The sequence below is a fragment of the Musa acuminata genome, chromosome BXJ1-7 (genome assembly GCF_036884655.1).
Source record: "Musa acuminata AAA Group cultivar baxijiao chromosome BXJ1-7, Cavendish_Baxijiao_AAA, whole genome shotgun sequence".
In the NCBI taxonomy this organism is placed as follows: domain Eukaryota; kingdom Viridiplantae; phylum Streptophyta; class Magnoliopsida; order Zingiberales; family Musaceae; genus Musa; species Musa acuminata.
In genome coordinates this window covers 43,856,995-44,121,930 of record NC_088333.1, presented here as the reverse complement: position 1 = coordinate 44,121,930, position 264,936 = coordinate 43,856,995, and the positions used below count along the sequence as shown (strand labels likewise).

At 38.6% G+C, this 264,936-nt stretch overlaps 23 protein-coding genes, 4 long non-coding RNA genes, 1 other non-coding gene and 2 pseudogenes across 46 annotated transcripts; 16 read left to right on the top strand and 14 right to left on the bottom strand.

The window, feature by feature from the left end:
- Positions 1-10,856: 10,856 nt before the first annotated feature.
- On the top strand, positions 10,857-26,322 carry LOC135679669 (uncharacterized). Of its 5 annotated transcripts, none has more exons than XR_010515328.1 (8): positions 10,868-11,138; positions 11,765-12,073; positions 12,234-12,323; positions 20,178-20,250; positions 20,920-21,814; positions 24,113-24,328; positions 25,441-25,754; positions 25,852-26,322. It is a non-coding gene; the product is annotated as an uncharacterized LOC135679669 (long non-coding RNA). The 5 variants fall into 5 exon arrangements; XR_010515326.1 differs by having other exon boundaries at positions 10,872-11,138; positions 20,920-21,032; positions 21,620-21,814; positions 25,441-26,322; XR_010515327.1 differs by having other exon boundaries at positions 10,857-11,138; positions 20,920-23,290; positions 25,441-26,322.
- A 1,099-nt stretch (positions 26,323-27,421) lies between these two features.
- Positions 27,422-70,947, top strand: LOC135679663 (uncharacterized; annotated as a pseudogene).
- A 3,009-nt stretch (positions 70,948-73,956) lies between these two features.
- Positions 73,957-81,580, top strand: LOC135679666 (uncharacterized). 3 transcript variants are annotated; one of them, XM_065193657.1, is made up of 5 exons: positions 73,957-74,444; positions 77,830-77,991; positions 78,474-78,588; positions 81,112-81,200; positions 81,275-81,580. In XM_065193657.1, the coding sequence occupies exons 1-5, from the start codon at positions 74,280-74,282 to the stop codon at positions 81,422-81,424; spliced, it is 681 nt and encodes a 226-aa protein (XP_065049729.1). In that variant the 5' UTR covers positions 73,957-74,279; the 3' UTR covers positions 81,425-81,580. The 3 variants fall into 3 exon arrangements, with proteins under 3 accessions (XP_065049729.1, XP_065049730.1, XP_065049728.1); XM_065193658.1 differs by lacking the exons at positions 81,112-81,200; positions 81,275-81,580 and adding an exon at positions 79,350-79,596 and having other exon boundaries at positions 73,960-74,444; XM_065193656.1 differs by lacking the exons at positions 81,112-81,200; positions 81,275-81,580 and having other exon boundaries at positions 73,963-74,444; positions 78,474-79,341.
- Positions 81,581-85,203: 3,623 nt separating this feature from the next.
- LOC135679665 (uncharacterized) lies at positions 85,204-94,902 on the top strand (annotated as a pseudogene).
- Positions 94,903-94,913: 11 nt separating this feature from the next.
- Positions 94,914-95,802, bottom strand: LOC135679667 (uncharacterized). Its single transcript, XR_010515323.1, has 2 exons — positions 95,291-95,802; positions 94,914-95,209 (listed from the first exon to the last, which is right to left on the bottom strand). It is a non-coding gene; the product is annotated as an uncharacterized LOC135679667 (long non-coding RNA).
- A 145-nt stretch (positions 95,803-95,947) lies between these two features.
- Positions 95,948-101,779, bottom strand: LOC135679668 (uncharacterized). Its single transcript, XR_010515324.1, has 3 exons — positions 99,146-101,779; positions 96,916-97,150; positions 95,948-96,610 (listed from the first exon to the last, which is right to left on the bottom strand). It is a non-coding gene; the product is annotated as an uncharacterized LOC135679668 (long non-coding RNA).
- A 4,225-nt stretch (positions 101,780-106,004) lies between these two features.
- On the bottom strand, positions 106,005-111,953 carry LOC103993054 (protein ROOT INITIATION DEFECTIVE 3). The gene is made up of 8 exons (XM_065193654.1): positions 111,308-111,953; positions 111,094-111,207; positions 110,639-110,772; positions 110,397-110,544; positions 109,561-109,760; positions 108,635-108,762; positions 107,419-107,651; positions 106,005-106,343 (listed from the first exon to the last, which is right to left on the bottom strand). The coding sequence occupies exons 1-8, from the start codon at positions 111,512-111,514 to the stop codon at positions 106,182-106,184; spliced, it is 1,326 nt and encodes a 441-aa protein (XP_065049726.1). The 5' UTR covers positions 111,515-111,953; the 3' UTR covers positions 106,005-106,181.
- A 1,772-nt stretch (positions 111,954-113,725) lies between these two features.
- On the top strand, positions 113,726-115,562 carry LOC135679662 (CBL-interacting protein kinase 6-like). Its single transcript, XM_065193655.1, has one exon. The coding sequence runs from the start codon at positions 113,951-113,953 to the stop codon at positions 115,247-115,249; it is 1,299 nt and encodes a 432-aa protein (XP_065049727.1). The 5' UTR covers positions 113,726-113,950; the 3' UTR covers positions 115,250-115,562.
- Positions 115,563-118,315: 2,753 nt separating this feature from the next.
- LOC135679661 (transcription initiation factor TFIID subunit 5-like) lies at positions 118,316-136,792 on the top strand. 3 transcript variants are annotated; one of them, XM_065193652.1, is made up of 20 exons: positions 118,316-118,598; positions 120,005-120,086; positions 120,542-120,620; positions 120,757-120,854; positions 120,959-121,015; positions 123,084-123,171; positions 123,323-123,432; positions 125,528-125,626; positions 126,697-126,845; positions 129,444-129,554; positions 129,658-129,727; positions 129,858-129,896; positions 130,988-131,138; positions 131,227-131,303; positions 134,378-134,494; positions 135,275-135,540; positions 135,719-135,814; positions 135,896-135,971; positions 136,039-136,127; positions 136,362-136,585. In XM_065193652.1, the coding sequence occupies exons 1-19, from the start codon at positions 118,441-118,443 to the stop codon at positions 136,087-136,089; spliced, it is 1,974 nt and encodes a 657-aa protein (XP_065049724.1). In that variant the 5' UTR covers positions 118,316-118,440; the 3' UTR covers positions 136,090-136,127; positions 136,362-136,585. The 3 variants fall into 3 exon arrangements, 2 of the variants coding, with proteins under 2 accessions (XP_065049724.1, XP_065049725.1); XR_010515322.1 differs by having other exon boundaries at positions 118,317-118,598; positions 126,694-126,845; positions 136,039-136,194; XM_065193653.1 differs by having other exon boundaries at positions 118,425-118,598; positions 126,694-126,845; positions 136,362-136,792.
- Positions 136,793-138,350: 1,558 nt separating this feature from the next.
- Positions 138,351-144,961, bottom strand: LOC135679658 (pentatricopeptide repeat-containing protein At1g80880, mitochondrial-like). Its single transcript, XM_065193648.1, has 4 exons — positions 144,548-144,961; positions 143,650-144,385; positions 139,811-141,117; positions 138,351-138,825 (listed from the first exon to the last, which is right to left on the bottom strand). The coding sequence occupies exons 2-3, from the start codon at positions 144,261-144,263 to the stop codon at positions 140,085-140,087; spliced, it is 1,647 nt and encodes a 548-aa protein (XP_065049720.1). The 5' UTR covers positions 144,264-144,385; positions 144,548-144,961; the 3' UTR covers positions 138,351-138,825; positions 139,811-140,084.
- A 433-nt stretch (positions 144,962-145,394) lies between these two features.
- Positions 145,395-149,334, bottom strand: LOC135679660 (uncharacterized). Its single transcript, XM_065193651.1, has 4 exons — positions 149,150-149,334; positions 147,158-147,343; positions 146,998-147,037; positions 145,395-145,745 (listed from the first exon to the last, which is right to left on the bottom strand). The coding sequence occupies exons 2-4, from the start codon at positions 147,338-147,340 to the stop codon at positions 145,684-145,686; spliced, it is 285 nt and encodes a 94-aa protein (XP_065049723.1). The 5' UTR covers positions 147,341-147,343; positions 149,150-149,334; the 3' UTR covers positions 145,395-145,683.
- Positions 149,335-149,414: 80 nt separating this feature from the next.
- Positions 149,415-149,487, top strand: TRNAE-CUC (transfer RNA glutamic acid (anticodon CUC)). Its single transcript has one exon. It is a non-coding gene; the product is annotated as a tRNA-Glu (tRNA).
- A 465-nt stretch (positions 149,488-149,952) lies between these two features.
- LOC135679659 (uncharacterized) lies at positions 149,953-151,427 on the bottom strand. Of its 2 annotated transcripts, none has more exons than XM_065193649.1 (2): positions 150,375-151,427; positions 149,953-150,282 (listed from the first exon to the last, which is right to left on the bottom strand). In XM_065193649.1, the coding sequence occupies exons 1-2, from the start codon at positions 150,914-150,916 to the stop codon at positions 150,159-150,161; spliced, it is 666 nt and encodes a 221-aa protein (XP_065049721.1). In that variant the 5' UTR covers positions 150,917-151,427; the 3' UTR covers positions 149,953-150,158. The 2 variants fall into 2 exon arrangements, with proteins under 2 accessions (XP_065049721.1, XP_065049722.1); XM_065193650.1 differs by having other exon boundaries at positions 149,953-150,273; positions 150,375-151,423.
- A 4,670-nt stretch (positions 151,428-156,097) lies between these two features.
- LOC135679657 (F-box/kelch-repeat protein At1g55270-like) lies at positions 156,098-163,087 on the bottom strand. Its single transcript, XM_065193647.1, has 2 exons — positions 162,784-163,087; positions 156,098-158,347 (listed from the first exon to the last, which is right to left on the bottom strand). The coding sequence occupies exons 1-2, from the start codon at positions 162,847-162,849 to the stop codon at positions 157,097-157,099; spliced, it is 1,317 nt and encodes a 438-aa protein (XP_065049719.1). The 5' UTR covers positions 162,850-163,087; the 3' UTR covers positions 156,098-157,096.
- A 2,768-nt stretch (positions 163,088-165,855) lies between these two features.
- LOC135679655 (FLUCTUATING-LIGHT-ACCLIMATION protein 1, chloroplastic-like) lies at positions 165,856-170,720 on the top strand. The gene is made up of 6 exons (XM_065193646.1): positions 165,856-166,639; positions 168,186-168,288; positions 169,218-169,273; positions 169,701-169,865; positions 170,327-170,440; positions 170,556-170,720. The coding sequence occupies exons 1-6, from the start codon at positions 166,001-166,003 to the stop codon at positions 170,646-170,648; spliced, it is 1,170 nt and encodes a 389-aa protein (XP_065049718.1). The 5' UTR covers positions 165,856-166,000; the 3' UTR covers positions 170,649-170,720.
- Positions 170,721-172,273: 1,553 nt separating this feature from the next.
- Positions 172,274-173,542, top strand: LOC135680077 (dof zinc finger protein DOF5.7-like). Its single transcript, XM_065194068.1, has one exon. The coding sequence runs from the start codon at positions 172,325-172,327 to the stop codon at positions 173,336-173,338; it is 1,014 nt and encodes a 337-aa protein (XP_065050140.1). The 5' UTR covers positions 172,274-172,324; the 3' UTR covers positions 173,339-173,542.
- A 4,209-nt stretch (positions 173,543-177,751) lies between these two features.
- Positions 177,752-180,533, top strand: LOC135679654 (uncharacterized). 2 transcript variants are annotated; one of them, XM_065193645.1, is made up of 7 exons: positions 177,752-177,947; positions 178,039-178,156; positions 178,493-178,581; positions 178,682-178,728; positions 178,807-178,895; positions 179,389-179,522; positions 179,610-180,533. In XM_065193645.1, the coding sequence occupies exons 1-7, from the start codon at positions 177,855-177,857 to the stop codon at positions 180,345-180,347; spliced, it is 1,308 nt and encodes a 435-aa protein (XP_065049717.1). In that variant the 5' UTR covers positions 177,752-177,854; the 3' UTR covers positions 180,348-180,533. The 2 variants fall into 2 exon arrangements, with proteins under 2 accessions (XP_065049717.1, XP_065049716.1); XM_065193644.1 differs by having other exon boundaries at positions 178,490-178,581.
- Positions 180,534-184,070: 3,537 nt separating this feature from the next.
- On the top strand, positions 184,071-185,837 carry LOC135679652 (uncharacterized). Its single transcript, XM_065193642.1, has 8 exons — positions 184,071-184,228; positions 184,312-184,377; positions 184,449-184,546; positions 184,641-184,678; positions 184,758-184,845; positions 184,934-185,176; positions 185,277-185,342; positions 185,447-185,837. The coding sequence occupies exons 1-8, from the start codon at positions 184,183-184,185 to the stop codon at positions 185,624-185,626; spliced, it is 825 nt and encodes a 274-aa protein (XP_065049714.1). The 5' UTR covers positions 184,071-184,182; the 3' UTR covers positions 185,627-185,837.
- Positions 185,838-185,843: 6 nt separating this feature from the next.
- LOC135679653 (F-box protein At1g55000-like) lies at positions 185,844-189,288 on the bottom strand. The gene is made up of 2 exons (XM_065193643.1): positions 188,770-189,288; positions 185,844-186,416 (listed from the first exon to the last, which is right to left on the bottom strand). Exons 1-2 carry the CDS (start codon positions 189,190-189,192, stop codon positions 186,030-186,032), a joined length of 810 nt encoding a protein of 269 aa, XP_065049715.1. The 5' UTR covers positions 189,193-189,288; the 3' UTR covers positions 185,844-186,029.
- Positions 189,289-193,177: 3,889 nt separating this feature from the next.
- LOC135679651 (sugar transport protein MST4) lies at positions 193,178-195,822 on the bottom strand. The gene is made up of 5 exons (XM_065193641.1): positions 195,586-195,822; positions 194,654-194,973; positions 194,423-194,547; positions 194,061-194,349; positions 193,178-193,978 (listed from the first exon to the last, which is right to left on the bottom strand). The coding sequence occupies exons 1-5, from the start codon at positions 195,716-195,718 to the stop codon at positions 193,304-193,306; spliced, it is 1,542 nt and encodes a 513-aa protein (XP_065049713.1). The 5' UTR covers positions 195,719-195,822; the 3' UTR covers positions 193,178-193,303.
- A 605-nt stretch (positions 195,823-196,427) lies between these two features.
- LOC135679650 (chloride channel protein CLC-d-like) lies at positions 196,428-202,162 on the bottom strand. Of its 3 annotated transcripts, XM_065193639.1 has the most exons (9): positions 201,710-202,162; positions 201,559-201,622; positions 199,409-199,486; positions 199,274-199,329; positions 199,106-199,186; positions 198,871-199,027; positions 198,677-198,778; positions 198,508-198,554; positions 196,428-197,020 (listed from the first exon to the last, which is right to left on the bottom strand). In XM_065193639.1, exons 5-9 carry the CDS (start codon positions 199,156-199,158, stop codon positions 196,957-196,959), a joined length of 423 nt encoding a protein of 140 aa, XP_065049711.1. In that variant the 5' UTR covers positions 199,159-199,186; positions 199,274-199,329; positions 199,409-199,486; positions 201,559-201,622; positions 201,710-202,162; the 3' UTR covers positions 196,428-196,956. The 3 variants fall into 3 exon arrangements, with proteins under 3 accessions (XP_065049711.1, XP_065049709.1, XP_065049712.1); XM_065193637.1 differs by having other exon boundaries at positions 196,429-197,020; positions 199,274-199,486; positions 201,710-202,159; XM_065193640.1 differs by lacking the exon at positions 196,428-197,020 and having other exon boundaries at positions 198,025-198,554; positions 199,274-199,486; positions 201,710-202,154.
- A 296-nt stretch (positions 202,163-202,458) lies between these two features.
- On the bottom strand, positions 202,459-210,170 carry LOC135679648 (cycloartenol-C-24-methyltransferase 1-like). 5 transcript variants are annotated; one of them, XM_065193633.1, is made up of 13 exons: positions 209,615-210,170; positions 209,334-209,459; positions 207,903-207,969; positions 206,024-206,097; positions 205,815-205,899; positions 205,665-205,720; positions 203,988-204,042; positions 203,738-203,785; positions 203,461-203,544; positions 203,174-203,374; positions 202,961-203,086; positions 202,787-202,884; positions 202,459-202,670 (listed from the first exon to the last, which is right to left on the bottom strand). In XM_065193633.1, the coding sequence occupies exons 2-13, from the start codon at positions 209,414-209,416 to the stop codon at positions 202,610-202,612; spliced, it is 1,038 nt and encodes a 345-aa protein (XP_065049705.1). In that variant the 5' UTR covers positions 209,417-209,459; positions 209,615-210,170; the 3' UTR covers positions 202,459-202,609. The 5 variants fall into 5 exon arrangements, with proteins under 5 accessions (XP_065049705.1, XP_065049708.1, XP_065049707.1 ...); XM_065193636.1 differs by having other exon boundaries at positions 209,334-209,444; XM_065193635.1 differs by lacking the exon at positions 209,615-210,170 and adding an exon at positions 209,539-209,601 and having other exon boundaries at positions 209,334-209,444.
- Positions 210,171-210,851: 681 nt separating this feature from the next.
- LOC135680076 (uncharacterized) lies at positions 210,852-213,976 on the bottom strand. The gene is made up of 5 exons (XM_065194067.1): positions 213,496-213,976; positions 213,056-213,403; positions 212,707-212,922; positions 211,328-211,546; positions 210,852-211,260 (listed from the first exon to the last, which is right to left on the bottom strand). Exons 1-5 carry the CDS (start codon positions 213,874-213,876, stop codon positions 210,976-210,978), a joined length of 1,449 nt encoding a protein of 482 aa, XP_065050139.1. The 5' UTR covers positions 213,877-213,976; the 3' UTR covers positions 210,852-210,975.
- A 6,786-nt stretch (positions 213,977-220,762) lies between these two features.
- On the top strand, positions 220,763-221,303 carry LOC135680075 (calcium-binding protein PBP1-like). Its single transcript, XM_065194066.1, has one exon. It carries the CDS (start codon positions 220,808-220,810, stop codon positions 221,156-221,158), a length of 351 nt encoding a protein of 116 aa, XP_065050138.1. The 5' UTR covers positions 220,763-220,807; the 3' UTR covers positions 221,159-221,303.
- Positions 221,304-225,054: 3,751 nt separating this feature from the next.
- Positions 225,055-228,280, top strand: LOC135679647 (zinc finger CCCH domain-containing protein 24-like). Of its 3 annotated transcripts, none has more exons than XM_065193630.1 (2): positions 225,055-225,317; positions 225,422-228,280. In XM_065193630.1, the coding sequence occupies exon 2, from the start codon at positions 225,445-225,447 to the stop codon at positions 227,677-227,679; it is 2,235 nt and encodes a 744-aa protein (XP_065049702.1). In that variant the 5' UTR covers positions 225,055-225,317; positions 225,422-225,444; the 3' UTR covers positions 227,680-228,280. The 3 variants fall into 3 exon arrangements, with proteins under 3 accessions (XP_065049702.1, XP_065049701.1, XP_065049703.1); XM_065193629.1 differs by having other exon boundaries at positions 225,415-228,280; XM_065193631.1 differs by having other exon boundaries at positions 225,407-228,280.
- Positions 228,281-232,240: 3,960 nt separating this feature from the next.
- Positions 232,241-236,416, top strand: LOC135679646 (dicarboxylate transporter 1, chloroplastic-like). Its single transcript, XM_065193628.1, has 3 exons — positions 232,241-233,471; positions 234,197-234,418; positions 235,710-236,416. The coding sequence occupies exons 1-3, from the start codon at positions 232,368-232,370 to the stop codon at positions 236,070-236,072; spliced, it is 1,689 nt and encodes a 562-aa protein (XP_065049700.1). The 5' UTR covers positions 232,241-232,367; the 3' UTR covers positions 236,073-236,416.
- Positions 236,417-237,171: 755 nt separating this feature from the next.
- On the top strand, positions 237,172-237,928 carry LOC135680074 (uncharacterized). The gene is made up of 2 exons (XR_010515406.1): positions 237,172-237,454; positions 237,528-237,928. It is a non-coding gene; the product is annotated as an uncharacterized LOC135680074 (long non-coding RNA).
- Positions 237,929-238,505: 577 nt separating this feature from the next.
- Positions 238,506-239,514, bottom strand: LOC135680073 (dehydration-responsive element-binding protein 2F-like). The gene has a single exon (XM_065194065.1). The coding sequence runs from the start codon at positions 239,512-239,514 to the stop codon at positions 238,615-238,617; it is 900 nt and encodes a 299-aa protein (XP_065050137.1). The 3' UTR covers positions 238,506-238,614.
- A 13,002-nt stretch (positions 239,515-252,516) lies between these two features.
- On the top strand, positions 252,517-255,029 carry LOC135679793 (RNA polymerase II C-terminal domain phosphatase-like 3). The gene is made up of 9 exons (XM_065193775.1): positions 252,517-252,540; positions 252,622-252,969; positions 253,165-253,542; positions 253,665-253,811; positions 253,895-254,172; positions 254,278-254,389; positions 254,477-254,734; positions 254,809-254,855; positions 254,936-255,029. Exons 1-9 carry the CDS (start codon positions 252,517-252,519, stop codon positions 255,027-255,029), a joined length of 1,686 nt encoding a protein of 561 aa, XP_065049847.1.
- A 2,220-nt stretch (positions 255,030-257,249) lies between these two features.
- LOC135679644 (protein OBERON 2-like) lies at positions 257,250-263,753 on the bottom strand. The gene is made up of 5 exons (XM_065193626.1): positions 263,599-263,753; positions 262,751-263,153; positions 261,305-261,867; positions 261,123-261,189; positions 257,250-257,970 (listed from the first exon to the last, which is right to left on the bottom strand). Exons 2-5 carry the CDS (start codon positions 263,112-263,114, stop codon positions 257,468-257,470), a joined length of 1,497 nt encoding a protein of 498 aa, XP_065049698.1. The 5' UTR covers positions 263,115-263,153; positions 263,599-263,753; the 3' UTR covers positions 257,250-257,467.
- Between the last annotated feature and the right edge of the window lie 1,183 nt (positions 263,754-264,936).

The following is a 264,936-nucleotide window of genomic DNA, read 5'->3' as shown; positions in this document are numbered from 1 at the left end:
CCCCACCCGCCCATCCACCCTCCCCCTCCCCCCACAGCCCCCACCCCCCACCCCCCACCCCTCCCCCAGCCCCCCACCACCCTCCCTCCCTAACCCACCCCTCCTCCCCTCACCCCCCTCCCCCCACCCCCCACCACCCTACACCCTACCCGACCCCCCTACCCCCCAACCCTACCCTCAAACCCTAACCCCTACACCCCTCAACACCCCTAAACCCCCCCAAACCCAGAACCCTAAACCCCTACCCCAAAACCCCTCAACCCTAAACCCTACCCCCTAAACCCTACCACACCCTAAACCCTAACACCCTACCACCCTAAACCCTAACCCAACACCCTAAACCCTAAACCCTACACCCAAAACCACCCTACACCCTAAACCCTAAACCCTAAACCCTAAACCCTAAACCCTAAACCCTAAACCCTAAACCCTAAACCCTAAACCCTAAACCCTAAACCCTAAACCCTAAACCCTAAACCCTAAACCCTAAACCCTAAACCCTAAACCCTAAACCCTAAACCCTAAACCCTAAACCCTAAACCCTAAACCCTAAACCCTAAACCCTAAACCCTAAACCCTAAACCCTAAACCCTAAACCCTAAACCCTAAACCCTAAACCCTAAACCCTAAACCCTAAACCCTAAACCCTAAACCCTAAACCCTAAACCCTAAACCCTAAACCCTAAACCCTAAACCCTAAACCCTAAACCCTAAACCCTAAACCCTAAACCCTAAACCCTAAACCCTAAACCCTAAACCCTAAACCCTCTAAACCCTAAACCCTAAACCCTAAACCCTAAACCCTAAACCCTAAACCCTAAACCCTAAACCCTAAACCCTAAACCCTAAACCCTAAACCCTAAACCCTAAACCCTAAACCCTAAACCCTAAACCCTAAACCCTAAACCCTAAACCCTAAACCCTAAACCCTAAACCCTAAACCCTAAACCCTAAACCCTAAACCCTAAACCCTAAACCCTAAACCCTAAACCCTAAACCCTAAACCCTAAACCCTAAACCCTAAACCCTAAACCCTAAACCCTAAACCCTAAACCCTAAACCCTAAACCCTAAACCCTAAACCCTAAACCCTAAACCCTAAACCCTAAACCCTAAACCCTAAACCCTAAACCCTAAACCCTAAACCCTAAACCCTAAACCCTAAACCCTAAACCCTAAACCCTAAACCCTAAACCCTAAACCCTAAACCCTAAACCCTAAACCCTAAACCCTAAACCCTAAACCCTAAACCCTAAACCCTAAACCCTAAACCCTAAACCCTAAACCCTAAACCCTAAACCCTAAACCCTAAACCCTAAACCCTAAACCCTAAACCCTAAACCCTAAACCCTAAACCCTAAACCCTAAACCCTAAACCCTAAACCCTAAACCCTAAACCCTAAACCCTAAACCCTAAACCCTAAACCCTAAACCCTAAACCCTAAACCCTAAACCCTAAACCCTAAACCCTAAACCCTAAACCCTAAACCCTAAACCCTAAACCCTAAACCCTAAACCCTAAACCCTAAACCCTAAACCCTAAACCCTAAACCCTAAACCCTAAACCCTAAACCCTAAACCCTAAACCCTAAACCCTAAACCCTAAACCCTAAACCCTAAACCCTAAACCCTAAACCCTAAACCCTAAACCCTAAACCCTAAACCCTAAACCCTAAACCCTAAACCCTAAACCCTAAACCCTAAACCCTAAACCCTAAACCCTAAACCCTAAACCCTAAACCCTAAACCCTAAACCCTAAACCCTAAACCCTAAACCCTAAACCCTAAACCCTAAACCCTAAACCCTAAACCCTAAACCCTAAACCCTAAACCCTAAACCCTAAACCCTAAACCCTAAACCCTAAACCCTAAACCCTAAACCCTAAACCCTAAACCCTAAACCCTAAACCCTAAACCCTAAACCCTAAACCCTAAACCCTAAACCCTAAACCCTAAACCCTAAACCCTAAACCCTAAACCCTAAACCCTAAACCCTAAACCCTAAACCCTAAACCCTAAACCCTAAACCCTAAACCCTAAACCCTAAACCCTAAACCCTAAACCCTAAACCCTAAACCCTAAACCCTAAACCCTAAACCCTAAACCCTAAACCCTAAACCCTAAACCCTAAACCCTAAACCCTAAACCCTAAACCCTAAACCCTAAACCCTAAACCCTAAACCCTAAACCCTAAACCCTAAACCCTAAACCCTAAACCCTAAACCCTAAACCCTAAACCCTAAACCCTAAACCCTAAACCCTAAACCCTAAACCCTAAACCCTAAACCCTAAACCCTAAACCCTAAACCCTAAACCCTAAACCCTAAACCCTAAACCCTAAACCCTAAACCCTAAACCCTAAACCCTAAACCCTAAACCCTAAACCCTAAACCCTAAACCCTAAACCCTAAACCCTAAACCCTAAACCCTAAACCCTAAACCCTAAACCCTAAACCCTAAACCCTAAACCCTAAACCCTAAACCCTAAACCCTAAACCCTAAACCCTAAACCCTAAACCCTAAACCCTAAACCCTAAACCCTAAACCCTAAACCCTAAACCCTAAACCCTAAACCCTAAACCCTAAACCCTAAACCCTAAACCCTAAACCCTAAACCCTAAACCCTAAACCCTAAACCCTAAACCCTAAACCCTAAACCCTAAACCCTAAACCCTAAACCCTAAACCCTAAACCCTAAACCCTAAACCCTAAACCCTAAACCCTAAACCCTAAACCCTAAACCCTAAACCCTAAACCCTAAACCCTAAACCCTAAACCCTAAACCCTAAACCCTAAACCCTAAACCCTAAACCCTAAACCCTAAACCCTAAACCCTAAACCCTAAACCCTAAACCCTAAACCCTAAACCCTAAACCCTAAACCCTAAACCCTAAACCCTAAACCCTAAACCCTAAACCCTAAACCCTAAACCCTAAACCCTAAACCCTAAACCCTAAACCCTAAACCCTAAACCCTAAACCCTAAACCCTAAACCCTAAACCCTAAACCCTAAACCCTAAACCCTAAACCCTAAACCCTAAACCCTAAACCCTAAACCCTAAACCCTAAACCCTAAACCCTAAACCCTAAACCCTAAACCCTAAACCCTAAACCCTAAACCCTAAACCCTAAACCCTAAACCCTAAACCCTAAACCCTAAACCCTAAACCCTAAACCCTAAACCCTAAACCCTAAACCCTAAACCCTAAACCCTAAACCCTAAACCCTAAACCCTAAACCCTAAACCCTAAACCCTAAACCCTAAACCCTAAACCCTAAACCCTAAACCCTAAACCCTAAACCCTAAACCCTAAACCCTAAACCCTAAACCCTAAACCCTAAACCCTAAACCCTAAACCCTAAACCCTAAACCCTAAACCCTAAACCCTAAACCCTAAACCCTAAACCCTAAACCCTAAACCCTAAACCCTAAACCCTAAACCCTAAACCCTAAACCCTAAACCCTAAACCCTAAACCCTAAACCCTAAACCCTAAACCCTAAACCCTAAACCCTAAACCCTAAACCCTAAACCCTAAACCCTAAACCCTAAACCCTAAACCCTAAACCCTAAACCCTAAACCCTAAACCCTAAACCCTAAACCCTAAACCCTAAACCCTAAACCCTAAACCCTAAACCCTAAACCCTAAACCCTAAACCCTAAACCCTAAACCCTAAACCCTAAACCCTAAACCCTAAACCCTAAACCCTAAACCCTAAACCCTAAACCCTAAACCCTAAACCCTAAACCCTAAACCCTAAACCCTAAACCCTAAACCCTAAACCCTAAACCCTAAACCCTAAACCCTAAACCCTAAACCCTAAACCCTAAACCCTAAACCCTAAACCCTAAACCCTAAACCCTAAACCCTAAACCCTAAACCCTAAACCCTAAACCCTAAACCCTAAACCCTAAACCCTAAACCCTAAACCCTAAACCCTAAACCCTAAACCCTAAACCCTAAACCCTAAACCCTAAACCCTAAACCCTAAACCCTAAACCCTAAACCCTAAACCCTAAACCCTAAACCCTAAACCCTAAACCCTAAACCCTAAACCCTAAACCCTAAACCCTAAACCCTAAACCCTAAACCCTAAACCCTAAACCCTAAACCCTAAACCCTAAACCCTAAACCCTAAACCCTAAACCCTAAACCCTAAACCCTAAACCCTAAACCCTAAACCCTAAACCCTAAACCCTAAACCCTAAACCCTAAACCCTAAACCCTAAACCCTAAACCCTAAACCCTAAACCCTAAACCCTAAACCCTAAACCCTAAACCCTAAACCCTAAACCCTAAACCCTAAACCCTAAACCCTAAACCCTAAACCCTAAACCCTAAACCCTAAACCCTAAACCCTAAACCCTAAACCCTAAACCCTAAACCCTAAACCCTAAACCCTAAACCCTAAACCCTAAACCCTAAACCCTAAACCCTAAACCCTAAACCCTAAACCCTAAACCCTAAACCCTAAACCCTAAACCCTAAACCCTAAACCCTAAACCCTAAACCCTAAACCCTAAACCCTAAACCCTAAACCCTAAACCCTAAACCCTAAACCCTAAACCCTAAACCCTAAACCCTAAACCCTAAACCCTAAACCCTAAACCCTAAACCCTAAACCCTAAACCCTAAACCCTAAACCCTAAACCCTAAACCCTAAACCCTAAACCCTAAACCCTAAACCCTAAACCCTAAACCCTAAACCCTAAACCCTAAACCCTAAACCCTAAACCCTAAACCCTAAACCCTAAACCCTAAACCCTAAACCCTAAACCCTAAACCCTAAACCCTAAACCCTAAACCCTAAACCCTAAACCCTAAACCCTAAACCCTAAACCCTAAACCCTAAACCCTAAACCCTAAACCCTAAACCCTAAACCCTAAACCCTAAACCCTAAACCCTAAACCCTAAACCCTAAACCCTAAACCCTAAACCCTAAACCCTAAACCCTAAACCCTAAACCCTAAACCCTAAACCCTAAACCCTAAACCCTAAACCCTAAACCCTAAACCCTAAACCCTAAACCCTAAACCCTAAACCCTAAACCCTAAACCCTAAACCCTAAACCCTAAACCCTAAACCCTAAACCCTAAACCCTAAACCCTAAACCCTAAACCCTAAACCCTAAACCCTAAACCCTAAACCCTAAACCCTAAACCCTAAACCCTAAACCCTAAACCCTAAACCCTAAACCCTAAACCCTAAACCCTAAACCCTAAACCCTAAACCCTAAACCCTAAACCCTAAACCCTAAACCCTAAACCCTAAACCCTAAACCCTAAACCCTAAACCCTAAACCCTAAACCCTAAACCCTAAACCCTAAACCCTAAACCCTAAACCCTAAACCCTAAACCCTAAACCCTAAACCCTAAACCCTAAACCCTAAACCCTAAACCCTAAACCCTAAACCCTAAACCCTAAACCCTAAACCCTAAACCCTAAACCCTAAACCCTAAACCCTAAACCCTAAACCCTAAACCCTAAACCCTAAACCCTAAACCCTAAACCCTAAACCCTAAACCCTAAACCCTAAACCCTAAACCCTAAACCCTAAACCCTAAACCCTAAACCCTAAACCCTAAACCCTAAACCCTAAACCCTAAACCCTAAACCCTAAACCCTAAACCCTAAACCCTAAACCCTAAACCCTAAACCCTAAACCCTAAACCCTAAACCCTAAACCCTAAACCCTAAACCCTAAACCCTAAACCCTAAACCCTAAACCCTAAACCCTAAACCCTAAACCCTAAACCCTAAACCCTAAACCCTAAACCCTAAACCCTAAACCCTAAACCCTAAACCCTAAACCCTAAACCCTAAACCCTAAACCCTAAACCCTAAACCCTAAACCCTAAACCCTAAACCCTAAACCCTAAACCCTAAACCCTAAACCCTAAACCCTAAACCCTAAACCCTAAACCCTAAACCCTAAACCCTAAACCCTAAACCCTAAACCCTAAACCCTAAACCCTAAACCCTAAACCCTAAACCCTAAACCCTAAACCCTAAACCCTAAACCCTAAACCCTAAACCCTAAACCCTAAACCCTAAACCCTAAACCCTAAACCCTAAACCCTAAACCCTAAACCCTAAACCCTAAACCCTAAACCCTAAACCCTAAACCCTAAACCCTAAACCCTAAACCCTAAACCCTAAACCCTAAACCCTAAACCCTAAACCCTAAACCCTAAACCCTAAACCCTAAACCCTAAACCCTAAACCCTAAACCCTAAACCCTAAACCCTAAACCCTAAACCCTAAACCCTAAACCCTAAACCCTAAACCCTAAACCCTAAACCCTAAACCCTAAACCCTAAACCCTAAACCCTAAACCCTAAACCCTAAACCCTAAACCCTAAACCCTAAACCCTAAACCCTAAACCCTAAACCCTAAACCCTAAACCCTAAACCCTAAACCCTAAACCCTAAACCCTAAACCCTAAACCCTAAACCCTAAACCCTAAACCCTAAACCCTAAACCCTAAACCCTAAACCCTAAACCCTAAACCCTAAACCCTAAACCCTAAACCCTAAACCCTAAACCCTAAACCCTAAACCCTAAACCCTAAACCCTAAACCCTAAACCCTAAACCCTAAACCCTAAACCCTAAACCCTAAACCCTAAACCCTAAACCCTAAACCCTAAACCCTAAACCCTAAACCCTAAACCCTAAACCCTAAACCCTAAACCCTAAACCCTAAACCCTAAACCCTAAACCCTAAACCCTAAACCCTAAACCCTAAACCCTAAACCCTAAACCCTAAACCCTAAACCCTAAACCCTAAACCCTAAACCCTAAACCCTAAACCCTAAACCCTAAACCCTAAACCCTAAACCCTAAACCCTAAACCCTAAACCCTAAACCCTAAACCCTAAACCCTAAACCCTAAACCCTAAACCCTAAACCCTAAACCCTAAACCCTAAACCCTAAACCCTAAACCCTAAACCCTAAACCCTAAACCCTAAACCCTAAACCCTAAACCCTAAACCCTAAACCCTAAACCCTAAACCCTAAACCCTAAACCCTAAACCCTAAACCCTAAACCCTAAACCCTAAACCCTAAACCCTAAACCCTAAACCCTAAACCCTAAACCCTAAACCCTAAACCCTAAACCCTAAACCCTAAACCCTAAACCCTAAACCCTAAACCCTAAACCCTAAACCCTAACCCTAAACCCTAAACCCTAAACCCTAAACCCTAAACCCTAAACCCTAAACCCTAAACCCTAAACCCTAAACCCTAAACCCTAAACCCTAAACCCTAAACCCTAAACCCTAAACCCTAAACCCTAAACCCTAAACCCTAAACCCTAAACCCTAAACCCTAAACCCTAAACCCTAAACCCTAAACCCTAAACCCTAAACCCTAAACCCTAAACCCTAAACCCTAAACCCTAAACCCTAAACCCTAAACCCTAAACCCTAAACCCTAAACCCTAAACCCTAAACCCTAAACCCTAAACCCTAAACCCTAAACCCTAAACCCTAAACCCTAAACCCTAAACCCTAAACCCTAAACCCTAAACCCTAAACCCTAAACCCTAAACCCTAAACCCTAAACCCTAAACCCTAAACCCTAAACCCTAAACCCTAAACCCTAAACCCTAAACCCTAAACCCTAAACCCTAAACCCTAAACCCTAAACCCTAAACCCTAAACCCTAAACCCTAAACCCTAAACCCTAAACCCTAAACCCTAAACCCTAAACCCTAAACCCTAAACCCTAAACCCTAAACCCTAAACCCTAAACCCTAAACCCTAAACCCTAAACCCTAAACCCTAAACCCTAAACCCTAAACCCTAAACCCTAAACCCTAAACCCTAAACCCTAAACCCTAAACCCTAAACCCTAAACCCTAAACCCTAAACCCTAAACCCTAAACCCTAAACCCTAAACCCTAAACCCTAAACCCTAAACCCTAAACCCTAAACCCTAAACCCTAAACCCTAAACCCTAAACCCTAAACCCTAAACCCTAAACCCTAAACCCTAAACCCTAAACCCTAAACCCTAAACCCTAAACCCTAAACCCTAAACCCTAAACCCTAAACCCTAAACCCTAAACCCTAAACCCTAAACCCTAAACCCTAAACCCTAAACCCTAAACCCTAAACCCTAAACCCTAAACCCTAAACCCTAAACCCTAAACCCTAAACCCTAAACCCTAAACCCTAAACCCTAAACCCTAAACCCTAAACCCTAAACCCTAAACCCTAAACCCTAAACCCTAAACCCTAAACCCTAAACCCTAAACCCTAAACCCTAAACCCTAAACCCTAAACCCTAAACCCTAAACCCTAAACCCTAAACCCTAAACCCTAAACCCTAAACCCTAAACCCTAAACCCTAAACCCTAAACCCTAAACCCTAAACCCTAAACCCTAAACCCTAAACCCTAAACCCTAAACCCTAAACCCTAAACCCTAAACCCTAAACCCTAAACCCTAAACCCTAAACCCTAAACCCTAAACCCTAAACCCTAAACCCTAAACCCTAAACCCTAAACCCTAAACCCTAAACCCTAAACCCTAAACCCTAAACCCTAAACCCTAAACCCTAAACCCTAAACCCTAAACCCTAAACCCTAAACCCTAAACCCTAAACCCTAAACCCTAAACCCTAAACCCTAAACCCTAAACCCTAAACCCTAAACCCTAAACCCTAAACCCTAAACCCTAAACCCTAAACCCTAAACCCTAAACCCTAAACCCTAAACCCTAAACCCTAAACCCTAAACCCTAAACCCTAAACCCTAAACCCTAAACCCTAAACCCTAAACCCTAAACCCTAAACCCTAAACCCTAAACCCTAAACCCTAAACCCTAAACCCTAAACCCTAAACCCTAAACCCTAAACCCTAAACCCTAAACCCTAAACCCTAAACCCTAAACCCTAAACCCTAAACCCTAAACCCTAAACCCTAAACCCTAAACCCTAAACCCTAAACCCTAAACCCTAAACCCTAAACCCTAAACCCTAAACCCTAAACCCTAAACCCTAAACCCTAAACCCTAAACCCTAAACCCTAAACCCTAAACCCTAAACCCTAAACCCTAAACCCTAAACCCTAAACCCTAAACCCTAAACCCTAAACCCTAAACCCTAAACCCTAAACCCTAAACCCTAAACCCTAAACCCTAAACCCTAAACCCTAAACCCTAAACCCTAAACCCTAAACCCTAAACCCTAAACCCTAAACCCTAAACCCTAAACCCTAAACCCTAAACCCTAAACCCTAAACCCTAAACCCTAAACCCTAAACCCTAAACCCTAAACCCTAAACCCTAAACCCTAAACCCTAAACCCTAAACCCTAAACCCTAAACCCTAAACCCTAAACCCTAAACCCTAAACCCTAAACCCTAAACCCTAAACCCTAAACCCTAAACCCTAAACCCTAAACCCTAAACCCTAAACCCTAAACCCTAAACCCTAAACCCTAAACCCTAAACCCTAAACCCTAAACCCTAAACCCTAAACCCTAAACCCTAAACCCTAAACCCTAAACCCTAAACCCTAAACCCTAAACCCTAAACCCTAAACCCTAAACCCTAAACCCTAAACCCTAAACCCTAAACCCTAAACCCTAAACCCTAAACCCTAAACCCTAAACCCTAAACCCTAAACCCTAAACCCTAAACCCTAAACCCTAAACCCTAAACCCTAAACCCTAAACCCTAAACCCTAAACCCTAAACCCTAAACCCTAAACCCTAAACCCTAAACCCTAAACCCTAAACCCTAAACCCTAAACCCTAAACCCTAAACCCTAAACCCTAAACCCTAAACCCTAAACCCTAAACCCTAAACCCTAAACCCTAAACCCTAAACCCTAAACCCTAAACCCTAAACCCTAAACCCTAAACCCTAAACCCTAAACCCTAAACCCTAAACCCTAAACCCTAAACCCTAAACCCTAAACCCTAAACCCTAAACCCTAAACCCTAAACCCTAAACCCTAAACCCTAAACCCTAAACCCTAAACCCTAAACCCTAAACCCTAAACCCTAAACCCTAAACCCTAAACCCTAAACCCTAAACCCTAAACCCTAAACCCTAAACCCTAAACCCTAAACCCTAAACCCTAAACCCTAAACCCTAAACCCTAAACCCTAAACCCTAAACCCTAAACCCTAAACCCTAAACCCTAAACCCTAAACCCTAAACCCTAAACCCTAAACCCTAAACCCTAAACCCTAAACCCTAAACCCTAAACCCTAAACCCTAAACCCTAAACCCTAAACCCTAAACCCTAAACCCTAAACCCTAAACCCTAAACCCTAAACCCTAAACCCTAAACCCTAAACCCTAAACCCTAAACCCTAAACCCTAAACCCTAAACCCTAAACCCTAAACCCTAAACCCTAAACCCTAAACCCTAAACCCTAAACCCTAAACCCTAAACCCTAAACCCTAAACCCTAAACCCTAAACCCTAAACCCTAAACCCTAAACCCTAAACCCTAAACCCTAAACCCTAAACCCTAAACCCTAAACCCTAAACCCTAAACCCTAAACCCTAAACCCTAAACCCTAAACCCTAAACCCTAAACCCTAAACCCTAAACCCTAAACCCTAAACCCTAAACCCTAAACCCTAAACCCTAAACCCTAAACCCTAAACCCTAAACCCTAAACCCTAAACCCTAACCCTAAACCCTAAACCCTAAACCCTAAACCCTAAACCCTAAACCCTAAACCCTAAACCCTAAACCCTAAACCCTAAACCCTAAACCCTAAACCCTAAACCCTAAACCCTAAACCCTAAACCCTAAACCCTAAACCCTAAACCCTAAACCCTAAACCCTAAACCCTAAACCCTAAACCCTCAACCGGTATCTCAAGCCCAGTAACTGTGTGAGAGCCCTTCTTCTGATGACGCGCGCTTCATTTAGAATTCTCTGGAACGTCTCTCGAGCCCAGAAAACCCCACTGGCCGGGAAGGCGACCACCCTGGAATGTTGGGGACGAAGAAACCCCCCTCGGAGGAAATCCTATTGCTCGTCTTCTATCGCCTTACTACCTCGACCTCCTCGTCCTCCTTCGCAACCCTAAGAAGGATGCCTCCTTCCTTGCCGAGATGGCCGTCTTCCTCCGAAGCGCCCCCGCCGCCGCCTTGCAGCCCTCTTTCGAGTACGCTCTCTTCTCACATCCCCGACAGCTTGTCCCTCTTATGACTCAGTGCGCCCTTGTCTCGTGTTTTGACTTTTGGGTCCAAGAACTTGGGTCGGAGTTTGATGTTCTTCTTGATGGCTTATTTGATCGGGTTGTTTTCTATTGTTTGCCCAGTTATACCTTGTTCCCTTTTCTCCTTTTGCTGGATGCCGCGGTGCAGTGTAGAGAAGAGAAGAAGTTTGACTCGGATGGGGGTTTTGGGAATGGCGGTGCCTCATTATTAGGTGGCATGCGATCAGTGATTCTGTGGCAGAAGGGATGCTAATGTGCCTATATTTTCATCTTTTGTTCTTAGTTGCATACATAGAGTCCTTTTGTTTTATTTTTTTTGTTTTCATGCAATTTATGCCCCTATAAATTTGTAATCTAGCAATTAGGCATACATTTCTTTTGACAATTCTTTTCTTATAGCTAATTTGCATTGGACCATTATGTAGCTTTCATATTTTTTAAATTGACTGAACCAAATGGTTGTGACCACCAAAACTATACACACTTATCTTTTTCAGCTTTGCAACTTGATGTTAGTGTTGTTAGTTCCGTTAAAATTTGAAATGAAATAACCTAAAAATGTAATGTTTCAGATGGTTGTGGTGCTAAAGAAAATTACCACTGGAGCTATGCTTTCACATTCTGTGGCATCGGAAGAATTTCGTGAAGGAATAATAAGATGCTTTAGGGTGATGCTTCTCAATTGACAACCTTGCTCTGTTAGTTCGTGTTCATGCAAACAAAGGGTTATCGTGCCTACATCCAAATCTATTGATGGTGCTTTTGTGCATCATAATACTCTCTCAAGGGATTGTGTTGAATCACTAGAATGTTTGCTAGCATTTCTCCAATCTCAAAATGCTTCAGCTGCAGTAGGGCATTGGCTATCACTTCTTCTCCAAGTAAGTCGTACGTGCTTTGTTTTTACTCATTTTATTTTATTGTTTCATTGTTTTGGTAGTCTAATTTCAGTTACTTATCTGTGTCACTCTCCGGAGCAGTTTGTTTTAGTTATTTTGATGTAAATAAATGTCCAAAATAATTTCTCTTGTTCTCTTAAAGGCTGCTGAACTTGAGGCACTGAGAGGACACTGTGGAAGTGCAAATCTCCGGAAAGAGGCATTTCTGACCCTTCGAGTCCTTGTTGCCAAGGTATCATGAATATTGATCTCCTATAATATCCTACAAGTGATATTCAAGTTATATATGTTCACGTATATAAATTCTTTGTCACACGTTGTATACTTAATTATGAAGTTTTCACAACCTCTCAAGGCTCAGGTTTGAGAAGACCTAGGTGTTGCTGTAGAGTGTAGACTTTGTGGAATATGAAACATAAGTTACGATGGTTTTGTTTGACATATGAACTGTTTTAAATTTGAGACTTTTGAGTTGGATACATGTAGAGGCATGTATTAAATTTTACATATGAACTGTTTTAAGCTCTTCAATTTACCTTGTATGTGTTACTTTTGGAGGACAGATGCTTGTTCTGTTGCCTTGGAGGTAGCTTATCAGCCTGCTTAAACAGGAGTCTTGATGTAAATGGATAGAACTATGATGATATGTTTAGTGGAGTCATTGACTGTTTACAATATAACTATAAGATATCTCAAATTCTCTTACACCTTCCGTCAATGCCATGATTAGCTAAAATTAGGTGGTCTGGTGCTCCCCTCCCTCAAATTTTATTAACAGCTGCTTTGGATTATTTTTTATTTAATGTTTCTTACATAGCAAGTTGTTGTAACCTACTTAGATGAGATTGCAACAAGAAGCAACCCCTTGAAGAGCATGTAGCAAAACAGAGGAACATGTTAATAAAAGAAAAAAAAGGAACGTGTTAGGCATTAAATGAAAAAATTGGTCCATTCCCTCATCAATATTTCGTAAGCGAAGTGAGCAGGATCTTTCTTATAAACCCTGGTGACTCCCCGGTGTCTCCATCATCGGTCGAGGCACTACTGTCCAAGTCACTACTATGTCTCTAGATCGAGCGGGTTAGTTAATTACGATTGCAAAGGTGTCTTGTCGCCCAACTCGATTCTTTCTAACGGTGCAACTAATGCTGCTGCCTTACCCTTTGCCTTTGCCTTTGTACGTTGGACGGATAACTACGGTAGTTGGGTGTTTTTAGTTCCTAGAGTAGTCTAACTTGATGATGTCCGGCTCCTTCCGCCATGTTCTGACTGAGAGGGATCTTCCTTGGGTTGGGATGTGCTTCCTCTTTTCCTATTGCCTCAATAAAATGCGAAGGACGTTGAGGATCTCCTGTCTCATCAAGTAGAAGATCCTCTTGGTTCTTCGTTGCTTCGACCCACTCTAGAATCGGCTCTTAATCTTTGTTGTATAATTGGAGGTTGATGGGATTAATCTTTGTTTCCTTTGGCTCCTTGTCCAGCTCGGCACATCGCAACCTTAGCTACATGTTATAGTAGACATATACTAGTTTCTCCAACCGCCTATACGATAGTTGTAGTCCTTCGTATGAATCAATACGAACATTGACCAATTACATTCGTAATCACTAGATGTTGTCGTCTACGAAAGGACACAGATGACAATCTTCCTTAAATTTGGTACATCCCCTCTAAAATGCAACGACCACTTGATTGCAAAAAGATGCAAATAAGACTTTATTAACATAATAAATAATTCATATCAAATATAGTTTATAATCAATATGTGTGTAACTTTTCCTCACCAAGATCTATATTATAACGACATGATATAGTTGCAACGTTGGAGAATGAGCCAATTGTTTCTTAGAATAATTAGCTTTTCATAATAGCTTTGATAGTGTTTGATAAGAGTCAATATATAATATTTCTTAGTGTCGATAATAAATCTGATCGTGTTCTAAGACTACATCGAAATTGAATGGTTGGATTTAGATTATATGCTACAAGACATAATTTTGTTAGTGAGAATTTTTTAAATATTAAAAAATAATGAATTAAATTACACTGAATATGAATTTAACTACATTATGGATATCTTGGTCCACGTGAACTTCAGTTTTGTGATCAATGATATGTAAGTATTGGTTGGCCTTAAAATAATCTTTGAATGCTTTCTTGACCTTTTCTCTTGCTGTACTCAACATATGTCTAAGATAAAACATTTGTGGATGCGTGTCCATATCTATCTTACGGAGAACAATGTAAAGTGGCTCCACACCTTTTATGATTTCATTCCATAGCCTGATCTCAAAATCTAAAAGAAAGAATAGTCTTTTCTATCTTTTTTCCATAGCCCGATCTCGAATACCTGGAATCGGACCATTCATGTTAGGCCCTGCCTCTTTTATTGTATTGACTTTAAAGCAATGAAATTTATAGTAAACCGAGTGACTACAGGTCTGAGTATCTCACCATTTATATACTTTTGCATTAAAGAGTGGACCCAATGATGATATATATGAACTTTGTGATCGACTATGCTCGAGCTACATGCTTATTGACTAATGGTAGCTCGCCAATATCCTTCAACATTAAATCCATACAATGAGCTGCATATGGAGGCCAAAACAATATTTTTCTTTTTTCCATCTATTATAAATCGATCTTCTTGAAATTGGCTCCATTATCGGTGATTATATAAACAATGTACTATGGTTCAATCTCGTCTACTATGGTGATACTTGTCGAAAGTATTAACTGACTTATGAAAAAACACTCGTCTATTGCAATAAACAAGAAAATTGATGACACTTATTCTTGTTGGCCCTGTCCAACTGTCATACGTCAATGTTACCCCATATTCGTCCCATTGCCTCTTGAAGGATTTGATCCAGTCATTCAGTTCTGCCACCTCCTCATCTAAATACACACTATGGATCTGTTTCGGTGTTGGATGCTGGATCCCCGTGCCAGACTTTTGAGTAGAAGAGACTATGCTCTGCTAATATAGCCCTTAGGTTGTGCTTGTTAGAATCCTGTAGAAATTGAACCATTTTGCAATTGCCTTCCCAATATTTTGCCTATTTTTAAACGGACAATTTGATCATTTGAATTAGGCCAATCTCAGCCCTTGATCGATAACGGTTTAAATCCGACTGTTATCGACTTGTACAGGTTGGTAATGGTCTGATTTTGATCGTTATCGCCCGGTACAAATCCCATATCGCCATATACGAGGTCATGTGATAGTATCGCCCGACAGAGAGCGGTCCACATATCGGTATCCTATCAGACTAGTACATACCGCTCGTACTGGGCAGTATAGGTCGACATGACAAACCCTAAGCTAGAACATAAATAAGATGATTAAAGAAAATATACCTAAATAACAAAAAATGGTCAAAAGAAAATTAAAGTGGGACTGCAGCCAAGAGTATAGTTTATTGGCAAAACAGAAGCAACAGCAACAGCCCTCCTTATTAGTGTACTCAAACAAGTACACTATCTATGAAGCTAACTTGGTGGAACAAGAAAAGTAAAATGCAATTTAGTTTGTGCTAAGGTAACAATTATAAATGATAATTTCTCTATAGAGGAAAGAAATAAAATTCAATGGTTATGGTTTTGCTTCACATATCCTGTTCAAAATCTTTTGCAACCAATTGGCAACGTCAAGGATGCTGACTGACATAGTTTGTGACTCGTTCTGTCTTATGGTTACCATACTCATTTAGTGCATGGTTATTAATAATGATCGTATTCTGTATCCTCTATTGTAAGGAACACTAGCCTTGGGGTGTAATGATGAATCTCATGATTTTGTTAAGAGGGTGAATATGAATCTAAATTTTCCACACTTGAGCCTTGAAGTACAGATTTTGCAGTCGCATTAGGAAACCTGAAATTTGAGTTGATGCTTATGACCATGATCTACAAAAAGAAGCTTAAATGATTATGGTTTAAAAGATCAAATAGAATATGCTAATAGCTATTTTGTAGTTTCTGGTTCCACGATAGGGTTTATTGTCATGCACTTACATCAGGCCTATCAGACGTAGACACAATTATGTACCATATTGCGAATTGTCATAGCTCCTGCAGTCATGTGAAACTAACCAATCCAAAAAGCGTCTCATACACACTTGCAAGGAACTGATCCACTGATCTACTGTCTAATTTAACTGTGCACACATTGTTAAGATAGTACATCCATTGATGCAATTCCAATTAGGACCCTTTTTCTGAGCTTTTGAATAATGTTTATTGAGTCTGTTTAGTCCAGTTGTTTATTGAGTTGGTTTGGTTCAGTTAGAGTCAAGTAGAGGTTTATTTAATATTTATTTATTATTAGAGTTCAAGTCCTGATGAACTTTGGGTGGAACTCTATAAATAGAGATGTAACTGTTTCTTTTCATTAATGTATGAAAAATACTATTCTGTCTTTGGACAAACCCTAGGAGGTCGATCCCCTCGAAGCGATCAAGGAGTGTCGATCCCCTCGAAGCGATCAAGGAGGCCGATCCCCTCGAAGTGATCATTATCATCCCCATTTCTTCCCTTTCTTCGACGATAAGACTTTAGGGTCTTACCATTTGAGGCCGATCCTCTCGAAGCGATCATTATCATCCTCATTTCTCCCCTTTCTTCCACGATAAGACTTTAAGGTCTTATCATTTGGTATCAGAGCCTACGATAAGACTTTAGGGTCTTATTATCAATCTTCTGGCCTATCTGCATTTTGGAGCTGACTTAGGATAATTACAGTAGAAAAAAAAAGTTCATACATTTTTTTTAATTCATTTTGTTCCTATCTCTCACAAAATGAGATGGCATGACCTTCTTTTGCATTTCTGAAGGTAGATGGCATGGCTCATTATTCCATGGCTCAAGCTTGAACCATTTAAGGTTGTTAATGTTTTTGTGATTCAAACCACTTCAACAATATATTTGAAGCATTAATAGATTTCTATTTTTTTTATAAGTATTTCCTTATTGGTTTGTGTGTATCACACAATTACCTTTTCTTGTACTAAAACTCAGGACATTGCCCTCAGATCCATTGCATCCCTCAGGTTTCAAATGTATTCTGTTGTTTATCGATTTGTTTCTACTGTGTAATAACTTTCTCCTTGTGCTAAAACTTGTCATTTGCCACCTTAGCTCTGATTCTTCCTTCCTGAGAGGTATTGCCAGAAAATATTTTGGTTCATAAGAGCATAGCTGCAACCATTATGATAGATGTTTCACATAAATTTTAGGTGCCTTGCTTTTTAATATTAGGTCAGTGGCTTTTACAGAGGTGGACTTCTTGATTTTGAGTTGGGTTTTGTTGCTGATTCCAGTTTGGTAGGAAATAGTCTTGATAATTCATATATTATGGTCTTCAAAAGGTTATATTATTACCCTTGGTGTGGCAAATGTGTATGTGCATGATTTAGGCTGAGATCCTTCCATGAGTAATAGAGCACTCAATTTAAGCAATGGGTAAGGTGGATGATGCAGGATGAGTTCATATTAGTCTTATTTTGACAATCTTAAATCTGAATCTGAAATCCTCTCATGTCTAGGTTTAAGGTTTTTTATATAATAATATTTGTATTTTTGGATAATTTATGTTATTTTTGAAGTGTTATTAGAATGCAATTTTGAGTTAATTAATTATAAGAATACCTTCACCTTTTTTTATTCACTTTCATCAAACTCGTGATGGAATTCTGTTTAGTATGGGATTTGAAAACATTATGTATTGTGGACTTTCTCAATTCTTCCCCAAACTCTTGTTTTGAAGTATATTTGTTTGTTAAATCTATTTATTCATTATAGAGCTTTTTTAAAGACATCCATTGGCTTCTATACGAAATTCTTTATGTTTGACAAAGTGATCTAAGACAATACCATAAATTGTTATGTTATAGCTCATTCTATTAAACATTGTTCTATCATCTTTATATTTTTACATCTCATCTTATATATATTTTTAACAACTATATGGAAGGCATGATCCTCTGTTCCCAAGATGTGATTCTTCTTTAACTTTCTTGTCACTTCTCCAACTCCTTATATTATGACATCTGTATACCATGCTGTCATCTTATTTTACAAAGAAGCCATAAGGACAAAAAAGACACATCGATAAGTAGCATATTTATTTTCTCCCACGTCCTAACATAAGCATTAGGGTTATTTTTCCAAACATAATTGTGGTTAATTCTAAAATGCTTTTAGTAGTAAGGCTAATATGTATCATATACTTTACAGTGGTGTATACTTGGAACTTTGGGAGTCTCAAGTATTTGTTGTTGATTCCTTGATGTTACAAACTTCAAGTGTAAATACAGCAGCATTACTGTATTCTCAGATGTGGTTGACCATGTGGTGAACTTATTGAGTAAGACAATACCATTGATCAGTGATTTCAATAGGTGCTCGGGCGCTCCCCTAGGAGCTCGGGCGAGACGAGGCGAGGCCCGAGTGCCACGCTTCATGTCCAGGTGCCTCGCTTCAAAGAGGCGCCGCTTGGGCGCTCACCCGAGCCCAGGCGCCGGGTGCTTCGGGAGAGCGCCTAGGTTAAACCAAGCGATCGTACCAGATTTTTAGGTCTGGTTGGTCTCCGGTGCTTTAGTTGGTTCAATCGAACCAACTAAATCACCGATATCAGGCTCCCTCTCGTGATCTCCCCGACTTCCTCAACCCTAACACTCGCGATTTTGTTGTTGAGATTTCTTCTCTGTTGTCGCTGCTCTCTACTGCCGATGCCATTGTCGCTGCTCGCTACTACTATCGCTACTCGTCGTTGCCACAATCACTGCTCGTCGTTGCCACAATCGTTGCTCGCTGCTGCTGTCGTCGCTCGTTGCGGCTGTCGCCACTCCCGCTGCCGCTCATAGCTCCCGCTCCCACTCCCGCTATCGTCGTCGCTCACCGCTCCCGCTCCAGCTACGACTGTCACTTGCTACCGCTACCGCTATCGTTGCCTCAGCCTCGGTCTTCTCACATTCTTCTCACTATACTGTTAACAGTATATTAACCGTATACTGCTAATTGTATATTAATAATAGTATTTTTATTTATTAGATTAATAATATATTCTTTTGATTTTAATACTATTAATTTTATTTATTTAATGCTATATTTTTTATTTAAAAAATAAAAAAAATACTATTATGGTTTATTTATTTATTATGATATTGTACTTGATTTTCTTAATTTAATAGCATTTTTTTTATTTAAATAATTATATTTATTAATTATATTATATATTTTTATATTTTATTGCCTTGCTTCGCTCGGGCAGCGCCTAGCGCCTTGGGCGTTTTTGGACCTTAGCGCCTTTTGGCACCTAGCGTTTTTTAAATCACTGCCATTGATACAATACCTTAAATCAGCATGGTCAGACTACAATTGCTTCGGAAAATATCAAGCCAACCCTAAATAGTTGGAATATTATGGCTTGTTTTTGTACTTGTGGATTGTTGTACTTGTGTGGTAATCAAGGATTTTACAGCAAAATGTGGATACAAGAATCTTGGTTTAATGAGATTAATAGTGCAGTAACTTTCTATCAGATGCAATCTGGAGATTGCACCAAGGTTCGCAATACCGTACCGTACTAGTATTTCGACCTGGGCTTTGTACCGGTACGGTACGGTATACCGAGCAGTACACCCAAGTGTGTTGAGTACTGTAGCACCGCTACAGTGCTATAGTGCACTCGGACCGGTAACAAGCGGTCCGCGTACCGACAACCTATCGGACCGGTACATACCGCCCATACCGAGCGGTACGGTTCGGTACGGCAGACCCTGGATTACACATCCTAAAATTTGGTGTATATGTTTGAACTTTTCTCATGCGTGTTTAGCAATTTGTTCTCATCTGTTTTCTACTGCATGGGTGGATTTATTTGCTTGATATCTGCTGATTTATTTTGTTTCATTCTTTCCTTTGATTTACTGCTGGGGTTTTAAAATGGTGTCTCTAACCATTTTAGGTGTATTTCTTCTTAAAATTATATATAAGATGAGTAATTTGAAAAGTCAATTTATTTATCATTTACTGCCAATATTCTTTTCTTCCTCTAAATTGGTTTGGTCAATTGCCACAGATGCGAGCTGTATCCTGAGTTAGAGGTCCTTGGTAGGCATCAACACCCAAATTTAACTATTCCATTTCTAAAGGTAAAAACATTTCTTTTCCAGTCTTCATTTTTTTTATCTTTTTAAATTTCAGCTCTTCTACACATGGACATAGAATTAAGTTCTAGGTTTCACTAACGAGTGACCATGTTACATGAATTGTGTCCTGATTTATTTTAGACTAGTTTCTACAGCATCTTGCTGTCACATATCCTTGTTCTTATCTGATGATGGAATTCATTTGATATGTGTATCTGTATCTTTGACATAAACATATATGATTATCCTGCTTGACAAAATAAATTTCAATCTGCATAAAGCTGATGTCAACATTTTGGCAGGTTCAAAGATTTTAGGTGTATATAGGTACAAACTAAAATTTATTGGACCTGTATAATGTATATCATTCTGTCCCTTGTTATATCAAGAAGAACTATGGTTGGCATTCCAAAGTATTTAGAATTGTGGTTAACTCTTCTTGTATCAGAGTTATGTTTCCTTTTTGTTGTATGTTTAATATAATGAATATAAATCTCTTTTGCTTGGAGAAAAAAAATCTTTTTTGTTTTATCTTGTTCTATTATTATATTCTTCTTTCTTGTTTTATCTTGTTCTATTATTTCATTCTTAATCCTAAAGTTTGAAGATGTTACAAGCAGATTTTCTTATTTGTATTTTGAGCTTGCTGATTGTTAACATTCTTGTGTCTAGGCTGTGGGTGAAATTGCAAAGGCATCACAAACTGAAGCATCTTCTTTGCCAGATCAGACTGAATGATTGGCACATGACCATGAAATCTGCCAAATTATGTTTCATTGAATTTTGTGAGTATTAATTTAAGAAATTGCTTTTATTTGTAAAATTGTACTGTATTAATTTAAGAATTTTGTGAGTATTAATTTTGTGATTAGGCAATGATTTTACTGTATATTGCTTTTATTTGTAAAATTGTACTAAAAATTCCTACATTACTGTGATCTTCGCCCAGACAGATATCTCATATTTCAAATTGTACTATTTAGTATATCTGATATCATGAAGAAATATGACTAAGAGTGTAGAAGTTTAGTTGCTTTCACATGTGATTGCCATATTTAACTAACAAACTAAGCACTTTGATCATAAAATTTTATACACTCCCCCAGTGAAAGAACACTTTTCTAAAAACAAAGAATTAGTTCTCTTTGAAGATGCGAAAGTGGAGACAGATTAAATAGTTATCTTCTGTGGTTTAGCAGGCTTCCAGTGCTATTTTTTTCTCATTTCTTTGTTTCAATTGGTATATTGTTATTATGATATTTTTAATCTAGTGTTTGAATATTTTATGTAGTCTTTCAAGGTTCTCTTTGTTCAATGCAAGTGCTATTTGGAATAATTTCCCATTGCCTTTTTGTTCTAATTTGACAACCAGAAATTGGATCTGTCAATTTTGATGATGTTAGTCTTCACTTGGAATATTGGGAGGAATTATTGTTTAAGTTTAATGAGATGAAAAGATACAGAAGAATTGTTGGATCTCTTGTTGGATCATGCTTAAAAGCTGCATCACCACTTGTTTCTTCACAGAAAGAATCAGCTTGTCTGGTGTCTCTGGACATTTATTGAGGTACTTGCTTGATATGTTTTTTGATAAAACAGTTTTGGCCAAATGAATCTCTTTCTAATTCTCATTCTGCTGTTGCAAATACTATTTGGTGTTTAATTGTCAGAAGGCAGCTCAATGCACAGGGGCACCCATTAATGCAGGTCTGGGAAGGGTCAATTATGCAGTTCTTTCTTTCAGTCAGGGAGAATTAAATTTAGTCTTTCTCAATTTAAGTTTCTACTATATAAAGGGAAAACACAAATTAAGCTCAGCCATTTCAGTATTTATTGTGATGTGAGGAAACCTCTTAGTTACCTGTGTTTAAAGTGAAACCTTACAAGTGACTTTAAAGAAAAAAAAATCTGGATTGAAAATAAGAAAAGAACAAAGGACAGCACATGTTGCTTCACAAGTAGGATACCTTTTCATGTTGATGACCCTTTTCGATTGTTTAGCATTTCTTTGTTTGATAGCAGTATTTTCAAACTAATGGGGCTATGTAATTTTAGTGGAAAATTAATTGATTACTTATTCATAAACGGCAACTTGGATTTCTGAAATTTTTTGACATGAGGATACTTGGGTAGATGGCTTACCATTATGTACCTATCAGATACCTTATTCATTAGATAATTTTTTGGTACAAGTGATCTGTGCTTAGTCTGTGAATTCAAAATTTTTTACTACCATTCATACGCATTATGCTTTTCATGGAGTGTATTTTGCAAATGGATCTTCTTACGAATGACAAGCTATTAATGATGGATAGAATGATTACTGGCTACATAATGTAGTTTGCTTGTCATTTGCAAGGTTATAAAGTTGGACAAATTTTGAAGTCTATGTTTACCTAAAATCCAATGATTACAAACTAGAAATTCTTTAAGCAATAGGAACATGTACATTGCCATGCAGATTTTCGATTATGTAGGTCCAAATGAAGGTTTTTTAAAGCTTTATTTTCATTTGGATCTGTTATTTTAGATGTTTATTTTTGAAGAAAGTTCATTTGGCTCTGCTATAATAGTCGTTTATTCTGTGACTTGTTCTGGATTATTGTAACAGGGAAGCCATTGTTTTGCTAAGTGAAAGGCTTGCATTTACCATCTCTTTGTTCTTTATATAACTATATGCTTGTCAAGGATTTTAAGATGTCGACCATTTGGAGATGTTACTGTATTATTTCCCTAAATCATGTGTTTCGTTGTGGCTTTCAGTTTCTAGAAGTGCCACTTTTATTGGGGTAGCAACCATGAAAAGTCAGAACATGTTCTGAATGTTGTTATATGGTTCAATTGGGAAAATGAACTGTTCTGAGTATGATTTCAAGTTTGTCATAATTTCCTTGGTGTAGGATACTTTGGGTCATGGGTACAATCCAAGCATGGGCCATGCTGCTTGGTTTTTGGTATGTGGGGGTAGGGATAATGTTGACTTTTTTGGATTAGTTCCTGATAGTTCTGTTGCTTTTCGGTCGTGTTCACTTAGTAAGTTGGGGTAAGACATCTTGATCTTTTCACAGCATTTAACTAAATGCTTTTTTTCCCAAAAAAAGGTAAGAGACATGAAAACTTGATGGTTCTTAATTTTTGTTGATTTAACCCTTTTTTTAATGGATTTGAAGTGTAATATATCATATGAATTCCATTTTTGCTTAGATGTTCTCTATTTATAAAGCCGAATAAAACTTTGAGATTGGATTTTTAATTTGTTTATCTTGTCGTGTATGATGGCAACCTGGAAAATACAGTATTGCAAAACAGATCAACAACCTGCATCATAATTTCAAGTAGTCTGATCAAAGTAAATAGACAGCAACTTCTTGTTGGTTTGTCTTTTTCTCAAAACTCCTTTTCTCTTTCTGGAATAATGTTGTATTTTGCAGAGAACAAAATTTCACATTTATTCCCAAGGTCTCAGTCCGTCGTCTTATTACTTTTAAGCAAGTCATTTAGGACTATCAGTTTAGCAGATTCTGCCTGTAAATTGCTGCCCTAAAAAGGTGTTACTGGTTAGACTGTTGCAACAAAACAAATGTTAATGGAAGTCTTGGTTTCTATGCCAAAATCAGTTGATATGGTAGGAAATGTGAACCCTCTTCTCCATATTATTATTGGTTATGTTTGACAATTGTGTGTTGGTTTTGAACCATTGCATAATATGTTTTCTTTGTTCAACTAAATAAAATAATTAGATGTATACTTTTGTTAGGGGCTGGAGTGGTAAATATCTTATTGGAAAATAGTAAAACAAAATCTTTCTTGTTATTCTCCTTAGATTTCAGTTGTTTGTACTTTAGAGTAAGGCATTTTTTTGTAGGATGTTTCTGTATCTCTTGCAAAAGTGGAGGAAGCTTATAAGCACGAGAAACAAACCAAAGCAGCAATCTGGGAAGCAGTTCAGTTGCTATCACTAAATGATCTGAAAGATGGGATGGAGGCTGCAGATGAGGAAGCTGACGAGAACAGAGTGCTTCCAGCAATGAACATAATCTGGCCTTATTTGATTCTTTGCCTTAAAAATAAGGTTTCAGTGGTATGATAGATTTTTTTTTTGCTAATTTAGTAAATCTCTTTGGTCTTTTTTCCGTTAACATTTAGCCTATTCTGCAACATCGTACTTTGCTCGATTGTCTGATTTATGCTGAAGCTTCATATATATTTCTCATGTCTTGGGAATGGGAATGGAGTGGTTGATAAGAAATTAAAAATGAAAAGACAGAGGAGAATAATGATAATATTTAACAATGAGCTCAAGTACCATAGGATCAAACGCATACTAGTCTTGAGTGTAGAGATAGACATTTTATCTAATCCTTCTTGCTTTATTTGATAATGAAGTTGTAACAATTGTTAATGCTTGGCAGCTCCAATAACACCATATTTTGTTTGATGTTTTAGTGGATTATGTATGGTTATGCATATAGGACAATAGGGGGGTTTGGAGCTTTAGGGCTTATGTAATGAGAGAGTTAAGAGGTAGGATAATTGGGGGAGAAATAAGATAGATATTAGGTGGATATCTTGGATTCACTCAAGTCTACCAAACTCACTTCATGGGAAGATTGTTGACATCACATCACACTGTATTGTGGTCACAAGAAATTAAATCAAGTTAGTACAATCATAGGATACATGCTCATAAAAACTATAAGTATTTTAAAAATGTTAAGAAATTAAATGGTTGTTCTGAAAGTTTGGTGTCAGAAGGTGTTGATTTGGTTTTGAAACTTTGCCCAATTGCAAAAAAATAAAAAATAAAAATATTTGGGCTACTGATAGGCCATGCCAATGTGTATTGTGTATTGTGTCTTATGCGGTGGTGTTGGAGCATTTGATACATATATGAATATGGAGTGTTGGTACTTCCAAGTTGAAAAGCCTTGACATGTGGCTCCATGTTAGTTTGGACTTTTAGTAACCATTAAAGAATTTATGCTATTTGGGTTCAAATATTGTCTTCTGATGTTTCTAACTTGCTGTATTTAGCCATTAAAGGACTTTTAATATTTTGTCTTCTGATTATGCAGTGATGTTTCTACCTTGCTGTATTCCCAGTTAAAGGATTTATGCTGTATTCCCAGTTGAAAAGCCTTGGCATGTGGCTGCATTATTTACAGCTTTGATTTTTCTTTTATTCTTTTTCAGGTTGTGATCAGGAAATGCTTGAATATGCTGCATAAAGCAGTTCAAATTGGTGGCGGGGACTTTTATGTTCGCCGGTTTCAGAATGATGGGCATACTATATGGAAGTTGCTTACTTCATCCCCATTTCGAAGGAAACCAATGCTATCAAATGAGGAAAGAATTCTTCTCCCTTACCGAAGTAATTCTATCACACTTCAGAAGAACCTATGGCTGAAGTCTCCAGCCAAAAAATCCAGTCTGCAGTATTGGACATGATTACCATGATATGTTCGGACAAGAGGACTAATTCAGCATTACAGACAGTCCTGAAGAAGGTTAGTGGTATTGTCGTAGGTATTGCTTGCAGTAGCATGGCAGGTCTCAAAGATGCATCTCTAAGGGCATTATCAGGACTTGCTTGCTTTGATTCAGACCTTACCTGGCTTCTGCTTGCGGACGTCTACTATTCCCTGAATAGAAGGGGGATGTTATCCTTCCACCATGTCGAGATCTGGCGGGGATTTCTGAGCTGCTTCCTGCCGCATCATCCAAAAAGGAATATTTGTTTGTGAATTATGCAGGAGAAGATTTACTCTGTAAATTTGTGGGAGATGTTAAGAATCATTGAGAATGTAAAAGGGCATTAGATGTCACTTTGCACATGGTAGTTATAAGATTATGTTACATGCGGAGGCTTTTAGTGCACGTTTCCCAAATGTTCGAGGCAATGTTTTCAAAGGGCATTTTCCTTTTCTAGCAAGGCAAGTTTGGGCGACTTTTCTTTAGTGAGATAATTTCTTATATATTCTGTCTCATGGTGTTAAATGATTTCATTTGTATGATGTTCATGAAACTCTGAAATCTACTCAAATGTTTGGTTATCATACCATTAATATTGTGTGATTCCTCTTGTTATCCTTGGTTGTTTTTTAGGTTTACATATGTATTTTCAACTGCGGTACGCCGTAGTTGCGAAGAACAGTATCGGTTTGTGATGCTATCTCAGCCAACCGTTGAAAAGATGAGAACATCACCCTGTCAGTTTGCAAGCGAAAATGACGTCGTGTGTGGGATCGCCGAAATAATCATCTGGCCCCAATCGTGTTAAACAGTAGGAAACAGTAGGTGTACGCCTGGAGCATAGGGTTTCAAGCGGGCACTATTATACCTAAAAGCCGAAGGGATGTAGATTGCTTGCCTTCACCATCAAATCAAAGAGGCAATAGTATCATACGAAGAAGACGAGCAACCACTAATTGGTAGCTGAACACAGTGCCGATGAGAACACACGGGATGATCGTCAGCGTTTCAATACCATTGATTGATGAGTACAAGCTTATCTAGGTATCTCTGGTTGACATAGGAGACTTGATATGGGGAGACCACACAGATTGTTTTGTTGGAAATCATTTTATTAGTGACTCGGTTCGAGATGATCGGATTGACAGATTGGGATCTTCCTCGTTGTAAGATTCCTCCCTGTGGCTAGGTCATTCAGGTGTTTTCGAACGATCGACGATCCTACTTGGCAGGACGACACTGGAGGTTGTCTGATGTTGTTCCTCCGATACTTAAATTAACAAAAAGAAGAAGACATTTTAAACGAGTAGTTTATTTGTTTTAGGGTAATTATTATGAATGTGACGACTGTTATTATTTTTTTAGCGATTGCACGTGCCCATATTGGCGCGAATGGTACTGAAGGCATCTCGTATATTACATGTCGCTGTAGAGGGTAACGCGGTCAATTCATAGCGATGCCGTTACGCCACGTTGCCTGACAGTGATTCCGTGTTCGTGATGTCGTTATGGAGACGGAGGAGATCGTATTCCGTTAACGGATCGTTTCTAGCAACCCAGGCCTCCCGCTCACCGACTTATGATACTAGACACTCCACCCCTATATATTCTCCTCTGTCCTCCCCATCATATTTCTTGAAACGCTTCGTTTGTTCTCTGTCTTCGGTCTCTTCGAGCTCTGTCGTTGCTTCCGAGTTCTTGAAATTTTCTTTACGGAACTTTGTATGCTCCCTCAAAGAAAGTAGGAATCAGTGCTATGTAGTACGTGAGAGGACCACTCTCAGCCACTCCTTGTCGCCTCTCTGCTTCGTCTCCGAGAAAAGAGGGAGCCGCTTCGGAAGGGTAAAACCTTAATATCATGTGAATTCTTCCTTGATTTCTGGAGATCTTTGTCTATTTTCATGTTTTCTTCGTTTATCTGGTTGCTGATCGTGTATCTGACCAGATTGATCGGGTCCTGTGTCTTCCATTTCGCTATTTTCGAGTCGCTTTAAAGATATCTTCAAGTGTGTTCTCTACTAAATTATGGATCGATGTGATCTTTGATTAAGCAATCCGTTAGACAGATATCTGTTCTTGTTTCCAGATCGGTATCATTCTCGTCTTTTTCGTGTTCATTTTCTGATCGATCTAGCGCTGGGAATCTTGTTTTAGAGACGGATATGGTGGGTATAAGGGTTGGTTGTTTGTCATGAAAACTGTTAGATCAGGCAGATCTGCAATGGTTTTAGGGGTGGCCTTGTTCTATATGCTTGATTTTCTTTACGGACCTTTGTATGCACCCTAAGAAAAAAGAGGAATCACTACCATTTAATATGCGAGAGGACCTCTCTGTCATCCCGTTCTTGCGTTTCTGTCGCCTCTCTCCTTTGTCTCCGAGAAATGAGGGTGCCGCTTCGGAAGGGTAAAACCTTAATCTCATACGAATTCTTCCTTGATTTCTGGAGATCTTTGTCTATTTTCATGTTTTCTTCGTTTATCTGGTTGCTGATCGTGTACCTGAGCGGATCGATTGAGTCCTGTGTCTATCATTTCGTTATTTTCGAGTCGATTTGAAGATATCTGTTCGTTATTTACAAGTGTGTTATCTTATTTTCGTTATTTACAAGTCGATTTGAAGATATCATTTCGTTATTTTCGAGTCGGTTTGAAGATATCTGTTCGTTATTTTCGTTATTTTCGAGTCGATTTGAAGATATATGTTCGTTATTTGAAGATATCTGTTCGTTATTTGAGTCCTGTGTCTATCATTTCGTTATTTACAAGTGTGTTCTCTACTAAATTATGGATCGGTGTGTCTTTGATCAAGCAATCCGTTAGACAGATATCTGTTCTTGGTTTCAGATCGGTATCATTCTCTTCTTTTTCGTTTTTTTTTTATTGATCTAGCGCTGGGAATCTTGTTTTAGAGACGGATATGGTGGGTATAAGCATTGGTTGTTTGTAGTGGAAACCGTTAGATCAGGTAGATCTGCAATGGTTTTAGGGGCGGCCTTGTTCTTGATGCTTGATTTAGTATATTAATCGCATCTGATCTCCTTTTTTATAAGGACTGTAGGCTGTTTCATGGTTCTTGTTTGCAAATTTGGTCCCTGATAGCTTTCGAGGTGGTAGACATCTCAGATTAGCTTGGAGATTTTAGACCTTGGAGCTTGTAGCTTCTCTAATCATGATACGTTTATTGATCTATGACTTGCAGTTTTTTATGTGGCTAAATTTATAGTACATAGACTTGGCACCGATAACACTTTGGTTATTTACTTCTAAAATAAAGTATTGGTTTTGATGTGGAGTAGCATGGTTTATATATATGTTTGCTCTCTTTTATGGAGTTATTTAAACTATTCCATTTATAGAAACCCATGGTAGTAAGGTTTATGATCTATTAAGCTCAAGTTTAATCTGGCATCCTTCCGTTCCAGTTTGTAACATATAATTACGCCTGATCTCATTATTTAGTAGTGGTTTCTCTCACGTGCTGGCTCAATATGCTGGATTTGTACATTAATTTTGGCTATAATGGATCCTGGGGTGAGCGATAGAAGTACTAGTTGCTGATCTGATTTATTAAGACACATACTAGTGGGTGTATTTATAACAGTTTCGGGTTCTGTTTTCACTATATTAAACAATACCTTTTTATTTCCAGCAAATTTAGTAAACAAAATTCATAAGTAGTGTTTTCAATATGGAAAGGTAAGAATCCACTATCTTTTTGCTCAATTAGTTGTCGAGTGTCTAGGGGAAATAAATTGTAACTTTGTTTGTAACACAAGCTTTACTTGTCTTCGTAGTCTCTCTCTCATGCGAGGGGTTGACAAATGATATTTAATATAATTATGTTTAAGCTAGAAGATGACATAGTCTACACAAGATTGACTTCTTAATATAGACAACAATTACTGGGCTTTTCATTGATGCTCAATTTATATTTATGATTGGGATAACAATAATTTGATGCAATAATAATTGTTTCATCTATTAATTTTCAAGATTTTTTCTGATTAAAATGTATAATAAGATCAAAGTTCAGAACAGTTTAGCTGACTTTAAAGCAGCCACAGATGGCCTAAATAGCTATGAAAACCTTGGTTTGATGTTAGATAGTTGTTGGTTCATGCCTTACTCAAAAGCTTGAAATAAAAGTTTACAAAGATTGTGATCTATAAGTCAAAACACCCAAAAGTTTAGTTGCATAAGTTGGAAATATGGTTGTTCTTGTGTCGGCAACCTAACTAGGTTTATAGCTATGAAATTTGGATTGAATTAAAAGATACTCCTCTTTTGGTTCTATTGTAGGATCAAATGACAAGGATGAGCTCTGGTATCTATTAGCATCAATGTCATCATGGAAGGTGGCATTTTTTATTACAATATGCAGTAAGCCAACTCTGTTTTTTGACGGAAGACCTTGTCCTTTCCAAATTGGATTAGTTCTTTCTGAATAATGTCTTTTTAGCTTATCTATATTGAGATATTTTTTGCAAAAGTGTATAATTTGGTAATTTTATTCAAAGTTCATCTTTATGTTCTTTTAGAACTTCACTCATGTTTAATTATGTACAAAATTTGCTGCTATTTTAACTTCGTATCCATAATTTATATTCTTCTTTCTGAATTTTGTCTGTTATTTTTCCAAAATTGTTGTAGGCTACTTTTTAATACTCCGTGAGTCTACAAACCATGTTCTTGTATGCATAGGATACTTCGTATCCTATTCATGTGAGATTTTCAGCAAGAATTTATTGAACATGACATCTAGATCCTTCCTAGAATTATTTTTGTGCATATTTTTTTTGTAGGAAGTAGATCCTATACTAGAAAACTACTTCATCTCATGAATCTGCAATTTAAACCTGCATTTGTCTTATGAACATGATCCTTTATTCTCTTTTCATGTTGGCCAGGTGGACATTTGTGCTGGTTACCATTTATTTTTTGTTATGTCCTTAAACTTTGAACATTTCTCCACTAGGCATTATGATTTATTCTCCTTATTTTATTTCTTATGTGCATAATATTTTAGTCTAGAACATGTGTTTTTTCCTTAACATAGGCATTCCAAGTGCTCTTAAATCAATTTAAAAGATCTTTGCTGAGCACTCACATATGAAACTATACTTACAACTCAGCTCATAAATGAAAGTATAGCTGGTGATCCATCCTCGATGGAGGAGTGTCACTAGCAATCACCAAGGTCACATCTCCAAGAAGCTTGAGGAAGCAACCAATATTTGATTGCTTCCTTAGGGTTTGCTAGGGATGAGTTGAATTTGGAGATGTTTAATCTTTAACCATATGATTTGATGATCTTACAGTACAAATATTTAACCATAGAATTTGGAGATGTTTGATCTTGGCTGGAAGATGCTAAGGCAAAGAAAGGGGGAAGAGGAAAGGGGGATATGTTACCAGCGATAGTGGGTGTGACAATAATTTCTGTAGAGGAGAAAGTGCAGTGGCTTCTGGGAAAGGGAGAAGAGGGAATAAAGAGAGAGGGGGTTACCACCAGAGGACAGGGGTTGTCAGTAGTTGGTTATCGATTGCCAATCGCCAATCACATTACTACTGATTGCAAGGAGAGTTGCAAGGAGGGTAAGCCAATTCCGTTAGGCAAATCATTTCTTATTTAGGTATTCTTAGCTTTAGTGTGTTTAATTTAATATATATAATCATATATAGAAAAAAAATATATAAATTAGAGGCAAAACATGCGTTAAATTTTAATGACAAATGTGAAATTATTATCAATTCAGATATTATTTATCATAATATAATATTTTATCAAAAATTAAAAACTTTTGTGACAACGTTGATACTAATATCATCACTAATATCCAAATTTTAATGATTTAGTGATAAATTATGGTTTGCCATCAAAATTTTATTTAGTGATAACCTTGTCACTAAATTACTTTTTAGTGACAAAACTAAATATTTGTGGCAAAATTTTTGTGGCTGTTGAAATGTTTTCTTGTAGTGTTCTTGAGCATTAGCTTGGACTTCTTGAGCTTACTAGCTCGGCTTCTTGAGGCTTCTCTTACTATCACCTCTCTAATTTCCCTCCCTTCTTACCCCTTTCCTTGTAGTTGTAGAGGGGTAAAACTCCTTACTAAAGAAGGACTAGAGTCCAACTCTTAGTCCCCACAAAGGAATCCTAGATTCTCAATTAGAGTCTAACTCAAGTAGGGACTCCTAATCTATCTTCTCAACTTGAGTCAAACTCAAATTGAGCTTGGGCTTACGTCTTTGGGCTGGTCGAACTTGGAGTTGAGCTGGTTTCATTGTCCCTAATCATGGCTCCCCCCATTTGGAGTTGAATCTGAAATTGAAGATAGGGAAACTCTAGTTCACTGGCTTCTTTTGTGAACCACTTTACTGAATCAGATTCTACCCTTTGTGTCCTACTCGATTATTTTGGCGTCTCGTCTCATGGTAGTAACCTTCTTTTCAACAATGTTGTATTCGTCTAAAGCCTTCTCTTGGTCGATCACTAAGTCATACATCAAAGGCCGCATCAATGTCTCAAACGCATTTAGGTTCTCTGTACACCTCTATGTATAGAGGCAACTCGAGTTGGTAATTGTTGTCAATAATCCGCTTTAAGACTTTGAATGGTCCATATCGAATGGGCTTCATCTTTCAGTCATTCCTTCCCTAAGTGCAACCAATCAAGGTCACCTTCTTGGAATTGGCCCTCAACACGATGTTAATCATCTCTCTCTTTCCTTTTTGATAATCCCATTAAAGATGTTCTCTACACCGATTGAATATGCTTGAAAAATTTTTAGGCTTGTAGCGATGTGTTGCTTTCTTTAGAGGTTTGTGATGTTGAATTAATCGTAAACCACAAATCAAAAGGGATTTGAGGGTAAATGCCTAAGCATACCTCTAACGGTGATTTGGTCAGGGAGTTGTGCACCACTCAATTAAATGTGAATTTCAAGCATGGCATCCACTTCAGATGTCGATCTTGTTGCAGTTTAGACTGTGTTTGCAAGTATTGAAGTGGGTGATGAACAGTGTAGATTATCAATGTAGAAAATTTTATACTCACAATACTTGATGACTTAGTGATGCATAAGTAACTCTTTGTCATACATGAAGAGGAAGACAAAGGAGGACGAGGAGGAAGGAGAGAAAAAAAAGTAAAGAGTAAGGAAGAAGAGGAGGGAGGAAGCTGTGAGATAAGACCAAATCACTGTTAGATAAGAGTTGGAATTGAAGAAGCAACTACAAGAACTGTTAGATAAGAGTTTCATTCAATCTAATGTTTATCATGGGATGCTTCGATGTTATTAGTTAAGAAAACGAATGAACCATTGAGGTCTTACATCGATTATGTTTAGTTGAATCAAGTGCAAATTAAGAATAAGTATCCTCTATCCATAATTAATGATTGATTTGATTGATTTTATAGTGCACATGTCTTTTCGAAGATTGATAATTCAGCCACTCTTGGACCACTGTATAATTATATTCGTTGATGATATATTACTGAATGCGAGGGGTAACCAAGTGCATAAAGAACATTTGAGAAATATATTGTCAATACTAAGAGAAAAAAAGTTATCTGCAAAGTCCATCAAATGTGATTTTTTGTTGAACGAAGTTATCTTCTTAGGATCTGATTTCAGCGAAAGGTATCTCTGTTGGTCCAAAGAAAGTGGAAGTGACAGTTTAATGGGAAAAATCAATGACTATGATAGAACTTAGTAGTTTCTTAGGCATGGCAGGTTATTGTTGCTATCTTGTATTTGTAAAAGATTATTCAAAACAAGAAATTAATTTAAGTAAAACAACTGTGTTCAGAGAGTTCCCTATTTTATTCTTGGATGACTTGCTCGGATTACCTCTAAATGGAGTAGGTGAATTTGCTATTGATATCGCCCCGTGGACAACCCCAATATCTAAGCCTCCGTAAAGTGTGCCACCTCTCAAGTTTGTGGAATTGAAGAAGCAAATACAAGATCTATTAGATAAGAGTTTAATTCGGTCTAATGTTTCATCATGCGATTAACCATTGATGTTGTTAGTTAGGAAAATGGATTAACCATTGAGGTCTTGTATCGATTATAGATAGTTGAATCAGGTGCACATTAAGATAAGTAACCTCTTCCCAAAATTGATGATTGATTTGATTTATTGTATTTTGCACATATCTTTTCGAAGATTGATATGAGATTTGGTTACTATTAATTGAAGACTATGAAAGAGGATACTTCAAATATAGCTTTTAGAACTTGATATGGTCGATGCGAATTCATAATAATACCATTCAGCTTGACAAATGCCCTTGGAGCTTTTATGTATCTAATTGATAGGATATTTCAGTCACTCTTGGACCACTATATAATTGTATTCGTTGATGATATATTACTATATGCGAGGGGTAACCAGGTGCATAAAAATACTTAAGAAATATATTGTCAATACTAAGAGAAAAAATTTATCTACAAAGTCCATCAATTATGAATTTTTGTTGAACGAAGTTGTCTTCTTGGGCCATGTGATTTCAGTGAAAGGTATCTCTATTGATCCAACGAAAGTGGAAGTGGTAGTTTAATGGGAAATATCAATGACTATAATAGAACTTAGAAGTTTCATGGGCATCGCAGGTTATTGTTGCTATCTTGTATTTGTAAAAGATTATTCAGATTAAGAAACTAATTTAAGTAAAACTCCTGTGTTCAGAGAGATCCTTATTTTATTCTCGGATGACTTACTTGGATTATCTCTAAATGGAGTAGTTGAATTTATTATTGATTTCGCCCCGGGGATAACCCCAATATCTAAGCCTCCCTATAGAGTGGCACCAATCAAACTTATGGAATTGAAGAAACAAATACAAGAACTGTTAGATAAGAGTTTCATTCAATCTAATGTTTATCATGGGATGCTCCGATGTTATTAGTAAAGACATCTGGATTACTAAGATATTTGATTCATTTGATGTGTAAGATTATATTGAGGTTTAGTAAAGACATCTGGTCCTCTTGAGGAATGAAGTAGGAAAGGTAGTGAAGTCGAATTTTTAAATTTTCGAGGATTGCTTTTTGAGATTTGGGATAGAGTGTGTGTTCGAACTGACCCAAATTATGATTTGAATATTATGATAAAAGGGCATGACTTAATGATATTGATGGCCTCTATCTATGTGCAATCTGATCTCTTTCAACAAATTTAGAAACGGCAACTAAGAGATACACATTTAATCTACTTGAGGAATGAACTAGAAAAGGGATTGAAGTCGAATTTTTAAATTTTGGACGATGGCCTTTTGTGTTTTGGGATAGAGTTTGTGTTCTAAATGACCCAATTATCAATAACCAAATCCTGAAGCAAGGTCATAATTCAAAATATGTGATAATTTGGGTTAGATTGTTGATTACATTTTAATTTTATGGATTTTCAGACAAGGTCACACTTCTTGTATATGATAATTTGGGGGGCGTGACAAATGTGGTATCGGAGCATGATTTAAGGATTACTACGATATTTGATTCACTTGTTGTGCAAACTTATATTGAGGTTTAGTAAATTATATAGAGATCGATGAAATTTATATTCGATATCTTCTAAGAATCTAGGATGACATCGACATTTGGTCTTCTTGCTTATGAATTGTGGATTATGGGTATGAATTATGACTTGAACGATTTTTGGTGTCCTCAAATTTAGTTTAGATTTTGTATTAGATTGTTGATTAAATTTTGAAATTATGGATTTTAAGACGGGGTCATACCTCCTAAATGTGATAATTCGGGAGGCGTGACAGAGGTGGTATCAGAACATTATTCGAGGATCACTGTAAGATATTTGATACATTTGACATGCCAAATTATATTGCGATTTAGTAAATTAAATAGAGAGCGAAGAAAATTTTCTTTGATATCTTTTAGGAATCTAGGATGCCAAGGACATCTGGTCCTCTCGAGGAATGAAGTAGTCAAGGTAGTGAAGTCGAACATTTAAATTTTAGAAGATGGCTTATTGCGATTTGGGATAGAGTGTGTGTTCCAAATGACCCAAATTTTGATTTGAATATTGAGAGAAAAGGGCATGACTCAATGATATTGATGGCTCTATCTATGTGCAATCTGATCTCATTCAACAAATTTCGAAAGGGCAACTATGAGATCCACATATAATCTACTTGAGGAATGAATTAGAAAATGGTTTTAAGTCGAATTTTCAAATTTTGGAGAATTGCCTTTGGAGTTTTGGAATAGAGTATGTGTTCTAACTGACCCAATTATCAATAACTAAATCTTGAAGCAAGGTAATAATTCAAAGTATGTGATAATCCGGATTAGATTGTAGATTACATTTTAATTTTTTGGATTTTAAGACAAGGTCGCACCTCTTGTTTGTGATAATTTGGGGGGCGTGACAAAGGTGGTATCGGAGCATGATTTAAGGATTACAAAGATATTTGATTCATTTGATGTGCAAGATTATATTGAGGTTTAGTAAAGACATCTGGTCCTCTTGAGGAATGAAGTAGAAAGGTAGTAAGGTCGAATTTTTAAATTTTCGAGGATGGCTTTTTGAGATTTGGGATAGAGTGTGTGTTCGAACTGACCCAAATTATGATTTGAATATTATGATAAAAGGGCATGAGTTAATGATATTGATGGCCTCTATCTATGTGCAATCTGATCTCTTTCAACAAATTTAGAAACGACAACTAAGAGATACACATTTAATCTACTTGAGGAATGAACTAGAAAAGGGATTGAAGTCGAATTTTTAAATTTTGGACGATGGCCTTTTGTGTTTTGGGATAGAGTTTGTGTTCTAAATGACCCAATTATCAATAACCAAATCGTGAAGCAAGGTCATAATTCAAAGTATGTGATAATTTAGATTAGATTGTTGATTACATTTTAATTTTATGGATTTTCAGACAAGGTCACACCTCTTGTATATGATAATTTGGGGGGCGTGACAAAGGTGGTATCGGAGCATGATTTAAGGATTACTACGATATTTGATTCACTTGTTGTGTAAACTTATATTGAGGTTTAGTAAATTATATAGAGATCGATGAAATTTATATTCGATGTCTTCTAAGAATCTAGGATGACATCGACATTTGGTCTTCTTGCTTATGAATTGTGGATTATGGGTGTGAATTATGACTTGAACGATTTTTGGTGTCCTCAAATTTAGTTTGGATTTTGTATTAGATTGTTGATTAAATTTTAATATTATGGATTTTAAGACGGGGTCACACCTCCTAAATGTGATAATTCGGGGGGCGGGACAGATGTGGTATCAGAACATTATTCGAGGATCACTATATGATATTTGATACATTTGATGTGCCAAATTACATTGCGATTTAGTAAATTAAATAGAGAGCGAAGAAAATTTTCTTTGATATCTTTTAGGAATCTAGGATGCCAAGGACATCTGGTCCAATCGAGGAATGAAGTAGTAAAGGTAGTGAAGTCGAATTTTTAAATTTTAGATGATGGCTTATTGCGATTTGGGATAGAGTGTGTGTTCGAAATGACCCAAATTTTGATTTGAATATTATGATAAAAGGGCATGACTCAATGATATTGATGGCTCTATCTATGTGCAATCTGATCTCATTCAACAAATTTCGAATCCACATATAACTACTTGAGGAATGAATTAGAAAAGGGATTTAAGTCGAATTTTCAAATTTTGGAGGATTGCCTTTGGAGTTTTGGAATAGAGTATGTGTTCTAACTGACCCGATTATCAATAACCAAATCCTGAAGCAAGGTAATAATTCAAAGTATGTGATAATCCGGATTAGATTGTTGATTACATTTTAATTTTTTGGATTTTAAGACAATGTCGCACCTTTTGTATGTGATAATTTGGGGGAGTGACAAAGGTGGTATCGGAGCATGATTTAAGGATTACTAAGATATTTGATTCATTTGTTGTGCAAGATTATATTGAGGTTTAGTAAAGACATCTGGTCCTCTTGAGGAATGAAGTCGGAAAGGTAGTGAAGTCGAATTTTTAAATTTTCGAGGATGGCTTTTTGAGATTTGGGATAGAGTGTGTGTTCGAACTGACCCAAATTATGATTTGAATATTATGATAAAAGGGCATGACTTAATGATATTGATGGCCTCTATCTATGTGCAATCTGATCTCTTTCAACAAATTTAGAAACGGCAACTAAGAGATACACATTTAATCTACTTGAGGAATGAACTAGAAAAGGGATTGAAGTCGAATTTTTAAATTTTGGACGATGGCCTTTTGTGTTTTGGGATAGAGTTTGTGTTCTAAATGACCCAATTATCAATAACCAAATCCTGAAGCAAGGTCATAATTCAATGTATGTGATAATTTGGATTAGATTGTTGATTACATTTTAATTTTATGGATTTTCAGACAAGGTCACACCTCTTGTATATGATAATTTGGGGGGTGTGACAAAGGTGGTATCGGAGCATGATTTAAGGATTACTACGATATTTGATTCACTTGTTGTGCAAACTTATATTGAGGTTTAGTAAATTATATAGAAATCGATGAAATTTATATTCGATGTCTTCTAAGAATCTAGGATGACATCGACATTTGGTCTTCTTGCTTATGAATTGTGGATTATGGGTGTGAATTATGACTTGAACGATTTTTGGTGTCCTCAAATTTAGTTTGGATTTTGTATTAGATTGTTGATTAAATTTTAATATTATGGATTTTAAGACGGGGTCAGACCTCCTAAATGTGATAATTCGGGGGGCGGGACAGATGTGGTATCAGAACATTATTCGAGGATCACTATATGATATTTGATACATTTGACGTGCCAAATTACATTGCGATTTAGTAAATTAAATAGAGAGCGAAGAAAATTTTCTTTGATATCTTTGAGGAATCTAGGATGCCAAGGACATCTGGTCCTCTCGAGGAATGAAGTAGTAAAGGTAGTGAAGTCGAATTTTTAAATTTTAGAAGATGGCTTATTGCGATTTGGGATAGAGTGTGTGTTCGAAATGACCCAAATTTTGATTTGAATATTGAGAGAGAAGGGCATGACTCAATGATATTGATGGCTCTATCTATGTGCAATCTGATCTGATTCAACAAATTTCGAAAAGGCAACTATGAGATCGACATATAATCGAGAATGAATTAGAAAAGAGATTTAAGTCGAATTTTCAAATTTTGGAGGATGGCTTTTGTTGTTTTGGAATAGAGTATGTGTTCTAACTGACCCGATTATCAATAACCAAATCCTGAAGCAAGGTAATAATTCAAAGTATGTGATAATCCTAATTAGATTGTTGATTACATTTTAATTTTTTGGATTTGAAGACAAGGGCGCACCTCTTGTATATGATAATTTGAGGGGCGTGACAAAGGTGGTATCGGAGCATTATTTAAGGATCACTAAGATATTTGATTCATTTGATGTACAAGATTATATTGAGGTTTAGTAAAGACATCTGGTCCTGTTGAGGAATGAAGTAGGAAAGGTAGTGAAGTCGAATTTTTAAATATTCGAGGATGGCTTTTTGAGATTTGGGATAGAGTGTGTGTTCGAACTGACCCAAATTATGATTTGAATATTATGATAAAAGGGCATGACTTAATGATATTGATGGCCTCTATCTATATGCAATCTGATCTCTTTCAACAAATTTAGAAACGACAACTAAGAGATACACATTTAATCTACTTGAGGAATGAACTAGAAAAGGGATTGAAGTCGAATTTTTAAATTTTGGACGATGGCCTTTTGTGTTTTGGGATAGAGTTTGTGTTCTAAATGACCCAATTATCAATAACCAAATCCTGAAGCAAGGTCATAATTCAAAGTATGTGATAATTTGGATTAGATTGTTGATTACATTTTAATTTTATGGATTTTCAGACAAGGTCATACCTCTTGTATATGATAATTGGGGGGCGTGACAAAGGTGGTATTGGAGCATGATTTAAGGATTACTACGATATTTGATTCACTTGTTGTGCAAACTTATATTGAGGTTTAGTAAAGACATCTGGTCATGTTGAGGAATGAAGTAGGAAAGGTAGTGAAGTCGAATTTTTAAATTTTCGAGGATGGCTTTTTGAGATTTGGGATAGAGTGTGTGTTCGAACTGACCCAAATTATGATTTGAATATTATGATAAAAGGGCATGACTTAATGATATTGATGGCCTCTATCTATATGCAATCTGATCTCTTTCAACAAATTTAGAAACGACAACTAAGAGATACACATTTAATCTACTTGAGGAATGAACTAGAAAAGGGATTGAAGTCGAATTTTTAAATTTTGGACGATGGCCTTTTGTGTTTTGGGATAGAGTTTGTGTTCTAAATGACCCAATTATCAATAACCAAATCGTGAAGCAAGGTCATAATTCAAAGTATGTGATAATTTAGATTAGATTGTTGATTACATTTTAATTTTATGGATTTTCAGACAAGGTCACACCTCTTGTATATGATAATTTGGGGGGCGTGACAAAGGTGGTATCGGAGCATGATTTAAGGATTACTACGATATTTGATTCACTTGTTGTGTAAACTTATATTGAGGTTTAGTAAATTATATAGAGATCGATGAAATTTATATTCGATGTCTTCTAAGAATCTAGGATGACATCGACATTTGGTCTTCTTGCTTATGAATTGTGGATTATGGGTGTGAATTATGACTTGAACGATTTTTGGTGTCCTCAAATTTAGTTTGGATTTTGTATTAGATTGTTGATTAAATTTTAATATTATGGATTTTAAGACGGGGTCACACCTCCTAAATGTGATAATTCGGGGGGCGGGACAGATGTGGTATCAGAACATTATTCGAGGATCACTATATGATATTTGATACATTTGACGTGCCAAATTACATTGCGATTTAGTAAATTAAATAGAGAGCGAAGAAAATTTTCTTTGATATCTTTTAGGAATCTAGGATGCCAAGGACATCTGGTCCAATCGAGGAATGAAGTAGTAAAGGTAGTGAAGTCGAATTTTTAAATTTTAGATGATGGCTTATTGCGATTTGGGATAGAGTGTGTGTTCGAAATGACCCAAATTTTGATTTGAATATTATGATAAAAGGGCATGACTCAATGATATTGATGGCTCTATCTATGTGCAATCTGATCTCATTCAACAAATTTCGAATCCACATATAACTACTTGAGGAATGAATTAGAAAAGGGATTTAAGTCGAATTTTCAAATTTTGGAGGATTGCCTTTGGAGTTTTGGAATAGAGTATGTGTTCTAACTGACCCGATTATCAATAACCAAATCCTGAAGCAAGGTAATAATTCAAAGTATGTGATAATCCGGATTAGATTGTTGATTACATTTTAATTTTTTGGATTTTAAGACAATGTCGCACCTTTTGTATGTGATAATTTGGGGGAGTGACAAAGGTGGTATCGGAGCATGATTTAAGGATTACTAAGATATTTGATTCATTTGTTGTGCAAGATTATATTGAGGTTTAGTAAAGACATCTGGTCCTCTTGAGGAATGAAGTCGGAAAGGTAGTGAAGTCGAATTTTTAAATTTTCGAGGATGGCTTTTTGAGATTTGGGATAGAGTGTGTGTTCGAACTGACCCAAATTATGATTTGAATATTATGATAAAAGGGCATGACTTAATGATATTGATGGCCTCTATCTATGTGCAATCTGATCTCTTTCAACAAATTTAGAAACGGCAACTAAGAGATACACATTTAATCTACTTGAGGAATGAACTAGAAAAGGGATTGAAGTCGAATTTTTAAATTTTGGACGATGGCCTTTTGTGTTTTGGGATAGAGTTTGTGTTCTAAATGACCCAATTATCAATAACCAAATCCTGAAGCAAGGTCATAATTCAATGTATGTCATAATTTGGATTAGATTGTTGATTACATTTTAATTTTATGGATTTTCAGACAAGGTCACACCTCTTGTATATGATAATTTGGGGGGTGTGACAAAGGTGGTATCGGAGCATGATTTAAGGATTACTACGATATTTGATTCACTTGTTGTGCAAACTTATATTGAGGTTTTGTAAATTATATAGAGATCGATGAAATTTATATTCGATGTCTTCTAAGAATCTATGATGACATCGACATTTGGTCTTCTTGCTTATGAATTGTGGATTATGGGTGTGAATTATGACTTGAACGATTTTTGGTGTCCTCAAATTTAGTTTGGTTTTTGTATTAGATTGTTGATTAAATTTTAATATTATGAATTTTAAGACGGGGTCACACCTCCTAAATGTGATAATTCGGCGGGCGTGACAGAGGTGGTATCAGAACATTATTCGAGGATCACTGTAAGATATTTGATACATTTGACGTGCCAAATTATATTGCGATTTAGTAAATTAAATAGAGAGCGAAGAAAATTTTCTTTGATATCTTTTAGGAATCTAGGATGCCAAGGACATCTGGTCCTCTCGAGGAATGAAGTAGTAAAGGTAGTGAAGTCGAATTTTTAAATTTTAGAAGATGGCTTATTGCGATTTGGGATAGAATGTGTGTTCGAAATGACCCAAATTTTGATTTGAATATTGAGAGAAAAGGTCATGACTGAATGATATTGATAGCTCTATCTATGTGCAATCTGATCTCATTGAACAAATTTCGAAAGGGCAACTATGAGATCCACATATAATCTACTTGAGGAATGAATTAGAAAAGGGATTTAAGTCGAATTTTCAAATTTTGGAGGATGGCGTTTGGAATTTTGGAATAGAGTATGTGTTCTAACTGACCCGATTATCAATAACCAAATCCTGAAGCAAGGTAATAATTCAAAGTATGTGATAATCCTGATTAGATTGTTGATTACATTTTAATTTTTTGGATTTTAAGACAAGGTCGCACCTCTTGTGTGATAATTTGAGGGGCGTGACAAAGGTGGTATCGGAGCATGATTTAAGGATCACTAAGATATTTGATTCATTTGATGTATAAGATTATATTGAGGTTTAGTAAAGACATCTGGTCCTGTTGAGGAATGAAGTAGGAAAGGTAGTGAAGTCGAATTTTTAAATTTTCGAGGATGGCTTTTTGAGATTTGGGATAGAGTGTGTGTTCGAACTGACCCAAATTATGATTTGAATATTATGATAAAAGGGCATGACTTAATGATATTGATGGCCTCTATCTATATGCAATCTGATCTCTTTCAACAAATTTAGAAACGACAACTAAGAGATACACATTTAATCTACTTGAGGAATGAACTAGAAAAGGGATTGAAGTCGAATTTTTAAATTTTGGACGATGGCCTTTTGTGTTTTGGGATAGAGTTTGTGTTCTAAATGACCCAATTATCAATAACCAAATCCTGAAGCAAGGTCATAATTCAAAGTATGTGATAATTTGGATTAGATTGTTGATTACATTTTAATTTTATGGATTTTCAGACAAGGTCATACCTCTTGTATATGATAATTTGGGGGCGTGACAAAGGTGGTATCGGAGCATGATTTAAGGATTACTACGATATTTGATTCACTTGTTGTGCAAACTTATATTGAGGTTTAGTAAATTATTAGAGATCGATGAAATTTATATTCGATGTCTTCTAAGAATCTAGGATGACATCGACATTTGGTCTTCTTGCTTATGAATTGTGGATTATGGGTGCGAATTATGACTTGAACGATTTTTGGTGTCCTCAAATTTAGTTTGGATTTTATATTAGATTGTTGATTAAATTTTAATATTATGGATTTTAAGACGGGGTCACACCTCCTAAATGTGATAATTCGGGGGGCGTGACAGATGTGGTATCAGAACATTATTCGAGGATCATTATATGATATTTGATACATTTGACGTGCCAAATTATATTGCGATTTAGTAAATTAAATAGAGAGCGAAGAAAATTTTCTTTGATATCTTTTAGGAATCTAGGATGCCAAGGACATCTGGTCCTCTCGAGGAATGAAGTAGTCAAGGTAGTGAAGTCGAATTTTTAAATTTTAGAAGATGGCTTATTGCGATTTGGGATAGAGTGTGTGTTCGAAATGACCCAAATTTTGATTTGAATATTGAGAGAAAAGGGCATGACTTAATGATATTGATGGCTCTATCTATGTGCAATCTGATCTCATTCAACAAATTTCGAATCCACATATAATCTACTTGAGGAATGAATTAGAAAAGGGATTTAAGTCGAATTTTCAAATTTTGGAGGATTGCCTTTGGAGTTTTGGAATAGAGTATATGTTCTAACTGACCCGATTATAAATAACCAAATCCTGAAGCAAGGTAATAATTCAAAGTATGTGATAATCCGGATTAGATTGTTGATTACATTTTAATTTTTTGGATTTTAAGATAAGGTCGCACCTCTTGTATGTGATAATTTGGGGGGCGTGACAAAGGTTGTATCGGAGCATGATTTAAGGATCACTAAGATATTTGATTCATTTGATGTGCAAGATTATATTGAGGTTTAGTAAAAACATCTGGTCCTCTTGAGGAATGAAGTAGGAAAGGTAGTGAAATCGAATTTTTAAATTTTCGAGGATGGCTTTTTGAGATTTGGGATAGAGTGTGTGTTCGAACTGACCCAAATTATGATTTGAATATTATGATAAAAGGGCATGACTTAATGATATTGATGGCCTCTATCTATGTGCAATCTGATCTTATTCAACAAATTTAGAAACGGCAACTAAGAGATACACATTTAATCTACTTGAGGAATAAACTAGAAAAGGGATTGAAGTCAAATTTTTGAAATTTTGGACGATGGCCTTTTGTGTTTTGGGATAGAGTTTGTGTTCTAAATGACCCAATTATCAATAACCAAATCCTGAAGCAAGGTCATAATTCAAAGTATGTGATAATTTGGATTATATTGTTGATTACATTTTAATTTTATGGATTTTCAGACAAGGTCACACCTCTTGTATATGATAATTTGGGGGGCGTGACAAAGGTGGTATCGGAGCATGATTTAAGGATTACTACGATATTTGATTCACTTGTTGTGTAAACTTATATTGAGGTTTTGTAAATTATATAGAGATCGATGAAATTTATATTCGATGTCTTCTAAGAATCTATGATGACATCGACATTTGGTCTTCTTGCTTATGAATTGTGGATTATGGGTGTGAATTATGACTTGAACGATTTTTGGTGTCCTCAAATTTAGTTTGGTTTTTGTATTAGATTGTTGATTAAATTTTAATATTATGAATTTTAAGACGGGGTCACACCTCCTAAATGTGATAATTCGGCGGGCGTGACAGAGGTGGTATCAGAACATTATTCGAGGATCACTGTAAGATATTTGATACATTTGACGTGCCAAATTATATTGCGATTTAGTAAATTAAATAGAGAGCGAAGAAAATTTTCTTTGATATCTTTTAGGAATCTAGGATGCCAAGGACATCTGGTCCTCTCGAGGAATGAAGTAGTAAAGGTAGTGAAGTCGAATTTTTAAATTTTAGAAGATGGCTTATTGCGATTTGGGATAGAATGTGTGTTCGAAATGACCCAAATTTTGATTTGAATATTGAGAGAAAAGGTCATGACTGAATGATATTGATAGCTCTATTTATGTGCAATCTGATCTCATTGAACAAATTTCGAAAGGGCAACTATGAGATCCACATATAATCTACTTGAGGAATGAATTAGAAAAGGGATTTAAGTCGAATTTTCAAATTTTGGAGGATGGCGTTTGGAATTTTGGAATAGAGTATGTGTTCTAACTGACCCGATTATCAATAACCAAATCCTGAAGCAAGGTAATAATTCAAAGTATGTGATAATCCTGATTAGATTGTTGATTACATTTTAATTTTTTGGATTTTAAGACAAGGTCGCACCTCTTGTGTGATAATTTGAGGGGCGTGACAAAGGTGGTATCGGAGCATGATTTAAGGATCACTAAGATATTTGATTCATTTGATGTATAAGATTATATTGAGGTTTAGTAAAGACATCTGGTCCTGTTGAGGAATGAAGTAGGAAAGGTAGTGAAGTCGAATTTTTAAATTTTCGAGGATGGCTTTTTGAGATTTGGGATAGAGTGTGTGTTCGAACTGACCCAAATTATGATTTGAATATTATGATAAAAGGGCATGACTTAATGATATTGATGGCCTCTATCTATATGCAATCTGATCTCTTTCAACAAATTTAGAAACGACAACTAAGAGATACACATTTAATCTACTTGAGGAATGAACTAGAAAAGGGATTGAAGTCGAATTTTTAAATTTTGGACGATGGCCTTTTGTGTTTTGGGATAGAGTTTGTGTTCTAAATGACCCAATTATCAATAACCAAATCCTGAAGCAAGGTCATAATTCAAAGTATGTGATAATTTGGATTAGATTGTTGATTACATTTTAATTTTATGGATTTTCAGACAAGGTCATACCTCTTGTATATGATAATTTGGGGGCGTGACAAAGGTGGTATCGGAGCATGATTTAAGGATTACTACGATATTTGATTCACTTGTTGTGCAAACTTATATTGAGGTTTAGTAAATTATTAGAGATCGATGAAATTTATATTCGATGTCTTCTAAGAATCTAGGATGACATCGACATTTGGTCTTCTTGCTTATGAATTGTGGATTATGGGTGCGAATTATGACTTGAACGATTTTTGGTGTCCTCAAATTTAGTTTGGATTTTATATTAGATTGTTGATTAAATTTTAATATTATGGATTTTAAGACGGGGTCACACCTCCTAAATGTGATAATTCGGGGGGCGTGACAGATGTGGTATCAGAACATTATTCGAGGATCATTGTATGATATTTGATACATTTGACGTGCCAAATTATATTGCGATTTAGTAAATTAAATAGAGAGCGAAGAAAATTTTCTTTGATATCTTTTAGGAATCTAGGATGCCAAGGACATCTGGTCCTCTCGAGGAATGAAGTAGTCAAGGTAGTGAAGTCGAATTTTTAAATTTTAGAAGATGGCTTATTGCGATTTGGGATAGAGTGTGTGTTCGAAATGACCCAAATTTTGATTTGAATATTGAGAGAAAAGGGCATGACTTAATGATATTGATGGCTCTATCTATGTGCAATCTGATCTCATTCAACAAATTTCGAATCCACATATAATCTACTTGAGGAATGAATTAGAAAAGGGATTTAAGTCGAATTTTCAAATTTTGGAGGATGGCCTTTGGAGTTTTGGAATAGAGTATGTGTTCTAACTGACCCGATTATCAATAACCAAATCCTGAAGCAAGGTAATAATTCAAAGTATGTGATAATCCGGATTAGATTGTTGATTACATTTTAATTTGTTGATTACATTTTAATTTTTTGTCAGTTGCTAAGCTTTTTTAAGCCTACTCCGTTGCTATATAAATCTTTCGGGTCAACTTGTCACTCTCTGATATGTTTGTATTGAGCTGAGGCTGTAGGGAGCTATTCAGAATTGTAGGTAAATCTTATTGGTTGATATATTGTGGTTATTGTTGTATAAGCATATTTTGTATGTAACGAAGTGTTGTCGATGAACCTGAATGAATATAGCGTATAAAAGGTGTTAAAAGATCTCTTTTATTTGGAATTTTGGAATCTTAAGTTTAGTTTACAATGATATGAACTGGTGGTAATTGGTTGGATTTCTGAGTGTATAAATTGTTTAGCTTGTGGATTTATAAGTGTTGTTAATGTTTTGTTAAGTTGGCTTGGATTTTCATAAATCTGAATTATCGAATGATGTGCTATATGATTATAAACTGCATAGGTTTTATTGATGTAAATTTGACTCAATGTTTCTCAGTGTCCCCAAATGTTAGTTTGGATCTTGAATTGATTTGTGATGAAAAATTTTAATATTATCGATTTGGGAGAATTAATTTGTTTGCAAAATAGAAGCAAAATAAATGTTACAGACTTCCACTAGGATCATGATAGGTTACAGATTTAAGTTCCAATTGAATATGAAAGAGGAATTGATGCAAAAACCTCAGTTCGGGTCCCACATTGTGTTATCGTTAGAGAAATTTAGTGATCAATAGTTCTTACTATATCTTAGATTCATAGATCATTTATAATTTTGTTGGACCTATCACACTTTCTTCTTTACAGAAATTTTATGAAAATTCAAGCTCCAAAATTAAACCACATTTTATTGGAAGAATATTTTACCAGTGTTATCGTTCAAAAAGGTATATTAGCTTATTGTTGTAGCCTGTAGGTGAAAATAATACTAGATCATTTGTTTTTTGGAAAGCTTGTATTGTAGATTTGAGGTAGCTACTTTTGCTTTTCCTCTCTTGTTGCACTTTTTGTGTGAGAATTCTGACATTTGAATGCTTATATCCAGTCATCAGGATACTTGTGTAAAGATCCTTTGCTTATGCTAGGTTCATCTCTGCTGTAGTTATTACAATAGATGCATCATGCATTTTCTTAAGAATTAAGATTATGATTTAGTGACTTCTACTGTCATCGTAACAATTTTTTAAATTTTTAAGTTTTGGAGTGGCATAAGTCAGCCTCATGATGCTTCAAGCTTCAAGTTCCATTCATCGATCTCAGTATCATTTTGACTCATTAAGTTCACTACCACTCAAGTCATTGATGTTCCGTCAAGCAAATCCAAGCCACACTATTTCAAGGCCACAGAGTCGTAGGTGGATTGATTTCTTATCTGGTGTGTGTAGTGGCAAAATGATAATCCCTTTTTCTTTGAGAATTTTTACTAAAGTTTTTTGTTTGGTCCTTGTACTTTTAGGCATCTGGAGATCTTCCTGTTCACGGTTCAAATCTTTTTGCTCGCAAGTGCTAGATTCTTGTAATACATGTGATATTAAAAAGGTCTGTATTATTTTGAACTTGATGATTGTAAAATGTTTTTAAAATTGTCCATTCTATTTTATTGTATATATTTTTGTTGATTATCATGGATTCTCATATAGTTTGATGAACATTTGAACCTGCTTTCAAAGTGATATCATCACAATTATTATAATTTGTGATGAAACCCAGCTTTATGTTGCACCAATAATTGCTTAGAGATAAGAAAAGATCTAGGAGTTAGATGCATGATAAAAGAGCCCAATGTTGTAATATTTTCTTCTTAAATAATAGAGTGGCTCTTATCAACTTGTTTGGCTTGTGCTGAAAATTTACTAATTTGATGTTACTATATGATGGCATATAGTCGGTACTTTAACTAAGTTTTGAACAAAGAATGCTTTGACATAAAATGATATGGATTTGTGAAAATTTAGGAGGTTCAGCACAAAAAGACATGCAAGATTTTTTTGAATTATTCAAATTTTAAAGTAAACTAAGACTCCAAATTGTCAGAAACCAAGGGAACTGCATTCCCTTGCATAGCCTACAGGTCCCATCTAACATTTTGTTGGTGCATTAAAATTTTTATTTTTTTCCCTCTCACTTCTTTACAATTTATGGGTAGATAACCATTTTGTCAAAAAGTTATTGAAGTTGATCGATATTTGTAGACAAAGGTTCAATGTATTGTTTCATATCTTAGATCTATTTTCTTATATTTATTTTAGTTGCATTTGAATCCTTGTCAAGTAGTTGACTCTCCTACCTAAAAATAGCTAATCTGATATGGGTCTTTACGTGAGTTTGACTCTTTTACAATTTTTGATATTTTTAAAATTATTTGATGTTTTAATAGAATATTTGGTTCATATGTTGAACCTTATTGTAAAATAGTGAACATTTTATTGAGAATTCCTTTGTGGGTATGTGCAGCTGCTTGTTATGAAGATTCAGTTGTACTACATAGACTATATAGGCCATCAAAACAGTTATATGAATGCATCAGCATCTGCAGCTGCATGAACTGGAAGCACTTTGTTAAGCCTTCTAATGGAATGTTTTTCTTGTTACTCGAATTTGTACATTTGCCCAGATTTGTCTTTGTTCTCTTGCTTACTGATTGTCATAGTTTAATTTTCTCCAGCTGTATTTTGTGTTATATTTTATTGGATACTCTTAGTTTAGTTGGATCAGTGATTTAAAAAGGCGCTCGGGCGCTCGCCTAGGCGCTCAGGCGAGGCGAGGCGAGGCCTAAGCGCCTCGCTTCATTTCCAGGTGGCTCGCTTCAAAGAGGCACCGCATAGGCGCTCGCCCGACGCCTGGCGTCGAGAGCTTCGGGTGAGCACCTGGGTTAAACCAGGCAACTGAACCAATGGTTTAGGTCTGGTTCGGTCATCGATATCAGTGCGACTTCCCCAACCCTAACCCTGCTCACCGTTCACGCTGCTCGCTGCCACTGTCGCTGCTCGTCGCTCCTGCTCTCTCAGTCGCTGTAGCTGCTCGCTGCTGTCGTTGCCTCTGTCGCCGCTCCCGCTCCCGCTTTTCTAAGCACCCTCGGTCTTCCCTTACACTCTTCTCTTCTCTTTCGCTTCTCCTCTTTCGAAATTGAAAGTATACTGTTAACAATATATAGTATGCTGTTATACTATATACTGTTAACAGTATAACACTATTATTTTGATTTTAATACTATTAATTTTAATATTATTAATTTTTAGCGCCTCACTTCGCTCGGGCAAGCGCCTGGGCGAGCGCCTCGGGCGTTTTTGGACAGTGGCGCCTTTTAGCGCCTAACGTTTTTTAAATCACTGAGTTGGATACTTGGATATCATGATATGTCATTTTCATTTACTAGATGATGATTTTCGTAAGTATATAACTGATGCCATTTCTTCAGGATAAAGACATCAACATTGATAGATTAGATTCAGTGTTACCTGTGCAAACTCTTCGAAACTTTCCCATTGAGAAACTTTATGGAGAAGTTGTCATGGTTCGGCTTGATTCTGCTCTTCTGCTGAATTTAAGGGTTTCTGATGATCTCTCTTTAAATAGATCAATTTTAACTATCAAGTATCTATACAATGCTGGGGCTAAAGTAATTTTAGTAAGCAACTGGCCTCAGGCCAATGCTTCAAGGCTTCTTTCAAAAGAAGCCTTTGCAGGTTAGTAGCATTTCAGACCTAATGTATACACTGTTGCTTTTATCATGTTATCTTAAGAAAAGATATTAAGTAACCATACTAGTTCTCTGCAGCATTCTAATATTAGCTTTCAATTTATCATGTATTAGTTTATTGACATACAGGAAGAAAGACAGTTTCTTAATATATATGCACTAGACTATCTTGCTTCAGTAGTTTAGAGATTTGGTCTCTTTAATTGAAGTTCTGCTTGAATGATGATGGTTTTCCGCTGTGGTCTTTTAATTAAGTGTTCTGCTTGAAATGTCATCGTTGAACAGATCACTTGTCAGCGCTTCTCAAGGTTAAAGTTGTGCCTGCAAATGATGCTTCTGCCATCTTGCAATTCAAGATGAAAAACGTGGAAAATGCAGATGTCCTTCTTCTTGACAACTTAGACAAATAATAAAGAAGAAGTTGCAAATTCCTACGAGTTCTCCAAGACATTGTCATCTGGTGTCTCCATCTTTGTTAATGATGCCTTCTCACTATCACATAGGGTTCTTGCTTCAACTGTTGGTGTTGCCCGCTTTTGCCATGCATCTGTTGCTGGTTTTCATTTTGAGGAGGTATTGTTGCAACTAATGAAGATCAGTGAGACCAAAAAACAACCTTGTGTTGCAATAGTATCCTCTTCTATCCTATTTCTGTTTGATGCTACTTTCATTTAAACTCTTCAGGGATAATCTTAAACATGTTTCTGATGTTTTTTCCTAATAAGAAATTATTACAACATGAGCTTGGTTGTTATTCAAGTTGGTGCAACAGTGTACTGCATGTAATGGATTTATTTTGCAAGATGCTAATTTGATTTTAAAGAAGGAAGTATGAAAAACTTGGACTATTTTATTTCTTTTTTCAAATTGGTGGTGTTGGAGATCAATCTGCGCCTCATTTATTCAATTATCTGATGGATATGGTTCCTGCTTTTGATTTGCATCAAGATGTATGTCTTTATTTGTGCTAAACATATTAGGAATAACTTTGAAGTGCTAAATGTGGTGAACTGTAGTTTTTTCCTGCTAGCTCTTTCTCATAATCTTAGCAGATTTTTTATGGACTGCAAGTTGTACATGACATATGGTAGGCATTTGATTATTGTAGTGATCCTGTCCACATAACAACTGTTGTATTGCTAGCAAGGTCAAAAGCATTTGTAACTCAAATTGTTAGCTTCCTATGTATTTGTTTCACTTTGTTATCTTCATATTTTAGTTGGTAGTATGCTCCCATGCAGCTTAGGTTGTGGCCCAAGCCTTTGTCTAGATAGCGCATTAGTTGGTGATGGCATGAACTTGTGCCTATTGGAAATGCTAAGTAGTTTTATAGGGGTACAATTAAAGAAAAGAATAAGAATAGCAGAAAGATGAAAGTGAAAAAAGACGGATCCATAATTTTATAAAATTTTTGCTTTGTCCTAGTTATGAATAAAAGACACTTGCATGATGCTGACACAAAACCTTAAAATCACTTGAGAACTGAAATGTTGATCTAAATTTTCCAAAATAGTCAAAACATATATACAGTTGTCTTTACTTTAAGGAGTTTTGCATCAAGTAATGAGCTCGACTTGAACTCTTTCTAGGATGGATATATTCTTTTGCTTCTTCGCTGGTTTCATGATCTTTGTAGTTTTTTCCTGAACATCTAGCTATGTTAATGGGGCAGTGTTAGTAGTAGTTTATATCAAGGTTTGCCATACCGATGTGTACCGCCCGGTACGGGCGGTACGTACCGGTCCGAGAGGCGACCGGTACGCGGACCGCCCTCTACCGGGCGGTACACCAAAAAAAGCCTGTATCGGGCGGTAACGGTCGAAATTTTAACCGTTATCGCCCGGTACCATTCGGTAACGGTCGATTTCGACCGTTACCGCCCGATACCACTCGGTAACGGTCGAAATCGACCGTTACCACACTGTAGCAGTGCTCGAGGAACTACCGATACCCAACGGTCACACTCGTCTGCCCAACATGCAAAGGCAAAGGGGAAGGCAGTAGCATCAGTTGCATCGTTGGAAAGAATCGAGTCGGGCGACGAGACACCTTCACAATCACATTCTCTTTCTCGTTCGGTCCAGAGACATGACAGCAACACGGACAGCAGTGCCTCAACAGATGATGGCGGTGATATCGGGCAGTCGTTGGTCTCGTCTGCACAACTTGAGGGTGGTGAATGGACTGAGGAGCAATATTTTACACATACCACTCAAGATTCAGATCATGGAACTCGACAAGGTACTGGTCAAGTTTATGCACGGAAGGGGAAGGAGAAGGGGAAGGGGAAGGCAGTGGATGAATATGAACAAATGCGACAGAGCATACATGATATAGACACAGAAAGAGACTCATCGTATTCACAGCCATCGTATTATGAAGAATCATATGGGCAACAACAGTATGGTGATAGTTGGTCATCCTTCTCTGAGCAACAGCATGATACAGAACAACACCAATATATGCCTCAAGAGTTGCCTCGGACAAATATGATTTATGACGATCAATCTACGATCAGTACCACATTGATGCATCAATGGCATACGGTGTATCAATACACTATGTCATGGGATCAATTTCATGATTGGGTCCAACAAACGTATCATATTGATATGTATCGGATCGAAGACCCCGATCCACCACCTGTGGAGGCCCGTCGTTCGTTTTGGTGGTAGAATTAACAATCAGATATATCTAGATATATGATTATTTAATTCATTTGAATTTTAGAGTTTATATTGTAACAAAATAGTCTAACAATTCAACTGATTTTTCTATAGATATTTCAATCTATAACGAGCTGAAATACGAACCTCGAACAAGACTACCTCAAATCCCGAAAAAGATATGTGATGCTATTTTTACCTAATTTACATTCATTTTGATAAACTTATACTATTACTATATTTATTTATAACTTGAAAACTCTATCCTAGCTTTTTTTTTAATTTTCAGATATTTTCGGAGGGATAAATCGGTAAAATCAGGTGTATCGAGCGGTACACCTCGGTATACCGCTCGGTACGCCGTACCGTACCGTACCGAGCCAGCGTCGAAACGCCGGTACGGTACGGTTCGGCGAACCTTGGTTTATATAACAATGAATGAAATTTTGTATCATACCGGAGTTTCGAACTTTGCTCGGTATGGTACAGTACAGTATATTGGGCGGTACACCAAGGCATATCAAGCGGTAAACCTAATTTAGGCATAAAATCCTCTAAAAATACTTGAAAATAAAAAAAAAGTTATGATAGGATTTTTAAGTTAGAAATAAATATAGTAATAGTATAAATTTAGCAAAATCAATATAAATTAGGTAAGAATAGTATCATAAATCTTTTTCGGACTTTGAGGAATAACCTTGTGCAAGGTTCATATTTTTGTCCGTTACGTATTGTCCTTTTGTAAATATTAAAATATCTACAGAAAAATTATTTGAATTATTAGATTATTTTATTATAATATAAACTTTAAAATTCAAATGAATTAAATAATCACATATATAGATATATCTAATTGCTGATTCTACCACCAAAATGAATGGTAGGCCTCCATTGATGGTGGATCGAGTCCTCGATCCTATACATCTGCATATTAATATGATATGTTTGTTGAACATAATAATGAAATTTATCCCACGACTTAGTGTATTGAGCATAATAATTTATACAATCAGAACTCCAACCATTTCTACAAGTTCATATTATTATAGACTAAACATTCCAATAATTCCCAAACGAGAGAGGTCTTTTTAAAACTTCTACACGATATATCAATTCAAATTTGTCAGCAACATTTCATTACATACAAAATACATTTATATAACAATAACATCACAACCAACAAAGACTTGCCCATAATCTAAATAGATTTCCACTGTCTCAGCTCAATTATAACATTTCAGTGAGTGACAAGCTAACATGAAAAAGGGTTATATAGCAACGGAGTGAGCTACATATCCAGAATAAGAAATGGTAGTTTCAAACAAACTTTGTATCAAAATACAAGTCAGAGATACAAGAATTCATGGATATTAACTCATTAGATACAGAATCACAAATGTCATTTTATTCAAAACATATTTGATTCATAACAAATGGAGTAAAGAATAATTGGAGCATATCAATAACGTAAGAAGTGTTTCAAAGTATATCAACAACCTATGAAACATTACGAAGCATATCAATGACATATGGAATGTTTCGGAGCATATAAAAGCATATGAAACATTTTGGAGCATATCAATGGCGTATAAAATGTTTCGGAGGATATCAAAGGCATACGAAACATTTCGGAGCATATCAATGACGTATGAAATGTTTCGGAGCATATCAATGGCGTTTAAAATGTTTCGAAGTATATCAAAGGCATATGAAACATTTTGCAACATATCAATGACGTTACATTCATTTTATTTTCATCCAAAGCGCACATATAAACACATAAGCAATGCTTTGGATATCTTATCAAAAACACAGAGGGTGCAATCGGATCTTGAACAGAATATAGTCTATCCATTTCTGGATGACCACCTGACAGAAGTCTCCCACATTTGGGAGCTCAATCCACTCACGTGTGGGTGAAGTCAGAAGGGGCTGACAATGCATCATGGGATCTAAGCAGGTACCCTTTACCATTTCTAGCAAAGGTCTAGACAATCCCATAGCCACCAAAGTACAAAAGGATATGTGAACAATAAAACTTGCATATATCAGAAAGCACATGTGAAACAACGAAATATGTATGTGCTTGTACGAAACAATATGATTTAAACATAAACGTTACATGACAGATTTATGTATACAAATTATTTTGGGATAAGAGCATATAGGATTTCGAAATAATAATGTGCTTCTCAATAGAAGTAAGGATTTCAGCTAAAATATACACCGTATGCCATTGGTGCATCAATGTGGTGATGATTGTAGGTTAATCATGATAAATCACATTTGTTCGAGGCGGCTCCTAAGGCATATATTGGTAAATGTTAGAGCTTCTACTTTCGCTACTGATCTGCTGCTTTGTATCATATTGTTGCTCGGAGAAGTATGACCAACTATCACTGTACTAGTGATTTAAAAAGCGCTAGGCGTCAAAAGGCGCCAAGGTCCAAAAACGCCCGACATGCTAGGCACTCGCCCGAGCGAAGCGAGGCGCTAAAATATAAAAATATATAATATAATTAATAAATATAATTATTTAAATAAAAAAATACTATTAAATTAAGAAAATCAGGTATAAAATCACATTAAATAAATAAATCATAATAGTATATTTTTTTAATTTTAAATAAAAAATATACTATTAAATAAATAAAAATTAAAAGTATTAAAATCAAAATAATATATTATTAATCTAATAAATAAAAAATAAGATTATTAGTATACAGGTAGCAATATACTGTTAACAGTATAGTGAGAAGAGTGTGAGAAGATCGAGGTTGTTGAGGCAACGGCAGTGGTAGCAGGCGACAGCCGTAGTTGGAGCGGGAGCGGCGAGCGTCGGTGACAGCGGGATTGGCGAGTGATAGCGGGAGTGGGAGCTGCGAGCAGCAGCGGGAGCGAGGAGCGACAACGAGAGCGGTGAGCGATGACAGCAGCGACGAGCAGTCGGCGAGTAGCGACAGTAGAGAGAAGCAACAACGAAGAAATTGCGATCACGAGTGTTAGGGTTGGGGAAGTCGGGGAAATCGTGAGAGGGGGCCTAATATCAATGATTTAGTTGGTTCGATTAAACCAACTAAAGCATCGAAAACCAACTAGACCTAAAAATTTAGTTTGGTCGCCTGGTTTAGCCCAAGGGCACACTTGAAGCGCCTGGTCTCGGGCGAGCGCCCAGGCAGCTCCTCTTTGAAGCGAGGCGCTTGGACATGAAGCGAGGCGCTCGGGCCTCACCTCGCTCGAGCGCCTATTGAAATCATTATGTCGTACTGTTGTTGACCGTATGATTCTCCATAATACGATGTCTATGAGAGTGAAATGGAGTGAAATATGGGGGAGTATGGGTTTAAAAACCTATGAGAAAATATTCCAACGGTCATTTTGATCGTTGGAGCACTATTATGGACTGTTACCGATCTCTTCATTCTATGCAAACCTTTTGAGTTGGAGCAACATGTTGCCAAACTGGTGCTAACTAGATACGTTCTGCTTTTATTGCATTTGAATCATAGTCTGATTCCATGTTTTAGATAATTGATTTAAAATAAAAGTTTCATTGCCAAGATTTTCTTGTTTTTTTTATTCTAAATTTTTGGCATTCTGCATGCTGTTTCCTTCTGATGGGAGCTAAATATGTTGCAGATTGGAGGGAGTAATTTCCTGAAAAAAGCTAATACATTGCATGTTTTAGCTTCTACATGTGATGGAGTGATTTTCATTGGAAAGCTAGCATTTCAGATAATGAATGGTTTCGGACTTTCGGTACCTACCCACTTAGTGGAACATGATGCTGTTAAAGAAGCACTAGAACTGATCAAACTTACACAACAAAGAAAGATTCCAATTTATTTTCAGAAAGATTTTGTGTGTGTCAAAGTTGGCAAGCCTGAGCTGGTGGAGATATACGCTTATAATGAAATCTTGGCAGGTTAGTATGATGAATTGTACTTGTAAAATCATGTGAAAATTAATTTTTAAGCTTGGATTGGCCCTTTTGAACCTTTGTCCTTTTAATCTTTCCCTTTACTTTCCATTTGTAGTTCACACTTTCATTTTGGCTTATCTGAGTCCTGGAAAGCATGCTAATGCTTGCCTATTTATTTATTTTATGTATTATTATTTCTTAAATTTTTTTCTTTTTTTTTCATAAGCCACAACCTCTTCTTTGTTTGTTTCTTTCTTTCATTTTAGTTTTTTCTAGTGAAACTTCTTAAATCTTTTTTATGAATTTGTTAAATTTTATAACATGGACTTGGTACAAGCTTTGATTAGAATCCTAATTAATCGTGTCACAAATTATATGTGTTCTATCACTTTTCTCTCATCACTTGAACATATCAAGATCCATTTTGGACTTGCCCTTTTGTACTCAACTTGGTCCTGGTCCCCTTATTGTTGAAAGGAGAGGGTCCAAGTCCAATTTCCTACTTGTTGCCTATACCACGTCTGTGGGTCTAGGATAACTGGTGGCTGAACCTAACCTGGCTATCATTACTGGTTATAGCTCCACTTACATCTTTCCAAATGATCCCTTGATGATCTAATGCATTAAAAGATTGTGAAACATATGTAACTGGATCTTCATAGTGTAGGCATTTCTAACCTAAACAGTGAGACATTTTACTGATTATCTTTAATATTCAGGTTGGGTGCCTGTGGATCTAGGGCCAGTTTCAATGAAAGAAACCTCTTCTATGCTCTCAACATGCAAGGTCTGTGGCATCATAATTTACTTTCTGTGCCATGTTTGAAATCTAATTGAGGTTAAATGTTTGTGTTTTATAAGGTACTCTTTGTCTTTCATTAACATCTAAGCCATAACCGGTTCAAAACCAAGTGACAAATGCATCTCAGAATGTCCATTAAGCCATTATGATAATTATATTTTTCTTCTGTTTCTTCTATAGATAAAAATGGTCAAGTACATGCAGCTATGGAAGATCAACTAATAGAAAAAAATTGTTTATTGGATGGTATTGCTTGTTGTCCCCCGTTTTTTATCATAAAAGTCATCACTAAGTTCTTTATATAATAGAAGATCATGAATATCTACTTAAAAATATCATTTTAATATTCCCTAGTTTCAATCACTGATTACAGCACTAATGTATCCAATCAGTGGTCCATGCCAGCATAATGATCAGATTTAACATCTTAGTTGCAAAACACTGAAGTAAAAAAGAACTATCATAGTCGATATGCTTGATTTCTCCTTGGACAGCTGCATCAACTCTGAGATAGGTTGTGCTACAATTTTATTGAGAATGAAATTTAATTTGGCATGTTTTCATTCTTATTAAGTCTGTTAGTGATCATCATGTTGCAAGTGTAGTTACTTTAGCAGACTGAGTTTTGGTGGAGTATATAAATGTATCAAGACATAGTTCAGTTTAAGCTAAAATACTAGATCAAGTTAGCATTTTTCCTCTTAGCAGTTTTGTATGATCATTTTTAGTCTCGAGGTCCAAATAACTTATCAGACCAATATGTACTGATTAGTATTAACTCATCTGAATTGGTTCTGGCACGTGGACCGAGTGATTTTGCTCGATCTGGTTTGAAACTAGTTGTTTTAATTTTTTATTTTTTAAAATTTTAACAGCTTATAACAGTTGTTCAAAGCTGTTGGCTGTTTTAGATTGCAAAAAAATAAAAACAAAAGGTGTCAGGGACTGCTCTCTTGCATTTGAATCCTTGCATTTGAATCGATCAATTTTGGCTTCATTACCTGCTACAATGATGTTTGGTTGGGTAAATACTTTCTCAATTTGGTATTGCTTATCTTTCTTTATCTTTCACAAACTTGAACTTTTAATTCAATTTATTAGAAATCAATCAAACAATTTTAACTCTAGTATTTTTTTTGTTGTTGTGGTTCTATTTTCTGTAGTCTTCTTTTAAATTTCTGATTATTGTGATTTTTACTTTTTGATTGAAAATGTTGAGTTTGGTGCTTAAGCAAACCAAATGGAGATGAACTAACTTTCATGGCGTATACACTGCACATTATGTTTTTATTTGAAAATATGGGATGTTCATTCAATATTGTATCTATCATAGAGAGCATCACAAGATTAGTGACAACTTGTCGTATTAACACAAGGCAGTTGACTTAGATGTGTTTTGCAAAAGTTATCTGGTTAATGCATGTCCTTGACATGTAAGTATTATTTTTTTTCGTGGTTTAGTGATTTGATTTTTTAGATAATTAAGAAGATTTGACCAGCCAACCCAGTATTTGTTCTCTGTCATTTCCATGTCCTAGCATTCTTTTCAGAACTAGCTATCTTATACAATATTGTTAATGCCTTGATATTTGAACTGTACCTTGTTCATTGAATTATGGTGTAATTTTTGTCATTTTATGTGATTTGAACTTGCTTTTAGAGTAACAATGAACCAACTATAGATTATTTAATGCAAGTCCATCTTTTGCTTATGTTATCTTTGTTTGGGAATTACTTAACAAACTTAGAGGGTTTCCTGGTTGATTTGTGATCTTTAGCTGATATTGATGAATGAGGACTTTAAAAATGATAAGTAACCAATTAGGTAATCAAAATAATGCTGAGCTGATAGAATGCTATGCAAAAAATATGGCTTGCACAAAGAAGAAGATTTTCAGGTTTATAGTGGGTGAGTGGTGACTTAGAAAGTAGCCAAAGATACTATGACTATTGTCACTTTAGGGTGATGCAATTGCAACCAAACCTGACCTTTTTAGATGGGTAAACATAACAAAGCTTTATATATAATGACTTAAGTAGATCATGAGAAACTTGATCAGCAAAGTTGCTCAAATACTTACAGAATTGACATTTTAGCATACTGAAAATGTCTAGCTACTTAGTTATACGGATGAAATTTATAGTATTGCTAATTGGAAAAGACATCTACATTGCGAAAGATGGATATTTTTGTGATGCTTGATGGCGCTATTATTCAAAATTTCAAGCAAGGTTTCTTTTTTATCCTATGAACCCTAATTGTTAAACTTGAGTGGATATTTTTCTTTGTTTAGTTTTTTCCTTATAGTAGTAGTGCTTCTTAACCTAGCTTTTATATCTTATTGCTTAAAATTTATTTTTTATGCCTTATAATTTGACTCTTTTGTGTTTTGTGAATTATTTTGTACATATCTGCTTCCGTAATAAATATTCACATCTTACAGAAAGTCATATTGATTGGTTCAGTAAGTTTTGGTTCTTTAGAGGAAGATAGCGTAAGAACATCTCAATTGGCATCCGTACTTGAAAGAATAAGCAAAAATGGTAGTGAGGTGATTCTTATTGGGAATGCAGCCTGCAAAGCGTTTGCAGGAAAATCAAGTTATTCTAATCAGTATTCAGTGTTTAGAAATGCATCAGTTGCTTGGGAGTTTCTCAGAGGAACAAAGTTGCCAGGTGTGGCAATATTAGATAAAGTATGCACACCTCTACTCTTTATATTTTAATTTCCCTTTTGGTTTTTTATATGACTTGCCAATTATATGAAGTCAAACATAATCAATTATCTGTAACCTTGAGGCTGGAATTTGTAACTTTTACTATAATTTGTGTGTTTACATACTGTTGTATCCAAATGTGTGAATGCTTAGATTTATTTTAGTTTTTTTCCAGCATATATATTTTAGAAACTCATGCTATATGTATATATCCAGTTAGTAATTTTCCATTTATGGCTGTTTAGATTTATTCTGGTGCCTTGTTTATTCTAGCTTATGCAATTAAAATGTCCTTGATAATTGTTCCATGTCCTTTTTTTTCTTCACAGAAAAATAACTAATTATGAAGTTTGAATATTCATATTGTAAGAAAATGGTTTCCAAAATGTTGTGATATAGATCTAGATTTAACCGAACACACTCTGCTAGTTGGTCACTGAAGGGTCACTATTCTTGCTAATGTATTGGGCTGGCTGGGATCTCTGCCTCTATAAGGCTCACAAACTGCAGAAAGGATTGTATATAGAGGATGAGCTGAGGCCATATTTGGTGTCCAATGAATACTACAGCCATCTTCATATGGTGGGTCATGAGGGCTTATTGTTGGTGTTGTTGGGTGAGTATTCTGTACAACAATGATCACAAATGGCATATCTAATGCATGGTGGCTATAGGTTATGTCACATACCTTTTGACAAGAAACAAGAATTTTGGAAATATAAGCACACATGCCACTTCCATAAAATGTTACAGGGGCATTAAAACTTTATATATATCTTTTTGGTCAATCAATCACTTCTAATCATCTAACTGGCCATGGTAATATTGTGATATCATTGAGATGGAATATCCAATCCTCAGTCAGATTCTTCTTTTTCATGGATTTCTAATTGTTTAGGTCAATCCAAAAGCAAAAGTTTATAAATCTTGTTGAGTTAGCTTGTGATTTAACTTTCATATCTAACATTATAGCCACACGATACAACACGTGTACTAGCCATTTTATCTTTAACCTGGCATCAATTATTTTCCATAAGTAATCCACTATGCTTGTTGATTGGCAGAATAGTTTTTCTAGAGAACTTGGTTTAGATAATAGTTACGAGGCATGGAAGAGGATTTCTTGTTTTAGTATGAAGCATGAACAGATTCTCTGTTTGCTGCATGATAAAATTTGTCATGTAATCATAAACGTTAGATGGTGTAGCTGATCATATTGTGATCCTTGCTCTCTTGTTTTCTCAAATGGTTTAATACATGATAAACTAGAGAAAGAAAGCAATTGTAGCTGAAGGAGAGGGAAGGATGTTGTGTGGAACTTTATAATCTGAGAATTAGCATGGAAAAACTTGGTGGAAATGATGATTTGACAATTAGCTCGGGGTCTTTGGTAAGGATTTCTATTTTCTATTTGTTTCTAGGAATTACATTTTCGCCATCATCTATTTTTTGTCCTTGTTTCTAGGATATCATATTGTGACATATCAGTTTTTTTTTTTTTTAACAGTACAACTTGGTTTTGCAAAGTGTGTCCAGTAAACAAACTTTTGGTCTTTGATGGTCTTGATTAACAATGTATTTCTGTTAATTGTCAAAAACACGATAAGTGTCATGGTAATATGCATCATCTATGAAAATGTAACATGGGCATAATGTCTAATAAAAATAATAATATTTGTTTACTTAAATGAGTGAGGCAAAAAATTGGTTTTGAATAGTAACATAGAATTTATTGTACTTGTCTAAAAGAATAGTAATATTTGTTTACTTACTCTCCTGATGGTTCTTTAGAGAGTTGTGATTTGTTTTTGACTTCATCATTCTTGAACACATTATTTTAGGCCTTCTTTTTCTCTGTGGTTCATTTTTCTAATTTTGTTTGCATTCTTACTAGATATTTTATATCAACAAATGCAACCTCTACATTCCGTTCTATAGTTTCTAGTTATCCTGGAGATTTGGTACTTGTCGCAATACAGGTACAAGTTTCATAAGCTAAATCTTTCCTGCAATTATTTTGTTGCATCTTCTACTGTCTGGAACTGATCTATAGTATGAGATGCCCGTTAAGTGCATTTCTTAGCTCGAGTCAGGAGTGAACTTGATTGATGGACCGAGAAAGTGCAATTCTAAAATGAACATTGAACCAAGTGGATAAAAGTAATAAAAGCATGAAAGTAAGAATTTAATGTTCATGTTACGGAAAAGAAAATCAGTTGCATGACACACCCCATGTTGTTCACCGGCTGTCATGATACGTACTGTCATTATCACAAGGTACACTGTCAAACCAATATGGGTGTGCTGGCAAAAATGTAAAACAAAAAGAATAGGGGGAGAGACAGAACACAGAAGGAAAGAAAAATGAGTCATTTGCAACCCGGCATCAATAATTATTTTCTTAGCCGACCATATGTGTTTATTTTCTCCTACAATAACCTGACATGGTTTCTGGTCGAATCCTGAGAAACCTTAAAAAAGTTAGTCAACTGACCTTGCAGGTTCAGTCTGTTGTAATTGTGACACCTTGATTCCACATTTCTTGCTCCATGTTGGATGCCACACATGGAACAGCAAATGTGAGGTGTCATATCCTTGATCGAGATAATTGTTCAGGATAACACTACAGTTGGCAGTCATCATCGTTCTCTACTCAATTTTACTTGGTACAACTAGAAGTGCTAGCAGTCAGTCATAGTTCTCAACTCAATTTTACTTGGTGGTAACTAACATGCAGGACATGCTTAATGATTTATTTTCTCTGTCACTACAACTCAAATTGGCATACTATGTCAAGAAAGCACTTCATTGGACTGATCTTGATCATTGCTTGTTATAAGGCATGTGATTGTTATGACATTTTCCGTGTAACTCTGACTGACGTTGACATATTCTACATTATTCATAGTTCAAATCGTGGTTCATCTTATCAGTTCGTACTAGTGTACCGATACCAACAAACTAGTTTGTACCACCCATAACAGATGATATGCTGCAGTACGATGAACATTGGTTTACTTTGATAATGCATGTTAATGAGGTAGATTCGTTTATTAGATTATTGGCAAAGATGAAAATGTTACATAGTATACTACAGTATTTAATTTTTATGATGTTCCACTACCTCAAACGTTGTTAGTAAAATTTTTAGAATTGGGGAACCAACATTGTAGGCCTATATGCAAGACTTAATAACTAATAAATTAGAAAATGAGTTTACTGATCGCCAAATACTGCTGCCATGGTATGGATATTGTAGCAGCGGTAAGTTATTGCAAGGAGCCTCAATGAATGGCATATTTATTGGATTAATGTTTGATGCTTTGTACTCATTGCCAATCTATCAAAGAATAGGCTTCTGTCCTTGAAATTTTTGTGATGTAAATCAATGTACTTAACTATGCTTATGTGTTTTCTCAAGATCTGATTTATATCTTATGTAATATATGGAATCGAGTTAAGTTGGTTTCTGACACCAATTTGTGCTTATTTTGCTTTTTAGTTTGATTTGCAGTGATATAATTCTTCAATAATCATCACAAAATCCATTTGTCCTTGGACATGGTACTTTGCTGCATGCATTAAACTCATTGACCATAATTGATAGTGATCTTTATCAATTAAAAAATCATAATTGATAGTGATCTTTATCAAATAAAAGGGCATGCATATTATATTAAACTTTACAGGGGTAAAAACGATATTTACAGCCGTTTAGCGGGAGAGATAGGTAAAAACACATGGAAGGTTTCATATTCTGGTTCGCCACGTGGGCCGATTCCGACCGTCCGCCACGAGAAACGACTCGGCCGACGAAAGCCTAAATGATACGTGGCTCGCTATCAGCAGGTGCGGAGAACAGGCGCCACCCCTTCATATGCCCGATCTGTTCTCCCCGACGCTGCCACACTCTCTCTCCTCGACCTCGATCTCGATCTCGGTTTCTACGCTCTGTGCAATGGTGGTGTTCGCGGTGACGCGAAGGGAGACCGTCCCTTTCGAGGGCCAGAAGCCCGGGACCTCCGGCCTCAGGAAGAAGGTGCGTGAATTGATCCTTCTCTTCTGCTTCCTCCGATCTAGGTTCTCTTGGTTTAGATCTTGGCGGATCTTGTTTTCTTGATGCGAGTAAGCGGATTGGTTTCGGATTCAGCGCCACGCCAATGGAGTTCGTGTCGATCTGCCTGTACTTGTGTTTTCTTTTGTTCTTGCTTGTTTTACTTCTTCATGTTGCTAAAAATGACTATCTTTTTGCTTGATCGGCTTTTTCGTGATTCAAAATGGGTTGATTTCGATTGTATCTGTCTGGTACTCGGTCTTGTAATTCAAGATGCCTAATTGGGATCGGAGGATTACGTTGGTGTGGTTTTGTTGTAGTTAATGTAACGATGTACAAAAAAATGGCAAAGGATTTGGCTTAAGCAATCAAATGATGTTAGGAGTTTTAGTTTCTTTTTTATGTAATTATAAACAAAAATGTGATTTTTATTTTTCATGATGTGCCTTTCCTCCAACTTAAACACATCTTTTTTCCTTTATTTGGCAGTATCATGGGATATGATTATTAGAAACTGTTTCCTCTCATCTTGTTATTTGTTTGTTAGATATATTGATTGATGTCTCTTTCTTTATTTGGTGCACTCAAATGGAATTTCGTTTTTTTTGTGGCATAAATTCTTTCCATGCAGCATATTAATTAAATAATGTATTAGTTCCTAAAGTTTTTGTTTGGCTAATTATCCTTTTCAAATCTATTTATTTGCAATAATATACATAAAAATAGTGTATATCATCACCTTGAATAACAATCATCCTAAAAATTAATTCTCTTATATATATATATATGAAAAAAAGTTTAAAATAAGATAAAATTAATATCTTCATATTTAGTCCTCTAAATAGAAAATTAGAATATATATATATATATATATGTGCGCAAAATTCCATAAAATTACATAAATTTCATTAATATTTTTGTATCAATTGCTAGCCACTACTACAACAACATATCACTATAACTCCAATTACGAGGGTAATGATTTCAAACATATTTTAAGTATTTTATGTGGCTGATATTTTCAATTTTAAACGAACAATCAATAATAATTAGCCTAATTTCTTTTTTTGGGGGTGAGGGATGAATGAAGGATAATAATCCTAAAAGAATTGTACCTTGGAGGAATTAGCCTCGGATGTTGAGATAGTGGAAGTCGCCGCTGGTGGTACAATTTTTGTGAATCATCATGATTGAGTATAAAGATATGGCGTATTGTGTGATGACGATGTTGTTAGGCATCAATTGAATGTCCAATTTTCTACATCTTGAATAGGGCTTCAGAATACAGTCATGTACTTGAACAATAACTTTATAGAAGGTTGCATCAAAGAAATATCACAATCCCGAATCAGATATTTAAGCATATGGAGACTTAACAATACATTTTCCAAGTGTGGAGAGTGGAGACAACAATAAATTTAATCATATGGAGACTTAAGAATATTTATTGGTTTCTATCCCTCTGGTTTATCATCTTTTTGCTCTATTACTATTTACACGTTATTGTTTCTGAAGCAAGGAAAAGCCTTATATGCTTTCTCAATATATCTTTAATTGCCCAGTCAGACAGTTCCTAGCAAGAAAGTCCTGAAGCACAGGATATTTGGAGATTGTTTCATCATTGCTAGTTAAACCTAATAATTAGTACTAGGGAAAAAAAATCCAAATAAGCATTACTAGAAATAAAAGCTTTCTTCAACGATTTTGAGTACGTTAAGTTATGTTTAATAATGAATGTCATTCTGATAGCTGGTTAATAAATGCATTATGAACTTTTCTACTAAATTGATTTAAGGGATTTTTTTTTTGGCTATCTTACATTAGAGTTTTTTTTATAAAATTGGTGTTATATTAAAGAGATTTCTCTTTGGCATCAATCTACAACTTTATCGGATGAGCATGAGAAGCTTTGTCTGTTTGCTACAAGTCATTACTTTATCATACCATGATATGAAAAGTTTGTAACCATGATTTGCTGACCTCTAGAATCACTGGATGATAATCATAATCATGCATATCTCTTTTGTTTTTTATTTTATGGAACCTTTATTTTTAAGGCTATAACTGTGTACATTACCCTTCCCTACACCTCATATTGCTGGGAGCTTCAGGCACTAGATGCAATTCTTATTTCATGGAACTTCTTTTTGTGTTGAATTTTGTCAATAGGAAAACCCATTTTCATAGAGTATTCAGTAACATCTAAGAATTTCCATCACTTTGGCTACGGAAGACATCAGTCATACATGTCTCTTACGAATTATTTATTAGTAATAGTTTAGTTTTTTTAGAACTCCAGTAGATATGGAATTTCGGGCAACACCTGCATTGATTTTAAGGTGGCCAAAATTCTTTAACCCAATTATATATTAATGACTATCTTGATAAGTTGCCTTAGGGATTTCATGTTCAAAGATGGACTTGGAATAGCGGAGGCTTTTTTGTTTTTGTCTACTTTTTCATAAAAGAACTAATGTGAAACATAGAAGAATTTTTATCACAAACTGCACCTTGAGCACGCTCAAGTTTTTTTTTCTCTTAATTATTTTAAGCTTCACTATGATATGTCTGACCCTCGATCATGTTCACCATACCTTTTTCTCTTAATTATTTGAAGTTTCACTACGATTTGTCTGACCCTTGATCATGTTCATCGCTCCCAAAAATCTTCGGAAACTGCCACTTCAACTGTCATCAATGATCAAACCTAATAAATATATGTGATTATACAAAAAATGCATATGTCAATTTACCATGAGTAGATAGTTGATTCATCATGGCTGGTACATGATTGTAAGTGCATTATCAAGGTGATAATAAATAAAATATTTGACAGTCACATTTAATAGTTTAACAGTAAATATTTTACCTTTTTGCAGTGGTAAGCAGGATACTCGACATATCATTTTAAGCTCCGACACCTATATGTGACTTGAGCAATGTGCTCCTATACTGTAGCTTCATGGATTGGCATTTTCTAGATGCATGAAGTGTCCCAGAGTTTGAGTGCTTAAAATTTTAGAGGTATGCTTTTCTTATAAACTTTTTTCATTTTATGTAAAGAGATAAAAGTAATTTTCAACCTATACTCCTGACCACATGGGCAAAAAATGGCTAGGACAGATAGCTAGAAACCATTTTTTTGCTAGTGCTCCGTGAACTTTTTCCTTTTAAAACAACATATTTTGATTGTTTGCAAGCTCTACAACTACACTAAACTAGGAAAATTATGAACTAAATATACCTCAAGAGTAGCATCAGAATGCTAATTTTTCTTCTTATAGTAGAAATTCATCCTTATGTTACATTTCTCTTTCTTTTTCTCTGTGCTTGTGTCCTTCCTCTTCTTTCTTTCTTCTTTTTTTGTTGCTTTCCTTCACTTGTATCTTTGAAATCTCAACCCATATAGCATGTTGTTCTGTCTTGTGCAGTAGCAGCTAGCTTTTGCTATCTGTGGTGTTACCAAATCCCAGTTCTCCAGTTTCTTACCTGTAGATAAGTCCTCATAAGCCATATTGGCTATTGGTATATCAGTGGAATGTTTCTGGTTTATGTAAAACATAACAATAATCCACCTGAGAATGAGGATAGGGGTGAGGTTAGTTGAGGTGAGGAGTAGCAAAAGGAGCACTCCCCGTCTCTTTCCTTGCTATCTGTGGTTTTACCAAGTCCCAACTCTTCACCTCATTAAGAATAAAATTATTGATCCATTGTAGCTATGCTGCTTTAGCTATCGGTACATCAGCAGACAATTTCTGTTATATGGAAAACACAACAATGATCCTCCGGTGGATCAGAATAGTGGTGTGTGACTATAGGAAGTTTCTCTTGTGAAAAATCATATATTAATATATGTAAGATATATTTAAAAATGTTGTATGCCATTGTGGATACTGTAATTGTACACCCACCTTTATACTCTTCTTTCTGGAGCCTGTTTTATTTTTCCTTTTGTTTACTACATCTTTCACAAATAAACATTTGTATTTGTGGATGAAATGGACTGAGTACTGTTACATTGTTGGCTTTTACCGTAGATTTAGGTGAGTAAAATAAGTATTTACTAAATATGTCTGATTGAGGCTTTTGCATGCTGTCTTTTGATATGCTAGCTGTTGGACGCAGTGTAATACTGTGCCACCATGTTGTACATGTGGAAAGTTTCTTTGCTATATCATGAGACATGCACAATATCAAGTGTTCATTATTCCTGTAGATCCGTTGTTGCCTTTTATTATAGTTCATTTTTGTTTGTTTGCTTGCTTGCATCACTTCTTGATTGAAAAGTTGGAATGTGCTTTATGCATTTCTTAAAACTAGCCGTCTTATATGTTGGTATATTAATGTTTAATGTTGTCATCTTGTTTCTCAATTTAACTGCTCGTATGTTGTACTGTCGTTACATCTTTTTACCAATACTTTTTGGTTTTCATTATGCACCTTCCTCATTGTTCCTACGATGTAATATAACATGTGATAAGTTCTTAATGTATGTCAGGTTGCTGTTCCTGGAGCTCTATTTGAGGATAAGCCTCAGTCGGCAAATGATACTTGGAGGAAACTTCACTCTGACCCTTTGCTCCTTATCCGTCAGCGTGAGCAGGAAGCACTTGCTCGAATAAAGAATAATCCCATAAAGATGGCAATGATTAAGAAATCTGTAAGTGGTTTTGTCTGTTTTCCTTTTATGGATGCTAGAATGTCCATAAACATGTTTCTTCTCTAAATAATCTGCATAGTTACAATTATCAGATCTCAAAATTTTGTTGGACTCTTTTATTAAATTACACCTTCCTGTGCTTGGTTTTGTGCTAATGCGTTTGCCAAAATCACCACAGTTTGCTCAAATGATGGCAAGTTGTGGCCAAAAACCCTTTCATCCTTTTAGTTCCATGCCATTATTTGATAGATTAACTTTTTTCATGAATCACTGTTCTTTGTTTCCGTATCAGGCTGTCAGCAAACTGAACCCACCAAGTCAGAGAATCAATATTTTATAAGTTTGTTACTATTAAAAATTATTTTTTCTTTCCTGTGTCTCTCAAATGATTATGTGGCTTAAGAATACAAACGAAGAATTGTTGTTCGAATTATAAGCATACCACATCTGCAATTGAATCACTAATCTTTTCAATTGTACAGGTAGAAGATGAGAAAAAGAAGAAGCAAGATAAGAAAGAAAAGAAAAGGCATAAGGATCATCACCACAGTAGGTCAAAGGATGATAAACGCTCATTGAGACGTTATTCTGATTCAGGTACTGATCTGTTCCCCTCTCTTGAATTCGATCAAGCTTTTGTTTCCCGTGTGGATTTTATTCGACAAAGGTTTCATCATTGCCCCTTTACCACGGTTCTAAATCGTTTCTTCGTTCATGATTTGAACCCTAGAATGATGGATGCCTTCCATCTTTTTTTTTTCGATTTTTTCCGATCTTTAAGAGCTTTTCTTTGGATTCGTTGTGTTCTAATTCCCGATACGTCGATATTGGTTCGTGATCATCGGTCCTCTTCTTTTATTTCTTCTCTTCTCCGTCTTCTATGCAACTAGGGTTCTTTCTGTTTTACGATTCGATGTTCCGGGATAATATGGAGGGCTTTAACTCTTCTTGCTGTTGATCATAGTAACTCGATTATGAGTGCTTAAGTTTCTTGGTTGTTGTGTGGTTGAGTGGTTTATCTTTGCCCTTCTTCCAGAAACTAGTCAAAGACTCTTCTCCCTACTTTGGCGGCTTGTGATGCACATGTGACTCGGTCAATCGAGAATCGAGAATCGATTGGAGTGACTCGGTCGAGGACTGGGATATGCATGTGATGCACATGTGGAGTGGAATTGTAAAGCAAGAAATGACTAGGAGCAATTCATATCTTATCAATGTTACTATGTGATGCAAATAGTTGTGGATTTTTTGCCCACAAATCATCTCTAGTGTCGACCAAAAGAAAAATAACTCATATCTTTACGTCACGTAGAGATGCATGCATGCATGCATTTGAAATTTGGCTTTCAGATGCATGCATTCGATTCTAACACTCATGTGACTTTCAGATGCATGCATTCAATTCTAACACTCAAAAGAAGAGTCTATGATTAATCATATCAATTGTAAACCAAAAAAAAGGAAATACTCTGATTATTGCGAAGAATTTGTATTTATTCGAAATTATTTTAAGAGGAGATGTTAGTGTATTGTTGGAATAAGCTAACACTAATCTTCATTAACGAATCAAAAGGGAAGCTTTCCGTAAGTACGTGCATGCATGCATAAGGTTGATTGACACCATGCAATATACTAATCGTTCGACTTGAGAGAAAAAAGGGGAGGGATTAAATAATGTGGTTTATGTCTCCTCTCAGATGGTCTTATCTACGCCAATGATCAAAGTAATAATGCATCTCAATATCACGTTCGATTTCTCCATTATTGACTGCACCAACACTCACATTATGAATCTTATCTATACCTCCCTCTTACAACTCATGCTGCTTCATTGTATATACACAACTTAATTTGTCTCAGACCCAATTTTCCAGTCAAGCTTCTCTATTTCTCTAGAGAAAGTACTTATCTCAGAATCAATAGGTTGGGGCGGACAAATCACAAGATGAAAAGGAGTTGTCAGAAAAGATATGCTCGACTGCACATATTATTTTGTCATGAAACCATGGAAAGGGACAGGAGAAACGTGCATGTAACAACATCTGAGAGGAGCACAAAATAATCACATCAAAGTGGAGGGAACGGGCGCCACCCAGCTGGTTTTGGAGGCAATCATTGAAGAACTGAGTAGAACGAGGAGTAGGAACTCGATGTTCCCATCAAATGTATGGAAGTGGAACGTCGGTGGTGTAGTTGTTGACTAGAACGAGAAAGAGGAGAAGCTTAAAAGAGATAGTTAAGAGCATTTCTTTTACTTGTGCATTTAGCTAGATCCAAACAGAAGAGCGGATCAGCTTATGTCTGCTGGGCCTGTCGATCTCGATCCGTAACCATCAAATGAAATGATCCGACCCATTTAATTTGACCGGCGGAATTATGGGTCGAGTATACAGACCCGCTAGCAAGTCGGGTCGGATCTAAACACAACTTTAAATGTTTTAGGGGGGCTGAGGTAGTGAATAGGGTTTCTGTGAAATATTTAGCTTGTTTGGGGATCTAAACACAACTTTTATAAACTTAATAAGACATAAAGAAAATCTGTATAAGCTAAAAAAAACTCTTTATAAACTTAAACAAACTCCAAGGGCATGGTAGAGTATAATTGATTATTATTTTCATCAAAATGGATTTGAAATGAGCAATAATGGACCTACTCTTTATCTAAAGAAGGAAAGTGAATATAATATTATAATGATTTATCTCTATGTTGATGATATTATATATATGGGTTCATCTAACTCTTTTGTAGTAGAATTTAAAATATGTACGATGAATAAGTTTGAACTATGTAATCTAAATTTAGAAAGATAAGAAAGTAAAGGAGAGATACCACCACACACTAGTTGTTTTAATGAAGGTATGGTACGATCAAAGAAGAATTCGAATTGAGCGCGACATAGTTCATTTACATAGATAAATTTAAATAGATTCTGAATCAGGATTCCAAAGGAAATAAGAATGAGAAATGAGAGGTAAATTGAAATCCAATGAAATAAACAAATACATGAATGTCTAAAGAAATAAATAATAAATGAATAAGTCTTCAGCCTTTTTCTATTATGTGGCAAAATACATAAGAGCTGGGTTCCAACCCCCTTATGGCACATCAATTTGGAGATCATATACTTGATGAGCTATTCTCTAGATATGCAGCAAATGTTTCGAGGCACCTCCTTAAAGAGAAAACCAAGCATAATATATTTGTCATTTCCTTGAAGAAAAAAAAAAGGTGAAGGCCTGATGAAACAACAGCTGGATTTGCTTTTTTAGAGAATACGATCAGCTCTATCCTTGAAAAGTATTGCATGCATATAGGGTCGTTATATTGCAAATGAAGACATTTTGTTGATTACAGGCGTTTTCGGTTGTCTATTATACACAATGAAACTGAAGGTTACATCTATAATTGCAACCTAAGATATCTAATTGTCATGTACCACATGATTAACATGCTTCTGAGACCATAGTGATGATGATACAGCAATGATGTGAATCACAGGTAATGGGTTATGAAGATACAATCACATAAAATGGATTCTTAGTACTCCGCAAAGTCAGTATGTATTTGTGAGAAAAGGTCATCTAAGAAAGCAACCGTGCGCACAAACATACTTTTACTAGAAAAGCTAGATAGTATCCAAAAGAGCCCAGCAATGACCAAAACTACCTTCTGAAATGCAGATGTGAACCTAAAATAACGAAAATTGATTTTGAATTCAAAGAATATTGATATATTTAATAATATATATCTATAAAATGACAAGTAAGCTCTCAAGGCTCTTATAAATACAAAATATAAGAATTAATAGACGCGAATTTTAGCTCTGTAAATAAAAATAAATTAGAGTGCCTAAAAAATAAGAAAAGAAATAATCCCTGGTAATTATATACGAACGGAATCTTCCTCGGACCAGGTCGTGACAATAGTCGTACATCATCCATTTGTACAGGAAACACCGGACGACTCGATACGATCTCTCCACTATACGGCCTTGCGATAAATGCACCCCCTATACCTCCCTTATCTACTCATAGCTGACTTGTGGTTGATACCAACCAGCCGATTCCGGCGCAAAACGATCCCGTCTGTCTCAACGAGAAGTGGCCTACCTCCACGTGCGTCCGGCATCTCACCCTTCTAACTCACGCGAACGTGTACACGTGACAAAAAATCTCGTCCGTCTCTTTTATGAATCGAACGGTCAGTATGCTCTCTTACTATTGTTTCTATGCGACCGGATGTAAGATGCGTTCCTCCATTCGACGCCCGATTGAAGTACAGGTGGCTTAAAATTTGGACACGTTTCGAGCCAGGAAGCCACCAGAGGCCGGGGACATCCATGAACCGTCCGTTGCGAGGAGTTGGGCTCTCGAGGACCCAATTGCAAGCGCTATTTCCAGCATGGTCACTGAACGGCATCCGATCGTCTGTTCCTAGCCGGGTACCAAAGCGTACAGTCCGTCTCGATTTGGCTTGTGCCGTGCTCGAGCCCGTGCCCGCAAGCAAACCCTGAAAACCCTAGAAAGGGTGGAGAGGCCTTTGGCTTCCCCTTTTTGCGTGGCGATCGAGGGAGGAGGCGTGCCTGCGAAGCGATCACCACTCTGGGAATTCTTCTGCCGTCGGTTTCTTAGCTCACCGTTTGGGATTCCGTTCGGTGGTTTTCTTTACGTTTCGTTCTTTGCCTTCGTCTCTTCGGGTGGGCGTTTCTTATCTGCGGTCGGTTGGTTTCGTGGAGCTGATTGAGAGGGAGAAGGTGGGATGTGACAAGATGGAGGGGAGCTTCGGAGGTGGTGGTGATGATGGTATTGGAAAGAATGGGGGACCAAGCGACGGTCGGCCGCCAAACCCTTTCGCCGGAGCGTCTCGGCAGTTCATGGGCGGGGCCCATGGCGAGTCACCTTGTAAGTCGGCTCTCGGTCGCCATGACTCCCTTGTAAGTCCTCCTCCGTCTTCTTGTTCTTTTCCAATATATTTCGTTCGTTAGATTTGATCTTTCTAATGTCGTAACTGTGCTAGTATTTCGACATTTTTTCCGTAAAATTCGAAGCACCGATTGTGTCAGGATTTATGTAGACGACTCCGAATTGTTGTCGTTCTTGTTTCTGCCATTTTTTTCAAGATCAAAATGATTAGTGTATTTATATGTTTTTGTGAACGCTGATATCAATTTGCAGCGAAGACATTGTTGTCTGCATCATAAAGATCTAAGCTTTTGGGTTTTTCTCCTTTCTTTTCTTGTGCTGGGTTTTGATAATTTTTCTCAAAGGATTTTGAGGTTCTTCCTAATGATTTAGCGTCCAAGATATCTGGGGTGTTCATCGTTATTGTTTCTGAAGCAAGGAAAAGCCTTATATGCTTTCTCAATATATCTTTAATTGCCCAGTCAGACAGTTCCTAGCAAGAAAGTCCTGAAGCACAGGATATTTGGAGATTGTTTCATCATTGCTAGTTAAACCTAATAATTAGTACTAGGGAAAAAAAAATCCAAATAAGCATTACTAGAAATAAAAGCTTTCTTCAACGATTTTGAGTACGTTAAGTTATGTTTAATAATGAATGTCATTCTGATAGCTGGTTAATAAATGCATTATGGACTTTTCTACTAAATTGATTTAAGGGTTTTTTTTTTTGGCTATCTTACATTAGAGTTTTTTTATAAAATTGGTATTATATAAAAGAGATTTCTCTTTGGCATCAATCTACAACTTTATCGGATGAGCATGAGAAGCTTTGTCTGTTTGCTACAAGTTATTACTTTATCATACCATGATATGAAAAGTTTGTAACTATGATTTGCTGACCTCTAGTATCACTGGATGATAATCATAATCATGCATATCTTTCTCTCTTGTTTCTTTTTTTATGGAACCTTTTTTTTAGGGCTATAACTATGTACATTACCCTTCCATACACCTCATATTGCTGGGAGCTTCAGGCACCAGATGTACTTCTTATTTCATGGAACTTCTTTTTGTGTTGAATATTGTCAATAGGAAAACCCATTTTCACAGAGTATTCAGTAACATCTAAGAATTTCCATCACTTTGGCTACGGAAGACATCAGTCATACATGTATCTTACGAATTATTTATTAGTAATAGTTTAGTTTTTTTAGAACTCCAGTAGATATGGAATTTCGGGCATCACCTGCATTGATTTTAAGGTGGCCAAAATTATTTAACCTAATTATATATTAATGACTATCTTGATAAGTTGCCTTAGGGATTTCATGTTCAAAGATGGACTTGGAATAGCGGAGGCTTTTGTTTTTTTGTCTACTTTTTCATAAAAGAACTAATGTGAAACATCGAAGAATTTTTATCACAAACTGCACCTTGAGCACGCTCAAGTTTTTTTTTCTCTTAATTATTTTAAGCTTAACAATGATATGTCTGACCCTCGATCATGTTCACCATACCTTTTTCTCTTAATTATTTGAAGTTTCACTACGATTTGTCTGACCCTTGATCATGTTCACCGTTCCCAAAAATCTTCGGAAACTGCCACTTCAGCTGTCATCAATGATCAAACCTAATAAATATATGTGATTATACAAAAAATGCATGTCAATTTACCATGAGTAGATAGTTGATTCATCATGGCTGGTACATGATTGTAAGTGCATTATCAAGGTGATAATAAATAAAATATTTGACAGTCACATTTAATAGTTTAACAGTAAATATTTTACCTTTTTGCAGTGGTAAGCTGGATACTCGACATATCATTTTAAGCTCCGACACCTATATGTGACCTGAGCAATGTGCTCCTATACTGTGGCTTCATGGATTGGCATTTTCTAGATGCATGAAGTGTCCCAGAGTTTGAGTGCTTAAAATTTTAGAGATATGCTTTTCTTATAAACTTTTTTCATTTTATGTAAAGAGATAAAGTAATTTTCAACCTATACTCCTGACCACATGGGCAAAAAATGGCTAGGACAGATAGCTAGAAACCGTTTTTTTGCTAGTGCTCCGTGAACTTTTTCCTTTTAAAACAACATATTTTGATTGTTTGCAAGTTCTACAACTACACTAAACTAGGAAAATTATGAACTAAATATACCTCAAGAGTAGCATCAGAATGCTAATTTTTCTTCTTATAGTAGAAATTCATCATTATGTTACATTTCTCTTTCTTTTTCTCTGTGCTTGTGTCCTTCCTCTTCTTTCTTTCTTCTTTTTTTGTTGCTTTCCTTCACTTGTATCTTTGAAATCTCAACCCATATAGCATGTTGTTCTGTCTTGTGCAGTAGCAGCTAGCTTTTGCTATCTGTGGTGTTACCAAATCCCAGTTCTCCAGTTTCTTACCTGTAGATAAGTCCTCATAAGCCATATTGGCTATTGGTATATCAGTGGAATGTTTCTGGTTTATGTAAAACATAACAATAATCCACCTGAGAATGAGGATAGGGGTGAGGTTAGTTGAGGTGAGGAGTAGCAAAAGGAGCACTCCCCGTCTCTTTCCTTGCTATCCGTGGTGTTACCAAGTCCCAACTCTTCACCTCATTAAGAATAAAATTATTGATCCATTGTAGCTATGCTGCTTTAGCTATCGGTACATCAGCAGACATTTTCTGTTATATGGAAAACACAACAATGATCCTCCGGTGGATCAGAATAGGGGTGTGTGACTATAGGAAGTTTCTCTTGTGAAAAATCATATATTAATATATGCAAGATATATTTAAAAATGTTGTATGCCATTGTGGATACTGTAATTGTACACCCACCTTTATACTCTTCTTTCTGGAGCCTGTTTTATTTTTCCTTTTGTTTACTACATCTTTCACAAATAAACATTTGTATTTGTGGATGAAATGGACTGAGTACTGTTACAATGTTGGCTTTTACCGTAGATTTAGGTGAGTAAAATAAGTATTTACTAAATATGTCTGATTGAGGCTTTTGCATGCTGTCTTTTGATATGCTAGCTGTGGACGCAGTGTAATACTGTGCCACCATGTTGTACATGTGGAAAGTTTCTTTGCTATATCATGAGACATGCACAATATCAAGTGTTCATTATTCCTGTAGATCCATTGTTGCCTTTTATTATACTTCATTTTTGTTTGTTTGCTTGCTTGCATCACTTCTTGATTGAAAAGTTGGAATGTGCTTTATGCATTTCTTAAAACTAGCCGTCTTATATGTTGGTATATTAATGTTTAATGTTGTCATCTTGTTTCTCAATTTAACTGCTCGTATGTTGTACTGTCGTTACATCTTTTTACCAATACTTTTTGGTTTTCATTATGCACCTTCCTCATTGTTCCTACGATGTAATATAACATGTGATAAGTTCTTAATGTATGTCAGGTTGCTGTTCCTGGAGCTCTATTTGAGGATAAGCCTCAGTCGGCAAATGATACTTGGAGGAAACTTCACTCTGACCCTTTGCTCCTTATCCGTCAGCGTGAGCAGGAAGCACTTGCTCGAATAAAGAATAATCCCATAAAGATGGCAATGATTAAGAAATCTGTAAGTGGTTTTGTCTGTTTTCCTTTTATGGATGCTAGAATGTCCATAAACATGTTTCTTCTCTAAATAATCTGCATAGTTACAATTATCAGATCTCAAAATTTTGTTGGACTCTTTTATTAAATTACACCTTCCTGTGCTTGGTTTTGTGCTAATGCGTTTGCCAAAATCACCACAGTTTGCTCAAATGATGGCAAGTTGTGGCCAAAAACCCTTTCATCCTTTTAGTTCCATGCCATTATTTGATAGATTAACTTTTTTCATGAATCACTGTTCTTTGTTTCCGTATCAGGCTGTCAGCAAACTGAACCCCCCAAGTCAGAGAATCAATATTTTATAAGTTTGTTACTATAAAAAATTATTTTTTCTTTCCTGTGTCTCTCAAATGATTGTGTGGCTTAAGAATACAAACGAAGAATTGTTGTTCGAATTACAAGCATACCACATCTGCAATTGAATCACTAATCTTTTCAATTGTACAGGTAGAAGATGAGAAAAAGAAGAAGCAAGATAAGAAAGAAAAGAAAAGGCATAAGGATCATCACCACAGTAGGTCAAAGGATGATAAACGCTCATTGAGACGTTATTCTGATTCAGGTACTGATCTGTTCCCCTCTCTTGAATTCGATCAAGCGTTTGTTTCCCGTGTGGATTTTATTCGACAAAGGTTTCATCCTTGCCCCTTTACCACGGTTCTAAATCGTTTCTTCGTTCTTGATTTGAACCCTAGAATGATGGATGCCTTCCATCGTTTTTTTTTCGATTTTTTCCGATCTTTAAGAGCTTTTCTTTGGATTCGTTGTGTTCTAATTCCCGATACGTCGATATTGGTTCGTTATCATCGGTCCTTTTGTGTTGCTAATTCTTTGTATTTCTTGATCATTGTTCGTGATCATCGGTCCTCTTTTTTTATTTCTTCTCTTCTCCGTCTTCTATGCAACTAGGGTTTTTCTGTTTTACGATTCGATGTTCCGGGATAATATGGAGGGCTTTAACTCTTCTTGCTGTTGATCATAGTAATTCGATTACGAGTGCTTAAGTTTCTTGGTTGTTTCTGGAAGAAGGGCAAAGATAAACCACTCAACCACACAACCAGAAACTAGTCAAAGACTCTTCTCCCTACTTTGGCGGCTTGTGTATACGAAACTGATCTATGAAAGACTCGCATTTATGACAGTTCGTTGAATCTAGGTTTGAGCTGTAACAAAGGTAACATGAGAGGATTGATTTTGATTGTTGGTTGTCGTCCACAAGCTTCTTTGGTTTGAGGAAATGAAATGTTTTAGGACCAAGAAAACCTAATATTGCTTTAAAAAAATTGATGCAATTGTTTCAAGTTTGTTTATTTTATTTGCAAGAGTTCAATACATTTCTTTCATGGGATATGCATGTCCATGGCACTTGTTTACAATTGGAGCGACTTGGGCGAGGATTGGGCCGGCAAGTCGCCAATCGAGAATCGATTGGAGTGACTCGAGGACTGGGATATGCATGTGATGCACATGTGGAGTGGAATTGTAAAGCAAGAAATGACTAGGAGCAATTCATATCTTATCAATGTTACTATGTGATGCAAATAGTTGTGGATTTTTGGCCCACAATTCATCTCTAGTGTCGACCAAAAGAAAAATAACTCATATCTTTACGTCACGTACAGATGCATGCATGCATGTATTTGAAATTTGGCTTTCAGATTCATGCATTCAATTCTAACACTCATGTGGCTTTCAGATGCATGCATTCAATTCTAACACTCAAAAGAAGAGATTATGATTAATCATATCAATTGTAAACCAAAAAAAAGGAAATACTCTGATTATTGCGAAGAATTTGTATTTATTCGAAATTATTTTAAGAGGAGATGTTAGTGTATTGTTGGAATAAGCTAACACTAATCTTCATTAACGAATCAAAAGGGAAGCTTTCCGTAAGTACGTGCATGCATGCATAAGGTTGATTGACACCATGCAATATACTAATCATTCGACTTGAGAGAAAAAAGGGGAGGGATTAAATAACGTGGTTTATGTCTCCTCTCAGATGGCCTCATCGACGCCAATGATCAAAGTAACAATGCATCTCAATATCTATCACGTTCGATTTCTCCATTATTGACTGCACCAACACTCAAACATTATGAATCTTATCTATACCTCCCTCTTACAACTCATGCTGCTTCATTGTATATACACAACTTAATTTGTCTCAGACCCAATTTTCGAGTCAAGCTTCTCTATTTCTCTAGAGAAAGTACTCATCTCAGAATCAATAGGTTGGGGCGGACAAATCACAAGATGAAAAGGACTTGTCAGAAAAGATATGCTCGACTGCGCATATTATTTTGTCATGAAACCATGGAAAGGGACAGGAGAAACGTGCATGTAACAACATCTAAGAGGAGCACAAAATAATCACATCAAAGTGGAGGGAACGGGCGCCACCCAGCTGGTTTTGGAGGCAATCATTGAAGAACTGAGTAGAACGAGGAGTAGGAACTCGATGTTCCCATCAATTGTATGGAAGTGGAACGTCGGTGGTGTCGTTGTTGACTAGAACGAGAAAGAGGAGGAGAAGCTTAAAAAAGATATAATTAACAGCGTTTCTTTTACTTGTGCATTTAGGTAGATCCAAATAGAAGAGCGGATCAGCTCATGTCTGCTGGGCCTGTCGATCTCGATCCGTAACCATCGAATGAAATGATCCGACCCGTTTAATTTGACTGGCGGAATTATGGGTCGAGTATACAGACCCGCTAGCAAGTCGGGTCGGATCTAAACACAACTTTAAACGTTTTAGGGGGGCTGAGGCAGTGAAATAGGGTTTCTGTGAAATATTTAGCTTGTTTTGGGATCTAAACACAACTTTTAACGATTAGTTGGTCTTCATACTTGTGTCATTATCCTAAATTAGGTTTGCTGTGAAATATTTAGCTTGTTTGGGGAAACAATCAAAGATCATCATACGAGGCTGTTTCTCGTTTGAGAGATGCATTGCGTGTGCTTGAGCTGTCCGAGATGTTTAGGGTTTGATATGTTTTTGTGGTGTATGGTGACTTGTTATTTTGTTTCTTTTCATGTAGATATCTGTTTATAATTCGTTTGCATCCTCTTTTTTTTTCAGATCTGAAAGTGAAATCACTTGGTCCTGGGATGTTTCTGCTTCTGTTTCTTGTCGTTCCGAACTTGGCTCAGTCCCATATACTCTTCCAGGTAGAGATAAACAGATCCATTTCTTTCCTTTGTCCTTCATCGTGTTTACAGTAGGAGAAATGAATACGTTGCAGGGCTTCAACTGGGAGTCGTGGAGGCAGCAAGGCGGCTGGTATAACTTCTTGAAAGATAAAGTCTCTGATATAACCAACGCTGGAGTCACCCACGTCTGGCTGCCTCCGCCCTCGCACTCTGCCCAACCGCTTGGATGCACAAGTTCGTGAGTACGCCATGAAGAATAGTGGAATGTTCGAAGAGGTTGGTGCTACCCCAGTGTGCTTTTTTTATTTTTTATTTTGACCCATTTCAACTGTAAGGAGCTTTGTAGTATGACGCAGCAAGAACCGAAGAATGCAACTCTACCGAGTGATCCTTTAGGCTCAATATCGAATTAGTTATGAGTCATACCTATCAGAACTCTTTCTGGTTCAGTGAATTAATATGTCCATAATAATTCACTTAATAGCATAGTATTGTCCACTTCGTGAGGGTACATGAAAGTGTACTTTTTTTCGAAAGAAGTATTAAAGTATCGTATGCATTTTTTTAGATTATTATCAATTTTATACATATCCTTTAAAAAAAAGAAGACCCTATTATTCATTGTTGATAAAGGTAAATTTCTATTGACTGTTTTGGCTACCTCCTTTCCCCATAGAGATATGAACTACATATGTACTAGGCCACTATGACGTAGTCCCCAGATGATACAGGGGAATCCAATCCATTAGATTTGTCTGTCCTCGGTTACTGTATATCTATAGTCCCTTATCCATATAATATCACAAAGATCATATATAAGTTATTAATAATAATAGTTAGAGAAAACATGAAAAAAGAGTAATAAAAATTTAAAAAAATATTCTTAATGTTTAAAAAAATAAAAAAATAAAGATTTAAGCCGAGATTATAGACGTTTTGTTGATTACAGACGTTTTCGGTTGTCTATTATACACAATGAAACTGAAGGTTACATCTATAATTGCAACCTAAGATATCTAATTGTCATGTACCACATGATTAACATGCTTCTAACATCATGAACAATCCATCTTATGCTTCACCAGCATTGCTCGGCAACAATGCGACAATGCTGAACACTCGAAAGAGTTTCAAGGCAGAGCACCATTTTTTCTGATATAGTAGTAGGATTAGTCTGGTTTCTCTGTCTTCTTGGCCCAGCAAGTCATCTGCTATGCTAAATTTTTGCTTCTTATGACAAAGTAAGTTCTGTGCGCCAAGCTAACCTACTATAAGATAATGGTCATTACCTAATCCCGCTCAAGAAAAAACATAATACAAAAAGTGGGCACGGAAACAACCATCAAAAAGAAATTTGAGTTGCAGAGAAATTAAGTAAAAAAAAGATTTAATTGCTTTTGTCCTTCTCATTGCATGATTAGAGATCTAATTGAGCACTCACTAAGAAGGGAAAAAAAACATCCAACTTTCTACCGACACAGCGAAGCTTGTCTTTTGGAGAGCATTTATTAGCTTTTTATTTCGCCTGTCATCCTTATATATGTCACTAATAGCATCGCCCACCGCTATTGTTCGACAAATCTAAAGCTCATATACCGAGATTTGAACTCTATAGAACAACGGTAAATTAAGAGAATACAACGAAGCAAATGTGACTGCCGATTGATAACCTGGAAGGTTCCGCTCGTCGAAGCCATCATCCACCACCTGGTCGTGGGTGCCGAACGACATCATCCGGTAGGTAGGCGGACCACCCTTCGCTAAGGTCAACGAACAGGTTAACCTCATTCGCGGCTGGAGCCACGCGATCGGGTTCCGGAGATCTACACCGCCGCCGTAGGACCATTTGAGGTAGCCGGCCCGAAGAGGATGAGGTCGAGGAGCGCGTACAGCTGCCGCCGGCTCTCTTTCTCTCTCTCTCTCTCTCCCGACGCCCTGGGTCCCACCAAAGTCTGATTATGGTAAATTCTACTCTGGAGATTCATACATAATTTTACAGGGAAATATGCTTCAGTAACAAATTTTAATGCAGATGGCATAAAGCTCGGTTTGTCGTAAAAGGACATTCATAACAATAAGGTATTGATTTTGATGATACTTTTTCTCCGGTTGCTATATTCGAAACCGTGAGAACTTTCTTAGTTTTAACTGCTCACTTGAGTTGAACTGTTTATCAATTTAATGTGAAATCTATGTTTTTAAATGATGATTTACATGAAGAGGTTTTTGTTACTGAAAGTTTTTAGTTAAAAGACATAAAGAAAATGTGTATAAGCTAAAAAAAATTTTTTATAGACTTAAACAAGCTCCAAGGACATGGTAGAGTAAAATTGATTATTATTTTCATCAAAATGGATTTCAAATGAACAATAATGAACCTACTCTTTATCTAAAGAAGGAAGGTGAACATAATATTGTAATGATTTATCTCTATGTTGATGATATTATATATATGGGTTCATCTAACTCTTTTGTAGTAGAATTTAAAAAGTTTACGATGAATAAGTTTGAAATGTGTAATCTAAATTTAGAAAGATAGGAAAGTAAAGGAGAGAGACCACCACACACTTGTTGTTTTCATGAAGGTCGGGTACGATCAAAGAAGAATTCGAATGAGCGCGACATAGTTCATTTACATAGATAAATTTAAATAGATTCTGAATCAGGATTCCAAAGGAAATAAGAATGAGAAATGAGAGATAAATTGAAATCCAATGAAATAAACAAATACATGAATGTCTAAAGAAATAAATAATAAATGATGTAGTCTTCAGCCTTTTTCTATTAGGTACATAGTCTCAAGAATTATATCTTTATATCTTGATAACTGATTGATTGAGTTATTGCATATCAAAATTTAGAGGACTAAAATTTTCTTTTAAGTAGGGTAGACTGTAATATCTCTCATTTTTGAAAATTTTGCAAGGGCTTATCTATAATGTAAGGACCTATTTGTGAATATAAGGATTGTTAGACGATTTAATTGTATAATCACACTTTGCGTCTAACTAAATGTTGTCGGTAAATATGAACTTATGTGTTTTGTAGATGTTTTAAAGGACTTCTCTTGTTTAGGATTTTGGAATGTTAAGTTTAATTTGTTTAATGATAAAAACTTGTGGTAAAAGTTATTTTTGTGAATGTATTGATTCTTGAATTTATGACGTGGTTATCGTTTAGTTGAGTGGTGTATGATTATAACTACACAAGCTTAAGAATTGTTTATTATTGGTGTGAACTATGATTTGAATGATTTTTAGTGTCCTGGATTAAATTGTTGATTAAATTTTAATATTATGGATTTTAAGGTTGCGTCACACCAAATGTGATAATTCGGGCGACGTGACAGAGGAGGTATCGAAGCATGATTTGAGGATCATTGAGATATTGGATTCATTTGAGGTGTAAAATTCTATTGAGGTTTGGCAAATTATACAGAGATCGTTGAAAGTTTTCTTGGATGACTTTTAGGTGCACTCAAATGGAATTTCGTTTTTTTTGTGGCATAAATTCATTCCATGCAGCATATTAATTAAATAATGTATTAGTTCCTAAAGTTTTTGTTTGGCTAATTATCCTTTTCAAATCTATTTATTTGCAATAATATACATAAAAATAGTGTATATCATCACCTTGAATAACAATCATCCTAAAAATTAATTCTCTTATATATATATATATATATATGAAAAAAAGTTTAAAATAAGATAAAATTAATATCTTCATATTTAGTCCTCTAAATAGAAAATTAGAATATATATATATATATATGCACAAAATTCTATAAAATTACATAAATTTCATTAATATTCTTGTATCAATTGCTAGCCACAACTACAACAACATATCACTATAACTCCAATTACGAGGGTAATGATTTCAAACATATTTTAAGTATTTTATGTGGCTGATATTTTCAATTTTAAACGAACAATCAATAATAATTAGCCTAATTTCTTTTTTTTGGGGGGGAGGGATGAATGAAGGATATTATAGGAGGGCATAAATAGAAGATCATAATATTATATTAAAAGGGCATGCATATTATATTAAACTTTACAGGGGTAAAAACGATATTTACAGCCGTTTAGCGGGAGAGATAGGTAAAAACACATAGAAGGTTTCATATTCTGGTTCGCCACGTGGGCCGATTCCGACTGTCCGCCACGAGAAACGACTCGGCCGACGAAAGCCTAAATGATACGTGGCTCGCTATCAGCAGGTGCGGAGAACAGGCGCCACCCCTTCATATGCCCGATCTGTTCTCCCCGACGCTGCCACACTCTCTCTCCTCGACCTCGATCTCGATCTCGGTTTCTACGCTCTGTGCAATGGTGGTGTTCGCGGTGACGCGAAGGGAGACCGTCCCTTTCGAGGGCCAGAAGCCCGGGACCTCCGGCCTCAGGAAGAAGGTGCGTGAATTGATCTTTCTCTTCTGCTTCCTCCGATCTAGGTTCTCTTGGTTTAGATCTTGGCGGATCTTGTTTTCATGATGTGCCTTTCCTCCAACTTAAACACATCTTTTTTCCTTTATTTGGCAGTATCATGGGATATGATTATTAGAAACTGTTTCCTCTCATCTTGTTATTTGTTTGTTAGATATATTGATTGATGTCTCTTTCTTTATTTGGTGCACTCAAATGGAATTTCGTTTTTTTTGTGGCATAAATTCATTCCATGCAGCATATTAATTAAATAATGTATTAGTTCCTAAAGTTTTTGTTTGGCTAATTATCCTTTTCAAATCTATTTATTTGCAATAATATACATAAAAATAGTGTATATCATCACCTTGAAATACAATCATCCTAAAAAGTAATTCTCTTATATATATATATATATATATATATGAAAAAAGTTTAAAATAAGATAAAATTAATATCTTCATATTTAGTCCTCTAAATAGAAAATTAGAATATATATATATATATATATATATATATATATATATATATGTGCGCAAAATTCCATAAAATTACATAAATTTCATTAATATTCTTGTATCAATTGCTAGCCACTACTACAACAACATATCACTATAACTCCAATTACGAGGGTAATGATTTCAAACATATTTTAAGTATTTTATGTGGTTGATATTTTCAATTTTAAACGAACAATCAATAATAATTAGCCTAATTTCTTTTTTTGGGGGGGAGGGATGAATGAAGGATAATAATCCTAAAAGAATTGTACCTTGGAGGAATTAGCCTCGGATGTTGAGATAGTGGAAGTCGCCGTTGGTGGTACAATTTTTGTGAATCATCATGATTGAGTATAAAGATATGACGTATTGTGTGATGACGATGTTGTTAGGCATCAATTGAATGTCCAATTTTCTACATCTTGAATAGGGCTTCAGAATACAGTCATGTACTTGAACAATAACTTTATAGAAGGTTGCATCAAAGAAATATCACAATCCCGAATCAGATATTTAAGCATATGGAGACTTAACAATACATTTTCCAAGTGTGGAGAGTGGAGACAACAATAAATTTAATCATATGGAGACTTAAGAATATTTATTGGTTTCTATCCCTCTGGTTTATCATCTTTTTGCTCTATTACTATTTACACGTTATTGTTTCTGAAGCAAGGAAAAGCCTTATATGCTTTCTCAATATATCTTTAATTGCCCAGTCAGACAGTTCCTAGCAAGAAAGTCCTGAAGCACAGGATATTTGGAGATTGTTTCATCATTGCTAGTTAAACCTAATAATTAGTACTAGGGAAAAAAAATCCAAATAAGCATTACTAGAAATAAAAGCTTTCTTCAACGATTTTGAGTACGTTAAGTTATGTTTAATAATGAATGTCATTCTGATAGCTGGTTAATAAATGCATTATGAACTTTTCTACTAAATTGATTTAAGGGATTTTTTTTTTGGCTATCTTACATTAGAGTTTTTTTTATAAAATTGGTATTATATTAAAGAGATTTCTCTTTGGCATCAATCTACAACTTTATCGGATGAGCACGAGAAGCTTTGTCTGTTTGCTACAAGTCATTACTTTATCATACCATGATATGAAAAGTTTGTAACCATGATTTGCTGACCTCTAGTATCACTGGATGATAATCATATTCATGCATATCTCTTTTGTTTTTTATTTTATGGAACCTTTATTTTTAGGGCTACAACTGTGTACATTACCCTTCCCTACACCTCATATTACTGGGAGCTTCAGGCACTAGATGCACTTCTTATTTCATGGAACTTCTTTTTGTGTTGAATTTTGTCAATAGGAAAACCCATTTTCATAGAGTATTCAGTAACATCTAAGAATTTCCATCCCTTTGGCTACGGAAGACATCAGTCATACATGTCTCTTACGAATTATTTATTAGTAATAGTTTAGTTTTTTTAGAACTCCAGTAGATATGGAATTTCGGGCAACACCTGCATTGATTTTAAGGTGGCCAAAATTCTTTAACCCAATTATATATTAATGACTATCTTGATAAGTTGCCTTAGGGATTTCATGTTCAAAGATGGACTTGGAATAGCGGAGGCTTTTTTGTTTTTGTCTACTTTTTCATAAAAGAACTAATGTGAAACATTAAAGAATTTTTATCACAAACTGTACCTTGAGCTCGCTCAAGTTTTTTTTTCTCTTAATTATTTTAAGCTTCACTATGATATGTCTGACCCTCAATCATGTTCACCATTCCTTTTTCTCTTAATTATTTTAAGTTTCACTACGATTTGTCTGACCCTTGATCATGTTCATCGTTCCCAAAAATCTTCGGAAACTACCACCTCAGCTGTCATCAATGATCAAACCTAATAAATATATGTGATTATACAAAAACTGCATATGTCAATTTACCATGAGTAGATAGTTGATTCATCATGGCTGGTACATGATTTTAAGTGCATTATCAAGGTGATAATAAATAAAATATTTGACAGTCACATTTAATAGTTTAACAGTAAATATTTTACCTTTTTGCAGTGGTAAGCAGGATACTCGACATATCATTTTAAGCTCCGACACCTATATGTGACCTGAGCAATGTGCTCCTATTCTGTGGCTTCATGGATTGGCATTTTCTAGATGCATGAAGTGTCCCAGAGTTTAAGTGCTTAAAATTTTAGAGATATGCTTTTCTTATAATTTTTTTTCATTTTATATAAAGAGATAAAAGTAATTTTCAACCTATACTCTGACCACATGGGCAAAAAATGGCTAGGACAGATAGCTAGAAACCATTTTTTTGCTAGTGCTCCATGAACTTTTTCCTTTTAAAACAATATATTTTGATTGGTTGCAAGCTCTACAACTACACTAAACTAGGAAAATTATGAACTAAATACACCTCAAGAGTAGCATCATAATGCTAATTTTTCTCCTTACAGTAGAAATTCATCATTATTCTACATTTCTCTTTCTTTTTCTCTGTGCTTGTCCTTCCTCTTCTTTATTTCTTCTTTTTTTGTTGCTTTCCTTCACTTGTATCTTTGAAATCTCAACCCATATAGCATGTTGTTCTGTCTTGTGCAGTAGCAGCTAGCTTTTGCTATATGTGGTGTTACCAAATCCCAGTTCTCCAGTTTCTTACCTGGAGATAAGTCCTCATAAGCCATATTGGCTATTGGTATATCAGTGGAATGTTTCTGGTTTATGTAAAACATAACAATAATCCATCTGAGAATGAGGATAGGGTTGAGGTTAGTTGAGGTGAGGAGTAGCAAAAGGAGCACTCCCCGTCTCTTTCCTTGAGGTGAGGAGTAGCAAAAGGAGCACTCCCCATCTTTCTGGAGCCTGTTTTATTTTTCCTTTTGTTTACTACATCTTTCACAAATAAACATTTGTATTTGTGGATGAAATGGACTGAGTACTGTTACAATGTTGGCTTTTACCGTAGATTTAGGTGAGTAAAATAAGTATTTACTAAATATGTCTGATTGAGGCTTTTGCATGCTATCTTTTGATATGCGAGCTACGCAGTGTAATACTGTGCCACCATGTTGTACATGTGGAAAGTTTCTTTGCTATATCATGAGACATGCACGATATCAAGTATTATTCCTGTAGATCTGTTGTTGCCTTTTATTATAGTTCATTTTTGTTTGTTTGCTTGCTTGCATCACTTCTTGATTGAAAAGTTGGAATGTGCTTTATGCATTTCTTAAAACTAGCCGTCTTATATGTTGGTATATTAATGTTTAAACTTGTCATCTTGTTTCTCAATTTCACTGCTCGTATGTTGTAGTGTCGTTACATCTTTTTATCAATACTTTTTGGTTTTCCTATGATGTAATATAACATGTGATAAGTTCTTAATGTATGTCAGGCTGCTCTTACGGAGCTCTATTTGAGGACAGTGATTTAAAAAGCGCTAGACGCCAAAAGGCGCCAAGGTCCAAAAACGCCCGAGGCGCTAAGTGCTCGCCCGAGCGAAGCGAGGCGCTAAAATATAAAAATATATAATATAATTAATAAATATAATTATTTAAAATTTTAAATAAAAATATGCTATTAAATTAAGAAAATCTAAGATACAAAATCACAATGTCACATTAACATAAAGTTTCAAAATTCAAAACATTAACATTTTACATCAAAGTCATTCATCATAATCAATATTATCGTCATTTTCACACAAATCATCTTCATTGAATTCGTCTTCTTCCTCTTGTTCTTCGATTCCTTCCTCTTCATCAAGATATGTTTCATTCTCTATGTCTTCAACAATAGCAGGAGCCGAGCTTGATGCTTTTGCACTCATTTTTCTCTTTGACATCTGTCTTGTATATGTTTGTAATTCTCCAACACCTGAAGCTCTTGTCACATCTCCTCACGTCAATCTATCATCTTCAAATACAAGCTCGTCTTCAGCATCTTGTAAGTTAGCACCCATTTATCCTACTAACCACTCATTTGAATCATCAATATCTTGCAATGAGATTGAATCAAATCTATTTTTCAAATCATGACGAGTCTTCAAAGCTTGATTATACTTTATGTAAACAAGATCGTGCAATCGTTGATGTTCTAACCGATTTCTTCTCTTCGAGTGAATCTGTCATGTCATATAATTTAAAAATATATTAATACATATATCTAAATAAATAAATTAATTAAAATAAAAATATTTAGTAATACTTACATGCTCAAAGACACTCCAGTTTCGCTCACAACCCGAAGCACTACATGTCAAACTAAGTACTTTGACAGCAAATTTCTGTAAGTTCGGGGTGGAATTTCCAAATAGACTCCACCATTCAGCTGCAAAATTTATGTTATTATTAGCAATAACATAGTAACATAATATATATGAAATTAATTATATCAAATTATTAATACCTGGAGAGGTAGTTGTCCTGGATCGAACGGCAATTGGAATTCCAAAAAGACCTTCAGCATTTTTATATAAAGATAATTCATGAATAATCTTATCTTGAACCTCAATGCTGGGAACTAATCTTGCAACATACTGATATAACCCACCCAAAACTTCTGCATCAAATCCAACAGATTTAATCTTATAAAAGAATTCAGGGTTCAAATAATATCCTGCTGTATGTAAGGGACGATGAAGTTGACAATTCCATCTTTCGTCAATGATTGTAAAAATTTTCTCATATTTTTTTTCATTTTCATTAAAAGATCTTTTAATCGTCTCCTTTGCTCTATCCATAGCCTCATAAATATATCCCATTGCAGGCTTATTTTCATTATCCACCAATCGAAGGACTCGAACAAGAGGGCCCATTACCTTTAATATATAAACTATATGATTCCAAAAGGATGGCATTAAGATGATATCAGCAGCCCTCTTGCCTTTTGCTTCTTTTGCCCATGTGCTTGTCACCCATTTCTCAGAGGTAAACATATTTCTCAGAGTATGTTTTTGACGATGCACGCTCTGTAATGTCAAGAATGAAGTAGCAAATCGGGTAACACCATGTCTCACTAATTCTTTATTCCCTGTAAATTCTCTCATCATATTCAAAGCCCCAATGTGATTATAAAGAAATCCAACAACAAAAATTGCCCTTTCTAAGGTTTTCTTAATTTCTAAGATCTTTCCAATATCTTCCAACATTAAATCAATACAATGTGCTGCACATTACAAGTGTTGTCTTTTTGATTCAAACAAGTGTTGTCTTTTTGATTCAAACAATTTACCTGAGACAAAGGATAACAAAAATGATAAGACTTAAGAGTTTAACACACTTAATTGAAGATAAAATAATTAACAAAATCAAAAGATGAATATTACCAACTAAAACATAGTTGCTTCCATTGTCGGTTATGATTTGAACGATATTTTGTTCTCCAATTTCTTCCACGAAGTTGTCAAGTAAATCATATATCTTGTCACCAGATTTTACAAAAGATGAAGCATCTATTGACTTCACAAACATAGTCCCTAAAGAACAATTAACCATAAAATTAATTATACTCCTGCGCCTCCTGTCAGTCCAAACATCTGACATAATAGAGCAACCATGTGTTGCCCATGATTCTTTATGACCCTTTAGTAAGTCATTTATATAATTCAACTCTTTTTGCAGCAATGGAACTCGCATCTCATAATAACTTGGAGGTTTTAATCCTGCACCATATCTTCCAATAGCTTCAATCATATCCTTAAAACTGTCTAAACGAGTTGTACTAAGGGGAAGACCAGCCTGATAGAAGAAGCGAGCAATGTGCTGAATTGTTCTTCCTCTTATTTCTTTATCACAAGCATCACTTATATTTGTTTGTCTCAATTTTGAGCCTCCTGCTTGCCCTTGTTGTTTCTGGGATCCTTGAAGCATATATAGATCCATCGGTCCTTTTCTACCTTTTTTAGTACTCATAGCTTCTTTTCCCTTTTTGTCGTATACTCTTTTTTCACTTGGGTTAATACTCGTAGAATAATCTTCTTCTTCATCTCTGATATGTTCAACATTGTCTTCTGGTAAATTCCCATAAGATTCATTCTTTTGTGTCTTCTTTTCATTCATATAATTCAGCAACTCTTCTTTTACCTCAGGTGAACATTTTTTGCAAGCTGCTGCATTCTTGAAATTTCCTACTAGATGTTGTTTTGCACGAAAAATACCACCTCTGGTAGTCTTATCGCAGAATATGCAAGTCACTGCATTAGAATCTTTCGGATCCTTCAAATAATTATACTTCCACGCAGGATCTTTTTTTGATACCATTGGAGACTCTATTGAGTTGCTTTCTGCACTTGCCATTTATGTTGAAACCTAACAATAATTTCAAATAAATAAAAATTAATAACATTAAAATCAAAATAATATATTATTAATCTATTAACAAAAAATTAATTATTTTAAAATTCAAATAAACTTAATATTAAGAGTATACTGAGCCTGATGAAGAAAGGAGGAAGCAGCGGCGAGCGGCAGCAGCAGCAGCGGCGGCGGCAGTAGCGGTGAGCGGCGGCAACAGCAGCGAGCGGCGAGCGGCGGCAGCAGCAGCGGGAAAGGGAAAGGGAGAGGAAGGCGCGAGCAGCAGGAGGCCTCGAGGGAGGCGCGAGCAGCGGGAAGGTTCGCGGGAGGGCTCACAGGAGGCGAGAGGGCTCGCGGGAGGCGCGAGCAGCGGAAGGGCTCGCAGGAGGCGCGAGCAGCGAGAGGGCTTGCGGGAGGCGCGAGCAGCGGGAAGGCTCGCGGGAGGCGAGAGCAGCGACACCGGCGAGCAGCGGCAGCGAGCGACGAGATCGCGATCGGGATCGAGAGCGGTAGCGGCAGCAGGTTAGTGTTGGGTTAGGGTTAGGGTTAGGGTTGGGGTTATATCGGTTTAGTTGGTTCGATTGAACCAACTAATAACCGAACCAGGACCGAACCAGACCTAAAATTCTGGTTCGGTCGCCTTGGTTTACCCAGGCGCTCGCCCGAAGCGCCCAGCGCCTGGGCTCGGGCGAGCGCCCAGGCGACGCCTGTTTGAAGCGCGCCGCCTGGGACATTAGCGAGGCGCTCGGGCCTTGCCTCGCCTCGCCCGAGCGCCTAGGCGAGCGCCCGAGCGCCTTTTGCAATCACTGTTTGAGGATAAGCCTCAGTCCGCAAATGATACTTGTTGGAAACTTCACTCTGACCCTTTGCTCCTTATCCGTCAGCGTGAGCAGGAAGCACTTGCTCGAATAAAGAATAAGCCCATAAAGATGGCAATGATTAAGAAATCTGTAACATAAAGATGGCAATGATTAAGAAATCTGTAAGTAGTTTTGTCTGTTTTCCTTTTATGGATGCTAGAATGTCCATAAACATATTTCTTCTCTAAATAATCTGCATAGTTACAATTATCAGATCTCAAAATTTTGTTTGACACTTTTATTAAATTACACCTTCCTGTGCTTGGTTTTGTGCTAATGCGTTTGCCAAAATCACCACAGTTTGCTCAAATGATGGCAAGTTGTGGCCAAAAACCCTTTCATCCTTTTAGTTCCATGCCATTATTTGATAGATTAACTTTTTTCATGAATCACTGTTCTTTGTTTCCATATCAGGCTGTCAGCAAACTGAACCCCCCAAGTCAGAGAATCAATATTTTATAAAGTTGCTTACTATTAAAAATTATTTTTTCTTTCCTGTGTCTCTCAAATGATTATGTGGCTTAAGAATACAAACGAAGAATTGTTGTTCGAATTATAAGCATACCACATCTTCAATTGAATCACTAATCTTTTCAATTTTACAGGTAGAAGATGAGAAAAAGAAGAAGCAAGATAAGAAAGAAAAGAAAAGGCATAAGGATCATCACCACAGTAGGTCAAAGGATGATAAACGCTCATTGAGACGTTATTCTGATTCAGAATACACAAGTGATAATCAGGAAGAGAAGACAAGAGAGCGTCAAACATCTGTACGGCAAGAAGGTAATGCTTAAACATTCATCAAGAGATCATTCAGATTCTGAAGATGCTAAAGAAGGTGCAGAAGGGAAAAAAAAGAGTGATTGCCCGACATACGAACATTACCAGCACAGAAGTTCCAAGTATGATCAGCATTCTCTGAAGGCTTCTTCAGATTCAAGAAGGGCAGGTGAGCGTGAGGAAGAGGGGAAGTATCATCATACAATATTAGAGCGTCAGCAACATATCCACTCAAAGAATGAGAAGCACTCATCCAGAGGCCATTCATATTCGAGATACACTCACGAGGAAGATGGTACAAGGTCTAATTATTCTGCATCTGAACAACATCATACTGATTTTGAGCTTGGCATGGAAGACAAGAATAGGGAAACCAACGGGCAAAGAGAACAGCCTGGCTATAACCCTCGTCGGGGTGTACCAAAGATGTCGGAGGAAGAGAGAGCAGCTCGGCTAAGAGAGATGCAACTGGATGCAGAACTCCACGAGGAGCAAAGGTTGAAGCGGTTGAAGAGAGCAACGGAGGCTGATGCCCAAGAAGCAATGAGGGCAAGCTTTTCAAGAGGCAAGAATTTTTTGGTTGCTGCCCAAAATAGCATATATGGAGCTGAATAGGGAGGGAGTGCTACGATAGAAGAGAGTGTCCGTCGTCGTGCTTACTACTCGCAGGGAAGCTCAGCAGCCCATGAGAGCAATGCATTTCGGCGGTGAGCATGTTCCTGTGATATGTCATCATGTTGAATCTGCATATGCACCAATTATTCTGTTTTGATCAGATTCTTTATGGATTTAATGTTTGCCCAAAGGCATCTCTGTATGCAAGATAGCACGCCCGACTAGCAACATCTCAAGCAGTGAACACACCAACGTCAAATGCTACCAGTCAGAGATCAGTTTGACTTGTTGGAGGGCTTCTTTTATCATAAAATTATATGAAAGGTCCAGCTAGTAGCAGTGTATGCATCTGTATTTTGGTCGGTGTTTGTATCGCTATGAAGCAAAGCTCTTAAACCAACAGTTCATTGGAGCGGTGGGCTTACACGGAAACAGGCTCAGAGCAGTGTATGCATCTCTCCTTCCCTCTTATCTTCGATTTTGAAATTTCTTCCCTAATTGAGCGATTTTGATCAGATGGAAAACAACGAAAACCCTAGCTCAAGTTGTCATCAAATCAAAGGCCAACGCACTTCACAGAAACAATACAAAAAATTTCAAGCGCGAGAAAGGTATCAGAAAACTAGCTAGGGTTTAGAAGAAGGAAACTTACCTCAACGGGCAAGGAAGACCAGATGCGGATACCGCCGTGCCGAGGATTGCGCGATAAAGGCGCAATCTTCAAAGCGAGCGAGCGGAAGGGTTCCGCCGAGCCGAGGCTTCCAGAGACACAGAGTTCTGACTCGGTCAGCACGATCTTTTATATCATAGGAATTGAGCCGTGAGGTAGGAAAGGGGAGTAGGAAAGGGGAGGGGAAGATGTATAGAGAGGGCGAAGAGGGGTGTAGAGGAGGGAGGGGAAGGGATTGTGCGACGGCGAAGGAGGAAGAGGAGGAGGCGGATGTGTAAGAGAGAGATACCGAGCGCTGTCACCGTTCGCCGACGGAGAGGAAACCGCAGCATCCATCGTTCGCCGAGGAAAAAGCCGCAGCGATAAGAGCTCGACGGAGGAAGATGCCACCGTTGCTGCCGCCTTTCGCAAAGGAAAACGCCGCAGTCGCGGTCGCTGTAGAGAAGGAGATCGTTTCACCGCTGCAATTAGGGCACGCGTGCGAATTTGAGGATGCCTTCTCATCTGGTTCAATCGAACCAGAGATCCAAATTGACTTGTCTTGGGCTAGACCCAGACTTAATCAGACGGGCGCTTGGGCCGCACCCGTTTGAACTAGCACCCGCGGCCCACTTATCGGGCGCTCGGTGACTTCAATTGCTTCAGCTATTAATCTAAATCAGTGAGAATTTGCCAATAAATCCAACAAGTGTAAACAATAAGAATAATATCAAAAGCCATAATATCCGAACTATTTATGCACTGTGTAAGAAAACATATGTAGTCAACATTCAAATAAAGGACCTCTTGGTACTGCATGTATTAAGAACATACTGTTGAGATAAGCTTTAATTAAAACTTGCAGGGAACGGCTTCAACAAACTAAACCAGCAGTCCTACTTTTACTAGTTCATTATCCTTCCATTCACAAACTAAACCAGCAAATATAAGATTTGATGATTTAAATATAAATTATATTTAAGACTTAGTCGCCATTTATTATTAGTTATGGAGCTTCAACAAATAGATATGCACGTATCATCTTCAACTATAGCTAACCTTTTAGAATTTGACCAATGGTTAATCTATTCAAAAAATTACTTCGGATGGATGTCGATAACCATCGTTGCCAGCTGACTTGGTCACAAATGAACATCAAATTTCCATGGTGCCTCCTCCAAAGATTTCTTAGCTGGTTCATGAGGGAGGACGAGTCACCTGTTGGAAGCTAAGGGTCCGAAGGCATTAGAAGTAGTCACCCAAGGCAATTAACCATTGTGCTGTTTGGCGAGTTATGAGGATGTTGTACATTTGCTGCAAGGTCTGCCGAATGGGATATGCTTGTTTCAAAAATTAAGTCAATAATGATTTCACAATTAAGCCAATATGAAATAGTAAATTCGAAGCAGGATAAACTAAATTATATGAAACTTTTGACAAAACTACATGAAAGGAATAATGAGAGACCTGACATTAGAATTACTATGATATTTGTTATTTGCATTATGTATAACTGTTGTTGTTATGCATCATATGTCCTGTAGAGAGACTGAAATGTAAAAGAAATTTGTGACTTTATATGTATACCAGGTAATGCAAACTCTGGTAGAAAAGGATAGAGAACTTACTGATGCATCCCAATAAAAGTAGTCTTTCATAACCACTTTCAAGTTTGTTACTAAGATGATAACTTTGTCACAAATGAACATCAAGTTTCCATGGTGCCTCCTCCAAAGATTTCTTAACTGGTTCATGAGGGAGGACGAGTCGCCTATTGGAAGCTAAGGGTACGAAGGCATTAGAAGTAGTCACCAAGGCGATTAACCCTTGTGCTGTTAGGCGAGTTATGAGGATGTTGTACATCTGCCAAATGGGATATGCTTGTTTCAAAAATTAAGTCAATAATGATTTCACAATTAAGCCAATATGAAATAGTAAATTCGAAGCAGGATAAACTAAATTATATGAAACTTTTGACAAAACTACATGAAAGGAATAATGAGAGACCTGACATTAGAATTACTATGATATTTGTTATTTGCATTATGTATAACTGTTGTTGTTATGCATCATATGTCCTGTAGAGAGACTGAAATGTAAAAGAAATTTGTGACTTTATATGTATACCAGGTAATGCAAACTCTGGTAGAAAAGGATAGAGAACTTACTGATGCATCCCAATAAAAGTAGTCTTTCATAACCACTTTCAAGTTTATTACTAAGATGATAACTTTGTCAATCTTACAGAAAAGTAGATAATTTTTATCGAGTCTTAACAAGAAAGAAGAAATGACAGAAGCAGTTGATGATGCTGCAACTTAAGAGGTCCTTCACATGATCAAACACGTAAGTACAGAGTACTCAACAAATAATTTAATAAGATAATTATTTTTTAAAAGTACTAAAGCTTGTTGCTTGTGGTTTCCACAAACCTTCATAGTTGGAAGTTTCATGCTAAAAGGGCCTAAAAAAAAGGTTTCTTTGATGAACTCGAGATTCTCTAAGGGTAAAATATTGTATTAACTATTTATTTTTTTTAAATTTTAAAATAAAATAATTATATCATGAAACAAACAAATCATACCCCTGTCTATCATGTAGAGAGGAAAAAGTGACCGTTAGTGACTTATGAAAAGGACTTGTCGAATTATTAATGCATAATAGGGAACTTGTTGAAAAATAGATGAGGACATAAGCAACAAATTTCTGGAACTAATTTGATTCAAAAACTAATGTAGAAAAATGTGAGCTCCAATTATTTTCATTTTGTTGTCTAAAATCATACAAAGATATCGTTTTTATCTTTTCAAAACTTTTGAAAAGAATTTTACACTCTTCAATATTATTACCGATTTATAATCAACATTTGTCTCACAACCATCCAACAATTTTGTTTGTCAACCTATGGGAATCTTTCATTTTAGAATCTTTCATTAAATTAAAATTTTAGCAACTAAACATATAACTAAAAAAAATAATGATACTATATCTTATTTTGAAGACACCAAAATAATAATTACATAAAAAAATAAAAATTCGAAACACAAACCAAGTTGTAATAAGCAAAAATTACAGATACTATCATATTGACAAACTAAGAATTAGTAATCAATGTTAATATATTTTTTTAAATAAGAAATAGATATCTTTTCAGAACTTCAAAAAAGAATTTTACACACTTGAATATCATTGTCAGCTTATAATCAGTAGACGCTCCACAACCATTCAACAATCTTCTTTGTCTACTATTCTAAATCTTTCCCTTACGATCTTTCATTAAATTAAATTTTTATCAACTAAAGATATTACTAAAAAAATAATATATGCCATAGTTGTGTTCATTTTATTATCTACCTGGTAATTGTTCTCTTAATATAACTCAACTGTTATTATCAAAAATTAAATATGCACTCAATGTAGCTCAAATTCAATAATCATTCTGGACCTATGATGATGCGGGTACTCAATTTCGTTTTAGATGATTTCAAACATACACTCGTTCAGATGAATTCAAACATACACACAAATGACCGAGAGTGAAAAAAACATGAGCGATAATAGTTAAATTAAACAATTAAAATGGATATATTTGTCTTTATTTTTTTATGTGTGAGTCTGGATATGACTAGAACAAATATGTTATAATCATATCCACATCTTTTTGTTACCTATGAGATGTCCGCCTTCCAAAGGTGTCCTTAATAAATTAGATGACAATCATCTAAATGATAGCACAGTTACCAATATGCTTTCACAACAATTAACATAGACCGAGACAAAGTTGACACCGATCGATCGACCGGCAGAATTAGCTAAATATGGTAGAAACAGAACACAAAAGCTTGATATTTTCGTTACCTTTCTCAAGAATTGACTTTCCCCCACACCAATTCCTGAGACATCAGCATAAAAGAATCAGTACCTTTTGTTGTAGAAAAAATAAATAGAAGAACAATCACCAAATCAACATGGAAGTTATACTCCAAGAAACTCTTGCAGAATTTAAATTGTCACAAATATAAAGTGATTAATTTGCAGTCAGCATGCAATAGGTTGACACTTTGTCTTAAGGAAGTACTTGCAGTCCTAGTTTACCGCAACAACATGGTGCTTTCCCTGCACAGCAACAACATAGGAATCATATTGAGCAATAAATTTCTCCTTGCCTAGCAGGAAAAGGAATTTGTTTCTGAACTTCTCTTCAGATAGCTGCATGACAGATAGCAGGTTACGCCCTTTATCCAGCAATTTATTCTGATCAAGAAAATTCATAACTTCATATCGAGGTCTCAACCTCTTCTCCAAGCTTATTGTAAGAAGCACGGGATGACCAATGATATATGTCAGCTCACAACCAGCTTCCTTCATCAGGAATGTCATCTTGTCAGATAAGTTCTTCTTTGAGTATTTCCAAATGACTGGATGCCTCCTGAATACAGCAATGCTGTCTGGTTCGGACCACCCAAAGCTCATCAGGGTTGCAAAAGTAGCATGAAACCTGGACCTGCTCACGGTCATGACTGTTAAAGTGCACGAGGGAACAATTTACAGTCGTGTGACACACCCAACTCCTCAACATGTTTGATAGATTCGTAGATACATTTGTTCGTTCGACAAAATAAACTCGGTACTGCCACCACCATCTGCGTGATGCATTGCTCACTGATGCCACATTCCATCAAGAGAGATATATTGGGCTCAATCTTTCGAGCCAAGCTAGAAGTATGGAGAAACATGGTCCTCCTACAGGCTTTAATTAACCTCTAATTAGAACCAAGTAGTGACCTCCAGAAGTTGATCCTTGGTTGGATATCACGAAAACAGAGCAGACCCGGACATGATGAAACCAGCTGAACTATTTCAGTGTCAGAAAATCCCATATCCTGCAAAGATCTCATCCTGGGCTTCAGGACAGTCTCTACGTTAGCACGTAGAAACTTGGGTTCCCTCTGCATAAGCTTCATGACTTGTGCATCACTCCAACCGATCTGCTTAAAGAACTCAATGGAAAGACTTGAACTTGAAAGTTCTTTTTCACAGATGCTATCCTTGGCCCTTTTTGCAGCCTCTTTTGAGGAAAGTTCACATGACTCAAGAGGGTCGACCAACGTAAAGTTGGATCTATGATTTGAACTGTGCTCTTTGACAGTGGAAAAGCTAAACAGACTGCAGAGTTGATAGGAGGAAAGATGGATGTTGGACTTGTTACAAGAGAGAAGGCACAAGAGCCTCTTCTGCACCGAAAACATTAGTCTTTTGAGGCAGTATCCAGTACCGTTTGCAGAAAAATACAAGAAAAGTAATCTTATTTCTGCCCTCTCCAAGTCCAAATTCCTCTTCTACCTCAAATCAAGGATGTTGAAAACTTTCAACTAATCATCTGTCTCAGACAACATTCCTTTACCACTCATGTTAATCCACATGCATTCAGCTCCAATCAGCCATTTCTTTCAGAGATAAGTCTCTAAATGGTGTTTGAGAGTTGATAAAGAGTACCTATGATTAGTTACTTATTATCATGCTCACATCCAAGCAAATCTCCACCACTGAAATAATGGCATCATATAACACCAGCGCACAAACACAATCTTCCACTTATTTTTCTATTGTAGTTGGTGCGTTTAGACACTACCAAGCATCCTATATCCCTGTAGCAATTTAAAAACCATATCAAATGTATCTTCATCAAATATGCTGCATAAGAGTGGCAAAGGCATTTACCATGTTGATCTTATACAGACGATACTCATGTTTATACTTGTAGGTTGAACATCAATGACTTGCAAATGGTACTACAGAATTCAGAATAACAGGAAGATGCATAATGTTTTCTCTAACATCAGTTTCACTAATGTCCTATAACGAAAATCTGAAACATTTCAAATGAGCACTTCCAAAGTAATTGATCCATTTCATCAAGAATGTAAAGAGATGATCTAGTTAAAAGTCTAGCAAGACTGGTAAGTAGAAAAGACACTGTTTAATTAATTAACAACAGTAATTTGTGAGGTTCAACATGCTAAAAAAGGCATTGTTGATGATGATGAGCAACTTGACAAAAAAACACAACATAGCTGGAAGACCAGAGAAAGGCAATAAATTTTCTGAAAAATGAATAAAGAGATAAGAAAACTGCCTCAATCAAGAAATGCTACTAGTTTATTTGGTTCTATGCTGATAAAGGAACTTAATTTATGAGAAAGATTCCTCATGTAAATAACTTCAACTACACTAAAAAAATTATATGTAGCGTCAGCTACATATGGAGTCGGGGGGCGGTGTCGGGGAAGCGGGAAGCGGGAGAGCTGTCGCGAAAGGGGAAGAGGAAGGAGGGATTGGGGAAAGGGGGCAGCGACGAGGCGGGGGCGGCCGTGGGCTGCGATGAACGGGGGAAGAGAGAGGGGAACGGATTGTGCGACGGCGAATGAGGAACGGGAGGTGGGGGAGGAGTAAGAGAGAGATACCGGGCGCTGTCACCGTTCGCCGACGGAGAGGAAGTCTCTACGTTAGTAAGAGAGAGATGCCGTTCACATATGGTTCGATCGAACCAGAGATCCAAATTGACTTGACTCGGGCTCGACACAACCTGAATCACGCGGGCGCCTGGGCTGCACCGGGTTGAACTCGCTCGCCCGGCCCACTTATCGGTCGCCCGGTGACATCAATGGCTTCAGCTGTAGTAAACAACTTTCTCAATAAAGCCATAATCTAAATCAGTGAGAATTTACCAATAAAGCCAACAAGTGCAAACAATCACACTAATAACAAAAGCCATATAATATCCGAACTATTTATGCTCTGTGTAAGAAAACATTTGTAGTCAAATTTAAACATTCAAATCTCTTTCTACTGTTACTTATACTTTCTCCTTCCAGTCACAAACTAAACCAGCAAAAATAAGATTTGATTATTTAAATATAAGTCTCAAATTTTGAAGAGAGTGACTTTCATCACCCTAGAGTTACTTAGTCACCATTTTAGAATCATCCATTTCAAAAATTGGAATCAAAATTGAATCGGCAACAGTTGGTTTCGGTTTGATCGGTTTCCATTCTAGTTTGAACTGATAATTTTTTATCATTTTATTTTTAAAAAAATATAATATTAATTGTTTTAATTGTTTTTAATTTTTGAAGACAGAGGATGTATAACTATGATGAGTTTAAATATATAATGATATAATAAAATATTTGATATAAAATTATGTGAAAATTATAAATATTTAATCCTTTCTAATGTTAGATGTTCCGATCATTCCTTCAATTGATATATTAAATAGGAGATTGTTATCCTCTGATCTCAAAGTTCTATTTTGTCATCTTTGTTTTATCATCAATACATAGCTTAAGATTCAACTAATTTGAGGGTCATGCTCAATCTACTTTCATCTAGGATTCGTCCTCATTGAAGTCTCGTTCCATAGCTATCAACGATACTAAAATTGCTAGTATTCACCATTAGCATTGAAAATATCATTATATATCATGTCCACGATTCTAAAATAGAAAACTCTATACCTAGTGTTGTCACAACACTCAAAAGAAAACTGTTAGAGACATATTAAGCTTGACCTCGATGATCCCTTTGATTTTTTTTATCTTTATAATAATAGTTTTTATCTCTTATAAAATTTATTCTCTTTGATAATTTGCTCGATTGATAGAGAAATTTGGAAGGTTGTCTATTATAGTTAGCACTATAATAGTAATATAAGTTAATAATTATTTTTTTAATATCTCTGTTTGGATCAAAATTGGTACTAAGAGGAGGGGTGAATAAGTACTTTCGTAAAAATTACGTTGATTCAAAAATTTAATTTGATATTGTGCATGTCTCATGATATAGCAAAAAAACTTTCCACATGTACAACACGGTGGCACAGTATTACACTGCGTCCAACAGCTAGCATATCAAAAGACAGCATGCAAAAGCCTCAATCAGACAAATCTTCGCATAACGATGAACGTTTTTTTAGGAAATTTGATGTTTTTTATTTTTTGTTCTTCCGTTGTGCATGTGATATCGCCCCTAGATTTCCTTACAAAAGGATTATCGAATCCCCTCACGAAATGATCATAAAGTAATGAAAAGAAAATCTATTAAAAAGAAGTGAAGTTGGTAGTCGACCAATTTACTCTAAACGCAAAGCGGATCCGCATAATGAAATTAAAGCATAAAATCCAAATCTAGACTAGTTTTAGAAAGTATACAAATAGAAGAAGAGAGATTTTCATGAGGTGTTTGCATCAAATTGTAACGAGAAACAATGATATGTTATTAATTTCTCTTATAGCTTAAAATCATTGGTTAGCTTATTAGTTAAATAGTTAACCAGATTTCTTTTACATTGTGAGTTACAAGAAGTAGCTTATGTTAAATAACTTCCTAGATTTTATGATAAAAGTATTTGAAAATAATGTTAACATACTAAATTTTATGATTTAGGATCTAATATAATTATATAGATACATATTTTGAGGTGCATGGATTTGAAAGATGTCTTTTTTAGCAAACTTTCTTTGCAAAAATGAAAAAACATAGAGAATTTTAATTGTTTGTTTGTATATGAATAATGTAACTTATATCGGTAATGATATTGATATGATTCATGAGTTTTAATCCTTTATAAATAAATAATTTAAAAGGACTGACTTGGTTTTAGTGAAACGTGGCATTAAGACTGACCAACAAGATGCTAATTTTTATTTCAAAAATATATATATTAGGGAGATTTTTTAAATATTAAAAATGGATAAAAGTAAACATATAAGCGCTCAACATGCCTGCAATGAGAAAAAATGCCGGCAATTGTGTACAGTATGTATTTGATTACAAATAAACCAGATATCATATATATAGTTAGCTTGTTCAGTAGATATTTAGAGAACCCAACGAAAATTCAATGTATTAGGGAGATTTTTATAAAATATCAATGTAGCATAATCAATATATAGTTAGCTGGATCAATTTATTAGCGAGATTTTTAAACCCAGATATCATATATATAATCAATGTATTAGGGAGATTTTTAAAAAAATATCAATAATTTGATATTTTTTTTTATGATAAAGAGGTCCTTGTTTCATTTGATTTATTAATAGTGATTATGTAAGTGTAAACTGGTTTCTTGATACTGATTATATAGATAATATTGAAAATGGGAATAGCAGGTATTTTCTTCTTACTTATTTGTAAGGATAGGTGGTGTGACAACTTTATTTGTAATCACAGCAAACTTTGATTATCAAACTCATCTCGGCTTAAATCTTTATTTTTTATTTTTTTAAACATTAAGAATATTTTTTAAATTTTTATTACTCTTTTTTCATGTTTTCTCTAACTACTATTATTAATAACTTATATATGATCTTTGTGATATTATATGAATAAGGGACTATAGATATACGGTAACCGAGGACAAAGTCTAATGGATTGGATCTTTGTGATATTATATGGATAAGGGACTATAGATATACTGTAACCGAGGACAGACAAGTCTAATGGATTGGATTCCTCTGTATCATCTGGGGACTACGGCGTAGTGGTCTAGTACATCTATAGTCGATGAGTCAAGTGAATTATTATGGACATATTAATGCACTGAGCCAGAAAGAGTTCTGATAGGTATGACTCATAACTAACTCGATATTTAGCCTAAAGGGTCACTTGGTAGAGTTGTATTCTTCGGTTCTTGCTGCGTCATGCTACAAAGCTCCTTACAGTTGAAATGGGTCAAAATAAAAAATAAAAAAAGCACACTGGGATAGCACCAACCTCTTCGAACATTCCACTATTCTTCATGGCGTACTCACGAACTTGTGCATCCAAACGGTTGGGCAGATGGGTTGTGCCTTTGATAACGGTATATATATATATATATATATATATATATATATATATATTTGACTTAAATTGATCATAATTAGCATTGGGTAACCATAGCATCTCTGTTCTTAATATTTAGAAGGACATATACCGTATACTAAAATTTATTTCTAATTTTGCAAGAATAGTTTGTAAACGTTGAAATCTCATCTTATTTCTGACATTTTAAGAATTCCAGTAGCATATGGTGATAAATACTTTTACCTACCCAACTTTATTTTGGAACCCACAATTTCTTGGAAGTTTTTGCATGGAAAAAAAAAAAGAGATAACGGTGTGAACAAGATTAAATATATCTTTCCTCTGCCAACGTGTCCAATTCAAAGCTTAGACCTTTAACCGCCCCGTAAATGATCTAATGAATCCAAGACCTCATGCATGGCTCTCAATCTCCAACCCCACCAATCCTTATCCCATGCCATGGCACCGAACAGTGGGGAGAGGTAAGAGTAACAGAGATCAAGGTTTGCCGTACCGACTGTACCATCCGGTACGGGGCGGTACATACCGGTCCGACAAGCTAGCAGTACGTGAATCATCCGTACCGTACAGTAACACTGTAGCAGTGTACAGTACACTGTAGCAGTATACAGTGACAATGTAACAGTGTACAATGCTCGGTACACCTGGGTATATCAAACGGTATACCGTACCGGTACCGAGCCCGGGTCGAAACGCCGGTACGATACGGTACGACGAACCTTGACAGAGATATCTGCAGTTGCTGAAACACGATGAACTGTGAATTCAAAAAAAATACTTTCATCAAGCCTTTTTTCTGAAAATGAAACGAAGTCTGTTAGACTAAACTCATAAAGTTGCTTACCCAAAATTTGAAGCTATTAAGACATCCAACCACCTATCATAATAAAGGTGAATCGCTTGTGTAGCAAGAATTACCAAGCAAAATTTGGGCTACTAAAAACCATAAATAACAACAAAAGCTAAGCCATAGTAACAGATGGCTTTCATGATTACACTAAAGCTGTTCTTATGCTGCTGCTTTTATTTAGCTGTCGCTCACCTGGGTTCCATCCATCAGCTCATTTACACACAGAGACTGCATGTCCTGATACAACTTCTTCCACTGCTGAACCAGTTGTGTTTTCCTTTTACATTCCAGCCTAAGTCTTTCCATCTCCATTTCAGCCGCACCTGAAGTGTTCTGTTTCTGAAGGGGAGAACAAAGAAAGAAACAGAAATGTCATCATCAGCACTCAGCGGTGTGCTTGTTTCTTGATCATTTGGAGAGGCCAAGTTCATATGAAAACAGACAATGTCCTTGAAGAATGCCAGAGTATATCATGAGCTAAAGACCATAAAATTGAACCATTCAAGTAGAGATAAAAGGCCATAAATTCTTCTTTAAAGACTATTGCTCTCTTGGCACTGAACCTCCTTCCCAGATATGGATACCAGCATTCCAGAATTATCAAACAGGGAAGGACATGGCACCTTCTTCAAACAGCTACTCTTTTTGTTCACTAACAATTGTGTGGGGCATTACACAAATTTTGAGCCCAAGCAATCAAGCATGTAGGAAGAGTTTTGATTTCATAAACAAGAGGCTTCACTTCTTATCACATATGCATTCTTTTCAGAAAGTAGAGGTTTTACAAGACACGGATGTCGTGGTAAAGTTATCTGTAAGAGGTTAGTGAGAAGCATTTTGACTCTTCATGGATCAAATAGTCAAAGTAATAGGCTAAGTTGGACTAATTAGAAAAAATTATCAAGGCTTTTGTGATGATAAAAAATGAATTAAAAGTGATAGAATAAAAAACTTCATCATTAGCAACAAGCAATATGGAAAGTTTCTCCAGCTACAAATACATTCATTCTAGCATATTCCTTTCAGGCATGTGCCCAGACTGGTATAGTTTTGTGCAATGTATGATAAAATAACCTACCCGACGAACTATATCTAGTTCATTGCCTGAATATGGGTACAGGTTATAGCATAAAGGTGTTAATCATAAGTCCAATCTGGGTTTAAAAGACCTACTTGGATGGTTTAGACTGAACTAAGCATTGCTAAGACAGACATTAAGATCATGCCCCTTCAGATATCAAAGGTTTCTTGGTAAGTTCATTAAAATTTTATCTATCAAAGAGGAAACACCAAAGCACCAAAGGTTACAATGTATATATAAAAGAAACTGCATCTAATGTTCAGATATACAGACATATTACTTGAAGTCAGAATGCTTTCAGCAGAAAATGGGTATCATAGATAAGTAAGATACCTGAAGCTCTTTGATTTGCCTCTCCATCACATATGAGCTGCAAGATCTAATTTCTTCTGGATCATGGCAAGGAGACTGAAGCAATACAATAGCATTAGTTTTAACTTCTGCATCTGTAGAATCAACATACTTGCTCAGTGGGGGTGGCAATGACAAATTCAAATGCTTCCTGTTCACTGATATAGGATTTTGAAGTAATGGCTGTCTAACTATAAGAACATTGTTGATAGGACCTGTCACAAAAAATCAACCATCAATTTAAGCCTCCTACTTGTTAACTATTAATCACTAGGAAAAGAAACTAAAAGTTGAGGTCTAAATTAGTAGTCACTGCAACAAACATACAACCGTATCGCATTGTTTTTTTCCTGATTAAAGGGGAGGTGCATCAAAGTGCATAATTACAATTAAGAATATGTTAACATGAACTTGTATGCAGTTAGGGAAGTGAAGTATCATGGTGATAATGAAGATTTCAATTTTCAACAACTGCAAACAAGTTTTCAAAAAATGGAGAATAATCCATAATGAATAAATAAAAGGATTCAGTCTATGAAAACTGGGTAATTATATAGATAATAAAGCATGAAAATAAGCAATACATCATGCTTTGCATTGACGAGCAACTTGAGGCAATTGTAGAGATCTTTATAGCTAATAATAGAAAAGTTATAGAACAGAAGCATCAACATAGATCCTTTTTGTTTATGCATGTATGACTAAAAATATGGACACAGTTGCTAAACCATCTATTTGTGGTCACCCTATAGGGAATTCTATCCACAATTTTGCTCTATTGTAGGTAATATCACTGATTAAGGTTAAAGGTTTGAAATATCATCCAACATATTGTGAAAGTCCTAGCTAACTTAGCATATAAAGATTTTGACAAACTACCGGGCTCAAATCCCGCCTTCACCACTTGTCCGTTGCAAAAAAATATATCACTAATTAAACTAAGAACCAGCAGATCTTTTTTTAATTGACTCTAATAAAGATTTTTTTAATCTTCCTCTATCTCTCCTTACACCACTAATCATAACTTGTGCATCTATTGATAGTGAAAGGTACAAGTAAATACATAATTAGAAATCATAGTAACATAGGAATCCATTACATGTACATGTCATAACAGGAAGAGGAAAGAGCATCACATAATTAGGCATACGAAGTAATTTAAACATTTTTTATACTAGAATCCTAGTTATTGATGTACCTTTCGCATGTTTCAAAACACGAGTAACATGCTTGGTTTTCGTATCCCAAACTTTGACAATACCATCTTCAGTCCCAGACACTAGAGTAACTCCATCCGTGCTAAATGCTAGGCATGTTATTGCCTTACTAGATGAGAAAAACAGCTTAAATTAAATCACGAAAAGGAAAATGCTGAAGAAGAAAGCAAAAATGTGATTGAATCCATATACAAGATACAGAAAGTGCACTTGAAGTACAAATATGTCTAACACATCTTGCAGTAACAAGACAATGACGATTTCCCAATTGAAACTTAACAAGGGTCAACAAAACATGAAACAATTATGATTACCCACAGAGCTTAGACTAAGCATTGAAGTTACACCTATATATTAGTGCATATAAGCATGCATGCAAGTCAAACTGCAAGCTAAATTACTTTAGTTATGTATCTATCTAAGGTAAAATGTTAAAGTCAAAAAAATATTTCAGCTAAATATTTCTTATAAAATTAAGCGAATAAAGTCTTTTGGCAAAAAAAATCAAAAATAAGCAAAACCTTTGGTAAACAGGCTCTTGGAACCCCAGGTCTTCTGCTACTGTTATACTTGATGCAGCAGAACAAACAATACGGGCAGGAAAAGATGGTGAGATGTAAAATTCCAAGACCCAAAAGCAAAGGTAAATTGACTTTTGAGGAAATGCAGAATGACAAACAATGACAAGCTAACATGAAAACTTCAAAACTAAAACATCAAGATAAAGGCAATTTGGAAATAGAAAGCATCAAATACAACAAACCTCTGATATATCTAAGAACACAAATTAGATATGTACAGTATAGTCTCTTCATAGAAATTTGCCAGAACACACAAAACACAATTGTTGGTAAATATATACATGTATATAAGTGCTTATCAAAACTGACTAACAGCATATTGAGACCTGTGATCATATAAGGCACCAATGATGAACATCCCGTGTATGCTATTGCGGTTGCATTCAGCATTTAGCGCTGCAATATATATTTTGCCATCTCGGCCACCAGCATAGAACACATGCTCCCCAGGATCCATTACAATAGCATCAATTATGGAAGGAAACGTAATGCTCCTCAATAACAAACCCTCAGATAGGCTCCATATCTGGAACATATGCAGTAGTCAAAAGAAGTTATCTTCAAAATCTAAAATATGAGCATAGACAATTAGCATTGGGAGGAAGGAGGGTCAATTTTCTAACAACAGATTAAAATTATCTTTTCAATTTAACATATAAGTAAATTTAAGTTAAGCTTGCAGTAATAGAACTGACATTCTGCAAAAAAGGTGGTCATACCATTGAGAGCACCTTGACCCTAATAAGCATCTATAATCTACTTTATCATTACATTCATAAGGTCAAAATTTAAATTGGGCTAGGACAAAGAAAGAATAAAGCAAATAACTTTTGTTCAAGCTACCAAGATACTGCCACTACAATAAATTTTGAAAAGAAAGATTCTTACCATCAGCATGTTCAACTTGAGGAGCAGAGTTAGACTTTGTTTTGAAACAAAGACTAAGAGTAAGTTATGTGGTGATATATTATAAGCTAACATCTAATTCAGGGAAATTAACCTCTAAATTCAGATGCATCATTTGTGTACCTCAAAAATTTTCAGTTGATGTTACACAACAGTGAAGTCCCTCAGCATCTGGTGCTGTTCCTATCGACAACTAATTTCCTAATATAACCAACTACTCTTTTCAAAGAAGTACAAAGTGTAACAACTAACGAACCTTACATGTTCGATCCTCTGAGGATGAGATGATAATGGAGTTGCATAACCCATGTCCCGTAACAACATCAGTGACACGTAAAGCATGTTCCGAAAAGCTATATCTATAAAGAACACCAGCAGAAGCCTTTGCCATGTCATCAAACATCCTGACAAACATTACAAAAATCATATTAGCATTTTAGACAAGACAACATAAAGGAACAATTTCGACGAGAAAAAAACTAAGTAGGAATTACATACATCATAAGGGACCAAACTCTGATACAGCCATCCTCAGACCCTGATATTAGCAAAGACTCGTCCTTGGAGAGAGTGAGACAGGTGACAGACCGATAATGTGCATGCCACCTTGTGAGCAATTTCCCACTAGCAACCTTGATAAATTTAAAGACAAATCTAAGCTTTTCTTATGAGTTTTTCTATGAAGAGATGGAGCTAACAAGACAAACATTAGGAAACAAAACAAAACAAACTTTGACATCAAAACCAAAATGAAAGCATAATACGGCCCCTTTGACTTTAAACAAGGTGGATGAGAGAATCAAGAACAGATTTGGACACACAGACCAAAAGTCGTGCATCATAATTTTGAGTCCCAAGCAGACGGAAAATTCTCATACCAGTGTCTTAAAGAGAAGACGACAGAAAAAGCAAATCTTGCCTAAGAAATCAGAAGTGGAAAAGCAAAAGATTACCTCCCAGAGGTAGATGCTGCCGGATGGTCCTCCTCCCATGATGTAAGTGCCTTCTGAATTGGAAACAAGCGGTCCAATCGGCTCAGCCGGGAAGCTCCTAACTTCCACCTGAGGCTGAAACATAGAGCGAGAATTATGAGATCGTTTATCCAACACGAGTATGAAACAGGGCGTGAAGTGGAGATGTGGAAGAAAGGTTCGGATTAGGACTCACCTTATCCCAGGACCAGAAGAAAATGGGGGAAGAGGCGGAGGAAGGGGAATCGCGGAGCTGCGAGGAAGCGAGAAAACGGCCGGCTATGGAGAGGAGGCCATGTGGAGCGGAGGAGCACGAGCGGTACCGGAGCTGCTCGGAGCCCGACAGTAGGTCCCAACAACCGATGCCGGCGTCCACCGGGGAGGAGGCGATCACCACTTCCATCGGTGGCGAAGAGGCGCCGCCAAAGAAAGAAGGGGTTTTGAGGGTTTTAGAGTAGGCGTTTCGGATCACGAGAGTATAAACGGAGCTCGCGGGCTATACCACGGTGCGTATATGCCATCTCTATCACCTTCAAGCAAACGATGAGCAGAAACTGCCTATCTCTTCTTAAGGTTCCGGCAGGGTTGTGCGGCACTCTTCACCCTCCACCGTTATCGGACTTCCGGAGCACCGCAGGCGCGTCGTCGGGGACAACGGAGGAGAGGAGTATTCGAAACGCCGGGGACTCTACGAAGGTGGCGGCGGAGGCCAAGGAGTGGCCGGAGAAATCGAGGAGGCGGACGAGGAGGAGGCTGCGGGCGCCGCTCTTCGCGCCGGTTGCTCCAAGTAGGTCCTAAATCGGACCCTCAGGATTTTGTTTTCCCATGTTTGTCCCCGTCGATCCAACGGTTGGATCCATTTGCTGAAAGCATCTCAATCGATAACACCAATGATCTTATTGGACACCGACTTCGATCCATAAGATCGGCTAATCCAATGAAGAGAGCCTAATTGGGTGAGCAAACGGATCAGGTATTGGGTTAAACGAGTCCGAATCCGCATACAAATTCAAATAATACTAAATTCCAGTATCTTCTTTTGTTATATGTGGCTTTACGTGTCTATACTTTCAAGTTTGGTATTAACATATATGCCTTTCCAAATTTTAATATCTCAATTTCATATGGAGCTATGCCACTTTTCTTAGTTATCATCCAATTTACTGAGATTATTCATGAGTTAAAAAATAAAATTTAAATATATAAAATATTGATAATTATTTTTTACTTTTTTTAACTTAAGGTTAGAAATGTAAATACAAATTAAATATATCGAAAGAATATTTAAAATTGATATTAATGTCTAATGGTGATGATTAGATTGATGGGTACTGTCCATCAATGTTGAGATCGAGGTCGACAGAGGGGTGATCGAGCCATATTGCCAACTTCACGCTCGAGCGAATCGTTGACTCTTCTTTCTGCTTTGACGCTGCAGCAAGGATGAGTACATAACTTGGGCAAGACATGGAGTTGTTATGAGAGAGAGAGAGAGAGAGAGAGAGAGCATCCAGGAAACGTCGCCATGCTGGTAATGAGGAACATTGTACTGTGACCGCCGGAAAAGGAAGTCGAGACGTGGGCGACCGAGTCAAGCCCGCAGCACCTAAAATTTGACAAGGCTGGTGCCCGCAAGGAAGCCCGGTTGAGCTAATTTCCCATTCGTCTTCCGTTGGGTCTTTTTCCAATGGAAATTTCCCCACGGTTCAGTAGGAGGTTGACATTGGCAGTACGTTGCATTGGATCGAACACATGTCAGTGACTAGAACACACGCACCATCGACTGTTATTAACTCTTAAAAAATATCATCTTGTGATTTATGGTGATTGTTAGTGTTAGTTTTGGTAATTAATTACATGGGATTGAATTGACCTAATTTAATCTGATCACGTTCGAGAAGAATTTCGCTTTGATTATAATAAAATAAATTATTATAATCAAATGACATATATATATATATATATATAGCCTGTTTTGATCTCATTTTCGATGATTTCAAATCAATTTTTTCACATACTATTCAATCCTTAGCCATCAACGATATGCTTCACATCCAGCTCACCTCTACCTGTGCAAGTGGCGGCCAGCCCAACCAGCCGATCGGACGGCAGATCCACCCATGCCCCAAATCAACGTCTGGGATTTAATACGATGGCGACACGGAAGCGAGTGGAACAGTTGTGTCGCCCGCCGCTTCCGACGGTCAGAATTCCCACCATCCACGGCTCTTCCTACGCTCTTCCATCCTCCCGTTTAATCTCCATCAGACGGTTCAGAACTCTTCGGGGGCCCTTTTTTTTTTCTCGTTCCTACCTGTGCGGAAGGCGGCCAGTTCGACCATCCGATCCGACGGCCAGGATCCACCGTTGCCCCAAATCAACGTCGGGGATGACATACGATGACGACACGGGAGTCAATGAGACGCCTGGGTTGGCTTCCATTTTTATACCGGAAGAAAATTCCACCATCCGCGACTCTTCCTAATCTCCTCCGCCTCCCGTTCGATCTCCATCCGACGGTTCAATATTCTTCTCACCCCTTCTCTCCTTTGTCTCAACGCGGTATGTCGTGACGAGACCAAATCTTCCTCCCGTATATATATGAAAACCCCAAGGAGGAAGGGCATCTGCCGCCGCCCCTTTCCTCTGTTGTTGTCGCCTTCGCTTCTCCGCCGCCTCTTTCACTCTATCCTCGGGGATGCGGCAAGATGAAGAGGAAGGGGTTGGACTCTAAGCTCTGCCGAGGCGGCAGCCGGAAGAAGCGCGCCGGCAGGAGCTGCCACCGCAAGTTCTTGCAGCGCAGTTAGGTGGATTGATTGTACCAACCGTTGGTGCCGTGATGGAGGATTGCGGGCGTGGAGGCGTCCTCGATGGCCGCTATGAGCTCGGTCGCGTCCTCGGCCGCGGCACCTTCGGCAAGGTCCACCTCGCCCGCGACATCCGCAACGGGCGGAGCGTCGCCGTGAAGGTGGTGGATAAGGAGGCGGTCGTCCGCGCCGGGATGATGGAGCAGGTTAAGCGTGAGATCTCTGCCATGAAGATGGTGCGCCACCCCAACGTGGTCGAGCTTCACGAGGTCATGGCCACCCGTTCCAGGATTTACCTCGCCATGGAGCTTGTCCGCGGGGGCGAGCTCTTCGCACGGGTCGCCCGATCCGGGCGCCTCTCCGAGGCCTCCGCCCGCCAGTACTTCCGGCAGCTGGTTGCTGCTGTCGATTTCTGTCATCGCCGCGGCGTCTACCACCGCGACCTCAAGCTGGAGAACCTCCTCCTGGACGAGCACGGCGACCTGAAGGTCGCCGACTTTGGGCTGAGCGCCCTGGTCGACCATGTCCCCGGGGATGGGCTCCTCCGCACCACGTGCGGCACGCCCGCTTATGTCGCCCCGGAGGTGCTCGGCAGAAAGGGCTACGATGGGGCAAAGGCCGATGTGTGGTCCTGCGGTGTCATTCTCTTCGTTCTTCTCGCAGGATTCTTGCCCTTCCGGGATGGTAACATGATGGCTATGTACAAGAAGATTTGCCGTGGTGATTTCCAGTGCCCGCCATGGATTTCTTCCGGTGCCCGGCGTGTAATCACCAAGTTGCTCGACCCCAATCCTAACACGAGAATCACTGTGGCCAAGCTCATCGAGACATCATGGTTCAACAAGTGCACGGTGCAGAAACCGGTACCAGCACAATCGACGACGGAGGAGAAGGGAAAGCAGGGGCAGGTGGAGGAGCCAGAGAAGTTGAATGCTTTCCATTTGATATCGTTCTCCGAGGGTTTTGACCTCTCTCCTCTGTTTGGAGGAGAAGGAATAAGGGAGGATGGAATGAGGTTCACGACGAGGGAGCCAGCAAGCAGCATCGTGTCGAAGCTGGAAGGCGTGGCAGCAAAGACAGCAGGAAAGTATCGGGTGACGAAGAGCAGCGCAGCAGGAGTGAGGTTGGAGGGAGAGAGTAGGGGGAGGAAGGGGAAACTAGCGATTGCCACACAGATATTTGCACTAGCACCATCTGTGCTCGTGGTGGAGGTCAGGAGGGACGACGGTGACACCCTTGAGTATCAGAAGTTCTGCGCAGATGAGCTCCGCCCTGCTCTCAAGGACATCATCTGGTCATCTTCCAATTGCCAGACTGTTACTGCTTGTTAGAGGGAAAATAGGGGGGCTGTTGTTACTCAGATCATTTTTCTTTTTCCGAATTACGTCATTATGTTAACTTGATTCTTGATAGTTCCAATCAAAAGTTTCAAACTTAGTTGGTGCTTTGTCTGTCGAAGAGATCATAGCAACTTAGTTGGTGCATTTTCTGTCGAAGAGATCATAGCAACTTAAGTGCTATCCTCCGTGTTCCTGCTACCTTTTCATCTGTCTTGGTAAGAGTATTTTTAGGTGTTTGAGTTGTCTGTATTTCTCCAAATGTTTCAGTTGGCAATTTGAAGTCAAATTTGGTTCTGCTTTTCTAGTCCATATTAGTTTTGGATGCTAACAAAAGATATTGACAGGGGCAATTTAGTTTTTATATATATATATATATATACATAATTTTTAAGTATGAAAGCAACACAATCACTTCCCTTATTTCTTTGTTCAATAAGTTGTAGTTTTTCAATGAAAGCAAAGGTTGTGGATTGGAACTGAAGTTTTGCAGTAAAACATCTCTTGCTCAATGAACAGACATTATGAAAATTGGTGGAGGAAAAAATGTTGCCGTGTCGGGGGCTATGGGATCGAACATTCACGTGAGTGCATGTTAATTATAGATCAACATGTTTTTCTTTTGGGTTGGATTCATCATTAAATTTAATAAAATAATAGAGTTAATTATAGATTATTCATATAATTAATTATCTTCACTATCTCAATCTTTATATTTTTAAAAATTATATTAGAATTTCTAGTTAAATTTAAATTTATTTTTTCTCATATCATCGATTTTATTAACGAAAATATCATATGGTTTATTACTAAACATGTGTTGAATCCGTTTCACATGTGGTATTTCTGTCAATAGAATTGACGACGTTTCTCGGAGAAACGAGATTAAATATTTCATTTTCGTAAGTATAAAAATCTTAATGTAACTTTTAAAAGTATAATGATCGAAAGGTTAATAATAGCTAATTACTAAATATAAAATATAATTAGTCTAAAACAATAGCTTGTGTTTGCACTGAGAGCCTCGTCAAAAGCATAGATTGATTTTAATTCTTAAATATATTCTTTTGCCCATCATGGCATAAGCACCTAGTTATTATATTAGTTATTTTGTTAAATATTACTGAAAGAATATGATAAACAAAAGTTCAATAAAATTAATTACATCAACTTTTTTGAGTTATCTATAAAAATCTTCAAATCATATGAAAATAAATTATGTTCATAAGCTATTCTAGATATTTTATTGGTTATTCAAAAAATTTTAAAGGGATATAGATTTTATTGTTCTAATAAATAATAATTGAATCTAATGATACATGATTAAGGAAAAAGTAAATCAGTGAAAAATCTTAAATTTTAATTTTGATATTAAGAAAATATAGGTTGATATATTTCTTATTATTTTATATTCAAAAGATTATTATATCTCAAATCACTAAATGATTTGATAAAGATGAATAATAAAATAACATTAGTGAATTTTTACATAATATTAATATCATGAATTCGTAGAATAATCACAATTAATATCGATGATCGTAGAATAATTATAATAGTTTGATGTTTTACTAATTATGAAAAGTAATGATTTTGGAGGGCTAATAATGTCAAATCTCGGATTTTGATGATGAAATCAATTGATAGTGTTTATCTTATCTGCGTTTTGAATGACGCAAGAAGTTTCGATCAGGGAGAGACAATTAAAGCAAGAAGAATCTTATTGGGTCGGAGTGAAACATGTCGGAAGGCTTCGGTCGACGTATCGACAGAAAGCTTCGGGCCATGGGTTCGGGCATCGGGTTAAGAAGAGCGAAAATTGCACCAAGGAAATTGGAGTTGCGAAGGTCAACTGGTTGATTGAGCAATAGGCCGCAAGTGATAACGATACATTAAAGAATCAGACGAAACGTCGATAAACCAATGACATGCCGGATAATATTTGATTAGTTTTGTAATAATTATCTAGATCAAAGTATGTTTTAAGTGTATAGGATTAACTATGATAGCGATTAAGGTATAAAGCAAAATGAAGTCCCGGAGTCGAGAACGAAATTTTATTGGGAGTTCGAGAGTTCGTCGGAAGTCTGGACGTTCATCGGAAGTTCTACCGGAATTGACTGAGAAGTCTAGGAGCTTACCAAAGAAGCTCATCAGAACTCGTCAAAAAGATCATCGTAAAGTCCAGGAGCTTATCAGGAGTCCGTTAGAATATTACCGAGAGATTGTCGGAAGTTTACTAGAAGATCGTCGGAAGTTCGTAGAAAGAAATAACTTAAAAATTCATAGTTAGCGTATAAAGTGAAATAGGAATAAGCTGGGATCGTGGGGGAGCTCCCATACTTTTACTTATACTCGGGTGGCCTCCTCAATCCGACTGATAGACTGAGTTGATAATAGGTACTTTCCCTATCACTGTTCTTATTGGTCAAGGTGTTGTTCATCTGCTCCGCCGCACGCTGTTGCTGTTTCCTATCAACCAAAGGTTCTGAGAAGACGGGTGGAAGTCACAACCAGGAAACTTTATAACACCAACGGGCAGTTCTGATAGGGGAAAGATTGAACGAGGAATAGATCGATACTCACCTATTATCTGTGTGCAACAACTATTCAGCTATCTATACCTATCGTTTTCTGCTAATATGAATATTTTTTTTTCTTTCATTACATTAAATGAATGATGCAACACTCGTCATACATGAGACCTATCATACGACTGACTATTCAAACAGATGCTACACTTTCTTCTAATGTAGGCTAATATGATGAAGAAGCCAGAACCGCTTTCCAGGATTTTGTGGTTAAGAGAAACACTAAATGTACTTGAAAATTGCCAGCCATGACTGCATTTAGTTTGAGATTAAGATGATAATCCAGCTGAATAAGTGAATTTGTTACATCATCGTACAAAATCGTTTTAATTCATTATTTAATTATTAATTATTTAATCTGTACTTTATGTTGATTAAGGAGTATTAAAATCTGATTTAAACGTGGCTACCGTCCATGTGCTATGGCCCAACCAAGTCGGCAATAACAATTGAACTCGACCAGGGAAACGCGCCCATTACAGGGATCTGGGCGGTGACCGCAGCTTCGGCTCACCGATTGCGGGCTCTACCGACCAAGGCTTCCCTCCGTCTATTTCCTTCCAACGGACGAAGAGCCCTAGTCGACCGGTAACCATGGTAGCTTCGGGCGTTCCGATGGAGGAGGAAGAGCTCCAGAAGGCGGTGGTCGCGTACCTGAGGAAGAAGGGCTTCACCAAAACCGAGATCGCCCTGCAGGAAGAGCAGCAGAACCGCCTCTCCTCTTCCTCCCACACGGATCTCCCCTTATCCAGGTACGAAGATCCCTCCGCCCGATCCCTTTTTTGTTACCCGACTCTTTTTTTGCCCTTCATATTTTCTATCGAGACCACACGGCAAATCAAGTGAAGGAGCATGGGAGACGCCAAAGAAAAAAAAAAGAAAAAGAAAAAAGGGCATCGGTGGAAGTTGCTAGAACACTTGTAGCTGGTCGCCAAGGATTTTATTTACTGTTCTGTACATATTCCGTCAATTTAACAAACACCAAAACTTCATTGGGTGATCTTATTTTATTGTGCTTTGTAAAGTTTGCATCACCCTGTCTGGTCATACCTTGAATTTTTACAACTCAAGCATTGACAATCTACAAATCAGGGCCACTTATCTTCAATTTAATCTTCACGTAGATGGGCCTATGTTTTTGGAGGGGAAGTCTTTATAATTGCAATTGGTGATCACAAAATTAGTCACCTAAATTTGTAGAGATCTGTGATGTTCGAATATTCTTGGCAGTTTCATTAATGAAGGTCATAACACCACTTGAAAATTCCGAGGAATGAAGTTTTTTAGGTGGATCTGATCGTGGACCGGAGGTTTCTAATGCTGCTTGTTGATATGTGATCAAGCCTTATCTGTATGGAGCTTTATGTAGTAGTAGTAATTTTAGGAAAAATCTCATACAGTATTAATTTCATGTTTTGTTAGTCTATTGTTGCACAAGTAATAGGTCTCAGGTTTGTTCAAGTCCATGTGTGAGCACCATGTACGCCATTTGATGTAATGTAAATGCTTTCTAACTTTTTATAAAAAAATTCATGTGTTGTTAGTATATGCATTTGTTTATTTGTTACTTCAAAAAAATGGAGTCTTTGTCCGCTCAGGGGATATGAATCTTTGTTCAAGAAGCAACCTAAAGAGTTCTTTTGCAGCATTTGATGATTCATCTCACATAGATTCAGTTTGGTTTGTTTGTGTTTGTTTAAGTTGTCCTGATGTTTAGGTTGTCATTCTGCCTAATTCTTGGATAAGACAAAGTTTAGTCAAGATTGGGATTTTTCTTAAGACTTCATTGTCTATTAGCTGGTAGGAAGATTTATCCCACTGCTTGCTGATAAATCTCATGCACTTAGGGAGATCATCTTGGAGGAGCATTCGAGAAGCTTTGCTATTTAATATATTGCTCATCTCAGGGACATAGATAAGTTGATGATCCAATGAAGATAACTGTGTAATGAAGTTATTCATAATAGTGTTTTAAATAAGGGTTCAAATCTTTCATGCATAACTGAAGTTTTACTGTACATCTTAATTCTCAAAGGACACATAATACAATATCTATCTGTCTGTGTTGTATGGTGTTAAGATATTTTTATTTTCTTTACCAGCAAATTGCATGCTAGTTTTACATTCTTGTTTATTTATATGAGTCATTGTTTGACAGATTAGAGAATGATCCGGCACGATATAGCGGTGGTTATAGCAAGCTAAGATCATGGGCTTACAGTTCACTGGATCTGTACAAGGTAATCAATTCCAAATTTGATTACATTTGTATTGGCTTATGGCTTGGTCAATGTAATGGAGGATTTATACGATACATAAATGTTCATGAACTTTGGTTGAATTTACTACAAAGTTTGCATCTTCATTTTTTTTTTTTTTTGGTGAATATAAGTATACTTTTGTTCTCATTGATAAGGTCACATTGCTATTGGTGTAGACATGATGATGTTCCTGTTCTTTGTAATTTTCATTTATTTGCAAAATACTCTTCTCTTTTTCCTGGTTAAGATTACAATGATCATAATGGCTTATGGTAGAGTGATTTTTGTTACTTGTACCTGTAGGACCTTGTTTATTTGTACATTGCAACCTATGCCTGTACTTGTAGGACCTTGTTAGTGTTATATTATCTTTATAATTTTATGGAACATGAATTTATCTGAATTGCAATTCTCCATTATGAACTTTTGTGCAGCATGAACTACTCCGTGTGCTCTATTCAGTGTACATCCACTGCTTCATGGATCTTGTGGCAGAAGGTCATATGCGAGATGGTATAATTACAGCTTTATTCTTTATGTATTTCCCGATTTCTCTTCAATATAATGTTTATTTTTTTATAGACTTTGCTTACAGCTTTACAATTACGATTCTTAATTGTTATAGTATGTTGTTGTGTGGAACCTGCAGCTCGGACTTTTTTCCAAACTTTCCGTGAAGATCATGAACTTATGCATTTGAGGGACTTGCAGAAATTGGAAGGCATTCTTTCTCCCTCACATTTGGAGGTTGTCTAATTTCTTATCTGTGTCTTCCACGTTTCTGTTTTGCCGGAAAACCAAAAAATTTAAAATACTGATTATCTTTTCATTGCTGTCTGATTTCTTTTCAGGAAATGGAACTAGCTTGTTCTTTGCGGCAGAACAAAGTTAAAATAAAAATATGTCAGGTGCCATTCTTCTTCATTTTCAAAATTTGTGTCATCAAGTTTTGCTGTTCTGTATTTTGGTGAGGATTAGATAATTTTGATCAACTAAGTTCTATTAAATTAGTTGCATATGCACATATGATGACATATAGAGACATGTATATGGCATAGAAAAAAATACACCCAGTTTTGTTTCATGTTAGTTCTGCCTATTGGAACACTTAAAGGAGTTCCCATCCATATTGTTCACCTCCTTTCCTCTTGTCATTTTAAATCTCTCGCATACCTATGTTTGTGATGCATATTATATATGTCCTAGAATAGATAGTAACCTTTGTTTCATGTATATGCCTACTACACTGTCATTTGTGTTGGTTGTAGTTGATGCTGTATGGAATTTTACAATAACTCATTTTTGTATTGTTTCTCAACCTTTGTTGCTACCAATGTTTAAAATGCTGTCTATACCAGTTGGTACAGGCAATATTTACCAATTTGACATCCAATTGGGACGCATACCATGCGATTTTGCTTGTTTCGATAATTATATCGCCCGGGAAGCTCACCCTACCGGATTTACCGGAAGGTAAGAAAACGGGTATTAGGTGGTAAGCCTATGGCTCGGTACCTTTTAAAAAACAATTTTTTGTTCTTTCTCTTTCTTATTTCTTTCCCTTTGTCTTTCTTCTCTGCCTCCTCACAATTCTCTGTCTATTTCTTTATCTTTGTCTCTTTCTTGTTGCCTCCTTCACACCATGTCGCTGTTGCATCAGCACCTCCTCCTCCTCCGCCTTCTTTCTTCCTCTTACTCCTCTACTCTTCTTTGGCTGGAGGTGTTATTGTTTGGCACAAGAGTGTATACCAACACATGGTATATGGTATGCCCAATTGTACTTGTAGCATACTGGTCCGGCCAAGGACCAGTATTTAGTACCAGACCAAGATTTGAAACCCTAGTTGCTGCTACATAAGATTGTTATGTATGTTGGCTGGCATGATTGGCTGTAGACAATAACAGAAGTGTAATGTTAAAATATGTTATTTCTGCAGTTTTACTGATGTTTTTTATAGTTCTTAACCCAAGTATCTGGGAAAGAAGTGGCCATCCATATTATTTTCTTTTAGATTCTTGATTGTTTCTGTCCTTTTAAGTGTAGTGAATGAACTTGTTATCATTAACTTACAGTGATTTTATGCCAGTGTTGTAGGATATCTGACCACTAAACATTTTCTTTTGTACTTTTATTGCTTGATCAAAGGTACTTTCTGTTATGCCTATGTCATTCATGTTTTTGCATACTCTACTAATTTTAACTCGCAACAGTGGGATATTAATAACTCATTGTCTTGCCAATTCATAGTGGTTTAATAGTATGTTGGTTTAGCTAAAATTTCAGTTTAGACCAATTAATTGCATTATATGGATGGATTGCATGCCATAAACAAATAAATTTAGGCCATAGTTTTTTTGGCTACTCCAGTTTAAAATAAAAGAAAAATAACCTTTGTTAGATGATCCCTTGATCTATTAGAGATTCATGATTTATAGTGATATATGCTTGATTATTTTGATTCATAGTGTAAGGTTCAATACCAGAAAAGGGTCAATGAATCAGGGAAGTAAAGCTTTAAAATTTAGAGGGGACACAAATGTGAATGACAGGTTCCAAGAAAATCTGCCTGTGCCACATTATGCCTACTTGTAAAATAGATAAACATATTAGGGAGTCTATTCATTATATACAAAACTGCAGTTTCACTATTCATTGTTCATACTTCAATCATCATGTTATGTGATTAAATGACAAGATGTTATGTACATTATAAATATAGCACCAACATTGTTAATGTTCTGGAATGGCTTTTTCTTTTTATGGTTTTTGATTACAGGCCGCTTAGTTCAATTGTCATTTGACCAGTCAGCTTGGGTAAACCTGTGTTTACTTGTAACTATGTTTTTGAAATACCCTTGTTTTCCGGGTCATTCTAATTTGCAGCTATGAAATAATATATCTTATTTTGAGTATGCAACAGCATAGGTGTTAATTGGCATGACGGGAGCTGTTCTCTTTGCTTTTTTTTAATGTAGTATGCGTACGACCTCCTCCTTCAGTACCTTCAGAAGACACAGTCTCTTACCATTCTTGGGATAATCAATGAGCGTATCAATTTTGAAGGTACTGATTCTGTTGATTATCAACACATACATCTTTAAATGTGTATATGCACAAAGAAAGAATCTGCAACATGTTTCATGGATGTTACTTTTCAATCTGTTTCTTTATGTTGTGATTTTCTAATTGGGTCTCTTCAATTGCAATTTGTCAGTCTCCCCTGGACAGCCCATCTCAATTTCTGATGACATGGAGGTTGTAGCTCTAGTCGGAAGTAATCATGATCTAGCTAAACAGATAAATCAGAAGGAAGTTCGTTGGGGGGTGAGTTTTATATTTGTTTTTTATGTTTTCTCCTATTTGCATATGATACTTAAATTGGATGTTTTTTCCCTTCTCCAACAGTATCTTGTTAACTGGAACCTGCAATTATGTATTCCGTGCTCAGTTTGTGACTTCTTGGAGCCTGGATTCTAGGTGGCATAAATGATATTTTAGTATTCTTTAGATATTATTTGGCATAATTGAGATTGTGAATAGATTTGAGAAACTTGGACATGATAAGAAAGATGGAGTAGCTTTACAATTGTCTTATTTGATTGTGATGCTATTAGTAACAAATTGCCTCTGATTTCTGTTACCCTGCAAATAATGAAAAGGAAGATGCTTTAGGGCTGAATAATTTGAGGTAGTCTATCATTAATTTGATTTGCCATTTTTTTGAATATTTCTTCAATATAGCATAGGAGACTTGGTTCAAGTTTCAGAAACAACCTCTCCTTAAATATAGAGGTAAAGCTGCAAGTAGATCTTGGATTGGTGGGACCAGTGATTTAAATAGGTGCACGGGCGAGGCGAGGCGAGGCCCGAGCGCCTCCTGTGTGGACCAAGTGGCGCGCTTCAATGAGGCGTCGCCTGGGTACTTGCCTGAACCCAGGTGCCGAGCGCTTCGGGTGAGTGCTCGGTTCAAATAAGTCAACCAAATCAGACTTTTAAGTCTAGTTCGGTTCAATAACGTAGTTTCTTACCGTCAAAAGCCACCCTTCATGTCTGCGCGACCCCGAGCCAACCCTACCGTTGCTTTTGCTTCCGCCGCCAACGCTTTCTACCATTGCCTTCGCCGCAGACGCAGTGGACCGAGCCTTCCTCTATTGCCAACGGACGGGTCCAACGGTCTAGCATGAGCCCGTAGCTTCCTTCCGCCGCCACTCCGTGTGCAGTTCCTTCCACAGCCTTGGGAAAGGACTGCAAGTTCCTTCGCCATCGATGGACGCCCTCTGGAGATTTTGTTGCTGCCACTGCTACTGTTCGTAGCTTCTGTCGTTGCCACGATTGTCTTAAACTAATCCTCTATCGCCGTTGCTACCAGCTTCTCACTACTGCCTTCTCACCATTGTTGCTGCCACTTTCCATCGGTTTTTATTGTTAGTGACCCTTTTATCCTCCTATGTTACTGTTACCAGTTCTTTTCTCCCCCTCTAGCTACTATTAACAGTAAGTAATATACTGTTAACAATATATTTTTAATTTAATGTCATATTTTTATTTAAATAATCATATATATTTTTAATTATATTATATATTTTTAATATTTTAATATTTCAGAACGTCTTGCTTCGCTCGGGCGAGTGCCTAGCGCTTCAGGTGTTTTGGGACCTTGGCGCCTAACGCTTTTTAAATCACTGGGTGAGACCTCATGCAATGAGTTGTCCTTTTTAAGATATGATGAATGATTAATTTAGCTAGCATAATTAGATATGGTGATGATAAGTTCAGATGCAAATGGACTAAGAAGCACTGTAAGGGAACTGTGGATGCCTGGGAAATGGATGTTGGATAGTTTCAATTTTCGAAGACTTCCAAATGGCTGCAGTCATATAAATACTAGCTTTCAGCTACCACTGTCTATGTTAAAAGTACCAGCGATTTTCTATGCATACAAAAAAAGTAACTATCATTTGTTTCTTTTCCAAATCTAATCCCATGACATCTTGACTTAGTTTTTCTATTTCCTTTTCCCCTTGGTTGATGTATTATGTTGATCACCATGCTGACGCTATGCCTGTGAATTGCAGACCTAGAAATTTACTTGTCTGTTTTGCTGATTCTAGGCTCTTGACTCTTTGTAGATCGTGCTTCCAGAATGCTATATGAGAAGTTATTAAACTACTGGTGCCTGGGCGCCTTAAATTAGCAACAAACTGGGAACTGATACTAATTTTCTTTTAATACCATAGTCACTAGTTAAGTCACTGAGTATTTTTTTCCTGGTGCTGGATTTGGTGAAGTTTTTGTGGTTTCTTTAGAAATTTTTAGCTACATTCACTATTATGTGTCCAAGACAATGCATTCTGTTCTTTGTTTTTTTGTTCTCAGTTGTATTTTGCAAACATTTCTATCTAATAGGTGCTTGCTACAGTTGCTTGAAGATTCAGTTGAAGATCGCCTGGAGAAGGCAAATTCAGATTCTGAAAAGGCTGAGGCTGAAAATAAGGAGCTTGACCCAGAAGATAACAAGGCAAGTAGTTAGCTATAACAATCCATTACCATGATATTATTCAGATATGGAACTAAAATTGATGATGTGTATTGTATATGCATTTCTTTGCAAATAAAGGTCCATTGGCTGTACCCTATAAATTTAATTGTCATGGTTGAATCTTATAATAGTTGTCCTAAGTGTTCTTTATGAGTGGTGGTTTCATAAGTCAAATCTCCTAAGTTGGAGATTTTCCTGATCCTTATACTTTTTTCCCTTTTAATTGTCTTTCAAAAGTTTCACCAAGCATCATTGATTTTCTGAGTTGTGTTTGAGGAGCATCTGTAACAAATAATTTTTAGAACAGCTCTGAAGTACCCATGTGTAATGTATATGATTCCTTGATAATTTGCAAGTAATAGCTAACAAGTAAAGAGAGTTGTTGACACGTGTAGAATGATTTACAATGAAAAATTGAAGTGAGCATGATACGTGTGTAGAAATTTCCTGCCTTGAATTTTTGAAATAAGGCTCAAAGAAATGTTTAGCAATCTTCACTAATTATGCTGATGGAATTAATTAGGTCATAATCATCTCAATGTTGTTGTTTACACCTCATGATACATTTTACAATTATTAGTCGTTGCAGTTCTTTTTCAGTTAATTAGGTCATAATAATCTTGACGTTTTTGTATACACCTCATGATGCATTTCACAATTATTTACTCGTTGCACTTCTTTTCAGTTGTCATTGAAACCTAATGTTGATTTTAAGATTTAAGTTATTTAACATTAAAATCAACATGATAATATTTTTTCGCGTGTCTTTTAACCTCAGTTATCTTTTTCTTAAGAAACCATGATGTCATATCTATTTGGGGTTGGCTACATTGTTTTTTCTCAGGGATCCTATCCTAAATACCGGGGTATTGAGTTTGCCATTGGTTTGTGAAACTCTTATATAAGCTCCTCCATCTATCAGCAAACAACATGATCATACTAATCTTGTTAATCAATTTAAAATCAGTGAGTGTGAATTTGATCATGCATATACTGTGTTGTTGTTCCTGTAGAAATCATTATCATTCTAAAATTTTTTCCATCAGAAGAGGTCTGTGGATGGAGGAAAGCAAGCTGCTCCAGTGAAGAAACCGAAAAAGGACAAGCTTGTAGGTGCGACGGGGAAAAATGTTCGCTCGGAGACAAGCACTGCCCCTGTGGCCCCTCGAGTAAAACCAGATCTAACTTTGCCCATAATGTAATAACATATTGCTTTCTAATCTAATTTCTGCTCTCTTTTTATGTGCTTCCTATTAATTGCATATTGTGATGTGTTGCTGATAGACTAATATTTTTTTGTTTATTCATTTCTGAGATTGTTTTATGAAAAGTTCAAAAATTTCCATTATCTAGTACAGAACAGAACATGTTATAATATTAGAGAATGTGCTATAGTAAAATAATCATGCATGATGGTTTGTTCTAGTTGAAATCATTTGGTAATAAATGTTAACTTTACTGTTGTTCATGCTCTTTATCATAATGCAAAACTTTATGGAGATCCTGATTTGAAATTAGGACTTTCAAATTCCTTCTACAATTATGACATGCTTAACCATGTACATGATGATTCGGCCACAGTGGAACAGTTCTATCTTCTATATTTTTATTTTTATTTTTCTCATATTCTAAATGTAAATATGTTGAGCAAGACTGAGAGTTGTTTAGTGTCTTTAGAGATTCAATTTCTTGACTAATGTGTATGACATTGTCTTATGATTTTTTGGTTGACTGTACATGCATGGTAGGGCATTCTAGTTGGTGATCTCTAAAATTAATGCAGTGCAATCTGGTCAGGTTTGCTCCATTTGTCAGTTTTATGCACTGATATATTCTGAACATATATCAGTGCATATATGTTCTGAACATTAGTCAAGTATATAGGAAAGAGATCCCAAATATTCTGAACATGATATATTATTGGATGTGTTTTCTTGTTTGCATATAAAAGATGTAACACATCTATCAGAGGACAATCAACTAGAAAAAACATATCTAATGAGCTCCTTCCTCTGGTATGCAACTTATGATGCATTCAGATTGAACAATGTTCCACCTATATGAGGTCAGCCACATGGATCTTTGCCGCCATTGAGCTCAAGATGACAATGCTTAAAAGAACAAATAAATTGAAGGTTAAATCCTATGATTGAGTGGTCAGGCACAATGAATGGTCTTAAAGCAGATTAAAGTAGTGTTTGTAATCTGTGATTTAAAAGCTTTGGCCTTTAAGTTGTTCTCCATAATGTATCATGAAGAGATATTGAAATGTAAATTTTGGCCATATTTTTCATGACATACCATGTGCCTTAACCTAGCTCACTTATGCTTTGAAGTGACCACTTCATGCCTGTGACTCTAATTATAATCATCAGATGACTCTTTTCATATTGAAAGTTTACTATTCCATTTTTGTCATCATGGTTAAATCTTTTCCTGGTTAAAATGTGGTCTTCTTTAGAGCATAACTGAATATCAAGACATTTCCAATGGATGTTTATATAATTTTACAACCAGACATAAAATTGGCTTTGGCCATCTAAGCTGATGCCAATTATCCATCTACATATGTTTTGGTAAGAGCATCTTTTTAAACCTTAAACACTACTTGGTAGGTAGAAGAATCTGTTGTGTTGGTTGCAACCTCATACAGGAGATTCTTGAGTCTATAATGGGGAAGCACAATGCTACGGGAAGTACTATTCCTCTCAGGGCACAAATAAGCCAAATAGCTGGCTGAACATAATTAGCAAATTGCAACCCTAGATAAAATTCTCCTTATAGGTTGTATATTTTAGATTTTTATATTATTCAGACTGTGATTAACTGTCTACTCATTGGATGGCCCAATATTTCATCATATTTCTCAGTTCTGGTTATGTATCCTCTTATAGGATTCAATCTCAAAAGACTTGGCCATTTCAACATTTATATGAGATCTTTGATCAGATAATAATATGGCATTTTAAATTACAACTCCACCAAATCATTTCTTCTAAAATTTTGACATGGTGCCTATTAAACCAAGATGTTTACGCTAAAGCTACACATGATTGGTCATGGACAACAGTTAATTAGAGTGTCACGACTTGATATGAATTGTGGGTATAAGCATTTATACCCTGTTCAGTTATAGGAGCAGTTTTGTTTAAGTTGCCCAAGTCATAGATGATGTACTGAATGTACAATTATGGTCAATTATTATATTTTTATATTGGTCAGTACTGTGAAGGGTTTAAAGCTTTCATGTTCTTTAGTGTCTTCTTTGCCCAAATTATCTTTACAAGGACCTATTGACATTACTTATATTGTTAAATAAGTAAATATATTTGAAAAATGATGCTGAAATGCTTGTTATCTTTGTTTCTACTATTTTGTTTGTTCAATTACTTAGTAGTTTTATAATTTTCTCTGCTCTTTCTAGTCTTAGCTGGCTGATGGTCCCTGTGAGGCCATGATCATTTAGGTGTCTCCTCCAAAACCATGACTATCTGGCAATTTCCCTCCCCTTTCTGATCTCCCATGTAGTTAAAGTTGTGACCACTAAACATGTTTCTAAAAGCAAAAAAAACAATAAACCCAATAAAGACTGTACACTGTCTTATTGTCCAAATCACCAAAAACATCAATAATCCTAAGCTATTTTTGCACTTCATAGGTTCTAATAAGTTGTTTTCAAGTTCTATCTCCAGTTCAGTTCTCTTTTTATCCACTGTATGGATAGTAACTTGCCACAACTGGTTATTAACTTTTATAGGTAGTTGCTAATAAAGGTTTATCTTATTCACTATGCCAGGCCCATGGAAGTAGAAAAAGCAATTCTGGAGGATCTACGTAATCGTGTGCAATTGAGTAGCTCAACGCTGCCATCCATATGCTTCTATACTTTCATCAACGCACATAATGGGTAAGAGTGTAAAAAGTTTCCATATGCCGTGTAACGTTAGGCTTTCTAGAGCAATTCTTGCTTGCAATTGCGACTTGATTTTTTTCTGTTGAATGTTTGCCAGATTAAATTGTTCAGCTATATCCCAAGATGGGTCATTGGTTGCTGGTGGATTTTCTGATTCATCTCTGAAGGTTGTATTTGTCTATTAAATGTCACATTTTTTCAATATTATTATTTCTTATTAAAAAATCAATATACATTTTGCATAGAATATAAACTTTGAAATAGTTTTCTCATACTTATTGTCTTTAATTTCTGTAGGTGTGGGACATGTCAAAGATTGGCCAATCAGCTAAACCTGTTAGTATCACTCTGTGTTGTTATTCCCATAGAAATTTATATGAATGATAATGATATTAATTAAAATTTGTTTCAGGTAATAAGAAATGCTTTCTTTTTCTTTGTTGAAAAAATTCTGGAAATATATGAGCTAGAGTTCTTTTTAATTCCATGCAATTACTATGCAGAATGACGTTTATCGCATAAGCAATGAAGACAGGACTTGTTCTATTGTTGTCTATCATATAGTCGATGCTTTTGGTGATATGGGCTAAGCCTAAACTAATTGTAACAACTACTTAATTCTTAAAAGGTTATTTAAACATCGATCCCAACCATTGGGTGTCTTTTAGCACCCAATATAAGATGATTCGTCTGTTGTCATCATTGTATAGATTATTGCATAGAACTTCCTGAGGTCAGTGAAGGCTTTCTGAAATATGTTGAGCCCAGGGATGCCATCTCAAACTATGCATGCCTTGCAAACCAGATCTTGATTGTTTTCAGTCAGACAAACTGGGCCAGCTGGCTTGTTGTGCCATGCTTATGGCAAGTATATATTTTCTCTTGTAAAGCTCAACATTTGCAAGCCTAACAAATCAGATATCTTTTTCTTCCCAATAAATTTGGTTTTGACCTACCAACTTGACGTGACCTGTTTCATTTGTTGTACAGAATGGTTCCATTTTGGGGAACCTTAATCCACTACTGGAACTGATTAGGATTTTTACAGTCTTTTGATAGTTGTACTACCACACCTAGCCCAACCTGACTTGATCTGCTGCCAACCAAAACGAAGCAACATGGAAGAAATCTTTCTACATGCTGGTACACAGGATTTTTACGGAACATATCTGACATGCTATGCATGTGGAAATTTTCTTTGTTGTTTATCTTTCCACTGTGTTGAATGGTGAATTTTGAATAATTGAACATAATTTATTTTCCATTTCATATGTGCATAACTCTAACAGATGCATCATGTTCAAATTAGTTTCAATCGATCTTTTCTTGCCTTGATTAAACAAGAAGGCCATGTTGATTATACTTTAGCTGCTTTCTTAAAATGGAAAATTTTCATTTATTGTAAAGCAATTCTATTTAATTTGCAGGGAGAAAATGATTCCATTCCAAGTGAGCATTTTTTGGGAACAGAGGGTGAAGGGTCCTATACGTTATTTCATGGTCACTCTGGTCCTATATATTCAGCTACCTTTAGTCCTCTTGGAGATTTTCTGTTGTCTTCCTCATCAGATTCCACCAGTAAGTTATCTTTGAAATGTTAATTATCTTTTAATCATTCTGGAGTTTCTTGTTTGTGACGTCTGGTGCTCTTATTGTCTTGCTGCAGTTCGATTATGGAGCACCAATCTTAATGCAAATCTTGTCTGCTACAAAGGGCATAATTACCCTGTATGGGACGTGCAAGTAAGAACAATAAATCTGTTGTTGTTGTTCTGATTACTATTCTTATACTCACTATTATTGTTAGTGTGTGTGCACATACTTGTTATGAAAAAGGTAGATTTTGTTATTCTCAAGATATTTGTTCAATTTTACATTTATTATTTAAATTATTATTATTATGCCATTTTCAATTGCATTTATTTTGGCAAACAACATAATGGAGCATACTAAGTAGACCTTTTCTGGTTGTATGAATTATAAGAAACAGATGCAAATTGATAGGGTGACAAATATTTTGCAATGTCTAACACATGAATAGAATCCCCAATAAATAATTGTTTTTGGAAATTTGTCTTCACGTCACACTAACATTTATTTTCTCTTGTCAATTTGTTGGTAAAATGTAATACAACAGATTGCTGATATATGGTAATGTTATCACAATAACACATCCTGCATATTGTGTTAGAATGTTGCTTGTGAACAACATGGTCTGCATGAAAAAAGAGATTATTAGATGGATGAGGGATATCAAATTCTCCATATTCATAGCCATTATTTGTGCCCCTGGTAGTATGTCAACATTGATTTCTTGTGTGCTTGGGTTATTTTAGGCCGATCAATATGGCTTTGAATCTTCTTTGGTTTGTCTTGAAGTTGAAAATCAAATGTGAAACAGTGTGCATCAGCATCATATCTTTTTCAGTGAAATCCATGCTTTCAAGATGAAGCAGATCATTGGCCGATGCCAATTTTTTTGTCCAATACTGAGATATTTGGAGGCTATCACTTGTCTGTGGAATCTGTATAGCCATGTCTTATCTTTGCCATCCCCTTCTACCTATTATCGACTGTAACTTGTAACATTACACATTAATTAGCAAAAGTTTCACCTAGATCAGTCAAGTTTTCATCATAATTTCAGGAAATTGATGATGAAAAACTTTTAATGTGGTTTTGAGCTTTCCAATAATTACTAAAGGTAAATCTGAGGGAAGCAATAAGACATAACATGATTGTTCTCATAAGTATCTAGATTTAGGTAGAGCTTAATGGTGGAATAAAATTTTAACTAGTTGAACCCAGCAGGTAGTTAAGCCTTTTTTTGTGACATAATAATGCCTAGTATGACGAGTGCTGTGCAATTAGATAGAGATTCCTATCAGTTAGCATGATTGAACAGACACTTCTAGCTGCAAACTGCCACAGGTTGGTTGTATAGTAGAAGTGAGAAATAGGGAAGGTAAGAAAATGAGGAGTACAAGGAGGAAACAGAAAGAAACAAATGGGAATAGAGACATTAAAAAGTGGGTTTTGGAGCCCAAGGAATTTTCTCTTTTGGGTATTGCAATAAATATGATCGCAGATACAATTGTCTCGTAGGAGCTATTCCTAAATAGACAAAACCAGCCCCCTAAACTTGATTAGAACTCTTTAAGATATGAGATGAAAACCTGGTAGGCAGTCTGCCTTCTTTTAGTAAACTACTTTATTACAAGAAATGTCTCTAATTGGAAAATTGACTCAAATAATAAGTATCTGAATTAGGCTCAAGCTTTCAAAATTGTAATATACTTGGCTCTCTTTACAACAAACAAAAATTTCTTAAATTATCTTATCGGATTTTAGGAAATTAGAGATATGATGTAGACTTAATGTAACTTGTATCTAGACACCATGGACTCATTTAAATCAAGTCAACAAATCCCTTGCTGTATTAACTTTTACTCTATGTGCTTATGATGTCTTTATTTTAGGTGCTTAGACACCATTCCCATTTTAAAAATGTTTGTACCTCCTCTTTAGTGACTTGACTAACCAACTTATCATTGCATCAAGATTGACTTTGCAAGTGGTGGGTTGCCAATAGGACTGAGTCAAACCTGTTTAGTAGCTTAATACACAACAGGCCTTTGTAATTAGTTGCAACTTGCACAGGTCTAATTGTAAAACATGAATTTAGGGTTAGTGTCTTTTGATTTTTTTGCAAATTGGATCATGAGTCACATACATTTCTTCGATCAGATCATTGAGTTGGCCTTTCCATCACATAAGCTTTGGGTTCAACATAAAATTGGGGTTAGTGTCTTTGATCTGTTTGCAAATTGAATACTAATCACATCCTTTTCTTCAATCAGATCATTGAGGTGGCCTTTTCATCACATAGGCTTTGAGTTTATTCATTCATAATATTTTCTCTTTTTGGTTCCATCTGGGTTCGTCATCTCCAGTCAGATGTTTTTGTTTCATGAGATGAGTGGATCTATTACTACTTGCAAGCATCAGCTTCTGCTGTAGCATCTGAATCAAATAGAAATAGTATGGAAGATACAGGTGTATTGTAAAAGGAAGTGTGAAAATGTGGGAAAATGGTAGAGAATAGTGTAATGGGGGTTTGTTGCTATTAGTTTAATTTGTTTCAAGCTTATTCCTTATCTCTCTTCCAAGGGAGTTGTTAAGGGGATCTACCAATGTTCTTTTTGGAACAATATTAGAACAATTGTTCTCAGAGATATAACAATGAGACTGCTGTGTAAGAGGATTACTAGCATTTTGTGATCCTTTTTATGGTAGAAAATATCTAATAGATTATATCTGATCTCTTGTTTGACTAGAATAGCCTTTATAAGATATAATGAAGCTGTATATTCCAACTAGCTCTTTAGGCTATAAATTAATATGTAACAGGTTGCTGCCCTATCATTTTGGAAAGACTAGCTTAACAGGTTGCTATAGATTGATATTTATAAAGAGTCTAGTGCTAGCCTATCTTCTTTGTTTATGTAAGGGCTGATTTTTGCTTGGAGTTTCTTATTGATTTTACCTAATCTTTATCTATGTTTAAGTAGTTCATGTTTGTTGGGAGAAATTTTTTCTGTTAATATAAACTCATTTATACCTCCTTTGTTCTTTATAGTGCTCTAACTAATTGTTGCTTGATGGTTCTCTCTGTGTCCTGGCTGCTCTCTTGAAGTCCTTAAGGGAGAGCATCCAGCTCCACTTAGATAAATTGTCTTTTTATCCCTTTGTGTCTTATATACTATATAGTTGCCTTGTACGAGACCGTATCATGTTACAATATTTTTATGGTGCAGTTTAGCCCTGTCGGCCACTATTTTGCTAGTTCTTCACATGATCGGACTGCTAGGATTTGGTCCATGGACAGAATCCAACCTCTAAGAATAATGGCTGGACATCTTTCTGATGTTGATGTAAGTATATAAGCAAATGTAATAATGTTTACTTATATGTAGAAATCATCAATGTGATTGTAGTTTGTGAGTGTGTTCATAAATGTATGACTAGTTCAGTAGTTAATTGAGTAGTTGAACTGATGCAACTAAATGATTGGCTAAATTGCAAAGGTTTAAAAAACATCACTGTTTTTGTTTGATTGACTAAATTGAGTAGTCTTTGAACATCACTTTCATGTTGATATGTTCCCTTTTTGTTTAATTGCTTGTAGGATCCTACGTTTTTTTGAAAGTTGCCTGGTATTGACTGGTCAAATTTCATCAACTGAAATAATTGCAGGGCTATCTGTTTAGGCCATGTCTGATGTCAATGAGATATGTTACAGTAAATCAAATTGCAAATAATTTGTTTCAGTGCCTTTGATGTGACTTTCATGAATAATGATCTTGTAATTACATTTATGCCGATACTTTTCTTATATGGTAATCAATGCAAATTGTTAGCTCTCCAGTTTTGCCTAGAACATGCGAGATATATGCTCATGATTTTTTTTGTTTACCTGGTTATGTGCGGTTTAAATCATGGCTTCCTATCTGTAATGATAACCGAGTTCTCATTAAGCTGCTTAATACAAAGCTTTGGCATTTGCTAGATTATTGCTTGCTTTTCCATCATAGATCTTTTTTTCATGGGACACTTGCTGTCCTTGTCTTATGTTTCATGTCTTCCTTATTTTTGTCTGTGTTGTGTGCATTTTTCTTAATAGGTTGTTTAATAGTTATTCATGTGTGCTTCAGTGTGTGCAATGGCATGCCAATTGCAATTATGTTGCAACTGGTTCTAGTGACAAAACTGTCAGATTATGGGATGTACAAAGTGGGGAATGTGTACGCATTTTTATTGGTCATAGGAGCACAGTTTTGTCATTGGCAATGTCTCCTGATGGGCGATTTATGGCTTCTGGTGATGAAGACGGTACCATCATGATGTGGGACCTCTCAAGTGGTCGTTGTATTTCACCATTGATGGGGCACAGCTCATGTGTCTGGACACTTGCTTTCAGGTGATCTATGCATTCTTTTGTTTTTTTCAGAGTGGAAAAACAAATTAACCTGATTAGAATTCTTGAGAGTCAGGAATGTACACTGATAGGCCTGGTGTTTTTGAAATGCTACAAACATATTCTTTCATCTGATGATTGCCTTGGAGGCATTTATAGTAATTAGTTTTCTATGATGCAGTCGTGAAGGATCACTGCTTGCTTCTGGTGCAGCTGATTGTACAGTGAAATTATGGGATGTCACTACCAGCATGAAGGGACAAAAGATAGAGGAGAGGTATGTTCAGTTCCATCTTGTTCTATCTGGGTAATTTGCTTTCAAAACATTGACCGAAACCTTATAAAAAATTCTGTCCAGCAAACCTAGCAGCATTAATCGGCTGAGACTATTGAAAGCTCTCCCTACCAAATCCACACCTGTATATACATTGCAGGTAATATCTTTTGTGTATGTTGTCTTGCTTTATTCTGTATACTGATGGTCCTGTTCCTCTTCGGTAGTTTTCAAGGAGGAATCTTTTGTTTGCTGCTGGAGCACTTTCAAAGTGCTAATGGAAATGCTGTTTGAGTTGCATATGACATGGATATAGGTAAGATCTTAAGCTTAATGCAGTTAATTAAATTTTACATATGCATTGTCTTTTCTTCGTGAGTTAGGTGAGCTTTCCTTTCTGCAGTCTTTGTTTATTTTTTTTCCTTTTCCTGCCGTGTGTTTTAGTCATCAAAACAATGATAGGGTACTATCGTTATATGGCTTTTTAAGTCTTCAATATTAGTTAACTCTCACTTTCTACAAAAATTTCGTTCTTGGTGGTATGGGTCAGAATCTGCATCGCTAGAAGTGGTGACTATTTCTGATGGGAGAAAGAAACTGGAGCAGCCCGCTATCCAGCAGTGGATGTCGAGCTTCAAGTTGTTGGCTGTTCTTGAAAAATGTGGTACTGATCGATGCAAACAGCATATGTAGGTGAGGTGATGGGAGCGCTGCCATTGTTTGTTTGCAACATTCAGACAGCTGAATCTAATATGGACAGGAATTTCTGTTGAAGCCTTGAAATTGTTAACAGATCAGGGTTCTTAAAATTTGATTTGTGTCCCCTTCAATTGTTCATGAAGCTGAGCCTTCACATATATGAATGCTAATTTAGACCTTTTCAATCTCCTAGACTCGTGATATGAATGTATGTGAATTAGTTCTAGGGGTCTGAAGGTATTTACTTGAGATTTTTAAATTTAAAATTATTCATTTTATGCATTTCCTTGGTATGTGTCGAATTGTTTTTAACAAATTTAATTGTAGGCATTCTTACAAGTTTTTCCATTTCAATTTGTGAAAGTGTAATTTCATAAGTCTCCTATCACAAAGTAAAAAAATAAATTGTATGATAAAAATCATCAAGTTCAATAGTATAAATATTATCATTTTTTAAAACTATCATAGATTTATTTTTATTTAGTATTTATATGATGCAAGTAAGAGATTCAAATTTAACATTATATTTTTTATTATAAAATTTGGTTAATGTTTAATAAATTATATTTTAAATCATCTATAAAAATAATTTTTTTTTATCAACTGATTCGAATGGTTATTAATATTTTTAATTTATTTATTATTATCTTTGTAGGTAACAACACATCCTCAAATTCGATCTTTCGCTAAATCCTCAAATTATTATCTCTGATCATATGCGTGGTTAGAATTGTCTTTCTTGCCTGACTTTAAATTATTTATGATTCATTTAAGAATCTAAATTAATATTGGATAATTATATTTTTTTAATAGAGCATGTATAATTACACTTAGTGACCAAATTTTCTTTAAAAGTTACATTTAGCTTTTATATAATCGTGGCGTTCCCCACCAGCCACCGAAACGCCTTCCCTGTCACGATCCTAGAGAGATCATCACACATGCATCCAAACCCTAGATCTAGAAACCAACCAAAGAAGGGCGCAGATCTCTTTAATCGTCTAGGGTTTTCACCGGTGGAGAGGACTCCGACGGGGACGCGGGGAAGAGAGGCATGTCGGTGGGGATGGATTGGACGACTCACGCCTTGCATTGAGGAGCGAGAGCAAAGCAGATTCGAAGGTAGAAGAGAGCAAGCACAAAAGAGGGACGCGGGCTTCATTCTCTCTATCTCTCCCACTCAGCTTGCGGGGGAGGAGGGAGAGTGACAACTTTGATGCAGAGGACATGGTTGAGGCGTCCGTACTTACACAGGAGGAGGAGGAGTTTGCCACAAACGCACCGTAGTTTCCCGTGCTTTCCACGTTTTGTACGTGCCTACGAGATCCGGACCGCCGAATCAGTCACCTATGACAATAGTCAGGCTGATGTCAGAAGGAGGAAGCCACGTCACCCCGCCCAGCGGAGCTCTTTGGGTCTGCAATGACTCAACCGGGGAAGTTGTCAGGGTTGATCGGAATCTCGGGGGCCTCGAGTCCCTGCCACGCGAGCCCACTCATCACCTCATCGAGGTGGCATCACTAACGATACTCAGTAGCAGTAGAGCCGGCCGACGGTACGCAGTAGTACACCTCGTCACACCCGACTCGTCTCCCTGCCTCAAGCCTCCGGACCCAAAGTGGGCCCACGGGTGCATACGCCTTATTCTCCGTCTTGCCCCTGCATATCCCAACGGCTATTACCGCACAAACCAGATAGATATCCAAGTCAGTAGCACAGGTAAAGATTTGTACTACGATCCATTTGAAATGCTGAAAATTGCATTTTGAAGATTTAAATAATAAAATACAGCAAAAAAAGGGCAAACAACAACAGCTATGGTATGTGACATTTAGAGCAATTAACCAGAATGAATTCTTCATTATCAGAAAAGAAGCTATATGTGCAAGAGCCAACATTGGAAGTGGTGTCAACTTGCTTCATCCATCTGAATTCTCCCCAGTGCATTTTCCAAAGTTATTCCTAACAAAATATAATAAAAGATGGATGGAACATCTCTCCATGCCAAAGATCAGAGAGATCTTAGAAACAATTAATTGTTTCCAACCCCAACAATTCTCTGTTCCTCAAACGGCAGATCAATAGCTTCTATCTTCTTCATTTTTAGTTTGGCCATGCATAGATTCATCTCGTAGCAAAGTAGAAGATTGAAAAGTAAGCATCAACAAGTGTGTGGATCATGTATTAACTAATGAAACAATGACACGCAATTTAGCCCAGCTTTACTGCATTCATGGCACGGGAATATGGAGATTTGTAACATCTTCATCTGATTGCCAGTAGAATCTTTGCATAGTTTTCTTGGACACCAATGCCTGGTATTATGAGATAAAGGAATGTTAACATGGGACCCTTTGAGTCTTTCAAATCGTCTGATAAAGCCACAAGACATTATTACACCAGACAAAATGAAACGAAATGATCTGTTGAGTGATAATTTTTCAATACAAAGGCCATATTACTCCTACAAATCAACCAGGAAATTATTCAGTGATTCTTTTGTTCTTGCAAAGACCACAGAAAGTAAAAGTTCAAGACAAATCTAGAAACCAGAACTTGATCTCTAGATTATTAAGAATGGCAACCATTTGCATATGCTTGAATGATAATTTGTGGACCACATATGGTTCTATTATACCAGTATAATGCTGGAAAAAAGAAAAGGCACTAGCAAGAGTCTTCGTCAAAGCCACCACAATTGAAGATTGACTTTCTTAGAACATCTTTCACCTTTCGAATTCGCAGGAAGCTAATCAATGCTACAATTCTAAAAACAACACTCCTATTACAATCTACACAGCCCTATCATCATATACAGTGTCAATGTTTCAAAATGGATATGTTTCATAAGGAACATGAAACTGCAATCATACATTCTAAATATTGAACAAAACAAATGAAAAAAAAATTCCAATTCAGAGGTATTTTGTATTTATTTCTTTCATGCTGCAGATATACAACCTTAATTTAGATCAAAATATCTTAGTCATGCAAAAGAATTCCCTCATATGTATATGATGCTAATGACCCTTGGGAGCTGATAAAGCAGTAATCATGCTTATCATCGCATATAATATACATGGATACTGTAACATTAGTTTATTAATTAGCTTTTATTTGTTGATGACCGGAGGCTAAGAGGAACACAAAAGCAACTGAGTCTAGAATTCTTACTCTTATTTCAGTATCTATGCAGAGCATAAAGCTTGAGAAACAGAGCTAGAAACCCATTGCATATATCATGCTGCAAGCCTGCAACTAACATGTAAATGTGTTTAAGAAACAAGGACAAATGATTACCTCAGGGCTATCTCAGGACATCTGGGTTGGGTATTGGAGTACATTGCATGGTTGATGCTGAAGATTATTAGATCTGTAAGTAATAAATCAACAAAGAATTCCAATCATAGGTGTCCATGCTAGACACGTCTGCTAGAGTACACTATATCTAAGCCAGAAGACATTCCTGGTGCCATTATGAGCTGATAGATCAAACACTTTTCTCTAAGACATTTGACAATACTGTACCGAATTCGATCACTGCAACAATAAGGTTTGGAGGAACTGATCTTGGTTATCCAAATTTCATTCTTATGCAAGTGCCATGTCTGCCATTTTGTGGAAAGATGAATTCCTTGCCACTCGTTCCCCAGTGGTTTTTGCTGTTTGATATGAAGGACATGAAAAACTTCTCGAGCTTAGGATCAGCAGAAAATCCCTTGGATTTCATTTCTTTATAGAATTCCAGAGCTTTTGGGATCCATCCATGCTTTACCAAACCTTCTACAACAGCCATATAATGTGAAGCATCAGGAATGACATCATACCTCTTCATCTCACTCCACATTTTTAGTGAGCTTTCAGAATCACCAAATCTGAAGAACTTATTTATTATCAGGAAAAAAGTGTAGCTGTTAGGACCACAACTAGCATCCTTCATTCTTTTAAGAAGCTTCACGGTTCCTTCAATGTCTTCCACCTTAACAAAAGCATGGTATGTCTCAATAGTTGGATGAATTCCCTTCACCATCATGTCATCCATTGCCATTCGTGCTTCCTCCAGCTTCTGTGCTTCGCATAATGGGTATATCATAGAATTGTATGTTTGTACATTTGGTTGCAAGCCTGCTTCTATTATTTTATCAAAAATATTGTTTGCATCCCTCAAGCAACTTTCTCTGGTTAGTACATAAATAAGAGAATTGTAGACCACAAGGTTAGGAATCCAACCCCTCTTCTTCATTTCATCATAAAGTCTTAGAGAATCAAATAGGTTGCCAGCTTTTGAGAAACAACAGATCATATGAGAATAAGAAATGCCATCTGGGGTGATGCAGAAATTTGACATTTCTCTCCACAGTCTCTTTGCTTCAACCACATCACAGATGACATTACACCATCCATCTAGCACTATGTTGAAGCTTTCAGCTGTAAGGGGGAAAAACTTCCGATTTAGAAGGAGGAACTCCTCAGCCTCTTCAACATACTTGTTCTTGCAAAGCGCACAAAGAAGGGCATAAAATGCTGTTAAATCTGCATTTACTTTGAACCTTTCCATGACCTGAAAAGTTTTCATTGCTTTCCTAGCTTCATCTGCAGCTACATACCTGAAGAATTTTAAAGATCTCATGTAACTCAAGATCATCAATTCACAAAAATATCAAAGAAGCAAGAATGAAAAAAACACAAAAGAAAGTGTCCATATGTCAAAGAACTCAATTCCGTCCTACAACAGAATATTAAGGAAAAAAAACATCAGTCAGCATGTCTAATGAACAAATTAAATATAAATATAAACAAATTTTTTTTAAATTGTCCTACAAACATATCAAGAGGCTAACTGATAGGAAAAAAATGAATTTGGTCTTAAAGTAATATGCACATCCAGAAATTGGAGAGACGACGACAACAACAACCAAACCTTAAGTTCCAACTATTTAGAATCGACTACATGGATCCTTTGCAGCCATTGAAATTTGTAAAAAGTCATATGCTTAGTTAAGTTCAAAATATCTAAATCTTTATTTATAGGTTATATTAAAATCTTTTTAGATCTTCTTATATCTCTCCTCATACCACTAATATTAATTATTTTACCTTTTCTGATTATCACATCTGGAAGTCTCCTTAGTACATGCTCATACTATGTTAAACAATTGTCTCTCATCTTATCATATATCAAAGTGATACCTAGTTATTCACGAATAAAAATATTTCTTTTCCTATCTTTTCTAATATTCCACACATCTGTCTCAACATTCTCATCTCAGCAACACAATTTTTTTTATGCATTTTTTCTTAATTGCCCAATACTCTGATCCATAAAACATTGTTGATCTCACAATTGTCTTATAAAATTTTTCATTTTAACCATCTTGTTTTTATTCTATGAATAATATATTCATCAATCTCTCCATCTTATTGAATAATTGATCCAAGATACCTAAAACTTTTACTTAAATGAACTTCTTGTTTATACAATTTAACTATATTTTCTTAATCATTTCTAGAATCACTAAAATCACGTTTTATATATTCAGTTTTAGTCCTACTAAATCTAAAACCTTTAGTTTCTAAGGCTTGCCTCTACAACTCAAGTTTATAAGTAACTTCAACTAGGCTCTCATCAACGAAGACAATATCATTAGCAAATAACATACATCAGGGATGTCTTTTATGTAAGTGACTAGTAAGTTCGTCCATTATCAATATGAAAAGGTAGGGACTTAATGTAAATCCTTGGTATAATCATATACTAATAGGAAACTCACTAGACATACACCATGTAGTTCTAACACTAGTAACTACATTATGATACATATCTTTAATAACATCAATATAATTAGTGGATTCACATTTCTTTTCTAAAACCCACCATACAAAATCTCTAGGAATCCTATCATAAGCTATCTGTAAATCAATAAAAATCATATGCAAATCTTTCTTTTTCTCCCTATACTTTTTCATTAATTGTCTTAATAAATAGGTAGCTTCTATGGTTGATATTATAATCATAAAACCAAATTTATTTTCAGATATATTAATTTCAAGTCTTATCCTACTTTCGATAACTTTTTCCCAAAGTTTTATAGTATGACTCATGATTTTAATTTCTCTATAATTTGAATAATTTTATATGTTAACCTTATTTTTATAAATTGATACTAAAAAAAACCCTTTCTCTATTCATCAAGCATTTTTCTAAATCTCATGATTTTGTTAAAGAAAGCTAGTTAACAAAGTTACTTTCTTATCCCCTAAACTTTCTCAAACCTCAATAGGGATACCATTAGGCTCCACACTCTTAGTTATTTTTATCTTCTTTAATGCATTTTTTACTTCATTAGCTCTAATTTTATGAATAAACCTATGATTATTAGATCTACCACTATTATTTACCATTAAATCTAAGTCATGTGTGAAACATTCATTAAATAATTTATAAAAATAATTTCTTCATCTTTCCTTAATCTTGTCATCATTAACAAGTATTCTTTGATCTTCGTCTTTAATGCATATAACATTACCTAAATCATTAACAAGAAATTGGAGAGACCAATCTTGAAAAAAAGGAAGACAAGAAAGGGACAGTTTGTGGGGCTGCATGATAGAGCAATAAAGTGTTACTGCTTTTATCCCAAATCATGGGGCACTTTAAAACATATTCTCCTATTTCTTATATGTTAAGAAAACGTTCACTCTCTAGACCTCTAGGAAGAAGAAGTGACGACTAACCTGCAAGATAACAACCACTATTTAGCCAGCCATAACTTTACTTGCATGTTTCATCTATCATAATCTTTCTCATTAAGTAATTAACCAGATATACATCATGTTTCATCATGATCATACTTTGCAAAAGGTCCGGAGGTTATTTCCCTATTTTGAAGATAATAGGTAGGAAAAAATGGTCATATACTTGATAGTGGGGATGATCCACTGATTCGAAACGAAGCAGCAGCCTAAGCTAAAAAGTAGGCATGACTAAAAGGGAAAAGATAAAGCACATATAATTAGGACAGGAAATCAAAATTATCATGGATACAAATCCAACATTCAGGCTGAAAATAAACATTAAAAGTGTCATTCAATTGTTGATCTCGAATAGTAGGATGCCAAAAGAATATCAAAGTTAGCACCTTTCCATCATGATCACCATCGCCCGCTGCGTGAGAACCGACGTCTTGTACATCTTACGCACCAGGTACCAGGACAAATCAAATCGCCGTTGCTTGCCCATCGCCCAAATCATGAGATGCCACGCCCACCGACAATCCGCGACGCACTCCTCCGCCCATCGGAAAGCGAGGAAGGCCAACTCGCAGTCCCCCCTCAGCTCCCAGAGGGCCTTGCAGACCAAACCCAGGTTGAGCGCGACACCCGAGGAGGCCCGCAGGAAGGCCAGGGCCTCTTTACGAGATGAGGACAAGGATTTGGCCTGGGTGAGGAGCTGGAGAAAGCCATGGAGGTCGGACTCATCGAAGGGAGCAGAGGGCTCGACAGAATCAGTGTCGAAGTCGCTGGTGCCAGGGTCGGTGGCTGCGGAAGGGGAGGAGAGCGATGAGATTTGTGGGTGAAGAATAGGATAAGTGGAGATTGAGAAGATAGTGGGAGAAGAAAATAGGATCGGAAGAGAAGGAGAGGGAAGAGGGAGAGGACGTCGGGGATTGAGGAGGAAGGTAGAGAGGAGAGGGCGGAGAAGGAAGGCAGAGAGGAGGGGTGTTGGGCGGCTTATGCTCACCGCTAGCGCCATAGAAGACTCGGTAATTGACCGAGGGATCACGAGTTGTTATGTGAAGACCTGTTTTGGGCCTAATTTGGGTAGAAAGATTTAGGCCCAATTGTCGCCCGGATTGCGTTATTTTTCACATTAAACTGCAGACAAGCCAAAATGATTAAAAAATTATTATCAGATATTTTATCTTTAAAAACTTTTAATATTGAGTTTTTATCAAAGAGCACCCATGCAATTGATTTTTTTTTATATGGGAGTACCTTTTTCTTTTATCAATGTAATGAAAATACCCCTCGTCTTACCCGTTGTCGCCTCCACCGCCGCGCGCTTGACTGTCATCACCTCTACCATCACTGTCGCCCCCTCCTCCTCCCTCCCTTCCACGTCACCGCCCTTTTCTCGTCACGACGATAACAGAGGGTAGAGTGGGGGTGAGCGACGAGGGTGTCAACATCAACGAGGATCTCGACGCTGCTCCCACTAGGACGAGAGAGGAAGAAGACGATGCGAAGATCCAAGAGGAAGCGAAGCCCTCCGTGGCGTGGGTAGGCACGAGCGCGCTTCTCCTCCTTGAGCCGGGACTGCAACAGCACGGTACGCGACGATCGCCTCCTTAGCGATGGCGAAGGTACGAGTAAACAAACGCCATGAATTGGGTCCCAAATCTTTGTCGCCCCTCGCCCACTTTGTTGTGGGCTAACGCCCTCGTCGCCCACCTTCACTCTACCCGCAATTACAACCGTGACGAGGAAGAGCGAGCAGAACGACGACTAAGGAAATTTTCATCCAGCTAGCCGACGAAAGCTCCCCACGTAAAAACCAGTTAAGGGGTGTTATTTGATAAAAACTTAAATATCTTTTCTAGATAAAAGTGTCCAATAATTATTAATTACAAATAGAACAAGTTTGTCAGACTTAACTTTACATCGACTATTGCGGATAGAATAACCCTTTATGATCACAAATATACAGCACGACTTAAACAACAAGTAACATTAAAGGTATTTCATGGGAGGATAGTCTATTTGTTAAAACCTTTTTCTTTTCTCAACTTTTGCTTCCATAATAAATAATCTCCTAATTTTGGGAAATGCTCCAGATAAAGAAAAAGCTAAGGAATCATATGGATCAACATTTGAGCCTGCATCAAGCATGAACATCCCTTGTACTACCTTGTTCAACAGCTAAAACACTGTTATTTCTTGCCAATTAATGGTGTTTGCATGACAAATACCCCAAGTCTATAGTTTAGTTGCGGCAGTTCAGCACGTGCACAAACAAGTTCACCCATGAGTTCATTAGATCCACCACCAGCTCTAATGTCATCCTTGACCGAATCATTCTACATTCACTGACGAGGGAAATATGTTTCTTCTACATGGATATGACTGACGCAAGTTTTTACAAGCAAATCATCTGTCTAAGGCTGTTATTCTGATCAGGAGAATGACATGAAGTCTTCAGGGCGTGCAATGTAAATCTCCTCAAACTCATTATCATCTGAAAAGAAGAATCCATTTCTTGAGAACTTATTTATTGTCCCAAGTAAAAACAAAAATGAGACTACGATTTCCTCACCAGGAAATTGTGTTCAATCACACCTAATCCTACAGCCAAGATAAGAATAACATAGTACAGAAAAAGAACCATTTGTTTCACCAGTATAAATCACAGGCTAAAACCCTAGATCTCAAACTAACAATCCATATCAAAACCATAAATTACCAGGAAAACAATTCTTAAAATAAAAAAAGTAACCTTATTATTAAAATCAATTTCCCAAATGCAGTCTTCGAGGCAGTATATACGGATGTGTCCGATGCTCATATGGCATAAGGTTATATGATTATGGGTGGCTACGTTTTATATGTAAAAATATATGCCACCACACTTAGTCCACATAAGCACAAAAAATTCATGTTTCCTCCAATTAATTTCACTTGCCTTGTTACTACTAGTTTGGTACTGATAAATACAGGATCCATCACAATGTAAAATGGACACAAATATTCTAACTTATCACTAAAATTAGTTATTTGACGTGTACAAAAATGTGATCTCATAAACCATTGATTGGAATCTAACATATATTAGCCATTACCAATTAAAGCTAATTCAATTTCTCAATTTTTACTCAGTTATGTACTTTGTTAGAATATCTCCATATGGATTGTACATGCACTCACATATAAACCTACATTTCGCATCTGTTGTAAGCAATACCTTGAAAACCCATTAGAGTGTAGCTGCTTCTTCAAACAGCCACTGAAATGGCAAACTATTTGTGCACCAATTGAACTACATTGCACATTTCTATCATATTTTTGTGGCCCTTACTCAGAGTAAAAAAAATTAAGACATCACTGTTAAATCTTTATAAAAATCATACTACATCTGGCTATTTTGTGTCCTTCGCATCAATCAGAGCAGAAAAAGGCACAACACACACTAGCATGATACAGTGACTACTCATGGACCAACTAGAAATAGTGGATGCCTCAACAAGATCTAACTTGTGCATATGAACAGGTAGTCCACCATAAAGTTGATTTAACGGTATGGAGAAAATGCACAAAATCAATAATTCAGTACTTGAGAAAATAACTTTTTTGTTATACTAGGCAAATGTATTCTTGGTTAGAACCTTCCATGACTCATGAACATGTTATAAGTAGCCATCAAAATTGCATTGGTGTATATGAGCACATACATGAGTTCAAGATTTATTAAAGAAGCCAGAGAAGTGCAATACCTTTTCTAAGAGTCAAAGCCACCACAGCATCATTTTCAACCTGCGCATGAACAATTAAGAATTAAAACAGGTTTAGGTGGTCCGTATAATCATCATCCTAAAATTATGAAATAGCACTTAGAATTGTCAGTTCTGGATGGTAATTGAATGGCATTGTTACCCTCTGTTCTGCTAATGTCATTGAATCTACTAATACAACATCAGTTGCCACCAAGGTTAAACGTTGATTATTGCTAGGTAGATCGATCAAGGCTTGTAATTTCTGCTTTATATCCAAAGTTGTGTCTGTTGGATCACACTGCACAAAGTAGGTTGTCTTGTTGCGCTTCACTCGAATGTACATTTCCTGTTTCCAATAAAAGACAAATTGAAATCCATAAAAATCACAAGGAACATATAGCCACAAAATTATTGAACAAGTATCAGGAGTGCTCTTTTGACAATCATACAAGTCCTCCTCTTTATAGTTGGAAACTTTAGAAAGGCATGATTTTGCTTCTCATTTTACAAATTGTTTATTCATGAGCAGTTTTCTTGTCAAAACAAAACAACCCAATCCAAAAGCTACTGCAACAGGATCCAGGAATTCTTAACCACATCGCCATGATCAATAAAATCTCTGGAGTATATCATAAGTGTGCAAGAAGGGCCTATAAGTTATTAAGGTTGGTTGTTAGGTGGACATGTTACCCTATCACATTGGATGGCTACTCATATAAGGACAAATTTTGACTTGCACATGAGTCCAATCACTGTGGACCGATAGAACAAATAATTAATTGTTGCTTTATTCTGATTCCTTGATTTAAAAGCCTTAAATTAAAGCCTTGTTTAAGTCTCGATTATCAGGTTATGTAGATGCAATCCAGCTTCGAGAACATATTGTATTTGCACAAGACCTAACTACAAGGTTACCTATGTCACATTAGAAAAAGAATTATTGCTGTATAAGGTGGACAATATTACATAACATTAGCTAAACATGCAATTTCTCCTTTTCTATTACTACAATGTTCTTGAAAGATGCCTGCAAAGTTTAAAAGATCATATTACTACAACGTTCTTGTAGAAGTTGAGGCAAGCTCGTCTTTGAATATTGTTTAAACATTACTAATTTACTTTCATGATGCTCTCATAAAACTTTTTAAAAGTTATAATTTTCAAGTATTAGCTCTTCCTCTTCTTTTTTTTTTTTTTTTTGCAAAGTGTAAGTCATATGTCCCAACTGTTTGAGATCCATTGTATAGATCTTATTCTGACATTGAGCTCTGCACAAAGCAACATCCTTAGTAAAATCAGGAGCATTTAATTCTTGATTTAAGGTTTCTAATAAAGTCTTCTAAGATCTCCCTCTACCTATTCTAACACTATTAATACTAATTATTTCATCTAGTCTAGCGACAGCATCTATAAGTTCTCTGTAAAGATTTTCATACACTGTTCAATGATTCTATCATATTTTATCCTCTATTGGAGCTACATCTAATTGCTAATGAATAAAACCATATTTTGTCTTAGTAACTCCACATATCTACTTCAACAATCTCATCTTGGCATCACAAATATTTTGGTACATGTTCTGCTAAGTGTATGAGACACATATAGTTTGCAGGAGCATACAAATCATCAACACTTAGTAAACATCACCTAATCGTCTTTGATTACCCTTATACGGCCTGCAAACAGTAAGCACTCAGACAAATCAATGGTGGATCCACATTCCATCTAATGCTTAGAAAATCAATATAGACGTCCTTTGGATCAGCTAAGTTAAGATGCGATCCTATTCAAATTATTTTCAAGAGCTGCAATTAGGAAATCCGACCGGGGTATCAATTGGGTTGTCGACTGGCTGCGGACAAACTATCAAGATTCATCAGAACTCTTAGGGAACATCGGGAGTCGAAACGGAATGCGCATCAGAAGGACATCAGTTGCGCCCAAGTAGATCTCTACGGAAGAAACGATAAGGCTCACGGATGAAAACCGATTCGATTACAGTAAAGATAATTGAACGGAATTGAACGGATCTAAAAAGTTCTGACACAGACCACCTAGTAAAATAAGAATGAACTTACCTACAGATTAAAACCCTAAATAATCACAGTACGTGAAAGCAAAACGAAGAAGAAGAAGCAAGGCGAAGCAGAACCTTGATGGGTGGTAAAGAAACCCCGTCTGTTTGTAGGAAATTGGATGAGGCGGTGGTGGTGTGAGGAAGAGGACGTCGCTGGCCGAGCCCTAGGTTTGTGGCCGGAGAGTGGAGTGAGAAGGTCGCGAGAGGCAGCCGATGCGAATGGTAATAGGGAACTATGTCTCGGTTGGGGCCTCCGTGAGCCGTCGTTGAATTAAGGCGAAAGATTTATATAGTGAGAGATGTAGTTGTGATTTATAATTTTCCTAAACGTTACACAACATCCGTTGTAGTCTAGTTGGTTAGGATACTCGGCTCTCACCCGAGAGACCCGGGTTCAAGTCCCGGCAACGGAATTTTTATTTTATTTTTCATTTATATTTATTGTATATTCTATAATTTTATATTTTTTTTATTTTAGTTTTATATTTTTATATATTTCTTTTCTTTGTATTTGTATTTGTATTTGTATTTGTATTTGTATTTGTATTTTTTTTATTCGTTGTAGTCTAGTTGGTTAGGATACTCTTCTCGAACCCACTTCTATCTAATTTTAACTATTTTTTATTTTTGATTTTCCTTTATTTTTTTCATCTTTGTTATTTTTATTTTAATATTTGTGTCTTTTTTTAACATCTACTTGAAAATACTGTAAATAAGTTAAATAAAATTAAAATGGAAAACATTTAATATATGATATTATGGTTGAAATAGATATTTATTATAGTTTAAGAGTATCTTCTGAATTGTTTGCATTCAAATGGGTAAATATTTATATGCATGCGTCTTCGTATGCATATATTTCGAGTCCTCGATGAGTCTTTCACACAAAACAAGAGCCAGTAATATTAATGGGGAAGCAAAAGCTTCACTGCTTTATCCCTCTCTCCAATATACATATGATCTCCTCCACGTTTCGACATTCTCCAATCTTTAGCAGTTTCAGAAGAGCGATCAATACAAAGCACCGACGCACGCATTACATTCTTCTCACGTTACTTTCCGCAGAGTACACGTTCCTCCCATGCTACAGTGTGAGCTTTGGCCTCTTGCTGAGCCTTTTCCGGAGGCCTTTCCTCGTGGAATACCAGCTTCCCACCATTGCCAACAGATGAAACTTTTCTTTGGGGCGCTGTGCGTCACTGTCAGCTCTGCGGATAAGAACAACGAAGAAATGGTGCAAAAGTATGGAACGAAACATGAAACTGAAGAGAAGTGACAGTGATCAATGGAATGAAGTTACCTATGTTTTGATGCTTCGAGAGTTGTCATAAGCTTCTGCATTACATCCACCTGAGCTTGAAGACAGGCGGCATAGTCTAGGGTTTCGTCCAACAAGGAGAACGCATCCATGGACTGACCCCCGGGGACAAGCCTCTTGAGCACTTGTGTTCTCTTCTCCACTAGTGTCCCGGCAAGAACGCTGCTATTCGGTGCACGTATGTTGCTCTTCCTCTTGGACAGAAACCTAAGGCTCCTCCTCACGATATTCTTGCTTCTTGGGATCTTCCATGAGCTGTGGCAAATCTTGGCTGGTCTCTCAGACTCCTTTCCAAGGACGAACTGAAGGAAGGACCTGTTGTGCTCTTCCTTGGAGAGGCTAGCGATGAGGCCACGAGTCCATTTTTTGCTACCTCTGGCGACGGCCATGGCGACATCGGCCGAGAGCTTGATGGCGCTCTTCCTCTCCTGAAGACTCCCGCTTCCGTGTGAAACAGCAGAAAGTTGGATGCCAAGAAGCATTTGCTTCAGGAAAGCTTGCTCGAATGATTTGGTGGCTTGCATGGTTGCGGTTGGAGGGAAGAACAGCAAGGTGTGTGTGTGTCAAAGGCTTGCTTTACTCATATGGATCGAGATGACAAAGATAGAGGATGGGAAGCAGAGGAGAAACCACACAAGAAGATATCTGAAAGCATTGGGTGTAGCACTAGGTGATTGTGGTATTCTCTCTCTCTCTCTCTCTCTCTCTCTCTCTCATATATACACACACACACACACACATTGAGATTAAACAAGGTCACTGGCAAGGAGAAAAAACCAAAGAGAAACGGCTACCATTTGAGACAAGAGGGGTGGGTCGTATGCTGAGGTCTGCACTGATGAGAAAAACAAGTGGCGTCTTTTACGTGGTTTGCGCATGGGGAAAAGTCATGTGAAAGATGGACATGTCTTTTGAGTATACCGTGATGCCATTAAGACTCGGCAGTCTTAAGGTTTTAGAATTAGGAAACAGCTGTAACAAAGTGTTCAGATGACAGAGAAATAAAGCAGGAAGAAGAACATGAGCGCTACTTCCATGGCGAAGGCAGTAATGGGATGAACGAGTCATGGGGAGGCACGAGCAGAACCCAACCAGTAGGGTGGTGGAAAAGTGAGATTGGGATAGGGGTCTACTTGGAAGCGACACACCACATGCATGCACATGGTGTGCCCAAGGCCCGCTGCCTCAAACATCTCCTCTATTGTACTCCAACATGCAAAACCCCATGGCACATATTTCCATCTGAATTGAAACAACCATGCACAAGAATATAATATAGGATCTCCCTAGCAACACAACACAAACACATTCAAAGGACAAGCAGCCCCTGCTACAGGTAAGAATGATTTAACTTGTGAGAATTCAACAAGGATGAACATTGGCACTGTACAGTATACAAGTATACGATGGTATGCCGCAGCATGAGGACATAAAAAGTCTCCATCACAAAATGCAGGTTACTGTTGAACAGGAATATCCATGCAAATTATATGTTCTTCAACAAAAAACCAATCGGCAGCCAACTAATAAATGGCTTTGTGACAGTATATTGACGTTTCAATATCATGTTTGAAGATTGCATGATGCATAACAGAAGATCCATTTTTGAAAGAAGATTTCCAATGAGAAAAAAAAAAAAAATTGTTATTTAGGTTGATTGAATCACCTTAACACCATTTTCTGAGGTGATTTCGTCTTTCACTGACCTCAGACAGACAGACGGATACATCAGCTCTGCAAGAGATCATGTCATCCAGAAAAAGTAGGTCAGCAAGACGAGGGAAAGATGATGGTGGATGTGGGTGCTCAACCTTTTCTTTCTAACCCCAGTGGACTTTGGGGAAAGGAAATCAAGTCCCACGTGGTATCCACATGGGAGTGTATCATCTCTGTAGCTCCACATGACTCCCTGCTCTTCCCAACTTCATCTCCTGAAAGAAAGAAAGAAAGAAAGAAAGAAGCAATGATCATGGTCTCAAGTGTACATGCCTTTGAGCATTCGCATCATATTACATATCCTTATGTTTCTTTACTTGTAGGAATGGCTCTCTTGATTATTGACATCAGGGACCATTGCTTTGTTAGAACAGAAGCATACTTGTTCAAAGTATTACTTTGTCTTGAGACAATGAAGAACTGAATCTGTCCTTTGTTGTGGACAAAGAGCATGGAAACAAGCCAACAACCATAGATTTTGGATTTCTTATTACCAAGGCTTGGTAATTCCTTGAAGGAATTTACAGCTGCTCCTATGTACAGGCAACAATTAAGCAGAGCTTATGACACAACTCATGAATTAATAGATCATCGATATGACTAGAATGAAGCCTTGATTCCACTTTTTTTTCTCTTGAAATAATTCTACAGATTTTTATTTCTGATTTGATGGTTTTTTTTCATGACCCAGGCAGGAAAGCTGATCGACTGTTAACTTCCCAGGAATCTAATGCATCTGCAGAGCTTCCACACTTCCCAAAGTTGGAAGGACAAATGAGAATCACCTTCAATGGCCCTTTACAGCATGTGGGTCCTTGCACCTTGCCCTATACCATTACAAGGATTATTTTATCTATGCTCCCTTAACTAAGGACCACATGATAAGGTACATATTACTAGTACTGAAATGTGTGCTTAGGGGGTGCCTTAAACCACATTGTTCTCTCACATGGATGGGCTCCCCCTGTCCCATCAAAGGCCCCAGGTTTGAATCATTGGAGGCCTTGTGTCCTATAGTAGGGCACTTTTTGGCAGATTTGCCAAGCTAATTAGGATCAAGGACTGTTTGGGAGATAGTTAATTTGGAATCCTGTTAATGCTTCGATCTTGCTTTGTGTGATGACATTAAAGCCATAGTTTTTGCCAATCTATTTGATCACTCCCTTAAATGCTTGTCAGCTGATTCCATGCTCAAACACCCCATGCACTACAAAGAACAGAACCCTGACTTGTAGTGTTGTTTGCAGGGAATTAGTACATGCCAATGGTAAGAAAGTTGATCTCCAGAACTCTTACCATGAGTGAAGAGTAGAGCAAACTAATCTTTCTTAACAGCTTGTTATCACTCAGCCCAAAAGTCTTTGTATTTCTTTCCAAAAGAATCCTGCATTTACCAAATTTCATCAGAAACTAGTTCAGATGCATCAGATCTAACAGAACGGAGTTGATGTTTTATGATAATTTCACAAACAAGACATGCTTCTTAATGAAATGTCAATAATTTAATCATTTCTCTTTCCCTATATCTCTAATTTTCATCAATAGAATGTCCATGTTTCCAAGGTCTTGTCTAAGCATATGATCATGCTAAAGTGATGATACTTATGTAATCTAGTAATTATAGCTATTTATTATGACATAGGTTCATGACTAAGATACAAAAGCAGAAAATGAGACATGCTTTTGTCTCTTCAAATGATTTAGTTCATTGCAAGATTAGAACCCTGGAAAGCTACTCTAGCATGTAATTAGGGAGGAGATGTGTGGATATCAAATACACTGCTAAATAATAGCATATGCCAAATAAAACATGAGCATTATGAGTGCAAGTGATAAAGGAATCCTAGCAAACACTGAGCTCCTTACTCTTTTCATCTTCACGCTACCATTTTCCACTGTATGGTGAAGTGGCCTTTGAAACATCAGGATGTGCCCCTGTCCATATAGACCTGCGGATGAGATCAGGTCGAGTTCTTTTCTCAAGACAAGATGTAGAATTCTCAGGCGCATGTGAATTGACAACAGGACATCACTCACTTGACAGTGCTGCAAGAGAGGCAGTGTCATGAAGGCATTACTTTGTCATGTCCCAAAATACCTCTACTCTGTTCACAGAGCTACAAACCTACCTGGTCATCCAGCATAATCCTCGAAATGCAGAGAACCAGAATGTGGACAAAGTGATCTTAGTTACACCTCACCCTCCTACTGCTTAGTTTGACACAATCAAGTTCATCTCTCGAGTCAAGACTTGATAAATTTGTCACTAACATGATCTTGCGGCATGCTTGTCCTCTAATGTGGTAAGATAGGAAGCCAATCCAGCTAAAGCATTGCTTGGTGTCGCCCAACCCCAAGTACTCATGACGAATGAAGAGATCAAGCAGTGGCTAATGGGTATTGAAAGCACCGACCATGTTCAATCCAAATCTTTTCAGAGAAAACAGAAGCAATGTGATTTGATCAAGTCAGCTCTTTGCTGCACAAATATGCTGTTTTTTTTTTTCCGCTAAAGAATGCGGGTTTTGCTACAAAATCTCCTCGCTTTAGAACCCAGAGGAGTCATTACTGCGCCAGAAACCAAGAACTGAGAATTAAAAGCCACAAATTAGAGATCTGAAAAACAGGAATCGAATAACTCGATTACCACGAAAACAGATGACCAAAAGTCGCAACCATCCAACACAATCCACAAACAAAGATCCGAGAAGTTAGTTCTGAGCCAAAAGTATATAGAGAGAACCCCCAGGGGTTCGAAAAAGATCCCCTTTTTATCCTCTGTTTTCCACCAGGAGACGTGAACCCAGATCGGGATTCGCATTATTCGAACTATTCATCACAATCAGTAATACCGCCTTCCCAAAGTTGCCGATTGATCTCTAGCCACAACAGGATTAGCTGCAAAGAGGAACATCTTGGACAAGAAGCCAAAGAGAAGTGAGGAATAGCAGGAGAAGAATAGAGAAAACAGTGCTTTCGTTGGGTTTTGCGGGATGAAATCAGACGAAGGGGCAGAATGGCTTCACTGTTTGCCTATTTTTTCCCAGTGTCTTCCTGCGGAGAAGTCTAACCGACAACGCAAGCATGACTCCGTGATTCGAACACCGATCAGCTTTCTCCGTCACCGTCCAAAACATAATCAGGATATTAAAATTATTTATTTTTATTTATTATTTTTTCTTCGGTTAGTAAAATCAATAATATTTATGATAAATAAAAACTAAATATTGTATTATTATTTTTTATAAATATAAAAAAAAATTAATATTAATTTTTTTTAATCTAAAAACTGGGCTGCTAATTGTGTCTAACTAACTATATGAGATAATCTGTAATTTGTTCAACGTCAATCATATGCTAAGGTATTAGTCTCTCCTATCTAATCCAATATTAGTTGAGTCAAGAGGTTGAGTATAGTGCTAAGGTATTAGTACCCAAAACCCATTTCATGGCTCCATGAGCATAGTGAAGTTGAGTCAATAAGTGGCCTACGTCGATTTATGACCTTTCAATTACCTTTAGTGTCAACAAATCGATGTGGACCACCACGTGGGTGACACTTGTATGCATGGCTGAATGAGCTGGACATTATCACAACCACAATTAAATCCAGAAAAGATTAACCACCTTGTGTAGTAGTAATGATATTCAAATTTTTTCACTCAAAAATATATAAGCCAAACCCTCCAAACTGACTCGATGATTATATTGATAATGATAGTGATCTTAATATTGGTAATGATAAATAATTCTTTTATTATCATTATTGTTGCATTAAAAACTTCATTTTTCTTATTTACTCAAAAAAATAACAAGTCTTACTCAAAAGAATAACCAGCAGTTAAATCTTCTTACTCAAAAGAAGTCTTTGATTTAGGTCTAATATTTTCTTCAATTTTCTCGGAGAATCAATCCATTGGTGGTCCTCGTGTTGTTTGAAGTGCACCAAGGAGCAGAACTCAGCAACAACGCATCCGCAAACGCACAAATTGAATACGAACACACACTAAGATAGGCAAACGTCTGACCTGCGTGCTCAAACAGGTAGGCCTACACGTGACTGCATACGGAAGATAGACCGTGCATACAAGCCATGACCAGGAGGGCCCAATACCCGCATCAAACGAAGATGATCATAAGTTGGTAGGTGAGAGAAATCCATCCGACACAATCCTTCAAGCTTAGGCAGAAGTTCTTCCCATCAGTTTGATCTGAAGGCTCGACCCCATGTCTTTTCTCAATTCAATCAAATTCAAAATCTTCGAAACAATTTCCTCATTCAATAAACATAGATGACAGGTCTCACAAGCCATAACCCATCAGATATTTATATATGATCAGTGTCAAGGGATTCCATCATTTACCCTAGTAAATATAAAGGCTCCGAGCTTTCCGACGATGAATTCTGGAATCTGAGGACATGAAATACACATCTGGGAGTGGATTCTACTGTCGAGGCAATGGCTTTCCTGTCATGAGAGTATCTACGGTTTAAGCACCACGATGATCCATTTCCACTATAACGTCCATGAGAACAAGCAATACATGTGTAACATTAATTGTTGCACGTCTCACACTTCCCTTTATAAGCTTCCGATGGATGGTCAAGTTCCATGACCGTAACATTTCTGATGACTCCTGGTATGCAATGAGGAATGGCATCTACCCCGCTTCCCAACTCATAATTTATGAGGATATTTCATGGCCTCATTTTCCATTTAGTGCAGACCACGACTGCAAAAGTATTACTGACTCAAATCTCTGCAACAAAGCATGTTCCTTCTCCCACTGACGACTGGAATTGGCATTACTCCTAACCTCCAAAATAAAGATATCAGATGTTGAAATAAACAAATAGCGGTGGGAGAACGAAGAGCTTTGCTGCGAATTTGCCCGCTTAAGTTGTCGATATCACGTACTCATCATCTAATACTAAAAGGACTGAACAAGTAACTACCTGCCACCTGTCTTCTATTCCACAAGAGGTCTCAAGCTTGAAGCACCTGACAGTGAACTATATGACCCTTTAACCCACTGCGACCAGCTATAGATGACCACAAGTTTGCTACGAAGCTCTTAAGTTGGTTTTTCCCAGAAATGGCCTCCCACACATGAGAACTGTTGGTCTCTATGCTATTTACTGGATTTGTTACATCAACAAGGCTGATGCTCATGTTGTTTCGGATGATACCAAGCTTCCCATTCAGAGGAACAAATGATGCAGCCTCAAAGGCCTTAGAATTTCCTAGATGATGTTTACTGTCCATAAACTTGTTCCATGAATCTGTAGCTCTTTCATAAACTCTAAGCTTACAGCCATCCCGGCAATCTGATGCATATAGCCTTCCATTCATTGAAATACTGGGATTACGCCAGCCTGTAACTATTCCACCACCAACCGTGGACCATGTGTTGGTAGTAGGTGCATAGACTTCACTCACAACCTGATGGCGTGAATCAATCCCCTTTAGAAACCATTTACCCTCATAAACAACCCCGATGAAGGGCACCATCCCAATGCTCATTTCAGCAATAGATATCCATCTATTCCTGTTAGGATCATAAAGTTCAGCTGACCGAAGCGTTCTTTGGTTCCCTTCACATTCCCCACCGGCAACATAGAGGCAGTTATTTATAACACAGGAACCAAATAAATGGCGTTTCCGAAGCATATCTGGAGCTCTGTGCCACTTGTTTGTCCTGGCATTGTAGAAGACAACACGCCTCATTGGACCCTTTGATGGATCTTTACCTCCAAATAAGTAGAGGTAGCAACCGCTGAGAACAGCACAACCAAAGCCAAAAGCTTCAGAATAATCTGCAGGAACAGGTGGAAGTGGCCTCCAGAGCCGATGGTTAGGATCAAAAGCATGCCAGGAAATCTTTCCACGGTCTCTCTTGATTACATACACCCATTCCTCTGCCATCCCAAGCTTTTTCCTTAGGGAGTAATAGTAATTTCCAGACAAAAGTCTGTTCCATCTTTTGCAAACTAATCGAAGGTTTTGGTGCTCAATTCGAGGAACTCGAATCAAACAAGCTATAGCAAGATCATCAGGAAGGCCAGGCAGTAGAGGTGCCTGGTTTCTGCTTCTCTCCCTGCGTGAATTCCTCAATCGTGGTCCATTGGGTATAATTTCAGGTTGGAGACATAGCTTAGCTCCAGGAACAAACTTTCTAGCTCCTACTACTGTTTTCAAGCCAGCATCTACTCTACAATAGCATGACACAGAATCAACCTGCAGATTTGCATGCCATTCTTATTATTAATCGACTATATCTTGGTTGTGCATAAACACTAAAAAAACTAAGATCCCAAGCAAAAGTTGCACTGAAAAAAATAAATAAACATGTAAGATCTAATAAAGAATACAGCAATAACTTCATTCTTAAAGGCGGCCAAAGGTGCTAAATTTAAATGAGTAAGCCAGTGATTGCGTGGTAAATGACTCCATACACTTTACATGGATAACAATAATATCAATCAACTTCTTAGTGCGTAAATGGGACATGCTAGCACTTGCTAGATTTTAGAGCACATGTTGTAAGGATGATATAACGTTTGAGATATTAATCAATAAATGAAACTCAAACTTTGTGACTTATTGCATTTGAAGACAACTATTATTTTACTTTGAGGATCAGAATGGTATTAAACAAATTTTGCTATGGAGCATGATGCATGTTTTAAAGCTGATTAGGTCACATCTTTGATGAGAAAGCATTAGGTCTAGAGGAAGGTACAGAAAAAGGAGAGGCAAAAGGAAAACTGGGAGAAAGGGTTAAAGAACTACAAGGAGAGAGAGGCACCAGGTAGATATGAAAGCCTTCATAATATGTGCCCACTTATTATTGCTGCTGCTTCCACTAGTGTTCCAATGCACTAAATACACACCAACAGTTTAGGAAGAAGGTTAAAAACAGCTTCAGCTAGGTTCAGCACTACACCATTCCAACTGATATGACCAACCTAATAAACAAGTTCTGTTGCCAATTTATTTCATCATTCATTTATGAGAACCAAAGTTTAATTAGATAACTAATGGAAAAGGGCTATTTGACCTCATAAATTGACAATAAATGGAGTCTTGGAGGATACAAAATGAAATGAAATAAATTAGTGACATTCTTCTCATGACCATCTTATATATATGCCCTCAGCAGATGATCATTCCAACAGACATGTTTCTGATCCAAATAGAATAAGTTTTAACATAGTTTCATATGTGTCTCTGCATCTTGTCCTTTCCAAATCAAACTCTTCTAGTAAGTACAAACCTGAGTCCCACATCCATAACAATGAAACACCAAAAAAATCAATGTACAAGCTAAACTACTACAGATAAATCCAAGATAAAGCATACAACAGCAGTTTTCAGCTTTTATTTTTTTGCAAATTTAACTACAAAACAGTGTTCTGGATTACAAGAGAATAATAAAATGAAATTTCGAGGAAGCAATAGAATTTAAAATATAGAGTAATTATAGTTCATTAACTGTCTCATGAGAATGAGTTCTTATTACTTGTCAGTTGCTTGTAACAACTCCTAAAAGAACTAAAAAAAAATGCTACTTCTGTGGCTTTTCTATTTTTGCTTATTTTATTTAATTTTCAAGAAAATATGTGCTTTAGAGAAAACAATTTACTTTCATCACATTACCTGCTATCCATTATGGCTTGTTGTTAATGTATATAACCTAGTATTCTTAAAAGTTTTCACATTTCAGCAACCAACAGGGATGTTCTACAGACGAAAAAAAGCTGATTTAGGAGAAAAAGTCTAGCTGAAACGTCAGAATTATATTTGAAGACAGGACATTTAAAAAACAAAATGTTTGTAAGAAACCAAAAGTCAGAACCAAGGATTTAGGTTTCTCTCTTTTTTTTTTTAATACTTGCCATCACATATGATGCCTTAGCAAAAGCAGGTGTAATGCTTTGCCACACTACAAAATCAGGGTATGCGTCAATGTGGACAACATGAATCATGCAATAAAGTAAAGAGGTAACAACCATGTCATACTATATGAACACAGCATATACACCTTAATCCTCACTCATAATCATTAACCAAAGGTCCAACTTTCTTCATTTCAGCAATTTACAAATGAACTTCAACTAAAGACAAGCTAATTCCCCTTTAGCATCAAAAACAAATATCTCAAATCTTATTTATTGAGAACTAACTTGGGTACCTCCCCAATTCTTCGTACTATCAGGCCACAAAATGAAGCTGGCACCTCTCTTCCTCAGGCATCTCTAGTTTTCTACCACTATATTGGGATCAAATAACCCATAAGAATCATCTGCATTGTGCCAACTTTTCAAGTCCATTCATCCATATAGATGCATAGATTGTCAGAAAAAGCTACGGATTAAGCTTGTGCTCCACTCTGTTGTTACACGTATCAGTTTAAACCAAAAGTATCCATAATGTGCCATGCAAGTAAATTGCAATGTGTTATGCATGCAAATACAAACCACTGTAATTCCAGCACCAATGCTCAACAATTATGGGAGCAATATGCCATTGTAATACTTGTCAAATAGTATAGAAAGCCTATTCATTTGCTATTCGAGGTAAAAAAAAGACTATGGTCCCAATTAAGGTTTAAAATCTTGGTCTGGTACAATTTTCAACACCTTGTTGGACCATTACAGTACCAATACAGAAATATTTAATGGCCCAATTTTCAACACCGCCAAATGTAACTGAAAACAATAAAATATAATATCAATCAAATTAAGCTATATGATCTAGTATCAATCCTTGGTTGAATTGGTAAATTCATATACAATCCGATTCTTTAAAAACATTATAAAGATATCCCCTATTGTTGTCATCCTTCAACTGACACATACACAGAATGTATACCATACTAAAACATTCCATTAAAAGAGAGAAATATGCAGAGAAAGACAAGGCAAATAATACGATGAATTTGTAGTCAGCCTCCAATTGTCAATCTCCGTGTCCATGCATTACTAACAGGTAAGAAATCAATGAGACAAGAATATTTTAATCTTACATGGTGTTTGTAGGCTTAGATCGTCCCTACAGGTTATCTCCAGTCAAATATCTCCTTTAAAGAACAAGAATTCACAACTATTATTTGTTTATGATCTATTAGCAGTATTGACAAATTGAAGCAACGATCTCCATTGAAATTCATATTCCATAAGTTTACATGTCTACAAGATCCTACTGGAGCATTAATAGAAAATAACCTACCAACCACCATCAGAATTCCTACAGACTAATACTATTAATTAACTTAAATAATGAAATGTAGCACCTGTAGTATCTACTGGTTTGACAATATATGTCATAATCCCTAGGTTCGACTCAACCATTCATGTCATTGTTGCCGGTTTAACAGAAGCAAACCCCACCTAAACTGAAAGAGAAAAAGTTACACACACAACTTAAATTTTGTTTATCGTTAATATGATTTTTAAGTCTAACCTAACTTCACAATCTGGATCCATGTTCCTGGCCTAAAATCTGGTTTGCAATTAGTAGCCATTGATTATAGAACCATTTTATTTCTTCAAAGTTATGCAATCACAAGTTCCAACACATACCTATGCACTTTCACACAAGCAATGATCTCTCAACATCCAGCTTTATCAAAAGAAAATTACAAACTATGGTCCTTCCACTTAAGAAACATCTACATAATCAGGATACTGAAAACACTTCATCCTGAGGTTGCTCCCTGCTTGCAGCCTCACACAAGATGAGAACAAGAATGCTTTCGATACACATTCATCCAAGAAAGAGTATAAAGAGAAGCGTCTGATGATTCATTCAAAGGGATAATGCATGTGAACATCAAGATAACAACTTTTTTCTTGCTTACTTTCAGTAACAAATTGCTATTTAGTTCAAATAGCAATGTTCTACTCACCAAGAACTTCTTCAAGCCACATTTTCCAAATAACATTTGTTTAGGGCAAGAAGCTACATGGTCTACTACCATATAAACAATAGGGACAGCCAATTATTTGGAGTCTTAAATTCCTAGATAGGCAAAGCAGAGGAGAAAGAATGATAACAACTATTCAAACAGCAACCAAGAATTACCTGGATAAAACAGGAGGAAAGAACATAAATATAGTTATTCAACGTCTTACATACTCAATTTTTCAAACTGCATATTGCACACTAAAATCAGTAATGGCTAAGAATCAGGCAAATTAAGTTCACCGCAATACTACTCTCTATGCCTTTTTAGGTCGATTCAGAAAAAAAAAAAATCACAAGTTCCTCCAAGAGCATATGTTAGCTAACAACAGAAGCTTATATCAAAACCTAGCAAGTTAGTGAGACAAAACATTTTATCTGTGGAAAATCCGCAACAACATGAGTGATTCAGCTCAGCACAACAGAGCAAACACGAAAGAAAAGGAAAAGGAAGTTAAGCATTAAAGAAACAAAAAGGCAACTATCATCAATATGTTATCGAAGATCGGCCGTTCGATCTTCCGAGAGGACAGAGTCGACGGCCACGACTATCCAAAAACGATGGCATTCTAACCCTCGCTTACGAATCTCACCCATATTTTCCCAAATGAACGTTTCCAGAGCACCCCATCCATTATACACCAACAGCAACCACAGATCGAGGGAGAATGAGAGGAGGAGAACAAGAATAAGATGAGCAGTGTTACCAGTGGGGCTTGCACGCGGACGACTCGGTGCGAACCAGCCAATCTTTCCGGCGCGGCCCTATCCATGCTCCCACGAGGACCGCCACCAACGACGCCGATCGATCGATCCAGATGCCAGAGAGACGAACAGATAGGGAGATATGGCGGGGATGGGTCAAGAGATCGCACCGCTTTCACGCCGTAAGGGGAGACGGGGACACCCCTCTTTCGCTCTCGTTCTCTAAACAAGAAGCACGGACACGTTCTCCGGCCCACTTCTTTTATTCTTTTTCTTTTTCTTTTTCTTCGTCTGGATGAAATGGGGAAGGAAGCAGGGGGAAGAAGTCTCGGTCTTCTCGCTCCTCACACCGTACTCATTTATCTCATTAATTTAGCAACGATGGGTCTTCGCAATATTATTTATTTATTTATTTTTAATTTCAGTTTTATTCGTAATTACAATCCTCAACTTAGGTCTTAAATCTTAAACGTTAAATTGATTAGATCCAAACAAAAAAATAAAAATCAGAAATTTAATTTGTTTATTTATTTATTGAATCAATTTTGTTTTAAAAAATATAATAAATCGGCTAATCTGAATAATTCATATGAATTAATTGGGTCAAATATAATTTTGTAACATAATAAATATTATTGTATATTTTTCATGGGTCTCATTATGAACTTGAGAAAAAAATTATTTTTATTTTTTTTACTAAAGTTAAATAAGATTTGATTTTTTAAATATTGGTGTGATCTTTTTAAAATCTTTACCAACTAAGGTGGTGGTTGGTACTTTCAATTAGTTGGTACTTTCAATAATGTGTTGGATGAAGCTTCCAACCTTTAATCTTCAACATAAAAAAAAAATTCTATCATAATATTATTTTTTTAATAAAATCTATCCCATGCACTTTCTTATTTCCTTCTCTCCTATACCCATTACACTCTTTTAACTCTCATGCTTCTTATTTTCTATCCATTTTATAGTATTTTGTGTATGATTTAAATTTTTTCTTTTTATTAATATTTTTTAGATGATTTATTTTTTTTAAAAAAAAGTCCCATATTTTTATTTCTTAAAAAATACTCTTATTTTTTATTTTTTTTCTATATAATACTTCCTTTAGCCTCCTTTACCGTAACGGAGGGGGAGAAAAGAGACAACATGAAAAGAAGAAGGGAAGAAAAGAATAAATAAGGAGATGATAGATGATGCTAGCAACGAGAGAGAAGAGGGAAAAAAAAAAAAGAGGGAGGGAGATGACTAAAAGGAAGGAATGACATATGATGTTGATCGTAACAAATACGAAAGGAAAGATAAGATAATTTACAAGACTATAAAAAAATAGATATATATATCTGAAAAAAATAAAATAAAGAAGAAGCTTTTCTAAGGAAATCATATATTTTTTTTTAAAAAAAATGACTTATATTATTATATAAATATAAAAATACTATATATGATTTTGAGGTATTTTATATATTTTAAAATTTTCTTTTAACTAAAACATATCTGTTTGATCACACCATCGATCCAATGACTTAAAGGTTCTTTAATTCGATTGAATTTTCTTCTACACAGTCCATTTTATGTATTTTAATGAACATGCACGCAAATATTTTGAAGTCTCATGGATTTTAGTTTCGAGTGTTTTCTTGACGTGGTGTTATCACGATCTTCTGACTCAATATATATAGTCTTTAAAGAAGTCATACTTAATTCAAAGTCACATTTTGTACATATATAGAGTTTGAAAACAAAAGCAATTCCTTGTTTGCATCACATCATCAGAGAATGAATGATGATGCTTTTCAAAGACAACCATGATAGCTCCATTTCGATCATATCATTCTATGCTCGGTGGTGCTATTAAATCCTAATCCTTGCAGCATGTTATTTATTAGCTCATCATCGAAGAAGCTTCACATCTGTTTTATTAATGGCTTCGCCTTTCGCGGCGGATGCCTAACTGCTCCTTCCGAGAGAGATATAAATGCTGTGAACGCATCAGAAGCCACTCGACCCGGTCAATTTGGTTACCCCAAAACCCGCTGCTTCATCGCCACCTCCGTCAGCCACCCTATAAGAAGACCACCCCTTGCCTCCTCCTTCCTCGCACCAAAAGCATACGTCCATCAGCAGTCTTCGCCCGTCGGCCCTACTCGACAACATCCAACCTCGAGTTCCACTTTGCCGTAGGGACAATGGCGGAGACCAAGATGGCCGTGGTTGCCCTTCTCCTCGTCGCCATGCTCGTGGCGTCGACGGCGCCCGCAGCGGACGCCTTATGCTTCCCCGACTGCTACAATCGCTGCGCCAACGGCCAGGAGAGAAACGCGGCCTGCGCCAACATGTGCGTCCAGGCCTGCGTCGTGCCCACCACCCTCCCCGACGGCACCGACCTCTCCAAGTTGGTGCCCGGGGGGAAATGATGGCCGTCGCTCGACGAGGAGCATTCTCGCCAATAAAGTTGCCATTGTCGTCGTTTGTTTACGTGTCATGTGTTCCGACGGTGTCAATCCTTATTGATGATTAATATCAATATCATAGTTTTATCATACTGCCTGTGTTCGTGATGATTGTGTTCTCTCTTTCCACATGATATTATTTTTTGAGTATGAGATCACATTTTAAGAAATAGGAACATTTTATAAAAACATATATATATATATATATATATATATATATATATATATATATATTAGATTTCTATTGTAGTTTATCGATAATTTTTTTAAATTGATTTCTATTGTTACGTGGACAACATCCCTATCATAATTAAAATAGGAAATCCGACGGCTCCATGGGGTCCGACGCAATCTCCACGGCATCCCTGCTCCAATCATCTCGTGCAAAGAGCTATCTTCTCCACGATGGGACCCGCGCGGGCCCCGCACCTTGGACCGGCACCGCTTCGAAGTTCGACCAATGTCCGGTCGGCTCTTTTCGGACCCGGCTAAAAACAACCGTCTTATTACATTGGCAAGTGAAGAAGCGGAACTCGAACCGGTCACGATTCGAGAATGCGTCTCCAATTCCGGTCCGGTTCTCAAGCGTCGTCCCTTAGACGTGTCATGTTCCTCGCGTAAGCCTCCCGGTCTCTTCCTCCAATTCCAGCCGCAGGCCTGGGGATTTTTCCTCCTCTTCCTCCTCCAACGACATACTGTCTTTGAGCTTCAAATCTTATCTCCGTCACCGAAAACTCCAGAAGCGCAATAGGGAATCGGTGGCCTAATGGTTTCCGCTTCGCTCTTAGAAACCATCTCCGTCTTTAGAGAGCCGCCCAAGTGCAGGCCTCAGCGCCTCCTCCGATGGAATCCTATCCTTCAACCTCCTCTACCGCAATTCCCTCTCATTAGATCTCGGAAGCCCATCAGGTTCGCCCTCGGATGCTCTCCCAGGCCGCCATCCGCCGCCGCCGGCGACGAGCAGAAGAGACGCCCCCTGGACGCGGCGCTGCGAGCCGTTCTCGAGACCTTGGATAGACTCAAGAAGCCCGCGGCCGCTATCATCTTGATCGGGTTCCTCCTCACCGCCGATTCCCACGGCGCCCTCGCGGCGTCCGGGGGGCGCATGGGCGGGAAGGCCTTCTCCTCATCGCCCTCCCGGTCGCACTCTTCCTCTTCCTGGAGTTACTCGGCTCCTCCCAGCTCGAGATTCTCGTACTCTGCGCCCTACTACGCGCCCTCGCCGTTCGGAGGGGGGTTCTACGCGGGACCGGCATTTGGGGTGGGTTTCGGGGCGGGGTCGGGGTTCTTCCTTCTCATGATGGGGTTTGCAGCGGTCATTTTGCTCTCGGGGTTCCTCTCGGACCGGGCGGACGATGGGAGCGTCCTCACGGCCACGCAGAAGACCAGTGTCATCAAGCTGCAGGTACGGGCAAATCGTTTTCTTTGGTATTCCTACGTAAATAAGCTCCTCTTCATCTCTATTACAAATTTCCCCTTAGATATATAGCTCTCTCATAGGCTTAGAATAATTAGTGTTATGGTAGTTTAAGGCAATCATGAGTTGGATTTCTTTACTTTTGCTTCTGACAGCTTTAAGCAAGAACGCATCAGCAATTGTGCTTCTGGTGGTCTACACATTTGTTTTCCTTCCTTCCTCTTATGTTCTTATTGGAATTTTATTGTTGGGCTCCATCTTTCTTGAGCTGATTAATTGGCCTATTCACAGAACATATACATACTCAAATGTTGAAAATGATCGTTGTGTTCGTACTTCTTGCTCAATCTGGGTGTGGAATATCAATCAGACAGGTATTGATATCCTACTTTTGTTCAATCGATTTTCAAATTTAGTGGGGGAGAGTGAGTAAAGACTAAAGAGGGTGTTTTGATGTATGGGCCATTTCTTCTCCTAAATAATAGCAACAATTTTGCTTCTATAAATCACATTGTAATTATTGATAGTAATAAGTAGAGAACGATCATGATGATGTAAGAAGTATGGAGAGTTGCAAGAGGAAGGAGGTTTAAGGGGTAAATCAAGACTAGGCTAAGAAAATTTGAAATGATTGAGGATGTTATGAGTGTATAATGATTGCATACCTGCACTAATGTGCATTGCCCATTCTTGATACTAGTTCTCTCATCTGTATCGTCTCAGTTGAGATATTTCACGTCAGTATATTTCTCATTCATATTGCATGATAATCCTTTGGTTGCAAAAATTGAATACCATCTGTATGTCAAGTGCTAGGCACATTGGTTTTGTTCTACAATTTTTTCTTTGATTAGGCAATCCTTTTGTCTTTGGTTTTTATTTTTGTGACTAGTGTGTACTAGGAAGGTGAAGGTTTTTGCTTGAAAACATGAGTTATTTCTTTTTTTTATTTGTCATTCCGTTGAAAGTTTTCAGCCTCATTGATCATTGTTCTGTAATCGTTTTATGGTTTGAAGTTAGTGGTTCTCTAGACATGTAAGTTTTAATAATCTCATATTTCCAATTACTCGTTTCTGTTTCTTTCTGGCATTATTTGTATACTAGTGATAATATTGAGCCCCAAAAAATGTATTGGATTCGAGCATATGGATGCTACAGACCGATTATCAGTTATTTTTGCTAGGAAGATTTAGCTACTAGTACATGCTGGTTTTTAACTTTTTAATTTGTTTACCTCAAAGGGAGAGTTATGGAATTTCTCCACAAATTGGTGACGTAATATGTTGCTTAAATACACAATAAAAGTAATTATCTGACACTTTTCCTTTTCTTTAACTGTTGAATTGCAAATTTTGATGGCGCCGAGTATTTTTGCTATTTGCCACTGGATGGAAATGTAAATCTTATTATGATTTTTGACATGATACATGAAAAAGACTATACTGTCGTTGTGGTTTTCTTCATCGGATGTTCCATTCTTTCACAAAAAACCTAATTGCACTTTGCATGAGTTACATGTTCGTTTACTTTTCAGGTTGGCCTATTGGGCATTGCTCGATCATTTCAGAAAGATCTTGATCAAATTGCTGAAGCTGCAGACACATCTACTCCAGAGGGATTGAATTACATTTTGACAGGTAACATTACAAAAATTTTCCTTTCGCCTAGTTACTATAACCTATGATTTGATGGATCTTGTTGTTTTCACATGCTTGCATCGTTACTTCTTTTAGTTTGTAATTTTCTGTTTGAGACTGCATAATTTATGCTTCCTTTCAAAAAAGGCTTGTTTCTCTAGGAACTTTAGACAGTTCTACACTTCTACTGAACCCACCATTTTATGGTTTCCTTTTGAATTAGTTATAAAAATCCGAGTTACTTTGATGGAATGGTGATCAATATTATACTAAATGCATATTTACAATGTTATGTCATTTATTAGACTGAACATATAATCCATTAACAAGTTGGAAGAATGAACAATATTCATATTTTAGTCTTCTTAGTACAAATAATTTCATCTTTTCCTATAACACGTGATTGATTTTGTTAAGCATTATACCCACGTATACTATGGTCATGCTAGACAAACCAAGGTTTAAGGAAGTCTCTGGACATCACATTGCAAATGGTATCCTGATTCTAGTTGATCTGAACTCAAGTTTCAAACTTATTCTTAAAATCTCATTGTAAATGGTACCATGACCGCTAGTGGACCATGACTTTTGTCGAACTCAAAATCCTAAGTCAAGCTTGTGAAATTGTTGCACAGTATTGTATGGTAATCTGCAGGTAATTCTGCAAAATCTAGAATCCTACATCTTTCTTTGGAGAACGATCTCAACCACCTGTGCCTGAATCTCAATATTTAACTAAAATTTCAATATCTGTTATACAAATGTGCTTAAGTGAGAGCTATTAGGATCTAGGTCAACCTAGATCAATTTATTACTTGTGGTTGGTTGGCCTTAGAGGAGAAATATAGCTTCATGAATGAATTTTTATACTTAGATTTTATCACTGAATTTTACTACTTCTTTGACACTATTCCTTTCATGTGTTATAGAGACAACACTGGCTTTGCTCCGTCGTCCGGATTGCTGCATATCTGCTTACTCTTCTGTAAGTCGTAGTCTAACTAACTGGATCATTAATTGAACAAATCAGTGGTTGCTAACTGCAAAAAATCATCATGTTGTTCTGCTTATCTATCTTTAATTGACTTCAGAATTTTTTATCATGCCTTTGCATATACGTTTATCAGATTGTAGCTGTTTTGTTGTGTTTTTGACATAAAGATGAATATTTCTGTTTACTAAGGACTAAAAAGTAAAAAGTCCTTATCAAAACTTTATATAAGTAATTATGGACAGATATTACACCATGGTTAGATGTTGTTCTCTTGAAAATAAATTGACCGCAATGATTCTGATTCTCGAAGCTCGAGAAATATAGGTTTCTGTCAAGATTCTTTGAAATTTCTTGTTTGCTTACATTAGTTTATTTGGTATAACCCCTAAGCATATGATTACATTTTGAAACCTGGAAGGTGGATGTGAAACGTAGTATAGAAGATGGTGAGAAACGTTTCAATCAACTTTCAATTGAAGAGCGAGGTAAATTTGATGAAGAGACACTTGTGAACGTGAACAACATTAGAAGACAAAAGACAGGCAACCAAACATTCAGAAGTTTCAGCAATGAGTACATTGTGGTATGTGCAGTTCCTTGATTTCAGTTTTTGGCCTTTGAGATAAGTGCTGAATTCCTTTCTGGCCTCATGAAGTTAATTTATTGTCTACATTATCCATCTCCACACACTGATCTCATCCAGTCATATATCTATGAACCTTTTTGTCTTTTTACCATCATAGTATGAAATGAACAGAGAGTATCCCCTGATGATATAGCAAAGAATAACACTATTTATGAAAGACTAATATGGAACTGTAGCTGTCTTTATATTTAAAAAGTGAGGTATTAGTGCAAGTATTATCAATGTCGTCCAGACATGCCGAAGAATGTGCCTTCATATCACTAGAATCAAATTTTCTTCTGAATGCTTGGTTTGTGCTGCTTATTTAGTCTAACAATTTTGTTAGTCTTCATCTGATTACATTTCATATATCTCATCCACTTGGTGATTAGTGTTACTCCTCCACATTGCCGATACAGGTCACAATTCTGGTGGCTGCCGAGGGTGTATACAAACTTCCTGTCATAAATGGAAGTGGGGATTTGAAAGAGGCACTGCAGAAGCTCGGTTCTATACCTTCTAGCAAAACACTGGTATCATCCAGATCTACATTCATAATATTTCCTAATAATAATAATAATAATAATAATAATAATAATGTCGAGAAAAGATTCTTCATGTTTTACTATTGTTGAATGTTTTATGTAGGCTGTGGAGGTGCTATGGACACCCCAAAATGAGAATGACACGCTTTCAGAAAGGGAGCTTCTCGAGGACTACCCACTTTTGAGACCCCTGTGAGTGGAAGTCTTTTGTTATTGTACTGGAATATGAAGTTGATGGACGACTTGTAGATAAAGGATGTGTTTGCTAGTTGCTTTCTTAGGCTAAAATAAACACTAAATATCCCACTAATATATATATATATATATATATATATATATATATATTCTGATGAATATGTAATAAACTAGGAGTTATACTTTTTTTTTTAATTAAAAAGAATATATATATATATATATATATATATATATATATATTATAATGTCAGATAAAAGGACTGTTTGAAATTGAGTTCTCTACATGTGTTTGAAATCTATCATATTAATTCTCTTTGCAAAAAATCTAATGTGTGAGATGGTAGGTAGCAAAAAAACCAAAGAATGTTCCTTTCACAAAATTGATGATGATTTGGGCATTCAAAGAATAAAAAATGTTCCTCCAGAAGTTTGCTTCGATTATTTGGAAGTCAGCTAGCTAACAGGGTGATGCAGGAGATGGCATGCCAAGTTCCATGGCCCTTCTCAAGATCCTTTCATTCCAATGATCTGATAAGGAATCAAAATATGCAAGATCGAACCATCATACATGTTCTAATCATATGATAAAATGAGATCTGATTTCATCGATATACTCGGTGGTTGTGATGATAGGCTGAAAGCTTAAGCCCACTACGTATCAGCAGTAAGGCTTGAAACGGGATGCGCAAGGTTCTCCTTGCGTGCGTGTTACCTGGCATCGATGGATCTCGACTCACGTGACGCCGCAGGGAGGGAAGAGACAGCACGTGACGCGCAAGGTGGGTGAGGTTGACAAGGACGGGTTGGGAGTTGGCTCCGATTTAGTTCATCGGTCACGGGAATCCGGTCCTCCCGGTCACGAGCCACATTTCCTTGTCTTGTCCCAACCAAACCACCACGCTCCGACCCTCCCCACCGCGGCTCATGCGTGCCCATCTGTTCTTAGTTGTTCTCTGTACTCTATCGCCTCTTCTACATTTACCCCCATCCTTATTAATGGCCGCCAAACCTACCATCATATACGTGACACGGCCATATTAATGATTCCCGAGGGACAAAACCACGCTACATATATCACACACTATGATGAGAAAAAAAGGACACCCTTCATCTTCGTACGTTACACTTTGTTATCACCATTATTGAATAAAGGACACTATTTCTTTATCAACTACGTACCCCTGCATGCGTGCATGCAGAGTGAAGAATCTGCTAATTTTGTCTTCAATCTTTCTCTCAGTTGTGTGTGTGTGTGTCTCTCTCTCTCTCTCTCTCTCTCTCTCTCTCCTTTTCCTCTGCTAATTTTGTCTTCGATCTTTCTCACAGTTGTGTGTCTCTCTCTCTCTCTCTCTCTCCTTTTGCTCCCTTAGTATATGCTTGCAGTTTTCTGTGTCTCATATACATGGAATCCAAGCCATATGTCCATTGCACTCTGCTACAACAACTTGATGACAATCACAAGCTTGGATCAAAGGACGTCGCTTTTACCTGTCCATCCCATGCATGAAACCTATGAGTAGGGCTCCCTCCCTTGCCTCCGCCGCAGGAAAGCTGACACAACTCATCCAACACCTTCTTCCCACTTCCATTCCCCCGCTGTATTCAACGCTTCCCACCCGTTATTTAAGACCAAGTCACCTCCCCTTCCCACTGGGAAAGAAAGGGAGGCGGGCGACAATGGGCGACGAGTCTCACGCATCCGGAGGCTGCAAGAGCACCGCCACCGCTTCGGAGTTGCGCCACCCCGAGCAAAGTTTGAAGTGCCCGCGCTGCGACTCCTCCAACACCAAGTTCTGCTACTACAACAACTACAGCCTGGCGCAGCCCCGGCACTACTGCAAGACGTGCCGCCGCTACTGGACCAAAGGCGGCGCCCTCCGCAACGTGCCCGTGGGGGGCGGCTGCCGCAAGAACAAGCGATCCAAATCGTCCACCTCGCGCCTGTCGCTCGATCCCATGCCCCGAATCCCCGAGTCCGGCGATGGGCTCAAGTTCCTCAACTCGCTGCCTTCTCTTGCCGCCGACTTCCAAATCGGTGTTCGACCATTCTCCGGCCTCCATTCTCTGAGCACTTCTGGGGTGCTCAGCAGCAACCAGTGCATGTCCTTGGGAGACGTCATCTCCTCACCCAATGCATTAACGATGTCTTCTTCATCTGGCACAGCTGCTACCCCCATGCTGGGCTACAACTATCCAGTTTCTGCTGTGGGGGTTTACAGCGACGCAGGCGGCTGCTCTTCGTCTGCAGGGAGCGGCCACACGAACAGTAGCATTGCCTCTTCCATCGAGTCCTTGAGCTCCATAAACCAAGATCTCCATTGGAAACTTCAGCAACAGAGGTTGGCTATGTTCTACGGAGGGCAAGCCCACAAAGACAGCAGCAGCACGTCCGCTTTCCCACCTCCCTTTCTGGAGAACCAACAGGATCCCATCTCTTTCGAGGCGGTGGAGAGATCCAAAGACGAAGGTTTGGAGGGCCACGCCTCCACAAAGTGTTGTGCCGGTAGCGGCCACCACACTTCACCACCATGGTTCGTCGAGTCTTCCCCTACCATGCCCATCACCACCATCACGACCGACACCACAATGAGTACGATGACAACTAACAATGGCAACAGCAACACCGGCATATGGAATGGAACTCCATGGCCGGTATGGAATGACATGCCACAGTTCGGCACACTACCTTGACACAGAAAAGGCCAAGTATACACGGACAGGAACCGCTTCAGTGGAATCATGAGGAAGATGATGACTGAAGTGGATGTCAATCTTCTAAATTCTAACAAATACAACCTGTATCTATTTGTTCATTCTTCGAATTCTCCTCCATAGGTCTGACTTCACTTGTAATGAGTGTAATGGAAATGACATCGAAACTGTTGGATCTTTTCACTGTTACCAAACTGTCTTTTTGATCCCATCTTGATTTTGCACACTGCAGCAAATTTCTTTTCTTCTGCTCCTTTATGGATTCATATACATGAGATTCATAATAAAGTCTCAACTGACAAGAGGATTAATATACATGAGATTAGACACCAATGTGGGTTAAACCATATATATATGTGTGTGCTTCAATGGTCTCTCATTTATTAGTAAGTGTCTGATAACAAGGCCCAAAAATATGAGTGAAAAGCATTAGAATCAAATCATCAACTCTATATATACAGGCATATCTTTTGAAATATTTTGATGTGATATTATTAGAGTGTCACAATCTCCCACATCTAAATTCATATCTTATAATAGTGTTCACAAGTAATTGACCTTGCTAAGAGGCCCAAATTGCTTAAAGCTAAAGGTGCAATCCTTTATAAGTTCATAATGATCTTGAGAGGGCCTTCTATTTGGTAGTTCGACCTAGATCTAGCAAACCTCTATTGTCTACTCCATAATAGTAAATAGATCAAAGATGGTTTATATATACAGAGAGAGAGAGAAGCTTAAACTTATTAAGTTGTGAGCAAAACATAATATATGTCATTCTACACTTTCAACACTTAATAATATTCTTTAAGTCTTCTTTTCAATCATCACATACCACATGAATATTTTCTTAATATGATTTGTAAAATTGACTGCTTATGCCACTAGTACTCTATTAAGAGTCAGATGCCATCCCATACCCTCAGGGAAGCCAACAACAGGCACAAGTCTTGATGGATAAAGGGGACAAGCAAAGAAGAGGCAGTGAGATTTGTCGGTAGACCATGCACATCATTGAAAACTTTTTGCATCAGAATGGTCTGAAACAAGCACTAAGAATAGTCTATCATCACATTCCAAGCCTAGCACTGATGTTACATCTCACCAGTCACCTCATCTACCTTCCACTAGGGGTTATTTTGTTCTCAACTCTGTCACTTGAAATTTTGTTTGGGTTCATCCAAAACACTCTGCTTGATGATAGCTTTTCATCTTTTTTTCTTCAGCTAGTAGTTTGTCTGACTCCTGTTTTAGTTTCTGTGTCACTGATGTGCCAACTACCATGTTGGCGAAAGCTTGGGAACTTGCTGAAAGCTATTAGATAGAGGTGGACAAGTGAAACATGGCTCTTTCTTTGTTTGAGATACACTCCCATATAAAAAGCTTTAGCTCAGTGCTCTGAGACAAGACACAGCAGTCAAGAGCAATAATTCCCACTGATGCCAAGTTTTGCCACAGGCAATCATAGCAAAACTAGTGCCTTCTTGCTAGATTTGATGATGCCACAACATGCTTTATTGTCCTGTTTATGTGATGTATCTGTCATTCTTTTAGCTTATGGTTAGACATGCTCTTGTTCCTGAAAGATCACTTTGGCAGCTTCTCAAGCACCATTTTTCTAGGCTGAGCTGTGGTGGGGCAAACTAAAATACGATTTTGGCATGGCATGATGTCTTGTTCGCCCTAAAATATTTCATTTGATAGACATCATTATATTGCTGGTGGAGATACTCATCTACTACTGCATTATAAACTAATCGAGTGCATAATATAAGATAGAGGAACACTGTTGTGATATGCATCAGATGCACTGACTAATAATTATACGGCAATTTGCATCGATGACTGAATGATAGCTTACAGTAACTGCAGCAATTATTTGGCAAGCTGCAGCAGCAACTGTGAGATGATTGGACTGGTGCCTTTTAGTGGTGTTCATCAGTCAAAATGCATTTCCAATTCTGACATATTTTAATGCATTCATTTTAATAGAGTTTAATTAACCCAACAAATGAAAAGAAACACCAGAGAGTTCTTCCATGCTGCAGGAGGGGACACTGGGACTCATCCACTGTGCACTGAAGGGTGGGAAAAGGAGGACAAAACGATGAGTCCTAAGTGGTAAAAGACAAGAGATGAGACAACAGGGAGATACAATCCGCAGCCCGAGTGAGAGCTGAAACCACCACAATGAGTTGGATCATGCCGGTATGTAATCCCCACGGCCTGTGAACTCTTCTGTCTGTGAAGCACCGTACTCGAATGGAACACCCAAACTCCAGCTGGGACATGCAGTTTTTATATGAACTTGTTGCAGTCTTTTTCTTGTCATGGTGAGGACCGCATGCTGCTGTCTTTTCTCTTTGTATCAGATTTGTTCACTTGGTTTCAATGCTCAGAAGCTTTGTTTACTGCAGATCACAAAAAACAACTGTGTGCAGTATGTTTCAGTAATCAAATCTTAATCAGATGCTCAGATTCAAACCAAGTAGACTAATCGCAGATTCGTAGTTGACACATATATATATATATATATATATATATATATATATATATATATATATATATATATATATAAGATAAAGACTTCCTCGGGAAGCACAAACTAGTGTTTGTTTGAAAGCCACTGCATTTGGTGTCGAAGACAATTCTTTCCCCAAAGGTTTCATACGGTCAAAGACAATGGAGCAACACAGAGAAAGCTGCGCTCAGGGGGAGGGTGAGCGACTCTGGGAGCAGCTTTCGTCAATCCTTAGGTCAACCAAGACTCGTGCACGCGAAGCTCCGCTCTGTCTGCTTAGTGCTGACCAGCATGCAACAGCAGTGGAATCGTGAGAGACACAGCAGCTGGGCTGCATGCTCTGACCATTAGCAGCAACAGAGTCATGATGTGATGGGGGCGGACTCTCTCTTTCTCTCTCTGAAAAGGCTCGTAAATCCCGGTAAAGGCTGGTGGGATGATGGAGCTAATCGCGCAGGCTCGTTGTAATGGTGATGATGATGCTGGGATTACTCATAACCATTTATTTTCTCCCTCGTCTTGTCATTCGAAATGGGGGAAAAGGAAGCACCTCCATGGAATCTAATGATTCCCCTAATAACGTGGGCCGTGCACACCTCTCTCTCTCTCTCTCTCTCTCTCTCTCCTGTGTTCTTCCCCACTGCAAGATTTCAAATTTTGAACACCATGGATTAGGTGACCATATCGATATAGAAAAAGAAGGAAAAGGTCACACTCACTCTTTTGACACAGAGGAGTCCGCGAGCCCTCCTCTGCATTCAAAACGGTGTATGCATCCGTAACATACACTTGTTTAGTACACTGCACACCTCTACACGGACACAGAGGAGAGAATCCCTCGCCATCCCAATCCCTACAAAAGAACCAAACGCCCGCTACGATCCAGCTGACACCGCGTTCCTTTCTTCTCTTTTTTTGCGAGCTCAATCCCAATCCTCGGGAACGTCGAACCAAGTATACTTTGTATACGTCCTCCCTCACACTGGAACTGTACAAGAACCATTCTTCCTTCTGGTTGGGGACGACCCCTCACTTTTCCCCCATGACAGAGTGCCAACGTACCTGAGGATTCTGAACCGGGTTGGCCTGCAGTTTTGACTTCGGCCTTTTGGGGGCTGGTGAAATGTGAATAAGAATGGGGTTTGGATGACGCAGTTTTCTCGCTTGCGGACAACCGCTCCTTGACATGGGTTTCCACGGCGCTTGTTTCTTCGCCCTGAGGCGACGGTGCGAGAACGGAGAAGAGGAGGATAAAGAAATGGCCTCAGGCTCGAACATCTTGGGAATGTCTCGTGGACTTGTTATCTTGTCTTCCTCACCGCGACGCGCGGGAGCCGGTTCCCCTGTTGCCATCACGTCCGTCCAATCATGATCGTACGGTCACGCTGCACCAATATATATATTTATTCGTCGAGGAACAGAAGTCGATCCGTGATCTACCGTGTCACGTTTCTATTGGATCATGCGTGGGGCGTGATGTATGTGGAACCGAAAAGGACGGCGAAGAAGATTACAACCCGCTGTGGGCCCATCATCACGAGCGAGAGATGTCTCCGCTAACGTTAATCATAAGCCCTTAGATGCCATGGCCCACCCAATCCACCGCGATGGTTGCGTGCGTCGGCAGCCGCGGAACGATCCCAGCCGTCCGATGAAGTGATTGGATCGTTAAGATCATCATCATCAAGACTAACGAGAAATAAAGCGGGCCAAGTCAAGTAATAGTGGGCCGGGGCGTTAGCCATAACGTGTTTCTCGGTGCCGTCAGCGAGCTGCTTTGATCGGATCGGGCGGAAACGACTGTCGTAACGGCTTCCGTTAGTTCCTCGTCTACTATAAAGACCGTCGTCCTCTTCTCTCTCTCTCACTCACCCACGCCACTTCAGCTCTAGGAGTTGCCTGATGGAAGATTAGTGGGAAGCTGTCGGCTTGCTGTTGTTTGGCTGGGTTTCTCTGCCTGCTTTTGCCGGTGCCACGATGGGGACGGAGATGAAAGGGCCCAAGGACAGAGAACGGATCGAGTCAGTCCTCAAGATGTTGAAGAAGCAAGCTCCTGTCACGGTGAAGCAGGTTTCATGTCCTAATGATCTTCTTCTTTCCTCTTTCTTCTACTCCTTACTGAAAGCACAGTTATATCTCGCTGCTGTTTTTGTTGTGGCAGGAGAAGTTCTGCAACGATGCCTGTGTCGAACGGTTTCTGATAGCCAAAGGAAATAACGTGAAGAAGGCGGCCAAGCAGCTCAGAACCGCTCTTTCTTGGAGAGAGAGCATCGGAACTGGTAGCTTCTCTCTCTCTCTCTCTCTCGTTCATTTCCCAGAACCGATGCTAAATTTCTGTGTGTTCATCTTCTAGTCTTCCTTTTCCTTTTTCTTCTGTTTCTTGTGGGGCTGAAAGCTTCTCTTTACTTGATTCAAACACATTAATTTCGAACCCTTTTTGTCTGTTTCGTGTGTTCATCCTATAACCGGCTCGTTCGTCTCTTGAAATGACATTTTTCCGGGCATCTACTTCTTTAGTGCTCCTCATTTGAAGCAACACAACTTTCTATGTAGCAGTTGTCTCTTTTTGCTTTTGGACTAACCGATACTTCGTTTTCTTTGGACTCAAAAAGCAGATCATTTAATTGCCGATGAGTTCTCCGAAGAGCTGGGCAGCGGTTTAGCATATGTGGCTGGTCACGACGACGAAGCCAGGCCGGTTATGGTACTGTGTTACTTTTGACACCATCTTCTTCTTCTTCTTCTTCTTCTTCTTTAATCTGCAACTGCAGCACTTCACAGACTCACTGGATCCATTGTTACAGGTCTTCCGCATCAGGCAAGATTACCCCAAAACACACACTCAGAAATCGTGAGATCTCATCTCTGCTGTAGTTCTCCTTGATCGTCTTTGATTCGTTTCTTAAGCCTGGTTTTCCCATGGCTGCAGGTTTGTGCGCTTGCTGGTCTTCACGCTGGAAGTGGCGATCTCATCCATGTCCAGATTCGTAGACCAGTTCGTCGTTCTCTTCGATGCCAGTATGTTCTTTATCTACATGAGTATATACTTATTTTCAGAAACAAGCGCAGGTGTTGACGGAGAATACCGTATGCTTCGCTTTAATGTGTCGGCACTTAGTGCACATAGAATAGGTTTGTTCCTCTGCTGAGTTTGTCGTCCGTCCGCGAGTGGATGCCAGTGGCTCTGTCAGTGGCCTCCAAGGTCAAAAGAGCCCCACCGTTGCAGGACTGCTGCAGCAGCACCGAGCTGTGTCTACCGATCAACATATTTTAGCTAGCAGCCAGCTGCAGGCACTGACCTAGTCCATTAGAACCCCACTTCCCGCCATGTCTAGTGGACCTGTACAGAGATGAGTGGAGGGTTCTTGTTCTCTGGCACGGTTGGGCCTCTCTACACGGCTTCCTTAGTCGAACAGTATTCTAAACGACGCCAGCAACTCCGTAATTTCGACCTGTCGTGTACGAATCTTTGAGACTACGACACTGTCAATCTAAGCTAGAGTTTGTACAGGGTTTTTCAAGTCAGCGTCGGCATTCCTCAACTTGTTCGTGGGCACTCTCAAGATCATTTCCGAGTACTACCCTGGTCGCCTCCACAAGGCATTCGTCATCGATCCCCCTTCCCTTTTCTCTTATCTTTGGAAGGTATGTGATGGATACGCTTGCTGATTGATGAAGCCATAGAGCATGGTGTTAAGTCTCTGTTGCGGTTTTCTGGTGATGGGTGGGCAGGGCGTTCGTCCCTTCGTGGATTTATCTGCGGTCGCGGCGGCGGTGGCGTCCCTGGACTTCGACGACTCGCTCGACGACGCTGCCTTTGCGGCTTACCCGACGAGGACGGCGTCGCTCCGGTTCGACCCGGCCGTGGCTGCCACCACAACCACCAAGGTTGGCGGCTCCACGTCTTCCCGCTTCTCATTCACCGTCTCCCACTTCGACTCCCTCAAACCGTGGTACCTGTCCACCACCACCACCACCGCCCCGCGCGCGGTGGCGCCCACCGCCAGCCCCTCCCTCATCGGCGCCTCCCCGCTCAACGCCCGGTCCTTCTCCTTCGCCTCCCCGGCCGCCCGGTCCATGCCGCGGGCCGGCATCGCCTACGCGGCCGCCTGCCGCAGCATACCCTCGACTCCTTGTTCCTTCCCTCTGCCTAAACAGCCTCGCCAGCATCAGCAGCCGCCGAGGACGCCGAGGCCGTCGTTCTTGCAGTCACCCGCGACGCTGTTCTCGTTCAGGAAGGAGGGCCAGGTGGTGCCGAGCCGAGGGGAGCGGGAGCGTGAGTCCTTCCTCCCATACCTCAGGTTCTACCGGCGTCCCTACGACGAGATGGTGTACCGCGCCAAGATGCGCCCCCCACTCGGCGGCCTCATCTCCATCATCTCCCCTCACCTCAACAACCAGCAGCGGCAGCAGCAGCGATGCAATGCCATCAACATCCGTCATCAGAGGATGCAACATCTCAACTACTGAACTAATTTTCTCTTACACGCTACAATATCAGTAACACTATTGTCAATCACAACGTCGGTCTACTAATAGTTTAAATGTTCGTAGATTTCATGTAAAGATAATGTTGCTATCTTGTGGTGAATAATTGTTATCAGATTACACAATTTATGGTGAGTCTAATAGAGTGTGAAGAAGCTATTATGCTAACTGGAGGTCATGTTCTTCCTTTCTATAAGCACTTCCTTGTGCAATGACGAACAACACAGTGGATCTCCTTCCCTAGCTCATGAGCTTCAACGGGAAGCATGGAGTGATGGTAATCCTTGTGGAACTGAGATAAAGAGAAAGGTTCTCTCGATAAAGATGAAACAGATCCATGTGATGTGCGGACATTGGCCTCATTATCAAATGGCACAACCAGAACACCTCACATGCTTGATGTCAACCTTATTTAGGCTGCCAAGAACTCTGCAGCGAGGTGCAGATGTCAAAATGGAAATCCATGATGAAAGGCTTCCTGTATCTCTTTGGTGAACACGCCTGCAAGTAGATGTATCAGCCACCTAAACCTAACATATTAGTTTCTTTGTCATTCTCAAGGAGCAAGGTTTTTATGACCAGTGTAGACATATGGATATTTATAGGTTCAATCAAGTATCAGTACTGAAACATATAACTCGATGTTAATATATGTGGTTTATTTGTGTCAGGTCTACTGATCCAAAAAGTTGAGGAAAGAGTATAAGATAAACAAAAGTTAGCTCTAAATTACCCCCATTAAGTGCTAAGATAATTAGCAACCTTACCTATGATTTATTTATTTATTTATTATTATTTATTTTTGTTGCACATCTGTTCTTTCTCTAAAGGAGATATCTCATTATGGCAGAGTCGGTGTTAGTACTCAATTAAGGGACATACAAAGGATCCAACTTACCAAGATGTGCCCAATAAACACATCTTAATGGACTTATCACTCCACCATGTTTGAGGCTTCTACGGTCTTTTAGCCATATCGCTATTATTAGCTGATGATGTTGCATCCCTCAAATCTTATTACTTTTTATCTTCTTTCATCTCACACATGTTAATATTTTCAATATAGTGATCAAAATAATTTGTGCATGAAATTACAGTACCGGTAACAATCTTATATGCCGCTTCTTGTGCGAGCACGGTTGATGGTCATAGAAACAAACATGTATACACTTCTCTGCTGCTTTCGTTATTGGTGGAAGAGATGATTACATATCATGCTTCATCATCATCTTATGCTCATTCCCGTCACATCTTTGCGTGACATATGCTATCACAATCCTTCGTGTGAAGTGGCATATTAAAAAAAGTAGTGGTATTTCTGTCCTATGCGGTCATTGATAATGGATGGCGACCGAGAGACATCACGCTAATTTGTAATTAGTAGTAGGTGGATGTGCTGTTTAAGTTAATCGTGAGTGATGAAATTTATGACTTAATACGCATTCATAATAATGAGATAGACTCGTCATAATTTTGATAATAGGTTTACTCAAGAGAGACATCATAATAATCGGATAAATTGATATATTATATATCCGTCCATATGATGGATGCAGTTGATATCATAGCTGCTCGTACGAGGACAATAGGGATATAATGCATGTGCTTATTGGAGAATGACTTTACTGATTGATCCGCTCACAGAATGCTGGATGGTTGATGATTCCTTATTGTCAGACAACGATTTCGTTGTCCCGGTGGTGTGTATCTAGTTCTTAAACTTGAAACACCAAGGATGTCCTACATGAGCACTTCACTTATTGATACCGGACTTATAGGTTTAGAGGTTCCAGATCTAGCACATCTAGTTATCGGGAGTGGTAACCAACCTTACGAGGGTTATTGAGTGTCGATAGAGGATCATTTGCGCTCGGTGTCATGAGAGGAATATTTCATGTGTTCTTACTCAAACAAATCCTTGGGTAGGGTCGTTCGGATTAAGAGAGAAAGAGTTTTCCGAGAGAATCCGATTAGATTAAGACTCGAGAAGAAACAATATGAGCCTAAAAGTACAATATCCGGTATACGATTTTTGGCGTATTAGATGGATGAGGGACTATAGATACATGATAACTAAGGACAAATAAATCCAATGGATTGGATTCTCCTGTATCGTTTGAGGATTACGATGTAGTGGCATAGTATGTCCACAATCGATAAGTCGAGTTCTGACATGTATGACTAATAGAAGGAATTCTGACATGTACGACTAACAACCAGCTCATATATTGGGCCCAGAGGATCACACACATATGGTAGACGTTACGACGAGTAGAGGTTCGGATATGAGATATCCACTAGAGCCCCTATCTCATTGGATATTTAATAAGTCCATGAATTATTGGATCTTATAAGAGCCAATGAGAGATTATTAAATAGAGATCCACTAATCTAAGATGCTTAGGTAGTTGGATGGAGATCCAATACCCAATAGGGTAAGATCCATTAGGTTTAAGTTAACATGAGACCTTTATAAATAGGAAGAAACCAAATACCCATAGGCTAGAGGTTTTTGGTTATCGTCTCTTATTCTTTTCTGTTCTCCTCCTCCTCAAATAGTAGGATTGAAGATTTTAGGAACATTGTCATAGTCTTACTATGTGGATTACCGCTAGATAGGAGGATGCTTGATCTCCTTCACCCTCTCCTACAAATATATAAGGATTCGAGGATATACGATCTTCTTAGATAACATAATTTTTCATATATATAATTTTTAGTTTTATAAATTTTGTATATCAATTTTGCATGATAACGAAAATATATTTAAGAAATTTAAGGATTTTATTTTCTGTTCATTAGCGACTTTTGATACATTAATACTTCGAGTCTTTGTGATTACGACTTTTATTTAAATTTTCTGAAGCTACATAAATCATAATTATTTTTCTTCCATCTAACTTGAATATTATTTCGGATCCTCTTTTGCTACGTAGATGATTAGTAGTCTAATGTAAAACTCTTCTGATTCTTAAGTTAATTCTTACTCGGAAGATTCTATCTTTTAAGTCAAATTTATACAAGTACAATTGTATCGAAGGAAGTACACATGAGAAACATTATTATAGTGAGGGATGAGATTATCAGATTCAAGATTATTACAATTAGATATTTTATCTGATCATAAGTACCATAAATCAGTGACGAATTCAAAAAACATAGAATAATGGTCGACTAAGGTAACTTTCAGTTCGTATAATGTAGCCAATTCCGTAAGATCATCCGGGGTAACATTGGTGATATATCATATTAATCAAATGGGTTTGAGATGTCGAGTAAGTGAAGAAGGTATTTTGATTTGATACCAGTAATATAATGATCGATGATGTGATTGATACCAGTATCGACAAAGCATCCACCGTGTCACAACCTATATCACAAACAGATGATACTTTATGAAGTCTCTTATGAATCTCCTACGTCAGGTGCACATAACTTGCTGTCGTCAAACAATAATAAATAATAAATAATATTATTATTTTTTTCATTTGGACAAAAGATGATTGATGGAGAAAAAAAATACAAACGCGGTGGTAAGGCGATTGTCACACGTGTTTCAGGCGTGCTATGAGTCAGCTACGATAAGATCACGATGTCGGTTGATTATATTATGACCGCATCCGCCGTCAACAAATCTGTCCAAATCAAAGCAAGAAAATATCCTAATCCGAGCTTATCGCGTCCGAAGCCACCAACTTCGACGCCATGGCGCCTTTAAACCCTCGCCTCGCCTCTGTGCACCTCTGCTTCCTCTCTTCTTCCTTCTCGCCAGTCCAACATCCGCAGCTTGCCTTCCTGTCGACTTTCTTTCGTGGTGATGGCGCTTCGTGGCCTCAACTCCCCTTTCGATTGCCTGTTATTGGGTAAATCTCGCCATTTGAACTCTTGCTCCGTGTGCATCTGCCTGCCACGCTTCTAATAGAAAGGATCGCCTTCTTTGACACAGATCTTGATGACACCTTGTACTCTTCTACCATTGGCATCGCGCAAGCTTGCAGGAAGAACATCGAAGGTATCGATCTCGGCTACACATTTTGCTTCGCATGATCCGATCGAGATGTCTGACCATGTGTGAATCGACAGAGTTTCTTGCCGTCAAATGCGGGATATCGGCAGAGAGAGCCTTCTCCCTCCGCGTCGAGCTCTTTCGATCCTACGGCAGCTCCCTCGCAGGCCTCATTGTATTGCCCTGACTACCTTCGTACATCAGTAAAGCCTACTTCTTGATCATGGCAGGAGCCTGTTAATTGTTTCTGTTTGTTCGTCTTCTTTCAGGCCCTCGGTTATGACGTGCACCCCGATGAGTACCACAGGTCTGTTCCGATTCAACATCAGCAAAGTTACACCAGTAGATATGATCTTGTTCTTGACTTCTTTCCTTGTTGGCTTCAGCTACGTTCATGGAAGGTTGCCCTACGAGCTGATCAAGCCTGACGCGGAGCTGCGGGAGCTTCTCCTCGGCATTCCCCAGACCAAGATCGTACGTGTTCGATATCGGAGTTTGAATTCCAAATGTGAAGTTGTTGACGATCGATCGATCGATCGATTTGCTTTGGATACTGCTGCAGCTGTTTACGAACTCGGACAGGCAGCACGCGAGGAGGGCGCTGCAGAGGTTGGGCATCGAGGAAGGGTGCTTCCGGCGTATCATTTGCTTCGAGACGATGAATCCCCACCTCTTCGGGGACGAGATAGGAGCCAACAGCTCTCCGCCATTGCCGGCCGTGGCGACTCCAGAGGTGATCCTCAAGCCCTCTGCTCCGGCAATGGAGATGGCCGTACGGCTTGCTGGCTTTGGCCCCCATCGCACGGTAGGACTGCGTGTTACTCTTTTTTAAGGCTCTGTTTCTATCCAATTACGTCTACCGACAAGCAAGTTCGACGTATGTCTTCACGTCACTTTTGCATCAGCTCTTCGTAGACGACAGCGAGAGGAACATCGCCGCAGGAAAAGCAGCGGGTCTTCGCACTGCTTTGGTAAGCCTCTGCATACCTTAAAGACCATTATGTTCAGACCATGTGTAGGAGACGAGGATAACTGTCTTCCTCCATTGTCTGCTTATATTCACTTGCATTGCAAGGTCGGGAAGCGTGTGAAGACGAAGGAAGCAGATTACTTGTTGGATAGCATCTCCAGGTTGAAGCAGGTCGTACCAGAAATCTGGCGAGGGCTGGAAATGGAAAGAGGTGGAGATCATGGGGCGACAGCAACGAGGAGTGACTTGGATTCCATCAGACCGACCTCCCCAGTCGGGGCTTAGTCGCCGTCACCACGCCACCTCGCCCCATCACCATAGCTTTTCTGCTGCAAGCTACGGTCGTCAGTGGGCGTTCTTATTGCACATACTGCTGTATTATATCGTTTCCTTTGTGTCGCTGACGCGACGCACATCCTCTTTGCCTGTCCATGTATGCGTCGGCTGCGTATTGTAAAGGAATAAATGGTCAGTGGGGCTCATGACATTTAAACCACTTCCATCCAATAACTTGATGCTATTATGACATAATATTAAGTTCACATCTGTGGAAGATTTTAGTCTCTTTCACAATCAAAGAAATGTGGATTCTGCATTGAAACATTTCAGACAATAGACTCGGAACTCGATAAAGACGAGAACAAGCAGGAAATGGAGCACATCAACTTCACCCCACTCTGTTCCCTTTTCAACCGAACAAACGAGGCCTCATGGTCTGTTGCTCCCACCTAAGGTCCTCGGTGAACTGCGACATAGCGGCCCTTGGATCACCATTCCAGACAGACAGGTAGAATTCTGCAGTTCCATAATCCACTTGCAGACTGCGTTTCACGGAATTGAGTATCTTCCTTTTGCCTCTCTCTGTAATTGCCCTGTTTGTTGGATTGCAGGTTTTTCCATCAGGACCGCCGTCCAAATACAGCACTGCAACTTCTCTTTGTGCATGTTCATCCATCTCGACATAGCAGGTGCTGTTAAGAAGAAGCTCTGGTTTGCCAATAGGGATCAGTAGTCTCTCTCTTGAGTAAATCCCATGGTCGCTCATCATATTATTTAATCGTTTGATGCCCATAACCTACAAACACAAGCAAATTCATTGAATGTCATCATGAAACCAAGATGGGCCATAAGGGAGGAGGGGATCGATCAATGACTAAAGAAAGGCAAAATGTTGGACCTTGAGAGAGAGGAATGCCTTTTAGACAGAAAATAAACAGATAACTATGAGAAAATTACATTAACTGTACCAAATAACGGATATAAAAAATAGCATCTTGTCTAGATCAACTCTCTGAGTATATCTATTTATCTAAATATTCATGAGAACATATACATATATATCACTGATATGACCGCCACCCTATGCAGAGATTATGAAGAAGCATTATTTGATTAATTGCTGGAACCTTTTGGTTTATGGGGATTCAGTGGGTCATGTGAAGTCGTGATCGTGTCTAAGTCCATGTCAAGTGGGTTTACTTCCAAAATTATTCAATTAAGCAAAAAATTGTAGTAACTAGATTAATTTTTAAATTGGCCTTATTGTGTCGTTTTCTGTTACATGTGTTCGTATCATGTTGATTTTAGATCAAATAATTTTGTCCAGTATCATATTGGGTTCAAGTCATGTTATCGTGCCATGTTTACATTGTTGGAAATGATCGAAACCAAAAACACATAAGATAATGAAACAACATGTTTGAAATGAAACCACAGTCAAACAGACAATTCCGTGAATATAATAAGAGTAGAGTCAGTGCTACAGCCAGAAACCTCTTGTCATGCTTTTACTACATCTACAGTAAGTATCGGATAATTCCTCTTTACTGTCTGTACTCTAAGAAATTGCAAATAAGAGCCACACAATTATACATTATAGTGGCTATGCCAAAAATAAAACAACTCTGTGGCAGTGTAGTAACTCCCTGTCAATGGTCAACATAATGATATTCAGGTCCATGGCAAGGCACAGGTTATCAACCAGATTCATCCTGGGGAATGTTTGGAAAACTATTTCAGAAGGAAACAGAGTGTAGTACTTTTCAGCATGCTGAAATGCTACTGCTTTTGATCACTATAAATAGCCTTCTCATAAATATTCTGTTAAGTAAAAGAATTTGGTCTGAGGTCCTACTACTAGTTTACATTTGCTTGATATTCAACTCAATCCTGTAACTGCTACCATATTTATTCTACTCGCAGAGGCTGAGTTTCAAGATAAAGGACTTCGGCAGGCTTAAAAGGACAAACCTGCAAAACGAGGTTCTGCTACTAGGAGTAATAACCGGGAAGCAATTTTACAAACCCAATCATGTTGTTTGCTACTTTGCTTTATAACTAAGTGAATTGCTTAATGAAAAAAAATAATAAGAAAATTCTGCCTTAGGAGTTTTTTTTTCAAGACTTGAAGCCAACATCACTTGGTAGTTATAAAATGGTGATCCTCACATACACATAATTTTGGCCAAAGCTCATGCAGTTTTGAATGTCATATGCTACATCTGACTTGCAAAATCCTTATACATATTTCCCATCCAATATATGACCTTAAGTAATTACATCATAACCAGCCTTGAACAGTAACAACCCTTCCACCATTTAGCCACCAGTTTCATCTTCACCAGATGGCACGTGATAAAGGCTTATAATCATCTTGTAGCCTTAAATTTATGTGTCCTCGTGACGTAAATTCTGATAAACATGCCAACAAAATATCAAGAAGGTTCCACGAAGACCAAGATTAGTACTTCAGCCTCATATAGAACTCGTGTCGACAAACATTACTGATTGGTACCCACCATGCTGATACATTACGAGCATATACTGATTCCACGAAAATTAAATCTTTGATGCCTCTTATAAGAGGCCCATTTACTATGTAGTCCTTTCCTATAAGATCACTGAGTTACTGAAGAAGCATCCTTCGAAAGTTTAATCATAATAGTTGACTAAAATTGCTCCTGCAATTTTGGTTATTGATCATCCACTTCAAACGCCTTTTCAAATCTCAGAACTTTGTTAAGTAAAAGATATGCATCCAATACAATTATGCCACCTTCCATTTAATCAAATAGTATAACTCATGCCAATCCAACAAGTACAATGGGGGAGCGTTTGAGGTGGATGAAAGCAAAGACAGTGAAACGCGGAAGAGAAAATTTCGGAAAACAGTCGAGGAGTTGGAAGATAGTTTTAGCTTGGGTCGCATATCAATTAACCGAACTAAAGGCACGATTTTTGAACGAAACCCCAGAACCCCAAAAAGGGTTATGCATCACTACGCGATTAGGGCAGAGATTAACCCACCATCAATGGAGGAAAAAGCATCCTCTTTCTGTTGCCCGATTCTATGTGGTGAAGGTTATAACTAATCAATTCATCCACAGAACCAAAAAGAATCTACGGAAGAAGAGCCAAAGAGCGTGTACCTGGACGGAATACCTGAGGGCGAGGCTGGCAACAGTGTCGCCGCGACGCAGCCGGTGGGAGATGGCGAAACGGTCGAGACTAAGGTGGTGCCAGAAGGCGGAGGACGACGGCTCACCGAGGACCCGCCGCACCTTCCAGGGCGCCCTGAAGGCCCTCTCCAGCATCTCCCGCTCCGAGGCGACGGCGCGCCACAGCCGGCAGACGCACGCCGACCGAGCGAGGTCGGCGGGCGGCAGGAGCTCGAGGATAGCCCGGAGGAGGTCCCTGGAGGCGAGGGCCGAGAAGTTGGAGTTCATGGGGGAAAGCACCTCCGAAGAGGAGGCGAGTAGGGGATCAGGACTAGGGTTAGCGCCGGGGTCGGAGTCCGGGGGGAGGAGTTGCTTGACGAGGTCGTCGTCCTCGTCTCCTCCGCAGCATCCCATGGCACTACGCTCTCGGTCCGAGGTCGATGAACGGAGGAGACTGAGGAGGGTGAACAACTTGTCACTTACTCGGGCAAGACGGATGGGTGTCTGTGAAAACAAGAAATCAATTCATTTTTTTTTTATCTTTCGCTTTGAAGTTTGTTTGGCGGGCAATTTACCATAAAAAGCACTTAGTGTTGGCTTTTATTAGATGGTGTGCTAGTAATTGATTTTTACCTAGGAATATTTTTATTTTAAAATTTTAATAATATTCTTAAGTTAGATTGTGTTAAGTTATAGATCCATGAAATCAATAATATTCTTACTATCGACCTTTTATCCAAAGTATTAATAAAATCGAAAAACATATAAATAAATGAGCATTATATCAAATATCTCATTTATAGTTTTGTCCGAGATAGAATGCTTGAACGAGGAAGTCTTTTTCTGACCCACTACACTTTTACTCAAAGGGGGCAGTTTTCGTCCTTCCCTCACATAGACGTGTCCACTTTGACACAAACATCGGCATAGTACTGGCATCTATTCAATGACCCAAGCCTTTCATACTCGAGGATGACCTTAAGCCATCTATTTGTCCTTGCTGAGGCATTTCAAAACCTCATCCAATAGGTGCAGATGCAAACCGACATGATCCAAGCTATCACCTTGCTCCTACCTCAGTTAGTCCAATGGTAATGCCACCATCTCAGTCATGATTAGTACCTCAACCGCCATTGACTTTGGTGCTCATCGAGATTCCCCCGCATGATGCAGTGCTAATATTTCAGGATCACCCAAAGCCTACGGAACTGCTAATCGAGGGAGTGCCTCACATCTTAACCATGGAATTTAGTACACCGCTACACCATTGCTTTGCTCTACCCAAATCCAAGGCCCAATTAGTAGGTTCAATAAATGATTCCTTGAGGATTTAGCTACAACAAATGAACCGTTTAAAAAGATACGACAAGAGTTTAAGCAATATTAAGGGGAAAGGTTGATAACCCACATCGTGTCGGTCTCCATTCACTCAAAACATCCAAGAGGAGCCAATCCCAATGAACTTTCACCTCCCGTCACTGAAGGCCTTTGATGGTAGTACCAACTTGATAGAATACACTGTTGCCTTCCATGCTAAATGTGCCCGACCCATGCTAAGGCAAATCCTTCACAGTGGAGGTGTAGGGCAAAATGTGCCCGAGTCGTGTAAGTCAGGAAACTCCACCTATGCCAAGGTAAATCTGCATGGTAGAGACACAAGACCAAATGCGCCCAGGACATGTGAGTCAAAAAAACTCGACCCGTATGAAGAGAGAAACCCTACGGTGGAGGCACAAGGCCAAATGCGCTTGAGATACATGAGTCAGAAAAACTTGATTCGTGTCAAGATAAATCTACTACGGCAAATACACAAGGCCAAATACGCCCAACTCACGTAAAAAGAAATTCACTATGGCAAAGGCGCAAGGCTAAATATGCCCTAGACACATGAGTCGAGAAAACTCGACCCGTGCCAAGATAAATCCGTTACGATGAAGGCGTAAGACCAAATACGTCCGAGATGCATGAGTCAATAAAACTCGACCCGCGTGAAGAGAAATCCACCACAGCGGATGTGCAAGAGCAAATATGCCCAAGACACTAGTCGAGAAAACCTGACCCATGTGAAGAGAGATATGCTATAATAGAAATACACGCCCAACGTGCCTACAACACCTAAATCGAAAAAAAACTCAACATAGAGAATTAGATCACAAATACTCCTATGTTGAAAAAATTGAATGACGTGCTTCAAACCCATCTTGTAAGCGCCTCAAAGTACACCTTCGGTGGGGGGACAAATGGTTGGGAATCTACCATTAGTTGACACCCCATTGCCATACAAGATCAATATCATCCTTCATATAAATATTTAAATCAAAGAAATGTAAGTTTTTTTCTCATTCATTATGGCAAGAAAAGAAATCACAAACTTCCTTATCTCCCTTTCTGACAAGAAAGATAATCCTAAACCCTCTTATCTTCTTTTATGAAAAAAAAAATCATCATAAACCTTCTTCCTTTCTTGGATGTATAAAAATATATTCTTAACAAGAAAATGACAAGGAACTCTCTCTTTTCTTGAACTACTTGAGCCCACATTTAGGGATCTTATATTATTAACTCGAGTGTCGAAGGGAGTAGGTCGAGAAATCTCCCTCGACCTTGGTCTTCGTCCAGGTGATATCCCGACAGTGCAATACTTTCATCTCAGGAGCACAATATTTTTATCTTAGATATCTCTTGGATGTTTTTATATACACGGGTCTAAATCACATTGAACTAACCAAGGCGTCAACGATATTTTCCCATAACATCTGAACTTTTATGGAATTGTTAGGATGAGATATAATATATTTATATCATTTTTTTTTATTTTTATATAAATTTAGGATGATCAATTTTTAAAATAGTATATTTTTATGTTAAATATGTGGTTAAGTGTAACTGGAGGGTAATTTTTTTAAAAAGTAAATTGTGAGGATGAGGAAGAGAAAGAGGAGGGAGAGGGGGAAGAAGAGGAAGTCGAGAAGAGGGGAGAAGGTGATGGAATGGGAGGAGGAGATGGTGTTAGAGTTCGACGTGGGAGGATGATGAGGCGAAGGTGGAGTGGGTGGAGGATGAGGGAGAGGTTAGAAGAAGCCAAGGGAGGGAGAGGAGGAGGCAGAGGTTGAGAAGGCTAAAGGAAAAAAAAAGAAAGGAGGAGAAAGCCAATAGGGATAGGAAGGAGGCAATAGTGTAGGAGAAAGACCGAGGATGAGGAGGTATAGCGGAGGTGGAGATAAAAGTAACTTGAAAAAATCAATGGATTCTTTAGAATTTAATTAAATCAATTAAATAGTTAGGGTTTAGTTGAATCAATCTTAAAAAATTAAGTCAGACTTAATCAAGTATAATAATTAACTTTTATGATTTCATTGATGATATTTTCATCAAAAAATATCCATCAATAAAAAATCAAATATGAGATGTTATCTCATAAAAGCTATAGGGATTTTTTTTCGATAAATCGCCTAAGTTTTTTTTTCTTAAAACAAGTTTGAGTAGCATTTCAAATCCCAAGACTATACATGGTTTTTCATACCTCACCAAATCCTAAAAACAAAATTCGTAAGTTTTAAGTTTTCCACCATGTGCCTCTTTTTTGGTTTATTTATATTTAGCTTCTTGATTTATTTCTATATAATTTATCTTATTTTTTAAAAAATAAAATTATCCTTGACCTTCATCATATCAAATTTTCTCATCGCCCCCCATTATGATCCTCTCCACCCTCTCGTCACCACTCGCTATCTCCACTCTACTGGCCCCGTCGTTCCATCATGATCGTCTCTACTATCCATCGCTTCCGTATGATCGCCCTTGCCCTCATCCTTATTAATCGTTGTTGAGGTATCGTTAAGGCCCCACCTCAGCCTTATCATCGGCCTTAGCAAAGGAGAAGGAGATAGTCAAACGATGATTTGCATTCCTCCTCCCTCGCATGGCCCACCGTGTTAAGCATTGCCTGTTGCTATACTCTCTTAATTGAGTGATGGTGATGGATGCAAGCTTTAGACTAAAGTGGGCGAGAACATGCTTCTTTAGCGTGGGAGTCTCGAAATCTTTGAGGCTGAGAATACCCTTCTCGAAGATGATGAGATGAGAGACAAACGAGGATAAGAGTAGAGGTGACGGTGATGAAAGTGGATGAGGTGGAGGGTATAGGAGACGAACGAGGATGAGGGTAGAGATGATGGGGTCACGTGATGAGGGATAGGCGGCGATCACAATAGAGTGATGACAATGCTTCCGGTACTAGAAAAACAATAAAACTTGGGTTTTTTATTTCTTTTTTTTAATTGGGTGATTTACATGTTTCCCGGCTTGACATCGATAGCATCTCATCCTTTGATCACGGATTAAGCAAATGGCTCGTGAGAGAAGGAACGTTGTAAATGCTGGACAACACTGCAAAACGTAACACCAATTGCTAATCTTTATATTCATCCCTTACTACAATATGATCGTGTCATTCGTGTGAGGTGAGAACCGACGAAGATGAGGAGACCTTAAGGAACCTAAAGAGACAGAGCTTATATATATCCTATGGTTGTGTGTTTTTTTTGTAGTCAACATCAACGACGCGATCGTCGTCGTCCATGAACCTCTTCCAGAACCAGTGCTGCTTCCACACCTTCTCCGTCATCTCCTCGATGGGAACATTCTTCGTCTCGGGGAGGAAGAAGAGCACGAAGACGGACATCACCACCACCCACCCCGAGAAGAAGGCGAAGATGCCGTACTTGAGGTGGCAGAGCATCGAGAGGAAGGCCTGCGCGATGACGAATGTGAAGAGCAGGTTGACGCACACCGTCACGCTCTGCCCGGCCGACCGCGTCTCCATCGGGAAGGTTTCGCTGGGAATGAGCCACCCCAGTGGCCCCCACGACCAGGCGAACGAGGACACGAAGGTGCACACCATCACCACCACGAAGATGGCGTAGCCGTGGCTCAGGTTCTCGGAGTGGTCGGTCACCTTGATGCCGAGCACGATCGCGATCACCACCTGGGAGATGAACATCTGCACCCCGGCCTCCAGGAGGAGGATCCGCCGCCCTACCCGGTCCACCGAGTAGATCGACACCACCGTCGAGAGCACGTTGACGGCGCCGGTGATCACCGCGGAGTAGAGGGAGGCGTCGCTCTTGAACCCCAGTGTGTTGAAGAGCACCGGGGCGTAGAACATGATGGCATTGATTCCAGTGAACTGCTGAAAGATCTGTCGACGTAGAAAGAAGCAATGAATTAGTCTGACGATTACCTGTAGCTGCCAGGAAAAGTCATCAGTGGTAGTCTTCTACCTGGAAGAGGATAGCGATGACGAGCTGAGGACGGTTGCGACGTTTGAGAAGGTTGCGGAAGGGGTGCTTCACCTGGTGCGCAACGCGACTCGCCTCCAGGATCTCGTTGAACTCCGGCTCCACGTTGTCGGTCCCGCGAATCTTCTTGAGCACCGCCTTGCCTTCCTCGAGCCGCCCACGCTCGATGAGGCTGTTGGGCGTGTCCACCACGAACAGCGCCCCCACGGTGAGAAGCAGCGCCGGGACGCCGGCCAGCGAGAGGGACAGTCTCCATCCCCAAGGGTGAATCCTGCAGGGTGTTGTTCCAGGGTCATATCGTAGATTCAAGCGACAGGGTGACGAGAAAGGTGTGGAGGTGGTACTTGGAAGTTCCGTAGTTGACGAGGTTGGCGAAGAGGATGCCGATGGTGACATTGAGCTGAAACAAGATGTTGAGGCCTCCACGGATTCTGGTGGGTGCAATCTCCGACAGAAACAGGGGAACGGCCTGCATCCGTGTGTCCGATGTTGGATGAGCATGGACTGAGGTACATATGATTCCCGAAGCAAGAACTTGCGCAAGGAATTATCAGTCAAACCGACGGAGGACTAACCTGGTTGGCAAACCCAACACCGCAACCGAGGAGGATTCTGCCGATGATTAGCATGGCGAGATCCTGGGCCGCGCCGTTGAGGATGACTCCCACAAGGAAGAAGACGCCGGCGATCAACATGGTGTGCTTACGGCCGAGGTTGCGGGTGGTGTAGGAAGCGAAGAAGGTGGCAGTGAGGCCGGCGAGGTAGAGCGAGGAGGTAAACAGCTGAAGGCCCTGGTTGTCGTACTTGCAGTAGTTGCTGTCTTTGGACTCGGTCTTCCGACGGTAGACTTTGGGGAAGAACTTGATCAAGAAGTCATCCATGGAGGTCACGCCGCCTGTTAGCACAAGTGCGCAATTGTTGTTGGATGGATGGAAAGAAGGTTGAGGTTGATCGAGGCACAAGAAGAGATGAAGAAAGGCAATGTATGTATGTATGTGATCCAGAATGAATTCGGGGTCATCATCAAATTCCAATGTTCCTTGGAACATATTGTTGATCTATCTATACGATCATTAGATGGAGTTTATGTACGTAATACCCTGATTTAATCAAGCATGATTAAAGTTAAGATTGATTTATAAGAATGCTAGTTTTAGACTGATGATTTAGACAACCGTGATAATTAGTACTGGGGCAAGCACCACTGGTGCTAATTTACTTGCTTTACTTGGTTCTTAGATGGCAAATGGTTTTCATCTTTCTTTATCTATGTCATTTTCTTCAACAAAAAGCAGAAAAACTAACTGTTTCTTAATTAACTTTGAGGTGACGAAAGTTGATGCATGTAATCCTTTTTGTTTATCCTTCAAAGACTAGTGTAACGAAAAGAAAAGAAAGAAAAAGGTCTGTCTGTCTGTGTTTCTATATATCTTCTTCATTCAGCAAAAGAGAGTGACATAAAGTCAACACCACGAAACTAACAAGGAAGAGCGAGACAAGTTCTTGCCTGAGATACCGACGTCGTAGCCAAACATCAAACCCCCGGTGGCGGCCATCAAGCAGGAGATGATGACCACCGGCGTTATCTTCGCCTCGAACTGGCTGCCGGCCGACGCCGACACGGAGAAGCCTCCGGCCATGGTGGACGAGAGAGAGAGAGGAGATTGCGACGAGGAGGGCTCGATGGATTTGTGGTGAAGGTTAACGCTTCTCACTGAGTAAGAAAGCCAAGCTGAGTTCGAAAGACTCCGCTGTGCCTTACGATTTATAGACAGACGCCATGCGGGGGAAGGGTATGAAATTTCCACCACGCAACGGCTGGGATTTCGCCTCGTGGAGGAATCCGACGGCGGCTTTCCTCCTGCAGATGGACGGTCAATCGACGGCTCTTCCTCGGCTCGCCAAAAAATGCGTGGTTTAGAACACGTTGAAGTAATTAGCTAATAATACAAGGGGGTGATGTGCACCTGTGTTTGTGGGAATCTTGATCACGGAGACGTAAGTAAAGGTTGACCGAGAGAGTAGATGATGGTCATGCAGCATCACGTGGCGTGGATTTTTGGTAGGTGTTTCGGTTGATGCATTCACATGGATTTTTCTGCATGCTCTGTGAACGGTATCCTGATAGAACAACTCACACTACTCTTAACCCAAGTCTTGGAGGAAATATTATTATTTTATATTTCTAATGAATGAAAACACGTTATAATTAAATATAAAATGGACGCTGTTACAACTAAAGCAAGAAATACTTTTTTAAAAGATTATTAAATAAGGAACGTTATAATAAAAAGAAATATTTCTTTTACATCTGGTTTGGAGGAGGCTTTGACTCGCAAGGCTTCTTAGTTCCCGATCTCGAACGCTGTAGGAGAAGCCGACAAGGAACTCGGACGTCAAATGTTGACCAACGATTGACTTTGGGGTCAGTGAACAACATTAGTCAACATGAGCCGTCAATATACCAAATAAAAGGCGAGCTTTCCATGATATCACTTCACACTTTGTCCACAGATTCCGTGGTTTGCTCGCCCAACCTTTCACAAAAGCTGTCACACAAAAGTGCGATATATGCGTAATGTCTTACCCTAGTTAGAAAAATGATGTGATGGGTCATGTTCAAAGGAGGAGAACGTAGGGTGACATCGTGCCGTCGAATTACGATAGGGCATACCGAATTCTGCTCTTAGATTACAGTACGTGGCTGAACAACGGAAACCACCTCTTTTTTATAATACCATCACGTGAACCATCAGATTTAAGATTAAAAATAGATGTTATCAATATGATGACTCGCTATAAATGCTCAATACAAATCTTACAAGCGAGAGCACCGAGTCCACAATCACTGAATTGTTATTCGTGGATGAGAAGACTATCAAGAAGAGGGTGCTCTGGATGTGTATGTCCCACCAATTGTTCTTCTATCTAGATGCTGAGCTCTAGAAAGCAACAAGGAAACAAAAAAAATAAAATATAGCATACAAGAGTAAGAAGAAAGTTGTTTTTTTGATGTATAATACTTTGCATACGATTTCCACAATAACACTTCAATATTCCTCATCAATTATGTAACACTAATTTGCATGCCAGAAACACCTACGATTAAAGTTGATAATATGAACTGAGATCAATAAAACATCTAGGCATCAAATGCACCCATGAGACATTGCGCCACTGATTGACTGGACTCTTCTAAATACTGGGATTGACATTTTACGAGTAGGTTCATTGCCTATGGCCCCTGCACTTACAACAGATGTCATAATTCTGAAGAATCACAACCCTCAAGTTTAGTACAACTCTCATGCTTATATATAGGTCATGGCATTGAAGAATTCAGTCATAAACACTTTTGTCAAAAACGTATACCGGGTAGTGAGGCTTTTACCGTGTGTGAATAAGACCACCACTGCACTGATTAATTTGTTGGTGCATTCTAAAATTAATTACACAATGTAGGTGCGAAATCACATTTTTTGGGCATAGAAGTAATCGAATGCATCATATTTTGGGTGGCACTAAGACATTACACCTTCAGATAGAATGCACAGACACTAAAACCTGAGTTAGACCCTTGTAAGATCAGATAATGGCTAATGCTTTAGTCTAATTTGAGAATCAATGAAGCATAAATTATTGTGAAATAATCATTTTAGTCTAATTTCTTCCTAAACAACAAATGGATGAGAGCATTTTACAATTCGGATGGCAGTTTAGCAGATGCTTTATACAGCTTTTACCATGAAACTACACCATGTGCTTGATGTAAATGATGTGAGATTGATGTGCCTAAGATGATGCAGCAACTTAAGTTACTTTATATTAACAAACAAACAAAAAGTAGAATATGCCTAATAATGCATAAATATATCCAGATCAATTTAATCTAGGTAGAAGGAGATGACAAGATTGTGTCATCATCAATTAATCAAAAATTTATCCGTTAGGTTGCACATATAGATTTCTCATTAAGAAAACCAAACCTTTCATACATTATGCAATTGATGCATACATCCACATACATACATATACTGAGCGAACATCCTATCAGGTGGATTGTCATGATAGAATCAGAGCCTCAATTCCCACAAAGAGGAACCTACCACAAAACTCTCTCTCTCTCTCTCTCTCTCTCTCTCTCTCTCTATATATATATATATATATATATATATATGTATGTATGTGCATACATATATATATGTATATGTACATACATATATATATGTATATGTATATACATATACAAGTATCAAACTACATGTGGTCTTATATTCTTATCCCATATCTCTATTTGTGCAACTGTGATTCAAAGGACATCTATAGCTAGGTCATTGATAGTAAAATATATCACAAAAACTTGACATGAAAGAAAAGGAAAAATCAAAATTTTTAAAGCATGGATAACTAAGGTGAAGCAGCTCAAGACCTTCCACTAGTTGATGAAAGTTCCATGGTTGCTGAATGATCACTTTCCTGCAAAATTCAACAAAAAAACATTTAAGTGTCAAAAACATCACAGAATTCCAAATGAAAACACAGTACATAATGTTCAATTTAATTGTTATAAAAAAAGATCAAATCTGTCAGCCAAATACCTCAATTAACAAATCCTTCCTAGTAACCAAACCTATACGATGAGAAGGGCAAGGGACAACAAATATATGCCTCAGGCCCGACTGTCGGAAAAGATTGTACACCTGGCATAAGTAGAGTAGACAGATCTATTGGTGAAGTATGCACAACAAGCTAAATCAATTTCCAAAATGGATAAATCTGTAACTTCATGAACCTTTGCCAAAGACAAATCTTCTGGCACAATATATGGGGCAGGGTTTAAGTACGAGGCAAGATCTAAGTAGAGTTCCAGTTCATCCTCAGTCAGATGAATATCCTCTGTGGACAATCCATTACTTGAGTCAGTTTTGACAAAATCACTGAAGTTCTGCCTATAAAAGAAAGAAATAATCAGTTACTTTGCATAGTAGCTAATACATCTAAAGAACTAAAAATAAAAGATTACATACCTGTTGGATATTCCCCTCATATCACAAGGAAAAGGACTGTTCTGAAAATCCATTTTAGACTATAGAAGTACCAACAAGTGACTGGAAAATCAAGAGATATATAACATTTTGAGCCACAATTTAACTAGTTAATTTTAAAACTTGTCTGAGATGATGCATATATTTTACCTGCGAAGGATGAGACCAATACCAAGCGCCTCTCCATTCTGTTTGTGATCTATCACCTTAATGTAAAACCATGTGAAATAGCTTCAGCAATCAGCAAGCTTAGTATATAGACAATTTGCTGCAGTTCTGACTCACTGGGAAGCCATTGTGCATGTTGCTCCATAACACAGAGATGATATCTCTAACTTTAACAACACAAGGGAAGGATACAACCTTTCAACACCAAGGCAACCATATGTTAGAGCATACCTGAAGACAAATTTCAGGGAGCAAAGCCAAAAATTACACAAAAAATACTAATTTTTTCCTTCACTATGATCAGGCATCAGCAGGATACTAACCAGAAAGTGCATGCCCTCTTTTGTCTCATGTTGCAATATAACTAAACCAATCATACAAGCCCTGATATTTACGTAAGATCAAGTACTACTTACTGAGTTCTACTTCGAGTGTTAACAAGTTGGTTCTCTTTAAGTATACCCAAAGGTATCATATTGGACCAACAAATTCAGAAGCAATCAGATAAATGTGCCTTGTCATTGCTATCATCAAGAAAATGATGACAGTGGAAGTCATTGGTATAGGTCTAATTTCACTCATGGCTTAGCATTGATGTGTTTAACCTTTTAACATTCATTAGATTGTGAAGACCAATCAGTCCGCTTGATATGCCTTGTTATAAGTTTTATTTTTGTATCACTTAATCACATTTTTTAGAGTTTTACAGGCTTGATCTTAGCATATTTTTGGATCAATATTCGAAGAGGGTTTTATGTATAGCTTATCCACATCACCACCAATAAGTAGATAGAATCTAGGAAGTTAATGAAGTTCAAAGTGAAGTAAAATGGCAGGAGTACACCTTTAACCTTGTGTCACACACAGGTTTTGCTGTATTGCCTGGCTATAAATAGCAAAGATGTGAAAAGAGAGAAAAAATGAATAAAGTAAACGAAGACAGAGAGCCAGGAAAGTATATAAATCCATAAGAGTAATAACAAAGGAAAACACTTTATGTTTTCAATTTTAGATGATTAATGAAAAGAATGCCCCTTGTTCTTTTTCCTATCTCGTTCACTTTTTCCATTATTATTCATTTTCCTTGGGTTTCAACGTCTGCCTTAATTGTGTTTATTAATAGACCATTGATCACTAGTTTGCATCAAATCTTCTGTTTGAAAATTTTTTTCTTCATTATTTTCATGTTTTAAATCATTTCAAGAATCATGCCTCACTAGTTCCCATTATATGCATTGACGCTTTCTAGAATCATGCCTATGTCAAGTTAGATATAAATAAGTAGTTTTGATAAATAAACAAAAGATTCACTAAGGCAACTAAATAATAATAACAATATAATTCCACATCTATGCTGCAGATTTACAAATAAAAAAGAAACAGCAAGAAAAAGAGTGATGAAACCACAAATGAGACAACAAAGGGCCTGAATCCAAATAATTACTTGTGTTTCCCAAATTGATTCACATGCACTTCAGGAATACAGCAATCATGACCCCTATGATTACCTAAACCATCCACCCTCCCAAAATATAGAACCCTAATTTATTACAAGCAGGTAGGAAACATTAGGGTAGATTTGCTTTCCATTTCAGGAATCCTAATCCCAGCATTAATGCAGAGAGTAATACGCACTTATTACATTTAGTTGTTGTCTAACGTAGCCCATACAAACAATGTTGAAATAATGAAAAAAAAAACAAGAAAATATATCAAATTCTAAAACCCTATAAGATGCAAAACCTAGCCTACTTGTACATGATCTGGACCTAATGAGCACAATTTGCAACAATGACTTGGCCCAAGCATTGAGCTTGAAGATCATAATTTGTTCAAAAGATCTAATTAAAAAATAATGGATAGTGAAGTATTAGCAGAAATCCATAGATTTCATGCTATATCAAGTAAGCTTCACAAGCATGAACTAGAAAGAACAATCTGACCGGAGCTCTACTTATGCCGTTCGTGAAGTGTAATTGCAATTTAAGGACATCTTGAGCAATAGGTGAAATCCCGTATGCTTGTTACAATGTTCAACTCCAACTATTCTCTTCTAGGGGGGATGTCTGTCCTTTGCAGAAAAAGATCTAGAATACCCATCCGTTTCAATAATCACACAATGATGAATCACATGAACGCTCTTGTCCGCATTATAACCAGCATGAGTCTAACTAACTGTTAAGGATAAAAGAAAATTGCATCGCCAAGATAATCCAGAAACGGAAAATGAGAATCCATTCACTTGATTTCCACAAGAAGTCACTTACCGATGCCAATAACTAAAGAGAACAACCATTTGAGGACCACATAACACAGTTTTCCTCTCTGCGCCTGCAAGAACAAAAGAGCTAAATTAAGATCAGGCATCCACAAATAAGTTCGTCCCGGATCTTGTTCCTTCTGCGTAAAACTAGATACCTAGGGCAAACTCTACCCGCTCTTTGCGGTAGGCGTAATTCTCGATCACCTCGTAGTCGAGGCTCTCGGCGCCGGTGCCGCCGTGGCTCCCGCTGGCGAACTCGACCTCGGCAGCCTCGCCCTCCTCGGAGCTGGGCACGCGGGGCCAGACGATCTTGGCTGTCTGGACCCCGTTGTGGTGGTGATTCGACAGCAAGGAGATCGGCGGAGAGGGATCAGAACCGAACGAATCAATTGATTCGCAATAGATTCTATCCCTCTGCTCGCCCTACGGCGATATGTCCGGTACGGGTGAAGGCTTCGGTAGTCGAAGGTCTTCGAGGGGGAGATGGAAGCAGACTAGTAGCGTGGGGTATACGTCGGTGGACGAACGGGAGAAACGGGCTCCGATGTCTGTGGATTGAGTCGTTCACCGTCCGCCGCGAGGGACGATTCGCCACCTCACGCGCTATGTTTTATAGCAGCTTATTTATACGACACAAGTTACGAGTGTGAACGTCGGTGTGACCCGTTGAAAATTTAGTTAACTCGTTGAAGTGATTAACAATTTAGTTAATGACTATTAACTCGTTGAAAATTAATTGTAACCCTTAATTAATACTTTTTTTTGGGTTACTTGCTCAGTAAACATGTTACAGTATAAGCAAATCATATGAAGGAAGAGTCTCCGAACCAAATCTAGAGAACCATCATATTCGTGAGACTGGCATTTCTCAGGATAGTATAAAGACAACACATTTTGAAGAATCTTGAACTAGAAATCATAAAGGATGTGATAAATGATGGTATTGCCATATGTTCAACAATAAATCAAAGTAGTTCAAGAACAATTTCTTCAACAGTCCAAACAAGGAGAGGTATGATTTCTGCAGCAACCAAAAAACATGCTTCTGGCGTTTCTCAGCTACCTGAAAGAGGCTTCCTAGCCACAAAGAAGTACATAGGTGTGAATATCTCCTTCCTGCAAGTATTGTACAAATTGAAAGGTTAATATACATTGGAATATTCACTGATTTCTCAATGATGGAATGCAGGAAAGATAAAAAGTAATATCTCATCTAATTCAATTTTTCGTACTTTCCACCTTCCACGAGTCCCTCCGCTGCCTTTTCTAGGAACGACGAAACCCTGTTGCTTCCTTCCGGAGCAATACCCATGAATTCCAGTGTCTTAACCTGCAAAATTAAGCAGCAAGCAAGTGAGCAAACATCTCCAACTGCAACCAAATCTTGGAAAGTGGAAGATAAGTACCATAGTTCTAGTGATGAGTCGCCCAAAAGCCGTCAAACGGAAGCTAGTTATGGAGAACCGAGTTGTATCAAGTGGTAGATACCAAGAAACAGGAGAATCCACCGCAAGATCCTTCTCCCATACAACCTTAAAGAAGGGCAATTAATGAGCATATTAACAAATGGCAAACGGGGCTCGCATGGATTGATGAAAGAGCATGCAGTTTCTTTGTACCTCAAACCCCGCAAGCTTCAGGGCATCAAGGCATTCTCTTGTAGTCCTTATATCAGGAAGACCATTGCCAAGTTCAATTTCAGACTTGGTTTTCTGGTGACTCTCATTATTTGGATCGAAATGGTCGGTCATGCACCACTCGTATGCTGCAAAACACTGACCAGGCTTCAACACCCTATAGATCTCCTTATAGCAGCCAACCTGCTCAATTCACAAATCCAACATTGCTCATGATTAAATATAATTAAGACGTATAGTAGCACAGACAAGCATATAAAAGAACATACTGCGTCTGGCGCATGGCAAGTTGCTTCTATTGCATAGATACTGTCAAATGTGTCATCAGAAAATGGCATTTTCATGAAGTCAGCCTGCAGTTGTGTGACAGCACTTCTCAGCACTCATGCTACTGTTAACTTGTGTAAATCTTGTATGATTGTCATAAGCAACATACCTTATCAATTTTATAATGGTAATTTAAAAGAGCACATACATATTCATAGTAGTCCTAGGATAAAATTTGAATGGAAATGAGTCTTGGAAATAAAAACATGGAGAACAGACCTTAACAAAGTTGCATGACTCACTTAATCCAGCTATGTGGTTAAGCTCCTGCAGAAATAAATTTGTAGGGGAAAGAAAAAGGTTAAGAATGGTCATATTGCTATGCTATAATTATCTTATTTTATGACAAAAAATTGATGAGATTGATGAAAACAACTTCCTGCCAAATAAGCAACTTACACAAATCTGGACTTATGGATTTTCAATGATGTCATTTAAATGCACAAAATTCCAAAAGATATGCACTTACTGTTCCCCTTGAGATCTGATACTCATTGTTGTTTAATCCTGTAATGGATGCTGAGCTGCAAAAATTCACATGTATTATGTCATTACAAGTGCATTATTCCATTTCAGTAGACATGAAGCTAATGTGGCAACTCCGAGGTACATTCCTATCTACAGGGTACCCTAAAAGTGATGACATAAGAAAAATAAAATCTCATAAACAAAAAATTTATATGCAAAACAATATATCTAAACTATTAGAGATTAAGAATTCATATATTAATATATTAAATGAAGAAACTGTATGATGAGTCTATGAGATTCACAATTCCAATATTTTATGACTTGTGGTTGTCCAACTAGGTAGGCAACTGAAGAGACCGAAGTATCATACCATCCAAACAGAAACTCAACTGAAGCAACATGACATCCCAAAAAATATCTAAACTCGCTTCAATTTGCATATTTGGGAATTCAGGTTGAGCTGCGAAGCAGGCAAATTTTACTAGTTGCAAGCCACAAAGAGTTGTATCACAACTGAGAAATTGCATTGTGTTGCAAGTGGATATGGTTGTGCTGGACTTTTAGCTATTTATCTGTAGATTCAATAGGATGAGTAAGGGAAAGTAGAAATAATTTAGTATTGGAATATATTGGGAATCTTTCATTTTTCCCCTTCTCCATATCTCCGGCTGTCTCAACTAAATTTGTTTCAGAAGGGCATATATAGGATTTCATTGAAGATCCTTGAACCAGCAATAATGATAAGCAAGCTGTTTGCACAACTGTGTACAACAAAGGGATAAACTAAAAGAGGAAACTGGGATGTTGCCATTGACATTGATGTAACAAACATTATAGAAAAATAAATCTGGAAAGCTTTTAATTTGTTCTTTCATGTGGCCTAAGCCACTTTAATGTTCCTACCACCAACTAGTTGATGTCAATGCCAATAATCTTGATACCAGCTTCTCAAAAGACTTAAGTACAGTGTTCATGTCTTCACCTTTCAAGTTCAACAATATCAAAGTACACAGAGAGAAGTGAGACATTTTCCATATAATGAAGGTCAGCTTATCCTAACTAGTCCCTTGAATTGTCAGACGCACATTTTAAAACATCAACCAAGTCTTTTGATGTAAACAAATTACCTTCCCAAAACCATCCTACGAGTTATGTTAAACACTAGATAATATTATCATCTAATATATTTTAACTATATAGATGTTTGACCAGGTGCGTGTCAAAGTGGCTTTGGGAAGCATTGACCACCCTAATGCATCAATTTTGTATAACACTTTTCATAACAAATTAAAATATGAGGAAATTAAAATAGTTTGGAAGATTAAAATGAAAATACCATGGTAACTGCAGTTTCTGTACCATATCATGAATGAACTATATACCGTGATGTAACATTTTGAGCATGTGAGAAGAGAAGTACTACCACCTAAACAGTATGAACAGCAGCAGCAGTAACAAGAAGCAGCCATATCTTGGCTCATACTAAAGCTAGATCAAGATTTGTAAAACATACCAGACCCAAGAAGTCCAGATCTCAGTAAAGAAGCAAAAGAAAAAGATAAAAATATGATTATCATATAAAGATTCTTAAATACATTTATTTGATTAATTGTAATATTGATAAAATATGTACAAAATTTCAACACGTGAAAAATTCTGAAAGAGATTAATTTACCTGAATCTAGCAATCTCTCGTAAAGGCCCACCAATTCCACATCCCACATCCAACACCTACATCACAAGGAAAACCTTATATATGATTGTAAATTTGTCCATACCACAAACTATTCAATTAGATTCGAATGCAACATAAAATGACTAATACCTTCATCCTAGGTTTCAACCCAAGTTGTAAAGCAAGGAAGTGTTCATGACGCTTAATGCTTTCACGAAGTGACTCTCCCTTCCATCTTTAGAAATATACCACAAAATCAGTGTTTTTAGTACCCTAGAAAACATGGAGTAATATAGACAGTAAAGAAAATTTTCATTCTACTGCTGAATTAATTTCAGCAAGTTACTGCTAATGCGTACCTGGGGGCAAAGTGAAATGATTCTCCCCAACCAAATTCGTAAAAGCTTGTGGCAAGATCATAATACTTATTTACCTGAAGTACAAGAAAAAAAATCTCATGACTCTCATAGATTTCCTGAGATGAGAGGCTATTTATTGACCATGGCTTTCAGTGAAGAACTGCAGAAAAATGGTTTTTACTAGGTTCTGAGTCAAGAATCATCTAAATCGCTCAGCACAATCTAAAAATCCATTTATCTCTAATAGCTAGAAATCATTCTTAAGCAACTTTTTTTAATCAAAACTAAGATTTGAAAGGCCCTCACCAAGAAAGAGTCAGAGAAATTTTTTGTGAACACTAAAGCAACACTTCACATGAGTTGGATCAGTCACAAAGAATTAGCAAAGCAATACAGAGCACAATTATGTCAAGGTCACAGATATAGCTTACGAAGGATTGAAGACAACAAAGTTTACAAGATGGACCAACAAAATTTGCAAGTATGATCATTTAATGCTCTACCCTTCCATATTTCATCATGGATGCAATAGGGAACATGTGGAGGCTGATATTGAACTGTTGTAATGACATAATAGCACATTGTGATCTGGTATTAGATTAAGACAACAAAAAGTAGAGTGCGAATAAATAATGGCCCATTCTCATCGATTGACATTTAATGTCTGCTGACATTTAGTGTCTGCTGACATTTCAGACTTTCAGTAACCTTGTTGCAATAAAGTAGTAAATTAAGCCTGAGCATTGAGGCCCAAAATATGCTTTACAAGCGCCCCTTGTACCATATATATGTATCTTTCTTATTCAAATCATTTTTCCTATAATCCTGTCCTTCAAATTGTAATCTTATCTTTATATATATGCATATGTATTGTAATCATATCTGCATCTTCATGAGAAGCTGTATTTGCTCTATAACTACCTGCTATAAAGCCCATGACAGCTATGATTTTACAGATTACTGAGACTCCAATACCCACACAAAACTCTTACATATCAACAGGTCACCAATCACCGTGAAGTTATCAAAGGCCAGTGCAGTGAAACTATTTCACACTCCAAAAATCTGTACTGCTGTCAATAGCATATTTCCAATGTTTTCACCACAAAATGTCATACATTGCTGCAGCTGTTCATGAATAATCATACTGAAATTGTCATGACCCGAATCTGATGGGCTAACTAGCCTATCAACTTCGTTTGGTCTAAACCACTGACCAAAATGCTTAAGCTGAAGTTGATAGTAGTACACTCATCAGACCCTTATAGGACAATCGTAATCTTTGCCCACTTTCGATGTGGGACTAATCAGGGGTGTTACAATCACCCCCACTCAAAGGTTTGACATCCTCGTCAAGGCCCAACATAACCCATATTAGGCCCTAGCATAGTGCATGTGAGACGTAGCCCAGTGGTGGCTCCACGCCGTGACGAGTCTTCTGACTTCGTCTACGGATAGTCCTTTCCTACTCGAGCCCCCTCACCATACTCAAATGCTAGGTCGGCTTTGATACCAAATGCCATGACCCGAGCCTGATGGGCTAACTAGCCTATCAACTTCATTTGGTCTAAACCACTGACCAAAATTCTTAAGCTGAAGTTGATAGTAGTACACTCATCAGACCCTTATAAGCCAATCTTAATCTTTGCTCACTTTCGATGTGGGACTACTTAGGGGTGTTACAGAAATACAATTCCAATGTCCCAAATGGATTTGTCATCCTAAAAGAATAGGCAAAACAAGGTTTGCAATATGTTTATACAAATTCATCATGATTCCTGCACTGATTCTAGCAATAATTTGAATAGGCTGTTGAACAAAAAAATTTATTAGATTTGAAGTAAACAAAAAGGCAATTTGACCAATATGTATAACATACCATATCACTGTAGTTTGCTTTTCTTGTTTCCTCATCCCCTCCATAACTGACATGATACTTTTCATACCTAATGCAATAATGCATTGTAATATATCAATGATTTTGCAATTTAAGCCATATGGAAATCTGACTATTGGACCATCACAACAAAAATTACTTTCATATAATTGCACAAGTTGATAGCAAATGTGAGGCTAATTTTAAAAATGAAATATTACTCATTTTGCATCAGATATCTGGTTTAAATTGTGGCAAATCTGAGATGTCTTCGAAAATGCAAAGATGCCAATATAGTTAGTATTCCTGCTATGCCGGTAATTTCTGTCGCTATCATAGTTGGGAAAGTGACAACTGTTACCATGGTGCTCCTTGTATTGATGCCAATGGGGGGAGTCAATAAATGCTGACTTTGTTGGTGCTTCTTGCAGCTTCCATTGCTATAGTTACGACTGGCATTGTTTGCAGTGGCTAGAAAACATTGGCTGCCGGATTACCACTTAGATGGACATCTAACACCTAGAAGGTCCATAAACCTTTGGCAATCCTAACTGCTATTATTTCCTAAAAATTTGGGCCAACACTTCTGAAGTAAAATTCAGAAACAAAAAAAATATGTAAGATAAAGAAATATTTGGTCATTTGGTCTTATCTATTCCTATTGTGACCAAGGTTTGTGTCCTGTGTTAGTTGAACCTTTTAGAGTTATTAAACCAAGACAAAGTCAATAGATATATTTGCAACGTGGATGTCCAGAAGAACTCGGAAGGAAGGATTTAATAGCAGTAAATACTTGGTCAATGGTGGAGTAATGTCCCAAATCCTTGCTCCTGCTGGCTGATCTGGGTCAACTAAGTGGCAAAAGGCCGTCAATTAATAGTTCCATATGGTGTTTTACACTAAGTCTGTCATCCAATAGCCAGATTCAGTACATAGAATATTATTTATCATAGACACTGGGCAAACAATTCAACTATACAACACCGAGAAGATAAGCATTATTGTTAGAAGGAACGAATACATCGGTTAACTAACAAAAGAAACATAGCACAAGCAATTTGCAGATGATGAATTGGAGAAGATCATTTACTTACGGATGAGAATATCTCACACTTTCTGAAAGTTTATTCTTCTTCTTGTACCTTTTTTTATGTTTTCATTTCTGATCTTGCATCTATTTGATTTTAGGACGTGATCCAGTAAAACAGTATCCATTAAACGCCATGCTTTCATACAGAAATAAAAACAACCAACGAATCTAGCATCTTCTATCCATTGCTCAGCCTTTACAAACCAAGTTCCAAAGCATAATCTAATGCTAGCTAGTCAGCAAAATTTCTCATCGCCATGTTCAAAGTGAACAAACTAGAAAACTGGAACTCAGATCATGCATTCCAACAGTCACACAGCATTACGATGAGTAAAGGAACAAACTGATCGACAGCAGACTGCACATCTTCCTTCTTGATCTTCCCTCCCACGCCCGCAGCGAGATCCAGCGCTCCAGATTTCGACATCTGACTATCGACCGTGAACACACAATATCTGTAGATACAAAAACTAATTTTGCGAAGAAAAACAAACCAGAAAGGATTTAGAAAGACAAAAGATTTGGGATTCAGAAAAATGCAGAACATACAGAAGAGAAGGAATGCAAGAGTCACAGTTAAATAGATCAAAAGATGGGGATAGAAATCATAATGCTTCGAGGATACCAGAATAAGGCAGATCTGAAGGCCAGTTGTAAAGGACACGTCTAAACCATTCACCTAATAGAAGACAGGTCGGCTATCTCTTTCCACGCCGCAAAAACTAAAGGACGCGACTTTTCGTGGGGCTTCGTTCAAATCCAACATGACAAAAGACAAAGCTCCTTAACTCAGAAGACAACGATGGCCGGAAATGTACAGATAAATCCAGCTATATATTCTGCTCCACAAGGATCCGCAAGAAAAGTTGTGGCGTCAAAACGTCCAAAGAAGAGAGCACGATTCAAGATTAGAAAAGCAACCTACTCCAACCACATTCTACTGGAACAATCCTTTAAGAAAGGATTGGGTTTGCAAAACAGAGCACGGCAATTGGTACACCAAACGATTAAAACAACGAGATTTTTATGGGAAAAATGAGAAACATAGCAAATATCTCATCGATTAAAGCGGATATCATTCAGAATAAGCAACGATTGCTGCCATATCAGAAAACATCAAAGTCGATCGCATTCGTACAGGACGAGGAGGAGTAGGAGGAGAGAAAGGGTTTCGGATTTGGGGTCTCTGGGTGCACCCACTGGTCTAACGAGGCCCATCAAAGCTCTCGCAGACCTCCCATCAAAATGGGCCACGGCATGGCCAGACGATCTTCCTAAGACAATGAGCAAATCATGTGGCGTTAGGTTATCGGTTGAACTGATGGATCAACTGATCCAATCACAAACTTAATGATTCTATATTAAATATACTTTTACATTACACGTGAAACAGAGAGTGAGAAAAACAAAAACAAAAAACACGAACATAATAAATTTTCTTTTTTTAATCCTTATAAATAACAAACAAATGGGATATCTTTTTTTTATATATATCAAAACCATAATATTCATATTTAAAGTCGTCTGTGAAATGAATTAATATACACATCATATCTAAAATCGTCTGTGAAATGTCATCTCTCTCTGAAGATTGTGTGTGCCTATTCTATTCTGCATGGATCTGATGGGTACAAACATAACTCTGTGATACACATCAAACGAACTCAGTTAGCTATCTGTCTTATTGAATCAGTGCAGCAAAAGTTTAAGCAAATATCTGCAGCATCACTGATGGTAGAGATGGACATATGTAACAATATAAATCTTCTGCAATCCAAGTGACATGCTTCGGAAAGAACTCTTATATCTTCTTCCTTCACGGGTAACCAATCCATGTTGAGTGCCTGATATGGTTCTGATGTATTTGGCATCATGCTGCAGACTTCACTGGATTCATGATCTTGTTGTCAAGGGCTCCTTCCATTCTCAGGTAATCAAACTCTAGCTGATAAGACTGTGACCAAAGCAAAGCATTTCCCACTGTGCCTACATTACTCTACTTGTTGGTCTGAGAAGGGGAGACATGTTATCGATGACCTGCAACGGCGAGCGTCTGCTTGAATCGTTCTGTGACTTCAGATGACACACCAGAACGTGCTTCTCCTTCTCCTTGTATGCATCATGTAACTGCGACCGCAGAGGGGTGGAAGGGGGTGCATTGAGGAGTCTGGTCTTCGATGGCTGGAGCTCTCTCTGCAGCTCCTTCACTACCTTCTGCAGCTCGATTACCTTGCGCTCGCAAGATCGTGCCCTTTGCTTCCGCTCCAGCTTCTGTATCAAACAAGAACAGCTTACTAACAGTGGCCTAAGAGAGATGGATCAAACAACATCGGCTTACTCGCGCGTGCTGGGAGTGGAAGTTGATCTCGGAGGCAATGGCTCGTCGCTGCCAGTGGTCTCTGGAGGACCGGAGCTCTTCCATTTCTACCCTAACTTGCTCCAACATCTCCTGCATCTCGCTCCACTGTTCAGACTCTGCCCTCACCTGCTGCACGATTCTGCCGACCACCTCCTTGCAACTGCAGCAGCTCGACAACCGCTCCATCTTCTCCTCCACCTGCAAGTACAGTTATCCAAACTTGCAGTCAATGTCAAACCATGTGAATCCTGTATGGAATCAGAACACCCAGAAAAAAAAAAAAAAAAAAAAAAAGACATATTAATTCTCGTATGTAAAGTCTCTTCAGCAAAAACTTGATATCTGCGACTCAAAACTACACAAGTGATTTGATCTCAACAAGTCTAAATCATGCAGGCTCAGAGAGCAATCAACAGCACCGAAAACAAAAGAGAGTTGGGACCAAATCATTCAAGCAATTAGGTACGGAGGATGGGAAGATGCTACAAAACGAAAGCTTATGGTACAGAAAATGAGGATGCAAGTTAAATCGAGCTTGATGGTATTGCTCACGACCAGTAGTACTTGGAGGCCATCAATGCATGAAAGATCAGGGTAGACAGCTATGAGAAAACCAGTTATCTTGTACCAGTTGGCCAGCATTTAAGGCACTGCCCACCGTACTAACTTTGATGCTGTCCGCCTAACATTCTTAGAAAAGAAGAACAAATACAACCTAATTGTAACCAAAAACAAACACAAAGAGAAAGAAAAAAAAAGGTCATCCTGCCATTAAAACGAAGAAGGTTTCATATAATATTCTGCACAAGGCAAAGCTACTTAACCATAAAATAGCTGTGGGTGAAGTTATTAGGCATTCATGACTATGCCGCAAAGCTTTGTCCTATCATGCATTTTGCTGCGTCTGCCTCGGTTTGCATAAAAGTATCCATTACGGACGAATTGTATATCGTCAACTTGACGGATCCTCTAAGTCTGCTGCTTTCTTTACGTCCTCACCAGCTTATCAAGCTAGCCAACGTTTGACATCAGGAGTAGCTCCATATTATTAATCACCCACTCGAGACTGGCTTTCTAACTTGAATTTGATCCCGGTCAATGGATGGACATGGCGAAGGAGTTCACAGCATCCATCTTGGTGGGCTACTCCTCAAGACTCGCTATACGCAAGTCCACGGCATCTGACATGCCTAAAACTCTATATGGTGTGCGTGCAGGATGTGGACAGGCTGCTGACATGTCCATGGCGTGGCACTCTCGTGGTGCCCACGTGGGTGCCATGTGTGCGTGTGGGGAGATGCAGCAGTGCCATTTTTGAAAGACGATGAGATGAGATATGAGATGGTTTTGAATCTTACTTGCTGCTGCTGGACTTGAAGGAAGGGGTTGTCTGTCTTGTCTGCTGCTTCAGTGTACCCAGTTATGTTTTGGCTGAAGCAATTCCACTCGCTCTTCCTGCTGCTGCTTCTGCTGCTGCTGCTGCTAACGTTGGCAGAGAGCAAGTGGCTGCACTCCTCCATCCTCTCCAACATCCCCCTGGACATCCCCTCCATCTTCCTTCTCAGTATCTCCACCTATTCCCGGAAGGGGTTCCAACACAACAGAAACAAGCGATCGATGCATCAGAAATTATGCAGAAAGAACCGAAAATTAATCTAACTCATATATCGAGTTCTTTTCTGAAGCTAAGCATGTAGAGATGATTACTTCGTCGGGAGACCGCCGACTGTGACTCGAACCGGGAGTAGCATCCTCCTCCTGTTCATGTGGTTCTGCTTGTGCGTCTTTCTTTGCAAAGGCTTGCACGGAAATCTCTCGTATGTCCTTCACGCTGCTTTCCTCCTCCAGCTTCTCTAGTTGCCGCCGAAGCACTGACGCTTGCCGGTCGAAGTTTCTTCTGCAACTCCCTCGCGGCGGCTTTCTCGAGCCTCCCGTTCTCCTCCTCCGGCTGCTACTTCCTGCCAACTTGAGCTCCTGCAGCTTCTCCTCCAACTCTTCGATCCCCTCGTCCAATGCTGCGCCCACTGCCGCGCGCCCATCAATCTTCTTCCTCCCCTGACCGGTCGGTATCAGTCTCAAAGATCGAGATACAAAAAGGAAGGAACCAGAATGAGTGTGACGGCATCGAAATTGCAATTAGAGCATACCGAGACTAAGGTTTCCATGGCGGATTTCAACGCGACCTCCAATCGGGTCCGGTTCCTCTCCAGCTTCCGAAGCGCCACCTCCCGCTCCATTCTCAAGAAGTTACACTCCGCTCGAAGTATCTCCGCCTGGAACCGCCACCTCTCCTCGCCAGTGGAGTCCCCTACGGTCTCGCCGGAGGACATCCCCCACGTCAAAGGCGACGGCGGCGGCGTCGGCGTCGGCGTCGGCGTCGCACTCCGCTCCTGATCCAGGAGTTCCCCGAGCTTCCAGTCCAGTCTCTGCTCCGGCGGTGCGGTTGCCCGAGACCGCCCTGACCGCTGCGGCAGGTTGAGAATCCTCGGCGGGGGCGCTATCTCCCACCTTCCGTTCCTCGCCGCCATTCCGTTCCTGGTTGCCACCTTTCGTAGTTTGCGCTCTTAGTTTCCCTTCCTTACATAAGCGAGGAGTCGAAGGGAGTCACAGAGGGCGTGCGACCGCAGTAGATACCGCCGGGGGGAGAGAAGCAAAGAGCGTGCCTCGTTTTCCGCGAAGGGAGAGGTTCGATTTGAAATGGACCAATCTCTCGCGTCCCCGAAATGACCAAACCACCCTCCTCGGTCCCAATCATGAACACTCGATACCCAATGATGGGAACATCATCTCCACCGAAAGCCACGAAATCGAAAGCCAAGGCGAATCTCCGAGGGCAGAATCGTCAAACACCCATCGATGTCGCGATAATTTCTTGCACGGGGCGGTCCCACATCTCCCCAAGGTTTGGTTGGTGCTCTCGATGGGTCCCTAGACCAGCGGTGCTTCAATATTCGCGCCGAGGAGGAGGGGCGCGTTCGTTCATTAACTAACAATCACAATGGTTCTCCTCCATCCCTCCTTCCTCCGGAGGTGACTCACGAGACGCTTGTGTTGGTCACGTCGAACCCAACGCGAACATTAACGAGTCTAATCTAATTGTGTCACGACACAGGAGAGGTGGGAGTTTGGGAGGTGAGCGAGGAAGACGAGGGTCGCAGGGAAAGGTGAGCGACACAAAATCGCTGCAGCCATTATTGCCCGTGAGGCGACCTCGCCGCGGAGCTGTCATCCCCCTCCCTATCCATGTTATAGTTCCAAGTGTCCCCTGTGGTCAATCCATGAGTTCACGCCATGGAGATGGAGACCGAGTTTAACCATGAAAAGAAAGAAAGAAAGAAATAGTGTGGAGACAAAAAGGATTTGAACCGAAAACAAGAGGGAGAAAAAGAAAAAGGTTTTGTGTACCCAACGAAGCAGAATTGTACAGACAAGTTGACATAGAGAATCTAGCTGATGAGGTAATAATTAAGTAGTGCAACTCGTCGCGAAAAATGGAGCGAGTGCGTCTCTGTCTGGATGTGGCAACAAGCAAAACTATGTGTACTACTGCGGGGTTTATTAACTATGTGTCACGTTAGAAAATTTAAACTTGCAACATTGCAAGGACTCACTGTTTATTTGGGTATCACAGGAAATGGTACGATGCAACAAAACTAGTTTCATGCAATAATATAGTATCAAAGTCCAATTTCGATGCGTTAGTTCTTGGTATCGGTGACCTACGCCAAGGCGGAAGGTCACCCCAACCTTGTTCCCGTGATGGTTCTTGCAAATCTTGAGGTGAAATTGTGCGTCCTCATGCAATGCTCGACCGATGTGTCTCCCGATAAATCCCTCCGACAATTAGGGTTTCATTAGATAAGCCTTTAAATCCCAAGTGGAGTTGCTGAAACAACCAAACATTTGAGTCATAGCTACAGTACGTATTACCTTGTAGGGTTTCATTAGAGCTTCGTTACAGACAAAGACTCTTCGCTCTTTCTAAGGTCGTACTAGGTTTAAAACCTCTCTAGGTGTGTGAAGATGGAATGCAAGACAACTAGAAGACAAGTTGAATCAAGAGGGGGGGGGGGAGGCAATAAGATGCATGGAGCCACATACCTCCCATTTAGTGCCTTCCACCATCCACCAAGCAAGCAAGACAAGAGAAGAGGGGGCAGTAGTTCCAGTGTGGACATGCAAGTCCAAGACGATGGACAAAACAAGAGATGTCCTTCGGATCGACATGGCCGATCTGAAGCTCGGCAGTGAGTTTTAAAGCCCCTGCAGATTGTCTTCATTGATGGCGTCCCCGCCCTGCTTAGTTACTGAACGTATATAAATGTATTTATACTGAATCATGAGTTCCAGTTTGCGCCTCACAGTAACCTCTGCCTGCCCACAGTGGCTGCGGCAGTGCACAGCCGCGTCTGCTGTCCTCAGCTCCCTTGTCATCTTACGGCGTTTGAAACGTCTGAGCCTGTGACTGGGTTTCCCGCTTCTCCAAGGCCCATGGAGATCGGTCTCATTTGGTCTCTTGTGGGACTTTGGGGCGAGCTGCCGGCGAGGGAGGCTACAGCCATCACTGGGTCCTGAGACGACGGAGACAAGACGGGCTCCACTTACTTTGAGCTGAAGTAGAGCTGTTGACTAAGAATCATCCTCATCGAGTGTAGGATGAGAATAAGAAACTAATGTTCAATTCAAAGAGCCCAAGAAAAGCCCAATCAACATTGGGCTTGGCAGCCGTAGAGACATCATGAGCAAACTGTCATGACACAGTGATAAGGACAATTGATATATTAACTTGAGTCCGAATTATTAGTCTAAAATAATTTAATATAAGTTAATCCAAGTGACCATTAATGTTTCTAACTTAAACTTGAATTATCAGGACTCAAATTAATAATATAATTGATATATTGACTCTGTTAAATCTGAATGATTTGTCAAAAATACTTGAGTCCAAAATAACATTAACATAGATCAATTGTAAACTTAAGCCAGGTGTAATGTTTTTTTATGTGTCTCACGTTTTATTTGTTATACTCTCAAATATTAATCTTCGTGTTAATTGATATTTACGTCAACTCGATATGGTTTAACTGTACATATATAAAAATAATAATGTGCTACCAATGTGTTATTGGATATCTTGCGAAAGTTGGCGTGGGTGTACTCAGGTGCTCTCACAATGACCTGCACAAAAACTAAGGTCAGGTGTAGGTTTCCCAAGCTGATCCCACTTATGCCCAAATTAAACTTTAGATAAGGTAAAATGAGATGGAAAAAAATAAGACTTTTATACCAGGTAAAAATGTGATAAAATATTTCTAAAAATATTCTCTAAAAGGATAGCCTCTAATAGCCCCTTTCATATTCTTAGCTATATAGATGACAAAAAGGGAGGAAGATAGCTTGTAACTATCTATTTTAGATTTATGTCCATGCAAGCAAACCAAGGGTCAGGCCTTGTCTCCCCTATGCCAACTTAGTCGCCATGCGAAGGTCACATGTCAGATAATAATTGGTTGATAATGTTTCTATATCATTTGTCCCCTCACTCTTGAAAGTACATTTTGGGATCTTCCAAAGAGGTTTGAAAGTGCATGTTAGCTTATCCAACACTTGCGCTATGCAGTATGCAGAGGTAGGGGGAGAAACTATCAAGATGCCTATTTTGGGTGATAGAGGATATAATCATCTTGCTCAATTTACTATAGGGACATCATTCATCGCCACACAATGTGCTATAGCAACACCAAGGTGCTTATAACGGGAGGTGGAAGTCAGCCATTGTCAACCTACTCCTTTTCCCGTCGAGGTGGGCTCCTTCTTTGCTTGTCGTCAAGGTGACTCGTAGTACCTCTGTTAGTTATAGAGTTCTGCAAACCAATCACGTGAGTGATGGCACGTGTAATACATTGCATAATCTCTTTTAGTTAATATTGATAATGATATTTTCTTCTTTTATATTATATGATGTATATATTATGATATCCTTGAATCTATGCAATGGGAAGTGGATTATGATGAGATCATGATAATAAGACTAATTCATCTTTAAACGTATCTTAAATATTCATAGTCATTGATTACTCGAGAAAGAAATCGAGATAACTGAACAAACCGGTGTACTATATACCTATTCATATGATGAAGGTAGTTGGTCCCGTAACTACTTACATGAGGACACTATAGATATAGTGTAGATGCTTATTGATGACACTAGGAATTACACAATGTAGTACCTTATCAGAGTACGCATTAAGGTGGAAGTATCAAAAATATCGACTACTATAGGTTGGGAGTGAAGCATCATCACTTGAATACTCGTTGAGTAGTCAACGAGCTAACATTTCTATGATATAGCTCTCATTTTAGAATAAAATATATTTAAAAATATATATTATTGATATTTAGGTTAGTCCGACGTGATTCGACTATATATCTACAGGAATAATGATGTGATGTTGGAGGTCTCACAATAGTTGGTGTAGGTGCGCTCAGGTGCTTTGCCAATAACTTGCTTGAAGACCAAGGTCAGGAGTAACTTTTTTGACTTGGTCCCTCCGATACCCTAGTTAGCCCGAAGGTGAGATGACGTAAGGCGAAATAATAAAAAAGTGATTAATAAATGAAATACGAAGATTGAAACAATACAATGCTCCCTATTTACAAAGGGAGAATTTTTCTCAACGTAGGAGGAGATCAACCGTTATCAATTATATGTTAGGGGAACTAAGTGGATTGAATTCATTCAGTAACATGACAATGTCCTTCGCTTGTTACATATTTATAGCAAGTGAACATTGTAAGCTTTCCACTGAACAAAGTAGAAGCATTACCCAAAAACCCATCGCTTGCAGAAAGGTAGGTGGAGACTGGCCTTGTGCAGCTTTTCATCATCAGTCCTCCATTCAACTAAAAAATCTTGTTTCCATGGTTTACTGCCATGACCATGAACTCTCTGATCAAACATTGATGCAGGGGAAACCCCAAACTTATCAGGGATACAGTAGTACTTAGGATGGAAGTGACAAACCAATACTTCATTTCAGCAAACACTTTGGAGTAGTAGAAACACATGTACAGAGTCATTATATGATAGAGAACAACTCAAGCTAAAAGAATAAGAGCTAATAATACCACTACTCACTAACAAACCCAAACAAACGAGCTCCTCTTCCTTCTCCTCTAATCCGCTGACCCGACTCAATTCTTGGCTTCTCCCGACCTCGGAGGAGGTGGCGGTGCCACGCCGCCGTCCAGGCAACTACTGCATTTCTGCTCCACCCACCCCTCGACGTCGCGGTCACCGCCGCCCACCAGATGCCGCCCGCCGCACGCCCGGGCGAACACCCCCGCGATCACCGCGGCCATCGTGATCGCCGCCAGGACCACCACCAGAGTCTCCACGGAGTGCCAAGTGGAGCGCGTCGCGCACGGCGGCGGCGGCGGCGGCCGAGCCTCCACGGTGACCGCGTCCTCCAGCCTATCCAGCACCGCCCGGGCTAACATGACCGGCATGTACATCTCGAACACAGCAGCCGAGATTCCGCTCAGGATCTTCGAGGTGGACAGGAGGAGAAGAGGGAGGGGAAAGCTCAAACCCAAAGCAAAAGCGGTCACAGGTGAGTCGTCGGACGTATCATCCCAGGCGACCGTTGCTGGTTTTAATCTCTCTCTCTCTCTCTCTCTCTCGTTCTGCTCCATCTCTTTGGATCCTCTCGGTTGGGTCGTGTTGTCCTTTTCCTTAGCCTACGGATTTATGGTGGCCCTGCGATCTTTGCGACGTTGAAAGACTGGGAGTACACAGGGTAGGGGGGCTTTGCTGTCGTCTGCGGCGACTGCGTTTAATATCTGACTGGTCGACGCTGACACCCTAATCGATGTCATCTTGTGACACCGAGCGGGGCCGTGGCTCTGATTGGTGTTGGTGTTTTGGCTGTCCTTTGTGCCTTTTCCTGTGCACGCTTTTGCAGGGGAAAGCAAAGCGCCTCTTTTTCCTTTGCAGCCACCAGCAGCAGAGTGGCCGAGGGAAGGGGAAGGGGAAGGTGGACATCATCATCTCTCTCTGTAATTTAATCAAACCAATGTCATGTAAGACATAATCAAGATAAGATTGCAACGTCAGCCAGTTGACTAATATATATACAGTATTTTTATCTAAGAAAATCTTTATTATTGAACATTTCTCAAATAATATCCCTCTAATTGATTTTTATCTTAAAGTGTTCCCTCTTGTTTTTTACTCAATTTATCAAAATATTCAACATTTTTCATCGGTTCCTCGATTATCGTTATCTCTGTCGTCGTCTTTGATCATTATCAACTTTGTTATCGTCACTATTTTCTCTTCCTGTCGTTATCATTTTTTACTCAATCGATAGTAAGGAATAAAGAAGAGGAGACAATGGAGACCATAATTATTGTGGGAGTAGAGGTGACAACCTTGTATCGATCTATTGCTTACGACGGATGAACGATTAGAGGTAACAACGATAGTCAAAGTGACTAGTGGAGGGTGAAGGGACATTTTTCATCAAATATACTACAAATTACCTTTTATTCCAAATATGACTTAGGATGAGCTTCTCTACTTAGGTTCTTCTTCGTCGTATACCTATACTATAAATTATTTTATTATTAGATCTCTAGTGATGTATGATGTATATTTATTATTAAATTTTATTTATTAGAAACTTATTTGCATTTCTATTGCATACATTATAAGACAGTCGATGAACCTCCAAACCAGGGAACCATCCATTGACTGCACCAGAAAAAAGAAAAGTCAATGCGGGCAACAATTAGAACAAACGTCAACGGTAGGAAACAAATCTGCCACCACAAGTCATAAATATCATATTATCCTTGACCAGAAGTTTGGTATAAGATCGATTCAAAGTAATTTAACACGTATTGATATCGATGAGAAATTGCACGAGTGACTTGTGAAATATCATTTTTCTTTTCCATCATTTTTCTATTTAGAAAGAACATAAAAAAGAGATAATATTGAAATTATTATGCAGAAATGTTCAAAGGGCACCACCACAAGAAACTTATTAGAAGTAGCCTTCAAATGTGTGTCATACATATAAAGGAGAGAATGCTTCAAAGACGGCAACGTTTTACTTACTTTTTAGTTCCCTCCCACTCGTTTCCATGCTCTTTACCACATTACCGAGTCCGATCCCATCGCTTACGTCCGCGAATATGAAACCGATGACCCGTATGACGGTGGGTTGGCTGCGCATAAAAGCTTGGGCGCAACCATGCATGCAGATAATTACGAGGGAAGACGCCATGCAGCTTCGCAGAAACTAACGCAGGCAGCGTTAATTGCGACGGAATCCGCAACCAAGTCGCCATCTCTTACCTGTGCATCACCTTCTTCGTCTCTTTCTATAAGAACTCTCTCTGCCCCCCTCCGCCACTTCCACGTCTCGTGGGCAGCACACAGGTGATCTTGCCATGGCGGAGGATTCAATCAGTTTCCAGGACTTCTTGCCGTCGATGGCGGAGAAGCTGGGCGGCGAAGGGCTGATGGAGGAGCTCTGCAAGGGGTTTCAGCTGCTGATGGACCCCGAGAGCCGCCTGATCACGCTCGACAGCCTCAGGAGGAACGCCGCCGCGCTGGGGCTCGAGGGGTTGAAGGACGATGAACTCCGGGGGATGTTGCGGGAGGGCGACTTGGACGGAGATGGAGCGTTGGATCAGATAGAGTTCTGTGTTCTGATGGTGAGGTTGAGCCCGGAGCTGATGGAAGTGTCGGAGAAGCTGGTGGAAGACGCTATGGGAATGGGGAGGTGGAATGGACCGTAGCGTTCTATTTGTCGTTGACATTATTACATTGCTGATTCAACCTCTCCTTCTCTTTTTCCTTTTATTTTGGGACTTTTTAGATAGAAATTGTGGTAATAAATGTAAGCACTACTTTTCTTTGAAGGAGAAATTAATTGCATCGAAATATGTTAATCTCGATAAGAATCATTGATGGAATGAATCAATTAAAATGACTGATCCATCCCACAGTCAACGCTTCCTTCCAAACAGGAGACTTGGCCAAGATGTCAGATTATTGCCGGAGTTCCCAATGCTGATAATGTTCATCTTTCTCCAAAAACCAAATAGACCGATAGGTAAAGGATTGTATTTATACGCTACAGAAACTGTGTCGAGAAGAAGATGCTACGATTGTTGAGGCCAAATTGTTCTGCTATTTTGACTGCAATAATATCCTACCTTTTGATTGCGGTATAAAAGGCTTTAATTTGAGTTCTTGCTGCGTCTAATGGGGGGAGAAGCCAAAAAGGGCTGCGATTGGATCAGATTTCTCTGCTAAATAGAACTGACAATGGGATGAGTGATGGAATGGAAGGAATTGTTGCTGCAAATAAAATTATCTTACTGCATGATGAAGAAGAAAATACAAAACAAATAAGTTGTTGTTAATGCAAAATTTGATCGTGCATGTAAATTTAGAAGGTTTGACCCACTGTTAGGTAAGGTCAGTTCTTGAAGGCCTTTTACCGGGTAGAGAAATGATGGATCCATCGACTTGTCGAGTGGTCGAGTGGTCGAGTGGTGAGAATTCAGATTCAAGAAGACAAAAAGGACAATTCATTTTCTTCCTATGCAACTGTTTTCAAGAAAGAATAAGATAAAGAAATAATTATGGCAGGGTAAGGGAAGGAAAAGAGCAAGTGCCATAGAGAAGAGGATAAAAGAATTGTGGCTAGGTGGAGTCTTTGAAGACAACAAGGTTCATTATGACATGTACTTAAATTAGTTCATTAAATCTGCAGCAATAATATCAGAAACAAACATGGGTTTCATGGAACTTGCATTTAAGTCTCCTACCTACAGAGAGGAACTATGGGTTGGCCTCTCCCAAATGAGGTGATTCTCCCCAATAATTAGTTGGGGTGGCAACAAAAAGAAAAGCTTCCAATTCATTTCTCCTCCATGAATAGCATGCTTTGTGGATGAGCAAAATATGGTGGTAAACATGGAACTTGTTGCAGGCATGGCATGGGCAGCAGTCCTTGATCAACACGAAATGTGATCTCCTCATTGCGAAAGAGCGAGGCAAAGTCGAGTCACCAAAAATGTGCCATGACTCATTTGCTTGCCTACTACACACCCTCACTGAGATGAAGTCACCTGCAACCCTAAAATACCTTTGTTTTCTTCTCCTCCAATGGGTCAGGTGAGTCATATATGTGGTAGGCACCAAGTTTTCTTCCCTGTGGCGCATGCCATCCTCGTCAGCAAAGGACGACAGTCATTATGTTTTAGCTAACCTTCCATTGACTCTCATCATCTGATAGTGCCAACTTTTCTTTAGATCATCGCTATCCCAATACATGAAAGACATGGATTGGAGTTCTCGAACCTTGACCTGCTAACGATCGAGTGCTTCCGATCGATTCCATCCCCCATCACTCAAGGATCTGTTCATGGCATTGAAATGGATGGAGCGTGGAACTCACTGCAGCTGTGCATAACATTCGTCAGCTGTACCATAACGATCATCGAAACCCGATCCCTAGGATTGCAGATAAGGAAAAAGACGACTCACGAGGAAGAGGACGACAACAAATGGACGGTGATAAAAAGAAAGATCATCGTGTCCACTCCTCGCTGTTCTTACCACAAAATAATAGGATGTCTTACGTACAAAGTCTTGAACCATTAGAGGTGACATCGCTCCTCATGCAAAGCCCATGCGTCCAAGTCTCGACGGTTCAGGTTTGTGAGACGTCGCATCGATACCCATCGACGTATCTATCAGCTGAGTAACACTCTTCTTAATTAGATTACAACTTCTTCCAACCGGCGGACGGTGAGAAAATATTTATCCCCTAACGTAAAATATGATTTGCTTGTATCAACTTGAGCACATGCAAAAGCCACTGAAGTCCGTGTGGCTTTCAGTGGCATTTCCTCGAACGATTCGAGACGTAAGGACTTCACAGCACTGCCCTCGGTCTCCAAAATAGTGGAGGCACAACACCGACAGCATGGTAGTGTGGTGGAACTTCCACCCTCCATGGATTAATCTGTCATGGAATCAGTGGCTGTCCACATCTCCGTGACTCGGAAACTGGAGATTGGGTGTGGGGAAGGGCGTGGCAGCTTTGGAAACATTGCGAGACTCGTTGTCCCTTTGGGTAACCATGGCTTTGGGAGGTCCGAAAGAAAGGGAAATGGAGAGATGGAGACGTGTCTTTGGGTGGGTGCAGTTGCTGCGGGAGAGAAGGCCACCGTAGCACCTCGGTTGTCTTCTCCAAAGCGACCATGCGTCCATAGACAAATAATGTGGGTTAAGGTGCATCCACAATCATTGTCACCAAGATCACCGAGATGAACCATTGTCACCAATCTTGATGAAGAATCAAGAAGGGTAACCACGTCGTACTGAAGCATCGTACCGCCTAGTGGGCCACTGGCATAACATCCAATCGCTGTGGCGGTAACTGATACGGGCAACGCAACAAGGGTGGGAAATGAATTACAATCGGAACAAAGGCGAACCCGTGGGGGATGAGGTCAGCCTGTCAATTGTTGCGCGTCCGACGTGGCAAGAGATTTGAGCGCGAGATTTTGTCTTCTTATGGGAAGTGACGAACCGTCCAATCCCGCGTATCATCACCGTCGGTCCCACCACGAGACACGCCTCTCTTTGATACGCCTGGCGGTGGATGGGACCCAGCTCCGTCCATACGGTGCCTCTCTGGTTTGTCAATGATAAAGCCCTGTCGCGGAATCAACGGTCCTGATTGTAGAACTTCTTCCACTCGGGTCGGTGATAAAGACGGAGACGGTAGTCAATGATACTCCTGCGGACCAGTTTATGGGTTAGCACCGGTGTGGGCCATAGCATTCTGCACCGCTCCGAGGAAGCTAAGTTTGGAATGACTAAGATACCCCTCACTCAGATTGGAATTTGCCTGGGTGAAGAAAACAAAATAGTAATTTGGTGGCAGGGGGGGGGGGGCTTAAGGGAAACGAAGAGAATATCTTCACCCACCAATTTGGTGGATGCACCCTTTTAACCCACTTTCCACAGACCATACCGGGAAGGCCTCAAGGTAAATGGAGAGTGAGAGTATCAAGATGTAGTGCATGAAAATTTTCTTTTCCTCCACACGCGTGGGCAGTAAAATGTTCACAGCCGTTGGATCGTGAGATCGCACGGATCTCGAAGAAACATACCGTATATGGGGTCGGATGTGATGGCATAAGTTGCTTGTAATGCTGTTATTACACTTAATATGTGGACCGGATTTGACCGCACTTGATTTGATTCGGGTATGGGGGCCGGGTCCGGTACGGCAACCCGATCCGCGGACTCCACCCCGGATTTCAATCGAGCAGAGTTCCCCTCATGACCCGCCCACGACCTTATCCGGTGACCGGCCCCACCCAACGACCCGGTTCTTGCCCGCTCCCGCCCGCTACGATTTCACCGGCCCAGACCGGTCGCACGGCGTTTGAACTTTGAATTGCACGATAAAAATCCCTCGCCTACTCGGACTACCAAGTTACCCGTACGTTAACGTAGTGGGCTCCGCCGGAGCTCCAATCACATAACAGGTACATGCGACGGCCATGCGATAAAATTCTTCCAGAGCTTGGGTCGAATTTTAAGTGCGTTAAGTCTCTCACCCAAAGAAAAACGATAAATGAAAAGAATTTTGCTCTCATTTGCCGAGCGTTTCATTTTGATTTCATTTGGGGCACACCGACCCCCAAGGGACCTCTCTTCTCGTCTCCCTGACCTCCTCCGTGCTCTCTCTCTTGGATAAATTAGCGATGAGGGCCGCAAGCTGCGCCGAGTTGTTTTGATGGATCGCCGATATCTCCTCGAGCTTGCAGGGGTCGCCGCAGCCGACTGGTTCTACTCATCGGATAGCTGAAGGATCGGTGGTTCTTGATCGCTTCTTTGCTCTTCTCTTCCCGTCAGCTGACGGAATCGGTGAGCTCTCCCAGACTTGCCTTGTGTCATCCTTCTTATTACCTTCCATTTCTACTGCCGAAATGAGATTTTGTTGATCCTTCTCATAGATCTATAGATTGCAGGCCTGTGTTCGGCCGGCCGCAGCATGTGCGGTGGTCCAGAACGCATAAAGTCCTCGTCGTCGTCTGTGTCATCGCCGGCTCCTAGTTCACAAGAAGACCAACAGCAACGCTCTCCGGCCGCTGGGATGAACGTCCTCACCGTCGACATCGACAACTCTTCGAGCCTTCTCGAGCTAGCTGCTAACGACGATGTGGATGCCCTCAAGGTTGCCCTCGATCGCGACCCGTCAGCCATCGAGGAGGTCGGCCTCTGGTACGGCCGTAGGAAGGGCTTCAGTCGCATGGTGCTCGAGCACCGGACTCCATTGATGGTGGCCGCCACATACGGTAGTCTAGACGTCCTCAAGCTCATCGTCTCGCTGCCTTCTGTTGATGTCAACCGTGTCTCCGGCCCTGATAGCACCACTGCCCTCCACTGTGCCGCATCCGGCGGATCCTTACAAGCTGTTGATTCTGTGAAGATACTCCTTGCGGCCGGTGCCGATCCCACTTTGGTGGACGTCAACGGAAACCGCCCGGCTGATGTCATCGTGGTACCTCCCAAGGTGGCTTTTGCGAAGACTGTCCTCGAACAACTACTTGGAAGGAGCACTAGTCTTTCGGATGGTTCATATCACTCCCATCTTCCTCTTCATGTTTTGACCAGCTCGCCGAACTCCAGTTCGCCACCGCTTTCTTTGTCTCCTGGCGAGGATGGTTCCCCATCGTCCGAGTCCACTTCGTCTCCTCCCACGGCGAGGTTCCTCGACCTTCCTCCAGTGACCGTGTCCGAGAAGAAAGAGTATCCTGTTGATCCATCTCTCCCGGACATCAAGAACAGCATCTATGCCACAGACGAATTCCGGATGTTCTCGTTCAAAATCCGCCCATGCTCCCGTGCATATTCCCATGACTGGACCGAATGTCCCTTCGTCCATCCTGGTGAGAATGCTCGGCGGCGCGACCCGAGGAAGTACCACTACAGCTGCGTCCCTTGCCCTGACTTTCGGAAGGGAGCGTGCCGGAGGGGAGACATGTGTGAGTATGCACATGGGGTGTTCGAGTGCTGGCTTCACCCGGCACAATATCGCACGAGGCTCTGCAAGGACGGGACCAACTGCTCCCGCCGGGTATGTTTCTTTGCACACACAAATGATGAGCTCCGCCCACTCTATATGTCGACTGGCTCTGCTGTGCCCTCTCCCCGAGCCTCCTCTTCTGCGATGGAGATGGCTGCAGCGATGGGGTTCATGCCCGGGTCACCATCTTCGGTTTCTGCTATTATGTCTCCCTTCACACCGCCCATGTCACCATCGGCCAATGGTGTTAGCCAGTCTTCATTGGCTTGGCCACAGTCGAATGTGCCCATGTTGAATCTTCCTGCCGGCAATCTTCAGTCGAGCAGGCTGCGGTCATCCCTTAGCGCAAGGGACATGCCGGTAAATGACTTCTCGGTGATGTCCGAGTTTGATACCCAGCAGCTGTTGAGTGACTTGTGCTACCCCCATCCGAGCCCATCAGCGGGGAGTCGTTCTGTTCTAACCAAAACTCTGACCCCTTCAAACCTTGATGACTTCTTTGCAGCTGAGATGGCCTCATCTCCGAGGTATAATTCCGATCACGGGACTATTTTTTCCCCATCTCAAAGGACTGCTGTCATCAATCAGTTCCAGCAACAGGAAAACCTCCTCTCACCCATTAACACAAGTGTGTTCTCCCCGAAGGCTGTTGATACTCAGCATCTATCTGCTCATTCATCCATCTTGCAGTCCTCTCTCAATGTCTCTTCACCTGGTCTCATGTCTCCACGAAGTGTGGATCCTGCCTCTCCAATGAGTTCTCGCCTGGCTATTCTCACGCAGAGGGATAAGCAGCAGCGGCAGCAGTCACTGCAGAGCCTGAGCTCTCGTGATCTCAGTCCGATTTCATCTACGATTGTGGGCTCTCCTATTAACTCATCATGGGCCAAGTGGGCATCTCCCTCTGGTACAGCTGACTGGGGAGTGAACGGCAAGGAGCTTGGACATCTCAGGCAATCATCTTCCTCTGAGATGCGGGGTAATGGGGAGGAGCCTGATGTTTCTTGGGTCCATTCTCTAGTGAAGGAATCACCGCCTGAGAAAGTTGTACCTACTGCAATGGCTCCTGCTGGCCCTTCTGACTTTTCTGCCATTGGTGCTGAGAGTTCAATTTCAAATGATCAGTTGGATGGGCATGATCAAGCTGCGGTGCTTGGTGCATGGCTTGAACAGATGCAGCTTGATCAGATGGTAAGTTGATGGAAAAACCTAAATTTTGGCTATAATGCTAGATGGGAGGTATTTCACAATAGTAACTGGGTCTAGTAAATGATATTTTTTGGTTAGTTGGGTGGTGAAGAAGGGAAAGAAGCAGGAAGGAGTAATTTCAGAGATTCATTTCTTCGAAAACAGAGTTCTTGTTACTTCAAAGGGTTCAATGAGTTCAAAATGATAGGGGTTTACTTCTGGGTTATACAACGGTGTGCCCCATTTGAACCGATTTCCTATGTTTTTGATATTTTTTGCTCCTATCTTTATCTCTAAACCTCAATATATGTTTGATGGCTACAAAACTTTGTTCCCATTTGGTTAACTATAATGTTTATTTTTGGTGGAAATGGTGCTGGTAATATAAAAAAAGTTATCAATTTTCAAGTCCCATCTTTATTGAGGAGAAAATAGAGGTTCTAGAAGTCTGTATCGAAGGGCTTCAGTTGGGGACTTGAATTGATGCACTTGTTCTGGAGAATCCTAGGGTGGTAAGCTTAGTGCACATGTTCTCTGCCTGATGTAGCATTTGTATAAACTTTATTCTCTATTATTTTAGTTCCATATATATATATTTTCCTAGATTGATTTACATTGTTTCTTTGTTATCTTTACCATATCCTTTATGTTTGTTAAATTTGTTGATGATTTGTGTGGTGTTTTTCTGGTGATTCATAAGTACAAAGCCCTGATTCTTTCTTTTAGGACATTGGAATTGGTGGTGATGGGGCAAGCCTTTGTGAATCCGGGAATAACCGGATTATGGGCAATATATTTTTTATGTAAGTGAGCTGTTGCGTCTCTTATTCCTTGTTGAATTTGTGGGCATCTCGTTTCCTAGTTGAGTTTGTGGGGTTCCATGGGAAGCTCATGGTGGTGATTGTGGTTGGACTGAGACACTTTTGCTACCCTGATGTGGATTACAAGCTTTTGGATTTTCGATTTATTTTTTTATTTTTCTTTTGTTTCTATCTTGGAGATCTATCGTCTCTCTTTTCCCCTCTTGTCACTATTTTGGAGAATTGGACTGTGACAATTGAGTATTAGGTATAGCAGTGCTGATCTGCATTCTGGTGGAAGTATTCATATATCATGCATTTATAGATGCATTATAGTGACATTAGATCACTTTGATATGACTTATCATGATCCAATCTTGATAAAGCTTATGATGGTTAAGTTCAAGTTCAAGCTGTTATTCGATGTCGGACTAAATAGTGATGCTGTACTTACCGAGACCAGGCATGGTGAGGGTTTAGCTTTCCTTTGGCAATTGAATATCTGTCCTCATCAGTATGACCTAGGGATGAAACTGGTCTTTTGATGGCTAGCTGTGGGTTCAAGGCATTTCATTTTAGTTTGATGGACCAAGTGTTCTTATGATTTGGTTTGGAGTTTTTGTTGGAAGCATATTTTTACCTTCATCTCAGCTATAATGTTACCAGAATTGATGGTTTAACTATAGTAGTTGGACTGAGGCTATTAGCATTACAAGTACAACTTACTATCATCAGATGGTAACATTTCATCTTGCTCAATGCCTCAAGTATATTGTTTTAAGTTTTGACACCTTAATGGGGACAGAAGCAGATGGTTGTTATCTGATGAACAATCCAGGATAGGATACCAATCCCATGAACATCATCAAGATTCAGCAAGAAATTATCCTTGACAAAATCTAGTGATTATTTCACACGCTGATTGGATGTAAACATGTCATGTGTTCTTTATAACAACTACCCTGGCTTGTTAGATACATAAATGGGTTCATGCAGGCTGGTCACACCTGTGTTGCAGTTGCATTATATTGGCCACAAGTATTTGCGCAGGTGGTTCATCCAGTGTGACCAGTCCTTTTATTGATTTGTGGATATGTTGGATGATGACCAGCAACTCTATATTTTATTTTTTCTTCCTTGGTTCTTTCCTCCATATCCAATTTTGTAGTATGATGGGTTGGTGGTGTGGAGATGGTGTGACAGCTACTTCCTCCTCCCAGCTAATGATGCTGTGAGAGGAGTTTGGGTGCATGCACCTAACAAAGGCCATCACTGCAATGTCCAAGAACTCAGTTGAGCACCAAGCGTCATTCAAGGAAGATATGGATGGGAATATGGGCAGATGATCCATGGTTAAATTTGCTCTGGATTCTTCTCTTTGAGTTAATATTATTGTTCATTTCAGTTCCACTTTTGAGTACTGTCAATGTTGCCAGCAATGTCATGTGTTTCTGTGACTCGATGTTCATTTCCTTGAAATTCCTGTTTTGATAGGTTCCCAAAGCACCCTAAGAAATGTGGCTTTGTCTGTATTCTTCATGTTGCAATGAGCCTTTCTGGAAGTTGGAAATATAAGCAACTCAAGTTGGTAGCTTTCGATTTGAAGCTGGACTCATGTGGTTTGCCTTCCTTCTCTATGAGCCAAGAAATTTTGGAAACACTGACTCAGCAAGCGAATTCTAAAACCACTATGCATTCATTGCAAGTGTGTGACCCTTTTTTTTTGTTTTTTCTTCCGAAGGCTGTATTATTACATTGCCAAATCTGTCATTTCCTCCATCTTGTAAAACATGAATATTTCTCACAAAAAGACTAAAATATTATCATCTTTGATGTCACTTTTACTAACCTTTTTCAAGTCATTGGCATCAAGTTAGAGGTGCAGAGATTGTGCAAAACTAAGTTAATCTTAAGTGTGTTGAAATGTAGAAAAATGTTTTTTTTTTTTTGTCTTATATACCCATAAAAAAATTCTGGTTCTTCAAATAAAAACACTTTAGATCTTTTAATTTGTGCGTATTAATCTTTCAACAGTTCCTCCTAAATTTCCTTTTAATCTTTATTTATTCTATTGGAGTCTCCCTTGTCAAATTGTTAATTTTATTTTTACGTGGTTAAATTTTGTTACATCGACAAAGGTTAGAGAATAAAAGTGATCAACTATTTAAATATCAATAATAAGATTTTAAAAGAGGACATATTTGCAATATAAAAAGATTTGGAGGAGTAGTGTACCAAAATAGTATCGTGTCCTTTAGAATCGAATGCTTTAAGTTAGACGTGGTTTCAAAATCAGTATGCTCGAAGATACGTGGACAAAATCATTATGCTTAAGTTAGAGTTGAATCTTTGTCTACGTAGACCGTGGTTTCAAGATCATTATGCCACGTGTGGTCAGAAAACTTGATCGATATTAAGGTAAATTCGTTACGACGAAGGTACAAGGCCAAATACGCTCAAAACGTGAGAAAACTCAACTCAGGTAAAGAAATCAATCACGGCAAAAGCGTAGGGCTTAACGTGCTTTGAGTCATGTGAATTGGAAAACCTGACTGATGCTTTGGTAAATTTGCTACAACGGAGGCGTAAGACTAAGCGTACTCTCAAGACATGAGAAAACCATTATGACGGATGCATAAGGCTAAAGATTAACTCACACGTGGCATAATAATCTTGAAATAACCGATAATGGCAGAGGCATCATACCAAATTAGATGTTGTGTTCTTCATAGTCAACCTCTGCCCACCCATCTACATGGACAAAGATTTAAAACAGACAAATAAACTTTCTTCTCATCCTTCTTTCTTATTCGATATAATAACGAAGACAGTCCACAAACTCTTTTCTCATCCTCTAAGGTATAAAAAAATCTAAACCCAATGCAAGCAACTACTTTTAAACTACTTGAACTTATATTTGAGGATCTTGGATTACTAACTTTAAGCGTTGAAGGGACCAAGTCGGAAAATCTTTTTCGACTTCGGTCTTTATGCAGATGATACATCGAGAGCAAAAAATTTTCACCTCAAAGATACTTTGGACAATCCTGTGTACATAAGTTCGGATCATGTCGGGCGAACCAAGACATCACTAATATTTTTTTCTAATATATTAATATTAGAGATATGGTAAAATAGAATCATGTCATATCGAATTCAAAAAATATACAGCTTCGGGGATCGATACTTGATTAGCCATATGATACTGGACTATCGGGTATTTTACGTTAGAGTATCTTTAAATAATACTAAGAAGTTAATCACACGATACTAGAATATCGATACGTAGGGTCAGGTGTCGCTAAGGTATCGAATATATAATATTAAGGTATCGATTAAATATTAATCATATCATCATTCTTTTATCATTTTAATACTTGATGATTATGAGTTTTATTTATTTAAATCTAAAATTAGAAAACTTAATGAGTTTCGTTTAAGGATTTTGTCTTCAGACGAAAAATAAAATCCTTAAATGTAAACATTATTTTGTAGTTTGGGCACAGCTTCTTAGTGACGCAAAAGACCCCGCGGCGAACCCCCCAAAAAACAAGAAAGGGATGCAGTGAGAGATATCAGCCTCGGTTTGTGAGGCGACAAACTAAGTTAAAACTGACTTCCGATCTCTGCGGGCCCCTCCATCGAAACGGACGGTCCATATCCACCCAATCATCCCACGATTGCCGCAGCTGCGCCACTCTTCCTCGAGCACGCTGATGTGGACGCTTATCCACCACCCGTTAAGACTATTGCTCTCCTCATCTCCTACGTCCGATCGCGGCCGACCCAGGTTCAAAGTCCCCTCCTCGGTGTTGCCGAAGTCCCCCGACCTTTACTTGCTGCTCTGAAGCGGCACCGAGTGGATCTCCCCGCCGAATCCGACTTCAAGCTACCCCAGCAATGACGGCATCCGTCCTCACCTGCAACCTCGGCTTCCACTCCCTCCCCTCCTTCCGCTGCCGCCGCCGCCGCCTTCTGTCCCAGTCTCTCCTCCCCACAACTCCCGCTTCCCCCTTCCGTCAAAGCTCTACCTTACCCTCCTTTCCATCCGCTCCCCACAAGCCCTTTCCCGCCGGATTGACGCCCACCTCCAACCATGGCCGCCGCTCCCTAATTCCCGTTGTCCGCGCCTCCGCCTCCGCCTCTGCCGCACCAGCCGCCGCCCCCGCTCCCTGGCAAGGCGCCGCTTTGAAGCCCCTCGCCGCCTCGATTGCCACTGGCGTCATCCTCTGGCTAGTTCCCGCCCCTTCCGGCGTCTCCCGCAACGCCTGGCAACTCCTCGCCATTTTCCTCGCCACCATCGTTGGTATCATCACGCAGCCTCTCCCTCTCGGTGCCGTGGCTCTGATGGGCCTCGGCGCGTCCGTCCTCACGAAGACCCTCACCTTCGCGGCTGCCTTCTCCGCCTTCGGGGACCCCATCCCCTGGCTCATCGCCCTCGCTTTCTTCTTCGCTCGTGGCTTCATCAAGACCGGCCTCGGCAACCGCGTAGCCTACCAGTTCGTCTCCCTCTTCGGGAGCTCCTCCCTCGGCCTCGGGTACAGCCTCGTCTTCAGCGAGGCCCTCCTCGCCCCGGCCATCCCCTCGGTCTCGGCTCGGGCCGGTGGAATCTTCCTCCCCCTGGTGAAGGCCCTCTGCACGGCGTGCGGGAGCAACGTGGGCGATGGGACCGAGAACCGGCTGGGCTCGTGGCTGATGCTTACTTGCTTCCAGACCTCCGTGATCTCGTCCTCCATGTTCCTCACCGCAATGGCGGCGAACCCCCTCAGCGCTAATCTTACCCAAAATACCATCAACCAGACCATCGGTTGGACCGATTGGGCGGTGGCAGCATTTGTGCCTGGTCTGGTGTCGCTGGTTGTCGTGCCCTTGCTGCTCTACCTAATCTATCCACCAACAGTGAAGAGCAGCCCTGATGCTCCAAAGCTTGCAAGGGAGAAGCTTCAGAAAATGGGGCCGATGACAAAGAACGAGATTATCATGACGGGGACACTGCTTCTAACGGTAAATGTTGCCTTTTTTTCCTTGTTTTTTTTTTCTTTTATCGTCCTTTCATTTAGCAAAACTTTGGCAACAACTGCGATGAGAATTGGGATCAGTAAATTGGAGCACAGTTTGTCTCATTTCTATTTTTCAATGTTTCCCTTTGTTCTATTCATTGCTTCATTCCAATCTGTAGGTCCAATTAAAGATCAACAAACTTGCATTTTGGTGAATTACTCTAATAAGTCAAGATTCAGTTCAGATTCTGATCCATTTATCTTAGAAACGGGTGAATGGAGAAAAATGGAGTACACAATGTATCTGTTTTCAGCCAATGGCTAATTTTTCATGCCTGCTGTAATTTTAGTTTATAGGACAAGACCATCGACTACCGAGTTCAAATATTTTTAACAACTGGGGTGGGCTCTATTCCTGCTTGGTTCTAGTTTCTTGTGGAGTATAAATATTGAGTCATCGAATAATTGTACATTGTGAAATAGAATTCATTCTCTAAATGACTAGCAGAGCATTTCTGCTTGTTTTCATGTTCATATCTGCACCTAGATGAGAACTCATGTAGAAATCATACATCATGAGTTTAGTCAAGGTAAATATCTTCTTACAAGAAACTGCTGTGTGCTTTGATCTGAACCTACATGAGAACTCATGTAGAAATTATACATCATGAGTGCAGTCAAGGTAAATATCCTCTTACAAGAAATTGCTGTGTGCTTTGATCTGCACAGGTGGGGCTTTGGGTATTTGGAGGAACACTAAATGTGGATGCTGTAACTGCTGCAATCCTCGGTTTATCTGTTCTTCTCATAACAGGTGTTGTGACATGGAAGGAGTGTTTGGCAGAGTCAGTGGCATGGGACACTCTTACTTGGTTTGCTGCACTTATAGCAATGGCTGGATATCTCAACAAATATGGTTTGATCTCCTGGTTTAGTCAAACAGTAGTCAAGGTATAATCTTCTGTCACATTGTTTTCTTCATCAAACAGTAGTCGAGGTATTATACCTTAATAGCATTTATTTCTCTACATTACATTTTCTCTTAAATTGTGAAAATATTGGTTGTAGTACTTCTGTAGGTACGTGTAATATCAAGTTATTGACTGCACCAAACTTTTCAATCAAAAGTGATCTGATCTGTTTGAACTTTCTGTTGTATCGGTCACTTTTTGGTTGCTTGGATATGAGTTAGGTAACCCACATTATGGTTGCTTGGAGGTGAGTAATCAAATGACTCAGTCAATGCACCAATTGCACTGACATCCTTGCACCAAGATGAGTATTCACATTTAATAATCACCTTATAATAGTGTAGGATATTATATATTAATCCAGAGCTAGGCATTTCCAGAACAATGTCACATTCTTGTCATTGTTTTACTTGTCCAGAACAATCATGAAGCTTGGTTTTTACTGCATAGTCCAGGGCGCTTATGTCATCAGGCATGCGTCAGCAGCATCCTTTGGCATGTATGTTTTAGGTCTTGAGCTTAAGTGCATCCTTTGAATGAATGTTTCTGTAGATGATCCATGAATATGGTTAGTGGTACTTTTGTAGGACATTAGGAACAAGTATAGAATGGATTTTCTTCACATGCAAATGGTACATGGTTGTGTACTGTGGCTATGTAGGGTTGCCTGTTAGTCTTGGCTTGGGAGAAGGCTAGCTGATGCACAATCTGTGTGATTCTTTGGGTTCTTTAGAGGTATGAGTCTGAGGTTGCTCCTTTTGTGATCTAGATGACCATGGTTTGAGTTGCGAAAATAATTTTCTTCCTACAGAATATAAAGCTATACACACTATTTCTCCTCAATTTGTATCCAGTATATTTCCAGAGCTTGTCCTGTTTGGCTTTACAGTGGCTGAGGGCTTACAAGTATATTGCACGCCAGCGATCACTCTTACATGATTAAAAGAATCTTCTGAGCATTCTTTTAAACACCACTCTGAGCTCTAAAATACAGGTGTTAACTGTTACATTTTCAATTTAATGTTTGAACGTACAGGTGTTGCCGAGTAGTGATAGCTGTTGAAAACAGTTTCATCGTTGTGGTGATATGGTGAGCTTTGTGTAAAGTTTGAACTTGGAGATATCACTTAGGACCTTTAATGTGCCCCAGATTTAGGATTAACTTTCCTCCTTCTAAGCATGCTTTTCTGTATGTTGTCGTTGAACATTTAGACCGTTAACCTTTGTTGTTATCTTCGCTCTTATTCACATAGAAATATGCTTCAATTCAGTTTGTAGGTGGCTTGGGTCTTTCATGGCAGCTTTCTTTCGGCATTCTGGTACTGCTCTACTTTTATTCCCATTACTTGTTTGCAAGTGGTGCTGCACATATTGGAGCTATGTTCACAGCCTTCCTGTCAGTGGCGAGTGCATTGGGCACTCCTCCTCTCTTTGCGGCAATGGTCCTCTCATTCCTCTCCAATCTCATGGGTGGGCTCACCCACTATGGCATTGGGTCTGCTCCGGTGTTCTACGGTGCCAACTATGTCCCGCTTCCAAAATGGTGGGGCTACGGATTCATAGTCTCTGTCGTCAATATCATTATCTGGCTCGGAATTGGGGGTTTCTGGTGGAAAACCATTGGCCTGTGGTGAAGGGAACTCCTGAATTTCTTCTACGGATCCATCGTCGCCACTGTCAATATCATTTATCTTGCTCGGTGTTCCATTGGCTTGTGGCAAAGAAAGCTTCTGAAATTTTTTTCGCTTACTGCATTAGTCTTCCTAGAGTTTTTGGAATGCTCAGAAACCTTGGTTTCCTTTTTCCAGCTTTCAACAAAATGATTTACTTGGTGGTGTAAAAAGGTGTTGCTGGAGCTTAAGTTCCATGGTTATTGGACTGTAAATTTTTCATTCAATCCGGCCAAGTTTCTGTAGTTCTACGTCTTGTTGAAAACCTGAATAGAGAATGGAAGTTAACAATGATGCTTTCACTCTCAGCTTGCATAATGGTATCACTATCAGCTTTGTTCTTATGTAATGTTAAATTACTTAACATAAAATGTAGCTCAGCTCTATGTTTCATTTGTTTCTCGGAAATTCGAAAAATCTTAGTCCCAATACAGCTTGTCATTAATTTCAAGTCTTCATAGTCAATGTTAAATAGGATGGATTTGAGACCATAGTCTTCCAATAAACTCTTGTACATGAATCTAAATCGTTCCGAGTATCTAATAAAGCCAATTAGGTGTTCTTTCTTCTTTTTTTTCTCCTCAAGATTTTGGAACACTAGAGTGGGGTAATGTCTCCATGATTTACTTCTCTGCTACTCATGGAAGCACCATTGGATTTGGATTGCATTGGCTATCATATTTTGATGATTAAGATGGTAACGATATTAATATTAATAATAATAATGATGATGGTAATAATAATGGAATAGTAATAACCATGATAATGCTAATGGTAGTGGTAAGGATAGTAGTATTAATATTGGTAATGGTAATAGTAATGAGGATGGATAATGACACATAATTAGCATTTTATCACTACTATTATAAATATCATCATTATTATGTTCATTATCAATACTAATACTATTATCAATATAAATACCATTATTTTTTTAAAATCAATTTAAATATTATTATTATGTTCACGAACCTTCCACTTCTTTGGCGACACGTCCACTCGCTTCTTCTCTTTGCCAGCCCACGTGCCACCCTCCACCCCACGGCCGTCGTTTACCCAAAACCCACTTGTTCGTCGAACCAGTCGTTACCGACAATACCTCGACGCCGACTTATCACTTATGGAAAGCCCATCTCCTACCGGTCAAACCCGTCTCCGGATAACACCAGGCGACCACGAAACCGGCCGCCTCGGAACATCACTATATTACCCGCCTGTGGTTGGCGCCTGACGAGGCCCCACGGGAGAAGTGTCGGATACGAAGGTAGAGAAAGAAGGTGCTTGCAATCTTCTTCCGCGAGCTCAATTCCTCGACGTTGCGGTCCTCAGGTCCCCTGCAGACCCTGGTAGAGAAAGCTCTCCATATATTCATTCCCTCGATCCTCCGATCTCTCCTGCTTCATTTGTCGCTCTGCACAGCACTTTACAGAGAGAGAAAGAGAGAGGTGGGGTTCGGATGCTGCAGCTACTGTTCGCGACGGCGTTCTGGGCGTTGCCGCTGACGCTGTACGTGCCGCTGATACGGAGGCTGAACCCGTTCGTGGAGGCGTTGGAGGTGTTCTTCAGGGAGGCCGCCATGTTTTCGCGGCGCGCGTACCGGCGGATCCGGCTCGGGGTCCGCCGGATCCTCGCCGCCGCCACCTCCCGTTCGTAGATCTTATCACTCTCCTTCCTTCTCGTGCTTTTGGGGAGGTTCGTTTGGACCCATAGATAAGACAGAATACTAAATCTATGGATTCTTCCTGGTTGTATATATGATACAGTTTTGGTTATTAGATATCTGCGAAATGAGGACATAAAACCGTGTCAATTTTCTTAAATCTTGAATCCAGAACGAGGCTCTGTGTTTGGTCTTCTCATTCCCTTGATCTCAATCTTGTTGGATTCTCTGAGGGGATTGATCTAATCTGAGACCTTGAAAGCATCTCCATCTTCTTCTTTCTTCTGTGCTCGGTGATCATTCTGTTGAAGAACTGTGATGAACAGAAGAATATATATATATATATATATATAAGAAACTGAAGGATCGCATTTTGGATAATAATGTCTTAGCAAAAAATTGCTAATTATAGGTCGAAAGTATACTGTCGTCGACAGGCCATAGTCTTCTTCATTCCATCGGATATCTCCAGACATCTCTTCGCCATAGTTGTCTTCGTTATGTTTGCTCTGTTTTGAGCCATCTCAATACAAAAACACGTCTCCCGTTTTCAGCCATCCATACGTGTTTACTCTGTTTCATTTGTGCTTAATCTTTTGGTAAAATCATTAGATTAGCTTTCTATTAGCTATACAAAATTAATTCGAGATTTTGACTTTTAATTAATAGTCGATAGATATACTTTCCAATCATAAAGTTTAAATTAATCTTCCATTTGTATTTTATTATATAGTAGCCCGACTTGAGGTGCAATCTCAAAGAGACATTATACAGATAGCTTCATTGAATCAACGATAAGGCGTTCGACTTGCGCTCGGTATATAGCAGCGAATTGTTGGTAGAGCTTCAGAGGTCCCATATGGAGATTGGCAAGCTCAAGTCCTCCTCCTGCACATCATCCAACTGCGATCCGTCGTCTTGCATGATCGGGTTACCGTCCAAACCCCGCATTTCGATCAGTGTGTCCCAGTTGAAGTCGCTCTGGTGCAAGCCGAAGGCTTGTGAAGCCATCTCACTCGATACCTCCAGCGTTTGCTCCGGCAGAGCCAAGTTCCCCGCGCTCTCGCCGCCCTCCGGTGCGCTCTCCGGCTTCAGCACTCCCAGTTGCTGGAGGAATTCCTTGAGATCGATCTGAGGCTTCTCCACCGCACTTGGTGGATTTCTCTCGACCGGCAGCTGATGGACCACTTCTCGCCCTCCGATGACCGAGCTCTCCAACCGGGTCTCTATCGGCACCACTGCTGGTGGCTCTGAACTCCGAAAGGTACTGGGACAAGAAGAGGCAGAGGAGGACGAAGAAGAACAGGAGGAGGGCTTGGAGTTCTTGAGCTCTTGGAGCCTCTGGTGGATGACATGAACGTTGTGCTGGGCATTGAGGTTGAGGAGGCCGCAAGTGGGCATCGCGGGCGTGAAGCTCTTGGAAGGGAACCACTTGAACCGATGGGGGGGCTTGCCGACGATGGAGGAGCCGATGTTGGCGCGGAGGTGGGGGAGGTTGACGTAGGCGTCGGGGCCGTAGAGGCGGCGGGCGGCCTCGTCGTAGGCCAGCGCGGCCTCTTCGGCGGTGGCGAACGATCCCAGCCAGAGGCGGGTCCGCTTCTTGGGCTCCCGGATCTCTGCCACCCACTTGCCCCAGGTCCGCTGCCGGACACCGCGGTATTCGCAGGAGGCGTTCTGGGGCCCGCCTTTGCCGCGGGCGGGGCCTTTCTTCCACGGCCTGACAGGGGTCTTTCGGAGGTTGTCCATGGAGGAGACGGTGAGGAGTGGAGTGAAGCGAAGCAAAGCAGCAGAAGAGAGGGAGTGTGAAGTGAGTGTGTTGTATGCGTGTGAGAGAGACATAGAGGTCGAGGCGCGGGATATGTAAGAGGGAGAGAGCTGTTCGTGATGCATGGTTTAAATGTTGTCACGGTTGGAGGTAAGGCATATGGCTACCGTTAGCTGCTGGTTTGAAGTTTGGATTTGAGGAGCACACGAAGCCTAAAGGGAGGAGGACGGTCTTCTTCGTTTTCAGTCTATAAATCCTTCGTTACGATCCAAATTCTCGATCGACATCATCGATGATGTCCATAATGCATAAGATTAAGAAGGGCAAAAAGGATGACGATTTCACTGCCTTTTGCAAGGTCAAACATAGTAAAAGCCAACGTTTCCACGGTTCTTTCATCATCATCAGCAGTCCACATGAATCGATGGAGAAGATGGACTCTGGAGAGTGGATGGGGCAGAGGGTCGAACAGTTTTGTGCATGTGAGCACCTACCCAATTCCATCCTCATGTGAGGAAGAAGGAGAGAGCATTTTGTCGAACAGGGGGAGGATGATGGAAAGGGAAGGGTTTATTTAAGGATCCACCTCCCAAGCATTGTTGGGTTTCACGAGCGCTTGGGCTCTCACAAGCCGATGATGACGACCTGATTCCCGAGAACCCCCTACGACTGCTGCTGCTGCTGCTGCTTCACCTTATGCCCATGCCTTTGTCTCCTGGCCGCCATGAACGTACGCCAATGCTCCGGGATGGGGTGACGGAGTACATGTGAAGGCGAACGCCAGCTTCATTAACAGCCACAGGTGAGTGAGTATACGCCACTGAATTGGGTAAACTTGGCACGATTCCGGTCAAATCGAGTTGGCCGATGCTGGTGTAAACAACCTTAAGCCGTGGTGTTGGGATCGACGCGGCTTGGTTCGGATCCGGATGACGGGAATATCTCCGGGACGCTCCTTTGAGGTGGCCGGTTGCGGTGTTCCAATTGGGACGAGATCGCTGTTTCCTCCGAGAAGGGGGACTCCTCGCCTAGGCGTTTAGTGGGAGACCTCCGCCTTTACACCTGCACAAAGGTCGGGTCGAGGAGCTCAGCCCGACCCCTCCGACGATCAAGTTAGTGGATGGTGAAGAGGGTTTCTTTAGCTAAGTTGTTTCTCCATCCCCCCTCCCTTTCCCATTTAGAATACGAAGGTATTTATAGGGAAGCTTACTGTGCCCGCTTGCAGGGGGTAGACTCGTACTCCTGGTAGCGTCTGACACTGGTGTTGGCATGGCGTGAAGGACCGAGCCTGAGCAGGATGTTTAATGTGCCTCGGTCGGCATTTCGATCCGTTTGATCAGGTAGTGTCAGGTGAGCCGAGGCGTCATCTGGGACAACTGACGTCAACCCGAGTCTTATCGCCATTATTACCCTCATCACCCGATGAACCTCCTACCGTCCGATCTCCTCGCACGAATCTTACGTGGCACGAGCTACCATTTCCTAACCTTCCTTCCGTTTCTCCTCGGTTCCAAATTCTTGCTGAGTTGAGGCCTAATTTGGTCCATATATAGGAACCAAGTATAACATAATTCTTGAAGCCGATGACTCATTTTGTGATTTGAATTCTTTGGTAGGAATCAACTTTATCTATAAGGACATTAATGAGAGACAAGTCTTATTATTATTATTATTATTTTTGAGAGAGACAACAGTCTAACGTTTATGACAAGCAACTCCTCAAGTTTAAAGCATAGCAATTCTTGGTACGACTAGTAGTCATCAATTCTCGCCAATATTTGCGCTCTCTTCACTTTTGGAATGGTAGACTTATTCTTCCATCGGTGCCTATGTAAACCAACAATAGGAAACAATGATCACGATATCCTACTAATTCTATCGCAATCGATGAACGATGCATTAACCATGCTCACAAAACATAAGAATTTATATTTTGTTTTTGTTATATTGGCCATGAACTTGGTGTTCTCAATGTAAGCGAAGCCTTTGTGATGGTGAAAGAGGTCAATGATCAATAACATACTACTCTAACGAATGATCGAAGGAGATGGAGGAGGATATCATCTTTTCATAAGTTAATAGTTTAGATGAAATAAAGGAATTCAGACAAAGCCTCGGAGATGTCACTAAATAAGTCTTATTTTTTAATCATGATTTATGATGATATATGTAACTTTTTTTTTACTATAATTTATTTATTTTTTTTTTTTATCATTTTATACTTCAAATATGACTTAATATTACCTAGCAAAAATATGTAAAGTTGATTTGTAACTAATAATATAATAAAAAATAATAAGAAATAGATATCTTTAACATAAATTTAACTTTTGCATTTAATGTTCTCGTATTTTCATGCCATCTTTTACTATTTTATGCTATTATTGTATTATCATAAACCATATCTTTTGTAAGATATGATTCCAAATAAATCTTATAGATTTTATAATTAGACTGATTAAGAAGTTCAATACCAAACCCACTAGCTCGACTATTATGATCCATAGTCGAAAAAGATTATTTTCCTCATCCCGTTCATAAATCACAACATATTGCTAATGTCATATTTGATACAAAATAGCTAGTTTAGGGAGTAATAATCGCTCGAGGGACTTTATAGTTATTTCATCGTGGTTAGTTTTGCTAAAACATCGAGTATTATTTAAACACGAAGAATCGTTCGAATGATCGAGTATTATTGTTAACATTATGTGTTGACACATGATTTAAACGTGGTTAGTTGAACTCTAGCAAGTTTAAACCACAATGCAGGGACAAATGACATGCGAAACATAAATAGTTGCACTAATTGAAGATACTACATCGACACACATGATATTACACTTAGATCATGTATAGCCAACCATTACACTTAGTCTTAGTCGAAGTGACTAAACTAAGACTGAACCCTTCAACGAGTTTTTCTTTTATCACAACGAGCGAAGACTATAATTTGACCGCCCACTATAATGTCCATAGGAATGGATCAGATACAAAATTCTTTTTCTTTTACTCCGATAAAGAAATCCTCTCTCGACCAAATCATCCACTTATTGTGATCTCCCCTCTTTTACGGGCAAAAAATGATCCAAGTCAAAACTTTCACCTCACCACATTTTGTTGACGATCTTAAGTCTATCAAGTAAATAAATAAATGAGACAAAACATTATAATTAGAAATAATCTAGCAATGAAAACAATGAGAAACCAATTGCATGGATCTTCCACCTCCGAGCCCTCCTTAGAAGGAGGGGTATGCTACTGCTTCTGACAAAAATGCATGGAAGCATCTGCTTACTTAGGCTTCTCGGGAACGGAAAATTTAGGGATCGGCAAAGAACTCGGAGCAGGAGAGTTCGAGAACGAAGGGCCTGCCCAAAACTCAGGGCGTGGGGGGTTATCGCCTGAGGTGGCTCCTTGAGGAGACGGCTGGAGGTTTACACCCTTGGTTTTGCCTCTTTGTGTCGTTGGCTTCGTGTAGGAGCCAGAGGAAGGTTTTGGTAGAATCCCAGCAGAAGAAGACTGAGAGGGACGACTGTTTGTCCCTTTAAAGCCGACGCCGTCATTCCGGGAAGCCTGTGACTTGCCTTTTTGCCATTGATTTCGATTTTGTCCCCCCATAACCGACGCCTCAAATGCCACACAGATCCAAAACTAGAGATGAGGTATCAAAACTAAAGCTCCTCCTCCTCTCCCGGCGGTCAACTGTTGGAAGCAAAATAAACCCCTACAACCAAACAGTGAGCTCAATTTTGGAACTTTCTGCCGCACACAACAACACAAGGAAGAAAGACGAGACGCAGGACTCGACTCACCGACTCTCCACAAGCAAGATGAAAAGGCCAAGAACACAGCGAAGGCCGCCAATCACACGGGATTTACTCTAGGAATGATCAAAGTTGATTAAACGAGGAGTAGAAGAGACTCGTGGTGGAGCTAAACTCTCGCTTGCTTGCTTCTCCCCCTCGAGAGGAGAAGAGGAGGAACTTGCTACTTGAACCCCGAAGGAACCGATGACGGACGTGAACTGAGACTCGAGGTGGGATTTAAAGCCTTCGACGCCAAAGAGAGAATGCATGCATTTTCGCTGTTTCAGACAGGAAAGCAGCACGAGTCATCGACGTCCGATGCGTGTGCATACTAATTTCCATGCGAGATTACGTTTCCACCGTCCACGTATACAACAAAGTTGATCATCTACCACACACGCGTAAATCAGTGGTTTTTTTCGACGCAGGATAAGAAAGCATTTTGCAGAAAGTTTATGTGAACAGGAAAATGAAATAAAAGCCATTTTCCGGGAGTAGCCAAGTTTTCTTTTTTTCCTAATATCTCGTCATTTTCAAAAGGGTCAAAGAGAATTCTTATTTTATATCCAACCTTTCATTACATACCTTTTATAAAAAAAATTTATTTTTAATTATATATATTTTTTTTTATCATAATATCGTTAGATCGAACCAATTAAATTAGTTCAGCATTAAACCAAATCAATATTTTTGATTCGGTTGAGCCAGTCGTAATCTTTTTAAATATGGTTAAGATATTTTTTATTATTGAACTACAAATACTGTAATCCTATTAAAAAAATTATCTCAATTTTAGTATATATATATATATATATTATCATGAAATATTGTATCTTTGAATTCTTCAGTAATTTTGAATAAAAATTAAGAATATTTTGGTATATTTTAAAATAAAAGATGACAAATAATTAATTATTTAACGTAAAAAAGAGGGATTCTTTTGGGAAAAAGCCAAAACTTTGGGATTTTCCCAAAAATATAGTCCAGGGAGAGTGTCTAAATTTATTGGAAGCATGAGAGCTGCTGCTTCATGATCGTAGTTATCTGTTGATCACAACTTTGGATCAGAATTTATATTTGCATTTGATGTTCTAAAACATATCCAAGACGAGCCACCATGCATTTGAGAAAGCACACTCGTTTATATCTAATGGATAGTTATTTCATTATTTAAACGTCATGTACTATGAAGGATCATCCGAACGATCGAGCATTATTGTTTGGTGTCATGTGTTGATCGAGCATCATACTAAATGCAAGGCTAACTAGGTTTCTAATCTAATGTTTAATATGTGTCGATGTGGCACTCATGTATGCATGCGCCATTTCCTCGTATCATAGGCTGGGCATCACATTTCCAAGCACATAGTGTATTGCGGCATAATATTTTTTTGATATGATTCAATGATATTGAATGGATATTTTGTGAGTAGACTTGACCACATATAATGGAGTTAAAGATACTTTTATAGATAGAGTTGGTGGTAAGATGCTTCATGGCTAATTTGGCTCAGCTGTGAAGTTGAGACACTTTATATCTAGATTTGAATAAAATTAATAAGCTTCATGAATGGAATCTGTAACGTTATGAAGTGTTAAAGTTTTATGGTCTGATTAGACCACAGCTGAGAACCCAGTGACATGGCCTGACTTCCTTAGCTCCTCCTTTTAGATGAACAATGCCCCGAAGATGTCATCCTGGTCGTCCTACACTGACACCATCCATTAAAGGATGTGCCCATCAGTCATCACCATTAATAATCTCCTAGACAAGATAAGGATCACCGTTTTACGCCACCAGCTCGTCAGAGTTAACCATCAACTGATCCTCCAACTATCTCCCCCTCTCCAAAGACATCTCGTAGCTGTTGTTTTAGTGCCTCCCGTCGATGTTCACCCTCTGTGACACTCTGAGCTACCTCTTGCTCAGTGTCATCTAACATTTGGCAAGCCTCCTCAAGCCTCTGCTCCACCTCACCAATCGCTGTCAAGCCAGCTCCAATTACAAGGCCAACATGGTGGCTCGAACCTTAGCAACTCTAGATCCCTGCTCTCGCTCTAGCTTCACAACCCGAGATAGAAGATCAACATTGGCCCGAGACAATCAACCAACCAAGGTCCCGACATCTCGCATCAAGTCAATCAGGGTCGTCACATAATGATAGTGTTACAAAAAATAAATGAGTTAGTAATGAGAATCCACAAATAGGAGGCATCGGACCTATCAAAACTTTGCTATGGGAACACAAGTCAACCAAGACCTCCGAAGGGGAGCGATACACCAGCCTAGCCAAAAGGGGGTTAAGGGACCCCCGACATTACTCCCCTGTGGCTAAGGCTTGCTCCCACAATTGTTTGTCCTCGACCAGGCCTTCCTAGTAAGTCTTCAAGGGAGCATTGAGGCTCGGGGTAAGTCGGTCAGCCATCGCATATATCATAAATGATTTTGACTAATAGGAGTACCAATCGATTAAGGAACATAGGGCAGATGATTATGATAGAGGAACTTGTGACACCTCGGTGGCAGAAGCAATTGCCCCTTCCTAGGTGGCCAAGGGGCCCTTACTCGCCTCCAGGGTATCCTCAGGGCCCCGCTCGATGGGGCCAAACCATTGGGAGAAGGGAACCTTCCTCACTACATGCTTATGCCTCACCTAAGGCCACGATAAGTCTAGAGAGAACTTTATGAGTGGCTTCGCGGTGTGCATAGCGGATGGATACAAGGAAGGCCCAATAGAAGACCTTGGGGAAAGAATGCTAGAGTATCACAGAGCAAGCTCCACCGATGGCTCTAAAATAGGCCCGAGGGATGATCCAAGAGTAGGTTTATTGGAAGGTCCCGAGAAAGGAACACCAGATCGTCCCAAAGTGACCTCTCCACTGGTGGCCCCAAGGAAGGCCCTAGAGATGATACAGGGGTAGTGGAAGGCCCCTAAGAGGGCACTCTAAGTGACTCAAGATGCATCTCCTAACGTCTCTTCCGAGGCTATAATAGTGCCAAGTCGAACTCGGACTCTGATACTACCCCCATGAAAGAAATTCACATGTCATTTGGAAGCACATGCATCTTAGGTCTGGCTCCATAAAAGCATAAGAGGGTGGCCCACTAGTCAGGCCTGTGCACAATCTTTTTTGGTTGATATTAATAATAATATTTTTTTACTTTATACTTTATGATGAATATATTATGATGTTCTTGGATATGTTTAATGGGAATTAGGTTATAATGAGATCATGATGATAAGACCAATTCATTTTTAAACACAGTTCCTAAATATTCTTAGTAATAAGTTATTCGAAAAGGACATCAAAGTAATCCGATAGATTGGTGTATTATATACCTGTCCCATATGATAGAGCCAATTGGTCTCATAATTACTCGTGTGGCGACATTAGAAATATAGTACTAACACAACCAATATGCCTTGGTCTCATCAAACAATGATTCTATAGTCCTAATTGTATATTTTGTTCTTAGACTTGGGACACTAAGCATGTCTTGTTCGGGTACTTCATTCTTTGATATCGGACTTATAGGTTTGGAAGTTTCAGATCTAACACAACTAGTTATTGGGAATGGTAGTCAACCTTAAAAAGGAAATTATGTATCAATAAAGGATCATCCACTTTTGGTATCATGAGAGAAATATCTCATGTGTTCTCACTCAAGCAAATCTCTAGTTAGGGTCAATCAAATTAAGAGAATCCAATAAAAGTAAAAGTCGGATTGAGAGAATGAGTTCTTTGGAAAAATCTGATAAGAGTGATACTCTGATGGATTTCATATAGGCCTAACAACCCCATGCCTAGTATATAATCTCTAGGATATTAGATAGATGAGGGACTATAACTACACGGTACCTAAGGGCAAATATATCCAATAAATTATATCCTTATGTACAGACTATAATATAGTGGCCTAATACGTGCTAGTCATAAGTGCCTTACAAGCCAATCACATGATTGATGATACGTGTGATATGATATACACTATTTTTGTTTATTATTATTATTATTATTATTATTATTATTATTATTATTATTATTATTATTATTATATTTTATCACTTTATATTGCTTATTGCACATATATATTGTGATACCCACGGATCTATGCAATGATAATCAGATCGTGATGAGATCACAATAATGAGACTGATTCGTATATTATATACCCATCCATATGATAGAGACAATTGATCTCATAGTTGCTCATTTGGGGACACTAGGGATATAGTGCAAGTATTGGAGAATGAGTTCACTTATTGATATGCTCACGAAATGCTAGATTATTGATTATACCTCATTGTCAAACAACGATTTCGTCGTTCTAGTGGTGTATCTGGTCCTTAGACTCGAGATATTAAGGATGTCCTATATGAGTACTTCACTCTTTGATACCAGACTTATAAGCTTGGAAGTTTCAGATCTAGTACAACTAGTCATTATGAGTGACATTCATCCTTATGAGAGCTATTGAGTATCGATAAAGAATCATATCCTCTTAGTGTCATAAGAGAAATATCTAAATGTATTCTGGCTCAAATAAATCCTTGGCCAGGGTTATTTGGATTGAGAGAGAAAGAGTTCTTCGGAAGAATCCGATTAGAGCGAGACTTGAGTAGAAATTATATGGGCCTGATAGCACCATGCTCGATATACGATCTTTGGGGTATTAGATTGATGAGGGATTATATATATACGATAACTAAGGACAAATAAGTCTAAAGGATTAGATTCCTCTGTATTATCTAGGGACTATAACATAGCGATGAGTCGAGTAAATTATTATGAAGATAATAATTCATTGAGTCAGAAGGAGTTCTGACAAATATGACTCACTACTAGCTTGATATTAAACCTAAAGGGTCATACACATATGGTAGGTTTTGCTCCTATCTTATTGGATATCCAATAATTCACGTCCAATAATCCCGTGAATTATTGGATCTTATGGATGAGATTCAATAAGAGCCGATGAGAGATTATTAGGTAAAGATTCACTAATCTAAGATGCTTGAATAGTTGGATGAAGATCCAATACCCAACAGGGCAGGATTTATTGAGGTTAATTTGACAAGGGGTCTATATAAATAGGAGAGAACCAAAAAGCCATAGGCTAGATTTTTTTGGCTACCACCACATATTCTCCTCTCCCCTTTTCCTCCTCAGCCATCAACTCCTATTTGGGGTATGTGGAGATTTGGGGAGTGATTTTAAGAAGCATCTTCATAACCCCTACCATGTGGATCACCGCTAGAGAGGAAGATAGTTGACCCCTTTCATCATTTCCCATAGATCTATAGGATATCAAGGATATACAATCTTCCTATGTAAAATACATCTCTCATACATACATGGTTTTTTATTTTACGATTTTTATACATCAATCTTCGCACAATGAAAAAATATTTTTATGAAAAATCTGAGATTTTTATTTCTGTTCTTCTTTGTCCTATATCATGTTAATGTTGAAGTAGATTAACTTTAAATTAGATTTGGGCCCTTACTAGTCCAAATTAGTGTATGGGCAATTGCATCTGTGAGAGGATGCGATGATATCTTCCAAAGTGAGTATTGGTATCACCTAAGATAATGGACACTGGATGGTGTCGTTTCAATGTTTCGACGATAGTACCGCATAAAATGATAGTGCTACTATCAAGATCCTTAATTTTGGATATTTTTTATGATTTGCTCCACATATTAGAGCACTTTGGGCTATATATATATATCCAACTTTAGGCATGGCTAATGAGCATCATTCTTGAGCTTTCAATGTCTGCGTTCTTAAATTTTTTACTGTGTTACTAAGCTCAGAATATATAAAGTTTTTTTTTTTTGAAGAATGTTGTAAAAGGTTATTGATCTTCATCTTCAAAACATGATTGATAGTAAAAGTTAATAGTCTCGGAGGAATTGAGAGTAGATATAAGTCAAGAAGACCAAACCACTATAAAATTGATCGGTCTCTATCTTTACTTATTCTCTTATTTGTGTTTATTATCTCTTTTCTTGATCGAAATTTTAAAATATCAAACACTCGGAACGAAAGACTTTTTATATTTTCGAGGAATAAGAGCCCTTCAAGATAATCGCCATGGCAACGTAGAATAATTAAAGTACAATTACTAAAATATCATCCTATTACTAATGGGGACCTACCTAACCCGAATAAACTTCAAACCCAAACACGATTAGTTAAGTCTAATCCAACTCATCCCAAACCTAAACTCATATTTAAACAAATCGATAGATTCAAGGTAGATATATCCAAAAAAAAAAAAATTGGATCCAATGTCATTATTATTTAATAATAACAATATGATCATCATTATTTAATAAAAATAATGAACTCTAACGGATACCTATTAAATATATCATTTTAAGTATCACACCTAAAAGGAATATTCTCTCATCGATGGATAAAACATCAATATTTTTTATCTGTGAATCTGAAAATCAAAACAAACTTACCAAATGCTTACCAAATCTTAGATTAAATTAAAGTAAAAATATATCAAGGACATGCAATAGGAGCCACCAAACCCAAAGTGTTCATTCATTCCTGTATGATTCGTCCACTCAAGATTAAGTAGCATATGAAACATTCGACATAATCTATCAAGCCTAAAGGTTTCCTCGTGTAATAATATATCTATCCAAGATTAAAAAAAATTTATCAGAAGTAGATTAATCAGAGCATCCCTTTTCACATGATATATCCACAAATAACAAAATAATAATAATAATTCAAACACAATGTGGTCCTCGAGCTCAAAGTGTCCCTTTGCATACTACGCGCTTAGAAGCATGAATAAGAAAAGCTCTAAGAGTCCATATTTATTTGAGAAAAATAAGTTGTTTCTAGATTCATCTTATTAAGAAATTATCCTTTTTTGGTACTTAATAATCTTTGAACGTTCTTCTTTATATTTTCTACAATTTATCCCTTTTTCTTACTTATAATATATCTGGAAACAAAATAAAAGTATTGTAGATGTTGCCAACTTGTAACTTATAAAATTTGTAAAAGATTTCTTAAAATAATAAAATTTTATTTAAATAAAAAATAAAATGGTCTAATATGATTTACTTCCTATAGGAGCTTGCCCCAAGTGTATATATATATATATATATATATATATATATATATATATATATATATATATATATATATATATATATATATATATATATATATATATATATATATTATATGATTGACCTCGAAGATATAATATTTTTTTCTAGATCAAAATATTTGACACCAAAATGATGTAGAATGAGTTTAGAACATAAGAGAGAATTTTCCTTTAGAACAAAAAAGGAGAAAAAGATAACAATAAGAAGTTAGCAAGAAAAAAAACCTAAATAATTATTAGTCTCGCTCTAACTTAAGTAGATAATTCTGAAGATGAATGTCATACACCTCTATGTGTCGCATATGGATGATGCATTCAGTTATCAGAAAAATCTTATATCACTCACACATAAGATGGGAAAAAAATCAATTTATTCATATATTTTGTAATAATCTATTATCTTTCATTAGCCCCTTTCCATAGAATCAAGTTCAAGAAAAAAACAAAAAATAATAAGGAAAATGATACAAAAATATTTTGCCTTCCTTAGAAAAATAAAGTTTCCGAATACGATATAAAGAAATGGAGAGAAATAATCATGTGGCTACAAGAAAAAGGAAGTCTACCAAGTACTAAGAGGAAAATGATTTAGCAAGGGGAATATGTAAATTATCTTCTCCAAAATATAATTTATTTGATTAGCAGTTATAGATTCTTCCTTGTTAGTTTTTTTATCTATTATTTTTTCTTGTAGATGAGGCTATAAAAAGTTGTTTTAATGAAAATGTAATGGATTATCAGATAATAGATCAATAAATTGAACTCTTTTCTGATATTATATATTAAGTGGTGTATGATCATATTTATTTTTCTGGTGTTTTGAATCCAACATTCACATTCGAGACGTGCAGAAGAAAATTCCATTCAGCCAGAGTGAGTATGATAGTTATCTAATATTATTATTATTATTATTATTATTATTATTATCTTTTCTATCTCCTTTCATTGCTCTAAACTTCCTTCCTACCTGAGTCTATTGTGTGTCCTACATCAACAAGATACAAAGAGAGAGAATTTACAGGAGAGTGAGCTTAATACTACAAGAGTCGAGGTCATTAATTCATAAGTTTGAGCATATAAAGAATGTTTAGAGCAGAAGAAACAATACTACATCATTAGATCTTGCCATAAATAACTCCAAAATAGCTATAAAATAACATAATTTCTTATAGTGTCGATATCGATGACCTTGATCCGGGGTTGCTAACCATGATAAATATGCTTAGCTACGTATATGATATTGAAAATAGACTAATTTGATATCGATCCTCGATTCGAATTAGTAAAAATAATATCATGTATTTTAAATATTCATGTAAACGGGTTAAATTACTTATCCCTCGATCTATCAACCACACCACACGCGAAAGATGTTTTATTAAAAATATTATTATTTTATCTCGTATTCCCCGAAACAAAATATGAATTAGGTTTTAGTAGCTTTGAAAAAATTAAATGTATGCATTAAGATACCAAATACTTGAACCCAATGTTTACAAAGGCTTTCATGGTTTCCATTGGAACAACTTACTTATTCTCTAAGAACAACAAAACCTCGCTCTTGAGAAATTTAATGGCAAATGCTTTATTCAGATAATTCGCAAAGCAAACAGCAGTGGCAAATGCTTTTCTTTTTTTCTTTTTTTTGAAACAAAGGTGATTCTATTGATTTAACACTGTGTTACAAACTGTAAAGCAAAAGGATCTGAAGCAGTAAGCAAAAATAATAATAATAATAATAATTGAAGAGCTGAGATATCCTAAGATTAGCCAAAGAATGGCATACAGAATTTCTCACCCCATGCATATGATTGATTCTTAGGACCTTAAGAGACAGCTCCAAATAATCAAATTTTATGGCAATAGCAGCAGTTGCAAAAAGGGAGAAGCAAATGCAATTGCTTTTATCGTTTGTTCTCTTCGTATCTTCTTTCTGCTGTATGCAATTACCATATATTATGAACTAAATCCAATCCACTGTATCCGGTGCAGCTTGCTAATTCATATCGAGAAACCAGTATCCGCTCTTATGACAACCGATCGAGCAAAAGAGGTGCGTGAAATATTCCATGTATATTAGTTAAGCCATCACCGACCGAACTAGGGAAACTTGGATTCATTTTTCTTTTGGCAGATCGATGCTTTGGTTGACTCACCAGCTTCCGAGGATCACGATGAAGGGAAAGAGCAGCAGCATGTTGGAATCGTGAATGATGTTCTGACGAATTCGTCTACGGAGCCTAACATTTCTGCTGGCGATCAACTCTCTCCTGCAAAGCTTGAAGAATTAGAGAACGGAGGTATCGGATGCAATGCCTTGGATGAGGGGCCCGTGGAAGGAACCACAGCTGGTAGGAAGCGCAAGACAATGGATGAGTACGAATCTATGGACTATACCATGAGTTATACTCCCTTTAAGTCCGATGAATCTGAGCAAAATCAAGCAGGAACATCTCGGATTACTCCACAGTCAGTTTTCATGGTGAGGGTTGTAGGGAGATTCTTTATTTCTCCGAAAAGGCTGTATTTATTCGTTTTCGATGTGAGACTAAGCAATGACTCATCGAGTCGTAAACATAATCTAAAATCTATGATACCGAATTACGATTTCTACTCGAGTCATTTGTTTATCGTCGCAATCCGTATGATACACTCTTGTTTTATATATATTTTGCAGTGCTCTCGAGATGACAACGTGTGGATCGGCTTGAAACCTCGTGATCCCCGTCGTGTTCTGTTCAAGAATGTGATCGTTGCACCTGAACAAAACAAAGTAGATGGTGTCATCGCTGCAAGAGAACCACTTCTTCCCCTTGTCACTTGTAGCTCATCAATTCCTCACGGTAGCAGAATCCAAGCAAGTGGGGAAGGTGCTTCAGAATTACCCAAGCTTTGTGGTGGTATAGATCATCTACTCGTCGGGTGTAATGATCAACAGAGAGCAGCTATACATAGGGAGATAGCAAGAAGGATCATGGAACATATCAGACTGTTAGCCGCTAGGAAGCTCTCTCTCGTGCTTGATTTGGACCACACTCTCCTTAATTCAACGACGGTAAACTATAACTACTACAGAATTGGAGCTCAAAATCTTACGGTCTTTGCTAATTAGGTTAATTAATATTTATATATATAATAAGATTTCGAGCTGGTAATATTGGATATCTATCGCTTTAGTTTGTAGATGTCAATCCAGTTCACGAAAATACATTGAGGAGCAACGAAGAGCGAGACAGGAAGCTGCCGCAACGCCATCTTTTCCGCCTCCAACATCTGGGATTGTGGATTAAATTTAGACCGGGCATCTGGAATTTTCTGTGCAAGGTTTGGTTTTGATGAAACTGTCTTCTTCCCAAACTAGTAATGATTTCTGGATCGTTAATGTACTCCTTGATCTCCTCCTGTAGGCTAGCAAGCTTTACGAGTTGCATGTATGCACCAAGGGAAGCATGGCGTATGCTGCTGAGATGGCAAAGCTGCTTGACCCAACAGGATCTTTGTTCTCCGGGCGCGTCATCTCAAGGGGAGACGATGATGGTGATGCATCACCATCTGACGTTGTCGAAAGGGCTTCCAAACACAAAGATCTATCTGGGGTTTCAGGACTGGAATCCGCTGTTGTGATTATCGATGATACTCCGGGAATGTGGCCGCGTCACCAACCCAACTTGATTGTTGTAGAGAGGTATAATCGGATTTCAAATCTCGTCGTGTTGGAATCGGGATCGAATCAGTCCGGTGGTTTATGAGTTTTAAGCTTTAAAGCCTGACGATGGTCTTGCCATTGCAGATACCATTTCTTCCCCAGCAGTAAGCGCAGGTTTGGACTTCCCGGGCCTTCTCTTCTGGATATCCATCGTGACGAGAGTTCAAAAGATGGGACTCTTGCTAATGCATTGGCGGTATAAACTTGCTGGAACACCGAGTGTTGGAACTTAGGAATTCGTCTCGATTCTCCATTTTTGATGCCTTGTTCTTTCTTTGATCAGGTGATCGAACGAATTCACGACAGCTTCTTCTCGCATCACTCCATACAAGAGGCCGATGTTAGAAGTCTGCTTGAAGCAGAGCAACGTAAGGTTCTAAGTGGTTGTCGCATAGTTTTCAGCCGGGTTTTCCCGGTGGGCGAAGCCAATCCGCAACAACACCCCCTCTGGAAGAAAGCACAACAGTTCGGTGCTGTCTGCACCGACCAGATCGATGAACACGTCACTCATGTCATCGCCACTGCTCTTGGGACAGTCAAGGTACGGAGACCAAACGCTCGATCGTTTAGATGTTTGCTCTGCTTCTCATATGCGAATGGATGGATCTCACGCAGGTGCAGCGGGCGCTATCTACCGGAAAATTCGTCGTTCATCCTGGCTGGTGAGAAACGAAATGCCACTTTTGGAATTTTCGTTGAACATATATATGCTTGCTTACGAATCTAATGTCTGTGTTGACAGGATAGAAGCTTCGACTCTTCTGTATCGGCGGGCCAACGAGCACAACTTTGCATTGGGAACAAAGGCACCTTCAGCTCATCCTACCAAATCTTGATGTAAATAAAAAAAACATAAAAGAACTTGTGGATTGATCATTTTTAATAGTTGGTTGAATCCAAAAGTTCCAAATTCTACTGAATTATTTTTGTATAGTTTCACTTACCTTCGATCTTAGAAGACTCGCTGTGCGATGTCAAATGGATAAAGTGTCTTAAAAAGATTCAGATATATGCAAATATTTGGGATATTATTTTTAACCCGTTTCACACTGTTCTATGCTTTCGAGAATAATAATTATCCAAAAGATTGAATGACTAATTACATATTACCCCTCTAGTTAGTTAGCAATATAGTCCCTATAATTTAAAAAACTATATTTGCATCACTTTAGTTATCAAAGTGAAACATCTAAATCTATTTATCTTAACTACATCAGTTTTACAAATAAAAATATGAAAATAAAAGATAAAAAATAATTTTTAACATTCGATAGTAATGGACGACGACGGCAATGGACGACGACGCCACTAGCATTGATGCTGATGCAGTTGCCTAGTTATCCCCGATGATGATAAGGTATGCTCTTACTACGATGCCACCCGTCTCCACGAGGAGCGTGTTGTCGACCTCATCGCCACTCGTCTCATGCCGATTTACATTTGTATTGACGCTGATGCAATTGTCACTCGAAAACTGCATCAGCATCAACATAGATGGTGATGGCCACTCCTTATCCCCTCGCTCCTTTGCTATCACATTCTCCTAAATTCTCCGAATCTCTCTCCCATCTCGTTGTAGCTAAGGATGCCTCTGTTCAACCCCTCCCTCCCTTAGTCTGCTCTCATTTGGAACTCTCCACCACACACAAGAAGCACTCCGCCACCTACCCCAACCTATTCGAAGTCATGATCGTCGTCTACTCCAATAGCCTCCCACATGATAGCGACGATGTGGACGAGCTTTAATTAGTGCTCGACGCCGCACCATCCAGTTCGAGCTCTTCGACTTGTATGACTCCTACAAGGCAGCATGCCTTGCCTTGGACGCCACGGTCCACCTCCCTCAGATCGGGTCATTGTGTTTCCTCAATCGTCGGCTTGGACCAAACAATATCTAATGCATATGCGTCAACATAGTTGCAGTTCCCAAGCGATGCCACTCTGCATCTATGTTGATGCCGATGCAGATGAAGAGTGACAAAAGGGTCATTCGGTGAGAGGTAGTGTCGGAACTGATACGACAGCAATGAGAGCTCTAACAACCCCACCTTCATATCGAGGCTAAGATTTGCCCAATGGGTCAGTAGCGACGCGATCACCATCTTCACCATAGATGCCGCAACAACCACTACCATATTCACTATAGATGCAACAGCAACCATCGTCATCTACGTCGATGTCGACACAATTACCGAGCGACAATTGCATCAGCATCAATGCAAATGCAAAGCGACACGGGCAGCGATGAAGTCGGTGACATGCTCCTCATAAAGATGAGTGGTGTTGCGATATGAGTGGACATTATCATCATCGAAAGCGACCAAGCAACTGTCTCGATATTGACACTAGCGACATCATCATCCGCCACCAAACATTGAAATTATTTTTTTATCCTTTGTTTTTATGTTTTCATCGATACAACTAACGTAAATTGATCTAAATATTTTACTTTTATAATTATAGAAATGTTAGTGTAATTTTTTAGAATATAAAGATTGACACACTAAAGATAGCTAACTATAATTAACCCAAGATCTAATGATTTTATTATTTGCATAGATGAGTGGCAAATTGAGCCAGAAACATGCATAACACCAAATAACGAGCAGCTTCTACATAGATTAGCTTGGAAACAGACCATGAATTCACTCATATCAAGCCGGATAATAATAGGAAGCCAATGACTCGGCCAATTGGGATTTCCAACACCAGCTAGACCAGAAAATATGAAGCTGGTCTTTTAGAATAATTAGGTCTCTTACGAGCAGATTGATATGAAATTAATAGAGTATTAGTTTGGAGAGACGCAAAAATGAAGAATCTCAACCTTGTTGCACCAAAAGCATAGACAGCTCAATATCAAACATCAAGATGATGAATATAAATTTGCATGCGGCTCTTTCAAGGGACTCCTGTTACCATACCTCAGTTGTATCTAACAGTACAAAGATTTTGTAGATCATGGCAGAAGATTTATGAGACCACAGATTTTGCAATATCACATGGATCAAAAGGCAATGACATTTTGCTTGTAATGGAGTTGCAAGTCAAATTCATAGAACCAAAAGGAAAAAAGAAATCTATATTCTTTAGCATCTGAACTGGGGATCTGACAGTTTCATTGCACAAACTTTTGCATTTAACCAGGGGAAGCAAGGAACATTTACCTTTTCCAACAATGAATCTTGAATCCCCCTTGCCCCAGATAAGAAATACAAGGAAGCACAACACAAATTGATACAGTTTCCAATGAAAACATCTCCTTTACTTCAAGCTAATCATTGATGACTAGCCCATAGTGATCTCCAATAACACTTTTAGGTGTTTGCCCAAATCCACTGGCAATTTTCATCATTTCCCTCAGTTTTTCTTCCTCATGCTTTATTTGGTCCACTCGGTGCAGGACATTAGTTAGAAGAGCATCACAATCACCAGCAACGGGTGAAGGCGCAGGATTTTCAAGTTCAGCTCTTTCATAGTCAAGCTGTCGATACAAGCTGAGAAGATAATCCTTCTGAACATACAGTTTTTGTTCTGCAATCCTGTATTCCATTTCCTGCGATCTTTTCAGCTGTCGAAGAACCTGATCGATTTCACCTTCAAGCTTCACAGATACACTATTGTAGTCTGATGTTATATAGCTCTGAGCTCTGCAATCAGCTGCTTCTATTTTCTTCAAGAGTTCAACTTTGTGTCTGCAAACATCTCTAGTTTCTTCTGTTCTGGTGTCCATTGCCCCTAAAACTGCTATCTCATTTCCGTTATGATGCATATCTCCTGTGTCAAAGAAAATGATTCATCAAATTTAGGTAGATCACAGCCACAGTAAGAAGACGGGACCATATTCATTCACGCAGGCAAGATTTCCAAATCACTGTGTTCATGAGGCAGATAATGACCATAAAAAGACAAGTAATCTTTAGGGCATGATACATGTAGCAGAACATACAAGATACTGTAAGTGAAAGTTACATCCTTCCAGTAAAAACTTGAACATCTATAATCGCTATTAAAGTCTTTTTAGGTCTTACTCTACCTCTCTTCGTATCATTAAAACATAATCATTCCACCATTTAAAGTCCTCATAACCTTCACAACAATATCCATTTCTTGTTACTTATTGTATGTTTTCTTGTCCATCATGCCTATCTAGTGAGTTTAATTCAGATAATGAGCATCCATCGTCAAGTAAAAAGTATGGTGACTAAGGAAAGAAAACAATTTTCAAATTGCCAAATGTACAAGATATTAACCTTCCAAGGGATACTAATCTAGAGGATCGACGGTATCTTCGAGTGTCTAACAATTCTGTAGTTCTGGTCCTTTTTTTGCAAGATAACTAATTCATCCCGAGTCAATCCCATATAATTCAAGTTACAGTCTTTCATGGTTTACACCCAAAATCAACATGTAGGTAAACACATAAAATTTTGTTCTTGACCAAAATGTCCATTTATATGTTTAATCTTGAACTGCATGATTATGATCAGTGATTTAAAAAGGCGCTCGGGCGCTCGCCTAGGCGCTCGGGCGTGGCGGGGCGAGGCCCGAGCACCTCACTAATCTCCCAGGCGGCGTGCTTCAAACAGGCGCCGCCTGAGCGCTCGCCCGAGCCCAGGCGCTGGGCGCTTCGGGCGAGCGCCTGGGTTAACCAAGGCGACCGAACCAGGATTTTAGGTCTGGTTCGGTCCTGGTTCGGTATCTGATGGTTAGTTGGTTTAATCGAACCAACTAAAATCAATATAAGTGAGAACCCAACCCTAACCCTCGCCGCTCCCGATCTCGATCTCGCTGCTCGCCGCTGTTGCTGCTCGCAAACGCTTCCGTTGTCGCCGCTCGCAAACGCCGCCTCTGTCGCCGCTCGCGCCTCCCGCTGCTCCTGCTCCTGTTGTCGTTGCTCACCGCTGTCGCTGCTCGCAAACGCTGCCGCTTGCACCTCCCGCTGCTCCTACTCCCGCTACCGCTGTCGCCACTCGCAGTTGCCGCTTCCTCTTTTCTCAGTCAGCAAGCTCAGCACCCCTTTACACTTCATTTTAACAATATACGTATATTGTATACTGTTAATATTATTAAGTTTATTTAAAATAATTAATTTTCAATACTGTTAATAGATTAATAATATATTATTTTGATTTTAATACTGTTAATTTTTATTTATTTGAAATTATTGCTAGGTTTCTTAATATTGTTAATTTTATATCTTAGATTTTCTTAATTTAATAGCATATTTTTATTTAAAATTTTAAATAATTATATTTATTAATTATATTATATATTTTTATATTTTAGCGTCTCGCTTCGCTCGGGCGAGCGCCTCGGGCGTTTTTGGACCTTGGCGCCTTTTGACACCTAACACTTTTTAAATCACTGATTATGATGTTTATGTTAGGTTGTTATGAGTGCTCCTTTGACAAATAGAGGCATACACTAAGGAACTGCATTAAGAAATTTATTTTAACAGCATCTAACTCAGTCTAATAATGAGACTAGCAACTAATCATGATTGATGCATTCGTGTTACTTATCTTTACTATATCCCAACAAAAATAAGAAGTGTAATATTCCAAGAAGGTGCCAAAGAAAAAGGGTAAAGCTGCATTGTATGCTATTTACAATATAACAAAGAAGTTTCTTAAATGAATGAAATGGAGGTCATACTCAAAGAAACTTAGAACGAAACCTATAAAATGAATGTTATTCCACAGTCTACAATGCGTAAACAGCTTCATGTCTGAAAATTGAAATTAAACATCAGGCAATCCTATAGTAACAGGTTGAAACCAAACAGGCTATACAAAACATTTTTCTAAAATATCAAATCCAAATCCATAAATTAATTATGTTGCCTTCCTATGCTGCCTTTCCTGCCACTGAACTCTATTGATCGTAATATTCCTATCTCATTCTAGAATCAATTGTTTGTTTATATTGTACTCAATGTTTTCTTGTCTAGTATCAAAGATTAGAGGCTTTTTATGCTAAGAGCTGAGCCAAAAGTGGACCAATTATTCTTAATGATGGTCGAGATAACTGCTTGAATACTAGTAACTTATTTACAATCACTTAGTTTTCATACTTGAACAACATTTTCTACCACAATGATATGTGTTGTGCATGAACTAATGCACTAAGCATTAGAGGAAGACATTATTTTTTACAAAAAAAATGATGCAATATGCCAAACATGATCATGTCAATCCAAGTGCATATATAATGATAAAAACCATGATCTTGAATTGGACTTTCTATTTGAAGGACACTATTTCTAAGTACATAACCCTATGAAAACATATACGGGATGAAATTACTTTTTCTTCCACGCCTGGCTCCTACACACAAAATTTAAGCAAGGTGTTGGTCAATTCAATTATAAGGCTCTTTAACAGTCTGGTACAAGCAAGCATTCACATGATCATAGAACTTAAATACATCCTTATTTAGACACATCAGATTACCAAGAGGTAGATAATCTAACATCATTCCTAGCCTGCATACCTAAGCAAAGGTCATAACCTTCAAACTTCTTGAATGCTGAGTTTGACAAAAGCCGTATAGGAAATTCAATGTCAAGCTATTCTGGAGAGAATAAGCACCATTGTGCATAACTTGACTTTGTCTTTGGCAAGCTTATTAAGTTAAGAATTACCAAAAAATTCATACTTCATGAAGTGAAACAGAGCAGATGGCAGTAGGAAATAGACAAGCTATGACCTGAGCTAGCATCAATTCTTAGAAGCCAGCAATTCCGAAACTTGAGTTATGACTTCCAAGTGATTATGTTTGTTTTTTAGGTTCTGTTGATAACTCGCCATGGTATCAAGAATCACCAAAAAAGTTTAATAATAAAAATGTTAAGCTAAAATTATTATATGAGATAGCTCTAGCCATGTTAATCTAGGAAGATCAGAAAATATTGAGGAAAAACTCACCTGCAGGAAGTATTGTGATGCTATCTTCCACTTTCCAGATTTCATCAAGAGGAACTCCACGTTTAAGCTGGATTAAATATCACACGGTCATGCTGTTGCTTGAGAAGCCCTAAAACGAGAGGATGATAACTATGGAGAATACTCTTATAGTTACAAATTGATTACTAAAATATTAATAGTACCTTAGCAATGGCGAATCGAATATGATTCTGCAAATTCTTAGCTCTTTCCTGTTCAGAGCCACGCAAGATACAAAAACCCAAATTCAGAATTTTTTCCATGTCTTCCTTGGAATCAACAGATTCACAAACTTTTAAAAGCTTGGTCACATGAGGCATTAGGTCAGTTTTATTATCACATCGTCTACAGTAATATTCCACATCTAAACCAATGCTTCCTCCAACAGTCCCAGCCATGTAAGAACGAAGAGCACATTCCACATGTGCCACGTGCCCACATATGTATTGCTCATCCACGCTTGCTTCACATCTAATGAAACCATAACCTTCATATGCCCAATCAACAGTTTTGCAGCACAGGATACAACAACAGTCGTGACAGAAACCAACTTCACTGCAGCAGATATCACAATCCTTGGCTGATGAAGTGTTGGTTTTTACTTTGCCCTGTAAGCTGCACATCACATTTCCAGCTTTACAATCACCAGGCCCAATTGCCAATTCACATTTGGTTCGTTCATTGGTATCAAAACTTCTGGAATATGAGCAGGCATAGTTATCATTCTCTGTACAAAAAAAATGTAGAATAGGTTACAAGTTATTACAGATGAAACAAATGCACCAGACATATATATCTACTGAAAACGATTCTCTATGATGAGAAGAGAGAGGCATTTTAACAAACTAAATTATAATAGAAGAATCTAAGATTATATAAAACTTTTGAATCAGTTAATTGGCATTCATACTCACATTTCTTAAGCATTAGTAAGATAGTCAATGACTCTATTATCCACAACTTAATTCAATGAAGAGGCATGTACTGTTGTGCCATTTGAAGAGGTTAGCACAGACAACTGCAGATAGATAACATATTTGTTTGTTTATGTCTTGAAGATTTTCATATTTTAAAGTCCACATTTTGCTATGTTCATATTATTTTCTTGCATCAAGTTGTTACCTGTATTGACCTTGTCACCCTTAAGTTGACATTGACAAGAATAGCTTATTGGCTGGAAAAGAATGCACAAGTCCAATCTATGAGTCATATCAAGCAAAAGCTTCCTATTTTAATTTTCTTTCAAACAACAAAAATGTTTCCAGAAACATAAAGCAAAAGCAGCGTTACCAAGCATGCCCTGTGCCTTGGTTTTAAAGGCCTTGTTTATGAAAAGAAAAAACAATTGGAAAGAGGAAAACATGAAATAAACTATGTTCACAACTTGAAGAGGTTATTTACATCCATACAGCATGTGAGATAACAAAATATACTTGAAGAAATGCTTGTTAGCACATTATACAACCGAAACAAATTTAAAATTTTCATCAAGTAACAATCAGGACATATAACAGATCCAAGTTTAGTCCAGAAACAACTAAGCAAAAGTACAGGTCTCCATTCACAAAGGACAGCAAATGCATAAACTAGATGGTAAACAAAAAATAGACCTTTTTGGGGGGTGAAATCTGCACAAGGAACCCGCCAGATAAACGAAGAAAAGAATGCATTGACATCAGCGTCAGGAAATTCCTTCCGAATATATTCTTCGACTGATACCCTGCTAGGAAATCCGTTTCCATGTCTCCTACCACCAGATTTTGGACATGTGGGAGGAGCATAGAGATACCTATCGACCCAATGGCCAGAGCTAGACTTTCTGCTGCCTACCTTCCAGCGCCATCGATCTCCAGGACACGGCCAATCTTCAGGTGCATAAGGCAAACCTAAACCGGATGAACCAGCGACGACAGGCACTGCAACGAGGCGGTTTTCCTTTACAGGTGACGGATGACAATTGCTTCCATCGTCCATGAACTTTGAGTTCCCTGGTCAAACACTGAGGCCAATCACCTGCAAAGCATCGAAGGACTCATCAGATGGTCTGAGAGTGATCAAAATACATATACGTTTCTACTTCTAGAAATCTGGAACCAGGAGCTTCATTTTTATGAATTCTTTCAACATGACACCTCCATAACCCAGAGTCTAAGATAAAAGAAGGTTAAATCTTTGTCCAGTTCAGAGATAAATCTGGCTATCGGAAATCTCCGCTCATCATCGCCTCTAGGGCAAAATAAGCACCCAACCCCATGAAGTCGAAACGGTTCAAGATCCCGTCATTTGACGAAAAATCAACACGAAAGAAAACATGTTAGAAACCAAAACAAGAAATCTCACAAGATCACGGCCCCCAAGGAAGCCAACGACCAAACAAAATCAGTTCGATCTCTTTTTTTCTAAATGACAACCTAAAAATGATCAGAGAAACAGGGAGCAGGAGTATTGCCATTGATACCTTGCTAGGAAGCCGATTTCTCTTCCGGATCTACCTGAGATTGTTTCTCCTTCAGTCGAAAGAAACAGAGAGCGCGTCTTTGTGTCTCCAATCTAAAAACCGATAGTTGAATGCCCGAGAGTTTGTTCATGAGAAGGGATGCGAGCAACTTCGGCTTCCTGGAATTGGATCCTAAATTCCCAAAATACCCTCGGGACTAATGAATGGCTCACCAAAGAATGGTCGGTCGATCGCTGTTCTGAAACCCTACCGGGTAGGATGTCCACTTACCGAGTAAAAAAATATTATATTTTTAGAAATAAAAATATGTTATATTATTGAAAAAATGTTAAATCAGATTATTTAACTAAATTCGCAACCGGATGGCGCATGCCCTCACTTCGACACCCATATACATGTGATTCAAGTTAGTATATTTTGATGTCCTCGTAAATCTACATCTAACACATGTAGATGGTTTACGGCATACCATAAATCTCTTGAATATCTCATGTGTCCAACACTCCTTACATGATACGAATTAAGTTGAATATGTCTCGACACTCTCATGCATCTCCAATATCACGCACCCTCTATATGGGCGATTCACATCGATACTAATAGAAGATCATAATAGAAGTAAATACGAAATGATAATTATATATTTCTTATATGTTCTAATCCTCAATCAATCTATAATTTAAGAATCAATCACAATAAATATATATGCATTATTTGAGCACATGATTGAGAAAACTTTTTCCCTCAAATCTATATAAATGTCTATTATATCAGTAAATGAAATTATCCTCTTTCATAGTAATTTTTTCATGGTATGGAAGCTTCTCTTACCTCAAGTAATGTGTCCCCTTTCTCACTGTTCGACGATAGTAATCTGTCTCCATTGATCTGCCATAGTGATTACCTTACTAGTGGTATTCAACCGATTCTCCCAAATGCATTTTGCCAAGCAGTTTTCTTGGTGATATTCCTCACATGCCAGACCTCATTTGCCATCACTACTAATCTCCTTGGTGCTAGCATATATATTTTCTTCTCCAACGTATGCGGATTCCACCCATGTACATGTGGTGTATACACTACAAAGTTAGTTATTTCACAATCCCATACTTGTGTTTCCACTTCTTCCTTAGCAAGCAGCTCTCCGTCAGCTAGCTAATTTCCTTTGAATGACTCGTCATCCTATTATAGGCGATTGCCCTTACTCCTGTCGTAAACAACTACTATTTCAAGAGACCACCTTCCATCAGCCACTTCCTTCTCCCACCATAGGCAACCTCTCGATTACTTCCTTCTTCGATAGGCTCCCTCCTTACATAACATCAATAAAAACGTCAA

Coding starts and splice junctions, on each gene's coding strand:
- LOC135679666 (XM_065193656.1), top strand. CDS start 74,280: ATGGAGGGGAGCTTCGGAGGTGGTGGTGATGATGGTATTGGAAAGAAT. Junction 74,445..77,829: donor TCGGTCGCCATGACTCCCTT/GTAAGTCCTCCT, acceptor AATGTATGTCAG/GTTGCTGTTCCTGGAGCTCT. Junction 77,992..78,473: donor TGGCAATGATTAAGAAATCT/GTAAGTGGTTTT, acceptor TCAATTGTACAG/GTAGAAGATGAGAAAAAGAA.
- LOC103993054 (XM_065193654.1), bottom strand. CDS start 111,514: ATGGAAGTGGTGATCGCCTCCTCCCCGGTGGACGCCGGCATCGGTTGT. Junction 110,545..110,638: donor AGAGTTTGGTCCCTTATGAT/GTATGTAATTCC, acceptor AATGTTTGTCAG/GATGTTTGATGACATGGCAA. Junction 109,761..110,396: donor CAGAGGATCGAACATGTAAG/GTTCGTTAGTTG, acceptor CATATGTTCCAG/ATATGGAGCCTATCTGAGGG.
- LOC135679662 (XM_065193655.1), top strand. CDS start 113,951: ATGGAGGATTGCGGGCGTGGAGGCGTCCTCGATGGCCGCTATGAGCTC.
- LOC135679661 (XM_065193653.1), top strand. CDS start 118,441: ATGGTAGCTTCGGGCGTTCCGATGGAGGAGGAAGAGCTCCAGAAGGCG. Junction 123,172..123,322: donor TGAGCGTATCAATTTTGAAG/GTACTGATTCTG, acceptor GCAATTTGTCAG/TCTCCCCTGGACAGCCCATC. Junction 135,815..135,895: donor GGACAAAAGATAGAGGAGAG/GTATGTTCAGTT, acceptor AATTCTGTCCAG/CAAACCTAGCAGCATTAATC.
- LOC135679658 (XM_065193648.1), bottom strand. CDS start 144,263: ATGGCGCTAGCGGTGAGCATAAGCCGCCCAACACCCCTCCTCTCTGCC. Junction 141,118..143,649: donor ATGGTGATCATGATGGAAAG/GTGCTAACTTTG, acceptor AAAATTCTTCAG/GTATGTAGCTGCAGATGAAG.
- LOC135679660 (XM_065193651.1), bottom strand. CDS start 147,340: ATGTACATTCGAGTGAAGCGCAACAAGACAACCTACTTTGTGCAGTGT. Junction 147,038..147,157: donor TGACATTAGCAGAACAGAGG/GTAACAATGCCA, acceptor GTTCATGCGCAG/GTTGAAAATGATGCTGTGGT. Junction 145,746..146,997: donor GGCTTTGACTCTTAGAAAAG/GTATTGCACTTC, acceptor TCTTCTTTTCAG/ATGATAATGAGTTTGAGGAG.
- LOC135679659 (XM_065193649.1), bottom strand. CDS start 150,916: ATGCAAGCCACCAAATCATTCGAGCAAGCTTTCCTGAAGCAAATGCTT. Junction 150,283..150,374: donor CTCGAAGCATCAAAACATAG/GTAACTTCATTC, acceptor TCTTATCCGCAG/AGCTGACAGTGACGCACAGC.
- LOC135679657 (XM_065193647.1), bottom strand. CDS start 162,849: ATGGATAGGGCCGCGCCGGAAAGATTGGCTGGTTCGCACCGAGTCGTC. Junction 158,348..162,783: donor TCCGCGTGCAAGCCCCACTG/GTAACACTGCTC, acceptor GCAAATCTGCAG/GTTGATTCTGTGTCATGCTA.
- LOC135679655 (XM_065193646.1), top strand. CDS start 166,001: ATGGTTTCCGCTTCGCTCTTAGAAACCATCTCCGTCTTTAGAGAGCCG. Junction 168,289..169,217: donor ATTGAATTACATTTTGACAG/GTAACATTACAA, acceptor CATGTGTTATAG/AGACAACACTGGCTTTGCTC. Junction 169,866..170,326: donor TCAGCAATGAGTACATTGTG/GTATGTGCAGTT, acceptor TTGCCGATACAG/GTCACAATTCTGGTGGCTGC.
- LOC135680077 (XM_065194068.1), top strand. CDS start 172,325: ATGGGCGACGAGTCTCACGCATCCGGAGGCTGCAAGAGCACCGCCACC.
- LOC135679654 (XM_065193644.1), top strand. CDS start 177,855: ATGGGGACGGAGATGAAAGGGCCCAAGGACAGAGAACGGATCGAGTCA. Junction 178,729..178,806: donor AAAACACACACTCAGAAATC/GTGAGATCTCAT, acceptor CCATGGCTGCAG/GTTTGTGCGCTTGCTGGTCT. Junction 179,523..179,609: donor TTTTCTCTTATCTTTGGAAG/GTATGTGATGGA, acceptor ATGGGTGGGCAG/GGCGTTCGTCCCTTCGTGGA.
- LOC135679652 (XM_065193642.1), top strand. CDS start 184,183: ATGGCGCTTCGTGGCCTCAACTCCCCTTTCGATTGCCTGTTATTGG. Junction 184,679..184,757: donor CACCCCGATGAGTACCACAG/GTCTGTTCCGAT, acceptor TGTTGGCTTCAG/CTACGTTCATGGAAGGTTGC. Junction 185,177..185,276: donor GCTTTGGCCCCCATCGCACG/GTAGGACTGCGT, acceptor CTTTTGCATCAG/CTCTTCGTAGACGACAGCGA.
- LOC135679653 (XM_065193643.1), bottom strand. CDS start 189,192: ATGGGATGCTGCGGAGGAGACGAGGACGACGACCTCGTCAAGCAACTC. Junction 186,417..188,769: donor CCCTCAGGTATTCCGTCCAG/GTACACGCTCTT, acceptor TTGTGTTTGTAG/GTTATGGGCATCAAACGATT.
- LOC135679651 (XM_065193641.1), bottom strand. CDS start 195,718: ATGGCCGGAGGCTTCTCCGTGTCGGCGTCGGCCGGCAGCCAGTTCGAG. Junction 194,548..194,653: donor GTGTTGGGTTTGCCAACCAG/GTTAGTCCTCCG, acceptor ACACGGATGCAG/GCCGTTCCCCTGTTTCTGTC. Junction 194,350..194,422: donor GTCAACTACGGAACTTCCAA/GTACCACCTCCA, acceptor AACACCCTGCAG/GATTCACCCTTGGGGATGGA.
- LOC135679650 (XM_065193639.1), bottom strand. CDS start 199,158: ATGGATTTTCAGAACAGTCCTTTTCCTTGTGATATGAGGGGAATATCC. Junction 198,779..198,870: donor AAGATTTGTCTTTGGCAAAG/GTTCATGAAGTT, acceptor TACTTATGCCAG/GTGTACAATCTTTTCCGACA. Junction 197,021..198,507: donor CTTTCATCAACTAGTGGAAG/GTCTTGAGCTGC, acceptor GTTGCTTTCTAG/AGCTCAGCATCTAGATAGAA.
- LOC135679648 (XM_065193633.1), bottom strand. CDS start 209,416: ATGTCGAAATCTGGAGCGCTGGATCTCGCTGCGGGCGTGGGAGGGAAG. Junction 206,098..207,902: donor AAGCAAACTACAGTGATATG/GTATGTTATACA, acceptor CTTGTACTTCAG/GTAAATAAGTATTATGATCT. Junction 203,375..203,460: donor CTTGCCATGCGCCAGACGCA/GTATGTTCTTTT, acceptor TGAATTGAGCAG/GTTGGCTGCTATAAGGAGAT.
- LOC135680076 (XM_065194067.1), bottom strand. CDS start 213,876: ATGGCGGCGAGGAACGGAAGGTGGGAGATAGCGCCCCCGCCGAGGATT. Junction 211,547..212,706: donor TTCAAGTCCAGCAGCAGCAA/GTAAGATTCAAA, acceptor CTGTACTTGCAG/GTGGAGGAGAAGATGGAGCG. Junction 211,261..211,327: donor TCCACTCCCAGCACGCGCGA/GTAAGCCGATGT, acceptor TGTTTGATACAG/AAGCTGGAGCGGAAGCAAAG.
- LOC135680075 (XM_065194066.1), top strand. CDS start 220,808: ATGGCGGAGGATTCAATCAGTTTCCAGGACTTCTTGCCGTCGATGGCG.
- LOC135679647 (XM_065193630.1), top strand. CDS start 225,445: ATGTGCGGTGGTCCAGAACGCATAAAGTCCTCGTCGTCGTCTGTGTCA.
- LOC135679646 (XM_065193628.1), top strand. CDS start 232,368: ATGACGGCATCCGTCCTCACCTGCAACCTCGGCTTCCACTCCCTCCCC. Junction 233,472..234,196: donor CGGGGACACTGCTTCTAACG/GTAAATGTTGCC, acceptor TGATCTGCACAG/GTGGGGCTTTGGGTATTTGG. Junction 234,419..235,709: donor TTAGTCAAACAGTAGTCAAG/GTATAATCTTCT, acceptor GCTTCAATTCAG/TTTGTAGGTGGCTTGGGTCT.
- LOC135680073 (XM_065194065.1), bottom strand. CDS start 239,514: ATGGACAACCTCCGAAAGACCCCTGTCAGGCCGTGGAAGAAAGGCCCC.
- LOC135679793 (XM_065193775.1), top strand. CDS start 252,517: ATGACAACCGATCGAGCAAAAGAG. Junction 252,970..253,164: donor CTCCACAGTCAGTTTTCATG/GTGAGGGTTGTA, acceptor TATATTTTGCAG/TGCTCTCGAGATGACAACGT. Junction 254,390..254,476: donor CTCTTGCTAATGCATTGGCG/GTATAAACTTGC, acceptor TTCTTTGATCAG/GTGATCGAACGAATTCACGA.
- LOC135679644 (XM_065193626.1), bottom strand. CDS start 263,114: ATGGACGATGGAAGCAATTGTCATCCGTCACCTGTAAAGGAAAACCGC. Junction 261,868..262,750: donor AGATTTCACCCCCCAAAAAG/GTCTATTTTTTG, acceptor TTTTTTGTACAG/AGAATGATAACTATGCCTGC. Junction 257,971..261,122: donor CATCACAATACTTCCTGCAG/GTGAGTTTTTCC, acceptor TCTTTGACACAG/GAGATATGCATCATAACGGA.